The 288,358-nt window shown below is 44.7% G+C and overlaps 2 protein-coding genes and 1 pseudogene across 8 annotated transcripts; all 3 read right to left on the minus strand.

The window, feature by feature from the left end:
* Positions 1-2,012: 2,012 nt before the first annotated feature.
* On the minus strand, positions 2,013-27,369 carry LOC138382933 (zinc finger protein 682-like; annotated as a pseudogene).
* A 20,615-nt stretch (positions 27,370-47,984) lies between these two features.
* Positions 47,985-85,662, minus strand: LOC138382433 (zinc finger protein 678-like). Its single transcript, XM_069466935.1, is given in 10 exon segments — positions 47,985-48,544; positions 48,796-49,605; positions 50,275-50,496; positions 67,314-67,440; positions 76,141-76,333; positions 76,488-76,587; positions 83,816-83,994; positions 84,462-84,610; positions 84,705-84,925; positions 85,584-85,662. Coding segments are annotated over 10 exon segments (2,640 nt in total).
* On the minus strand, positions 82,330-231,567 carry ATP11A (ATPase phospholipid transporting 11A). 7 transcript variants are annotated; one of them, XR_011233480.1, is made up of 30 exons: positions 231,283-231,567; positions 152,313-152,435; positions 145,062-145,151; positions 144,107-144,187; positions 141,662-141,769; positions 140,085-140,213; positions 137,313-137,416; positions 136,764-136,814; positions 133,982-134,046; positions 132,938-133,019; positions 131,539-131,689; positions 130,487-130,684; positions 127,958-128,131; positions 126,574-126,737; positions 124,910-124,981; positions 123,440-123,513; positions 116,935-117,038; positions 110,138-110,319; positions 106,738-106,989; positions 105,463-105,637; positions 103,663-103,765; positions 103,337-103,482; positions 102,247-102,306; positions 101,269-101,396; positions 99,520-99,655; positions 93,558-93,623; positions 92,704-92,807; positions 90,220-90,385; positions 85,933-86,207; positions 82,330-84,925 (listed from the first exon to the last, which is right to left on the minus strand). XR_011233480.1 is itself a non-coding variant. In XM_069467559.1 (30 exons), the coding sequence occupies exons 1-29, from the start codon at positions 231,319-231,321 to the stop codon at positions 86,115-86,117; spliced, it is 3,420 nt and encodes a 1,139-aa protein (XP_069323660.1). In that variant the 5' UTR covers positions 231,322-231,567; the 3' UTR covers positions 82,330-84,925; positions 86,104-86,114. The 7 variants fall into 7 exon arrangements, 6 of the variants coding, with proteins under 6 accessions (XP_069323660.1, XP_069323662.1, XP_069323659.1 ...); XM_069467559.1 differs by having other exon boundaries at positions 86,104-86,207; XM_069467561.1 differs by lacking the exon at positions 85,933-86,207 and adding an exon at positions 88,503-88,589.
* Positions 231,568-288,358: the final 56,791 nt, after the last annotated feature.

Consider the following 288,358-nt stretch of genomic DNA (forward strand, 5'->3'; position numbering starts at 1 on the left):
TGCAGTAAATAAATAAAATATGAGGTAATATACTGTGGAACTGCTCACATCTCCAGATTATTTTATGATCATTATCAAATTGAAATCATTCTTATAAATCCTGAGCAGGTCATATAAAGAATACTTCATAAACTTTGAAATAACAAAATTATATATTAGGTCTAGCGTGAGTAGTGAGCAATTTAAAACAGATTATTTGCATGAGGAGATTCTGAACCAGAAGCCATAAGATGTTAGAGAAATCAATACAAACCAAAAAATTAGATTTGCTTTCAAAATCTTTGAGATATCTATTTGGCTAGTAAACTAACACTATTGAAGTTATATTTTTTCTTCAATATTTCTTCTTCTCAAAGTAAGTATAGATCTACATTCATAGAAACATAATTACTTGCCTAGTAATACTATTATACCCAAAGTTCATCTTTGGAAGGATACATTTGTAAATTTCATTCCCTGTAAATAAACAATGAGTCTGTATGGTTTTCACCAGTGAGAGAGGTCACATGTTCAAAGAAAGATGTAGGATAAAATGTTATACATAGTCATTCAGGGTTCAGAAATGTATGGCTTTTGATTATACTCTTGGACAATCTTCATTATGACATTATAGTAACAATGTAATTATAAAAATCAGAAAAAAAATATAACTGATGGGAACATTATTTGCCAAATTATTTAGAGTTTCAAGCCACTGGGATAATGAATAATAAAATACTTCAGTCTATTATGTAACTCAATATTATATCATTGACCTCCATTACCCACAACTTTAAGTAACATTAGATAGGTTAATATTGACGGCAAAAATAACACTTTATTCAATCCATGACACTCCTGACACATTAAAAACAATTTTTAATTTATTAAAACAAATTAAGTACATTTATAGCCTAAAAGAACAATTTTAAAATCCACTGTATTTTATTATCCTAGTGTATAATTATTAAAACAATATATTTCTAAATTTATAGTTGTTTCTTTCTTACCATAATGCAGAATATGGGTCTGTATACACAGCTCATGCGTCACTTAAACCCGGTTGTTAGTCAACCACAAAGCACCACTTGAGTTACATATTCTTCATATATCTGACTTTTCAGTGTTTTTGATTTTCCATGGATATGTACATGAATGATGCCAGCCTAACATATAAAGAACTCTAATAGCTCTGATGCAGCAAGAATTAACCATATGGCTTCAAATTAACTCTAGGAAAGAAAGAAAGCATAGCATCTAGTGCTGTGAGAGTTATATTCCATCAATATTTTCTTTTCAATAAATGCAAAATGTATACTTTAAATGTAATTATCACTCAGAAAATTGATCTGCTCCTTTTAAATCTATATATAAACAAATTATGTAACTCCTTGAACAGAATTACTCACTATAATCAACACCCTGATTTAGAGTAATGTGTGAAAGTGTTAGTGCCTTAGTACTTTCTACTGTGAATACTTTGATGTTTATTTAGACTTGATTTTTTATATTTTTTCAAATTTACTTAACATCTAAGGATCTTTAAGTATCAACACTTTGTTGTTTTCTAAGTTATATGCTTTGCACTAATATTTTTCCACATTCATTATATTTGTAGATTTCCTACCCAAAACAAATTCTCTCATGTTGAATAATACTGGAGCAAATGTTGCAAGGTTTTCTTTCAGTATAAATTATCCCATATACAATAAGATCTGTGTTGTAAGTAAAAGTATTTGTCTAGGTTACATTTTTACTGTTTTCCTTTAGTACAAATACACATTCATTCTAAGGCTTATATTTTCAGAAAGCTCTTTCCACAGTCATTACATTTATCCCACCTTTATCTAGTTTGATTTCTTTCATGTTGAGTAAGATGTGAGCACTTATTAAAGACTTTGTCACATTTATATTTTTAGACGATTTTTATCTGCAATGAATTCTCTTATTAAATTAAAGTATGAGCACAAGTTAAAAATTTTGCTACATTCTTCACATTTGTAGGGTTTCTCTCCAGTATTAATTCTCCTATTTCAAGTAAGGTGTGAGCACTGCTTAAATGTTTTTCCACAGTCTACACACTTGCAAGGTTTCTCTCCATTCTGAATTCTCTTATGTTAAGAGAGGATTGATTACTGCTTAAAAGCATTTTCTCATTCACCATCTTTGTATGTTTTCTCTCCAGTATGTATTCTCTTATGTTTAGTAAGGATTGTGCACCAGTTAAAGGCATTCCCATATCATTCGCATGGGTGGGGTTGCTCTCCTGCATAAATTCTCCTACTGTTAATAAGGAATGACTGATGGTTGAAAGTTTTGCTACATTCTTCACATTTTTAGGGTTTCTCTCCAGTATGAATTTTCTTATGTACAGTAAGGTTTGAGCACTGCTTAAATGTTTTGCCACATTCTTCACATTTGTAGTTTCCTTCCTATGTGAATTTTCTTCTGTACAGTAAGGTGTGAGCACTGCTTAAATGTTTTGCCACATTCTTCACATTTGTAAAGTTTCCCTCCTGTATGAATTCTCTTATGCTTAGAGAGGTTTGATTGGCAGTTAAAAGCTTTGTCGCATTGTTCACATTTGTAGGGTTTCTCTCCAGTATGAATTCTCTTGTGTACAAGAAGGTCTGAGTACCACTTAAATGGTTTGTCACATTCTTCACATTTGTAGGGTTTTTCTCCTGTATGAATTCTCTTATGTATAGAAAGGCTTGAGCTCTTGTTAAAACCTTTGCCACATTCTTTACATTTATGGGGTTTCTCTCCAGTATGGATTCTCTTATGTAGAGTAAGGTATGAACACTGCTTAAATGTTTTGCCACATTCTTCACATTTGTAGGGTTTCTCTCGTGTATGAGTTCCCTTATGGATAGAAAGTTTTGAATGGCGGTTAAAAGCTTTGCCGCATTCTTCACATTTGTAAGGTCTCTCTCCAGTATGAATTCTCTTGTGCACAAGAAGGTGTGAGCACTGCTTAAATGCTTTGCCACATTCTTCACATTTGTAGGGCTTCTCTCCTGTATGAATTCTCTTATGTTGAGTGAGCGTTGAGCACTGCTTAAATGCTTTGCCACATTCTTCACATTTGTAGGGCTTCTCTCCTGTATGAATTCTCTTATGTTCAGTAAGGTTTGAGCACTGCTTAAATGCTTTGCCACATTCTTCACATTTGTAGGGCTTCTCTCCAGTATGAATACTCTTATGGTTAATAAGGCTTGTCAGATGGTTGTAAGCTTTGCCACATTCTTCACATTTGTATGGTTTCACTCTTATATGAATTCTCTTATGTACAAGGTGTGAGCACTGCTTAAATGTTCTGCCACATTCTTCACATCTATAGGGCTTCTCTCCTGTACGAATTCTGTTATGAATAGAAAGACTTGAACAAGATTTAAAGACTTTCAAACATATTTTACATTTGTTAGGTTTTGTGCATGTATTCATTCTCTTACATTCAGTAGAGTGTGAGCACTGATTAAAGGCCTTGCTACATTCTTTATATTTGTAGGAATTCTCTCCTATATGGAATCTCTGAGACTGAGTTAGGGTTGATGACATGTAAAAGGATTTGCCACATTCTTTATATTTGAAAATTCTCTCTGCATTATGTCTTATTTTATGTCTACTGAGATCTGAAGATTTACTAAAGACTTTCACACATAGATTACATTGAAAAATTTTGCTGTCAGTAGTTGACAAACATTGTATGAGTCCATCATAACATACTTTTTGTCTCTTATCGTCACTCACATTTTCCCAGTCTCTCTTTAAGTGTAAATTTTCAAGGCCAGAGTTTCCATATCTTCTCATTATCAATTTTTGGAATGGATCATTTATGCCCCGCTCTGGCAAAAGTTCTTGGGTGTAATGGGAAGACAGAACTGAAAGATATTATAATAACAAATTATCTTACTTACTAGAGTCAAATGAATTTATCGTAAATAAAATATGTAAAATTATAACAAACAAATTAGCAAGAGAACACAGTATAATACCAGATATTTTAAATTTTCATAGGTATATAAACTTAAAAATATACTGGCCAACATGACTTTTAGAGAACTCTAATAACCAATTAAAAGATTATAGCACCCAAGATGTGCACAATACCAGCAGCCACATAGAAGGGGAAGAAAAGGTTGTTACATTTATTCACCAAAGGCTTCCCTCCTCCCTGATACAGCATGATGACTTTAGCAGTAAAATCCCAACTCCTAGATAGATTCTTCTCCAAAAGGAATAAAACTACTGGCATATGTGACCATACATCTGGCATTTTAGGGCCTTTCCAAAGACTGGTTTCTATCTCCCTTGACAAACACATAATTCTCTGGGAACAATATGCACACTCAAAAAACAAATTTCGGTACCAATAAATGGTACATAAAACATTTTTAATTATGCTATAAAATTTGAAAGTGAAAATCATAAAACTAGTTATGACTATCTGAAAATGGATATATGATATAAAAAGATATAATTACTGACATCAATAACATAAAGTTGATAGCAGATGTACAGAGGAAGAATTTTTATATGCAACTGAAGTTAAGTTGCTAGCAGTATAATATATGTTGTAACTTTAAAAGATTTCAGGGACTTCCCATGGTAAACACAAAGAAAATATTTATACAGATACACACAAAAAAACAAGAAAATAATCAAGCATATTCTTACAAAAGGCAATGAGGCACAAAGGAGGAAAAAAGAGAGAAAAAGAAATGCAAAATAGTGATAAGGATTAAATAAAATATAGGTGAACAGTAAGTCTTTCTCATTAAGAATATTCTAAAAATATTTATGCACTGGACTTTTCAGTCAAAAGACATACATTAAATAAAGGGATTAAAATGTAAATTCAACTACATTCTGTCTACAACAGACAACTTTAGATTTAATGAAAAAAATAGACTAAAACTGACAGGGTAGAAAAAGACATACTATGAAAATGTTAACCACCTGAGAGCAAGAGAGGCCACAATTATATTAGGCATGTTATAACTTAAGTAAAAAATGTTATATTTCATAAGATATACTTTGCGTCAAAAATGTCGTAAAAGATAAAGAAGGGCATTAAACAATAAAGAGGTTCATTTACTGGGAACATAAGACAATAATATATGTAATATGCATATATCTTTATCTCACATCAAAGTTTGCAAATATATAAAAGAAACATTGACAGAATTGAAGCAAGAAATAGATAGCAATATAATTAATAATAGAATACTTCAATATTCCATTGTCAGTAAAAAAGAATGAAATCAAACAGATTATTTTCTATTTTTTTTATTTCAGAATATTATGGGGTTAAAAATGTTTAGTTTACATATAGTGCCTTACCCTACTCAAGTCAGAGCTACAAATGTATCCTTTTCCCCAAACAGTGTGTACCACACCCATTAGGTGTGAATGTACCCATCCCCTTTTCCCCCTCCCATCATTAACTAAGGGAACAGAGAATATAAAAACACCATAAAGTAATTAGACCTAACAGATGTATACAGAACACGTCAAACAACAGCAGCAGAATATAAAATCTTCTCAACAGCACATAAAATATTCATCAGAGACCATATTTTAGGCCACAAAACAAGTGTTAACAAATTTTTTTAAATGAAAATTTTACAAATTTTCACTTCTGACAAAAACTGTAAAAAACTATAATGAATAACAGAATAAAAAACAAACAAAATCAGGAATATATGATAATAAAGAGCACACCTTTGAACATGCTCTGTTTAACTGTTGGAAGACAACATTGAGAAGATGTCCACACTGCCCAAAGTGATCTGCAGACTGTGCATCCATTTCATATTCCCAATTTCATTTCTGGCAAAAATAAAACAGCTACCTACAATATAATATGGGATCTCAATGGACAACAAGGAGCCCAATAATCATCAAAAAGAGAAACAAGGTTATAGGAACCACACTTCTTGATATCAAAACATTAAAAACCTACAGTAATCAAAGCAGTTTCACGTAAAAGTAGACAACCAGATTGAGGAATCATAATATAACACAGATATAACTCTTGCATATATAGGGAAATAAAGAGATATTTGCACACCCTTATCCATTATATTATTATTCACAAAAGCCAATAGATGAAAGCATCCCAAACTGCCCTTACCAAATGAATGGGTAAATATAATTTGGAATATAACAAGAACAGGAGAGAGAGGAGTGATGGCGGAGTGGTGGTGAACGTCTGGATTCGTGCTCCCAGAGAGGAGGGCATGGATCTCGACCTACCACAATGCTAGAGGACCGCTCCCCCACAAGAACAGCGGTGTGAATCCACGGAGAATCAACATGGGACACACACAGCAAGAAAAGTCTGAGGTGAATGGGAAATAGGATCATGAAATTCTGGAGAGTGCGGGACAGACAATAGACAGTGGAGTGCGGGATGGCTGCATCCGCCTCACCATCGAGTGGAGCGGGGACAGCCTCCTAGGAAAGCGGCTTGTTCTCCCCACTGACCTCCACAGCCACTTAATTAGAGACCTGCCTGAAGCCAGTGCAGAATCACCGCGGGAGACGTGGGGGCTCTGTGGACAGGAGACATTTTTGGGAAAACAGCTTAGACTCTGGGGGATCTCAGCCGAGACTGCACTGGGTGAGGAGGGATGGAGCTGCGCTAAGGCGTAAAGAAACAAAGGGTTGCCGAACCACAGATCTTTCTGTATTTCTTTGCTTTTTCTCGGCGATTCCCTAGCTGGAAAGCCCCGGTGGGCGTCCATGTTCGCCAGACCCCTGACTCTGGTGCTTGTCGGACTCAGAACATCAAACCCCCCCCAGTGCCGGCATTCTGCGGGTGCCCGGTCACCATCCTGAAGTCCATAGCGTAACCGCTGCGGAGCCATAAGGTGCCGAGTGGCTCCCTGGGTGGCTCGCTCCACTATTACATGAACCCAGCCAAGAGTGCGGGCTTTGCATAATGTCTGTAGACAGGAGACAATATTGGGAGACAGCTTGGACCCTGGGGGATCTCAGCCGTGACCGCTGGGCGAGGAGGGACGGAGGTGCCCTAAGGCGAAAAGCAGCAAAGGGTCGCTGAACCACAGATTTTTTTTTTATATTTCTTTGCTAGTTTTTCGGCAGTTCCCTAGCCAGAGAGCCCTGGTGGGCGTCTTTGCTCACCAGGCCCCCCAGCTCTGGTGCTTGCCGGACCCAGAATGTCAACCCCCACAGTGCCGGCGTTCCACAGGTGTGTGGGCGCCATCTTGAAGTCCACAGCATAGCCGCTGCGGAGCCATAAGGCACCGAGCGGCTCCCTGGGCAGCTCGCTCCACTAGTATGTGAACCCAGCCAAGAGCGCAGGCTTTGCATAATCTCTGTAGACAGGAGACAATATCGGGAGATAGCTTGGACCCTGGGGGATCTCAGCTGAGACTGTGCTGGGTGAGGAGAGATGGAGCTGTGCTAAAGCGAAAAGCAGAATAGGAGTGCCGAACCACAGATTTTATTGCTTTGTTTTTGTTTTGTTATTTTGTTTTTTCTTTGTTTTTTTTTCCCCCTTTGCTTTGCTTTGAATGTTTTGTTTTTTTGGGGGGTGTTGTATTGTTTGGTGTTTTTTTTGTGTGTATGGCCTTCTAGCTGGGGAGCCACAGTGAGCTTCAGAGCTCGCTAGGCCCCCGGCTCTGGTGCCTGCCGGACCCTGAGCAGTCACTCTCAGCATCGGTGATCTGCAGACGTGCGGTCGCCATCTTGGGGCCCACAGCCTAGCTGCTGCGGAGCCATAGAGTGCCGTACAGCTCCCTGGATGGCTCCCTCCCCTGGCCCGTGGACCCTCTCTAAGGGCCCCACCCTTGTGTAAACACTGAGTACTTCTCCAGACTCGAAAGTGTGGAGCCTGGTCCCTGGGGACATTGGACCAGGGCAGACTTTTGCCCTTGGGAACTGCAGCAGCTGGGGCACTGAGCGAGCAAGGACACCATCCACTCCCCGTAGCCAGTGTCTTTCCTGTGGAAAGAGACAGAAACCACCCCTATAGAGGAAGAACCAAAGGGGGGGAAAAAAAAAAGAAACAACAAACAAAAACAGAGAGAATTTCTGCCTGCAACTAGTGTGGATCCTGCCTGCTTACTGAAAGACCATAACACAGTGACTTAACTCACCAAAGTGGTTTTGGGTCACTCCAATCCTCTAGGGCTGGACCCACCAGAAGCAGCCCCCTAACGGAGGTAGAAAAAACTCTAAACAATAAACAACAGTCTCCCCCTCTTGACAAAGGAAACAACATACCTAGATTGCTTCACAGCCTAAGAACAGTATACAAAGTGTGCTGTTAATGAGACTAAAACTGTAAGAAAAGATCCAATGATAGATCTAGATGGGAAGGGCCCAGCAAAAAAACACGGGGAGCACAAAGAATCAAATGGAAATCTCACCCCCAAAGAGAAATACCAGCTCTCAACCAATCGACACAAACCAGACTCAAAATAGCAACATGTTACAGGAAAAATTTCAATTATGGATTATAAACAAGCTGAATAATATACAAGAAATAATGGATAACCAACACAAAGAAACCACACACACACACAAAAATAAAGGATTTGGAAGAAAAATTCACTAAAGAAATTGAAATATTGAAGAAAAACCAAACTGAACTTCTAGAAATGAAGAATTTATTCAGAGAGCTACAAACACTGTGGAAAGTCTCAAGAGTAGGGTAGATCAAACAGAGGAAAGAATCTCAGAGATTGAAGATAACTCTTTCCAATTAAATAAGTCAGTCACAGAGATAGAACAAAGAAATAAGAGAAATGATCAGAGTCTTCAAGAAATGTGGGATTATGTGAAGAAACCTAATGTGAGAGTTATTGGCATTCCTGAGGGGGAAGAAGATAATAAGAAAGGGCTGGATAAGCTATTTGAAGGCATAATTGAGGAAAATTTTCCAGGCCTTGCTAAAACTCTTGATATACAGGTTCAAAAAGCTCAAAGGACCCCCTGGGAGATTCATAGCAAATAGGAAAACACCACACCACGTAGTCATCAGACTGACCAAAATATCCACCAAAGAGTCCTTTCTTCACGCTGTAAGGAGAAAGAAACAAGTAACATACAAAGGAAATCCCATTAGAATTACGCCAGATTTCTCAACTGAAACCTTACAAGCAAGAAGAGGTTGGGGCCCCATTCTCACTCTTCTGAAACAGAATAATGCCCAGCGTAGAGTCTTGTACCCAGCTAAGCTAAGTTTTCTATATGAAGGAGAAATTAAGACATTCTCAGACAAACAAAGACTGAGGGAATTCACCAAGACAAGACCAGCCCTCCAAGAAGTACTAAAAAGAGAGTTGCACATGGACCAGCACAAGAAAGACCCATGAATGTAAAACTACTCAAGAGCTAAAGGTCACATTCCAGCTACCACAATGGCTCAAGAGAGAAAACATAGCAGTGAAGTTCTACCCAAAAAGCTGAACAGAAATCTGTCCCACTTATCAGTTCTCTCAATAAATGTGAATGGCTTGAATTCCCCACTCAAGTGACATACGCTGGCCCAATGGATAAAAAAAATACAAGCCAAGTATCTGCTGTCTTCAGGAAACTCACCTAACCTGCAAAGATGCATTTAGACTAAAAATAAAAGGATGGAAATCGATATTTCAAGCAAATGGTAGCCAAAAGAAAGCTGGTGTGGCAGTCTTAATTTCCAATAACTTAGTTTTTAAGCCAACAAAAGTAATAAAAGACAAAGATGGTTACTATATAATGGTGAAAGGCACAATTCAACAAGAAGACATGACTATACTTAATATATATGCACCCAACATAGGTGCACCCAGATTCATAAAGCAAACCCTACTTGATCTGAACCAAATGATAGGTAACAATACCGTAATAGCTGGAGACTTTAACACCCCACTGACAGTACAGGACAGATCCTCCAAACAGAAAATAAACAAAGAAATAATGGACTTAAATAGAATCCTAGAACAAATGGGCCTAACTGACATCTACAGGACATTCTACCCAAAGTCCACAGAATATACATTCTTCTCATCAGCTCACGGGACGTTCTGTAAGACTGACCATATCCTAGGCCATAAAGCATGTCTTAAAAAATTAAAAAATAGAAATTATACCATGCATCTTCTCAGATCACAGCGGAATAAAAGTAATAATGAACCCAAACAGACACCCTCATTCCTACTCAAAGTCATGGAAGCTAAACAACTTTCTCCTGAAGAATTATTCTATAAAGGAAGAAATCAAGATGGAAACCAAAAGCTTCTTTGAATTAAACGACAATGGAGACACAACTTATCAAAATCTATGGGACACAGCTAAAGCAGTCTTGAGAGGAAAATTCATGTCCATAAATGCCTATATCAAAAAGACAGAAAACTTGCAAATAGACAACCTAACGAATAGACTCAAAGAGCTGAAGAAAGAAGAACAGACTGACCCCAAACCCAGCAGAAGGCGAGCAATTACTAAGATCAAATCAGAATTAAATGAAAAGGACAACAAAGAAACCATAAGGGAGATTAATAAAACAAAAAGTTGGTTCTTTGAAAAGATAAACAAAATAGACACACCTCTGGCTAGACTAACCAAGAGCAGAAAAGAAAAATCTCTAATAACCTCCATTAGGAACATGAAAGGAGAAATCACAACCGATGCCACAGAGATACACGATATCATCTATGAATTCTACAAGAATCTTTATGTACACAAACTGGAGAATGTGGAGGAAATGGACAAATTTATAGAAACACGTAGCCTTCCCAGGATCAACCAGGAAGAAATAGAATTCCTGAATAAACCAATATCAAGAACTGAAATCGAAACAGCAATAGAAAACCTTCCCCAAAAGAAAAGCCCTGGTCCAGATGGGTTCACACCCGAATTTTACCACACCTACAAAGAAGAACTAGTGCCCATCCTACATAAACTATTCTCCAATATCGAGAAGGATGGAATTCTCCCCAACACGTTTTACCAAGCCAACATAACATTGATACCAAAACCAGGAAAGGATGCAACAAAAATAGAGAACTACGGACCAATTTCTCTTATGAATATAGATGCAAAAATTCTGAATAAAATCCTAGCAAATCGAATCCAAGTGCTAATCAAAAAAACAATCCATCACGACCAAGTGGGCTTGATCCCAGAGATGCAGGGATGGTTCAACATAAGTAAATCTATAAATGTAATTCACCACATAAATAGAAACAAAAATAAAAACCATATGGTCCTCTCAATAGATGCAGAAAAAGCATTTGACAAAATTCAATATCCTTTTATGATAAGAACGCTTAACAAAATAGGCATTGATGGAAGCTACCTAAAAATGATACAAGCCATATATGACAAACCCACAACCAACATCATACTGAATGGAGAAAAATTGAAAGCATTCCCACTTAGAACTGGAACCAGACAGGGCTTCCCACTGTCCCCATTACTCTTCAACATAGTATTGGAAGTCCTTGTGAGAGCTATCAGGCAAGAGAGCAGAATCAAAGGAGTCCAAATAGGGACAGAAGAGATCAAACTCTCACTCTTTGCTGATGATATGATGTTTTATCTAGAAAACCCTCAGGAATCAACAAAGAGACTCCTGGAATTGATTAACAAATACAGCAAAGTCTCAGTTTACAAAATCAATATACACAAATCAGAGGCATTCATATATGCCAATAACAGTCAATCGGAGAACCAAATTAAAGACTCAATACCCTTCAATATAGCAACAAAGAAAATAAAGTATCTAGGAATATATTTAACTAAAGAGGTAAAGGACCTCTATAGGGAAAACTATGAAACACTGAGGAAGGAAATAGCAGAACTTGTAAATAGGTGGAAAACCATACCATGCTCGTGGATTGGAAGAATCAACATTGTTAAAATGTCTATACTACCGAAAGTGATCTACAGATTCAATGCAATCCCTATTAAATTACCAACATCATTTTTCACAGATGTAGAGAAAACAATTATACACTTTGTATGGAATCAGAGAAGATACCGTATAGTAAAAGCAATTTTAAGCAATAAAAACAAAATGGGAGGTATCAATTTGCCAGACTTCAAACTATATTACAAGGCTGTGGTTCTTAAAACTGCCTGGTATTGACACAAGTGCAGGGACACAGACCAGTGGAACACAACAGAAAATCCAAATATAAAACCATCCTTATATAGACACCTAATCTTTGACAAAGCAGACAAAAACATACTCCGGGGACAAAAATCCCTATTCAGTAAATGGTGCTGGGAGAATTGGTTAGCCACTTGTAGAAGACTGAAACAGGACCCATAGCTTTCACCTCTCACAAAAATCAAATCACGGTGGATAACAGACTTAAACCTTAGGTGTGAAACGATTAGAATTCTAGAAGAAAATGTAGGAAAGACTCTTACAGACATTGTCCAAGGCAAAGAATTTATGAAGAAGACCCCTAAGGCAATCACAGCAACAACAAAAATAAATGAATGGGACCTGATTAAATTAAAAAGCTTCTGCACAGCTAAAGAAACAGTCACGAGAATAAACAGACCACCTACAGAATGGGAAAGATGTGCACTGTCTACGGAATGGACACAACTGAAGCTCAGACTCGGGGACATGGGGAGACATGGGTAATGTATATAGCCTGATCTTTTGTACCCCCTTAGTGAGCTGAAAAACAAATAAAAAATATAATAAAAAAAAAAAGAAAAAAAAAGATTTTTGCATACTACACATCAGATAAATGACTGATAACAAGAATCTATTTAGAACTTAGGAAAATCAGCAAAAAAAAATCAAACAACCCTATCAAAAAGTGGGCAAATGACATGAATAGAAATTTCTCAAAAGAAGATATAAGAATGGCTAACAAACATATGAAAAAATGTGCAACATCCCTAATCATCAAAGAAATGCAAATCAAAACCACAATGGGATATCACTTAACCCCAGTGAGAATGGCCTTTATCAAAAAATCCCAAAACAACACATGTTGGCATGAATGCAGAGAGACAGAAACACTCATACACTGTTGGTGGGACTGCAAACTAGTGCAACCCCTGTGGAAAGCATTATGGAGGTATCTTAAACAGATTCAAGTAGACCTGCCATTTGATCCAGCAATCCCATTATTGGGCATATACCCAAAGGAAAAAAGGTCATTCTGTAACAAAGACACATGTACCCTAATGTTTATAGCAGCACAATTCACAATAGCAAAGATGTGGAAACAACCCAAATGCCCATCAATACATGATTGGATTAGTAAGCTGTGGTATATGTATACCATGGAATATTACTCAGCTATAAGGAATGATGAAGATACAACATCTCTATGGTTCTCCTGGAGAGAGTTGGAGCCCATTATATTAAGTGAAGTATCCCAAGAATGGAAAAACAAGCATCACATGTACTCACCAGAAAATTGGTTTCCCTGAACATCACCTAAATACACATCTGGGAACGATACCAATCGGATATCAGACTGAGGTGGGGCGGGGAGGGGATGGGTGTATGCCTACATGAGTGCATTGCGCACTGTTTGGGGAATGGTAACGCTTGAAGGTGTTGAATCGGGAAGGGGGGTGGGGAAGGGAGGGATATATACCTACATGATGGGTGCAACGCGCACTACCTGGGGAACAGACACGCCTGGAGCTCTGACTTGGGGGGAAAGGCGGTACATGGGCAACGTATGTAACCTGCAATTCTGTATCCCCCATAACAATAAGATGAAATAAAAAAAAAAAAGAAAATTGGGAGTTCCAAGATCACCCTAATATTGCACCCTTTTTGTTGCTAAAATTAAATTTCTATGTAAAATGAACTCAGAAGTGGGGAAAATGTGAAGATCTTTCTTCTGTAGGTACTTCAGGGTGAGAAGGAATGAAGAGAAATTTTGTGGATCTCATTTATTAAAGTTCCATTTATAAAAATGTTCCAGACTTTGGGGTTGACTTCAGATTCAGAAAAACTATACAAGATGGAGGGGAGTTTGTGAGGAGAAGAAGGCTATGTCTGTGGCTCATGATCAACAGGTGGTAAATAGCATGTAATTTTGAGAGGATATCTCTTCCTAATAGTGGGGTTGGGAATCAAGGGAGAATTAAAAATGAATGAATGACGATATATTTGCCTAGCTGGAAGGTAAAAGAGAGGGTTATTATCGGGTGGGTAACAAGGCCATCAACTCCCACAATAGAGAATGAGGATGGTTGGATCGTTCCATGGAATCCTGGCAGGGCCGTGAATGTTGTCCCCCTGTTGATGAGGAAAGAAATTGATTTACCTGCCACCAACAGATTTACCTGGGGCTCTGATGTGGTGATTGGCTTGGGGGCTGTCAGTCACAGGCACTGTCAGTCTTTTGAGGCCAGGACTAAGGGGTTCACAAGTAGTACAAGATCAGGATTGTCCAGTTCATTGGGAGGAAGGGATGTGGCTTTGCATCCAAGGGCTAAGTTTCAGTCGACCATCCAGTGGGCCCTCGTTAGACAGAGGGGACAAAGTCCTAGGGGCAGTTGAGGATTAGGACATTGTCTTGCCCAGTGGCCTGTTTGTTTACATTTAAAACATGGGCCTGGTGGCATTGTTTTCCCCTTTTTCCAGTTTGACTGAGGACGTTCTGGGGGTCTGTTGATAGCGGGTATCAACATCTGATACTTAGTCTGGTCTCTATTTTGTTTTTGAAGTTGTTGCTCCTCATACCTTTTATGAAATACCTTAAAGGTGGTTTGTAACAGATCTCTTTGTGGGGTTTGAGGACCATCCTCTAACTTTTTAAGTCTATGTCTAATGTCAGATGTGGCTTGGGAGATAAAATGTGTATTGAGAAGTAAAATTTCGTCAGCAGTAGTAGGTTCTAGGGTTGTATACTTTTGTAAGGCCTCAGCGAGCTAGGACATAAAAAGAGTTGGATTTTTACCCTGTCCCTGTGTGATTTCTTTTAGTTATTAATAATTCACTGCCCTATGGGCAGACTTTTTCAGGCCAGTTAATAGGCATGTGATCATATGTTCTCTCTTAGCCCATTCTTCTGTCTCTCTTGGGTTTCTGTTTGATAATCCCATAATAGGTCTGTTCTGGGAATGGCAATCATCCCTACTGGTTGGGTGGGGGTGTGTCCATGAATTTCATTACCATGTGTCTGGGCATTGAGCCAGACCCTGTCCTTCTCCTCAGGACATAAAGCAGAGGAAAGAATTATATAGAGATCATAGGATTGAGATAGATATTAAAATTCTTTGATAAAAGAATGAAGATCGGTTGAGAAGGAACCTAGTCTTTCCTCTATCTTGGAGAGATCAGAAAGATAGAAGGGAACATGTACCCACACAATGCCTTCTTCCCCAACCACCTCCCTGAGTGGGTATAACGCTTGTGTGGTAGAATCTGTGGGTCCTGATTTTGGGCAGAGAAAGGGCAGGTATTGGATGGTAGGGAGTGGTTGTGGAGTGGGTCTAGGCAGCAGTGGAAGAATTTTAGATGGGGGAGGACTGAGATCTGAGGAACTACGATCTGGAGTTCCTGGTGGTTTAGGGTGAGGGGGGAAGTTGGGAAGGGGGTCTAGTGTGTAGTAGAAAGATGTGTGCCAGATTGTAATTTTGACAGAGAGAGGGTCATGAGTGGAGAGTAAAGAAGGGTTGGATAGAAGGGATGTTGGACCATTTGCTATTACAGTGACTATAATTATGCAGATCTTGTAGTATGTTCAAGTCAAAAGTTCCATTTTCAGGCCACTAAGAGTTATTATTTATCTTCTATTGTGGCCAAGCTGCATCACAGTGAAAGATAAGTCATTTTGGCCAAGTTTTATCAGTAAGACCTAGTGTTTTGAGGCTACAGAGAAGGCACTCCAAAGGAGTAGTTTTAGGAGGAATGGTCTGTGAGCTTCCCATGTTCTTGGAAAGAGTAGGGGTCACACGGGGCCAATTCTACTCAATTCTTGGTGTCCCTAGAATGAGGGAATGGCATGGGAGTGACAGGTGAGCAATGAGCATGAGCGAGGAGTTAGAACAAGCATCCCTGTGTCCAACGAAGGCCCCAGGGGCCAAGAGTCCTCCAGCTTACTGGTAGGAATTTTGAGTCAAGATGAGTAAACAAAAACAAGAGGGATAGGAAAACCAGAAAGAGTTTGTGAGCTCCCCACTCAACAGGAGCAGGATATCTCAGGGTGTAGATTTTAAAGGTCAGCAAAGAAGATCTGAATCCCAGTCTGGTGTCTGCCTCACAGCTTGGTTCAGGAGGGTCCAGGTGGACAATTACCTTACCTCAGCCAAGCTAGAATACCCTGCCTACACCCCAGGATCAGAGACAAGTTAGAGAGAGGCCCCTGCCTGGCTCAGGACTTCTCCCAGCCACCTCATCAAAGACAAGGGAGGTTACTGGCTCCAGGGGACTTTTGATCCACCAAGGAGACTGGCCTTTTTCAATTTAGTGAATGATCTATGGAAACCTTACCAGTGACCCAAGGACTCATAAGAAGGCAAGATTTTTGAGTTAGTCCAGGACAAGCTGCCACTGCCTACTGCTTCCTGAGTGGCAAGCCGTGCCTGCTAGAGTCCTGGAGGTAATGTCCACCCAGTGTGCCCTCCTGGTTTTTGGCAGCAATTGTTAGGTCTGGAGCAGAGAGGGAGATACATGAAGCCTGAAGTGTAGCAAAATGCTGTTTATTTTGAGCATCTGGGTGCAGATGGGTGGAGACCAAAAGAGCATTCACCCTGAGGGAGGGGGAAGGCTTGGGTTTGATAGAGGGTTTTTCAGGAAAAGTGAGCAACACATGCAGAGATATGGGAGGTGGTAGCTGCCTCCCTATCAGGGGATATGGGAATGATGGCATTGCTGTAGCTGTCTGTGGTCCTGTAGCTCTCTGTGGTCAAAGTTAGATTTACAACCTTGGATTCTCCAGACTCCTGAGGCTTTTGTTTCACAGGCTTTATGAACACTACCTAAGTATTACACGCTATACATTCTTTTCAGGTTTCAACCATAAGCCAACCTAACAAAAGGTATTCCACAACAGCAATCATCCAGAAAATTCAAAACAAAACCTGATAAAATATCACCTCACACGTATTAGGATGGCAAATATCAAAATGAAGAGAAATAACAAATGTTGGCAAGAGTGTGGGACAAAGGAAACACTATATTCAAAATATTGGTTATAATTGGGAATATAGTATATGGTCAGCAATTATATAGCCTTCCCAATGACATAGTATGTTGAAGAATAATACAAGGGAAGTAGATACTAAAATTGTATTACAGTTGTGGAATTTGGAAATGTAGAGTTTAAATTTCTAATCTTATTTCATACTAGAAAAAAATTAAGGTGTGTAATAATATTAGGTTTTCTTATGTTTAGGAAGATGCTGTATGTTCTTACAAATCTAAATCCTCCATAGAATTGGATATCAAAAAGCAGAAAAGATGAAACCTCTGTTCCCAGTCATTCTGGGATTTCTGAAACAAATCCCAATATCTTTACTCTTCCCCTCACTCATTTCAGACATGAAGCAAAAAGGGAACTTAAAAATGAAGCTGTGCTTGCTCACTCACAACTGTAATCCTAGCACTTTGAGAGGTCAAGGTGAGAGGATTATTTGGGGCCAAATTTTGAAGCCAGCCTCAAAAACATAATGACATGTCATCTCTACAAAAAAATTATCTGGTCATTGTTGTCCATGCCTGTAGTCTTTCCTACTTTAGAGGCTGAAGTGGGAGGATCACTTGAGCACAGAAGTTTGATGTTGCAGTCAAGTATTATCAGGCACTGCACTCCACTTGGGACAACAGAGCAAGACATTGTCTGAAAAAATGGTTTAACATAGAGCTCTTAAAAAACATACAGATATTCACATATCCCCCAAGTCACTAGTCCCTCATAAGCTATGCAAAGAACATTGGCTCTCACTGAACTGTAAGAAATATCACTACAGTAGAGTTCTTAGAGGATTTAAAAGCATGAGACAGAAGATGTCCCTGTATGAGAGGAAGAGAAACACACTTAGGCTTCTAAAAAAACACATCTAATGGAGCAGAGCTTCCCAAGCCACTTTTAGAACTTTGACTTCTTTCTTGACCTTCTGACTTCTCACCTGTGTTGTCTGCTTCACTCAATCTCACCTACCTGGGTGTTTGGCTGTTGTGTCCTCTCTCTTCACATTCCAGGGCTCTTTCCTTTGCTCCAGACATGTGATCAGGTCTGGTTTAGAGGCAGCAAGACCTGTTTTATTGGAAATAATTCATATTATCCTTGCTGGGAATTCTTTAATTACTAATCTAGTACTGCCGTTAGTAGAGAGAACATCATAGAAGAATCTACACAATTACTTTTCAAAATATTGTTTCCTGACAGTCCCTTTAGAATGAGAAGGAAATATTTCAAATTTATGTCTCCTGAGCACCACGTCCCACTACCAGCAAAGAAAAAGTATCTTGTAGAAATTGGATCCTAAGATGCAGGCAACAATTTTTGTAGTATGAATTTCTAGAGTTACTAATAATCTAAAATGAAGGATGCAGATCATCTCAAAAAAGGAGAAGGTTTAAATCAGGTTGAGACAGCCAGAGATTTTCTATACTACGCCAAAAATTCTCCAAATTTTCTTTGAAAGCAGGGCTCTAAAACTCATTCATCTGATGTAGAAAGTCCCACGAAACAGTCTACAAAGGAAGAAAATGGAGCCCTTAGTGTGGAATAGGAATTGAGTATTGAAGTTATCCTTACCCAGAGAGACCAGGTTTCTGTAGTTCTCTAACATCACATTCCTATACAATTTCCGCTGAGCATTGTCAAGGCATGCCCACTCTTCTGGAGAGAATTCTATAGCCACATCCCTGAATGTCAACTCTTCCTGACAAAAAAAATACATATTTACCAAGTGGCCAAGGGTGTTGTTTTAATTTGACTTCGGGAAAAATTAAAGTTACAAGAACTGTTTCCGACATATAAGTGACTATAATCATCCAATACAATTTTTTAAAAAACACAGTGATATTATTGAAAGTATATTTTAATTCAGAGGAGGGAGGATGCATACAATATATGAAACTATTATATATATGACACTTTTCTGGATGATAAAGTATAAAATTATGGGCATCAACACAGGTATATAAATTTGAGTGCAATATTTACATCATAGGATAAGTTGTCTATATTTCTCATTATAGAGAGAGATAGTGATTTAGAAGATACCTTCCAAATTTTAATGTGTACAACAATAAAGTGGAGATCTTGTTAAAATGCAGATTCTGACTCAGCAGAACTGGGGCGAGGTCTGAGTTTCTGCATTTCTAACAAGCTCACCAGCGAAGCCAATGCTTCTGACCCAGGGAGAATATTTTGTGAAATATCCACTAAGTGGTAGACTTTGGGCTTATCACAGTTCATCTGAACAGTAAACAAAGTTGAGAACCCTCATTTTTCAAAGCAATCTATAAGTAGAAAAAACTGATAAGAAATGGAAGCTTCCATAACATGATGGCTTGTGCACATCAGTCAGTAAATCTTCCCAATGCACTTATTAATGAAAATAATGTAGTTTTTAATAGAGGAATCTGTCAGAGAGCCCGTTATCCAAGTAAATGAAATTAACAACAACTTTAACGGGACGAGCTGGTATTAGGACTATTCCACAGAGGAGGATACAACACCAGTGCTGGCATATTAGTGGCCCCCCCCAAAAAGTAATCATGAAGAAACATCAGTTTTATACAAAGTTCAAACTACAGATATCTCCCATGTTCTGTAATATCTAAAAGTATATTTAAATAGTTTTTCTTTAGCATCCTAAAGAGAAAGTCTCTGTTAATTTTTATCTTTTTCAGAATTTTCTGAGTTATCCTGGGCAATTAATGCCATTCTCTTTGTGCTTTTTCTTAATCTTCCTCTGTCTAGAGCTGACGGAGAATCCAAATGGAACTTCAAGAGTACATGTGCCCCTTCTTCACTTATATCAAAAGCCCTGACCCCATCCCCAGTAGGAATCTTGGACATCCACACTATTCTATGTTGACCTGTCACAAAGGAAGATTTTCAATATTACAGGTTATAAATTTATTATGAAACTTGGCCATAGCATGGAAGAACCTTTGATGCAGAGTATGGAGAGATGGCTCTGGTATATAGGGGAAAGGATTTTAAAGAGCTCCTTGACTATCATAAGAAGAACAAGGAAAAGGTAGTTAAAACACACTCATTAGGCAGAAAGTTCAAAAGTAAAGAAGTTTGCAAGTTCTAACCTTGTAAGTTCTACATGTCTTTCCAGGGGGAATAGTGGGCACAGCCTTTAACCTGGTTCACACTTACCTGAGAACCATGCATTGCTTCTTGTCCTCCTTCTATGCTGGGATTTCTTTTCAGGCGAGATTGTCTTGACAGATTAGAATTGCATCTTGAAACCATACCCTGAAGGAAGTCTCCACTCATTTCCACAATATCCACAGGGAGGTAGACCTTGAAGTGCAGAAAAGGTGACACAGTCCCTTGTCTCTTGTCACAGGAAAGAATCACATATGATGAGATCCTTCATGGAGATAAAAATGTAAGTTTCTCCTTCCTGCCCTCAGATTACCTCCCCTTCACACGTGCCAGCAATTTCTGTTACAGCAATGGGAATATGGACCACACTGTACTGACCCCACTGAACTCAATCAGAACAAGCTCTGTGACCTTTTTGTAAAACAAACGCTGAACTCAGCTCTCATAAATGTATCTCAGAGCCCTTGTTGTTTGCCCTAGCCTCACCTTAGTATCACGTGTTTTACTAAATTAATACCACATGGATGCTCCAACCCAGACCAATAAACTGAGGCTGTGGGGAGGGCACAGGTGGTTGTAATTCTTCAAAATGACCAGGTCACCATAATCGGAAGACTGGGCTCTGAGGTACTTGGCTAAAAATTGCCTCTGAAGCTTCAATGTGCATATAAATCAGGTGGTACTCAGGGTCTCACTCTAAGAAATGTGAACTGCAGGTGTGGGAGGGGACTCAGGTGTGCATTGGCTTCTTTTTTTTTTGTTTTTTTTGTTTTTTTTTGTTTTTATTTCATCTTGTTATGGGGGATACAGAATTGCAGGTTACATACGTTGCTCCTGTACCGCCTTTCCCCCCAAGTCAGAGCTCCAGGCGTGTCTGTTCCCCAGGTAGTGCACGTTGCATCCATCCTGTAGGTATATATCCCTCCCTTCCCCACCCCCCCTTCCCAAGTCAGTACCTTCAAGTGTTACCATTCCCCAAACGGTGCGCAATGCACTCATTGTGTAGGCATACCCCCATCCCCTCCCCCACCCCCCACCTGAGTCTGATATCCAATTGGTGTCATTCCCAGATTTGTATTTAGGTGATGATCAGGGAAACCAATTTTCTGGTGAGTACATGTGATGCTTGTTTTTCCATTCTTGGGATACTTCACTTAATATAATGGGTTCCAACTCTCTCCAGGAGAACCATAGAGATGTCGTATCTTCATCATTCCTTATAGCTGAGTAATATTCCATGGTATACATATACCACAGCTTACTAATCCAATCATGTATTGATGGGCATTTGGGTTGTTTCCACATCTTTGCTATTGTGAATTGTGCTGCTATAAACATTCGGGTACATGTGTCTTTGTTAAAGAATGACCTTTTTTCCTTTGGGTATATGCCCAGTAATGGGATTGCTGGGTCAAATGGCAGGTCTACTTGAATCTGTTTAAGATACCTCCATAATGCTTTCCACAGGGGTTGCACTAGTTTGCAGTCCCACCAGCAGAGCATTAGTGTTCCTGTCTCTCCACACCCATGCCAACATGTATTGTTTTGGGTTTTTTTGATAAAGGCCATTCTCATTGGAGTTAAGTGATATCTCATTGTGGTTTTGATTTGCATTTCTCTGATGATTAGAGATATTGAGCATTTTTTCATATGTTTGTTAGCCATTCTTATATCTTCTTTCGAGAAGTATCTATTCATGTTATTTGCCCACTTTTTGATAGGGTTGTTTGATTTTTTCTTGCTGATTTTCCTGAGTTCTAAATAGATTCTTGTTATCAGTCCTTTATCTGATGTGTAGTATGCAAAAATTTTTTCCCATTCTGTAGGTGGTCTGTTTATTCTCTTGACTGTTTCTTTGGCTGTGCAGAAGTTTTTAATTTAATCATGTCCCATTCATTTATTTTTGTTGCTGCTGTGATTGCCTTGGGGATCTTCTTCATAAATTCTTTGCCTAGGACAATGTCTGTAAGAGTCTTTCCTACATTTTCTTCTAGAATTCTGATTGTATCACGCCTAAGGTTTAAGTCTGTTATCCACCGTGATTTGATTTTTGTGAGAGGTGAAAGCTGTGGGTCCTGTTTCAGTCTTCTACAAGTGGCTAACGAATTCTCCAGCACCATTTATTGAATAGGGATTCTTGTCCCCAGAGTATATTCTTTCCCGCTTTGTCAAAAATTAGGTGACTATATGAGGATGGTTCTATATTTGGATTTTGTGTTGTGTTCCACTGGTCTGTGTCCCTGCACTTGTGCCAATACCAGGCTGTTTTAAGAACCACAGCCTTGTAGTATAGTTTGAGGTATTGCAAATTAATACCTCCCATTTTGTTTTTGTTGCTTAAAATTGCTTTTGCTATACGGGGTCTTCTTTGATTCCATACAAAGTGTATAATTATTTTCTCTACGTCTGAAAAGAATGATGTTGGTAATTTAATAGGGATTGCATTGAATCTGTAGATCACTTTGGGTAGTATAGACATTTTAACAATGTTGATTCTTCCGATCCATGAGCATGGTATATTTTTCCATCTATTTGCAAGTTCTGCTATTTCTTTTCTCAGTGTTTCATAGTTTTCCTTATAGAGGTCCTTTACCTCTTTTTTTTTTTTTTTTTTTTTTTTTGAGACAGAGTCTCACTCTGTTGCCCAGGCTAGAGTGAGTGCCATGGCATCAGCCTAGCTCACAGCAACCTCAAACTCCTGAGCTCAAGGGATCCTCCTGTCTCAGCCTCCCGAGTAGCTGGGACTACAGGCATGCACCACCATGCCCGGCTAATTTTTTCTATATATATTTTTAGCTGTCCATATAATTTCTTTCTATTTTTAGTAGAGATGGGGTCTCGCTCTTGCTCAGGCTGGTCTCGAACTCCTGAGCTCAAACGATCCGCCCACCTCGGCCTCCCACCTTTACCTCTTTAGTTAGATATATACCTAGATATTTTATTTTCTTTGTTGGTATTTTGAAGGGTATTGAGTCTTTAATTTGGTTTTCTGATGGACTGTTATTGGCATATATAAATGCCTCTGATTTGTGTATATTAATTTTGTAGCCTGAGACTTTGCTATATTCGTTAATCAATTCCAGGAGTCTCATGGTTGAATCCTGGGGGTTTTCCAGATATAACATCATATCATCAGCAAAAAGTGAGAGTTTGATCTCTTCCTTCCCTATTTGGACTCCCTTGATTCTGCTCTCTTGCCTGATAGCTCTCGCAAGGACTTCCAATACTATGTTGAAAAGTAATGGAGACAGTGGGAAGCCCTGTCTGGTTCCAGTTCTAAGTGGGAGTGCTTTCAGTTTTTCCCCATTCAGTATGATGTTGGCTGTGGGTTTGTTATATATGGCTCGTATCATTTTTAGGTAGGTTCCATCAATGCCTATTTTGTTAAGCGTTTTTATCATAAAAGGGTGTTGAATTTTGTCAAATGCTTTTTCTGCATCTAATGAGAGTATCATATGGTTTTTGTTTTTGCTTCTATTTATGTGGTGAATTACATTTATAGATTTACGTATGTTGAACCACCTCTGCATCTCTGGGATGAAGCCCAAAAGGTAAACAAAATAGACATACCCCTGGCTAGACTAACCAAGAGCACAAAACTAAAATCTCTAATAACCTCCATTAGGAACATGAAAGGAGAAATCACAACCGACGCTACAGAGATACAAGATATCATCTATGAATTCTACAAAAATCTTTATGCACACAAACTGGAGAATGTGGAGGAAATGGACAAATTTTTAGAAACACATAGTCTTCCCAGGCTCAACCAGGAAGAAATAGAGTACCTAAACAGACCAATATCAAGAACTGAAATCGAAACAGCAATAAAAAACCTTCCCAAAAAGAAAAGCCCTGGTCCAGATGGGTTCACACCTGAATTTTACCATACATACAAAGAAGAACTGGTGCCCATCCTACATAAACTATTCTCCAATATTGAGAAGGATGGAATTCTCCCCAACACGTTCTACCAAGCCAATATAACATTGATACCAAAACCTGGAAAGGACGCAACAAATATAGAGAACTACAGACCAATTTCTCTCATGAATATAGATGCAAAAATTTTCAATAAAATGCTAGCAAATCGAATCCAAGGACTTATCAAAAAAGTAATCCACCACGACCAAGTTGGCTTCATCCCAGAGATGCAGGGGTTGTTCAACATAGGTATTGGCTTCTTTAATGAGTCCCCTGTTAGTGTTGATGTTCCTTCCTTTAGACCCATTATCAGTAGCACTCAGCTAGAGACAGCAGGCACAGCACACACAGTGCCTTACACACAATCCTCTTATCACAACACAAATACTTTTGGTCCAAAGTGAAGACCACAGATCCCCATTCTATAACATAACATTCTCTGTTAGCTCTGTAAGTTTTACTGAGGCTAGAGAAGACAGCAATATCTGAAAATATCTGCATTGGGAAAACAGCATGTGCACATGCATTAATGCAGTGCTTATGGAGCAAGTACTATATGCTCACAAATATGGTACAGTGCACTGTGCAGGGTCCCCCGCATTGTGTGAGTTAATCCTCATAGTACTCTAAAAGGTGGGCACTAAGTGTCCCATAATTTCCAGCAAAATTTAGATGTGTCCAGTTTTTCTATTTTTCTTCTTACACAGCTATAGTAGGTCACTTGACAAGGTCTAGAAAATTCTAAGCCCCCACCCCCAAAAGGTCCTTCAGGCTTACAAAGTCCATGTTGATCTTTTACAGAGCAGAAAATGTCTCTTCTGTGTTTTTGTTCATCTTCAGTCCAAAGTCTGGTCCTGTCTTGTGAATCCCAGATATAAGCCAGGTGATGTGTGAAGATTGCAGACATATTCAACGCACCCTATATTTGGGAGTGTTACAGTGAGGGAAGGAAACAGAAGGAGAGATTCCCCTATGGAGCCTGCTCTAATGCATCCTGAAGAACCTCAGGCCTTGGATTCAGAATTCAGAGCTGCAGACTTAGGTCTCTAGAGAGACATGGATTCAGTAGCACCCTCTGCCTATTTCCTGGATTTTGGGCAAGAAGAGGAGGCAGAAGTGGAGTTTATCAAACCAACTCCATGAACATTCACTCTTTCCAGTTTGTGTTGGGGCTCCATAGTCTCTGAATCAGCTTCAGGTCTGAGGATTTCAGGTGCATTGAGAGACAGGCTGGAACTGCTGATGGCCAACTTGTGAGAGTGCTTTCCTAGGAATCTGGTCTAACTATGCTGTAGATGGGACAGCAGACCCCAAATGGACTAGAGACCTTCCTGTGTTCAGGATTTGGGAGAGTCAGGCTCTGTGCTTCACCATTGTGGGTTGGGGGCTGGAAGCTGAAGAAGGAATCTGGTGGTAAAACCCTTCTAGTGTGAAGCCTGGTGGGGAACTTCTATTTTTATGTTGCATTTTTTAATTCTGGGAAGCATTGAGGAAATATTACTTAAAGTTAAAAGTCCCCATCCCAGAACATATGTCCACACTGTTCAATGACAAAAAATATTTTATTACTCAGTTAAACCAGAATGCGATGTGCATAACAGGCATATCCACTGATTCCAAAGAGACACAAAAAAATCACTTATTTATGTATCTAAGCAAATCTAAACTTTTACGTACATGTTCTTAAAATAGGTAATAGTTTTCATAAGAAGACTGGACAGCACTATTTATCATACAGAGTTTATACCCTGAATGCATTTGGTAATTAGGGAGGCCATCTGTGTTTGCTAATTGGTTTTATTCAACTAAAAATACACATGTCAAGTCTATATAACAGGAGGTAGTTTTGCAACATAAACCTAGGTGTTAACTGAAGTTAGGGTCCCACGTTCATGTGGAAACTCTGATATAGGGAACAATCAGCTTTGATATTTCATTTCAAAAGATGGCTCCCAGGTCTAGAAAAAAACATTGCTGATGACATAAGTCTTTATTAGCTTTTAGAAGTATTCACACACATTTCAAAGAGGCAAATATAACTTACAATTAAATATTTTCTAAATTAAATGTTCTACAAAAGTGGACAGGAGAAAAATATCTTTCCTTATTTTCAAGTTGGAAAATTCAGCCTCTTATTTCCACTTTGTATTTATACTTACAACAGGCAGGTCCAGGGATTTTGTCTTGACTACGTGGGTGCCCGATTCAAGCACCTGAGGGTGACCTTGTGTACACTGTGCCCATGAAGGAGGGTTCAGTTTGTGGTGGGAATGCAGAAAGGGGAAGGTGTTGTCAAGGACTCATCTGCATGGGTGAGCAACAGTGCAAGGTGGGTGGAAGGCCTGGTGTGTTCAATGGACACTGGCTGAGGCAGGGCTCCTTTCTGGCTTATTCCTGTGTGCATGCAGGCAGATGAAATCAGGATCAAGTGGTCCAGAATCTTAGGTTAGTGAAAGGACCAGGTTGCTGCTGCAGATTCAGGGTCTGGGTGGGTATATGGCAGAGTGGGGATATGGCAACAGTCCTCTAGGCACCTGTGGGAGTTACTGTTTTCAACAGTAACTCTAGGAGCAAAGATGTGGTAGTCTTCATTCCTGAAAGCAGAGCCTTGCCCTGGGTGTGGCATGACTCAACTAGTTCTCTAGTCACCCCTGTGGGTGTTTGATGGAAAATTTTTTAAACAAACATGCTGGAGATGGAATTCCTGAGGATGGTAACCTCTCTAGTAAGGTGACCCAGTCATTGTCTAGTGTGCCTGTGCACAAATGGGCAGGAATCGCATGGTGATAGCAGGGTTTTGCAGGAGACTTGACCTCATAACTCCTCCCCTCTGTGTCCTCAGTCCTCACTGACCCCAGGAGTGGATGTGGTATCATGGAACAATGTGTGATTTGATAGCTTGTGTGCAAGAGAACAGAAACTCCCTTTCCTGAGACACCTGGAGACTCCCTTCAGCTCAGGTCTTTCTGACCCACCCAGGGTGAGATTCACAAGTGAAATCCCAGTTGTCCTCAGCTCTGCCAGGTCACTCAGTGCAGACACTCGGCCTCAGTGTCAGAAATCCGAGCACAACAAACAATTCCCCTTTCTTATATAAACAGCTAGACATAACTCACAATTAAAGGACAAAACTGCTTATAGGAATGAAAACAATTACTTCTATAGAAAATATACAAACAAGCCATAAAAAGGCACTCTCCTTGTTTACCAAACCCATGTACAAGTGAGCAGAGATTTCCTAGGCTAAACAGATTTCACCCCAGGATGAGTGAGCCAAGTCCTCCTGCCTTTAGGCTTGGTGCCTACTCTCATGAAAGAACCGGAAAAAAAATGAACTCACTGCACTTCCTATTCTGCTGTTATAAAGGAGAAACTGACCCTTTCCTATCTAAAGTCATGCTCTCCACTTGATGTTCAGATGATATTCTTTACTTGTTTACTAGAGAACTTTTTAATCATATTTGTCTTCCTATGCATTCCATCAGTCTCTCTAAACAGCATTTAACCTCCAAATATGCTCATGTCTCCAATGTTATGACAAAAATGAAAGTCAAACTACACTTTCAAACAAAAGATTACAAGTTCTATTCAGAATCATCTCATTTCTCATTTTGCTTCATTGCCACACTTTTTGACAGTTGTCTAAAAGGTCTTTGTACATCTCTTTTTCTCCCAGGACACTCAGGCTTTCCTTCAGTAGCTCAAGTGTACCAAGCTTCCTCACACCACAGGACTTATTATTCTCACTAATTCTTTCCTCTGGAATACTTACAATTGCACATTTGCCATTGACACTTCACCTAGTTAAATTCTGTTCATCCTTTATTTTGATGTTTTTCTTAGAGGCTAGGTTGGCCAGGCTGGATTCAACCTCCTGTTCTCAAGCAATCCTCCTGCCTTGGCCTCCACCATAGATGGTACCACAGGGCATTCCTTTGTGTGTGGCTTGTTTATCCTTTGAATATGAGCTTATGCATCATTTCCTCAGAAACTTTTTATTTTTGATTTTATAATAGTATCTTATCAAATTGCATTGTTTTCTTAAATCATTATTTTCAGTCTGTAATTACTGACACATGAGTGTGCTATTTTGATTACTGCCTTCTTAGCTGCCCCATGTGAAGCTCACAGGTGTTCCTGGCTGTGATAAGACACTCATATCACTCCTGCAAGAGATATTTGATCTGATCTCAGTAATTAGTATCTTTCTTTCATTGACTAATTCTCCCCTTCTTCTGAAGTGGAATTAGAGAAGAAAATTGATGCATAAAAGGGCTAGGTTACAACAATTGTGTCTTTGCTACTATCTGATTTGAATGCTGTGTACATCACTATTTAGATGGTACAATTTCAAATATGTTTTTTTTTAAATTTATTTCAGCTTATTATGGGGTTACAAAAGTTCAGGTTATTTATATTGCCCATGTACCACCTATCCCCCCCGAGTCAGAACATTCAAGTGTGACCATTCCCCAGACGGTGCGCAATGCACTCATCATGTAGGTATACACCCATCCCCTCCCCACACCCCGCATCCCCCTGAGTCAGGACACCATTGTGTATTGTCTGGAGAATGGTCACGCTTGAATGTCAAATATGTTTTGAGCCCACAAAACTGAGGGAAAGGACCCTATAGTTCCATCAGTTCACCAAGCCAATTGGCACTTTTTAAAGCCTATTAGTTGCCAATTTCTCATAAATCCACGGATGTCTCTTCTTCAGAAATGCATTACCCAGGTACCTTTTCTTTGCTCCATGGTAACCATAATCCAAATGATCTACCACAAATTCATTGTAGATTTCTCAATTTGTAGTTTCAATTTGATATGTTTCTATTTCCACTGCCAGAAAAAGAAAATGAAAAAAATTAAAAAAAAACTCAGATATTTCTCATAAATGCTAAAATATATATTTATTTTTAAAATTTTTATGTTAGTTTTAAGTCAGCAAACTATGTGTTGTTATAACATTTATGGCTCATGTATAAAATTCCTGCAAATGTCTTAGGAAGATGTCTCTAAAGTAAGAAAATTGTAATCGTAACTAGGTAAATTGAATCAACACTCTCACTTTATCTGACTCTAGAAACATGGGTATTTTCCTTTGGTCAGTGTGCTAATTCAACTAGAAGAATTATAGAAAACATAGTTAGGATTTGTCCTTCCAGATTGATGTTATTCCCAAATGTGCACTTAGGTGATTATCAGGGAAACCAATTTGCTGGTCAGTACATGTGGTGCTTATTTTTCCATTCTTGGGATACTTCACTTTTGAATGGGTTCCAACTATCTCTAGGAGAACAAAAGAGATTCTATATCACTGTTATTTCTTATAGCTGAGTAATACTCCCTGGTATACATATACCACATTTTACTAATCCACTCATGTACTGATGGGCATTTGGGTTGTTAATTTTTAAAAAGGATAAAGATTTAGTGTAACACAGAGAAATGCAAATAAAGATAAGAAAGGGAAAGCATAAATGTATCTCCTTTACAGTCCATTGTGACAGTTAAGATATTTCAAGTTATTAAACACAGAGAAAGAGGTGGGGAAAAAAACAAATTTTGGGAAATGAGTTATAGATTTAGTATAATACCATAATCAAAATACAAGCAAGACTTAGTGACCAATGACAAGCCAATCCTAAACTTTGTATGAAAATTAAATGAAATTGAAAAATCCAAAAATCTTTGGAAAAAGAGAAAACACTTGGAGGAACTTATTCTACCATATTATCAAGACTGGGTAAAATAGTAATTAAGAGTGTGTTATCATGGCACAGGTAGGCAAATAGGCCAATGGAGAAAAAGAAGAGCCTAGAAACACAAATACACATCCATGATATATGAATCGGTTGTCATCGGTGAGGAAAAAAATAATCTTTTTAATAAATAGTTCTGGAAAATTTAGATAATCAAATAAAAATAAAATTGCTAGAGAATTTCTCTGTGAGGTAATGAAGAAGTCTGAAACCAGGCAGAAGTGATGGCTGCACAATCTTGTGATTGTACTTAATGCCACTGAATTGTACACCTAAAAAGTGATTAAAATGGTAAATTTTATATTTATGCATATTTTACCTTAATAGAAAAATAAGATTTCATGTCTCAAAGTTGAAAATTATGTGAACACAAATTACCTACATACAGATGCTTATAGCATGTTTTTCATAATTACTACAAAGTTGAAGAAATTCAGATGTCCTATAATAGGTAAATAGGTAAAACAGGCAAAGTGAGGTGCCCTGGAGATTGACTCCACCCTCTCCAGCCACTGCCTATTGGAGTCAGCCACAGTCGACCTCCTAGGGGTTTAGCTCCCCTGTGGCAGAGCAGTCTTCATTCTGCTCAGCACAGGGACTGGCCTTTTTGTTCCTGAAATTGTGCTGTTTCTCCACTCTTCTCCCTTTTCTCTGCACTCCCTTTTCATTTACCCTTATTTCTCTTGATACCCTCTCTCCTTTCTGTGAACTTCTGAGTGGCTTCAGGCAAAGTGGGGTGGGTGGTGCCCCTTGGCTTCTGGGGGAGACCGTCAGGGTCTTTGCCTCACTGAAGAGGCCAGGTTGACTCTTCCCTTTCCTCCTACTTACCAGCTCAGAGACTGGGCATGTCCTCATGAGCTTCCCTCACAAGGCCTCTGTCCTTGCCTCTGGCCATCAGCTGGCCTGGTCCTCCTCTATCCGGAGGAGGGAGAAACTGCCTGTGGGGCTGGGTGGGCACCAGTGGGAAGCTGTGGGCCACTGCCCTGTTGCAGATGTACTCCCAGTTTGATACCAACTTACCCCTTTGAGAAGTGTCATTTTCAAAAGTCCAAAAATAATAGGTGCTGGTACAGATGTGGTGAAAAGAGAATAATTATATGTTATTGTTGGGAATGTAAATTACTATAACCTGTATGCAAAATAGCCTCACAATCTTCCATCTGCAAGCTAGATGCAACCAGGAAAGCTGGTGGCGTAATTCAGTCTGAGTCTGAAGGCCTAAGAAACTGGAGTGCTGATGTCCGAGGGCAGCAGAAGATGGAAGTCTCAGCTCAAATAAAGCAAATTTTCCCTTCTTCTGCCTTTTGTTCTACCGGGGCTCTCAAGAGATTGGCTGATGGCTGCCTGTATTGGTGAGAGTGGAACTTTACTCAGTCTAACAATTTAAATGAGAGTCTCCTCCAGAAACACCCTCACAGACAAATCTAGAAAGAATGTCTTACCAGATATTAGCTCAATCCCATTGACACATAAAACCATCACATTTTCAGTTCATACTCTGTCTCTTCAGTGCTTTCTAATCTACCATGAATCCATTCTTAAAGTTTCTTACTTCAATGAATATTTCACTCGAAGAAGTTTTATTTGGACTTTTTGAAGAGTATCATGTATTTCCTCACATTACCAATTATTTCTTTATTTTTCTAACTGCTTTAAGCATAGTTTTTATAGTCTCTCTTAGCTCTATTATTTAAGGTTCCTGGGAGTCTAATTTAGTTATTTTTAATGTCTATGAAATCTTACTGGAAATAAATTGCTTTCCTCATTGATTTTTTAATTTTATAAAGTGAGCTGACATTATGTAGGACTTGATCTGTAGGAATTCCTTTTAAATCCAGCTGGAGGAATAGCTACACTAAGAGCATTACCACATAGGGACCATTTCCTGAGGTTTTGGAATACTTTAGATATGACAAAACGAAAGTCTTTAAAAACAAAAAATCACAGCCCACAGTTATAATCTTATAGTGAAAATTATATTTCTTTTCTCCTCCTTTGGAAGTCAGGATAAGATAAAAATGTAGAAACATGAGGAAAGCAGAGAAAAGCAAGAACCTGACTGCAGACATGAAACATTAATGCCATGGGCCTCCATAAGTTATCTGGGAGTAAACTTTTTGGTATGTCTGTAATTTTTGTCTGTGGATGGAAAACTTTTGATATCTATTGCATACCTTTATTAGGAAAAAGTCAAATCAGCACATATTAAACCAGGAAGAAACATTCAAAATCACAAAGAAATTCACCATACTTGGAAATGTGTGCTTGTCTACACACACAGTTTATACTATAAAATATTCTGAAAAACTTTTTCATTAACATTTCAGGCAGTGACCTTCTTGGGCAAGGCACTACCTGAACATACACAAATATAAGATGTATAAAATCAGGTCCTACTACTCAGAATGTTCTATTCAGTTTTTTTCCATTCAACAATATCCTGTGATTTTTTTTTTCCATTTCAGTGTGCTTATATGCATTATTAAAACTTGGATGGTATTGTCTAGTAAAATATGGTATATGGCATAATTTGTCAAATGAATGTCTTATTGTTGCCATTTTTAGAGATACATAAACCACTTCAGTGAACTCTTTCATAGAATTTTACAAAATTATTTTACAATTTTCCCAAATATTTCTATCTCCTCCAGAACTCTTCTACCTCCAAACAGCAAGAGCTGAAATTCCCACTTCATTGCCAAATCCAGGATTAACAATGTGATGTTTACCTACATGTCAGATAAAAATGACAATCAAGTATTGTTTTAGTTTATATATTTTATCACCTGTCAGTTTTAGTATGTTTTTCTATAGTTACTAGTCACTAGATCTTTTACCTGTTTTCTTGTCTTGACCCAAATCCATTTTCCTATTGAGGTATTCAACTTTTTTCTGAGGCTCACATGTTATCTTTCTGAATTGATGACATTAATACTTTCCATGTTATGTCTATTCAATATTTTTATTTCTTCACTTATTTTTAACCAGGAATGAAAAGGCACTAAATGTGCCTCCCTCTCCTGACTGTCTTCTATAACCCTAATCAATGATTCTACTTTTCACAAGTAATAAACAAATTCTCGTGTCAGAAATTGAACAAACTCTCTCAAAACTTCCAGCTTTGGTCATGCTTTACCTTCACCTAAAACTCTGCTACTCTCTACCAGATTAACCCTACTCTACTGTGGCTCATCCTGCTAGTTGCCCGCCCATTTGTTTGGAAAAGTAATGTCATTGTATTAAAAACTCAGGGTCTCGCCCTAAATTTAAGCTAGCAGTGGAACATTTTTGGCCAATAGAATGTAGACAGTCTCTGGGAGGGTGTAACTTCTCGGTGAAAAATAAAAATATTGAGAGCATATATCTTTTTATTCCTGTACTCAAATTCCTCTGCCTGTCTGGAACATGAACAGGAGGCATACAGGTGCAAATGTCTTTACCAATCATATGGCAAATCATTTCAGAATGATGATTTATGCTAATCATAGAACAGGTAGAGATAGAGAGACTCTGAGGACTCTTATTCCATTTGGTCTCAGAACCATGGACTGTTCTCTGTTCTGCTTTGTGTCAGGGGAAGTTGATTTCTGTGGACTCCATTTCCAATATGTGTTTTCTTGCTAAACTCCAGCTGGAGTTCCAAAAATCACAGTAACTCAAGTCTCCAGAAGGTAATCAGGAAACTTGGGGTGAAAAATCCTTCAGGATACTTTTGTTTTGCTTTCTTTTTGCTGGAGCCACATACTTGAGAGTAGCTGCATTTCTACAGCACATGAAAAGCAGTCCCACCTACATTTCCCTATCTCCTAAGTAACTGCATGACAATTTTTTTTCAAGTAAAAAGGGAAGACACTTCCCCTGGGCGCTAAATTCTGTGTGCTTCATATTACCTTCTTTATTCTCACACTGAAAAGTGTAGTTATACCTTCATTTAGAACCACTTCATCTAAACCATCATAATAATTCTCTTACCTTCCAAGACCTTACCATTTCCCTAAATGATTCCTAAATCTATCACTCAGCCACCAAACTGTAGGCTGTCTGAGAAATATACCCATATATGCTTCAATTGCCATTGTTCAGGTTTTCTTTCTTACATCAAATTTTATCCCACCATCCTTCATATTTTATATTAAATAGAATTTCCTCTGGAAATAAGTCAACACTCTCAATACAGCCAGTTTTCTACATGGCCTATAACTCCACCATTACAGTATCCATCCTTGTATTCTTTTATAATTGGTTTTTGAATTTCAGCAATAGATGATAATATTCTTCTTTAGTATTCTTCATTGATCATCGGGATTATCAGAAGAATTATGAGAACATATTATCATCAACTGGAAATCCACAAATGAAGTATTCATTAACTCTAAACATTTTAAACAACACGATCTAACAGAAATTATCACAGTTTTTCAAATGTGAGTCTTTAGTGTAAATAAAAGAATATAATTTCTCAGAATAATGGCATCAGAGAAAAACTTCACATCACTTTCAAAGTAAATAAAGTGTATTTGGCAGTGTTAAATAATTATTTGTATTAAGTTTTTAATCTCAGAGAACTAGAAATAAAAATAAAATTTTCTTTTCTATTGAGTTATACACCAAAGTCTACCTCTAAAAGCATATTTAGTTGAAAATTTTGAACATATTACTTTTTTAATACTTTATTTTAAAATTTTTATTTATATAAATTTAAGGGGTCTAGTGCAATTTTGTAACATGGTTATATTACATAATGGTGAAGTCTGGGGTTTTAGTGTATTCATAACCTGAATAAGGTACATTGTACCCATTAAGTACATGAATCAGTTTGATTATCTCAGGTTGCAAACAGTCTTTTTTATTTTTTATTTCAGCATAGTATGTGGGTACAAATGTTTAGGTTATGTATATTCCCTTTCCCCCCTCAACTCAGAGCTTCAAGCATGCTCGTCCTACAGATGGTGTGCATTGGCATCTGCTAGACGCCCAATGAATGTTATTCCTATATGTGCAATTAGGTGTTTATCAGTTAAAACCAATTTGATGGTGAGTACATGTGGTGCTTATTTTCCCATTCTTGGGATACTTCACTTAGTAGAATGGGCTCCAGTTCTATCCAGGATAATACAAGATGTTCAATATCACCATTGTTTCTTATAACTGAATAGTACTGCATCGTATACATATATCACATTTTATTAATCCACTCATGTATTCATAGGCACTTGGGTTGTTTCCACATCTTTACTATTGTGAATTATGCTGCTATAAACATTTGAGTGCAGATGTCTCTTTTATAGAATGTCTTTTATTTTTTTTGGTAGATGCCCAGTAATGGGATTGCTGGATCAAATGGTGGTTCTCCTTGTAACTCTTTGAGGTATCTCCATATTTCTTTCCACAGAGGTTGTACTAGTTTGCAGTCCCACCAGCAGTGTATGAGGGTTCCTATCTCCCCGCATCCATGCTGACATTTATTGTTTTGAGATTTTTGATAAAGGCCATTCTCCCTGGAGATAAATGATATATTATCGTGTTTTTCATTTGCATTTCCCTGATGATTAGAGATGTTGAGCATTTTTTCATATGTGCATTGGCCATTATTCTGTCATCTTTTGAAAAGTTTCTGTTGATGTCCTTTGCCCACTTTTTGATAGGGTTGTTTGATTTTTTCTTGCTGATTTTCCTGAGTTCTAAATAGATTCTAGTTATCAGCCCTTTGTTGGATGTGGATGTGAATATTTTCTCCCATTCTGTACGTTGTCTGTTTTTTCTTGTGATAGTTTCTTTTGCTGTGCAGAAGCTTTTTAATTTGATCAGGTCCCATTTATTGATTTTTGCTGTTGCTTTGATTGCCTTTGGGCTCTTCATCATAAATTCTTTTCTTAGGCCAATGTCTAGAAGAGTATTTCCAATGTTTTCTTCTAGAATTCTTATAGTGTCACAGCTTAGGTTTAAGTCTGTTACCCATCATGAGTTGATTTTTCTGAGAGGTGAAAGGTATGGATCCTGTTTCAGTCTTCTACATGTGGCTATCCAGTTTTCCCAGCATCATTTACTGAATAAGGATTCTTTTCCCCAGTGTATGTTTTTGCCTGCTTTGTCAAAGATTAGATGGCTAAATGAGGATAATTTTCTATCTGGGTTCTCAGTTCTGTTCCATTGGTCTATGTTCCTGTTCTTGTGCCAGTATCATGCAATTTTAGTTAATATACCCTTGTAGTATAGTTTGAATTCTGGTAAATTGATGACTCCCATTTAGTTCTTTTTGCCTTGGATTGCTTTTGCTATAGGGTGTCTTCTCTGGTTCCATAAAAAGTGTAAAATTATTTTTTCTATATCTGTGAAGAATGATGTTGGTATTTTAATAGGGATTGAATTCAATCTGAACATCACTTTGGGTAGTATAGACATTTTAACAATGTTGATTCTGCCAATCCATGAGCATGGTATGGTTTTCCACCTGTTTATGTCCTCTGCTGTTCCTTCCTCAGGGTTTCATAGTTCTCCCTGGAGAGGTCTTTTACCTCCTTAGTTAAATATATCCCTAGGTACTTTATTTTCTTTGTTGCTATTGTGAAGGGTACTGAGTCTTTGATTTGGTTCTCAGTTTGACTGTTATTAGCGTATATGAATCCCCTTGATTTTATATCCTGAGACTTTACTGAATTCATTTATCCATTCTAGGATTCTCTTGGCTTAATCCTTGGGGTTTTCTAGATATAATATCATACCATCAGCAAAGAGTGAGAGTTTGATCTCTTCTGCCCCCATTTGGATGCCCTTAATTCCCTCTCTTGTCTAATTGCTCTAGCAAGGACTTCCAGCACTATGTTGAATAGAAGTGGAGATAGTGGGCAACCTTGCCTGGTTGCATTTCTAAGTGTGAATGCATTCCACTTTTCCCCATTCAGTAGGATGTTGCCTGTGGGTTTGTCATATATGGCTTGTATCATTTTTAGGTAAGCTCCATCTATGCCTAATTTGTTAAGCGTTCTTATCATACAAGGATGTTGAATTTTGTCAAATGCTTTTTCTGTATCTATTGAGAGTATCATATGGTCTTTGTTTTGCATCTAAAACATATTAACTTTTAAGATTAAAAATAATAATGCTCTGTACCATCACTGCTACTACTAAAGGTACTTCCAATGGTCCAGGTCAATAAGATGAGGAAAATCAGAGTTTATGTACAATTTAAAATCATAAAATAATTGAACGAGGCCGGGCGCGGTGGCTCAAGCCTGTAATCCTAGCACTCTGGGAGGCCGAGGTGGGCGGATCGTTTGAGCTCAGGAGTTCGAGATCAGCCTGAGCAATGAGCGAGACCCCACCTCTACTAAAAATAGAAAGAAATTATATGGACAGCTAAAAATATATATAGAAAAAATTAGCCGGGCATGGTGGCGCATGCCTGTAGTCCCAGCTACTCGGGAGGCTGAGACAGGAGGATCGCTTGAGCTCAGGAGTTTGAGGTTGCTGTGAGCTAGGCTGACGCCACGGCACTCACTCTAGCCTGGGCAACAGAGTGAGACTCTGTCTCAAAAAAAAAAAAGAAAATAATTGAATGAGTTATACCTTAAACATCTATGCTGGTATATAAGGAGTCTGTTTTATATAGAATAACTATATAAATATTCATATATATTATATAAAGCATAATTCTCAGCCAAATTACTGAACACTGATGACTAAGTATAATTAATTTGATCCATTCAATAATTCAATTATACAGCCTATTACAAGAAAGTAACATTCTCTTTTAATTTAGAAGATAATGATGATAAAATAATTTGAGAGGTATTAGGAGGGAATGACCATGGGATGTAGTGACTGACTTTCTTCTGCCATTTGAGCAAGAAGAGGAGTCAAAGTGGTCTCATATATTTTTGGTTGAAACAACCAAGCAGAGGAAGAAAACAGCAGCATGTATAAATTTATTAATTTTCCTTGTTTTATTGTCAATTTTACATGGACATGATATAATAACTTTCACACTGAAGAAATAATACTGGGTGGACGGGATGAACATGCAATAAGTAGCATGGTTAGTCCAAGTTATGAATAGTCCTAAAGGCACTAATCCACTTTAGGGGAAATGTAATTCATAATGACCACTGCTTGATCACTAAGATGCACAACCCTATTGTCCATCAGTAAGAGACTATTTTCCTTTTTATTCAGTCAGAGAGGAAAGCCTGTAGGAATTAATGGGAAAGTCACCCCCAATATTAAAATCAGGTTGTCTTTTAGAAAGATAATTATGGAATTCAGAAGAAAAATCCATCCCACATTACTATATCAATCAATTCAATGAACAAAATTTATTTGTAGAAGCACATTTCAGGAATTTTTAAAATTAAATTCAGGAACAATACCAGGACTTTGTGAATAGTTTGTAGCATGTTACATTAAAAATAGTTTTAAAGTTATGCATTAATTCAGAGAAGTTGTTCATGGCCATCTATTTTATATGCTGAAAATATTTAGGCAAGTTAAATATTATTTTACAGACATTATTTTGTCTGGCATTTACACAATCTACATGGTTGAAATAATAGGCAAATTTCTAGCTTACTCTAAGGAAAAACACTATACTGAACATATCTATGCAAATGTGGAACATTCATCGTGGTAAAAACAGATTGCTTTGCCATGGAAATGTTCAAATCATTTGAATGACTATTTCAAAATGTTTTATTAGGACCCTTGAACTGGATCTGCTGGACCAGATGGCCTCTAAGATACCACAGGACTTGAGAAATCCACCGTCACTTCAAATTGTATGTAAAATTGCTTACATAGCATTTTACATTTAGAGACTACACACCATTATTTTACCTACGTCTATCTTCGCAATAACCACTCCACAATGTATGGTGGGTGTTCTCATTTCCACACTTGTTAATGAAATAACAATGAGAGAAATCAAAAGAGTTGGCCATTGACATGTAGCTAGCCATTGTCACAATAAAAATAGTTAACTGTTAGCTAATCTCAGTCATCTACATTGTGTAAATCATATGTAAAATTATATTAACATAAACATTTTCTCTCAAGTTAGGCTACTCTGACAGGAGACATTACCATTTTTTTTCAGAATTAAAAGCATTTCATAATGTGTTTCCATTAATCAATTCCAAAAAATGTGAATGATTTCTACATTTAGGCAATAAATTGAAGAATCCAAAATAAATGGAAAGATGTCCCTTATTCATGGACTGACATAATTAATATTTTAAAAATACCTATACTTCACAAAATGATCTACAGATTCAATGAAATTCCTATCAAAAATCAATGACATTCTTCACAGAAATTTTTAAAAAAATCTAAAATCCATTTCATTGCCACCAAAGACTCTGAAAAACCAAAGAAATTTAGCACATAAAAACAAAGCTGGAGGCATCACACCATCTGACTTTAAAATATATTATTAATACAAAGCTATAGAAACCAAAAAAATATAATACTGTCATAAAACTTGACACAGAAGCCAATGGAGAAAAATTGAGACCCTCACAATAAGTACATAATTTACAGCAAAGTGATTTTAGGCAAAAGAGAGAAGGACAAACAATGGAGAAAGGACAGTCTCTTCCATACATGATGTTGGAACAATTGAATATCCACATGTTGAACAATAAAATAAGACCATCTTCTCATACTGTATATAAAAAATCAGCTTAAAATGGGTTAAAGACCAAATGTAAGACCTGAAACTTTGCAACTACTATGAGAAAACCTAGGAAAGGCTGGTGACATTGGTCTGGACAAGAATTTTTAGACTTAATCTAAAAATCTCAAGCAACGCAAGAAAAATAGACATCTGTGATTACTTCAAATTTCAAGCTTCTGCGTATCACCAGATATAATCAATTAAATGACGAAATAACATGTGAATGGTGTTTCCCTTTGGAGGTGTGCTTTCTGTTTGATTCTTCATAATTCCAGAGTTCTTTAAATGATTTCTTCTCATCTGGATCAGCTGTTGCTTCTTACCTTTAGATTTTCATTTGGATAATGACATGCCCAGTTTAGTCTCTGAGCCAGTAGGCGCTCTTTGTGGGTAAGATTCGACCACACTCTGTATGATGAGTCAGTAGATGCAGTAAAAGTGTGTTCAAATTGACCTCCCTGTTAGTAGGTGGTGCTTGCTGAGAGAATGCGGAGGGATAGGAACCCTCATAAGCTGATGGTGGGACTGCAAATTAGTACAACCTCTTTGGAAAGTAATATGGAGATACCTCAAAGAACTACAAGTAGAACTACATTTGATCCAGGAATCCCATTACTGGGCATCTACCCAAAGGAACAAAAGACATTCTATAAAAAAAAAACCCACATCTATACTAGAACGTTTATAGCAGCCCAATTCACAATGGCAAACATATGGAATCAGCCCAAGTGCTCCCTGATACTTGAGTGGATTAATAAAATGTGGTATGTGTATACCATGGAGTTCTACTCAGCCACAAAAACAATGGAGAGCTAGCACGTCTTGTATTATCATGGAAAGAAGTGGAGACCATTGTACTAAGTGAAGTATCACAAGATTGGAAAAAGAAGCACCACATGTACTCACCATCAAATTGGTATTAACTGATCAACACTTAAGTGCACATAGAGTAATAACATTCACTGGGTGTCGGTCAAATGTGGGGGGGAAGGGATGGGTATATACACACCTAATGGATGCAATGCACACAATCTGTGGCATGTACCTACTTGAAGCTCTGACTTGGGTGGGGGTAAAGGCAATATATGCAAATATGCAACCTAAACATTTGTACCTCCATAATATGCTGAAAGAAAAAAATGAAAAAGAATAGATAAAAAATAGAAAAAAATAAACAAATATAAAAATTAAAAATAAATAAATGAACATGTGATTGGGAGAAAATATTTGCAAATTATACATCTGATGAGTTAATGGCCAAAATATAGTATATATAAGTAACTCAAAACCTATTACAAAAATAACTATTAGAATGGACAAAACTTTACAAAAACTATTAGAACTGATAAATTCAGTAAAGTTTCAGGATACAACATCAACTTAAAAAATCAGTAGCATTTCTATATGCCAACAGTAAACAATCTGAGCAACAAAACAAGTACAATAACTATTAATACTCATGTACAATAACTACTAATATGTAAAGTACCAATAATCTTAACCAAAAAAGGGAAGATCTCTATAATGAAAACTATAACAGATGAATGAAAATAATTAAGAAGCACATAAAAACATGGAAAGATATTCTATGGTCAAAGATTGAAATAATTGACATTCTTAAAATGTCCATAACCACCCAAATAAATCTACAGATTCAATGCAATTCCCATCAAAATACCATGACATTCATCTTAGAAATAGAAAAAATAGTCCTAAAATTAATACGGAACCACAAAAGACCAAGAATAGCCAAAGCCATCCTGAGAAAAAGAATAAAACTGAAGGAAACACATTGCCTGACTTCAAATTATACTACAGATCTGTAGTAAATAAAACAGGAGGGTACTGGTAGAAAAAATTCACTGGCCAATGGAACAGAATAGAGAGTCCAGAAATAAATCCACACATCTATAGTGAATTTATCTTCTACAAAGCAAGAACATACAGTGGGGAAAAAACTGTCTTTTCTATAAGTGTTGCTGGGAAATCAGGATGTCCATATGCAGAAGAATGAAAGTAGACCCTTATCTATCACCATATACAAAAATAAAATTAAAATGCTTTAAATCTAAGACCTGAAACTGTGAAACTGCTAAAAGAAAACATTGGGGAAATGCAATTGGTCTGGGAAAGAACTTCTTGGATAATACCCCAAAAGCACAGGCAACCAAGGCAAAATTGGTCAAAGAGAATCACATCAAGCTGAAAATCTTGTGCATAGCAAAGTAAACAACCAACAAAGTGAAGAGACAACCCACATAATGGCAGAAAATATTTCTGAACTACAACAACTAAAATATAAAAGAAGCTCCAACAACTCAAGAAGATAAAATAAAATAATCCCATTAAAAATGTACACAGGATCTCAATAGACACTTCTCAAAAGGATACACACAAATGGCCAACAGATATATGACAAAATGCTCAACATTATTCATCATCAGAGAAATGCAAATCAAAAGTATAAATGAGATGCCATTTCACTCCTTTTTAAATGTCTTTTATCAAAATGACAGGCAGTAACAAATGCTGACAAGTATCTAGAGAAAAGGGGACCCTCCTATATTGTAGGTGAGAATGTAAATTGTAGGAGAGAATGTAAACACTATGGAGAAAAATGTGGAGGTTCCTCAAAAAATTGAAAACAGAAATGCCCCTGCTGGGTATATGTCCAAAGGAAGGGAATTCAGTGCATCAGAAATATATCTGCACTCTCATGTTTACTGAAACACTGTTATTGTAAATAGTGCTATTGTAGCCAAATGCGGAATCAACCTAAGTGTCCATCAATCAGTTAATAGATTTTAAAAAATGTGATACTTATATACAATGTAATACTATATAGTCACAAAAGGAATGGAATCCTGCATTTGCAACAACATGGATGGAACTGGAGAACACTATGTTAAGCGAAATGAGCCATGCACAGAAAGACAAACCTCAGGTGTTCTCACTTATATGTGGGACCTAACTACTAAAAACAATTTATCTCTTAGAGACAGAGAGAATGATGGTCACCAGAGTCTTGGAAAGATAAAAGGGGGGAGGATAAAGTGTGGGTGGATAATGGGTGCAAAACTAAAATTAGATAGTTAATAGATAGAATGAGCAATATATGATAGCATAACAAAGTGACTATAACCAATAATAAGTTAGGGTATATGTCAAAATAACTAAAAGAGTGGAATTGGAATGCTCCTAACAAAAAGAAATGTTAAATGTCTGATTTTCTAGATACCACAATTACCCTGATTTGATTAATTCACACTATGTGCCTGTCTCCAAACATTGAATGTGCCCTATGAAAATAAACAACTCTTATTTATACATAATACTCAAAAAAAATTTTTTTAGAAAAATCGGTGAAGAGCTTAAATAGACATTTGTCATAAGAAGACCTAGAAATGCTCAACATACATGTGAAAAGATGTGCAAGGTCAATAACAACCAATAGAAGGCAAATCAAATACATGATGAAATCTCAACTCACTCCTGTTAAAATAACTACTATTAAAAAGATAGTATATAACAAGTAATGCCAAAGATATGGAAAAAAGGAAACTCTTGCATATTGATGGTGTGAATGCAAATCAGAACATTATGAAGAATAGCATAAAGATTTCTTTAAAAATTAAAAATGGTACATATGGTACAGCAAAGAAATCATTGTGTATATATCTCCAAAAATAATATCATTATATTCGAGAGACATCTTTACTTCCATGTTTATGGCAGCACTGTTCATAATAGCCAAGATATAGAATGAAATTATGCGTCCATCATTGAAAGAGGAATTTAAAAAATGAGATATGTATATACAATGAAATACTATTCATCCAAAAAAGGGGAAATGCTGGCATTTTTAATCAAATGAATAAACCTGGAGAACATGTTAAATGAAATAAGCCATTCACAGAAGGACAAATTCCTCATAATGTGACTCATATGTGGAATCCAAAGAATTTAACCTCATTGAAGTAGACCGTAGAATGGTGGCACTGGAGGCTAGAGTTTTTAGGAAAGAGTGGGCTTCAGGAGGGTGATTTTCCAAGCATATATAATTTCAATTAGATAAAAAGCATAAGCTCAAGAAATCTATTGGACAGCAGGCTGGCTATAGTTAATGATGATAAACTGTATTTTTAAAATATGAGAAAACAGTCAATGTTAAGTGTTCTTCACCACAAAAGTGATAATAACTATATGATGTAAAGCATTTGTTATTTAGTTAGAACTAAGCATTAGAAAAAGTATATATACTTGAAAACCTTATATTTTACATGATAAATACATATAATTTGTTGATTAAAAAATAAATCAATAAAAATCATGAAAATATAGCAATGTTCCATTACTGAGCCAGATTCTTTTTCATAAGCAGAGCTAAGTAGTATCAAAATACAAAGTTTCAGTGCTGTTTTTGTCATTGTGTTTGACAGTCGTAACCAAAGGAATTCTGATACTTACAAGCACATTCAGGATCCAATACAGTACATGGGAGTTGCCAATGCACTTTAAGGCTTTTATTTTAAGTTCAGGGCACCTGGAGTTCCTGGTGATGATTATGATGGTATTGAAGACACTAAAGAAGTGAGTGGTTCTAACAGTCCCACATCTGGCCACTCTGAACACAGAAAACAACTTTGCATCCAAAAGCACTGATAAAATGTTTCAATCCAAAAGTTGCCATGATCTTTGACATTACTTTAGATAGATGTTGACCAAAATGTTGACCACAGTTATGCCACTAAGAATGAAAAGTATGGACTTTGCACTGCACACACTGTAATGAAAGAAGATAAAATAATAGGAGATAAATCCTCTAAGATGGAAAAATCAATCAGGAAAAGAAAGATCCTTCCAAAATTTAAATCCATAGAGTTCATTCTATTATTCTCTAACACTAAACATATACACTTCTAAACAGATTCTACATGGAAGCTTATGTTGTTCTATATGTATTTCATAGAAAATTAAATTCAAAATTGTTCACTCATCATAATCTATTCTTTAGAATTTATTTCTAAGACATATTTTGATAAAGATAGTTCCAAATTTAATGTGTTTCTTTATGTAGTGCTTACAATATACAGCCCACTGTTATTAATTATTAACACATTACCCATTTTAACTATTTTCATATTGATGACAATATATGTTAGGATTTTATGGTATTTTCCTTTAACAAAGTTAAACAATGTTGTCTGCCTGATTAAATTCTCTGTCAGTCAGAATTGTTTGTCTTTTTTTTTTTTTTTTTTGAGACAGAGTGTCGCTTTGTCGCCCTGGCTAGAGTGAGTGCCGTGCCGTCAGCCTAGCTCACAGCAACCTCAAACTCCTGGGCTTAAGCGATCCTACTGCCTCAGCCTCCCGAGTAGCTGGGACTACAGGCATGCGCCACCATGCCCGGCTAATTTTTTCTATATATATTTTAGTTGGCCAGATAATTTCTTTCTATTTTTTAGTAGAAACGGGGTCTCGCTCTTGCTCAGGCTGGTCTCGAACTCCCGACCTCGAGCAATCCACCCGCCTCGGCCTCCCAGAGTGCTAGGATTACAGGCGTGAGCCACCGCGCCCGGCCTGGAATTGTTTGTCTTTGTTTGTACTCTTGGGCTTTTACTTGGAGCTCAGTGCACTGCATCTGTATAAGCTCCATTAAGTCATCACAATATAGCATGTATTACCTATAAATGACCTTAAACTCTCCAGTTAAAACAATTTTTCACAAAATTAATAAATTCTACACATCTCACTAGAACTGTCAAAGTATTATGTGAAGTGGCATGGGGTGGGGAGAACAGTGAGAAAGCTGTAGCCACAACACAGGCAAAAATGATGAGGAACTGTGATACATTTGTGGCTGGGAAACAAAATAAAGTGACAGCAAAAAAACCTGAGGATAATTAGGAAAGGAAACATTCTAAATTGCCATATAAATTTAGAGAGCTGGGTTTTGTGCAGATGTATTCTTTCTACATAGAGAATCAATGCCATTTCTTTACCCTAGATATTTTCAATCTCTTACCTGGAGCCACAAACTCAAACCAGCAGGAGTCATTACTTCTAATTATAAAGTATCTATTATATACCTAGCAGTATCCTTTACTTGCTCCCTCAGTAAAAAGTTCCAAACAACCTCATAAATTATGAAGACTACCCAATGTTTGACTGAAGAAATTGGCCCAATAAAGTCAATAAATTCAATTATACCAATTATAAAAGTGAAAGAAACAATAACTAAAAAAGAGGCTTAAATAGACTTCTCCAATTGAGGAGGAAAATATAGAATGAAGTAAATAAACCAAACGTAAGGTAATATACTGTGGAACTACTCACATCTCCAGATTCTTTTATAATCATTATCAAATTAAAATCATTCTTATAATTCCTTAGCAGGTCATATAATGAATACTTCATGAATTTTGGAATAATAAAATTATATATTAGGTCTAGCTTGAGTAGTGAGCAATTTAAAACAGATTATTTGCATGAGGAGATTCTCAACCAGAAGCCATAAGTTGTTATGGAAATTAATAAATTCAATATAAAGCAAAAAAAATAGATTTGCTTTCAGAATCTTTGAGATTTGTAGTTTGCTACTAAATTATCAACGCTTTTGAAATTAACTTTTTTTCTCAACATATTTTCTTCTCAAAATAATTATACACCCACATTCACGGAAACATAATTACCTGCCTAGTAATTTTATTATACCCGAAGTTCATCTTTAGAGGGATAGATTTTTAAATTTCATTCCCTGTTAATAAACAATGCATCTGTATGTTTTTCCCAGGCCAGAGAGGTCACATGTTCAAAGAAAGATGTAGGATAAAATGTTATACATAGTCATTCAGGGGTCAGAAAAGTATGGCTTTTCTTTACACTCTTGGGCAATCTTCATTGTGACATTATAGGAACAATGTAATTACAAAAATCAGAAAAAATATAACTGATGGGGACATTATTTGCCAAATCATTTAGGGTTTCAAGCCACTGGGAAAATGAATAACAAAATACTTCCGTCTATTATGTAACCCAATATTATATCCTTGCCTTCCATTACCCACAACTTTAACATTAGATAGGTTAATATTGATGGCAAAATATGACTTTATTCAATCCATGACAAAATTGACATTTTAAAAACAATTTTTAATTTACTAAAACAAGTTAAGTACATTTATAATCTAAAAGAACAATTTTAAAATCGACTGTATTTTAATATACTAGCATGTAATTATTAAAAGAATATATTTCTAAATTTATAGTTGTTTCTTTCTTACCATAATGCAGAATATGGGTCTGTATACACAGCTCATGTGTCACTTAAACCCGGTTGATAGTCAACCACAAAGCACCACTTGAGTTACATATTCTTCATATATCTGACTTTTCAGTGTTTTTGATTTTCCATGGATATGTACATGAATGATACCAACCTAACATATAAAGAACTCTAATAGCTCTGATGCAGCAAGAATTAACCATATGGCTTCAAATTAACTCTAGGAAAGAAAGCATAGCATCTACTGCTGTGAGACTTGTATTCCATCAATATTTTCTTTTCAGTAAATACAAAATATATACTTTAAATGTAATCTTAACTAAAAAAATTTATATGCTCCTTTTAAACCTATATACAAATAAATTCTGCAACTGCTTGAACAGAATTACTCACTATAATTAAAACCCTGATTTAGAGTAATGTATGAGAGTATCAGTGCCTTAGTGCTTTCCACTGTGAATACTCTGATGTTTACTTAGACTTGATTTTTTGTATTTTTTTTCAAATTTGCTATACATCTGAAGGACCTTTAAGTATCAACTCGTTGTTTTCTAAGTTATATGGTTTGCACTAATATTTTTCCATATTCATTATATATGCAGATTTCCTATCCAATACAAATTCTCTCATGTTGAATAATACTGGAGCAAATGTTGCAAGGTTTTCTTTCAGTAGAAATTACCCCATATACAATAAGATCTGTGATGTAAGTAAAAGTATTTGACTAGGTTACATTTTTACTGTTTCCTTTCAGGACAAATACACATTCATTCTAAGGCTTATATTTTTAGAATGCTCTTTCCACAGTCATTATATTTATCCCATTTTTATCTAGTATGATTTCTTTGATGTTGAGTAAGATGTGAGCGCCTATTAAAGACTTGTCACGTTTTTATTTTTAGAGGAATTTTATCGGGTATGAATTCTCTTATGTAAATTAAAGTTTGAGCATGACATAAAAACTTTGCTACATTCTTCACCTTTGTAGGGTTTCTCTCCAGTATGAATTCTCCTATGTCAAGTAAGGTGTGAGCACTGTTTAAATGTTTTTCTGCATGCTTCACACTTGTAAAGTTTCTCTCCACTCTGAGTTCTCTTATGCTCAGACAGGATTGATTACTGCTTAAAAGCATTTCCACATTCACCACATTTGTAATGTTTTCTCTCCAGTATGTATTCTCTTATGTGTAGGAAGGATTGTGCACCCATTAAAAGCTTTGCCATATCTTCATGTGTGTAGGGTTGCTCTCCTGCATAAATTCTCCTATTGTTAGTAAGGAATGATTGGTGGTGGAAAGTTTTGCCACATTCTTCACATTTGTAGGGTTTCTCTCCAGTATGAATTCTCTTATGTACAGCAAGGTTTGTGCAATGCTTAAATGGTTTGGCACATTCTTCACTTTTGTACGGTTTCTGTCCTGTATGAATTCTCTTATGTATAGAAAGGCTCCGACTCTGGTTAAACTCTTTGCCACATTCTTTACATTTATAAGGTTTCTCTCCAGTATGGATTCTCTTATGTACAGTAAGGTGTGAGCACTGCTTAAATGTTTTGCCACATTCTTCACATTTGTAGGGCTTCCATCCTGTATGAATTCTCTTATGCTTAGAAAGGTTTGAGTGACAGTTAAAAGCTTTGCCACATTCTTCACATTTGTACAGTTTCTCTCCAGTATGTATTCTCCTGTGTACTAGAAGGTCTGAGCAGTGCATAAATGGTTTGCCACATCATTACATTTGTAGGATTTCCCTCCTGTATGAATTCTCTTATGTTTAGAAAAGTTTGAGTGGCAGTTAAAACCTTTGTCACATTCTTCACATTTGTATGGTTTCTCTCCAGTATGGATTCTCTTGTGTACTAGAAGGTCTGAGCAGTACCTAAATAGTTTGCCACATTCTTCACATTTGTTCAATTTCCCTCCTGTATGAATTCTCTTATGTTTAGAAAAGTTTGATTGAGAGTTAAAAGCTTTGCCACATTCTTCACATTTGTAAGGTTTCTCTCCAGTATGAATTCTCTTGTGTACAAGAAGGTGTGAGCAGTGCATAAATGGTTTGCCACATTCTTCACATTTGTAGGGTTTCTCTCCTGTATGAATTCTCTTATGCATAGAAAGGCTTGAGCTCCAGCTAAAAGCTTTGCCACATTCTTCACATTTGTACGGTTTCTCTCCAGTATGGATTCTCTTATGTACAGTAAGGTATGAGCACTGCTTAAATGTTTTGCCACATTCTTCACATTTGTACGGTTTCCCTCCTGTATGAATTCTCTTATGCTTAGAAAGGTTTGAGTGGCAGTTAAAAGCTTTGTCGCATTGTTCACATTTGTAGGGTTTCTCTCCAGTATGAATTCTCTTATGTATGGTAAGGTTTGAGCACTGCTTAAATGTTTTGCCACATTCTCCACATTTGTAACGTTTCACACCTATATGAATTCTCTTATGCTGAGAAAGGCTTGAGTAACAGTTAAAAGCTTTGTCACATTGTTCACATTTGTAGGGTTTCTCTCCAGTATGAATTCTCATATGTATAGAAAGGCTTGAGCTCCAGTTAAAATCTTTGCCACATTCTTTACATTTGTGGGGTTTCTCTCCAGTATGGATTCTCTTATGTAGAGTAAGGTATGAGCACTGCTTAAATGTTTTGCCACATTCTTCACATTTGTAGGGTTTCCCTCCTATATGAATTCTCTTGTGCTTAGAAAAGTTTGAGTGGCAGTTAAAACTTTTGTCACATTCTTCACATTTGTATGGTTTCTCTCCAGTATGGATTCTCTTGTGTACTAGAAGGTCAGAGCAGTACATAAATAGTTTGCCACATTCTTCACATTTGTTCAATTTCCCTCTTGTATGAATTCTCTTATGTTTAGAAAAGTTTGAGTGAGGGTAAAAAGCTTTGCCACATTCTTCACATCTGTAGGGTTTCTCTCCTGTATGAATTCCCTTATGGTTAGAAAGTTTTAAATGGTGTTTAAAAGCTTTGCCACATTCTTCACATTTGTAGGGTTTCACTCCTGTATGAATTGTCTTATGTACAAGAAGGTGTGAGCACTGCTTAAATGTTTGGCCACATTCTTCACATCTGTTGGGCTTCTTTCCTGTATGAATTCTGTTATGATTACAAAGACTTGAACAAGATTTAAAGACTTTGTCACATATTTTACATTTGTTAGGTTTTGTGCATGTATTCATTCTCTTACATTTGGTAAACTGTGAGCACTGATTAAAGGCCTTGCCACATTCTTTACATTTGTAGGAATTCTCTCCTATATGGAATCTCTGAGACTGAGTTAGGGTTGATGATATGTAAAAGGATTTGCCACATTCTTTAAATTTGAAAGTTCTCTCTACATTATGTCTTATCTTATGTCTATTGAGATTTGAAGATTTACTAAAGACTTTTAAACATATATTACATTGAAGAATTTTGCTCTCAGTAGTTGAAAAACATTGTGTGAGTCCATCACAATATACTTTTTGCCTCTTATACTCACTCACACTTTTCCAGTCTCTCTTTAAGTGTAAATTTTCAAGGCCAGAGTTTCCATATCTTCCCATTATCAATTTTTGGAATGGATCATTTATGCCTCGCTCTGGCAAAAGTTCTTGGGTGTAAGAGGAAGACAGAGCTGAAAGAAATTATAATAACAAATTTTCTTACTTATCAGAGTTGAATCAATATATATTTATTGCAGATGAAATACACAAAATTATACCAAACACATTAGCAAGAGAGCACAAGAGAATACCATAGATCTTAAATTTTTATAGGTATATAAATGTAAAAATATACTGGCCGATCTGACTTTTAGAGAACTCTAATAACGAGTTAAAAGATTATAGCACCCCACCCCAGATGTGCACAATACCCTCAGCCAGATAGAAGGAGAATAAAAGGTTGTTACATTTATTCACTAATACCCTTCCTCCTCCCTGATACAGCATGGTGACTTTAGTAGTAAAATCCCCACTCCTGGATAGATTCTTCTCCAAAAGGAATCAAACTAGTGGCTTATATGACCATACATCTGTCATTTTAGGGCCTTTCCAAAGACTGGTTTCTATCTCCCATGAAAAACATATAATTCGTTGGGAACAATACGCACACTCAAAAAAACAAATTTCAGTAGCATTATAATAATGGTACATAAAACATTTTTAATTATGCTATAAAATTTGAAAGTGAAAATCATAAAACTAGTTATAACTATCTGCAAATGGATATATGATATAAAAAGTTATAATTACTGACATCAGTAACATACAGTTGAGAGCAGATGTGCAGAGGCAGAATTATTGCATGCAACTGAAGTTAAGTTCCTAGCAGTATAATATATGTTGTAACTTTAAAAGATTTCAGGGACTTCCCATGGTAAACACAAAGAAAATATTTATACAGATACACACAAAAGATAAGAAAATAATCAAGCATATCCTTACAAAAGGCAATGAGGCACAAAGGAGGAAAAAAGAGAAAAAAAGAAATGCAAAATAGTATTAAGAATTAAATAAACTGTAGGTGAATAGTAAGTCTTTCTCATTAAGAAAACTCTAAAAATATTTATACACTGGACTTTTCAGTCAAAAGACATACACTGAATAGAAGGATTAAAATGTAAATCCAACTACATTCTGTCTACAACAGACAACTTTAGATTTAATGAAAAAAATAGACTAAAACTGGCAGGGTAGAAAAAGACATACTATGAAAATGTTAACCACCTGAGAGCAAGAGAGGCCACAATTATATTAGGCATGTTATAACTTAAGTAAAAAATGTTATATTTCATAAGATATACTTTGTGTCAAAACTGTCACAAAAGATAAAGAATGGCATTAAACAATAAAGAGGCTCATTTTCTGGTTACGTATCACAATAACATATGTAATATATCTCTATCTCACATCAAAGTTTGAAAATATATAAAGGAAACACTGACAGAATTGAAGCAAGAAATAGATAGCAATATAATGGTAATAGAATATTTCAATATTCCATTGTCAGTAAGAAAGAATGAAATCAAAGAGATTTTTCTATTTTTTTATTTTAGAATATTATGGGGTTAAAAATGTTTAGTTTACATATAGTGCCTTACCCTACTCAAGTCAGAGCTACAAATGTGTCCATCCCCCAAACAGTGTGCACCACACCCGTTAGGTGTCAATGTACTCACACCCTCTTCTCCCTCCCACCATTAACTAAGGGAACAGAGGATATAAAAACACCATACAGTAATTAGACCTAACAGATGTATACAGAACACTCCAAACAACAGCAACAGAATATACAATCTTCTCAATAGCACATAAAACATTCATGGAGGAGGAGAGAAGATGGCGGAATCTAGGTGACCTCCTGGATTCATGCTCCTGGAAAGGAAGGCATGGATCTTGGTCTGCCACAATGCTAGAGGATCGCTCCCCAACAAGAACAGTGGTGTGAATCCACAGAGAATCATCATGGGACACAAAGCAAGAAAAGATTGAGGTGAACGGGAAATAAGATCGTGAATCTGGAGAGTGTGGGATGGACAATAGAGAGTGGAGCACACGACCGCTGTACCCGCCTCACCAGCGAGTGAGGTGGGTTCAGCCCCACAGGAAAGTGGCTTGTTTCCCCACTGACCTCCAAACCCACTCATTTAGGGATCTGCCTGAAGTTGGTGCAGAATCACCGTGGGAGACGTGGGGCTCTGTGGGGAGGAGACATTAGCATGAGGCATTTTGGGCCCCAGAGCTCTGTGCCCGGACTGCGCCTAGCGGGGGAGGGTTTGTTCTAGGCGGCATCAAAAGGCAGCTAAAAGACGCCGAACTGTCTTACATGGCGGGTTTCTAGCCTGGAGACTGTGGGTGGCTGGGCTCCCTCAATCTCCTGGTCCTCCAGCCCCTGAAAATTCACCCCCAGGGCCAGCGATCTGCAGACAGCAGCCACCACTGTCGGGGTCCACAGCCTAGCTGCTGCAGAGCATTTGGGTACTGGGCAGCTCCCTGGGCGGCTCCTTCCCCTAGTCCGTGGACCCCCACTAGGAGCTCCGCCTTTGTGTGACCACTGAGTGCTTCCCTGGTCGCAAGAGAGTGGAGCATGGACCTTGTGGACATTGGGGCGGAGCACACCATCGCCGGCGGGTGCTGCAGCAGCTGGGGCGCTGGGCGAACGGAGGGCACCGCCCCTGCCCCAGCCACTGTTTTTCACGTAGAGAGAGGCAGAAACCACATCTGGAGAGGAAGAGACAAGAAAAAGAAGCTTTCCGTCTGCAACCAGCACAGCCCAGTGACTTAACTCGTCAAACCGGTTTTAGGTCAAATTAATTCTCTGGGGCTGGACCCAACAGGAGCAGCCCTCCCAGCTGAGGTAGCAAAAGCCTAAAGAACACACAACGGGCTCCCCCTAGTGACAAAAGAAGCAACTCACCTAGGCTGCTACACAGCCTAAGAAGAGCGCGCACGGCGTGCCTCTGTCCAGACTAAACCTGAAAGAAGGGATCTAATGATTGATCCAGATGGGAAGGGCTCAGCAAAAGAACTCTGGGAGTATAAAGAATCAAACTGAAATCTTGCCCCCAAAGAGGAATACCAGCTCTCTACCAATTGACACAAACCAGATTCAAAATAGCAACATGTCACAGGAAGAATTTCAAACAAGGATCATAAATAAGCTGAATATTATACAAGAAAAAATGGATAACCAAGACACAGAAACCACAAAAAAAAAAAAAAAAAAAAATCCAGGACTTGGAAGAAAAATTCACCAAAGAAATCAAAATACTGAAGAAAAATCAAACTGAACTCCTGGAAATGAAGAATTTATTCAGGGAGCTACAAAACACAATGGAAAGTCTCAAGAGCAGGGTAGATCAAACAGAAGAAAGAATCTCAGAGATCGAAGATAACACTTTCCAATTAAATAAGTCAGTCACAGAGATAGAGCAAAGAAATAAGAGAAAAGACCAGAGTCTACAAGAAATGTGGGATTATGTGAAGAAGCCTAACGTGAGAGTTAGCAGCATTCCTGAAGGTGAAGAAGACAATAATCAAGGGTTGGATAAGCTATTTGAAGATATAATTGAGGAAAATTTCCCAGGTCTTGCCAAAACTCTAGATATACAGGTTCAAGAAGCTCAAAGAACCCCTGGGAGATTCATACCAAATAGGAAGACACCACATCATGCAATCATCAGACTGACCAAAATATCCACTAAAGAGACCCTTCCTCGAGCTGTAAGGAGAAAGAAACAAGTAACATACAAAGGAAAGCCTATCCAAATCACGCCAGATTTCTCAACTGAAACCTTACAAGCAAGAAGAGATTGGGGCCCCATTCTCACTCTTCTGAAACAGAACAATGCCCAGCCTAGAATCTTGTGCCCAGCTAAGCTAAGTTTTTTATACAAAGGAGAAATTAAGACATTCTCCGATAAACAAAAACTCAGAGAATTCACCAAGACAAGACCAGCTCTCCAGGAAGTACTCAAAACAGAGTTACCCATGGACCAGCACAAGAAAGACACACGAATGTAAAACTACTCAAAAGCTAAAGATCAAAACCCAGTTATCACTATGGCTCAAGAGAAAAAACATAACAATGAAGTTACACCCAACAAGATCATCAAAAATCTTTCTCACTTATCAATTCTCTCATTAAATGTGAATGGCTTGAATTTCCCACTCAAGAGACATAGACTGGCCCAATGGATAAAAAAATACAAGCCAAGTATCTGCTGTCTTCAGGAAACTCATCTAACCTGCAAGGATGCATTTAGACTGAAAATAAAAGGGTGGAAATCAATATTTAAAGCAAATGGAAGCCAAAAGAAAGCTGGTGTGGTGGTTTTAATCTCTGATAACTTAGTTTTTAAATCAACAAAAGTAATGAAAGACAAAGATGGTTACTATATATTGGTGAAGGGTACAATTCAACAAGAGGACGTAACTATACTTAATATATATGCACCCAACTTAGGTGTACCCACATTCATAAAGCAAACCCTACTTTATCTGAACCAAATGATAGATAACAATACTGTAATAACTGGACCTACATTATGACTGCAATGCGCACTATGTAAGGAATGGACACGCCTGGAGCTCTGACTTGGGGGGATAGGAGGCACATGGGCAACGTATGTAACCTGAACTTTTGTACCACCCATAATAAGCTGAAATAGATTTAAAAAAAAATCACTGGAGACTTTAACACGCCACTGACAGTATAGGACAGATCCTCCAAACAGAAAATAAACAAAGAAATAATGGACTTAAATAGAATGTTAGAACAAATGGGCCTGACTGACATTTAAAAGACATTCTACCCAAAATCCACTGAATATACTTTCTTCTCATCAGCTCATAGGACATTCTTTAAGATTGACCATATCCTAGGACATAAAGCATGTCTTAAAAAATTAAAAAAAAATAGAAATTATACCATGCATCATCTCAGATCACAGAGGAATAAAAGTAACAATGAACCCTAACAAAAATTCTCATTTCTACTCAAAGTCATGGAAGCTAAACAACCTCCTCCTGAATGATTACTTTATAAACGAATAAATCAAGATGGAAATCAAAACATTCTCTGAATTAAACGACAAAGAAAACAGAACTTAACAAAATCTGTGGGACACAGCTAAAGCAGTCCTGAGAGGAAAATTCATACCCATAAATGCCTATATCAAAAAGACAGAAAACTTACAAATAGACAAACTAATAAATAGACTCAAAGAGCTGGAGAAAGAAGAACAGACCAACCCCAAACCTAGCAGAAGGAGAGAATTTATTAAGATCAAATCAGAACTAAATGAAAAGAACAACAAAAAACCATAACGGAGATTAATAAAACAAAAAGTTGATTCTTTGGAAAGATAAACAAAATAGACATACCTCTGGCTAGACTAACCAAGAGCAGAAAAGAAAAATCTCTAATAACCTCCATTAGGAACATGAAAGGAGAAATCACAACCAATGCCACAGAGATACAAAATATCATCTATGAATTCTACAAAAATCTTTATGCACACAAACTGGAGAATGCAGAGGAAATGGACAAATTTTTAGAAACACACAGCCTTCCTAGGCTCAACCAGGAAGAAATAGAATTCCTGAATAGACCAATCTCTAGATCTGAAATCAAAACAGCAATAAAAAACCTACCCAAAAAGAAAAGCCCTGGACCAGATGGGTTCACAGCCAAATTTTACCATGCCTACAAAGAAGAACTGGTGCCCATCCTACATAAACTATTCTCCAATATCGAGAAGGATGGAATTCTCCCCAACACATTTTACCAAGCCAACACAATTTTGATACCAAAACCAGGAAAGGATGCAACAAAAAAAGAAAACTACAGACCAATATCCCTTATGAATATAGATGCAAAAATTCTCAAAAAAATCCTAGGAAATCAAATCCAAGTGCTTGTCAAAAAAATAATCCATCACGACCAAGTGGGCTTTATCCCAGAGATGCAGGGATGGTTTAACATACGCAAATCTATAAATGTAATTCACCACATAAATAGAAGCAAAAATAAAGACCATATGATCCTCTCAATAGATGCAGAAAAAGCATTTGACAAAATTCAACACCCTTTTATGATAAGAACGCTTAACAAAATAGGCATAGATGGGGCCTATCTAAAAATGATACAAGCCATATCTGACAAACCCACAGTCAACATTATACTGAATGAGGAAAAATTGAAAGCATTCCCACTTCGAACTGGAACCAGACAAGGCTGCCCACTGTCCCTATTATTTTTCAACATAGTATTGGAAGTCCTTGCGAGAGCTATCAGGCAAGAGAGCAGAATCAAGGGAGTCCAAATAGGGACAGAAGAGATCAAACTCTCACTCTTTGCTGATGATATGATGTTATTTCTAGAAAACCCCAAGGATTCAACCAAGAGACTCCTGGAATTGATCAATGAATTCAGTAAAGTCTCAGGATACAAAATCAATACACACAAATCAGAGGCATTCATATATGCCAATAAGAGTCAGACGGAGAACCAAATTAAGGACTCAATACCCTTCAAAACAGCAACAAAGAAAATAAAATACCTAGGAATATATTTAATTAAGTAGGTAAAGGACCTCTATAGGGAGAACTATGAAACAGTGAGGAAGGAAATTGCAGAACATGTAAATAGGTGAAAAACCATACCATGCTCATGGATCGAAAGAATCAACATTGTTAAAATGTCTATACTGCTCAAAGTGATCAACAGATTAAATTCAATCCCTATTAAATTACCAACATCATTTTTCACAGATATAGAAAAAATAATTTTACGCTTTGTATGGAAGCAGAGAAGACCCCGTTTAGCAAAAGCAATTTTAAACAATAAAAACAAAATGGGAGGTATTAATTTGCCAGACTTCAGACTATACTACAAGGCTGTGATTATTAAAACTGCTTGGTATTGGCACAAGTACAGGGACACAGACCAGTGAAACACAATAGAAAATCCAAATATAAAACCATCCTTATATACCCATCTAATCTCTGAAAAGCAGACAAAAACATACTCTGGGGAAAATATTCCTTATTCAATAAATGGTGCTGAGAAAACTGGATAGCCACATGTAGAAGACTGAAACAAGACCCACAGCTTTCACCTTTCACAAAAATCAAATCATGGTGGATAACAGACTTAAACCTTAGGTGTGAAACTACTAGAATTCTAGAAGAAAATGTTGGAAAGACTCTTACAGACATTGGCCTGGGCAAAGAATTTATGAAGAAGACCCCTAAGGCAATCACAGCAACAACAAAAATAAATGAATGGGACCTGATTAAATTAAAAAGCTTCTGCACAGCCAAAGAAACAGTCACGAGAGTAAACAGACCACCTACAGAATGGGAAAAAATTTTCGCATACTACACATCAGATAAAGGACTGATAACTAGAATCTATTTAGAACTCAGGAAAATCAGTAAGAAAAAAATCTAACAACCCTATCAAAAAGTGAGCAAAGGACATGAATAGAAATTTTTCAAGAGAAGATATAAGAATGGCTAACAAACATATGAAAAAATGTTCAACATATCTAATCATCAGGGAAATGCAAATCAAAACCACAATGAGATATCACTTAACTCCAGGGAGAATGGCCTTTATCAAAAAGTCCCAAAACAATACATGTTGGTGTGGATGCAGAGACATAGGAACACTCATACACTGCTGGTGGGACTGTAAACTAGTGCAACCCCTGTGGAAAGCAATATGGAGATATACCTTAAACAGATTCAAGTATACCTACCATTCAATCCAGCAATCCCATTATTGGGCATCTACCCAGAAGAACAAAAGTCATTTTATAAAAAAGACACCTGTACCCGAATGTTTATAGCAGCACAATTCAAATTGCAAAGATATGGAAACAACCCAAATGCCCATCAATTCAGAAATGGATTAGTAAACTGTGATATATGTATACCATGAAGTATTACTCAGATATAAGAAATAACGGTGATATGGCATCTCTTTTGTTCTCCTGGAGAGAGTTGGAACCCATTCTATTAAGTGAAGTATCCCAAGAATGTTAAAATAAGCACCACATGTACTCACCAGCAAATTGGTTTCCCTGATCATCACCTAAGTGCACATTTGAGAATAATATCAATTGGTTATCAGACTAAGGTAGGGGTAGGGGGAGGGGATGGGTGTATACCTACATCATGAGTGCAATGCACACTGTCTGGGGAATGGACATGCTTGAAGTTCTGACTCGGGGGGATGGGGGGGTATTGGCAATATATTTAACCTCAACTTTTGTACCCCTATAATAAGCTGAAATAAAAAAAAAATCATGAGAGACCATATTTTAGGCCACAAAACAAGTGTTAACAAATTTTTTTAAATGAAAATTTTACAAATTTTCACTTCTGACAAAAACTGTAAAAAACTATAATGAATAACAGAATAAAAAACAAACAAAATAAGGAATATATGATAATAAACAGCACATGCTTGGACATGCTCTGTTTCACTGTTGGAAGAGAACATTGTGAACAAGTCCACGCTACCGAAAGTGATCTGCAGACTCTGTTCATCCATTTCATATTCCCAATTTCATTTCTTCCAAAAATAAAAACAGCTACCTACAAGATAATGTGGGATCTCAATGGACAACAAAGAGCCCAACAATCATCAAAACAAGACACAAGGTTATAGGAACAATGAATCTTGATATCAAAACATTAAAAACCTACAGTAATCAAAGCAGTTTTATATAAAGGTAGACAACTAGATCGAGGAATCATAATATTAAACAGATATAACTCTTGCATATATAGGGAAATAAAGAGATATTTGCACACCCTTATCCATTAGATTATTATTCACAAAAGCCAATATATGAAAGCATCCTAACCTACCCTTACCAATGAATGGGTAAATATAATTTGGACTATAACAAGAACGGACTTTTTCTCAGCTTTTAAAAAGCAAGAAATCTTGCAACATCTATTACACACATAAATTTTGGTGATATTATGCTAAATGAAATGTGGGCCACAAAAAGGCAGATACTGTATCATTCTACTTATATGATATTTGTAAAGTAGTTACACTCTTAGAAACAGAAAACAGAATGCCTGAGCAAGAGCAAGACCCCATCTCTACTAAAAATAGAAAGAAATTCTATGGACAGCTAAAAATATATGTGGAAAAAAAAATTAGCCTGGCATGGTGGCACATGCCTGTAGTCCCAGCTAATCAGGAGGCTGAGGCAGGAGGATTGCTTGAGCCCAGGAGTTGGAGGTTTCTGTGAGCTAGGCTGATGCTATGGCACTCTAGCCCAGGCAACAGAGTGTGACTCTGACTCAAAAAAAAAAAAAAAAGAAAAGAAAACCAAATGGTATTTTTCATGGCTTACGCAAAGTGGAAAATGGGTAATTGTTTCATGGGTATGTAATTTTAGTTTTACAAAACACAAACATTCTAGACATATGTTGTATAACAAAGTTAATATAGGTAACAAGACTTATGTGAATAATTAAATGTATTTAAGATTGTAAATTTTATATCATTTTCACAAAAAATTCAAAGTAAAAAATAATCAGTATCTTAAATAGATACACAGTTATCAAGCTTTTCAAATATTATCTTCAAATTGCAAAAGCATTTCTCTCATAGAGAAGTCATACACGTTCACTACTAAATAGATGCAAACATTACATTAATTTCCATGACAACTCACCTGGACAAAAGAAAACAACTATTGACCATCATTCATGGAAAAAAACATATGTTAGAAACAAAATAGAAGTAACGTATACATACAGGCAAAAAAAAAAAAAAAAAAAAAAACCACATAGGGAATTATATTGGCAATAGATAAACAGCTAACTGATATTTAAATTTTGAACCTTAGTGTGATAAAGTGTGCAGAGTTGAATAGAGTTCCATAAAATTATAATGTATAGGTAAAATCCAAAAGACACAATGGAGTCAACTTATCACAAGATTGTAGGGCATGCAGAGAATAAAGGAAACATGCCTTGCTGGAAGGAACAAAATAAATCTCCAGGAATCAACCCTTCAGAAATGGAGATCTTTCCATGATGTGAAAAACAATGAAAATCAATCATCTTAAACATGCTCTACAAGCAAAAACATAACACAGGCACACAACAAAATCAGCACAAAAATGCCTAAAGAAACTGAGATATTAACAAAAAGATAAAAGCCATAAAAAGAACCTAACAGAAATTGTAAAGCTGAAAAATATAATAAATGATTAGATAAATTTACTAGAGAGGCCCAATAGGACATTTAATGAGGAGGGTGTGGGCTCTGGACAGCCCACTAGAATGTTTATAGCACCACAATTCACAATGGCAAAGATGTAGAAACAACCCAAGTGCCCATTCATACATGAGTGGATTAATAAAATGTGATATTTGTATACCATGGAGTTCTACTCAGCCACAAAAAAACAATGGTAGTATAGCACCTCTTATATTATCCTTGATAGAACTGGAACCCATTCTTCTAAGCGAAGTATCACAGCAATAGAAAAATAAGAACAACATGTACTCACCATCAAATTGGTATGAACTGACTTAACTGCCCAACAAATAAGTTCACATATAGTATTAGCATTCATCAGGTGTCAGGCAGATAGGAGAGGGGAGGATGGGACGGATATATACACACCTAATGGGTGCAGTGCATACCATCTGTGGGATGGGCACGCTTGAAGCTCTGACTCAGGTGGAGCAAAGGAGATATATGTAACCTAAACATTTGTACCCCCATAATATGCTGAAATTAAAAAAAAAAAGAATTCCAAAGAAATCATATAGAAAAACCTTATCTATAAATAGGGATCTTTTGATATAAGTCTTCCAACGATTTTTTTAACATGACACAATAAGCACTGGAACAAAAGCAAATATAAACAAGTTGTACTGCATCAAACTAAAAAGTGTCTACATAGCAAGAGAAACAAACAAAATAAGAAAACCTATAGCATGTGAGAAAATATTTGCAAATTATATATCTCATAAGAGGTTAATGTTCAATTATATAGGAACTGATACAATTTCAAGGCAAAAATAATCATCAGCAGCAGCAAATTCAAAAATAGGCAAAGACTGAGTAGATTTTTTTCAAAGAAAAAACACAGGTAAACAACAGGCATATAAAAAGTGTTAGATTCAGGGACTAGAGGGAGACACACAAAGCCTGAGGTGCAGCAAAATGCTGTTTGAGCACCTCGGTGCAGATGTGTGGAGGCCAAAGAATGTCCACCCTGAGGGATGGGAAAGCCTTGGGTTTTATACAGGAGATTTTCAGCAAAAGTGAGCAACACCTACAGAGATAGGGGAGAGTGGTAACTTCATCCTTATCAGGGGGGATAGGAATGCCAGCATTGCAGTAGCTGTCTGTGGTCCTGCAGCTCTCTGTGGTCAAAGTTAGATTTACAACCTTGGATTCTCCAGACTCCTGAGGCTTTTGTTTCACAGGCTTTAGGATCACTAAGTATTACATCCGATACATACTTTTCGGGTTCCCACCCTAAGCCAAACTGACATTCCACACTTTTTATTATATACATATAAGAAAAGGAAGTGTAAGTTATGGGAAAGGGAAAAAAAATTAGAAAGTTTGGGAAGTAGGTGCTGGTGTCTTTCTGACAGTTTTCTTGTTTCCTTTCTTCCTGGAGACTTGGTTATCCCTGGAATGTAGTCAGGCCTATCTCAGGAGATGTGAATTTTGCCCCTGAGATATGGTTTGAGGCAGGAAATAAAGGCTTGGAGTTTACTTCGCTGCTGTCTGTCTAGGAGTTTCTCAGTAATAACTTGAGGTTTTTCAAGCAAATTTTAAAAGCTGTGAGCTGGGGAAATGTAAAGATTTAGATTTGTTTCCTGGGCTCTTCTATGCATTTGTGAAAACCGAGTCTGAGCAATTTACCTGCTACTTTGGGAGAGAGATAGCAAAGAGTGGGGAGAGCTCAGAATTGATTTTTAGCTGTTATTAGAAAATTGGGAGTTTCAAGACCACCCTAATATTGCCCCATTTTTGTTGTTAAAATTAAATTTCTATGTAAAATTAACTCAGAAGTGGGGAAAATGTGGAGCCTTTCCTTCTGTAGCTACTTCAGGGTGAGAAGCAATGAGGAGAATTTTTATGGAGCTCATTTATTAAAAGTTCCATTTATAAAAATGTTCCAGACTTTGGGGTTGAGTTCAGATTCAGAAAAAGCTATCGGAGATGGAGGGGAGTTTGTGAGGAGAAGAAGAGTGTTGTTTGTCTGTGGCTCTTGATCGACAGGTGGTAAATAGCATGTAATTTTGAGAGGATATCTCTTCCTAATAGTGGGGTTGGGAATCGAGGAAGAATTAACAATGAAAGAGTGAAGATGATTTTGCCTAGCTGGCAGGTCAAAGGGAGTGTTATTAGGGGGTGGGTAATAAGAGATCAACTCCCACAATAGAGAGTGAGGAGGGTTGGGTAGTTCCTCCTACCCAACTGGTAGGGCCAAGAATGTTGTCCCCCTGTTCATGAGGAAAGAAATTGACTTATCTGCCACCAACAGAGTTACCTGGGGATCTGAAGTGGTGATTGGCTTGGGGGCTGTAAGTCACAGGCACTGTCAGTCTTTTGCCAGGCCTAAGAGGTTCAGCAGTACGAGATCAGGATTGTCCAGTTCATTGGGAGGAAGGGATGTGGGTTTGCCTCCAAGGGCTAAGTTGCAGTGGACCATCCAGTGGGCCCTTCTTCTACAGAGGAGAAAAGGCCTGGGGGAAAATGAGGATTAGAACATTGTCTTGCCCAGTGGCCTGTTTGTTTACATTTAAAATATGGGCCTGGGTTCATTGTTTTCCCCTTTTTCCAGTTGACATTCTGGGGGTCTGTTGAGAGCGGGTATCAACATCTGATATTTAGTCTGGTGTCTATTTTGTTTTTGAAGTTGTTGCTACTCATCAATTTTATGAAATACATTAAAGATGGTTTGTAAAAGATCTCTTTGTGGGGTTTGAGGACCATCCTCTAACTTTTTAAGTTTATGTCTAATGTCAGGTGTGGCTTGGGAAATAAAGTGTATACTGAGAAGTAAAATTTCCTCAGCAGTAGTAGGGTCTAGGGATGTATATTTTTTAAGGCCTCAGTGAGCTTGGACATGAAAGGAGTTGGATTTTTATCATGTCCCTGTGGGATTTCTTTTAGGTTTTTATAATTCACTGCCCTGTGGGCAGACTTTTTCAGGCCAGTTAATAGGCATGTGATCAAATGATCTCTCTTAGCCCATTCTTCTGTCTCCTCTTGGGTTTCTGTTTGACAATCCCATAATAGGTCTGTTCTGGAAATGGCAGTCATCCCTGATTGGGTGGGGGTGTGTCGATGAATTTCATCACCATGTGCCTGGGCATTGAGCCAGACCCTCTCCTTCTCCTCAGGACATAAAGCAGAGGAAAGAATTATATAGAGATCATAAGATTGAGATATATATAAACATTCTTTGATAAAAGCATGAAGATAAGTTGAGAAGGAATCTAGTCTTTTCTCTATCTGGGAGAGATCGGAAAGAGAGAAGGGGACATGTTCCCACACAATGCCTTCTTCCCCAACCACTTCCCTGAGTGGGTACAACCCTTGTGTGGTAGAACCTGTGGGTCCCGATTTTGGGCAGAGAAAGTGCAGGTATTGTGGGGTAGGGAGGGGTTGTGGAGTGGGTTTAGGTAGCAGTGGAGGAATTTTATATGGGGGAAGACTGAGATCTGAGGAACTACGATCTGGAGTTCCCTGTGATTTACGGTGAGGGGGGAAGTTGGGAAGGGGGTCTAGTGTGTAGTAGAAAGACTTGTGCCAGATTTCAGTTTTGACAGAGAGAGGGTCATGAGTGGAGAGTAAAGAAGGCTTGGATAGAAGGGATTTTGGACCACTTGCTATTACAGTGACTATAATTATACAGATCTTGAAGTATGTTAAAGTCAAAAGTTCCATTTTCAGGCCACTAAGAGTTATTATTTATCTTCTATTGTGGACAAGCTGCCTCACAGTGAAAGATAAGTCATTTTGGCCAAATTTTATCAGTGAGACCTAATGGTCTGAGGCTTCAGAGAAGGAACTCCTAAGGGGTAGTTTTAGGAGGAATGGTCTGTGAGCTTCCCATGTTCCTGGAAAGAGTAGGGGGTCACACGGGGCTGATTCTACTCAATTCTAGGTGTCCCAAGAATGAGGGAATGGAATGGGAGTCATGGGTGAACAATGACCATGAGCGAGGAGTCAGAACAAGAGTCCCTGTGTCCAACGAAGGCCCCAGGGGATGAGAGTCCTCCAGCTTACTGGTAGGAATTTTGAATCAAGACGAGTAAATAAGAACAAGAGGGATAGGAAAACAAGAAAGAGTTTGTGAGCTCCCTATTCACCAGGAGCAGGATATCTCAGGGTGTAGATTTTAAAGGTCAGCAAGGATGATCTGAATCCCAGTCTGGTGTCTGCCTCACAGCTTGGTTCAGGAGGATCCAGGTGGACAATTACCTTACCTCAGCCAAGCTAGAATACCCTGCCTACACTCCAGGATGACAGGCAATTTAGAGAGAAGCCCGTGCATGGCTCAGGACTTCTCCCAGCCACCTCATCAGAGACAAGGAGGGTTACTGGCTCCAGAGGACTTTTGATCCACGAAGGAGACTGGTCTCTTTCAATTTAGTGAAAGATCTATGGGAACCTCAACAGTGACCCAGGGACTCAGAGGAAGGCAGGATTTGTGAGTTAGCCCAGGACAATCTGCCACTGCCTACTGCTTCCCGAGTTGCAAGCCTTGCCTGCTAGAGTCCTGGAGGTAATGTCCACCCAGTGTGCCCTCCTGGTTTTTGGCACCAATTGTTAGGTCTGGAGCAGAGAGGGAGATATACAAACTCTGAAGTGTAGCAAAATGCTGTTTATTTTGAGCATCTGGGTGCAGATGGGTGGAGACCAAAAGAGCATTCACCCTGAGGGAGGGGGAAGGCTTGGGTTTGACAGAGGGTTTTTTCAGGGAAAGTGAGAAACATCTGCAGAGATATGGTAGGCGGTAGCTGCCTCCCTCTCAGGGGGTATGGGAATGCCAGTGTTGCTGCAGCTGTCTGTGGTCCTGTAGCTCTCTGTGGTCAAAGTTTGATTTACAACCTTGGATTCTCCAGACTCCTGAGGCTTTTGTTTCACAGGCTTTATGATCACTATCTAAGTATTACATGCTATACATACTTTTCAGGATTCAACCATAAGCCAACCTAACAAAAGGTATTCCACAACAGCAATCATCCAGAAAATTCAAAACAAAACCTGATAAAATATCACCTCACACGTATTAGGATGGCAAATATCAAAATGAAGAGAAATAACAAGTGTTGGCAAGAGAGTGGGATAAAAGAAACCCTATCTACAAAATATTGGTTATCAATTGGGAACGTAGTATATGCTCAGCAATTATAGGTTTCCCAATGACATAGTATGTTGAAGAATACTACAAGGGGAGTAGATAGTATAAATTATATTACAGTTGAGGAACTTGGGCAGGAAGAGTTTAAATTTCTAATCTTATTTCATACTTAAAAAACTAAGGTGTGTAATCATATTAGGTTTTCTTATGTTTAGGAAGATGCTATATGTTTTTACAAATCTGAAACCACCATAGAATTAGATATTAAAAAGGAGAAAAGATGAAATCTCTGTCCCCAGTCATTGTGGGATTTCTGAAACAAATCCCAATATCTTTACTCTTCCCCTCACTCATTTCAGACATGAAGCAAAAAGGGAACTTAAAAATGAAGCTGTGCATGGTCACTCACACCTGTAATCCCAGCCCTTTGAGAGGAGTTTTGGGGGCCAAATTTTGAAGCCAACCTCAAAAACATAATAACATGTCCTCTCTACAAAAAAATTATCTGGTCATGGTGGTGCATGCCTGTGGTCTTAGCTACTTTAGAGGCTGAAGTGGGAGGATCACTGGAGCACAGGAGTTTGATGTTGCAGGCAAGTATTATCAGGCACTGCACTCCAATTGGGACAACAGAGAAAGACATTGTCTGCAAAAATGGTTTAACATAGAGCTCTTAAAAAATATACAGATATTCACATATCCCCCAAGTCACTAGTCCCTCGTAAGCTATGCAAAGACCATTGGCTCTCACTGAACTCTAAGAAATATCACTAGAGGGGCAGTAGAGTTCTTAGAGGATAGAAGAGCATGGGACAGAAGATGTCTCTGTATGAGAGAAAGAGAAACACTCTCAGGCTTCTCAGAAAACAGGTCTAATGGAGCAGAGCTTCCCAAGCCACTTTTAAAACTTTGGTTTCTTTCTTTACCTTTGGACCTCACACCTGTGTTATCTGCTTCACTCAATCTCACCTACCTGGGTGTTTAGCTGTTGTGTCCTCTCTCTTCACATTCCAGGGCTCTTTCCTTTGCTCCAGACATGTGATCAGGTCTGGTTTAGAGGCAGCAAGACCTGTTTTATTGGAAATAATTCATATTATTCTTGCTGGGAATTCTTTAATTACTAATCTAGTACTGCCATTGTAGAGAGAACATCATAGAAGAATCTACACAATTACTTTTCAAAATATCGTTTCCTGACAGTCCCTTTAGAATGAGAAGAAAATATTACAAATTTATGGCTCCTGAGCACCACATCCCACTACCAGCAAAGAAAAATAAGTTGTAGAAATTGGATCCTAAGATGCAGGCAACAATCTCTGTAGACTGAATTTCTAGAGTTATCAGTAATATAAAATGAAGGGTACAGATCATCTAAGAATAGTAAAAGGTTTAAATCAAGATGAGACATCTAGAGATTTTCTATTCTACACCAAAAATTCTTCAAATTTTCTTTGAAAGCAGGGCTCTAAAACTCATTCATCTGATGTAGAAAGTCCCACGAAACAGTCTACAAAGGAAGAAAATGGAGCCCTTAGTGTGGAATAGGAATTGAGTATTGAAGTTATCCTTACCCAGAGAGACCAGGTTTCTGTAGTTCTCTAACATCACATTCCTATACAATTTCCGCTGAGCACTGTCAAGGCATGCCCACTCTTCTGGAGAGAATTCTATGGCCACATCCCTGAATGTCAACTCCTCCTGAAAAAGAAATATACATATTTACCAAGCGGCCAAGAGTGGTGTTCTAATTTGACTTTAGGAAAAATGAAAGTTACAAGAACTGTTTCTGACATATAAGTGACTATAATTATCCAATACAATTTTTTAAAATCACAGTGATATTACTGAAAGTATATTTTAATTCAGAGGAGGGAGGATGGATACAGTCTATGAAACTATTGTATATATGATACTTCTCTGGATGATAAAGTATAAAATTATGGGCATCAACACAGGTATGTAAATTTGAGTGCTATATTTACATCATAGGATAAGTTGTCTACATTTCTCATTATAGAAAGAGATGGTGATTTAGAAGATAACTTCCAAATTTTAATGTGTACAACAATAAAGTGGAGATCTTGTTAAAATGCAGATTCTGACTCAGGAGATCTGGGGCGAGTTCTGAGTTTCTGCATTTCTAACAAGCTCAACAGTGAAGCCAATGCTTCTGACCCAGGGAGAATATTTTGTGAAATATCCACTAAGCGGTAGACTTTGGGCTTATCACAGTTCATCTGAACAGTAAACAAAGTTGAGAACCTTCATTTTTCAAAGCAATCTATAAGTAAAAAAAACTGATAAGAAAGGGAAGCTTCCAGATTAAACATGATGGCTTGAGCACATCAGTCAGTAGATCTTCCCAATGCACTTATTAATGAAAATAATGTAGTTTTTAATAGAGGAATCTGTCAGAGAGCCCGTTATCCAAGTAAATGAAATTAACAACAACTTTAACGGGACGAGCTGGTATTAGGCCTATTCCACAGAGGAGGATACAACACCAGTGCTGTCAGATTAGTGCCCCCCCCAAAAAAAGTAATCATGAAGAAACATCAGTTTTATACAAGGTTCAAACTACAGATATCTCCCATGTTCTGTTAGCATCCTAAAGAGAAAATCTCTTCAAATTTTTATCTTTTTCAGAATTTTCTGAGTTATCCTGGGCAGTTAATGCCATTCTCTTTGTGCTTTTTCTTAATCTTGCTCTGGCTAGAGCTGACGGAGAATCCCAATGGAACTTCAAGAGTACATGTTCCCCTTCTTCTTTCGCATCCAAAGCCCTGACACCATCCCCAGTAGGAATATTGAACATCCACACTATTCTAAGTTGACCTGTCACAAAAGAGACATTTTCAATATTACAGGTTATAAATTTATTATGAAACGTGGCCATAGCATGTAGGAATCTTGGATGCAGAGAATGGGGAGATGGCTCTGATATATAGGGGAAAAGGATTTTAAAGAGCTCCTTGACTATCATCAGAACAAAGGGAAAATAGTAGTTAAAACACACTCATTAGGCAGAAAGTTCAAAAGTAAAGAAATTTTCAAGTTCTAACCATGTAACTTCTACAAGTCATTCCAGGAGGAATAGTGGGGACAGCCTTTAACCTGTGACAAACTTACCGGAGAAGCATCCATTTCTTCTTCTCCTCCTCCTAAGCTGGGATTTCTTTTCAGGTGAGATTGTTTTGACAAATTAGAATTGCATCTTGAAACCATGCCCTGCAAGAAGTCAGCACAATCTCTCCACTCGTTTCCACAATATCCACAGGCAGGAGGACTTTGAAGTGCAGAAAAAGTGACACTCTCTTGTCCCTTGTCACAGGATAGAATCACATATGATGAGCTCCTTCATGGAGATAAAAATCTAAGTTTCTGCCTTCCTGCCCCCAGATGCCCTCCCCTCCACACGTGCCAGCAACTTCTGTTACAGCAATGGGAATATGGGCCACACTCTCCTGCCCCCACTGAACTCAATCAGAACAAGCTCTGTGACCTCTCTGTAAAGCAAAGGCTGAACTCAGCTCTCATAAATGTATCTCAGAGCCCTTGTGGTTGGCCCAAGCCTCACCTTAGAATCACGTGTGTTACTTAATTAAAACCACATGGATGCTCCCACCCAGACCAATAGACAGAGGCTGTGGGGAAGGCACAGGTGGTGATAATTCTTCAAAGTGGCCATGTGAGCCTAATCAGGAGACTGGCCTCTGAGGTACTTGGCAAAAAATTCCCTCTGAAGCTTCACTGTACATATAAATCAGGTGGTACTCTGGGCCACACTCTAAGAAATGTGAACTGCAAGTGTGGGAGGGGTCTATGAATTGGCTTCTTTAAGATGTCCCCTGTCAGTGTTGATTTTCCTCGCTTTAGACCCATTATCAGTAGCACTCAGCTAGAGACAGCAGGCACAGCACACACAGTGCCTTACACACACTTCTCTTATCACAACACAAATACTTTTGGTCCAAAGTGAAGACCACAGATCACCATTCTATAACATAACATTCTCTGTTAGCTCTGTAAGTTTTACTGAGGCTAGAGAAGACAGCAATATCTGAAAACATCTGCATTGGGAAAACAGCATGTGCACATGCATTAATGCAGTGCTTATGGAGCAAGTACTATATGCTCACAAATATGGTACAGTGCACTGTGCAGGGTCCCCCGCATTGTGTGAGTTAATCCTCATAGTACTCTTAAAGGTGGGCACTAAGTGTCCCATAATTTCCAGCAAAATTTAGAAGTGTCCAGTCTTTCTATTTTTCTTCTTACACAGCTATAGTAGGTCACTTGACAAGGTCTAGAAAATTCTGAGCCCCCAACCCCAAAAGGTCCTTCAGGCTTACAAAGTCCATGTTGATCTTTTACAGAGCAGAAAATGTCTCTTCTGTGTTTTTGTTCATCTTCAGTCCAAAGTCTGGTCCTGTTTTGTGAGTCCCAGGTAGAAGCCAGGTGATGTGTGAAGATTCCAGACATATTCAATGCACCCTATATTTGGGAGTGTTACAGTGAGGGAAGGAAACAGAAGGAGAGATTCCCCTATGGAGCCTGCTCTAATGCATCCTGAAGAACCTCAGGCCTTGGATTCAGAATTCAGAGCTGCAGACTTAGGTCTCTAGAGAGACATGGATTCAGTAGCACCCTCTGCCTATTTCCTGGATTTTGGGCAAGAAGAGGAGGCAGAAGTGGAGTTTATCAAACCAACTCCATGAACATTCACTCTTTCCAGTTTGTGTTGGGGCTCCATAGTCTCTGAATCAGCTTCAGGTCTGAGGATTTCAGGTGCATTGAGAGACAGGCTGGAACTGCTGATGGCCACCTGTGAGAGTGCTTTCCTAGGAATCTGGTCTAACTATGCTGTAGATGGGACAGCAGACCCCAAATGGACTAGAGACCTTCCTGTGTTCAGGATTTGGTAGAATCAGCCTCTGTGCTTCACCATAGTGGGTTGGGGGCTGGAAGCTGAAGAAGGAATCTGGTGGTAAAACCCTTCTAGTGTGAAGCCTGGTGGGTACCTTTTATTTTGATGTTGCATTTTTTAATTCTGGAAAGTTATTGAGGAAATATTACTTAAAGTTAAAAGTCCCCATCCCAGAACATGTGTCCACACTGTTCAATGACAAAAAAATATTTTATTACTCAGTTAAACCAGAATGTTGTTTGCATAATAGGCAATCCACTGATTCCAAAGAGATACATAAAAGTCACTTCTTTATATATCTAAGCAAATCCAAACTTTTACGTACATGTTCTCAAAATAGATAATAGTTTTCATAAGAAGACTGGACAGCACTATTTATCATACAGAGTTTATACCCTGAATGCATTTGGTAATTAGGGAGGCCATCTGTGTTTGCTAATTGGTTTTATTCAATTAAAAATACACATGTCAAGTCTATATAAGAGGGGGTAGTTTTGCAACATAAACCTAGGTGTTAAATGAAGTTAGGATCCCACACTCATATGGAAACTGTGACATAGGGCACAATAAGCTTTGATATTTCATTTCAAAAGATGGCTCCCAGGCCTAGAAGAAAACATTGCTGATGGCATAAGTCTTTATTAGCTTTTAGAAGTATTTACATACATTTCAAAGAGGCTAAATAGAACTTATAATTAAATATTTTCTAAATTAAATGTTCTACAAAAGTGGACGGGAGAAAAATATCTTTCCTTATTTTCAAGTTGGAAAATTCAGCCTCTTATTTCCACTTTGTATTTATACTTACAACAGGCAGGTCCAGGGATTTTGTCTTGACTACGTGGGTGCCCGATTCAAGCACCTGAGGGTGACCTTGTGTACACTGTGCCCATGAAGGAGGGTTCGGTTTGTGGTGGGAATGCAGAAAGGGGAAGGCGCTGTCAAGGACTCATCTGCATGGGTGAGCAACAGTGCAGGGTGGGTGGAAGGCCTGGTGTGTTCAATGGACACTGGCTGAGGCAGGGCTCCTTTCTGGCTTATCCCTGTGTGCATGCAGGCAGATGAAATCAGGATCAAGTGGTCCAGAATCTTAGGTTAGTGAAAGGACTAGGTTGCTGCTACAGATTCAGGGTCTGGGTAGGGATATGGCAGAGTGGGGATATGGCAAGAGTCCTCTAGGCACCTGTGGGAGTTACTGTTTTCAACAGTAACTCTAGGAGCAAAGATGTGGTAGTCTTCATTCCGGAAAGTCGGGCCTTGCCCTGGGTGTGGCATGGCTGATCTAGTCCTCTAGACACCCGTGTGGGTGTTTGATGGAAAACTTTTGAAAGAAAGATGCTGGGGATGGAATTCCTGAGGGTGGCAACCTCTCTAGTAAGGTGACCCAGTCATTGTCTAGTGTGCCTGTGCACAAATGGGCAGGAATCGCATGGTGATAGCAGGGTTTTGCAGGAGACTTGACCTCATAACTCCTCCCCTCTGTGTCCTCAGTCCTCACTGACCCCAGGAGTAGATGTGGTATCATGGGACAATGTGTGATTTGATAGCTTGTGTGCAAGAGAACAGAAACTCCCTTTCCCGAGACACCTGGAGACTCCCTTCAGCTCAGGCCTTCCTGACCCACCCAGGGTGAGATTCACAAGTGAGATCCTAGTTGTCCTCAGCTCTGCCAGGTCAGTCACTGCAGACAGGTGGCCTCAGTGTCAGAAATCCGAGCACGACAAACAATTCCCCTTTCTTTTGATATATCTCAGGATGTTTCATCAGGGATTGTTACGTCGTGAGCATAAAGGTGTCTTTACCTGAGCTTTGTTTGAAAATCAGCAAATGAGCAAGTGGAGCATGGTCCATAATGTGTGGTGGGGCCTTTAACAATGATGCCTTGATGCATATGTGATGATACACAAAACAAATTATGATCCATGCAAAGTAATGAGGCAGATGATAACTGCACTGAGAGCAGATTCTCTTGTGGTTATTATGCTGTGTGCTTTGTATGCATTGAGAATCACATAGCCACCTCCCCTTGGAGTACTTATATTTCCCCCTCTATAAAGTGCATTGTTTAAAGTAAATGTTTTTAAAAATATTTTTCTCAAATATACTTTGAAAGCCTTGGATCTTTCAAAATATTATCTAAACTGTTTTACACTCAACCCACAACTGATTTTTAATATTTATGCTATAAACATTTTTTCTGGTTAGCTGTGTTCCAATATTTTATATGTAAAGGTTTTTTAGAAATGTTTAGCCCAAATGAGTTCCCACAATATAGCAACCATAAGGGAGATTTCCAATGGGAAAAATCATAGAATTTATACAGAGCAGAGCCTCCATCTGACACTGAAAAGCAAGCACTTCAAGACAGAGGAAAACGTACAGAAATTTATGTGGAACAGGGTGGCCAAATGTATTAACACATATTTAATAGACCATAGTGTTAGGTCTGGGGCCGAGAGAGAGAGACACACGATGCCTCATGTATAGCAAAATGCTGTTTATTTTGAGCATCTGGGTGCAGATGGTCGGAGGCGAAAAATCATCCATGAGAGAAAAGGGGAGATCCTTGGCTTTTCTAGAGGATGTTTCTGGGGCAGTACGTGGGCCAGAACAGCTGCTTGTAATTAATTCTTTTGAAAATAACCAACTCCCGAGGCCCCTGCCCCAGTCATATCCATTCTTCTGCTCGGGCATCGTCCTTATCAGGAGACCTAGGGAGGGACAGCCTTCCTCTCTTTCCGGGAGGGAGGGGGCAGGGATGCTGGCTGCAGCTGTCTGTTAGAACTACAAAGTCCAGGGACTCCCCAGACTCCTGTGGCTTTTGTTTTTACAAGCCTGAGTTTTGCAAGAACCCCATTCTGTCCTACACGTACTTTTCAGGTTCTCACCTGGAGCAAACCTAACATATGTTAGGAGAATGAATATTTATGAAAGGAGCAACATGAGCATGCACAATTAAGCTTTAGGTTACTTCATGGGTCCCATGCTCAGAAAGTGGCAGTTTTATCATGATTCAAGGGTGGAGTTTTCAGCCCTCTGATGTCAGAAGGTGAAGCAGAAGACACAAATCTCTCACTGTGCATTCTCTGTGGGCTGCTGAGAACCGCTTTACGATTGTTGGCCTCTTGTCAGCAAGAAATGCTGGCCTGTTGCTGTGCCAGAGTCACAAAAAAGGAGGAGCGGCATTAGGTGGTTGAGTGGAATCAGAAAGAGCTGCTTCTATTTTACCCTGAGGGAAAAAAAGATAATGGTGTTTAATAAGAGAGGGTATAATGAGGCATGTCTGAACTCCCATCCTCTCATGGCTGGTCTATCAGTTTTAAGGTTTCTCTGGAGGCTCTTTGGCCAAGAGGGTGTCCGTTCAGTTACTTGAGAGGCTTAGAATTTTATTTCCATTTATCAAAAGAAAGAGAGATTGGACACACTCCCTCATACACTCTTCCTTTTGGAGTTTAGACCAGCATTAATGTTAGACATTATAAAGCTGACAAAACAGGCTTTTTGCAACAATAAGACACTAAATTACAAAGCGTACCCAAGACCATGCAAGGCAAATGTTAAGTCATGACTGCAGGCCATCAACACTTAACAGATCATATCGAGTCTGTGTCTCGCTCTGTGATTAAGATAAAGCTTAATCTTAAAATATTCCTTTCTACTGATTGCAACATATGTAAAAAAAACCAAACTAACTCAACCCCCTTGGGTGTAGTTTTTCAAGAACTCTTCATATTGTGAAGTCTTGGGTAGTGATCACTCATATTTGCCTCAGAATAAAACTATCTCCATTATGTTGCAAAGATCGTTTTTTTTCCATTAACATCTCTCTCTCTCTCTCTCTCTCTATATATATATACATACATATCTATGACTTCTCCATTACTTATGTATCCATGCTAAGGTGATATGAAATATTAATAAATAGAAGTGAAAGGACAGTGGATATTTGAGCAAACTAAATCAGCTCTGCTCCCTCTCCACCTAGCTAACAGGAGCCCTGCATAGCTCTGAACATCTCAAAGGAGCCCAGCAGGCAAAAGGAAATGTAAAATTTTTTACAGTGCTAGACCTATGGACTAAACCTGATTTTTAGCATCTGTTTCTACGGCCTGGAGAAGTTCCTGGATGACAGCATGGGGGATAATCTCTAGACATATCTTGAGGGCAAGGTCACTTTATCCCCAAGGCAAAGGGAAGGGATGCAGCAATTTCACACAGCAGATTCCATTATCTGCTTGCAGTTAAGAAGAGAAGGAGTGGGATACAGCAATCCACAACAGTTAACTACTTATCTTTTCCTCCTCATAAAAGCAGTGAACCCCTTGGCCCAGCTGCTGGCATCTCTCTTCTTTTTCTTTGGGATGCCAGACAATCTCCCTGCTCTCTTTCCCGCTCGTCCTTTCTTTCTCTCTCTCTCTCATTCTCTATCTCATTTTCTCTGTCCTTCTAAAGGATGAAATAAAATTTTACTTTTACATATCTTAATCTCTCTGTGAGAAACCTTTCTCCACCTGTGCCATGAGCACCTACTAGCTTTTCCACCCTAACATTTGGTGGCCTGCCCAGGGACTTTTCTCTGCCTCCACACAGGGAGAAGCCATTTTTCTCCCGTGTGACACAACCGTCTCATCCTCTCATTTTTCTACCTCTGGACACAGAGATGCTTCAGTCTTGAAGCTGCTCCCTCATCTCCAATTCCCAGGACATCCCTGTTGGTGCCTTCAAATCATTAGGAATAGGGTGAGTCACTTGGTCTCTGGAAACTTTGGGAATGCTCATATACATGAGGTGGAGGGTGGTAGCTTTCTGGTCTGGTCAAGGAAAAACCTGGTGCTGGGTCTACTACTTGGGAGGGTGGCATGGAGAGACACTTCATAACCGCTCTTCCCTTATGGGGGGCAGTGCCCCCATTAAGTCTTCACCTAGTCCCAGCAAAGCCCGGCTATGGGGAAGACTTCAGGGTCACGATCTGAGTCGAGTCTGTGGAGGCCCATCTGCAGGCCAGATTGTGAGTTTTTTGCCCCAGGGTGGGTGGTGTCCAGCAAAACTTAGAAGCTGCACTTGCTCTGGAGACAGCCTCCTCCTGGCCCAGACTCCCGCAGGCTTCTACTTAAGCTCCCATGCTAAAGCCACAGCCCACAGCTGGCTCCAGGAAGCACCAAAGAGGCTGGACAGATCAAAGCTAACTGCTAGTAGGAGTCTACTCTTCAGTTGGAAAGCAAAGTAGGTACGACCCTGGGGACCTGGTAGCCAAGAGGACTCTGGCCCAAACAAACAAGGAAATTAAAGATTCAGGTGGGGACCCCACCCTGGGTTACCCTCCCCAGGCAGCCCTATTCCCAGGCACCTGTCCTGGACATCTGTCCCAGACACCCGTCTCAAGAGCCCTGGCAGGGATAGGGAGAGCTTAGGGTGTGGCTCTAGGAGGTACCCACAGGGACCCCAGGAGAAGCCCCTTCCCACAGTGTTACCTTGGTGGTATGAGGATCTCCAAAGTTGACAATGGGGCGGGGCCTCTGCAGGTGGACACTGCGGGAGGCTCCCCGACTCTGAGTCCTCCATGCTGGGATCCCGAGATCCCCAGAGGCCAGACTCTGGGCTGGGGCCAGGGAGACGAACCGTGACCTCCACACCCAGGCCAGGGCCCAGAGTCCATCAGTGCAGCTGGAAGGAGTAGGAGGAGAAGGAGCAACAGGGCCAGGCTCTATCCTCAGCGCCCGGGCCTCCTGCCTCATCCCCGTCCCCTCCACCCTGCCATCAGTGCCTCCAGACCCAGGCACCGCCCTCTCCTCCTGGCCACCCCCTCCCCCACGCACACCTGCCAGCTATAGGACCATCCTTGCCCAGTCGCCAAGCTCCATGCTCCGCAGGTGTCTGCCCTTCAGGATGCAGCCTCAGGGTCTGCCGGGAACACTTGGCTAGGAGGGGGAGGGGCAGGAGGAAGAAGGGGAGGGGCGAGATGGGGGGGAGGAGCGAACCTGAGCCCCCTAATGCGCTAGCCCAGGGCAAGGGTGGTGTCCTGCTGAGGGAGTGCCATCCCTGCTCCGGCCACCTGGGGTCACCCTCGCCTCTGAGCCTAGGGAACAGGGTGCGGCAAGGGAGTCTGTCCTGGGGTCCTCCTGAGCCCAGGCCCCACTTTCCTGGGCACACCTTTAAAACGGGGTCCCACCGGCACTCTCCAGGGGCCGCCGGATCAGACCTGGCCAGTACGGAAGTTGTGTCTGCTCCGAAGCCCCTGAAGCGACCTGCTAGAAACCCCTAACCTACCAGGACCCTTCCCTGCGACCCCAGGAGGACTCTGCAGCAGGTGGGACTGGGTTGGGGCCACCAGGTGACAAGAGACAAGTCACTAACACACACTCCTGGCCTTGTGCCCTCACAGGGCTGTTCCCGGGTTCGGTGGGATTTTACACAGAGAGGGTTGAAGGGTGCCGCAGAGCAGATCTCCAGCAAATGTGGGTGGAAAACGGGAAACCGCCCCCCCATCAGAAGGGCTAAGGCTTCCCGTTTTTAAGCCCCAGGGTAAGGAGGGAAAGAGCCCACGTCCCTCATAGTGTCACAAACAGGATGCTGAGCCACCGTGGGACAGGCTCACTTTGGTACCTAATCCTGCAACAGAAGTTGTTTGCAAGAAAACGATAAAAGACCCCAACATTTAATTCTTTTGTCTTCCAAGTTTCCAGGGAGATAGAAGTTCGTTGATTGAAAACTACAGAAAGTGAAGTGGAATAAAAAGACAAGAGCATGGAGAATGTGGGCCCAGACACAGACTTTTAATTTCTAGTTGGGGCTTTAAAATGTCTTCATTTTGGTGGGGAAAAGGGGGAACCCATTTGACTGAAGTGAAAACAGAGCCCTGGCAGGAGGGAAATAAACAGAAACCAGGGAGGTGCGGCCCTTCCGGGGCACCCACTTGCTGTGGCAGTGGGTGCAGATGTGAGGTGGGCAGAGGCAGACACGGGTCTGGAGGACAGTGACCCGCTGCAGAATTTCCTCCCAGGCGGAGTGCACGTGCCCGCAGGGAGAGCATCACTGGGAGAGCAGCCACAGCAGCCTGGATGTGTCAGAGATGCAGACTCTGGGCCCACCCAGACCTGCGAGCATCCAGCTACAGCCGCTGGGGACTCCTGCTCACCAGGGCTGCAGAACCGGGAGGCCCAGCCCCTCGCTGCTGCACAAGCCAGTTAGGTCCCCAGGAGGAGGGGCATTCAAGAATAGACCGAATCCAATGGGAGGAGCCACATGCAACACTCCCACCTAACGTCCTGAATAAGGCCTCTCAGCTATGCATGCCACAGACTGGCACAGACCACCACTGGGGACAAGCAGACACTCAGAACATCTTTTCTTCTCCATAAAAGTTTTCTGCTTGGGGATGTAGTAACCAAAGCAGTGAAAATACAGAAGACAAAACCCCAAGATTTCTGTGCTGTTCAGAAAAGTTTAGGAGTAGTTTTAAAGTTGAAGTAATTCAAGAGAAAATTAATTCAGCCAAGTACAAAGGTCCAAGGCAGCTTATCACACACACCCGGCATCCTACTGGGATCTGGCCTGTTATGGCCGGGCAAGCCCTTTGTGCCCCAATTGGCTTTCACAGCCCCAGAAGCCACAGGGAGGCACAAGGACGTTGCCCTCACAAATGGATTTCCAGAAAGTCCAGTGGGAGGAGCAGAAATCTCAATCTCAGGGATAACCACCACAGTACCATTTGCTACCAGTAGGTGGGTCGGGGTAAGTCTGTAGTAGGAAAGCAGAAAGCATGCCACATCTGGCCATCGCCCACATTCAAGCATGTGCTCAGTGACTTGGCACACGAGCGTCTGGGCCCTGTGTGGAGAGAACTGTGGTTTGTAGTTTACGTGCCGTGGGTTAACTCTTTCAAGTAAGAGAGACCTAAATAACATGCAAAATAGAAAAATGACCCCATTCCCTCTGCCCAAAGTGGGACAGCCCATCCTGTGCCCAGGTGCGGGTCCCCTGGGGTAGGTGTGGCTTTGATGCAAAGCACCTGCCCTTTGGGTCAGAGTCGGGGACTATCTTATACCATATTGTCCAATTAGTAGTCTTCCTCTCTTACAGTCTCACGGCAACTCTCAAATGCTCATACTAATATCAAGGTCTAGTGTTTTGATACATCCAATATCACTGATTGATATTTCAATCTTCATTTGCCCCTAATAACATATATATTTTTTGCTCAACTAGGTTTTAAAGATTCAGGGAACGGTAATCCTTTGTAAACAAAATGAAACCTTAGCTAACGTATGACATTAATCTTGATATCTGTTAACTACTATTCTGAGACTTTATACTAGGGCTTTTTTATAATTCTACTGTTATTGAAACTGTATCAGGTTCTCAAGAGGGCATGTGTATCCTGAGTGATCTTAAAACACTTTCACTGTCTTTGAATCTTGCAAAAAAACCCAAAGGAATAAGAGCATTGGTAAGTGAATATTTTCAAATTTTCGGTATATATAACAAATTTTACAGGATAATATGTATCCTTAATTACTGTTCTTTCCAGGAGCCCTTATTTCTCATTAGAGTTGTGACACCTGAATTGGAGCTGCTCGCAGATACACCTGTTCTTACCTGCAGACAGCTGAGCGGAGGCGGCACGTGGTGGCCACGGAGGCTCTGGGAAGTCCTAGCAACAGTGTACCGGACACAGCCTCACCACGGGAAGCCTCACACCTTTGTCATTCTTGGGACTGGTCCAGGGCTGAGCCTTGGCCACAGTGGATTTCCCATTCCTGTCTGTGTGGCTCGTGGTCTGCGTGACGGTCCTGGGTGCCCACATGGCGCCTCCTCTTCCAGGTCATGAGAGGTCCAGTCTCCACAGAGCCTGGTCCCCAGTGACTCAGCAGCTTGGGTCAGCAGAAGGTCCTTGACAAGGCAGGATTCGTCAGTGGCTGGAGGACACCTCTCCCGCCTTGCTCCTGGGGAGGTGCTGGCTGGGCCAGCAGGCCAGGCTTCCTGCCTCCCCGGGCGGCCCTCACCGTGGTCATGGCTGTGTGCGGTGGGCTAAGGCTGGGCCTCATCTAGCCCAAGTGCAGCCACTTCTGGGGACCAGCCCCTGGGCCAGACCCAGGCGCAGCAGTTGTTTTCCTGCTACACATGGAAAAGACGGCTGTGCTAGATGGACTCAGACTGTGGGCGGAAAGGTGAGGGCAAACCAACCTTGAGAGGGTGAGAAACAGAACTAGAAGAAAACAGTGGAGAGGAAAGCACCTAAGACTTGAAGATTTGTTCCCTGAGCACATTTCCAGAGCATCTCCGTGTGCTGTGAGCTGCCCAAAGGACCAAAAGGAGCCTTGGACTTTGTGTCGCTCCAGGACAAGGATAAGCCCCACATTCAGAATCCCAGCCATGGAGCCAGGGCCTGGCCACGTCCCTCCCTCCATACTCCCAGGTGGCACCTGAGCTAAGGGAAGTCAGGTTTGAGTGCACTGAGTGGGGTCCAAAGCCCTAGGCACGAGGAAGCTGCTGGTTCAAATGGGGTCTTCAGCCTGGCCCCCCAGGCACCAGACTCAGCCGGGACCCCAGGAATTGGACTGGCCGTGTTTTCCCACAGAACGTGAATCTGCAGAGTGTGGCCCTGGCCAGGCTGGGTAGGAAGCTAAGACAGGGGGACACAGCAAGGTCTTCAGGAGGCCTGGGGCAGACAGGGGGCTCCTGGGCTCAGGCAGCACCCAGAGCCCTCCCTGGGTGGGAGTGGTGGTGGTTCTCAGTGGGCAAGGTATGGCTTGGCCAACAGAGCCCAGAGGCTGCAGGGCCCCTAGGTGTCTGGACCAGAGGAAGGGAGAAGCGTGGCAGGAAGTGCACCCAGACCTGGGTCTTGGCAGGAGGGGCTCGTGGTGGGACCATCCGGTAGGTGGAGAAATCCCATCCGGGGCTTTCCGACCCCTGGCCTCTGAATATGGTGGTCCACACCTGGGCCGCACACCTGTCCCCAGCTCAGGGAAGCCGGGGAGGCCACCCCACCACACAGGACACCTCACGTTCACCCCAAAGAGTCACACTTGACCATGTTCTCACTCCATGGTGTGTATTAGTAGGAAATGCCGGTGCAACTTAGGTGATTTTATTGGTTTATAAAGAAGCTGGAGCAGGTTTGTTTCTTTACTGCAAGCAGACTCAGGCCAACTGCTTAAACAATCTACAGAAAAGTCCAATATAATTAATGTTACTAAGTCACAGTTTATCTACAGAAATAAAAGTTAAAAACAGGAGCATATGAAATAAACATTACAGAAATGTTAGGTTTGGTTGAATTCACAATTTAATTTTTCAAAGCAGGTTAATGAATTATCAGTTAAACATTGCTGTTTGGAGGCTGACTTATATTAAATGCACCTATTATGTTTAATAATTTAAAAATAAATTCCAGGATGTATGATAATGACAACTACAGATACCATTCACGTTAAATACATTTTTGAAGATTCTCTCCTATTACATTACATAATGAATAGACATCTTTAAATGGTAATGCAGACACATAATTTTAAGTCAGAGACAATATATGCATATTAAAATTCTGTATCCTTTGATAAGGTAAAAAATAAAGCTATATAAACTGATCTTTAGATATTTTTCTGCAAAAGTAGACACTTTCTTGACACTTCCAACACACCTCCATTAAAGCTGTTTATAGACACAATATCAGAAAGATTTTCATTCCTGTTCACCCACCTCTAGCTTAAAGAAAGATTGCATTTCCCAACAGATATTTTTCCTGTTTTGAAAATATTAAATGGGTAACTTCCAAAAGCAATGTAGGATGCAAGCTCCTGTACACCAGGCTGTTATACCCAGTCGAAAATAAATAATTAAATTTTAAGATGAAATGAAAGTGGTTGCAATAGTTCAATACTAGTCAGTGCAAAACACACGCACTTCGTGGTTCAAGGAACGCGGCTGGAACCCTCTCTCAGTCGCCCTGGACACCCGGCCGGTGCATGGCAGCTTGGCACAGCCAGTGCCTGTAGTCACAGCCACAGAGCCCCAGCAAGCCAAACCCCACAGGTCCTGTTCCTGGAGGTGCTGACACCACGCCCCAAGATGGCAGTGGTGCCAGGCCCTAGGTGTTGTGGCTGGCTTGCTCACTCCATCTGTTCAGACACGCAGGGAACAGGCTAACTGGGGTCCCAGAGACACCCTTCTCCAGGTGGCCAGACACTGCTGTGGCCACCTCACCTTGGGGCTGATCTCAGGGGAGCTGGACCTCCCTTGGGGGAAGGGACTCATCCAGGGTGCCAAGTCTCACCCCCAGAGCAGCCTCTGGCCTCCTCTGCACAGACCCGGGCGTCCTGCCAGGAGGGACCTCTTTATTCCACAGAGGCCCAGGGTGGGGATCTGGGGAGCCCGACCTCCCCCGCCCAGCCAGAGGCTCACAAGGCCCTCAGGAAGGAGGCAGGACGCCATGAAGGACATGGAGCACGCACATGTGTGTTTGTGGTTGTGTGGACATGGCATGTGCACGTGTGTGCATGTACGCATGTGCGAAGGGGCTTCATGAGTGTGTGTGGGTGTGTGCATGAGCGAATGTGGAGCCAACAGCCAGAGAACACGGATGCAGCAGGACCCTCATGCCTGTGTGGGGCGGTCTGTGTCAGGGACGGCATGTTCTGACAACGGGGCATCACAGCCGATGGTTTATTCACATGTGCAGCAGCGAGTAAGAGTCTCGAAACTAAGGAAAGTGCTTAACGTTGACACTACTTGCTTCAAAGTTAGTTTAAGGCAAGTCAATACTTACTACTGAGAGGTGGAAAATTGCATTCAATCATATCTGTAATGTCACTTCACTAATACTTTTATTTCTATCTTGTGCCACTTGTCCATTTCAAATTATCAGGCACATTCATTGAATAATTGCCCAAACTATTTTCTGAAAGACGTTTCAGAGCATGTAAAGTTTAGTGACTTTGACAATGAGACGTGAGTCATCAGAGGTAAATGGTACTATCTCGACACAGGCAGGGCTGGGGTGCAGCTCACTAAGCTGTCAAGCAAGAATCTTCTATTTTTAAGGCTGAAGGATGGACATTAAAAACAAAAACCAAAAACCAAAAAGCTAATCACATTGGGGATTAAGTTTAAAAACAAAAAAAAGCTGATGAAATTATAAGAAACACTGAGGAAACAGCATAGCAACTGCGTGTACTCCAAACATGCTGCTCAACTAATCGCTGCCCCAGAAACCACGAAACAAAGAGGTGTATGTGGAGAATAAAATCAGATCTGAAAATTCACATTCATGAGAATGAAACATTCAGCCAAAACTCACACCCAAATATAAATGTGAAGTGGCCAAAATTTCATAAACTTAAAAAATGAAAGCTTTAAAAACATACTTTAAAAATTAGACAATATTTTAACAAATAATGAATAAAAGAGATATAAACAGCTATGAAAATACTTCAGTGCAAAGGCAATTTTGAGATTTCTGAAAAAATACATTACAAATCATTTGTTAACTGAACATACAGAGAATCTGTCCCCCAACAGGTATTACATTTATACCCACATTGGGTGCTTAAAAAGGGCTGTAAAGACGCACACACCATTGTTGGTGGGGTCAGCGTGCGCCGGGGCGCCAAGCACAGCAACACACGCAGGTGGAGGCGTCGCCAAGAACCCTGGGGCAGGCGGGCGTGGACGGCCCCTTCTCTGTGCTAAGCCACACACTCACCATCCTCATCTTTGGTGTGGAGCTCGTACGCCACTTCGACATACCCCAACTGGAGTGTTCACCGTTCTTGCTGTCGATTTGTCCCCTCTTCAAATAAATATTTTCTCAGTGAAATATTAAACAATCAAATGGTGGAATCTGAACTCCCAAAAACACCACTGCCAAGTCCTTAGAAAGGAACCCAGCTCAGGCGCCAGGGCCCTGGCTTCACGGCAGCACGTCCGGCCGTGGGCCAGGCGCCGACCTTCTGTCAGTGTCTGCGTGATGCTCTTCCAGAAAGCATCAGTTTGAATGTCTGGAGTCTGAATCTCACACTGAAATGTCTTCTTTAGACCATTAAGGCTACGTCAAAGAGATCACTTCTAGAAACAGAGACACCGGCACCGAAAGGAACAGGAACTCCGTGACCCAGCAGCCTTCTGACTGCTGACTCGGCCCAAACTCACACGGGACACAGCCCCGAGACAAAGACAGCCCCGGGGGACACACAGACCCAGGCGTGGTGAAGCTGCAGGTCACAGTCTCCGGGTGATACTGCTTGTCAGAACCTCTCTGCCACCCTGGGTCCTCCCCGCCAGCCAGCAGCAGGTTCTTGGATGCGAACGCCACCCCTGTGGCCACCTCTCTGTGGAGACAGAGGCTGTCTGCTCATCACAGCCAAGCACCCCAAACCACCACCCTGCCCGACACCCCTGCAGGGAAAGGTCCCAGGGTGAGGTGACTGGTGACTCTGTGTGGCAGATGGTCTCGCCGCACTTCAGCTGCAAAGGCTGAGCTGGGCAGCCTCGCCACACCCTGCTGAGGTTTTTTCATGGCAGCAGTGGCTGACGGGGGAGCAAGACCCTCAGGCAGCCCCAGCACACGGGGTCAGGTGGCTCAGATGTGACCCACGGGAAAACCCGTGTCTCCCATGAGCAAGGAAGTCCAGTCCATGTGTCTGTGGGGATGGACATGACCACCTGGGGGTCTGCTCTGGCTGCCCCCACACCGCAGGCATTAGAGTGGCAGCTCCACCACGCTCTACGACACCCTAGGTGAGCCGTGCAAGCCAGACGCCACAGTGGGCAGTGATCCCATGTGGCAGCCACGGGCCTTGGCCGGCCCTTCTCTTCAGGTGGCAGCGACGCTGAGAAGGGTGCAGACACGCAGGCGGGGGGCAGCCTCCACAGATGCAGGAAGGATGGCCGGGCAGAGCCCCAGTCCCTTTGGAAGTTGAGCTGAAGGCCAGGAGGCTGCTGGGCCTGGGACGAGTGACAGCCAACACGCTACGCTCAAGGGCAAGGTCTGTGACCCCTCCCTCGCCTCCTGGGCACCAGCAGAAGCACACGCACACACGGACACTCGGGGCACAGCCCCTGAGGGCCGGGACTGAGAAGCATCCATCACACGGGCATTTCCAGACCGGACCGAGGGCAGCCGCGTCTCAGGCTGGAACCACAAGAGTCCTGGGCAGAGCCCCGGGTGGGAGGGAGCGTGGCATATTCCTCGCTCTTCCAGAACGTGATCGCCACCTCCTGAGGGTGGGGGCCCCGGCGGACAGGCGAGGGACAAGGGCTCTGTGGAGAGACAAGAGGGGTCAGTTCTGAAATGCAGTCCCAGCACTGTGCACAGCGTTCTATTGAGAGAACGAGACACAGTCAGTCCCAGGAGGCTCCGTGGGCAGCTACACTGACCCGAGCCATTTCCAGAGGCAACACCGGCCACGGCTCAGCAGGAGTGGCCGGACTTCGCTTTGAGGGCAGGACAGGTGGGGTTAGGGCTCGGCCACCCCACCACAGAGGCCACACAAGGCGCTGTGACTCTGCACACAGGTGTTAAGTGCCTGTCTTTCATGGTGCCCTCAAGTGACTGGTCACCGTCCCAGGGAAGAACAGAGCGGGACAGGGTGAAAGATGGACAGTGCACACGAGGCTTCTCCTCGTAACTGCTGTGATGTGCAGCGAAAGCTCACAGACCCCAGAGACCCTCAGACATGAAATGCTAACCCACGACCCAGGGGAGGAGGGACAGGGCTCCCGGGAGTGGTGAATGTCACACTGACCATGCCTGCTCATGTCCCTGCCTGTTACCTTTCATGTCACCACAGACGGGTGGGCTGCATGGCTTCTTATGAACAGCCTGTTGGTGTTGAGAGCTCTTGGGAGCACTGTCAGATTTAACTGGACAGGGACAGCAGGCCGAGTCCGTGTGGGGCACGAGAATGTCTGGCCAGACTGGGAGCCTGGGTCAGCAGCACCACACGGGTGCTGGAATCTCCAGGGACACGGCTGGCAGACAGGGAGCTCACACCCATGCCTGCTTCGGCCTGTGTTCAGTGCAAACCACGCCACAGTCCAGTTCAGATTCCAAAGCAGGATCTGTCCCCACAGCCTGCCAAGCGAAGCTGCAACCCCATCAAAGGACCAGGCATGAGCCTGTCTGGACACAGCCAGTCGGGCTGCATCGTGTGCATGCGTGTCCTGAGGGGCGCTGGCCATGTGAGCGTGTGGGTGTGCGTGCACATGTGTGTGTGCTTGAAGTGTGCTCCACAGGCGGGCAGGTCACCCTCAGGCCCATGACTTACCTGGGACAGCAAAGGTGCATGCGTGTAAAGAGAGTTTGTTCTTTTCTCATCATGAAACTTAGTTATCAAAAATGGCAGAACACAGCAAAACTTCGGAGGAAAAACAGACAGTCTGAAAGAGTCACAGCACAGCAGCCTGAGCACTCAGCGCAGCAGTGGCCATACTGTTACCTAGCGTCGAGCTAGTCGCGCCTCGGCCGCGGGAAAACGTCCTTCAGAAGTGGCCCGTCGCTGCTCGGTGTGGCACTAACCGGTGCCTTGTGTTGCAAGCTCTTCTGCAAGGGCGAGGAAAGACACTGAGACGACTGTGGCTCGATGCAGTGGGGCTGTCGGGCCAGTGCCCACGAGCACCAGAAGCACGTTCCTGGCCTCTGCCCCAGGCCTTGGTGGCACTGACCTGCACCGTCTGTGGCCCCACAGCCAGGACTCTGCACAGGGCTGTCATGGAACTGCCCGTCAGCAAGGGCAGACAGGGCCTATGCCAGGCAGTAGTCCGCTTTCTTAACAGGATTGTTCCCAAGAAGAACCGACACCCAAGGACCGAGAGGTGGCACAGGGTTCATGGAAGAGATCACAGCCCCCGTGGGAGAGGCAGGGCATTCGAGGTCCAACAGCTGGAAGGTCCAATGGGCACTTCCAGAATCCCAAAGCCACGCGTCCTGCCCCAGGTCCAAGCTTCCTCAGCAGTGGAGCCAGCGTGCCCAGGAGAGCCGCCGTCCCATCCTGCCAGGGGGAAGTGCCCCGCCAGCCCCGCATCCTAAGGCCAGTGCCCTCAACGGGCTCCAGGTGGGCGGGCCGGGCGTCTGAGCACTGAGATATTTTTAGTGGAGCCTTCCTAGTTTCTCAGTAGCGAGGAACGAGGGAATTTTAAGAGCTGAAGAACAAGGTTGAATCACAGAACTGCAGGTGTGAACTGGCCAATGTCCGGTGAGGCCAAGGCTAAACCAAACTCAGGGGAGCGCGATGTGGAATTAAATTGTGTATAAACAGAAGGGCAGACAGACGGAGATGCAAGTACACACATATATTACATATGTAATATATACATGTAATATATATGGCTGATGCATGTGACTTTTTTTTAAGAAACAGGAATAGGTTAAAAGAAAAAAACCATCCATGTGAAGTAAAATACGTTCAACATAAGGACTCATGAAATGTTTATTCCTCCAAAGTTTTGCAGAACTCCAAGTGGTTTTGCAGCTCCACAGCAAACTCCTGTGTGGGCCAGGAGCCTGCTGGCAGCAGGTGGCCTGTGGTAAGGTGTGGGTGCTGGCTGTGCCCGTGGTGTCACACCAGAGCCAGCGACCTGGAAACCTCAGAGACTTCTCCAAGCAGCTGGCGCCCAGCGTCTGTCTGCACATATTCAGAAGCAGATCAGCTCTTCACAAACTGCATCAATATTTAGAATATTTATTTTTAGCCTAGAGTTGGCATGATTTAATTATTTTCCTAAGGCCCTCTTGTGACATATTAAAGTATTCCTAATAATTTCATCCTAAACGTTTTCAAGTATGTAAGATGAAATTATATAATTTATTCTAACAAATTCTAATGACACTAAATTAGAAAAATTTTGATTGCCATTAGTTACTTGGACTTAAAAAATGTGCCATCTTGTTAGTTTAAAAATACTGTTTAAAATATATAGAAGATGAACTGTTCTTAAAAGAAAAAAAGGCTTTTTCTTGCTTTAGGCATTTTCCTGTGCTGCACTGGTAAAACAGTAACATCAAACCCACTAATCTTGAGGCACACATAAACGCGGTATTTAGGTGCAGCAACAAACACCCGGAAGGTGGGCAGAACACCACCTCTAGACAACACGCATCCTCTGAAATCTTGGCTCTGGGTGAGGCGGCTTCGATCGTGAGCAGCTGCCTCAGAAAAATGCTCTGTGCTCCACAGATGCTGCTACATCGCCAAGGAACGCTCTACAGCCATTTAAAGAAAATTAGAAGCTTTCTCTAAAAACAGTCAAGTCTTTCGTAAAAAACAGTGAAAGGGGAACTTGGTAAAACATTTGACAGGACAGTTTTGTGCCCTCTTTGTGCACAGTTGCGAGGCTCAGCCTGGCCGCCTTCCCTGCGGAGCTCTGAGGCCCCGAGCAATCTTCGTCCGCCGTCCTGTTTCCCCACCTGCAGGAGGGGTGCCCAGAGCGGAGCATGACGTGAGGGGTCTGGTGACTCGTCTTCGTGGGCTGTGGAGAACCGGGTGCGCTGTGGTAACTGTGCAGGGCTCGTGTGACTCACGAACCGCAAACATCCACACCTTCATGTACAGGACCAACCTGGCGATGTGAGAGCCCGTGAGACACGGCGCTGAGCCGCCACAGGTGGGACCTGATGCTTCTCAGGGGCACCGAGAGAGAAACGTTGCTGCAGGGAGAATACACAGCCCACGGCCGCTGTGTAGACCTCAAGAGACAAGTGGTCACAGCGTTTCTTAACGTGGCTGTTATAACCAATGACACGAGAGCGTGTTATTCGGCCGCTCTGGGTGATACATGTCGGCCTTCTATTGCCCTGTGACCATCGTCCCAAACATGCAAAAAGGCAGAGAAGCATCACCTGGTTCCGTTAGAAACTCAGACTGCTGGAAGTCTGAGAGAGCATAAAGATGGTTGACTGCTCCACAGAAAGGCACTGGTTCTTAGCCTGCCAGTCCCGGGTGTGGGAACAAGGCGGTTATTTAGGCAAAGCAGGTTGGAAGGCGAGGGGAAACGAGGAAGGAAAAGAGAAACAAAAGAGGTGGTGAGTTGGTTAGAGGCTCCCACACCCTGGTGCACATTGGCTCTTCCTCCCCCAGGAGGGCCCGGGTGTCCCTGGTTTACGCCTCCTGGGCTCCGGTTCTGGTTGGTTTCTAGCCAGGGCTGCTGGACTCTCATGGGACACAGAGATACAGGGACTCCTAAACGAAGGTGGGACGGGAGGGGTCCTCACTGGCACTTCCAAAGTGGCTTTGCAGGGGCACCGTCCCACACGCTGTCCTGGGACCAGAGATTCTGTGGTAGCCCCCGAGAGTCGCAGGGAGCCCTGAGTGAAATGTCCTCCTAACACCTGCAGAGTTTAACTGCACTCTGCTCAGGCGGGGACCCTTAGAAGGACGTTCTGGAGGCACTGAGACGCCGGTGTCCCTGCTCCTACCTGTGGGTGGAGGGGAGGCCTCCAACCCCAAAACATTTCTGTCCTACATCACTTGAATTAAGCAAGGAGCAGTGGGATGGTGTGTGCACGTTCTCACTGTCGCTGAGCAGCAGTCTTTCCGTCCCCAGGTTTTGTTGGCTGGAGGCGTGGGGGGTGCCGGGGCTGGGGCTGGGGCTTCCACAGTTTAAACTAGCCCCAAAGGCCCAGGAAGGGCTTCAGCCAGGGTCCCCTTCCAAGTGCTGGGGATGAGGTAGGCGGGGCAGTGCCAACCCCAAGGCACGGCTGCCTCTTTTCCACCCCAAACTCCAGCCGGGGCCCCATGGAGAATAAATGCCTGGTGCATCAAGCCACAGGGAGCGAGGCCCCATCTGGCAGAATGATTGGAGATCTCCGGGGATGGAACTTGAAAATCTGCATTTTTAATAAACTCCAGAGGGACTGTGACACAGGTGTGCCCTGGACCACCAGGTGAGAACTTTTCCATCGTGTCCTCAGTGCACAGTCAGCACAAAGGGCAGTGAATGGGTCCCAGCCACTGACTTTGGGGGTGGGTTCCCCTCCCGCCCACTCTCTGCCCCCACAGAGCTCGAGGCCAGAGCTGGGGCTGCTCCGCAGACAGGGAGGGACCACAAGGCTGAGTCGTTGCCTCCCCTGGGCCCTGCACTTGGGGCACTTTGCACGGGTCACTTCCTTCCTGTGCCACAATTAGTTTGTGGCCAAATTTGGGAGTGTGGAAACAAGCAGCCCCATCCACATGCAGTGCTTCCTAATACAGATGCTAACGTTTGCAGCCAAATTTACCATCCTTAAAAATTATATAATTTAACCTTTATAAAGTAATGATTAATTTAAAAAATTTAGATTTAGATTGTTTTCCATATTAATCTTTCTTCTCATTCTTTTTATCATTTCAGGTGACTGTTTAGGTCTAACTTAAAATTACACATTGGTCATCTTGAATTTTACCTAGTTTAATGTTTAAAATCATGTATCATTATGAAATTCATTAGTCATATTTGGACTGACCACATTTTTATGCAATCTAACCCTTTTCTACTATCTTTTATAATTATCATTTCCCAACCTTCAAACTGGGAAACTAGAGCACGCACGGCCCCAGCAGGGGGAAGCGCCTCCGTACCTGGACTCTCTCTGTCGCCGTTGGCCACAGCTGCCTGCACAGGACTTTCTTGAGGACGTCGGGGAGGAGGCTGACCGTGACCAGCAGCACGACGGCCAGCCAGGCGGGCCCGCTGGACAGCATCTGTATGAACACGTAGTACATCCTTTGGTAGTTGAGGAATGGCCTGTGCGGTGGAAGGAGACGGAACAGAGACGTCAGGTCAGCAGCAGAGACTCACCCCTGACACCTGTTCCCTGCTCGCTTGAGGCGGCCTTTTGTTCTGGGAGTCACTGAATTTGTCACTGACACTCACTGCGAAGCGGTTTAGCCACCTGCTCCAAATTGACCACAGGAGAAGTGGGATGTGGCCCCTCCCCTGTGAGGCTGGAGGACTACAGATGGAACGGGGGGAACAGAGCCTCCCAAGTTATGTCCAAGGCCAAAATAAGGTCCCGACGTTTGGTTTCTGAGCAGCAAAAGAAAAATGATTAAACAGTGGCATTCTTTTATCTCGGAGTCTCGATCTGATCGATGCTTATTAACACGGAAAAGACGTGCCGTGCCCTGACTCACAGAGCGGGTGACGACCTGGAGCTCCTGCCATCAAACACAGAGTTCAGAGCTCAGGACGATGTTCCCACCAGGAACACGGATGACTCCAAGAAACTCCCATGTGGGGCTCTGTGAAGGAGCCGGCAGGATGATGAACTGTGGGCTCAGTGCAGACCCGAGCCACACAGCCCCGTCCTTACATGTTGTCACCCGACACTTCTGCACAGCCCTCTACACGGCTCTGGAGGCGCAGAGACAAAGCCCCTCCCTCCAAGAACACATGGCTAGACTGGGGTGGACAAGGAAAGAGGACATTAGGGCACAGCACGGTGAGTGACGAGTAAGGCACAGGCACCCAGAGGATGGGCCGGCTGGCTGGGACCCACCTACACTGACTTTCTTGGTATGTTGGCTGGAGGAACCTGCCTGATGCGTCCCCTGGCCACTGGGGGTCACCAGCCGACCAGGGGAAGGGAGAGCCGCGCAGCCCCGGTCAGGGCCCTGTGGAATGGGGGCGTTTTCACGCCATGTCCAGAGGTGGCCCCCTCTCCCGGGTGCCATGCTCTTTGCTGCAGACACGGAGTGGAGGGGACACTGCACTGGCCCGTGGCCAGGCAGGACCAGGATGAGGCCAGCCTGCCCAGTGGGAGGGGACACCTGCCCGCGTTGAGGCCCCAGCTCCAGCCCTGCTCAGGGGATCCGGTTCGGAAAGCCTCCATGCACAGGGCGTCATGGGGACACAGACAGAGCTGCCACGGAAGTATGAGCCCCGGGGTCCCGCAGGAAGTGTAGGAGCTCACAGGCTGGGCAGAGGCAGCTGTGCTGGCACTGAGAGAGATGCTGGCTTTGTCCCAGACTGATTACACCAGCCTCACTTCCTGACCGGTTTAGCACGACCATCTCAGAACTGACCGCCCTGGCTGCGTGGCGATCGCCAGCTCATCTTCACGCGCAGCCACCCTGGTCTTCATAAAAGTGCGACCTGACGCTGCCGTGCCCATGGCATCCTCATGTGACTGGTCAGCTAACCGCCACATCAGAACAGAGCCAGGAGCCTCCTGCCGACTGTTGCTCTTCACTCCTGAGGCCCCCAGCCTCGCCCTGAACCTACTGCTGGGCCAGAGACCCCACCCCCAGAGCCAGAGACCCCACCCTGGAGCCAGAGATCCCACCCTGGAGCCAGAGACCCCACTCTGGAGCCAGAGACCCCACCCCCAGAGCCAGAGACCCCACCCTGGAGCCAGAGACCCCACCCCCAGAGCCAGAGACCCCACCCTGGAGCCAGAGATCCCACCCTGGAGCCAGAGACCCCACCTCCAGAGCCAGAGACCCCACCTCCAGAGCCAGAGACCCCACCTCCAGAGCCAGAGACCCTACCTCCAGAGCCAGAGACCCCACCCTGGAGCCAGAGACCCCACCTCCAGAGCCAGAGACCCCACCCTGGAGCCAGAGACCCCACCCCGGAGCCAGAGACCCCATCCTGGAGCCAGGCTGCAGTGGCCCTGTCCAGCCCACTGGCACCGAGGCTGGTCTCATGGAGATATGGCCCGGCAGGCACTCAGCACAGCACCTCATTCTGGGAGGCTTTTAGTAAGTGTCAGGTATTGTGATAACAGTGATTTTCTTCTGGTTTCAGTTTAAATGACACCTTTTCTGAGCCTGTCAATATGAAATAGGCCCCTTGGCACGGTGTGCCATCTGTCTCCAACTGCTCGCTCATATGTGGTGCCGTTAGTTACGTGTCTCACCCGAGCATGTCAGTTACAGGAGCAGCCTCGGGTCTGGCCCCCACGGCTCCCCAGGGACAGGCGCGATGCCCAGCACACTGGAGACCTTCACCAAATGTGGTCACAGCAATCGAGGTTGTACAGGACACATGCTTGATCCCCAGTGAAACGGCGCAGGACTGGGAAGGTACAAACAATCATGCAATGCTTAGCAAATTCTTACCAGATAATTCCTCCCCAGAGCAGGGAAAAGACGATGTAGAATAGCAGGGACCCCCAGATGACAAAGTGGTTTATCCAGGTCCAGTAGTGTGTGTCTAACGCAAGCTACGAGAGAAGAAGGAGGTGGTGAGCAGGGGAACTCCCTGAGCAGCCAGCGAGAGCCGGGACACAGGAAGAGCCAGAGGAACAAACAACAAAACAAACACAAACCCATGACCACGACTGAATGCCTATGGGAAACTGCTTAGGAAAACGAACAGAACCTTCTACTGTCAGCGAGGAGAGGAATGCTGAGACGCGGTGGCCTTGTAGTAACAGCTTTCCCAGAACCCTCACCTGGACCCTGGGGAGGCCGCAGGGCTGTAGATTAAGGCATGGGTCCACATTACTGCCCAAGAGGGTTCCTGTAGGAATTTTTCCGTATCACTTTTTAAGACTCAGTCTGATACATTTGGAGACTTTTGTAATGGTATTCTAAATAGAATATGACTCGACTTTAAAAAGAGCTCAATCTTCCAAAATACATTAATCTGTTTCAATGAAAATGCATTTTGATTATACTAGGGGTAGGACCAGTGGCCATTTAAGAGAATTCTAACCTGAATTCTTTTATAACGGGACCCATTCCTCAATCCAGCTTCAGTGTGATTCTCAAAGTTTGCATTTGGCTCCCCAGGTGAGCTGAGCCACCACTGGCTGTTTTAATACAGGAGGTGACACCGAGGACAGCCGGACAGCCAAGGCTGGCCTGGCAGAGGCAGAGAGTCTCTGGCATCAGTGTGGATTTCAGATTCAAGGGGTGCAGAGGGGTGGGACCCACATGTAGCAGAGAAATGTGTACTCAAAGTCATTTACCTTCAGCGTGACTGTGAACACCATCACTGTGAACACGAGCATCCCAAAGGTCCAGTTTCCAAATATCTGGGAAAAACAGTCCACGTAATCTCTTGTTATTATGTATTTTCCCTCTTTCACAGTCAAAACAAGTTTTAGAAAATGCACCTCATTATTCTTGCGGCCAACGCTTCACACCCCAAGATATAGGAACTGCGTTTCCTTCTTACTAAGCAGAATGTAACGCCGGGAGCACAGCAAGGCCCGGCTTCCTGGCAGCATCTCCCACCGCAAATTCTGAGCCTGGGTGACCGGCTCACAGGCCACCTGCTCTGAGCTCTCTGCCACCCTGCTCCCGGCCCTACTCAATTCTCTCAACCCCTACAAATGTCAGTCTCAAACTGAGAGCATGAAAAACACCCACCTTTAAATACGCTCGATGCAAACTCAGTACGTTCAAACCTCTTTCTTTTCTGTTTTTATGTGGAAGAGGCATTTATCTGATTACCTCACTATCCTACGTGTTTCAGCCTTAAACTCGGTAGAGTTTGTGTCAATTTCCCTTTGAACTCAACTCAAACACCTGCCTACTGTTGTTGAAGGGGAACAAGTGCTAGAACGTTCTGTGAGTAGACAGCTAGAGAAGACACCAGGGCACGGACAGGGGAAACACGGGGATGGGACTCTGCTTGGGAAACCTCGGGAAGGGAAGACGTACAGACGGACAGGACAGAGGCCGCCCTCCTGCAGCCAGCCCAGCCATAGCCACGGCTCGCCAGCCGCCTGCAGAGAGGCCGCGGGCAGAGGGAGGACACAGCCAGACGCCCGCGCCCGCCTGGCCAGACGCAGTGAGAACTGGCGGTTTGTGGGAACGGGAGTCAAACCCATGGAAACAACACACTTCTCAAGCACAGACAAAGACACAAGCAAAGTAAAGGGGCTGCTCCTTCACACTTCCTTCTCTTAGAGAAAAACCAGTCAATTAGAAATTTGATTCTACAACAATTGTTTTCTTTGAGGACATTTTTATACTACACAAGAATCGACCGGTTTCTAGTTTGTCAGATTCTGTGAACTGTGCCCCTCAGAGAATGTTCCTAGTATGTCTTTAAAATACAATGAGTTTTAGTTTATAAAGAACTAAAAAGCGAATACAAATGGCTTTTCTTTATTGCTAGCTTTCAACCAAAGAAGTATGGCCATAACTATACCCCACAATTCAACCCAGGTGAAGGTGGAGGTCTGAGTCCTCGGATGCACTTAGTGGGGTAAGATCTCATGTGCAGAATTCTACAGAGAAAGTGCAGGACGTTTTGCAGCGAACACTGACCCCGGTCCCCCATCAACACCTCCTTCCTACCTCATTCTTCATTTCCTTGTCAGCAGCAAAACTAGGCCCTTTCTTTTTGCTTGGAAACATCAGGCCGGCACAGCCACTCTGCCCCCAGGAGACACTCGCCATGTCTGGAGACATTTCTGCTGTCACAGCTGGGGGAGGTGCCACTGGCAGCCAGTGGAGAGGCACGGGTGCTGCTGAACACATGGGACAGTGGCCCATGGAAGAATCATCCGGCTCCAAACGTGAACAGAGCTGAGGGTGAGAAACCCTGTGGTGTGCTCACCGAAACGTGTCCATCATCAATGCTTAACTTTCGGGGCAGGAAAACTTATAACTCTAAGACTGGTGGTGGCTTGGCAGCCTCCTACAGAAATGTTCCGACAATAGGTGTCGGGAGCACGTGGCTGCCTTGTCTGATTGGAAGCTGATGTTTTTGCCAAAGGGAGAACCTATAGTCAGGTGAGGGTGGCTGTGTACCCAGATGGGTGGGTCGGGCCCCAGTCCAGCTCCCTGCTTCCTCCCCTCAGTCCCCTCACTGGCTATCCCAACACAGAACTCAAAAAATTTGAGATAATAGCAAAATGTGGACGTCGAGGTTGCATAACAAGGAACATGGTGCCACTGGCAGCATCCAAGTTCAGGGCAGCTGAGCCAGTCGACTGGCTTCGTCTCCCCCCCGCTCTGCCTGTGAGGTGCAGACCTGCCTCTGCAGCGCCCTGCACTGGGTGGACTTTAGCCAGCCTGGAAAGACCAGGGAGGCCTCCGGGTGCCCGGGCCAGCAGGACACCTGGGCCACAGTTGTGGCTTTTACAGGAAAATAACAACAAAGCGAAACTCTCTTGGGCCCAGAATCGGGGATTCTGTCAGAAGCCCTGGGAGATGTGGACCCATCTCCTCCACCATTGCCCTGTCCTCTGCAAGCTCACTCACTGGGGACAGTCACCCTGCAACTATCTCTGTAACGTCTTCTTAATTTCTTTATTTACTTCAAGTGGGAGCCCCCAGGTTAGTTGCCAATAGCCAATTGATCATGGCAATTGCTGGATGTTAGTTAGCAGGACCTGGGGAGGTGGGATGAGCCCCTGGACACCCATCCCCTTTCTCAAAGCGGGGTCCAGAGAGACAGTTTCTTTCCAAGTGACATCAGCCCCACTCCAGTGATGCTCCTGCTTCTGATTTCCTTGGGACCTGATCTCCTGCATGACAACACATCTCAGCTGAGGACGTGACTGACTTGACGGCCTTGTTCCCATCCTAATGAGAGTCCAGTAGAACCGTCCTCAGGCCAGAGTCACCCTCCACTGGTTGTGAGTCCAATCCCACCGGGAGAATGAGTATTCTTGTAGGAAGTGTCTGGCTCAAAAACGCCCTCAAACTCAAGCCAATTTTTATGTGTAAAAATATTCCACGACAAACACAATTCGAGTTTTGTCAAGGTCATGGTCAGGGCATGTCCTACAATCCCTTTCTGCTAGGATCCCAAATTCTCGTCGAGGCCGCTGGTTTGTTTGTTCTGCCCACGCTGTCGACAGCCCATGTTGCAGCTATTCTCTTGTCATTTCCTGACTTCTTTGATAGCATGTTCCAAACTCTTAAGTGCTCATCTAGGAATACTCTGATGTCCAACAATAATAAGATAACTATTGTGTTAAGATTCTCATTTGTGGCATGAAATTGAGAAATAATTATGGCTTATTACATCTGTGCAGAAAATGCTCTAGGAATGAATTTGTCTTTTAAAAAAGCTGTCAATAATTCTCTTATTCCTCCAGGAGTTCATAGGATCTATCAGATTCCTATAGAATGACTTAGACCCTAAAGAAAGGAGTCTTCGCCTACTGACAGTCAGTAGAAAGGAGCACCCAGACCCCAGCCGCAGGAGGTGTGTGCTGGTGCCAAGGGAGCTATTGGAAAGAGGTGGGCGCCACAACCACCCAACCGCTACCTGAGGACCAAGAGGGCCGTCAGCCGCCTACGGCCGCCCTCCTACAGAACCAGCCTCTGACACTGTTTCTGGGTTAGAGGTGGGAGCTGACACCCTCCCGAAACAGAAACCAAAACATCAGGAACCCAGGAAGACCCGCTGCCCCGGAGACACCGAGGCACAGTGGGAAACCGGCCGCCCCCTTGGCCTCGTGCTCACCATGGAGCACCTCAGTCATCCCGCCCTGTGAACTCCTTCCTCATGCGTGATGTGCACAAGTGTTGAGCCTGCGAGTTGTCACTATGATGAGGTGCCATGACTATGGTTCGTCCTGGGTGCACAGCTCTAAGTCTTGGGGTGGGAACCCGTCTGGGGCTTTGGTGCATCAGAACACGTGTGTCCTCTCAAGTGCGTAACCAGGGACCAACACTTCCCGCCAACTGGCACCTATGATCCTGCACACTGGCTCCTGTCACCACCAGGGGCCACAAAAGGTTGTGTGGCAGCTGTGTCAGGCCCCCTGGGGTTCGAGCTCTGAGTGACGGCTGTCTAGCTCCGCTGAGCTGGCTCTGAGGAGTCCCTGGCCACTGCATTTCCTGTCCTGGCCTCTCTGCCTCTCATTGCCTCAGATTCTAATGAGCAGTTCTGCCCCCTCGTGGCTGACCACAGGATTGCGAACAAGGGTGAGGACAGAGCACCACAGAAAAGCATCACCCTGGGCTTAAGGCAGGATTTATGGGGCCTCCAGGCACCTGCAGGGCAGTTGGGGAGGGAAGATCCAGGGCCTGGGAAACAGGAGTTGTTGGGAACCCTTGGGCCAACCACATGCCAGGGCTCCAGGGACCCAGGGACCCGGGACGGGGACGGCACTGTGGAGGCACCTGAGGGAAGGCCGGAGCATGCTCTCTAGAGCAGGGCTCGCCTGTGTTCCCCCCCTGAAATCGGTCCCCTTGAGGCATTCCTTGGAAGTCCCTGTCACTCTCACTCTGAGACGGAAAGGATTAAATGATCGAGAAGCAGCAGGGGAGGACCAAACCCTAACCCTACAGAATCCTGAACCAAACATCCCATGAAAGTTCGTTACCTGACCTTGTGTAAGTCACTTAATCTGTATGAACTTCAATTTCCCCAACCTTCATGTGGCATTAGGCCTGACAGCAAGAAAGGCCGATGTCCGTGCTGGACAAGCAGCGGGCACCAGGGCTATAGGCAGGCCACGGGGTCCTGGATCCCACCTCTCAGCACACAGCACCTTAGTTCTCCTTAGGACACAGGAAGACACTTACTTAGAGCCTGATCCATAGGGAAATCTTATAAAATATACATAAGAATTGGAAAATAGCCCTGTTTACATTTAGTGGCCTGGTGGAATTCAGGAGTTATTCAATTAAAATAAAGTAAGACAAAGAACAGATAGGAGAAGATGTAAAGATTTTAGAACAGTGAAATAAGATTTTAATAAATTCTCAAGGTTAATTTAGTAAAAATTGATTTAAGTTATAATGACATATGACAGCATCCTCTAGCAAGGAGGAAACGGAAAGAAGTGAATAAATGGGTAAACGAATCGCACAGGACGGGTGGCAGGACTATTGTGTTTCAACCCAACGGTATGAGGAATAAACAACAAGAGGAAAAGAGAGGCGTTAGGTTAAACAAAAAATGAAATACATTTCTGCTTGTAGGTTACACTACAGGGGTTGCTAAAGAGTAGTTTTCTCTGATGTCAGTGGGGTGTCTGTCTGAACAGCCAGTTAAACACTGTGACATGGAAGTAGGGCAGGACTCTGAAGTCTCCCCACCCCTCTCGCGGCTCTCTCAGGTAGCACAGGTGTGTGTGTTCAAATCCACATCTGCAACGGCCTCACATACCTGCATATGCTGCCATTTACTGAAAGTCGGGGGAAATTCAAACAGATCGAGTCAGTTCAAGAAACATCCCTGACTCAACTGGCAACCCTGACACAAAGAGCCAGAGAGAATACACCAAGTACAAGTGATCAAAATGTGCACACACCTCTCTGGTGCAACTTGAGCTCTAAGGTGAGTAGAGGGCATAGCAGCTAACAGTATTTCTACCGACAAAGCACACAGAAGAAGTCACATTTGAAAATATTTTCGAGAAATATTTCATTTGTAATGCACTCCAAAAACACAGAGAAAGGACAAACCCACAATCGTCTTACCATGTGTGTGCTGGTAGTCATTATCTGAGAGTGGGAAGGGAAGCAAGTAGCAAAAAGAAAAAAAGCAAGATACAAATAAAACAAACCCCCAGAAATTATGCAACAACCAGAGAGCTGAACGACCATTAGAAAACTATACATCTACTCATTGCAAAGGAAACAGATACTTAAGTACAGTGCTTGGGGAAAAACACTACAGCGTGCTAAATATGAAATTAATTCCCATATAATGCCTGCAGGATATAATTGACCCCCTAGATAGTTAGCTAATGGTGAACTGTAAGTTACACAAAGCCTAAAAAACCCCAGAAGAGTATTTCGTTACGGTTGGTGGAAGGCTCCGCAGAGCGCAGCATTTGCCAACACAGGGCACTAATACCACGTGTCCTTCAAAGCAGTTCGATAGACAGACACACAGATGCATTTATCTAACCCATCAGGCTGTACTGAATTCCTGCTCTAACACAAGGATGGTGGGTTTTGAAGGGCTAATTCCCAAGTAGCTAAGTCAACAAAATTGAGTCCCGTACTGACCTGTCCATTGTTGGTCACTGTTGTATTTTCAAACATGAAATAAGCACCAAAGAAGAATACCAGAGCATCAAACAGTCCTAAGAACGTCCAGTAGATGAACACTCGCCAGCGGAGTAGTGCGTTCTTGGCAATGTCTCTGTACAAGGAAGATTGGGGAAAAACTGTGCTCAGGTGATGTCAGCACATGGCCTCACTCCCTGCACGGCCGCCGTGTCTGCCATAGTTTGGAGTGGCTGTCCCTCTGTGTCTCCACATGGCAAACCATGCTTGACCAACAGACAGCACGCTTGTGTTCTGTGGCAGCAAATGCAAACTGTTCTTCGGATGTAGTTTCACTACATGCAATGTCTTTGGGCTGATGTTTATTTGAGTATTTCCTCTCTCATTCTTAACTGTAATATCCTTATAGACAGATGCAAACTTGTACTTCTGGAAGTAACTACCATAGAGTAAATGCACACATCCAGCATTCTCCAATTAATGTAGACTGAAGGCTTCCAGTTCGCTCCCCAATTCCTGGTGTGATGTCTTATGCCTGCTAGTTCAGTGAGAGAATTTGCAGAGTTCCCTCTGGAAGCATGTCTAAAACAGAGCACTTTCCTATCTTCTTAGATTTATTTTTGATTATCAAATATACACGAAAAATTCAGAAGTTGGCCTTTTTATTGTTATCCTTAGTCACCTGCAATGATTGTTTTGGGCTCCAAGACTTCAAGATCCCCTACAATGGCTAAATGTTCTGAAGAGGAGAGCAAAGCCCATGCTGTGGCTCCTGCAGACCCCGGCAGGTAAAGCAAACAGCCTGCGACTGCCGGTCTGGGTACAGGAAGACTGCACAGAACTAAACCTGCACAGCATGTGCGTGCACACATGTGCATATGAGCACACACATGAGCATACACGCACACACACACAAGAGCACCCACACACAGGCATACATGCATGCACACATCCACATTAGCACACAAGCACATGTACACTCATGCATGCAGAAGCACACACACAAGTACACACATGCACAAAGTCAAACAAATATATACATGTACATACAAGCACACACACGTGCAAGCACAAGCACACATGCACAGACATGAGCACGAGCAAGGCCAGGCAATCTGAACGAGACTGGTGAATGTGACACCAGATCACAGTTGCTGACTGGGGGACACTGGACCAATACAGGCACACAGAATCCAGCTGTATTGTTTCTTGCAACTACATGTGGATCTAAAATTATCTGAAAAATAAGTGTTTAATTACAAAGACCACAAAAACAGTAACACATCTAATCTGCTAGAGATCCCAGAGGGCAGTTCTCAAACAGCACAAAAACATCTTTACCTCAGTATAAAAAAAAAAAAAACTTCTCAGAAGAAAAGAGCACACTGAAATCAGACTGTTAACTTTTTTTTTTTCTTCAATGGATGGAACATAATAGTTTATAAAGGATGGTTTGCGCCATAAACTCACTGGGATCCCACTGGGATGGACACTTTTACCCCGGTTCCTTCACAACCACCACAAAGCACAGGCAAGTGCAAACCGGGTTCATGTTCATCTTGCGTGCAGCGTAAATCACCTATCGACACTTGGAGTGTATTCACTTAAATCACATTGCTTCCTGTTTAAAGAATCTCCTAGAAGCAAGTGTATCAGCTGATGCCTGTCGGGCGTTTATTTTAAGGAAACTCTACACTGCTCCCTGGTTGCTCTCCATGCTCTAGAGGACTGCTGTTCCGAGGACGGTACCTGTACAGGGACGGGTCTCTCTTGAGTGTGTCTATGCTAACGTGCTGCTCCATCAGGCTGTACAGGAGGATCGGGAGGGAGGTGAAGCTGATATTGTACAGCGTCAGGTACGCAGTGTCATACAAAGTCTGGAGAAAGGAAAAAATCAAACTGAAACAACACCCCACTGTAGTTTTATGAACTTTTTTGATGTTTTGATTAAATATATATATTTCAATAGGTAAAGAACCACAAACATGCACAAAGCACATCTAAAATGCATAAAGAGCCATCTTTCCAGATGTCGAAGGACCAGGACAACTTCCAAAGCTTGATGTTGTGAACTAGGATTAAACCCACAGTGGCAGAGGCCTCACCTTGGCCTGCCCCCTGTGCCACTGCAAACTTGCCAAACAAGGACAAAAGCTGCGTAACAAGTTTGCAGCTCTGCTCACCATCTTCAAACTTTGATTACTCCAGTCCTGGTCACTTCCGATGAAAAGAAGTGGCTGCCATCCGTCAGTGCATAGGAGTGACAGGAGGAGGTGCTGGGAGCCCCCGCCCCTCCCAAGGCAGAACTGCCTGCACCTCGCACGTGTGGCGTACCCCACCAGCCAGATGCCGGGATGGCCCAGACACCCTGGAGGACCCCAAGTTTAGGTTGGTCCTTGTAGTTAGGGTCAGAAAACCCAGCACAGCCTCGCCTGGGCCTGGAGCAACGCAGGTCTCGGCCACATGGCTCCCTGGCCTGCATATACGAGATGCATAAGCACCAGAGAACACGGAGCCTGCAGACCCGGGTGGCCCCTCAGCGCCTGCTCCACACCTGGCCCTCTGTCCCACCTGCTGATGCGACACCCCGGCTTCCTCAGCACCTCCCCATGGAGTCTTCACTGCAGATTCCCCAAGTCTCCTCTCCCTGCCATGGCCACCCACCTAGGAAGGGGGATGAGGCCCAGTGAGGTGAGACAGATTCTAACATGAGACATTAGGACTGACCTGTTGTGAAAACCCACAGAAGAACTGGTATAAAAACTGAGGGAAAATGAAGCAGACATTCTGAAAGAGAAGACACAGCCTGTCAGTTCAAGTGCAGCCACCGCTCACGTGGAAGACACAGCCAACCCACCCCCACGGGCCCTGTGTGCCTCGAAAGAGCACGAAATGGGCTTTGGACATTCCGCTCATTTCAGCATCAACGACAATGTGGAAGCCACTATGTTCTGGCCACTCTGAGGACACAATGCAAATGGGAAATTCATTAGCTTGAAGAGAACCTGGAAGGGCAGGAGGTGTCAGAATAAACAGGAAAGGGTTAAACTGCACAGTGAATAAGGAATCATTCAAAGGCATTATAAAAGAATGCCCGTCCTCAGATAGTTGACAACTGATTTGTTCTTATTGGTTCCACACTCCACTCTGTGACGGTGAGAAAGTTCCAGGGGCTCCTCTCAGGGCTCAGCAGCCCACCTCATCAGTGGGGGGCAAGTTCCAAGACCCTGGTGGATGCCTGACACTGCACATGGTACCAAACCCTACACATGCTGTCTGTTCCTATACATACATACCTGGGATAAAGTTTAATTTACAAATTAGGCCTAGTCAGAGATTAGCAACAACATAAAATAGAACCATTATGACAATGCTTTATAATTAAAGTTATGTGACTAGTATCTCTCTTGCTCTCAGAATGTCTTCACCCTTCTTCCCACAATCTGTTGACCGGACCACAAAGATGGCTCCTCGGTGGCTCACAGGCAGGGAGTGCAGACAGCGTGGAGACGCACGGCAAAAGGAGGAGTCATGTCCCGTTGGGACAGAGAGGGACGGATTTCATCACACTCTTCAGAACTGTGCACAATTTAAAACTTATAAATTGTTTATTTCTGGAATTTTCCATTTAGCATTTTTAGACCTTGGGTGACTAAGTCGGGACTACTGTAATCAGATTAACCCCAACCTCTCTGACAGTTACTTCTGTGTTTAGATGAATGACCCCTTGGAGCATGGGGTCATTGTGACACACGTCACGCCTTCATGCATGGGATATGCCACTGAGAGAGTGGGAGGGCAAGGAGACCATACCTACCTTATAAAAGAAGTATTGCACAAGCTCAGATATCCTGATGTAGTAAAAATGCCCGTGAACAAGCAGCATCTTCTTTAAGTGCTTAAACTTCGGTATTGCATAGTCACTGTTCCTGGCGGCCTGCCGGCCTTCCTTCCCAATGACACCTAGGAGGGGACAGCAAAACAGGAATGTTGAAGCCACTGTTGTGAGAGTCCCCAGGAGTGAACGACTGGCCCATGGAGGGTGTCCTACATGGGCCACCTGCATGCTCTGACATCGCCTGTGTCTAGCTGAGGGGGTGACTGGGTTGCCAGGTGTGCCCACCGTGACGAGTGGTAGCTTACCTATGCCCACGTGGGCCTCCAGGATCATGCTGACATCGTTCGCACCATCGCCGATCGCTAAAGTAATAGGATGCTCTTTTGAAAGTTTGATTAATTTCACAATCTGTGAAAGAAAGACATGCAAAATTTGTCTTCTCTGTTTCATTTCTGCTCAGGTTATTCATTAACTAGGTAGAAATAACAAAGATATAGTTAGTCTAGGGAATGAAAAACTTCACTTAGAGATAATTTACTCCATCCAAACTATTTTGTCTACACAGGGTAAAATCTTTTTCATATTTAAAGCAAAACAAAATAAAGCAAAAGTAACAAGTATGATTAAAATAACATGAGCTGAAAAAGCTTTGACAGTAGACACATGAAATACATGACGTAGCTTTTGGTTACTGCTCTGTTCCTATATTTACATATACTGGGGAGATATATTTAAATATATAGGGACAAGTGTGAACACTGAATTTGGTTAGAGATCACTCTTCCAAGGTAGTCCAAGCTATTTGGTATAAAGCATCTATTTTTTAAAATAAGATATTCCTAATGCTATTTTAATTTTCAAATTTGTCTTGTGTGCAAAATAAAATCTGACAATTTAATGCAATGAATTATTTCCAAGTTTTCTTTATACTTTTTTTTTCATTTCTATGTCTATGTGTAATAATGGTTCAAGATATAAGACTGAAAAGATACGGAAAATGTGTGCATTGCCTTCTTGTTTTAAATGAGAGACTGAAACACAAATTAATTAGTATAAAACTTTTCAAAAGTTAGTTAATTATTTTAAAAAAACTCATGGAATACATGGAAGGCAGACAGTAAATCCTTAGTGGCCTTTCCAGAATGTAGAGTCAAATGTGGTGGGACAATAGGAAATAAGAGCATTTTTATCCCAAATGGAAGGTTTGTGAATTCTCAGACATCAGCTTGTCAGTATTTGCTCCCAAATTAGCCGGGGGACAGCTGGTTCCATGTTGTTGGTGGCATTGGCAGATGGGTGCCACACACATGCACAAATGCTAACAGTAACTCCTTATACCTGGGGTTTGAAGTTTGTGCAAAATGTGTTTTACCTTAACCACTGGGTTAATCTGAGAAGTTAGGATTGCTCTCCTGAACAATTCAAGATAAACTGGCCTATTTTACCTGAAATGTTGCATACCAAATTTGGAACTATTCTAGGTTTACTGACATCAGAAAGATACCCATGTATATATACCACAATGCTTTTAAAAGTATTTTAAAAAATTCTTCAAGTGTGTGTTTCCCACAAGAACAGGGCAGACTGAGAAGTCTGGAGTCTGACAGACAAGCAGTCAAATTCTACTGCCATTTTCCAGCCACGCCCTGTTGGACAAGTCATTTCAGTTTGTAAAACTAGGATCCCTCATCCCTCTAACAGGTCATTCTGCAGGTGGTACACAGTAGGTGCTCCGTACATGTTGGTTCCCATCCCTTCCATCTCTAGAGTAGACTACAAATGATTGAGACACGGTTTTCTTTTGCAGACGTCAGCCAGGGCAGCTCTGCTGGCCTTGCGTCTGGAAGGCTCACACATCCGACTCAGGCAACACTCACTAGTCACTGAGGCTGATCTGACCAGAAAAATAAGATCCATGTTTCAAATCTCTATCGTTTTGGCCTCTATTTTTAAAAAGTGTTTTGGCCTCTATTTCGGTCATGTCTCTATTTTTAAAAGGTGGTACCCTGCTAGATTTTTAAGAAATCAGGGGTTGTGCGACCTAATGAAACATTCTCAGTATCTAATACGCCCGACCACCAGCTAAAGGACAGCAGGGACAGGACCTGGGCCTTCTGCAGGGGCGCCATGCGGCAGCACAGCACCGCGCTGCAGTTCCGGCAGATTTCGAGGAAGAGCTCTCGGTAGTTGCTGGAACTCCCGTCTTCTCGGGGCTTCATTATGAGAGACAGTGCAGCTCCATCAATAATTAAACCGTAGTCCTGCATGTCTGCTGAAAGTCTGTTAGAGTACACAAATCAGAAAGATTGCTCAATAACTGAATCTGTAGATTTGAGAAAGCTGTATATTTTGGATATCTACAGATAATACAAGTCTATGGGATTAAGAAACTAATATTCCTGCTTATTGATAAGATCTTTACATTATTGGGTGCGATACCTTTGACTACATTTTAACATGTGTCTTAATGAAATATGCTTATTTCACTCAGGTAAAGCAAATGCCCACTTCTCCTTGAGAGTTCATGTGTAATTTCCAGAATTTCTAGAACCACACAGGAGAGTATCTTGTGGTCTAGAGAGGTCTGTCATTATCCCAAACTTCCTGGGCTCCTTGGCTAACCTCAGTCTTATCTGCACAGCTATCATTTCATTGGTTTTCGCCCAGATGATCTCAGGAAGCACATGGTCATAATTTCCTCTTTGCTGGGTTTCAAAATTACAAGGAACATCTCTAATCCCTAAAAGGAATTCAGTAATCGGGTGAAGGGAAAAATATTTTTTTGAATACATTAAAATTTGCATATGATTAGAGAGATGCCTTTGCTTTGCTCACATTAGCGAAAATCTTAAATGATTCAAATGAAATCTAATCACAAATAATGAGTCTAATACCATCAAGGACAGCACGGATAAAACATATCTGAATAAATTGGTGAATATTCTCAGAAAACAGCAACTCTTAGGCAAACATCGTTCTGTCTTATATAAACCACTGTGCATCATCATTTCCTAACCTCCTCTGGCAGACACTCTGCAGCACTGACTACAAAGATCCTAAGTCTTAGAAACAGATGAGAATTATCCCATTCAATATATGTTATCAATCAATTGATCAATCATGTCTTTTTGCATCTCTTACCCAGTAGTTTGGGACTGAACGCACACACGCGTATGTATATGTGCAAAAAGACAAGTCACGATTGCTCAAAAGAAACAGCTCCTGTCTTGTTCTGGTGTTTACTTGACTCATCATGGTGCTGGTATTGATGCCCAAGGAGAGAAAAGAATTCCCACGAAGGACAATGGGGTTCTCTGATTTGCAATGAGGGTCCTTCTGTCTGAACCCCCTTCTGTGGTGGGCAGGGGGGCACCACCTACCCTGAGAAGTTGTCTCTGGTCAGGCTCCCGCTGCAGCGGAGGACGGTCTTGCTCAGCTCGAACAGCACGTCGTGCAAACTCTGCTCCTCGATCTTCTTGGTGGTCAGCTCGAGCAGCTGCGTGTTCCTCCGGAAGAGCTTGCAGGCGTAGCAGGTGGCCGCGGCCGTCTCCATTTTGTCTCCCGTGAGAACCCAAACCTTGATCCCGGCTTTCTGTAACGCTTCGATGGTGTCAGCGGCTTTCTCCTGGAGCCTGAGGAAGAAAGAACAAAACAAAACACAAATGAAAATCAATACCAACAAAGGCCAATGAAAATAAAGGATCGCAGAAACTTCTGAAGCTGTTAAAATATTTTAGCCCCTCAAAATTAAAAAACACAATGCTGCTTGTTCATGATCTTACCGTAAAGTACCTGAACCTGCTTTTAAAGTGATGAATTAACCTTTTTTAAGAAACATTTGCTAATATCCGATAGATAAGTATGGATAAAATATCTAAGAAGTAAAATGATTGTTCTGTATGATCTACATTTGACAAGCATGGCATTTTTCTGTCTAGCTGAGACCCGCTACTTAGAGAGGATTTTCAGAAATTTTAAGAAACATCATAACTGACAATAAAAAGGTGTCAACAATCCAAAAATTGGGTCTGGGACCTAGGTGGCCAGTAATATTCATTGTCTTTTGTTTTGGCATAAGCTGTTCTGAGTTGGCCACTGATCAAGCTGGAGTCCAGGTTCCTCTAAATAATATAAAATACTGATAATAATACTAGTGATTCTGTGACTAACTAATAGGTATCATGTGCTTACCACATGGCAGAGCCTACTCGAAGCATCCTACAGGCGATCTTTCCTGCTTACAACTGTGGGGTTAGGACTTTGTTATCATCCCTGTTGTATGTGTGGAAAACCCAAAGCTTGCAGAGGTTGCAAAACGTGTCTGAGGATAAAGGGCTGTCCTGACACTGGCCAGGTTGTGTCACTCTCCCTGGAAGGCCTTGTATCAAAACCATGTGTGCCTCATGTTGGGGGTCTGCCATTTTTTTCTTAGATTTTAGAGTCTTTACTTTCAATAGGCATGTGAAGCAAAGTGTCACGTTTCTATAAGGTACCAGATGAAAGGAATGGATTTAAATCTAACTGGAATGATCTGGCTAGATTCTGGGAAGACCATCCTAGCTGAAAGTATTCTAGAGATGAAAAAAAGCACTCTAATTTTATAATTTTCATTCAAAAGGAAACTGAGGCCCACAGAGGTTTGTAAATATGCTGGCTAGAGATTTTAAAGAAGTAAATTTGTTACCAAGTATGATCCCTTTGTAATGCCCCCCTCCAGGCACTAGGTCTCCAATTCACCAGGTCCCCAGTCCAGCCTAGTCCGTCAGCCCCACCACCCCAGGCATGTCTGCTCTGCAGAGAGCTTCCCCACCTGCGGCAGCCTCCACCCTCCCTGACCCCTGCCTTCAAGGACCAGCTGTCCCCTAGCAAAGACTGTCCCATGGGAGATCTCTCTTCTCCCTAAGAATGAGACAGAGAGCTGTCAGCAGTAGGACAATGCCTGGGCTCCCAGCACCCACCAACAACCATGCCCATGCTACATGAGTCTTCGCTTTTTGAAGACCACCCCTATGCACAAGGTGGCGTCTCACGCAGGTGCTTTATGTTCTTACTTGGAGGGAATGTAACTTAAAAACAGAACATTTTACTAATCCACTCATGAATTGATGGACATTTGGGTTGTTTCCACATCTTTGCAATTGTGAATTGTACTGCTATAAACATTGGAAACAATCCAAATACCCATCAATTCATGAGTGGATTAGTAAAATGTATATGTATACCATGGAGTATTACTCAGGTGTAAGAAATAATGGTGATATAGAATCCCTTTTGTTCTCCTGGAGAGAGGTGGAACCCATTCTATTAAGTGAAGTATCCCAAGAATGGAAAAATAAGCACCACATGTACTCACCAGCAAATTGGTTTCCCTGATCATCACCTAAGTGCACATTTGGGAATAACACCAATTGGGTATCGGACAGAGGTGGGGGGTGGTGGGAGGGGATAGGTGTATACCTACATGATGAGTGCATTGCGCACCATCTGGGTGATGGACACGCTTGAAGCTCTGACTCGGGGGGATGGGGGGGCATGGACAATATATATAACCTAAACTTTTGTACCCCAATAATAAGTTGAAATAAAACAAAACAAAACAAAACAACAAAACAGAACAAAGCACAAAACCACCAAACCACAACTTCCTGTATTGCCTAATACTCCATTCAGATTGGGAACTCAGGAAATATTTATTAAAGATATTGGGAAAATGGAGGGTTACAGATGAGAATTTAAGTTTGGGACCAAAATGGATCTTAAGGACATTCAAACTTTATGCTTTTAACCACTTCCAACAGATAAACTCTCAGTAAATTTCCTGAAGTTTCTGTTTATAAATTAGGGTATTTTTTCCTCTTCTCCATTCCTTTAAAACAAATTGTGATCCAAGCCTCTACTCTGCTCTTGGGACAACACAGCAGACCAGGGAACCATTTCTCAGTGGACTAAGCCTCAACTCTCAGTCCTCATTGTAGAACTGATTAGACGCTCTTTCTCTGGAGGTGTATGCAAAACTGAAATTGGTAATTTTACCAGTTATGATTATTAGTTTTTACAAAGTACTACTTTATTATTTTACATTTCTTCAGTAAGTGATGACAAATACATTGAGTATGTTAAGATCTACAAAGTAACACTTAGGAACAAATTGAGGAACAGAATCTGAGTTACTGATTCCATTGTAAAGAATAATTTTAAAAACCCCTATATCTTGACTATTTATAACGTAATATGAAAATGTTATTTCAGACATCTTATTCATGGATGGTGCCATGACATGACTCTACACATGCAGGGGACAGGCTAGCCTCTTCCTAAGGGACTAACATCCACATCAGATGTTCTATGGTTTGGAGATGGTTTGTTTGGCTTGGCCAGGTCTCATGTTGACATTGGATCCCCAGTGTTGGAGGTGGGCCTGGTGCCCTCCTCCCGGGAGTGATGAGTCCTCACTCTTAGCTCCCAAGATAGCTGGCTGTTGAAGAGCCTGGCACCTCGCTCCTCTCTTGCTTCCTGCCTCACCATGCGACCTCTACGTGCGGGTTCCCTCCACCTTCCGCCACGAGATTCTGGCACTGTGCTTCCTGTACAGCCTGCAGAACCGTGAGTCAAACAAACCTCCTTTCTTTATAACTTACCCAGCCTCAGGTATTCCTTTCTAGTAACACAGATGACTGAGGCAGAAGGGCTGACCACTTTTCCTCAGCCCCCTCCACAGTCCCCACTGGCACGTGGCACCATTATTCCTCTCTGAAGACAAGGTGTATGCGTTTACTTTACCTGTCCTCAACAGCCGTAGCACCGAGCAGAATGAGATCTTTCTCTATTTGCTCATAGGCTTCTGCTAATTTTTTTTCTCGATCTTGGAGAGCCACTTTGGTAGCCTGCAGCAGTTTGCAAATGCCTTCATATTCTTCTGGGAAGAGCCTTTTATAGGCAACACACAAAGTTCGGAGCCCCTCCTACGGAATACAATGTAGCATTTAATATGAATGCAAAGTGTCACTCAGACATTATTTTCAATAACTTTCTCCATATCCCCTTTTTCTAATTAGAATGACTAACCACAGAATTATAACCCAGGTGACCTGTATTATTCATGTGCACATTAAATATGGATAATCATTACGGATGGTAACATTGGCAGACTGGCAAGCCTGGAGATAAATAATACAAATCAGAGCCATGGCAACAAAAGGCAGACTTTGTTCCTTTATTTTGACCATGCAAAGTTACATTTAAACCTTTTTTAAGATACTAATTTGCAGTTTTATGGACAATGTCAAGTGATATTTCTAAAGTAAATATGTTTTGCGTGGGGAGTTTCTAAGGGAGTTTGATCTTACTCCATGAAGGAAGATGGGTAGGTTCTTTACCAAAATCACTGGGCGAACAGGAAAGTAAAATAACAATTTAAGAATCACAAATTCTTTACTGCAATCATAATTCTGATGTTGCCACCAGAGCAGATGCAGGTGAGTCTCTCCCAGAGACTGTAGGGTCGATATGAGGAGCACTTTGCGGACACAGACCTCTTCTCTCCGTCACGAAATGTCATTCTTACCCGGATGAACCAGAGCATCACAGGGTTCAGCTGTGACCTTGGGTGTCCCCTTCTGCTTTCCCTGTTCCCTCAGCCCCAGCTCCAATGATAATAGTAAAAAAACCACAATTCTCCTAAATAACTGTCTCAAAACCTGGGAGAATACTGGTTTTTAATATTTTAAAAAAGATTTTCCATTATATGCATTGCAACTCCCCGTAACTCTCAGGAACACTTCACACTTCTCAGACCTCCAGGTTTGTCTGAAGGACGCCATTGCTGCTGAGTTCAAAGCTCCACGGCCTCTGGGGCTCCCGAAAGCCAGAGTGAGAACAGGGAGTTGATGATGGAGTAGGGCCACAAGAGACGCTCTGCATGTCTCAAATGCTACTCTCCAGGAATGTTCTGGAAATCCTGGCTCCCCACCCCCCAGACATTGTCTCCTGATCAGATGGACCTGCCTCAGAGAAAACACTGTTCTCCCCAAGACTGAGCCCCTGCAGCTGGAGCAGATGCAGCTCTACCCACCTCCCCTGCTCCTGTCTGACTCAGTGTACCTGGGGCTTGCAGGGGCTGCTGGTCTCCTCCTGGCTGTGGGTTTCTGGCTGCCAGCCCTGCCTTACTTCATTACCGAATCCCTAGCACATGGCAAAACCCAACAACTTTTGCTGAATATCTAACATGGTTGAAATGAGATCCCTTGTGTACCCGTTGATCAAGCAGAGATATGAATGTGAACCGCAGAATTAATTCTCCGACGTTCTCTAAGAGGTAATAACACAGAGAAGATACATGGCTTCAATGTCAAGCCACAAAAACTGCATGACAAAAAAACGATTTTATGAGAATAACCCCGAGCTGTCCTGGAACTTTGGGTTGGTGTGAAGCAGAAGCAGAAGTTTCAGGAATAAATGTGTTGTAGTTTGAGGAGGAGTAGACAGAGGACTCCCTCTTGTGGAAACACGGAGTAGAAGTACTTTCCCTATTCCTCCTGCCGACTCCCACTAAAACCTAGGGCACTGCATATCAAATAGGATTGACACATATACAACAAACCCAGACAAATGCAGCTCAAGAAAACTATAGAACAATATGCCTTATGAATATAATGCAAAAACTCTCAACTTCTAAAATACTAGCAAAATAACTCCAATAGCAGATTGGAAGGATAATATACCATGGCCAAGTAGCATCTGCCCCAGAAATGCAAGGCTGAGCCCACATATGAAAAGCAATGTAATATTAATATATAATGTTAATTGAATGAAGGGAAAAACCCATATGATCATCTCAACTGGGGTAGAAAAAGCATCTGACAAAAATCCAACACCTTTTTATAATAAAACCACTTAATAAACTAGGAGGAGAAGGAACCTCCTCAACATGATAAAAACCACATATGAAAAGCCCACAGCTAACACCACACACAATGGCAAAAGACTGCAAGCTTTTCCCCCAGGGTCCGGAGCAAGACCAGGATGCCTGCCTTTGCCGCTCTCATTCAACATAGTATAAGAAGTTCAAGCCAGAGCAATAAGGCAATAAAAAGAGGGGGAAAAAAAAAAGACCCAAATTAGAAAGGAGGGCTTTCTGAGGCCTCTCTATTTGCAGATGACACGATCCTGTATCTGGAAAGCCTTGAAGAGTGCGTAACTTCCCCCACAAACCATTAGAGCTAATGGAATTCAGCTAAGATGCAGCGTATGAAATCAACACACGGAAATCAGTGGCACTTCTGTATATCACCACTGAACAACCTGCAAAGAAATTTTTTAAAAAAAATCCATTTACAATAGCATCAAAAAGAGTAAAATACTTAGGAATAAGTTTAATCAAGGAGGTGAAAGATTTACAGATTGAAAACTACAAAATCTTGCTGTAACCAATTATAGAAGACCTAAATAATGGAAAGACATCCTATGTTCATGCATTGGAAGACTTAATATTGCCAAGATAAGAACACTTCCCAAAGAGATCTATCTACAGAGTCAAATGCAATCCCCATCTAAAAATCCCAACGGCACTTTTTGCAGGAATGGAAAAACTCATCCTAAAATTCATATGGAATCTCCAAACAGCCAAACAATCTTGCGAAAAAAGAGCAAAGTTGGAGGACTCACACTTCCTGGTCTCAAAACTTACAGTGACAGTAATCAAAACAGTGTGGAACTGGCGTTAAGGACAGACATAGAGAAGAATGGTATAGAACTGAAAGCTCTAAAATAAATTCTTGCACACAAGGCCAACTGATTACCAACAAGAGTGCCAAGAACACTCACTGGGAAAGAACAGTCTCTCCAAGAAATGGTGCCGGGGAAACTGGACATTCATAGGAAAAACATTAAAGTTGGGCCCTTACATTATAAAACATACAAAAATTAGCTCAAAATGGACCAAAATCCTAAATTTAAGAGATAAAACTATAAAACTCTTAGGGAAAAACATAGGGGCACATCTTTATAATCTCGGATTTGATAATGGTTTCTCAGATATGACACCAAAAGCATAGACAACAAAAAGAAAAGTAAATAGACTTGAGGGATAAAAAGAACCCCTCTGTGCTTTTTTTTTTCCTTTAGAGACAGGGTCTCACTCTATCGCCCAGGCTGTAATGCGATGGTATGATCACAGCTCACTGTAGCCTCAAACTCCCAGGCTCAAGTGATCCTCCTGCCTTAGCCTCCTGAGTAGCTGGGACTATAGGCAGGTGCCACTATACCTGGCTAATTTTTAGTTTATTTTTTGTATAGATGGGGTCTGGCTATATTGCTCAGGTTGGTCTTGAATTCCTGGCCTCAAATGATCCTCTCACCTCAGCCTCCTGAAGTGCTGGGATTACAGGTGTGAGCCACTGTGCCCAGCTTTCTCTGTACTCTCTTTACAACTGTTTTGACTTCCTGTAAATCTGCAATTATTTCAAAATAAAAATGCTAAGGGGGCCCTGCAAGCACCTCACTCACTACCTGGAGAGCTTCCAGGCTGAGGCACAGGAAGGAGAACTTAGGTGGAGCTGAGAGTTGGAAGAATAAGTACCAGAACTCCCAGGACAGGCTGCTGGACAGCAAGAGGAGCCAGAGGCAGCAGATGGCCCCTCGAGTGACCAGCAGAGGACAGAGGAGCATGCATGTGTGAGGAAATGGCCAGAGGCCAGAACAAGCTGTTAGGGGGACGGGGGGCAGCTCACTACCAGGAGTTCACAGAGCACTCAGCAGACAGAGTGCTGGGGCCAGCTCTGCTCTGGACCCACTGGACACACCATAAAGGCACTGCCCGGAAGGAACTAACTGTTTCTGAGGAACTCAGCTGCATCTCGGAACAAAATCTGAGATTGCAGGAACAGACGAGTTCCCAGGCAGGCATTCCGCCAGAGGACACCGCACGCAGAGGCCAAGTCCATGCCCCAAATGAGATCAATCCCTCAGCTGCGGCAGACCCAGAGCCGACGCCAACAGCGGAGTCGGCAGGGAAAGAATAAAAGTCACCACAACCGCACACGCACGTCCAAACTTAAGTGGGGCGCGAGAGTATGAGACGACCCTGTGGAATTTCCAGACACAGAAGCTCCCCAGTCTGGGGAAGAACACCTGGATGGACCCTCGACAGATTCAACACCACCTGGGAAAGATGAAACTGTCTAAAATGAAACACATGGAAACGTTTTTTACAAAGAAAAAGCTTCAGTAAACTGTGGAATAATATCTGCAATCGAGTACACAGGTCATCACAACTGCTAAAAGGAGAGGTGACAGAAAAAGTATCTGTAGAACAATCACTGACAATTTTCCAGACTTGGAAAAAACCCACAGATCCAACGCACTCAAGTTCCCTGAGCAGAAGAAAATTAGAATCACTTCACCGGGGCAGATCATAACCAAAATTCCAAAAGGCAGCCAGGAACAGGGAGACTGTTGCACACAGAGGCTCCAAGACAACCATGATGTCAAGTTTCTCAGGAGAAAGGAAACACTTGTTCATCCCAGACATGCCCATCAGAAAGCTCACATCAGCTTTTTTCCGCAACAGCCCAAACTGGAAACAACCCAACGTCCATCAGTGGGTGACTGTGTGAACAAACAGTGGTCCGTCCACACAACAGACTATTACTTGGCACTAAAAAGAAGTGAGCTGTTTGCACATGCGCCAACATGGATGAATCTCAACATAGTTATGCACGGTGAAAGAAGCCAGATAAAGTGGCACATACTTTGTGATTCCATTGGTATGAACATCTACAAGGTGTGCACTCATCTGCAGTCATGCCAGCAGGGCAGTGGTTTGCGGTGGTTGGGGGTTGGCAGGGAGGGTACTGAGGCAGGAGGACAATTTTGGGGTTGTGGGTGCATTCCCTAACCTGACCATGTGTGTACATATGCCAAAACTTACCTATGTTCACATGTATAGATTAGTGTATGTACATTATATCTCAATAAAGCTTTTTAAAACAAGAATCGGATAGACTTTAAAAGCACCACAGACAACACAGTGCTTGCTCCACTCTCTCCGCAACAGCAGCAGTGAGGATCTGGCAGGTGAGGAAGCATTTGGGGCTCAGGTCATGCATGAAGACCCTCCATTGAGACCCATGACATTGGACACGGGGCTATCGGTGTACCCAGCGTCACACCTTGACCTGGTCATGATGGAACACGACCTCCCCGCAGCCTTGAAAGTGAAGGGCAGATGGAGCCACTTCCTCACCACCATTGCACTAAATTCCGCTGTGTGTCGCTGGGCTCTCCGTGTGTGCACGAGTGCCCTTGTGGTGCCTGTGAGCACTCACGCATCATCCACACACAGAGCTGCCGCACCTCTGCAGCTGGGGGAACCTAGGGATGCTGTCATTTAAGGATCCTGCAGAAAAGGTCGACAATCCCAGACCTGCAGCAGGTTTATGGATTCCTGTTCGTTCAATGGCAGCTACTTTGTGTGATCAGTAGGTGCTACGAGTGGTTTTAATAGGGACTTAAAGCCAACAGCAGCATTTAACAGAGGTTCAACCTGCACTGGCTGCTGTAGGCACGGTCTCAGGGCTAACAGGGTTCCTGTCCACCCAAGAAATTCTTAATGCTACATCTACAGTAAAGGAATTAAATACTGAGGCTGACAGTGAGGACAGAATTGATGATAAATGGAAATTCTGCAAGCAAAAGCAACGTTGAATATTCATGGCCTCTGTTCCAAGATTATCTTGGCTAACCCTCCTCGGTCCTGAGCAACTCTTTGAACTCAAATTGTGTGGTTTGCAGGCACGTTGGTGCACATCCTCTGGGACCTCTGGGAGGAGCCTGTCATTACCTGCACAGAGAGCGAAGGCAGGTGTAAGAGGACCTGGCCAGAGTTGGAGAGAAGACCCCCAGAGGACATACTCAGTGACCACCATTGGGGGACAGCAGAAAGAAGGGCGTAGATGCCGCAGGACAAGGTAGCCATGAGAGCAGGAGAGGGAGGCCTCCGAGAACCAAGGATCACCTGGCTTTAGGGCTCTGCTGGGGATGGGGCGGCCCCCAGGTGAGAGACCCAGGCCAGCCCTACACCCACAGCAATCCCCAGAGAGAGAAAGCCGGAATGATGGTAGGAAGCTCAGCGCTGACAACCAGCTGAACAGTGGTATTCACGTTATGAAACTGACCAAGCCACAGGCTTAAGAACCTGATGCAGAAAGAAAACCAAGTAGGTGAAGAAAGTGCTCATTCATGTCTGAGGCGAATCACTAGAAATCCTTCAGGACACAGATGTACCTGCACCAATACAATAGCCACAAATGTGCTTATTGATCTGACCCCCCCCCCAAAACACCAACCCACTCAGCCCCCACCTCAAAGTGAAGACACGCACGGGGTCCACAGAGGAGGTGGCCTGTGTGCCCCGGAGCAGAGGTCAGCAGGGGCTTCCTGTCTTGTTCACATGTGGCCCATTCTGCCTTCGAAATGTTCTCTTAGGGGACACGATACGATCTTCTCAGCCAGGAGCTTTCGTGCATGGAAATCCCTCCCTGACGCAGGAGAACAAGGCGGCCGCCCCAGTCCCAGCTTACCACTGCGTTTCGCTCCACCCTGGATCGGATCTGATCGACTTTGCCTTCGATCACCCTGGGGAATATTGACGAGTCTGCTCCTTTGCAAAACAGATAAATTTCTCCTACAAAATGAGGGGGAAAAAAGATGTTTAATCACAATATGGAGAAGACTAAATTATTTTTCAAGGTATGCCATTATTAAAAACAAAAACCAGAGATACCAGTGCTGAGACCATTGGAAAGAAGATGTTCATGGACCAGTTAACATGCTACAGTCAGGGAAAAAATTAAACCTACAGATTATCCCAAAGGCTCATTTTATTCCTACAACCCTAGAAATTGCACGGGAAAGTTAGGAACAAGGAAGAGAAACTGGCTCCCAGACGTTTGGCCTCCTAACCCTTCTGTCTTCTCTCTGGTGCCAATGCAAAGGAGCAATGAGACGCCCTGAGACGGGGCCCGGTGTGGCTGACTCAGAAGGGGGCCGTGGTTTGCCGAAATACTAGAAGGTGAACACCAAATCCCCTCAGAAAGCCATCATACTGACACAGAATGACACGTCCAGGTCACCCTTGGCTTTAAAAGGGTCACAGGACACATCCTTTGTATTATTTTTCCTCACACTCCCAGTAGTGTCGGGACTACTTTGACCACGTTTGTGCTCCAAATGCTTCTCACTCCTCAAGACAGGGAGTTTCTCCTCCAGCTGAGTCGAGGACAACACTCTGGCATGTGGTAGAGACGCAGTCGCCAGCTCTGATGTAACAGCCAGAGGGACCCGGTCCTCAAATAAAGACTCTGCCAGCCTGGGAACGATGCAGTGCTCTGCCAGGTGGCCTGTTTGTGCCGTGGCTCATGGAAACTCCATTATATTCCATCACAGCACCCACAGCGCTGTTTGGGGGCCCAGCTGTAGCCTGAGCTATGTTCTCAGGAAGCTCGAATGCCCGGCTCTCTGACCAGGACAGAGCCCTAAGCCTTGCTGGACACTGATGGCCCACAGGAAGTATCTCAGGGACCAAATCCAGAGAGCACCAGAAGCTGGCAGGTGGGTTGACAGGGACGCGGGGAAGGGGCACATCGGCTGATGATCGGAGCTGGGACCAGGCCCATGGGTGCAGGCGTAGTGTCAGGGCTCCACCTTTCCTTCTTCCTAGATCCAGGAAGCACTCAATTCTGGGATCCACAAATGGGGAGGACAGATGGGACGTGGACGTGACTCATGCTCACAGAAGTCCACAACCAGGGTCACTGCCAACCTGGGGCAAGAAAGGACGGCGCCAGGAATGCTGCGCTGCGAGTACACGGGGCTGCAAGAACAGGCTGAGCAGGAACCTGCTGGCACAGGGAGTCCCTCGTAGACGCGCCCACGAGGCCCTGCGGGTTTATGGCTGAGATTCCTGGTCGCTCGCCTTGGGAAAGCAGGTGCTGGGACTGGTCATACCACCACCCTGATTGCAGAACCATCCCCGACCGCCACACACAATTCCACCAACGCTCGTGCGTCATCAGATATGTTTTAGAACAAGAATTATAGTCTAGATAACGCACCGATGCATTCTTGAACAATGACATTTTTCCCCAGAAAAATCATATGTCATGTCGCAGGGTGCATGCGAGTGGGTCGTGAATGGTTTAACTTCCCCACCATCTCGACTTGTCAGATCCTTTATACCCACTGAGGACACAGGACACCTTCGGCCCGAAGACTTGTTCAGGTGGAGCCTTTGAATGAGCTGGTCCCTGATCCATGGCAGCTCACACTCGTGTGACAAGACCAGCACACAGGGATCAGGTCCGTTGTGTGGCCATGCGTGCCTGGTGGGTGACTGTGGACCGTCCACTCCAGCATCGAGGGGGCTCTTTGGAGCCATCTGGAGAAGGGTCAGTGATGCAAAACCACAGTCCAAGCTCCCTGAGGGCTTGGCTCTTGCTGAGTCCCACACACAGCAGCTCAAGAACATGGAAAACCACACATGACAGCAAAGGTCTCAGAAATGGCTGCCTTGTGGAAACAGGATGCCCAGCAAGCAACTCCAAGACAGTGCAAAGTTAGTGCTTTTCATTTTTTTCTTCCCAAGTTAGGTGCTACACGGATTGCTTAACATTTCACCTCAGGTGGAGAGAGTACCGGCAGAGAACGTCCCCAGAAAGCCAGGTTTCATGTCTCTCTGCAAGCAGGAGCAGCCCAGCAGCTTGGACTTCCCAAGTCCTTCCTCAAAATCAGCTGCAGTAAATCACGTGAAAGCACGTACCATGGGACACAGACTTCGGAAGTGGGTCTCCCTGAAGGTGTGGCGGCTGCCGGGGCTGCACCACCCCCACCCGCCCATCAGGAGGTGGAACCCGTGCAATTAGTGCACATCTCTGGGGAGAACTTCTTTAATTAAATATTCAAAACTTCCTTAAAATTAATTGAGACAATGGCTGGTTTCAGAGGGCAGGGCATGCAGTTCCTCAGAGATGCCCTGGGAAATTTACAGATGTCTCCTGGTGGAAGAGAACATTCTAATGGTGAGACTACCTCAGACCCAAATTTTTAACGTGATCGAACTCCTCTTCAAAGCTTTTTGATGGAAATGGAAGTTATTTATGAAGATTCCATGGTGTAGGCCATGATATCAACACCGAAGTCTTGGTAGTTCAGACGTCTGTTCTGGAGACCGTCTGTGAGTGTGACGGGAGGCAGCTCTGAGGGTGGCAGGTGTGTCCCTTCCTGAGCACCATGGCCCTCATCATGGCCTTTAGCAACATCTCCTGCACAGCTCAACAACTCGGCTCCACATGTTTATAGGGAAAGCCATGTGGCAAGAAGATTGATAAGGTAATCTCACCATTCGATGCCTTTATCCTGGCAATTCCGAATGGCTCAAACTCTCACTGCAGGATGGAGTGGCCTCCTGCACCTCAGCACACTTGGAATTGTCCCCAGACACCGTACTGCAGGACCCTTTGTCTGGCTGGCAAGACATCTCTCTCCAGGAGTTATGGGCACCACTGGTACACAGATTTTCACGTACTGCAGGAGTTATGGGCACCATGGTACACAGACTGTTGTATGTCCTGTGACTGTCAGCAGAAGTCTCTTTGGCACCTGCTCTTGTCCATATCATTTACTGACTCGGCGGTGATGCTGGGGATGCCACGGGGGCTGCATGCACAACCGTGCAGTGTGACATAGTGGCGAGCTCTGGGAAAAGCCACTTGCATGATGCTGTGAAGAACTGTGCTGCGGCGCCCTGCACCACCCTCGCCGGCCTCAGAAGAGAAACAAAGGTCCTGGTTGGAAGAAGGTCGGGGTGGCTGTTGAAGAGGCTCCACGTTGTGTCCTTCACGCTGCAATGGGATCCTCTCAGTGCGAGTGTCAGGAAACCGCTGACACGAGGCTCTCGACTCAAGTCTGCTTAGCTCCAGGGTGGCGGCTGCACTCGGTTGCTTACCAGGCAGCTTTCCAGAGAGATAAATACAGCCTGGCATCGTCTCGTTTTGGGAAACAGTGAAGAGCAAGATCCTGCATCTCTTGGTGAAATGCCATTTTTAAGTTGCCCTGAGCAAACTGAATTTACCGGCATTTACTGCATACTCAGTGGCGGGTAGTGCTGCGGGGAGAGTACCGTGTAGCCAAGTGTGGGTTCTGCACTGGGATGCTCAGGGCTGGCCTTGCAAAGGCCTTCCACGTGGACAGTCCACGCCAGGCAGGAGGAAAGCCTGGACTGCCTTGGGCAATAGACAGTCACCTCTGCAGATGCTGGTAGCGTCCTGGGGAGGAAAGCAAGTGGGGACTCTGGGAGGATGCTGGGGGAGTGGTGCCTACTGCCATGACCACAAGCCTGACACAGTGAGAACAGCAGGGTCCTGAGAAGCCCACGAAGAGCCACGGGGGAGCCCCCAGGAAGCTGGGGCTGTGCATCCAGCCAAGGACCAAGAGCCAGGGTGGCTGAGCCTTGAGTGCTAGAGAACAGAGGTGCGGGGCTGCAGTACTATGGGGCCTGTGGCCCATCGTGTGGTAGGCGTGACAGGGTGAGGACGGGGAAGAGGCTGGCTGTCTGCCTGAGCACATGGGACATCACGGTAGGTGGGAACTCCTGGGAGGGCCTCGGTGGAGACAGCCTGGCCAGAAGAGGCGGCCACAGGCAAGAGGGAGCCACAAGGACCCTGAGGAGCTGGCTGTGTGGCTTCAGGGACAGCCCAGAGCCCAGTGGACTTAAGACCACCCGCCTGAGAGGGCTCACGCACAGAGGCTGCTGAAAAGTCCCTGCAGGGGGTGTGGGGGTTGACTGCACGGCCCACACTGTTTACCATTCCCGCCTCCAAGGCACAGACAAAGTCTGTTCTCCTCGAATAAAGACGCATTGTTACGGCAACCGGACAACCAACAGAGCTCACTTCATGTAGTACTTTGAACACTATTACAGATATATTTACAGGCCTATATTACTTTTTTGTAAAAAATGATTTAAAAACATGTTATTATTTAGATATGTGTGAAAGAAAGCTACGGTGCTCGTAAATGGGGTCAAACCTCCAATTTTCAGTAGTGAAATGATGCCAACTCAATACTAAAGAAGACGCACAAAGCAAGGCTGTGGGTGCTTAGCACAGCACTCGTTCCTAAACATTTAAAACAGTTTTACTTTATTATTTTTTTTCCCATTAAAGTTTGTTTTAATGAGTCTCAAAATTCTGTGTCACAGTTTTGGTCAAGTTGTTTCCATTAAAAAATACTGATTTTAAAAACTAAGAACTTAAAACTGCCACACAAAAAGAAATAAAAATAGTCCACAAAGCATTCTCCTTTCCCTCTGCAGGTTTTACAATGCGTCATTATAATTAACTAATCCATTAAAGTTAAATGGCTGATTGAGACACAGGGTACTGGGACATCTTGTACCACTGATTGAGATGGGGGTGGCAGGGTTTGGGATCATCATGCAGCCTCCTGACATTCCTGGGCAGCCGTGGTGGCCCTATCAGCACCACAGGCTTCTTGTCCCCTGCTTTGACAACACCCACAGCAACCGTCTGTCTCATGTCATGAACAGCAGAGGACAGTCTAGAAGCTCTCGACACACAAGGGCTTGCCAGGAACCATATCGACGATGGCAGTGTCACCAGATTTCAAGAATTTCGGGCCACCCTCCAGCTTCTTCCCAGAGAGGCGATCAACCTTTTCCTTCAGCGCAGCAGACCTGCAGGCACCACGAGCTGTGTGACAGTCCAGTCCAGGGCTGAGTTGGCCTGGGTGGTTCCGGACAATCACCTGAGCAGTGAACCAGGTGCTTCCTCAAGGTGGCGGTCATTTTTGCTGTCTCCAGCAATGTTGCCACGATGAACACCTTTGACAGACACATTCTTTATGTTGAAGCCCACATTTTCCCCTAGAAGAGCTTTGCTCAAAGCTTCCTGGTGCATTTCCACAGACTCTACATCAGTAGTAACGTGACAGGAGCAAAGGCGACCACTGAGCCAGGAGTGAGAACCCCAGTCTCCACTCAGCCCACGGGCCAGCACCAATGCCACCAATGCTGTGGACGTCCTGAGTGGCAGGGACAAGGGCTTGTCAGTTGGACGAGCTGGTGGCAGGACGTGATGCAGAGCTCCAAGCAGCTCCAGGGGCAGTGCCGTCTTTACAGGGGACTTTCCAGCCCTTGAATCAGCATGTTAGCACTAGGCTCCAGCGTGTTCTCACCATTTTAACCAGAAATTGGCACAAATGCTACTATGTTGGGGTTGTGGCTGATTTTCTTCATGTGAGTCTGATGTCTTTAACAATTTCCTCAAACCTCCTCTGGCTGTGGGGCGGCTCCATGGTATCCATTTTGCTAACACCAACAGTTAGTTGTTTCACACCCAGCGTGGGGGCCAGAAGAGGGTGCTCACGGTCTGCCAGTTCCTGGAGATTCCAGCTTCACATTTGCCAACACCAGCAGCAACACCACCCAGGACAGCACGCCCAGCCCGAGATGTGTCTCTAACCAAGTTCTTCAGAAAGTCCCTGTGTCCTGGGGCATCAAGGACAGTCATGTAGTATTTGCTGGTCTCACATTTCCATGGGAGAGATCAGTGGTGACATTACGTCACACTCAGCTTTCAGCTCATCCAAGACCTGGGCACCCTGGAAGGAGCACTTCCCATCGCCGCAGCCTCTTCCTCCGATTTCTCGATGGTTCTGTCGACTCCACTTCTGTAGCTCAGACGGCCAGAGGTGGTGGACGTGCCCAAGTCTGCATGTCCAACCAATGACGATGTTCACGTGAGTCTTTTCCTTTCCCATATTGGCTTTTAGGGGTGCTTTTCACGACACCTGTGTTCTGGCAGTAAACTCATTGCAAAAAAAAAACAACTTTATTTTTTTAAATAAAAAAATCAGTATTATGAAACGGTTTATCTATATTAGAAAAAAAAAAAAACAAGAATGGTTCTTAAACCCTAAATCTTTAAAGTTCCTATAGAATTCAGCCATCAGAATAAAAAACAATCACCATGTATAATGTAAGAAATCAAGAGAAAAAGAAATTTCTACCTGTAGCAGACTTTACAATTACACTCATTCTTCTTCTTACTGAATCAAAGCTCAAAATTTCCAGCAATTCAAACCTGCAAAAGAAATGTGGACAGTTGCGGAATCCACCTTGGTCTGCACGGTATTGAATCCGTGTAACCGCCAACGCCCTGAAGGACGGCTAGCAGCCCACCGTGCCCGGGTTCCTCCGAGAGGCCTCTGTGCCCAGAGGAGCCTGAAGGGAGGCCCTGACCTCACCATGCCCCAGGACACGCCAGTAACAGCCCTGAGTTTATCGAGCAGCTGCCTTTCTCACGCACTGACACACTTCGCTAAAGCTCTGGGACACAGACTATAAAGCAGTATCGAGTTTTGGGATCCCCAATAACAAAAAGTTGACAAAAACCATAAAAAAAGCTAAGAACACTGATATTCTAGTGAGCCTGTGCAGTATTACTACCAGAAAACTTGTAATATCTGTGTATCATCTGGAACATCAAAAACAGCTCAGCAACCCCTACGGCTACCTCGGAAAACTCCTTGGGGCTGAAGACCCCGGCAGGAAGCTGAGCAGGGTCTTCCGGCGTTGGTGCCAGCCTGGAGCTGGGCGTCCCTCCATGGGGCCCAGACGTGCGCTCTAGTCCCAGCAGCGACCTCACCGCCTTCTCCGTTAGAAACAAGAATTCCCAACCAGAGGTCACTGCCTGGGGTGCCCCTGTGGCAAGGTGCCCAGCTGGGGTCTGGGGGCCCAGGAGCCACTCGGTCAACGGGTTTCCACTCTTTGACCTGGCAGTTTGTTTTCCTTAACAATGAAACTCGTAAAATCCAGTTCTTTTGAGGACAGCACCACCAAATCCTATGTCCTTGGCCACCTGTCTCTGCTCGTCTCATCACCGCAGGTTCCTGCTGTGACAAAGGAGACATGACATGTGCCACCCAACCTCCTGCCTCAGAACAAGGTGGGTCATGTGTCTCAGGGACAGGCAAATGGAGACCAACACAGTCCCCAAGAATCAAAAGATCTTTAAAGACAGGAAAAGTAAAACAATCAGCTGTGAAACTGGCCACTCAAGGCATCGGTGCTCCAACTGTCCTCAGTGGCACGCCGTGCTCCCAGACACGCGGGCTGTGCTCCGCCTCAGGGCAGCTGCTCCACTGCTCCCTCGTGGAGTCAGAACTTGACAGACACCCTGGGGAGCTGCGGTAAAACCTGACTTAGGTGGCTTAACCCCACACGTATTTGATAGCAAAACGCTTTTTCACTGAACACCAATTTACATCTCCAAGGAGAACCGTCCACACCAGGCGGCCCTCGGTACCATCGATCCTCTCCTCTGACTGCCAGGCAGGTCTCCAGAAAGTTCCCACATCATTCCTGGGGACGTTACAGGAAGAGGAGGGAGCGAGTTGTGCCAGGAACACAGAGACCGTGGAAAACCTTGTAAAGACCACTCTTCATCGTGAGCGTATTTTAACGTGTGGGGTACATACCTCTCGATGTCACTGTCCCTGTTGAGTATCTCCATGTAACTGTCTTTGAGCCTCAGGTATGTAAAGCCCAGTCTGCAATGAGAAGGCAAATCCAGGGTTAACTCAAAATTCTGGTATCTCTTTCATAGAATATTTGTTTTACATTTTGGAAAAGCTTTCTTTTGGAAAAACAAACACTTTCCATAAAATGGAAGTTCTAAACTGCATTATAAAGTCAGGAAATTATAATACTGAATGTATTCACCAAGTCAAAACATTCTCCAAGAGCAATAGAATTTCCACCTCACCCGACCCCTGTAGCAGCACAGCGAGGTGAGTTCTCGTTTCACCCACCCTTTCCAGAAAGGCAGCAGCAGCTCTGTGGCTCCCGAGCCCTGTTTCTATCCACCTTTTTACTTTCTGACCAGCGGGCTTTTTACCTTGTTTAGCAGAGAATTCAAGTTCAGAATGAAGGACCCTCGGAGACTGTCCTGTCACTGATGGGGCACCAGGCCCAGCAGGCAGTCCACCTGCACGTTCGGAGCCCCCGTCCGTGCAGCACCCCGTCCCGCACACCTGAGCCCAGTGCCCCTCAGGGCTGTGGGCACCTGGCCACCGGGCAAAGAGACAAAGGTGCAGCTTCGGGCAGGAGAGGCTGGCAGAGGACGGGGATGGACGTGCTTCCCAACACTATGCACAGCCGTGAGGCGGTAGCTCTGTGCGAATGTGGGGAGGCCCAAAGGAAGCTCGGCACTGGTGCATCTAAAGGCCAGGCTGGGACAGCCTGCCCCGACCTCGGACACCTGTGACTGCGTGCAGCTCAATTCCTGGGCACTGGCTTTCCAGGAAGGGACACGTCTAGTTCTGGGAAGCCTCGCCCAGACACGTGTGGGTTTATACAATAAAGGTCCCTGGTGATATCATTTGCATATCTGGGCCACTAATCCAATTGCGTGAGGAAAACCCAACAAAACACTGCTCTGATTAGGTAAGAGGCACTAACATGCTATTCCTCCCAATCATTCAGTCCTTAAAGGTGACACCCATATATTACTGGTAGGCGGAGGCGAGATTTAGCGCCTTTACTAGTACATAAGAATCGTGAGCCCTGAGAATTTGAAAAAGATTTCCCTGACTTGAAATTATGCCACACATCTGGAATGTTTAACGTACCTTCCCAAGCGTTTGCTTAAAATGCCGTATCTCACGAGAAAGCAAGAACTCCCAGTAAAAGGATCTTCAAGGAGGGTGCACAATGCTAATGCTAATGTGATGTGACCCAAGGAAAATGCAGCGAACAGTAGGAGACCCACACCCTGGCCCTGCCCTCTCTCCAAGCCGTGACCCTGGGAGCACTGCTTTACTTGTGGGCTTCAGTTTTCTAAGATGTAGGAAGGAGATTCGTGTTAAAGGAAGTGTAAGGTTTTTTCCCCCCTTTAAAAGCCTGTGGTTGTTGCAGACTCATTGGGGATGTCAGGAGGGAAAGACACCGTACAAAACAGTGGTAGAGGCTCGTGTGCCAGGGCACAGGCCGCGCTCACCACAAGGGGGCGGACACCCCGAGCACAAAGGCTTGGGAGACATGCGGCATCGGGGTGGCATCGAGGCCATCCCCAAGATGAGGCCATGACTGGGGTTGGAAATAGGTGCAGCCTGACCACAGACACGTGCTCACTCTGACCCACCTCTGCACGCCCTCGACCAGCGCCACCTCATCCGGCGAGGACGAGATGTACACGCAGGACTTCCCAGAGTCGGGTGACATCCTGGGGCCATCCACGTTATCGTCGTCTTTCACCTGGACGGTGTGGCAGAGGCAGAGAGCCCGGAAAAACAGCTCCTCACGTTCCTATGGAAATTAAAGTGCAAAAATACATCTCTGCTTAAGACAGACGGGAAGTACAAAAGACAGCGGGCGAGGGGTTGAGGGAGCAGTGGCAGGCGTGGGGCTGCCAGCGGAGGGCTTATCGGCTCTGCCTTCGCTGTTATGAAGTGGAGTCTGACTGGGGCTCTTCCTCACTCTGGGATACTTCCACGGGGATTAGCATCAACGCAGACAAGTGGGAGGTGCTGTACCCGGCAGTGACACTGTCAGACAGTGTACAGGCTTCAACATGCTCAGAAAGGACAACATTCGTGAAGTATCCACGCAAGCAGCAGCAAAGGGCACCTTCGTGTCACAGGAGGGCGGCCAACACAGGTGTCCACCAACACCCTGTGCCCTGACACCCGCGTGACAGCAACACTCTCCTGACAGCTATGCGCTTGATACCAGACGTGACTCACGGAGCACTGTGTGCACTTGCACAGTAAACTTCAACCTAAAATAACGTAGGAAGAGGAAGCTATTCTCCTGATTTTGTAGCTGCAGAAATTAAAGTTTAGGAAGGTGAAGTGATACATTTGAGGTCACAGCAGGCTGAGGCCCCCTCTGCCCCGGCTGCATGCTGCATTCCCGGGAGCTTGAAGTTTCCTGGGACTTTCGTGTGTGGTCAAGGTCAGGAGGGCTGTGCTGACACCGCACGTGTGTGGTGGGGAGGGCCAGGAGGACGGGCTCCACCCTGACACATCCCTACAGCCACGAGCCTCTGTGGTAAGATGGTGGTTGCCGTACCACAATCCACCTGGGCACATGAGAGGGGGACATGGTGCCCTCACAGCAAGAGGGTACCACTGCACACCCCTGACACGAGCCCACTCGCTCCTCAGCACACCCCATGGGGCTCTGCAGTCGCCACCCATCTGGGAACCATCTCCAGGCCAACAATGAGGACCCCAGCCCTGCCCAGGGTGCTGGGATCTGGAGCCACAGTGCTTGGGTGTGTGTGTGTGTGTGTGTGCACATGTGTGTTTGCGCGCACAAGTGCTGTGTGTGCTCACGTTACTTTCAGCATGCCATCTGCCCTGCTTGTCCAGGTTCTAACAGGTGATTCTAGCAGGGGCATGGCTGACCAGGTGTACCCTACGGGCAGCCGGCACACACTGTGACAGGTGACTGTCCTTCTCACAGGAGCCCACAGAGGAGTCGGGCTTTCTGGACGCCAGAAGAAAGGGGAGCACGGCACCTACCCTGCTGCTGACACCAGGGGAGGAATCGATCATGTCGATGCCCGAGGAGTCCGGGAGGACCTGCCCGTTGCAGACGACGTGAGGCACGTAGACATGGCCTTCAATGCAGCACTCCTTGAACTCCATGTTGTTCTCCGTGAGGGTGCCCGTCTTGTCTGTGAAGACGTACTCCACCTGTGGGCACCGCGCGAGTTAGGACACAGGGGAGAGGCGCTGGGCTCTCCAGCTCACACACGCGGCAGCCAGGTTTCTTCCCCAGCACTAGTCACGGTTTCAGCAGGAGTGGACTTCTGGGGATTCACTGCCCACAGACTGTGGGAAACTGTTTCTTTGTTACAGTAAACAAGTTTGCAAAAGTCTTTGATTTCTTTTTCAGGTAGTTTGTTGTTGGTGTATAGAAACGCTACGGTTTTTGTATGTTGACTTTGTATCCCAAAAATTTACTGAATTTATTTATTAGTTCTAACAACTTTTTGGTGGAATCTTTAGGCTTTTCAAGATACACGATCATGTCATCAGCAAACAATTTAACTTTTTCCTTTCCTGTATGGATGACTTTTACTCCTTTTTCTTGCCTATCTGCTTTGGCTAGGGCTTTGAGTACTATGTTGATTAAGTGGTGAGAGGGGCATCCTTGTCTTGTTCTTGATTTTAAAGAAAATCAGAACAAAGGCGGCTCTCACTGCAACACGGTCGGTTTGCTTAACCTGATCTCACGAGAGACACTTTCCAAGGGACTTACGCTCACGGATGGAGCAGGCCCGACCCCGAGTCACTGAGGCTGTTGGGATAATCACTCAGCCTCCGTGTCTCATCTGAGAAACGTGATGCCACTGACCACACAAGACATAGACAGGATCACACAAGAAGGTGTGCAGAGCACGTAGCACAGTGTCTTGACGGGAGACAGTGCTTTAGTTGTGGGCACAGACACTGGAGTGGCGGGTGAGTTTCCCCTTCACACACAAGAGCAGTCGTCTTATTCTACTATATAAATGACAGTGGGTGTGCGAATTTCACCCACATTGACCTGGTAGTCAGCTGAAACCTTTATTTTCTGGGCTGGCCCGTTAGTCCTAACCTCAGTTTATGTCCAGAGGCCAGGTCAGCCTCCTGGCTGGAGCCAGGCTTCGAAGACAGACATCAAATGCTGCTTTGATGGACTCCAGGGAGATGGACCAGGTCAGGGAGAGAAGGAATTTGCCCTACTGAATACTGCTGGATATTTCTGTTACTGAAAAAATTCTTTCCCGATGAAGTTCTCAGGAATACACAAAATATACCATCCATTGTTGCAAAGGATAAGAAATACTCTAACATAAAAATATCCTACTACTGAGCAACTAAATTATGATTTGTGCACTGCTGACTGGAACAATAAGCTGTCATATGGGTATAGAATGTCCTAGACGAACACACTGAAAAAGGCTATCTATCAGCAAGGAATGCTCCTCACAGGAGGCGGATAAAGGCAGTTTGTATCTAGAGTTTGATTCTGTTGACAGACTGTTGTATGGGGGCGATGATGGAGATTTTGGCTACTAGTCTGAAACAGCCCTATTTGCAAAAATGCTCCTCAAAAGCTTTTCCTTTTTTTTTTTTTTTTTGGAAAAAAGAAAAGACGAGACGAGACAAGACAAGACCAAAGAATAACCATTTCCCAAACTGCCTTTCCTACCACATTCAGGCTGGGAAAGGTGAGGAGGCCACTCCTTTGGGGTGGGGAAAACTGAGACCATCTCTCCTGGGCCCAGGCCCAGGGCAGCAGACCTGCCCCTGCAAATCCAGACCCGTGCAGGGCCCTGGTGCAGCAGGGGGCGCTGCAGGGCCACAGCCACATACACCTGGGTAGTCACACCAGATGCTGCCCTGGGCGCTCTGTGTCTCTGGCCACAGTGGTCTGGCCAGGCAGGTATCTGTCATCACCCTCCTCTTACTGACTGAGGAACTCACGGTGTGGAGCACGGAAGCCGCCTGCCCGAACCCACACAGCTGTCACTCAGGGCAGGATTTGAATGTTGCCTGGGAATTCTGCAAGACCCCAAGCACCGGAAGTGATCCAGGTCTGGCTGGCTCATCTTTAGAGCAGAGATGACAGCTGCCCTGAGAACTCACCCATAAGACAGGCGCCTGGGAGGGCGCTCAGCCACCTGGCGCTCACCTTTCGCCCATCAGCCCCAGTTCACGCCATCAAGGCAGAGGAGTGCCGGGTGCTGCCCACAGGCGAGTGTGTCAATCAGTTAATGTAATTAATTTTGCATAAGTTACACATATAAAAACACTGTCAATTGTTATGCAAATAAAGTCCAAACAACAACTTTGCTATCATCTTTCACCGCTTATCAGTCACATATCTGTGCGTGGATTAAAATGGAGAAGTGTCCCTCGACCATGCAGAGGATGGCCCAGTGACATGCTCAATCATTACTGGCCGTTCAGAACCTGCAGACGGGGGGGCGGGGGTTGGGGAGGGGGATGGGACGGGGGCTCGGGCCAGCACATCACAGGAGACAACCCGCAGACACTGACCTGCCCCAGCTCCTCGTTCAGGTCGGACGTGTTCACCAGCGGTCCCTCGCCGGTGTCCTCGTCAAACATGTCCTCATCCCAGGTGATGAAGTAGGAGCCCAGGAACTTCTGCATCTCGACGGTGACGTACATGGACACGGGGATGATGTAGTTGAACAGGACCATGAAGGCCAGGAAGTCGGTGAACGCCCTGAGGAACTGAGAAAGCACCGTGGCTGTCAGTCCTCCACCAGGGAGCAGCCAGGTCACAGCGGCTCATCTAAGACCTAAGCACAGGCAGGTGCTGCACGAGGGCTGCTATCAAACACAAGATTTCAGAGTCCACAGACGAGCATTACTCGGGGGTGGCGTGGCTGTTGCTCATTCGCTGCCAACCAATTTCTGGGCTGGGAACAGCCGGTGCCATCCCTGCCCGTGCCGCCCCACCAGGGGACGAGATTAAACCATGTGTTAAGACAGTCGTGTGCCAGTGACGGGAGACCACGCTGACCGAGAGCCAACAGGGAAGTTTACTTTTGAGCTTTCATGTGATTCCTTTCCAACCCTAACATAACCAAATGTACTAGGTAATAGCCTAGAAATGTCAATAAAATAAGCCTGGTAAGAATGACTTTTGTGCATACGTTTATTCTGATCTTTGAAGCCATGATGGTTTTGTGGGAGGGACGGGATGGGCTGACACACAGATGGCCCTGCTTTGGGGGCGCAGTGTACACGGGCCTGGGTTGGCACACGGCCCTGCCCCAGACTCAGTGCACATGGGCCTGCTCAGAGCTCCGTGGAGACAGTCCTGGGTTTGCACACGGCTCTGCTGAGAGCACAGTGCACAGGGGCCTGGGTTTGCACATGGCCCTGCCCCAGACTCAGTGGACACAGGTCTGGGTTTGCACACACCCCTGCTCTGGACTCAGTGCCTTTCTTCCATGTACTCACCACAAACATGTACCAGGTAACCAGGTAACTCATAATTATTATTAAGTATTTACCAGGCACCCCCTAAACAAAGAACACGGGGACATCCTTAGTCACACAAAGGAAGTCGTTTTCCATACCAGATTCCTCTGTCTTTCTGACTCGGTTTTCTGGTTATACCACGGCTCATCTCGAAATGGTTCACTCTGCCACACGTACTTCAGCACAGTGTTGATCAGAGCTTTACTGATGAGGATGCAGAGATACACGATGAGGAACACATTCATGGATCTGGAACAAAAGGACACAGCGGTTGCTGAGGTATCGTCCTCTGAAGGAACAAGCTCTGCGCCTCCTTTCCCACAAACGCGGAGACAACGCCGAGAGAAACAGCGGGGAAAGCACGACCGCGTGCGCTGCAGCAAGTGCCCTCGGCCGACGCTCGGTCACGCCTGTCTGCGTTCACTCCAGGGTCGCTGGCAGGTAACGCCAGAGGCCTCCAGGCAAACAACCAAGAAAAGGGACAGTTTGTAAACACGAGGAAAACTGCACAGGCCATATTGCTCACAAGGATTTCTGTGCAGTCTAGAGTTCAATAATTTAAAAGAACACCCAAAATCAATTTTTCCTACCATTAAGCATCAAAAAAGGAGTTCAGAATTTACTGATTACCACTGTGAAGGAAGGAGGGAGGGAAAGTGACTGCTCTGAAAGGAAACGTCCTCAGTAGAGGAAAATGGCAGCTCCTTAACCAAGGTCTCAGCACATCTTGTGAAGGTTTTATTTGCCAGTCTCTATTTCTGAAACCTATTTTTCACGTGTGGACGTCTGGAACAAATCTCCCTTTTTCCAACGGGCACAGCCACAGGCGCCCAGAGACCCTGACCCCGTTTCCAGGTCGACTTGCACAGAGCAGGCAGGATGCACCCCCAGTCTCCTAGAAAGTCAATAAACAGCACACGGCTCTTTACTAAATGGTTTGGTGACCCCTCAGTTCTCCACACCAAGCAAGAAAATGCTTTAACCAGGGGCAAGGAAGACAAAATTCCAGAACCCATTTTCTTACAAATTCAACCATTGTCTTGATATATATCATCATAAGGACTTGACTGTCTAATGAAGACTCAGTTCTCTCTGTGAATGCTTTTCTTAGTAAAACCATATCAGAAAATATGTGGTTTCCAGCAAACCCCAGAGTAGAAAGGGAGCCCATGACTTCTTGACTTTCTCATGAAATGCAGGAGGAGCTGTTGGGCATCCGACAGACTGCGGCACCTGCCAGATGGAGCGCCCTCAAGAGGCAGCGCTGCTGGCCCAGCACTGAGCATGGGAAGCTCAGGCAGGAAGGTGTGTGGCCGTCACCTCACCAGGAAACGAGACAGTCAGCCTGACAACCAGCTCTGCAGCGGCCAATACATGGTGTAGCCAGACACAGGGACCGCTAAGGAGACCACGAAGAACATGCTTTCATGCCTACAGTGGTTGATGACCGCTTTAAACCACAGATGTCACCCACATGAAACGAGAGTAGAGCCTTACTTTTCTACAGCAGATCGCTTCTGGGATTTCGACTGATAATTTAATGCCATTTTGGTTTCCATGCCCGTGTAGATAGCAACACCTGCAGAGAGGAAGAGTGTGATGACAACGATGCAAGTGCCTTCACGGTACGTTACGCGCAGCTACGGTGAAAGTGGGTTCTCTGGTAAAACGGATCATATTTTTAATTTCACTAGGCAAGCCAGCTATTCCTAGTCAAACAATGGCATTCTTTAGAACAAAGACTTTTCATGTACACACAGCAATCTGTACTTTATTTTTTCTAAAGTTCATATTTTAATATACCGTGGGCCCTCCACAACCGGGGGTTCTACCAACTAGGGATGGAAAATATTTCATTAAACAAAGTAACAATCCACTAAAATAACAACAATAAAAACATACAAATTAAAACAACACAGCATAACAATTATTTCCATAGCATTCACACTGCACTGGGATTGTAAGTAACAGAGATGATTTAAAGTACACGGGAGGATGCAGGAAGGTTATGTGCAAACACTACACCATTTCATACAAGGGGCTTGAACATTCCTGGATTTTGGTGTCGGCGAGGAGGCCTGGAACCAACACTGTCCTCCCCCCTGGATACCGAGGGACACGTGTAGTGGGTTTTCTGTAAGGGGGGCACACTTGTGTATTTTGAAAAGTTTTCTCATTTAATTCAAACATAGGAAATAACCCACCACAGTGAGAGACACTAGCACAGAAAGGCACAGGTTAACAGAAATTTCCTACAGAACTATGTTTTGTGAATTCTTCTTGGATACAACTGTACGTTTTTGAATCAAAAACTAAAGGCGCCTAATACGAGAGCTGTGTTATCTGAGGCCACTGCTTTGTGGCTTTCGGTTATCCCTCAACACTGACCTAAGTCTTAGTGAGGCCGAATTATCGCTGCCACAAGTCTGCAGCACCTCCGGGCAGGGAAACGCCATCAGGCACCACTGCGGATTTTAGCTTTCCGTAAAGTATACTTAATTTTAGAAGCCATTATTAATAATTTACTAATTAAATATTTACCAAAGATTTTCTCGGTGTTCTTGAGTGTGGCTCCTCTAAGAAGCAAGTTCTCTGATCCCAGTGGCCTGTAAAGAGAAGGACGATCACACAGGACCAGAGCAGACAGAGGACAGTGAGACAGAGATGGCAAAGCCATACGTCCGCTTCCCCGATCCCATCTCCAGAGGGAATGGTTTGCACGTGGATATGCTCCTAGCAGGGTGCCGCGGTGGCCCAGGCCCTGTGCAAATGCAGTCTCCGTCTGTGGGGCAGCAAGCTGCTCATTGGGACCCTTCCCCGCTCACCTTGTGGGCTGTGGGATGCGGGGTCTCAGGGTCCTAGGCCCTCCACTGCTGGGCCGGAGCCCAGGTGCCCAGCAACGCCCCAGCACTCCCACGGGAGCCCATGAGGACCAGAGTCAGAAACCCTGGGCTGGGGCCCAGCAGCACATGCCCAACATGCGTCAAGTCTGAGGACACCTAAACTGGAGGGTCTCAGAAGGTTCTGGAAGAGCTGCAGACCAGGGCCATGTGATTCACGCAAATTTCATGTGCTTTTGTCACGTTCCCCCTGAGACTCAGGGGTCTCCTCTCACATAGTCACATTCTAAATACGAAGCTAAGGATACTAGTAGGGCCCTAAGAACAGGGCAGCCCAGCCACAGAGATTCACTCACGCAGGGACCGCAAGCCGACAGTTGTGCCTGGCTGCTGTGGGCAGCGAGCGACACCAAGGAGCTCAAAATCATGCGCTGAAGAGCAGGCGGCACTCTCAGCAGTGAACACGCAGAGACTCGAGTCTCTGCCACGAGGGGCATCATACCCAGCGGTTCCCTGGTTGATGGAAAAAGAATCTCTTCTCATTTCTGAAGCAGTAAAGGAGAAATGAGCAGCAAAATTCAAATGTGCAAATCTTGCTATTGACAACATCCTCAGGATCTCTTATGGTGGAGGGAAAGGTTGAAAGCATTTATTGAAGTTTGCTTTTAATTTGAGTACTTAATACTCTGCATAATGAATCCTTTTGCCGTGAAGCATTGAGAACCTACTGAGTATTATGAACTTAAAATGCTTTCAGTGTATTTGGTTGACACAGCTCAGAACTGCATCTGCTGACGGCAGGGAGGGAGGACAGAGCAGCCCTGGATGGGCCACGTCGGGGCTCAGCGTTGCTTCCACCTGACGGTCACCGAAGTCGGAGTCACTGGGCTGCAGACCGGCCGTCCGGTTGTCACAAGACTGTCGGCTTCTGTTAGCAAAGCCCTTACAGTAATTCATGTCACAAGTGTTTATGAAAACAAACAGCCCTTTTAAAAAGAGACTCTGGAAGTCTAAAAACAATTTACTTGAAAAAGTACTTTGCTTCTAGTTTGGACAGGAGGAAGAAGAAATATATCACTCTGAATAAGATGAGAATTTGAATGTATAATTCATAACCGTCACACCACAAATTCATAAACATCTTTAAAAACACAAATAAAAGTCTACTGACGAGTATAAATACTAAAAAGTACAACTAGACTTAGCATCAAAATACAAAATACATTAGTAATTATCTTCCCAAGCTTCTCAGTAATAAAGTTTGCCCGAATAAAAAGCAGAAAAACCCGAGATGTTTACAATTTTGGATGTATCCCATGGGCATCATGAATAAGCCTAATTCTATTCACCCAAACACAAAGTAATTCTTACAATACACAGAAATACAGCTTATTTCTCCAAAGTAACCAGGAATTTACCTTTAGAATAAGATATATTTAGGAAAAACAAGGCAATGCCTCCATCAACTCTGAAAAGCCCATACTAACCAGTGGACGGATAATGACGATAAAAACATGCTAAGAAGTGCACAAATTATTTCCTTAAAAAAAATAACATTAGGAACCTTACTAGGAGATGAGCCCCTGGGACTTACATTTCAGAACTATTTATTTTGCACTAATTTCCCATTGAGTTTATTTCTACTACCGGGAAAATGTTTTCTTTAATACACAATGGCATACCAGTGTATCCACAACTTGGAGATTGCTTACATTGGAAGAAAGATTTCTCTAACAAGTGGAGTTTATGGAAAAGGAACAACTTCAAAAACTACTGAAAGCCAATTTTCTAAACTGTAACATTCAAATACCTCATTAGCAACTACTGGTGGACCCTGAAACATTGTCAGATAAAATATGCCAGGCCCATGAGGCAGGCACCGCCCTCTGTGCAAAGGCTGGCTCTCAGGTGTGGCCGTCTCAGGCCTCCGGGCCAGGCGTCTAAGGGCCACTCTCTTCTGTGAACGGGCACTGCCCGGCCACCCCCGAGTCGTAGGGATGCAGTCGGTGAGCTCACCCAATTGCGAGCTGCCTCATCACAGACCTGACCCTGGAGACAGGATCCCCTCCTCCCAGGTGGACGTGAGCCTGAGATAGGCCTTGAGCCAAACATGCATCACAGTGGTGATTTTGAGCAGATTAACACATTCCAAGAAAGTGGAATGAGATGTCTTTCAACTGCCTATCTGAAGACATAAATCCTGAGAATGTGGGATCCTGATGTTTCCCGAGCAAGAGACGGCCACACGCAGGGGTCTTGCAGGAGGACATTTTTCACAAGTATCATTTATTTAACATGCACATATGTGTGTTCAAGGGAATGGATGAGACAAGTCAGTGGAACCTGCTCCTTTTGTAAAGCAGAGTTATACTTTCAAGATCTAACAGAGCAGTGAGCATGAAAAACTCCTGTCAATAAAAGAATGAATTTCTAACCTAACGACAAAGATGAAAATGGCTGAAGGGTTTGCAAGAAGCACTCACCTCACCACAGGGTCATTCAGATCACTGTAAACATTTATGCGACCAACAAACCTGGCAACAGAAAAGCCAAGTTACTGACAGCGGTGCCCATGGTCCTGTCCCCAAAGCACACAGCTCCACCCACCCTTGGCCACCTGCCTGTCCCGGTGAGGAAGCCATGAGGTGAGCTGTGGTCCTTGCTGAGAAGCCACTGCTTGCGGCTGTACCACCGGCTCCATTCCCACCTTTCCTGGTGAACTTTCTGTCCCGATTAGCTGTGGCTTAAATGATTTTCCTCAACCCACAAATGACTTCCCCCAAATTAAGAAAACTTAATTTTTCTTCGATAAATTTTGTTCCATGAAGCCACTTCAAATGTTTGCATAAAAAGCTATAGATTTGAATGGTGCTAGTCTGTGAAAAGTAAATTATTTTTGACTCAGTCTTACTTTTTAAGCAGTGACTTACATTCTCTTTCCAAACAAGCATATTGCTGCACTACTGCAGGTGAAAGCAACAACACTTCAGGGAATGAAAGTGGCACGTGGGGGTCCCGGGGACCCCGCTTACTTGTACAGGTCGGGCTGGGGCTGCTCGCATTCGACGGTGGCATGCAGCCCGTCGATCTCCTCCTCGGTGTGGAACCCTTTGGTGTCCTGGACTGCGTAGTGCGTCTGCAAATTGACAAGACTTGTGACTCACAACCAAAATGACCAACACAAGCCTCACAGCTGGCGGCTCCAACTCAGGGGCAGCATGGGGTTCAACTTGCTGTGCACCTAAATAACCCCAGTTACAAAGCCTGGCTTACTGCCTGAGAGAAGATGCGCTTTAAAGAGTTTGTACCTGTGAAAACAGTTACAGAAAGATACAGTACCACTGAGACTCCCATATCTATTAGGTGCTAGAAACTTCTAATTCTTCCATTCTTACCCAGTGTCCTCGCCTTGAAATTATTAATAATAGAACAAATAGCAGTGCTGCTGGTCATTCTTCAAAATTGGAGACTTAGATTTACCTGCCGTAGTAGCTATCGAACAGGAAACATACTCAGAAGCTACAGTATCCCTTTTCTCTTACATAATTGCCTACTGCACACAGGGAGCAGCCAGAGCATCGCCCCACTGTGCTCCCACTGCCCTGCAGGAAGCTGCCTCGCCCATCACTGCTGGGCGGCACATGCCTTCTGCCTAACTGCTCACACGGCCTCGGTGGGGGCTCCCCACACCCGAGTATGCAGCAGAGTCACCCTCAGGGCTTGCTCTGCCCCTGTTCCTGAGCCCCAGCCCAGAGATTCTGTGCAGCAGATCTGCAGAGGGGCCTGAGAATTACATTTCCAGAATGACCACAGGTGCTGTGGTCCTGCTGGTCTAGGAGCACATTCTGACACCCACTGGCCTAGACAGCACCTGTGAGCACCAACAGGTGGGTGAGGGGGCTGCACCTGCCCCACCCCAGGTGGGAGAGAAAAGAGACCACTTGCAAGGGCCGGGGAGGAGGCAACGGCATCTCTGAATCCCCTCTGTTTCTTTCTAATAACCAAGTGCTGGACAAATAAAATCAGCAGTGAGTCAGAATAGACAGGAGTGTGGTGAGTGTATCATCATCACAAAGGGCACCCATTCAGGGGTACTTGTTGTATATCCAACACTTTAGGGAATGTTCTAATTACATCCTTACAAGATAGCTTTGTCCCGATTTTCAGATGTGAAAAGTCCAGAGAGGCTAACAAGCCTGCCCAGGCCACGTGAGCCCTGCAGGATCCAACAGAGGTTGGTGGACCGTTCCCATGCCCCCATTCTGCTTTTAGGAAAGGGTTCATATTCCAGTTCCCCAAGCCAAACAAAATATACAAAAAGGACGTTAAAGAACACAAAATTAAAATGCAAAGTGCAAAAGTCCAGAAGGCCAACGTGCAACAGCTATTCCAATATTTTCCACAACTGTTGCAACATTTCATCTCAAAAACATGTCACACGGGAGACCCATAGACTCTGGTCACTGGTGATTCTCGGACTCATCTGGGCCTGACTGGACAGATTCTTCTGCAGGGCAGGGTCCAGATGGCCAGTGCTGCCAGCAGAGGTGTGACTGGCACATGATGTCCACCCTGCCTGTGGAGGGACCAGCAGCCCTTACAGCAGACGCCTGACTGGTGCAGGGATTCCCATGCCCAGGAGCACTGTGCTTATAGTCTATTATGGTGCGTGTTAACTCTCCTGGGATGTGCTACATAGAAAATGTGAAAATAAACATAGCTGAAGAAAACTCCACAGGGCCTTATACAATATCATGAGTTATCCATGAAAGATTGCCACATCCTTTGGTGATTTTGTAAAGAAAATCCCAATCTCATAGTGGATATTGCCTATATCTATAGGTATTATTTAAATATTAATACTATTTTGGAATTGCAATTTTATGAGCTAATGACCTAGAAATGGTTGAATCCACTAAGCTACGCTCACTTTCATAATTCCTTGCAAACTTCCAGATTTTTAAATTAATAAAAGCCTTAAAATTGATAGTGCTATATATTTTTTAGGATTATAATTAACATTTTTGTAGCATCAACTGCCCATACAGAATTCTATACTAAGCGCAAGAAAATAACTATGCAGCAATTCCCGAAAATCCTTATTAAAACATTTTCACAAAACCACAGTCATTGAAGTAACAGGAAAAAAAAAATCTACAATTATGTGTAAGTTCACGTAATTCTAGGCTAGTAAAGATACTAATTTTGACTCTTAAAACAAAAACCTTTAAAATTCCAACAAGCTATTTATTAAATCCTTAATTTGGAACATGAGCTAAATGACACAGGCTAACACTGAAGTTCTTTCTGTGAACCTGAGATGGTTGTTTGTTACAAACATTGAGAGGAAAGAAAAAAGTGGGGAGGAAAAGGGGAGAGGTCGGTCAAAGGATACAAAGAAGCAAATACGTGGAATGAGCAGGAAGACTCCAATCCACAATGAGGACATAGTTAATAACAGTGCATCACATTCAAGAATTTTGCTAAATGAGTAGGTTACAGCTGTTCTTGCCTTGGCCCGAGGGAGATAGGTAACTGTGGGATAATGGATATGTTAATTTGTTCCACTATAATAACCATTTCACTATATATATGTATCTTATAACATGTCATAGATCTTAAATATACACAATGAAATTCATTTTCAAAAGGAAAAAGAAAAATGTGGGCAGCACAACAACTCCCTGAATCTTCACTGTGGCGCCGAAACATGCACATTCAGACAGGATGCTTGTTTCTGTGGCCACACAGGAACCTTCTGAGGATGAATCCCTGCCCTGGAATCTCACGTAACAGGTGCGTACTTTGTGACTCGATTCTCCATCTAAGCTGGCGGTCGTGACGTGGCACGTCCCGTCTCCCCGGCTGCTGGAAAGGAAGATCAGATCGCAGGGAAAGGTCTCATTCTCCTTGACCATGACGATGTCCCCAACCTGCACGACAGACAGAAAGAGGATGCACTGAAAGTCTCACCTTGGTGAGACGGTGCACCTGTTGTGTCTGGGTGTTTCTTCCTAAAGCGTTCAGTCTGTACCCAGGTATCATCACGGTGTTTATGTACAGCAAGACATGCAGGTAACAATGCAATTCTAGAAGGTCCTTTCCAGACATTCTGCTGGAACCAAGGGGAGACCAGGCTAGGTTTCAATGCAGCAGTGGCAGGGCAGAGGAGTCCCCAGGTATGCTGCGACTGGATATTGTGCAATGAAAACACAAATATCCGTAACAAGATTTTGTTTGATTCAGAGCAAGCAGGGGGAGTGAGTTCAAGTGTTCTGTTAGAGTGGCTGAGTGGGAAGCATTCCTGCAGGAAGGCTTTGATCTAAATCTAGGTGTTTTATAACCCAGACACTAGAGTTCCAAGAGCTTCCTGATCAACAGAACCAAGACACTGCCCAGGTTACCAGAGCAGGACTAGAAATAAAGCAAAGGGGACACTAAAATAAAGTAAAAAAATGAATCACAGAATGTCATATGGGTTTTTTATTTCTTTTAAAGACTAGTCAAGTGCAGTAGTGAGGCGGGCGGGGGGGAAATAGTAGAACAAGGAGTTCAATCTGCAACTGACTGTTAACAATCGAGTGAGATAATTCACTATCTTCAGACCAGCCTGTCATATAGGTTTTTTTCTTTTTTTTATTCTTATTTCAGCATATTGTGGGGGTACAAGAGTTTAGGTTATGTATATTTCCCTTGCGCCCCCCCCCCGCCGAGTCAGAGCTTCAAACGTGTCCATCCCCTAGACAGTGCGCATCACACTCATTATGTATGTATATACCCATCCCCTCCCCCACCCATAGGTTTTTGAATAAAATGTAAACATTTAGTTTTATATCTGCATCTTTTTTATTTCATCACCAAGGAAGGTGTCTCAATGACTGAGACTGTGTGTCTGGAAGGTGCACAACCTCCCAACCCCACAAGTGTTAGTGCCTTTGGCTGCGTGGACAGTCTTGCTGCCTTTGGCAGGGACTCCTGGGATAAGGGCATCACTGTGCTCTGTCTACACTGCACAGGGGATTCTCTGTCACACTAGGGAAGTATTTGAGGAGGAGGTATATACTCACTAAAATAATTTTCAGACAGTTTGTTTTGCCATAGAAAATGAAATACATCATTACTTTTTAAATTTATTTTTTTTTAATTAAAAAAATTTTTTTCCAGAGCCAAGATCTCTCTATATTGCCCAGGCTGGAGTGCAATGGTTATTCACAGGTGCAATCAGTTCACTGCAGCCTCCAACTCCTGGGCTCAAGCAATCCTCCTGCCTCAGCCTCCTGAGCACCTGGGCTACAGGCACATGCACCACATCTAGCTAAAACTGATTTTTTAAAATTGTTAATTGGTTTTAAACCAGGTGAATGTGTCAGTTATTACTTACTCTTAGCTTTCGACTTTGTTTCCGAACAAGCTTGCCGTGCTGAATGAAATGGACAGGACACTGGTTCATGGCATTGTCTGCTTTATGGCGAAGCCAGTCTTCATAACCCTAAAAAGGAAAGGGTGGGAGGCAGGGAAGGAGGAAGAGAGAAAAATAAATCTCATGTTTAAATGTATAAGCATAATTCAAGTCTGTAGGAAGTGTATTTTTTTCAAAATTAGGATCACACTACACATGCTAGTCTACTTTGTACCCTTGATATAGCATGGGAATTTTTCCATGGCAATTTAGATTACTTTAAATTTTTGCAGTTTTATAACTGCAAAGTTCTTTAATAAAGATATTTATCTAAGTACATCTAAATACTATACAACTATATTTTTCTGCATGTTAAAGCCTTAGGATAACTTCCTAAAAAGGAAACGTCTGAGTCAAAAGATAAGCAAGACTTTTAGGCTTTTAATATAAAATGCCAAAAAGTCTTCAAGAAACTTAGCACCAATTATATTTCTACCAGCTGAACATAAACATCCTACTTGGAAAAGCACAAGCTGGCCATACTTCTGTTCCATTAAAAAACTAAGTCTTTTATTAGGTCTGGTGGCCCAGACTCATAGTGAGCCACCGCCCCACTCTGTGACACCCACAGAAGCCATGTGGTTCTCCCTGCACGTGAGCGTTGCATTAAGTAGCAAGCGTTGGCGCTGCTCTGGCGTAAGCTCAGGCATCGGGGAAAGCGCTGGAGAGGCAGCCTGACTAGGTTCTCAAAGCCAAAAGCCCTGCTGGACCCTTTTGCCTCAAATATGCACAGACGCATCCATTCAAATTCTTCCTCAGAGACAAAAACACACACTCTGGTCAAAAAGTTTGGGGTAGTGTACCGAAAGAAGAGAACAGAAGATAGAGCATGCAGAATTTTTCTTGACTGACTAAGGTGCCTTTGCATTTGGGTTTTGTCAGATGTGAAGGTCCCTTTAACTTAAGGGTGGTGGATCACCTGCTGTCTGCAACACCTCTCTCGTGAAAGAATGAAAACACAGCATCTAAGAGTGTCTACCGCAATGAAATGCAAATATCATTGGTTCAAACTTTGTGGCAGATAAAGGGCTTGTCTCTAGAACATATGAAGAACTCTTAAAGCTCATCTATAAAAAGACAACTAGCCCAAATTAAAAATGGGCACATGATTTTCAGACATTCCTCTAAGGAAGACGTACAAATGGCCAATAAGCACAAGAAAGGATGCTCAGCATCCTTGGGAACCAGGGAGATGCAAACCGCCATACTAGTTCACACACACGGGATGGCTGTAATAAAAAGAAGGGCAATAAGAAGCATTCGCAAGGAAGTAGAGAACCTGGAACCTTAAATACCACTTGTGGGAATGTAAAGTGGTGCAGTCACTTTAGAAAACACTTCGCCAGTTCCTCAAAACATTAGAGCAGTTCTACTCCTAGGTATGTGCCCACAAGAACTGAAAACCTATGTCCACCCATAAATACAGATTATTTATTATTTTTCAATTACAAATAAATAAATGGGGGGTAAAAAGAAAACCTATGTCCACACAAAACTTTAACACAAATGTTCACAGCAGCATTATTCATAATAGCCAAAAAGTAGAAGCACCCCAAATGGCCATCAACAGAGGAATTGATAACCAAAATGCAGTATACCCACACAATAGAATATTACTCATTAATGAGACGGAATGAGATACTGGCACATGCTAACACGTGGACAATCCTTGAAAACATTCTGCTAAGTGAAAGAAGCCAGCCACAAAAGACCACAAAAGAAATATGAGTATGAAATGTCTAGAATAGGCAAATCCACAGGCACAGAAAGTGGACCTGTCCTTGCCAGGGGCTGTGGGAGGAGGGGTGGGGAGTGCTGCTCAAAGGCATGGAACTTCTTGGAGTGACAAAAATTTTCTGGAACTAGACAGTGAGGTTGAGCCACTAAACCGGATAAACGGATAGTGGGAAAAACTGAGACGGGCTCTTCTCCATGTCAGGCGCTGGCTTCATCTATGCGGACTAGAGAGAAGCAGAACGGCACTTGAGTGAGTCTGACGGGCTGGCAGGTGGCACCGTGAATCCAGATCGGAGGGCTGTGAGGGGCACATTCCGTGGTCAAGACCACTAGGATACAGAGAGGCCGTGCAACTCATCAAAACCAGGAATCGTCTCTGGTGGATTCAGGATGTGAAAACCAGAGTTTTCTTCTCAAATTCAAAGGGCACCAAACCAGCAACTAGATTCTAAGACCTCTCTTATTTCAACTCAAGTATCAATCTAAAACGGCCACAAAACGGAATCTCTAGAACTTAACTAAATTTTACATGAACTAGCTAAAATGAGCCAGATTCCCTTGCTTCGAATGAAAGGCGATTCACATAGCAAAGATGGTGACTTTCTCCTTTTTTGTCTGTAAAATGCTTACCTGTTTGATAGCCGTGACGGTAATGACGAAGAACAGTGGAAGTCCACTCGTGACAGGACTCGTGGGTGTGTCAATGATCAACTGTGGCGAAAAGAGAATTGCAGAATTGTTTCACGAGCACAAACCAGTGGCTGCTGACAGGTGGGTTTGCCCCAGCCTCCATTTAGCCTTTGCTTTCACTTATTTAAAACACTTTGCAGGCACCCCACTTTATCCACCGCTACAGACAAATTAGATAGGAAGTAAATCATCCCATTTTAGTGACTTTAAAACTGAAGGCTGCTTTCTTTAATTTAAGATGGGTACTTAGGAAACCACATTTAGCAAGCGGCAGACAGGGTCTGGTGCTGCACACAATTGTGTTCATTCACTCCTCTGCCCCGATGTCTTACTTTAATTACATCATTTGGATAATTTAATGTTGGGGAAATTTTGAAAGTCCTTCAACTGTAGTTTGTATGATTTAGAAAAATAAGATTGCTGTTCTTAAAATGCACCTGACATATCACTCCCTAATTCATGCCCTTGCTGGTTTTTTTTTTACTCTTCCTTCCTTCCCTTCTTTCTTTCTTCTTTTAACTGTCTTATAACGTGTAACTTCTTTGGATTTTCTCTAGCACATCCACGTGCACTTAGGAAGAGTACAAATCAGTGTAATAATGCATAGCTTGGCTTTGAACTTCTAGATTACAAAGCTCCCATTTCCCCTGCAGTACTGGAAGGAGAGTGGAGAAATGTTGGCCTTCACCAACATAAATGCAAAGTGACCACCTGTATCTTTTAGCTTGTCTGGGTCTCATAGAACAGACATCTGTTGTCCTTAAGAAAATAAATGAATGAATTGTATTAATAGATGAGGGGCGGCAAAATCCTTGCTCTTTTATTAGCAAACTGAGCGCAACTACCTGAGAATAAAATGTCACTTACTAGATTTGAATTTGATGAGATGCCTTACCTGTACCAGAAATATGATAAGGAAATAAAAGTTGGCTATTCTCCTGAATTGTTCAAACAAATTCTTGGGTATGAAGTTCCAAAATGTGTACTGCATAAAAGAAAAACAAAAATGTGTCATTTAGATCAGATTCTAGTTTATGTGGTGTTACTCCACCCCATAATAAGGAGCACTAGAGTTCAAAGTTCAAATGTTTAGTTTTACATCCAAACTCATAATGCATAATTTAGGGTGTTTGTTGACATTTTATCAATTAGTTGACCACAAACACAAACTGCTAAAACAAAGTGTTTATTCCAAAACTAGCATATGTACCTTACCCAATTCTGGAGAATTCAAAATAAAATGCAAAGTAATTCAACAATAGTTTTATTATTAAGATGTCTTTCATAAAATATAAACCTATAAACATTAACTCAAAAAATTAGCATGTGTACATCATTGATTTCTTCATAATCTCTTTTTGAGACAGTATGACCAGGTGACAACAACACGCTGACATGGAAGCCTCCACCCAGGGTGGAGGTAGCTTCTCTGCAGCCATGTCCTGTGTCCTGTGTCCCTGGCCACGCCTGCCAGTCCGAGCCCTCTGAGGGAATGGAGGGGAAGGAGAGAGGCGTGTCCCGCCACCACACATTCTCCAAAGTTTTTATTTTGCTTTGGGAGGAAAGTTTTCACTTAACTCTATGTTGAAAACAATGTGACAGATATCATGAACCTGCAATGAACACTGAGTTTGAAAGGGTTTTTAAAATTCCATTTGACAAGCTTTTGCCTTTTAATGAAGATCATCTACTAAAAACTGAAGGAGCGCCCTGCATGGCCTGTGCTGTGGGCCTCCACCATGGGTCTGCATTTTCAACAGTGCGTATTTCAAATTCCCAGGGGGAGGAGGGTGTGGGCATTGGCAGAATCCAGATGTGAGTTGTCAAACTCTCATCCCAAGAACTCCTTTAAGGCCAGGATCATAAACATAAGTTCTTTACAACTTAACATAAGAACCAAAGCCTGGTATGGCCCTACACTATCCAACATACCCTGAATTTGGTTATTAGCTATTGATTCAATTTCTTTAATTGATGTAGGCCTACGCAGATTATCTTTCTCCTTTTTTGAGTTTTGGTAGATGGTGTCTTTCAAGGAATTGGTCAATTTCATCTAAGTTATCAATTTTATGGACATAGAGATGTTCATAGTATTCCTTCATAAACTTTTTGTTATTCATGTTGTCAGTAGTAATATCCCTCTTTCTTTTCCGGTATTAGGAATTTGTATCACTTCTCTTTTTCCCTTGTTTAGCCTGGCTAGAGGTTTATCAACTTGCTTGATCTTTTCAAAGAACTAGCTTTTGATTTCATTCGTTTTCTCTACTCATCAGTTTCCAGTTTCATTGATTTCTGCTATAATTTTTTAAATATTTCTTTCCTTCTGCTTACTTTGGATTTAATTGCTTCCCCTGCCCCAGTTTCCTAAAGTGTAAGTTTAGCTTGTTGATTTTGTATCTTTCGTCTTTTATAACTGATGCATCTAATACTATGAATTTCCCTCTAAGCACTACTTTCCCTGCATCCCACAAGAATTGGTGAGTTGTATTTTCATTTTTTGTTTAGCTTGAAATATTTTTATACCTCTTGAGACTTTTTCTTTGATCTATGTATTAATTACGAGTATACTATTTAATCTCCAAATATTTGGGTATTTTCCAGTTACCTTTCTATTACTGATTTATTTCTAATTTAATTCAATTGTAGACTGAGAGAATACTTTGTATGATTTCTATTCTTTGAAGTGTTAAGATATTTTATAACCCAGAATGTTGTCTCTTATAGTAAATGTCCCCTGTGAGCTTGGAAAGAGTATGTAATCTGCTGTTGTTGGATGGGATATTCTATAAATGTCAATTAGATCCAACAAACTGATGGTGCAATTCAGTTCAACTTAAGTCCTTACTGATTTTCTGTCTGATGGATAGGGGTGATGAGGTCTCCAGTGGTAACAGTGGATTTTTCTAGCTCTCTTTCTAGTTCTGTCAGTTTTTGCCCCACGTGTTTTGATTCTCTGCTGTACATACATATTAAGGACTGCCAAGTTGCCCTGGAGAACTGACCCCTTTATTGTTGTGCAATGACCCTCTTCATCTCTGATAACTTTTCTTATTGTTAAGTCTACTTTGACCTAAATTAATATAGCTAATCCTGTGGTCTTTTGAGTAGAATTAGCATGGTATACTATGCTGTCTTTTGCTATCCTTTATTTTTAATCTGTGTTTTTACATTTAAAATGGCTTTCTTATAGACAACATATGGTTAGGTGGTCTTGTTTGTTTATTCTGACAGTTACTATCTTTTAATTGACACATTTAGACAATTCACATTTAGTGATTATTGAGGCTGGGCATGGTGGCTCACACCTATAATCCCAGAACTTTGGGAGGCTGAGGCAGGAGGATCGCTTGAGGCCAGGAGTTTGAGACCAGCCTGGGCAACACAGCGAGATCCCGTGTCTACAAAAAAGAATAATAAAGTGATTATTGATATAATTGGAAAAACATTTACTGTATATAACTGTTTTCTATTCCTTTCTTCCTATTCTTCCTTTTGTTTCTTCTACTCTTTTCCTGCCTTCCCTGGTTTTAGTTGAGCATTTTATACGACTATTTTCTCTTCTCTCTCAGAATATCAATTATGCTTCTTTTTAAAACAGTTACTTAGTGGTTGCCCTAGAGGTTGTGATATACATTTACAACTAATCTAAGTCACCTTTCAAAAGACACTCCACTTCACGGGCAGTATAGACGCCTGTGACAGGGGACCCCCAATTCCTCCCTGTGCTGGGACACTGCTGTCACTCCTCTCACTTTTCCCTAAGCAATCAATTTTTTTTTTTTATTTTTAAGACAGATATATTTTCTCTTAAATGGGACATAACGAAAAGGTTTCTTTCCATTAACTTTTAAAAGGAAATATAAAAGGAATATAAAAGTTGCCATGTAATCACATCATTTATGTCTACTTTTCATGTTTCTGGGACTAACATGGAATGATATTCTCCGTATTTTCACATAATTCCTTTCTAAGAGATACCATTCCCAAAATGGAATTGTCTTTAAGGCCCCACCCCATGAAACCAACCTTACTTTCCAGCACCCAGGCCAACATATTTATTATCCACTAATTAATCAAATTATTTCCCCAAATTTCTATAATACATCACTCAGTAACAAAGTCAAATTAATGAAAAAAGTTTCTACTCAACATGCCATCTTTCATTTCCTGAAATATTTATAGGTAAAAATTATATGCTGCCTAGCATTTCCTTCAAAGTAATCCTTGAATGAAAATGGGGTGCATGGGAGGCAGGCTGGCCACAGGTTGGGGTGATAAGCAGCAGAGATTTACGATACACTCTCTTTACTTTAATGCAGTTTTGACAAGTTTCTGTATTAGGAAGTTTTGATAATATACGTGAGATAAAATAGAATAAAACAAATTATCATCTTCTATGATCCTTCTAAACAATGCAAATCAAGTTTTATTAACCCTAGAAGGCTATGCGAGTATCTGGTCTTGCTCTACTTGAATGTTACTGTGCAGCTTTGGAATTTAAAACCACTAAGTGGTTACTTTATTTAATCAGGCACCACCGGCCCTGCTACAGCTAAGATGTAATTAATGTTGTCAATATTACGCTCTGTACTCACCATGTTCTACAAAGTAAGTTACCAGTGCTGATCATTAGTATCCTCAAAAATAAGGTTACTAATTCCTGATGATATACAATAAGAAAAGTGAAACCCAATGAAATAATTTAAACTTTCATGACGACACTGATATGTCAGTAATACGTGGACAAAAGAAACAAAACCAGCATTTCATTGCACATGTAAGAGCTGGCAAGCCCACAGTGGTGGACTCCTTGTACATTGTTCATCTTTGTTAAACTGAAACAATCTAAATATCTGCCTGGATACATGACCACAATTGAGGTAGTATCAAGTACTATTAATATTAATACCGCCCACTGTCATACAATCAGTAGAAGTACTTAATCCTGGAAATTCCCGGTATCACAGCCACAGCACAGAGCCAAGTGGCTTTTCCTTCTACCGGGAAACTGGTAAAACTGCGTGGACCCCAGCTGCTCCCTGCACTCAAGAGACACTGCGAGGTTTGTTGAATGGTATGAGACAATTAATCACTACTTGCATTTCTCTCACTTGCAAAGGTCTTCATGCCTAGTCTACACAGGCTTTCTGTGGTTTTACTCCTGAGCTGAGAACACCTCATCAGTATTTGGGCATCATGTTTCTGTGCCTCCCGTTCTTCTGTGTAAGCCAATCGCTGGTTTGGTGTCACCTGCCTGGAGTTAGAAGAGCGCAGCTTCGCCTGGTACCTTCAGTCACGTGGCAGTGAGACACCCCGTGAGAGAAACACCCTGGGCACGAGCTGCCTCGCCAGCAGCCAGGACATACGATGAAGCAGCTGGATACCACCCTGAAGCCTCAGCTATTATTTACCTGAAAATGGATCCAGCACAACATGTGCATGTGACTGTCCTAAAAACGACCTGGAGGCAGGACTCTGGCCTACTTGGATTACAATCAACTTGCACAGAGTTGAGGTTTCTCTTCCATTTATAATTACAAAATGGGAATGTAAAATATAGAAAATTATGCCAAAATTCTGGGTTACTGACGTTAGAAAATGAATGAGTATCAGGAGGGGCGAGGCTGCGTCTCTGGCAGGCACCCCGGTGGCAGAGTCAGACGGTGGCTGAGGACCAGCTCACCCGCTTCCTATGGCCTTGGGCACATTACTGTGCCCCAAGCCTCAGTTTCCTCCTGAGTAAGTTGGGAATAGCAACTGATAGTGGCCTCACAGGGTTGTTTCGGAGCTTAAAAGATGTGATGAACATGGAAGTCACTTATACAAATGAGTCATTAAGACACGGTTTCTATCTACTACTTGGTAGAGGGAATATTCCCCCCACAATAATCAGAAGTAATTCAACTTTCTTGAAGGCACAGAGTGACGGTATAGATTATGCCAATATTTCCTTTTTCAGGCTCCTGAGGGCAAAGCTGGAAACCATGTGGATTTTGTGCCCTAAAGTACAATTCTGTAAGGCAGCCAGCAGCTACGTTTTCATGGCTTCAGGATCATTTCCTTGGGTCCCACACGGGAAGCCAAGCTGGCCTAGGGGGTCTGTATGTGGACAGGATGCAGGAAGGGAGCTGTACTGGGCAGTAATTTCTGGTTTTTCCTTCTTCTACCAGACACTGCCCAACGTCTCTCCCTCAAAAAGGAAATGGAGCTCTAATCGATCACTGATCACCAATAACTGCACTTCTATCAAACAGATTGGAAATTTAAAGTAATTAGATCGGCATTTTCATACAACTTTTCACGTAACAAGTGCTTTCACATTCTTTCATTTAATAAAAGTAAACTTGCTGAGGATAGGCTTCTGTGATACTTAAAAAGGCTTAACTGCCAGGTTTTTTTTTTTTAAGTAAAAATAAAAATTTTCTTATGAAAACACAGATATACTACCAGCGTGGAGTCTAAACCCCCACCTCTCTGAGGCCTTTCCCTCCTGGGCTTCCTTAGCAAAGAGGTTACATCATAGGTAATTTTTGCTTGAAATTACACGTTATCATCCACTTGAAACTGAGATCAAGCCACAGATCCTGGCTCTTTGAAGAATGAAGAGCATTCCACGCACGTGTCTAAGAGCACAGTCCCTGCGGAAGCTGCAATGAAAGCTGTTCAAGGGCTTTAGCCCTGAGCCGTCCTCCACGCGGCCGGGAGCCAGCGAGCCCAGCCGCTCTCCTAGACGCTGTCTAGCTAACTGTTAGCTCCTGGTCTGAAGGAGCCTTCCCAGAGGAAACCACTTCTAGAAGCCCACAATAAATTAACAAAACTCACCCCAGTGGTGCAAGGATTCCTTAGTTTGAGACCCAGGGCTGTCTAGGGGCTGGGACTGCAGGGGCTGTGGAGAGGAAGGGGCCATGGCAGACGGGGAGGGGGCAGAGTGCAGGCAGGCAGCTCAGAATCACCCTGGACACTATCCGCAGGGATATCTGGGGACAAAACTGTGGAAATGCTTAACAGACCCTGAAATGTGAATCAGACAGCAAAGGGCCAGAGTAGATAGAGAAATAGCTGCTCTCCATTGCTGCCTCCAACACCGTGAGGAAGGCTTTTATGGGAAGCAACAGCATCTCTCAGAATCCTGCCATATCCCACGGGCAAGATCGTCCTCTGACTCCTCTCATCCACAGGCACGCGTACGAAACTTTCCATGCAGACAGGAAGGTCCCAAGTGCCTGGACCGTCAGAATTGAGCTCCGTGCCTGGAAGGGAGAAGCCACTTGCCTGGAGTTTGTGCTGAGGACGAGGTGCCTTCACACATGCCCTGAGTGGACCAGATGCTGCATCGCACAGCGCAAGTTTCCTGCCTGCCCACCTGTGTCCCTGAATCCTGCCCCTACAAGTTCACGTGTGACACACACAAGTGTCAATTAAGGAGGCCTACCTCGGGGGGCTACAACATCAGCACCCCTGTGTGTGTGTGTGTGTGTGTGTGTTCTCAGGCTCATCTGTTTATGCATCTGAAGGAGAAAGTTCTCCGTTATCTGGAAGCCGTCACTTACCCTGAGTTCAATGCTAGCAACTAAATTTTCCACCCTATTCTTAAGACCCATTTTTCAGGTCTCTCTAAGTGTAACACACATCTTTGCATTTCCTTTTCCAGTCGAAGAAAAGAAATACACCTCATTTAAATCATGGCACTCAATTCATATTTCTTCCTATTTGCATTGCTTGCACCTAATGGATAATCTTAGATACTTAGATTCTTCCATGTTTTACTTTTCACGGTGGTTTTTGCTGGGGGCAATGAGTATTGTTTCTATTTCACAGCCAAGGAAGCTCCGGCCCGGGGTGGTGAATGTCAAGCACACGGCAGAGAGCAAAGAAGTTAAGTGCAGTGGTAGGACTGAATGTCCTGGATCTCAGCCTGCATGCTACATTTGTGATTCGATTAAAAGAGAATACAGACAATGTGTTGAGACATCTCCACAGTCTGAAAGTGTCTGGGGAGAATCAGAGGGATAAACCCGCCAGAGCTCTGGACACAGCCCGTCCCATGCCCTTGGGTGGGAGCAGCGTTGCTCGGGGCTGTGGGGAGACCCAGTGCCCTCCTGAGCAGTCTCTTTAGGTGTGGAGTAAATGCTCGGATCACAATTACCTTGGAGGAGACTATCCTGTTGTCCGGGTATCTCTGCGGGATGTAGGCCTCTGTGCCAGGAGGGGGCTCCCTGTGTCCCACGTAGATGGTCCGGCTGTCCACCCAGTTCTCTTCCCCCGCACACTGCGGAGAGGAGGACGATGTTAGCAGTTGCCTCAGAATCTGCACATAACACTCCTACCCCCAAGGTGTTGCTTTAAATGCTCGCTCCTCTGAACAGAAATCTGCATCTGCTGACTGAGGCCCTCGTTCTGGGCTGCAGGGAGCCCTGGGACCCAGCTCCCTGCCCGGCCACCTGCTCTCCTCAGCCCTGGGGGGCCAGACCTGCAGGTGAGTGGCAGGAGCAGGCTGTCTGTGCCCCCATGAGAGACACAGGGTGGCTTTGTGTAAGAACAGATGGCACGGCAAAATCTCAAGGCTTCTTCCCAGACAGAAAGGCAGTGATGCTGCGGAAGGTCGTTAATGAAAGAAGAAAGTTACGTTATGGTTCAATATGTAAGAATTATCCAACTGATTCAGGTATCTAAACTCAGTAAGGCTTTCTCAGGGGGAGAGAGGACCTGAGTCTGACTCATCTTTGTGTTAAAGTGCTGCACTCAGAGGCATCAGGTAAACAACTGCTGGCTAGAGTTCTTACAAACACACTCATCTGTGCTGTATGGGGTCAGCACTAAAGTGACAAAGATACTTTGGTTAGTGGAGCAAAATACAACCTCAGAAGACACAGCCCTGGCACACGATCCAGGTACCATCTCAGAACACACAGCCCTGGCACGTGGACCTGGGTCCTACACCTCAATTCTCCAAAGCTGCAGTCCCCAACCCCAGGAGGCCACTGACCAGTAGCAACAAGGCCATACAGCAGGGGGCAAGCAACGGAAGCTTCACTTCTACTTACAGCTGCTCCCCACCACTGGCATCATGGCCTGAGCTCCACCTCCTGTCACATCAGCGGCGGCATAAGATTCTCATAGGAGCTCAAACCCTACTGTAAACTGCACGTGCAAAGGATCTAGGTTGCACACTCCTCATGAGAATCTAATGCCTGATGATCTGAGGTGGAGCTGGGGCGATGATGCTAGCGCTGGGGAGTAGCTGCAAATACAGATTATCGTTAGTAGAGATGTTTGACTATACAGTAAGTGTAATACGCTGAAATCATCCCGAAATCATCCCCCCGCTCCCTGGTCCATGGAAAAATTGTCTTCCATGAAACCTGTCCCTGGTGCCAAAAAGGCTGGGGACTGCTGCTCCAAAGGAAGCGTAGATTCTCTGCTGGACAAAAGCCAGAGGGTCTAACAGGAAGATAGCGCACGGGGTGGAGTCGGAAGCACTGGCCCAGGCTCTAAGCCACTCGCTAGCCTCAGGCACACCAGCATCTTGGAAGGTCGTCCTCCCTGGGAGCGGGCAGCACCTCATCCAGCATTGCCAGGAGAAGGGAACAAGGCAATGGGAAGGGTGCACAAAGCAGGGGCCCAGCCCCACTCCTCCTGCCACCACAGCCCCTGCCGCTTCAAGTTCTGTCACTTTTCAAAGCCAGATAACACAGTGACCCAAGCAATCCAGCATTTCCGTGTCTGACACTCTTATTTGCAAGTCTTATGCTGATTCTTTCTACAGTGTTGTTCATACCATCCTCTCCTTTGCTCATCTATGATGTCAACCTCATAGGGACAGCAAGTCAGTTCATGCTGTGCCCCAGCACGTCATACATTAGCTGCAGGGCGTTTGCACATTTCCCTTACAGATTCCAACAGTGAGCATACATTCCCCTGTAATTTCTTCCATTAGGACCTAGCTTTGAAAAACAGCCTAAGTAAGCTAAAGGGAAAAGACGGAATCGGTCCCATAAACTCCACCTGTGTTGTCAGAGGAATTCCTACAGGGAGCCAGGGCCCCCGAGGTCCTGCAGACAGGTGTAGACATGGCTGGGCTGCATCTACAGTTAGGGGCTCGGCATGGCAGGTGAGCCACGGGCACTTTCCTTGGCAGGAACTCGGAGTGTGGCTCCTCGAAGCCACCGCCAGCTCTATGATAACTGCTGCACCAGACTCAAAGCAGGTGGCAGCTTGGCCCTGCTGCTCGCCCGGGCCACGGCCCAGTGTTCCCAGCCCAGCAAGGCCGGGCCTTCCTCCCCTCTCTGCCGCCTTCCTATTTTGTGGTGAGTCTTGCAGATATAAGGGATAGTGACTTACAGACCTTCTTAAGAGCTTCATAACTAAAGTATGACATATAAAAGCTAAGAAAAGCCCCTGATTTTCCTTTCTTTTCTTGGAACATAGCCAAACTGATGCTTCTCATTCCTATGTCATCCTTGCAGCTCTAAGATTCTGGTTCTTTGAACAGTTGCAATGAAAACAAACCTATGAGCCCTGATTATGTAACTTCTTATCCAATTAACTTAGCCAGTCTTAAACCCAAGGTCGCCAGACTGTTCACAAACCAGAGCACAGACAAGGTGAGAGTTAGTTATACCGCAGGGAGCTGCTACCGAGACAGAATGACGTGGGCAGTCACGACTCTGCAAGGCAGGGCGGTGGGACACCAACCTCAGTTCTCAGTGTCCTTCTAGGCACTGCTCAGGGAGCCCTGTGGACTTACCCACAGAGCCCGAGAGATGGCCAGAGATTCTCGTCTGCTACGCAAACCCGAAACCAGGCACTAAACTGTCTATTCACCCAGCTTGCCTGATGAACAATCCAGCAGTCCAACCACATCAAGAAAGCCACCTGGCGTGTCCTCTGGACGGCTGGTGTAAGCTGCAAACCAAGGCAAAAATCTGTACTGCAGTGAATGAGGCTGAGCACAAGACAAAGTTACCAACCAGAACATCCTGAGCTGTTCCCAGAGGGGACACACAAAACTATGCACAAATGTTCACAGTTGCATTACTCAGGGCAGCCAAAGTGCAAGCCTTTCAAATGGCCATCAGTTGATGACTGGATGAACGAATCGAGGTATTTCCACACAGTGGAGCATTCATAAAAACTAATGAAGTACCGATACATGCTACAACATGGATGCACCTGAAAACATTCTGTAAGTGAAAGAACAATATACTATGCGGTTCCACTTACACGAAATGTTCAGAATAGGCAAATTCACAAAGACAGTGGTCTCAGAGGGCTGGACAGTAACCGATAATGGTTCCTTCAGGGGGTGAGAATGTTATGGGTTGGAGGGTGGTGATGCTTGCACAACTCTGAATATATTCCAACTTGAACCAATGATTGTACACTTCAAAACGGTGAATTTTATGGTATGTGAATTATACTTTAATAAAAATATCATAAACATTTTTTCTAAAACGAAAGGCATATGCAGTTTGCACACACATAAGATAATTATTTCTATAATTTCTCATTCTAGGAATGGAAGACGTAATGTTTACATCAACAGATTACATAACTCATCTGTACGACTACCACATCATTTGCTCCCTTTCAGCTTGCCTTTGGCTCAATTACTCAGTAACTTTGCAGCTGCAATTCCACAAACGGGAGTCACAGGGGACATGTCGCTGTGAATCACTGTCACGCAGCTACCTGAACATCATCGCGGCTCCTTCTCTTAATTTTGTCTCTAAAGATACTTTTGACATTTGGGATTGATCAAGTGGTACCTGAAAAATGCAAAATCTTTGTCCACACATATAGGGGTGTGGGTTTCTGACAGGCACCAAGAGCTTGTGTTTGGTGGTTGACGAAAAATCCCTCAAGGAGCTGAAACTCCTGGGGCCAGCGCAGCGGCTGACTGCAGGGCAGTGCTCTCGACAAGGCACCGGCCCCGCTGCTCAAGGGGCGAGACACTCAACTGCACAAGGGCTATGGCGTGATGCAGCCGCTGTGTGCTAACGCATGCAGTGAGACACGAGTTCCTGCTCTTCCTGCTCCGGGGCCAGGAGCTGGACTGCTCACCTGTAGGTCATTTGACTGACCTGCTCCCTCTAAATGCATTTTGGCATCACTTCCCACTTGACAGTTATACCAAACCGAGGAATAGCACCAAGGGGCCCTGGATTAGAGCATGAAAACGTCACAAGCCACCGACTAGCAAAGTGGTTTAACAGAGTTCAGTGTCAACCAGCACAAAGATGCTTTTTTTAACCAGTGACAATACTTGTCCAGGTTGACCAGGTGACCCTGTCCACAATTAGTAATGAAACTGCTAAAAGGAGCAAACGATCGTTCTAAGGGGATCACAAGGCAGACGGCACTAAGGATGTTGCTTACTGCGCTCGATCCTTGTGGACATGTTGAGGGATCAAGCATCTGTCCCGTACTTTGACTAAGCAGCAGAGGGGACATGGGGAATTGTCAAAGAGGGTGTTGATGGAACTGCCAGCGAGGCATCTGGGGACACAGGCTCATGGCTGCAGGCCCCTGCGAGGAAGAGCATCACTGGGGACTGGCCGGGGGAGCACATTTGGTTTTCTCTGGCTGGTCCCAAGTTGGAAGTGAGGGCAAAAAACAGGGAGTCATTAGCTAAGCCCTGTGGGTCCTGGACGAGTGCGGAGCTGTAAGTCAGGGCCCCATGGCCACAAGGTGGCTGGCCATCGTCCCTCTTTACTAAGGATACTTTCATTCATATTTAGGGGGGCATTATGAAATAATTTCAACATACAGAACACTGGAGTATAGAAATAAACCACCCAGATTTAACAAATGTTAACATTTTTTCACATTTGTACCAGATCAATTGTTTTAAAAAACAGAAATAGCCTTAAAATTCAGATTTTTAAAATAAGTCATTTGAAAGTATTTGCCTCTTCCAACTTTTTAAAAATGTGGGCAGCGGGTGAGTAGGAGAGGAAAAAGACACAGTTACCTAACACTCCTTAGGGGTTGGGGTATCCCTGGATGCGTTTTACACCTGGGCAAATACAAGTCCTAAACTACTAGGCTAAATGCAACTTTGCACAGTCAGGAGTGGAGTCCCATTGCCCCCAAAACCCAAGAATGCATCAACCAGTAAAAACCATCCCATTTGCACCCCACACCTTACACACTGGTAGGTGACGCCGAGGTGGTCAGAAACCTGCCCTTGGGGGAGGGCTCAGCCCCTGTGCACATGGTGTCCAACCATGCGTCCTCTTCCCACTACTGACAACTGTGGGGCAGGTCAGTGTCCTGCAGACATGGGGGCCGTGCTGCCCGGGGGAAGCCCCTCTGACTTCTCTCCCACAGAGGAAACCCCAGGTCTCCACCAATCTGCATGTTCATGTCAACATGTCTTTACACCATATAAATTTGTGCTCTTTTTCACTTTTCCTTTGAATCAGTTATAACGCCTCGTTCCCTCATAAGTAAAATAAAATCTTAAACAGATGTTCATTTTTATATCTGCATGAGGGTCCCGGTTTTACCATTATGAACATTATCTTTTAATGGGGGGGAATATCCCACAGTTTGTACCCCTGACCTTAAACAAAGGTCGTGCACAGTCCTGGGATTTGAATGATCATATTTGTGCTTTGCCTGAGGCAGCCTCAGACTCCCAGGGCAGCCCAAATAGACAGGGCTGGGAATGTTCCAGAATACCGCAACTATAACCCATTCCAACAGCTCATTTATCTTGCCATATCAAAGAAACTGTAGGAAAAAAAAAAAAGAGAATTCCACTCATCTTTCCGCAAACCTCGATCACTTCCCTCCGTCACTTTGCTAGGTTTGCCATCCTCAAGGACTGCTCGGCCCGGGTTCCCCAGATGCTGCTCTCCTCACAGCTGCTGGTACCCACGTGAGCTCGGGTATCTCAATGCCGGGGCAAACCTGTAACAGAGTAGTTGCCTCTCCTCCCACAGATACGGAAGCATAGAGCTGAGAGTGGGGAATATGTAACAGAAAGAATGGCCTGAAAAAAACCAGCAAATATATTTTCTGTCTCTTTAAAACTTCCCCCACTCTTTTAGGCAACTGCGCCTAGCCTGCAGCCTAGCCTGCATCCTTGCCTCGAGCAGGGAAAATGTCTTTTGTTCTTTGTATTACAGGAGACAGCTTTGCCATCCAGATAGGCCCAGGTGGGAGGAGGTTACAGGCTTTGTCTTTGGCAGAGATGGGATGATTGGAACCATTAACACAGTAGCCCAGAACTGAGGGCCCTCCCTTTAAAACCTCTGTATTTCTGCTTATGTTCGGGGAAATTCGGATTTTGAGACCACAGAGTCTGCCATTTTTCCTCCTTTGCCAGCAAAGTAATAAACTTCTCTTTCCTTCTCCTCAAACCCCTTGTTCTTGCTCTTCTGATGCGGCCTCGGGGAAGGAGCTGAGCTTTTAGTAACACTTCCCCAGCAATGCACGACTTGGCTCCTCTTCTGGCTACGCACAACACTAAGGGATGATGAAGCTGCTCTGCCCCTGAGGAAGCGAGTTCCTCTGTCCTGCAGATGCTGCAAATCGGGCGTCCACACTATGCTGCCGGTGTCAGCACCTTCATCATCCCTCCACCGCCGCTCGTGTGCGGTGCGTTTCAGCCCTCACGGGTTCCGGACAGTTCCGGTGACAGCCTGGTCAGCGTTTGAGAAGGTAGATTTCATCAGACTGAATGAGGGCACGCCAGGCCCCTCAGATGAAAGATGTGAGCAAAGCTCTGAAATGCAAACTGGAATCAGCACCGTCCCAGTGCTAGACCAGGGACGGCAGTGTCTACAACAGGACATGTGCCGGGCTCTGTTTAGTCAGACTGGGCAACAGAAACAGATAACTTCTCACAGGCTCTTTCCTGCTGTGGAAGAATACAGCGATTACCGTCCGCTTTCCTCTGGCAGCCCCAAACTTCAAGTCCACACAAAACCCAAGTATTCACAACACCTCTAAGCAGCTAAGAATCGCCCCAGCGGGATGCACAGGAGCCCGTGCAATCTCTTTGGCCCCAGGGACAGCTAATAAACGTGACCCCCTCCAATGCACACCTCTTATTCTGGAAAACAATCATGAACAGCAAATAATTCCAATAGAATAAATGCAGACTCTAATTCATCGCGTCAGACTTGCTTCTCCTGTGAATGAAATTACAGGGCTGGAAGGGGCCTTTTTGGAATGAATCAAGCCATGAATTAGCATGAATAATACACTAATAACATTAAATAACAACATACCCACTAATAATGAGCTTTTCTGTAAACATCGCTGTCTTTGTATTAAATAACAACCCTTTGGGGTACGTTCTGTTAAGCCCACTGAAAGAACAAAACCTCAAAGCTATGGGACTAGCCCAGGAGTATGTAACACATGAGTCAAGAACCTGCCTTGAAGTTAGTAGGTGGATAAACTGATCACACATGTTGTAACATCCCTAAATTCACAGTAAGCAGAGTCCTCCGGACAGTTCACTTGAGTCGCCTCGGATTTCTGATTTCCAAGCACATGCTACAATCTTCTTGCTCAGTGACTCTGCACCCCAGTCAAGAACAGGACCCACCAATGGTAAAGTCACCAGTGCCCCTGTGGTTCTAGCTACTCTGCAACTCACGTAACGGAAGAAGAGAGAAACGGGTGCTCACAACCCACGGCCTCGCACCAAGCCAGCCTCTCCACGGATTCCAACGGCCTTGCATGGTGTTTGGCCAGTCTGCCGAGAACAGGGTAGTGATGAGAAAAAGTTTAAACAGAAAACAACCTCATTTAGACCTTACCCAGAAACCCAGGGGTTTCCAAACTCTGATTGTGACCTGCGGAACAAGGTACGACAGTGTCTGTGCTCCCAGTTCCTGCCCTGTTATGTGTTTCTTTTCATGTGGTTCCCACGGAATAAGCTGCAGCCTGGGATCTGAAGACGCTCACTGGCCCACAGCGTCCTCTGCAGGCCCAAGTGTCTCTGTGTGTGGGACGCAGCATGTGCTCGTGTCTGAGAGGCGTAAATCAGAACCCAGCCTCCCCTGAGAGAACCCGATTAAAACCGTTCCTGGAATGGGATCCCCTTTCTGCCAAAGTGTCATCACCCCAATTCTCCACATGTGACAAGCAGGGAGCCAGGTCTCCACAGGTCGTCCCTCAGGAAGACGGTCCCCAGCTGTGTTCTCATTTCTGCGCCTGGACATACCAGCAGCTCTGAGCTTAAGATATCTGGCATCCCCCCACATGGGACCCGGGAGGTGTCAGCAGTTTTTAAAAATAAAGGAAAATCCTAGAATCAGACCCAAGACAAAATTTGCTTTCATAAAAGTTCTGTTTAAAAAAATGAATAAAATCAAAATTGTGTGAGGCCTGTTTTTTGCACTGGGCATTTCCTGGCAGCTGCTAGGGCAGGCTCTGTCCTCTTCAGAGATCAACGGGAAGAATGAACCACGGGCACCACCGGTGAGAACCTGATTTTCCTAGCGCACCGTCCATCTGGCCTGCAATGAGGAAAATTAGTTATGTCTTCCCAAGATACTTTATTAACGCTTTTTATAAATTTCAATATTTCCAGGGTATTTATAATATATCCTGACGATGAGTCCAAATAGCAGATAATGTGTTCAAATTACTAATGGGGAGCTATTTCAGCTAATTTTAAATCCACAAACTATCAAAAATAAATAAACCTACCTATTTGTTCCTCCCAAACAAGAGTTTGGAGAGTTTAGTGTCCTAGACCAGGCGGAAACCTTAACAGACGAGGTGTGAAGACCATCCAGGCTTTAGGGGAAGTCCAGGGCTGCGCTGAGCCCCCTTCACCTTATGGGAGGTGGGTGCACAAGACCCCCGAGACGGGGAAATTTTTCACAGCCACAGGTGGGGGAGGGGACGCAGCTTCTGCTTTTCTTCTTCAGGGGTAGGGGAGGGGTGGGGACGGAATCAGGAAAGAAGTGGGGTTCACCTGGGGAGGCCAGGCTGGTCAAGCGCAGAATGCAGAACAGGGGCTGATCTGGGGAACCCCGGTCCCCAGCTGCTGATGACCCCTAGCATTCCTTTCCACCCCTGTGCTCCTGCAGGACCCCTTCTCTTCCCAAGGCAGCGAGGGAGCTCACTAACCCACAGCAGGGGCCCGGGTGGGCGTGTGTCTACACAGAAGCATCAGCACTGCCACACAGAGGGCTCAGCCACGTGAAAAGTACACTCATTCCCACCCGGGCTGAGCAGGACGAACACCACAGATTACAGCTGCAGAAGGCACAGGGAAGCCCAAATGGCGTCGTCTGTCTCCCACAAGGCACCAGGGACCATTGCTGCAGACAAATCCTGGCCCTTCCCAGGGCCCCAAGTCAGCCTCAGGCAGCAAATACACACACGTGCCCCAGTTTGCCAGGAGCGAACGATGCCCTTTGCTGCTTTTTTCAGAGGGGAGAGTGACCGGAAACTTCCTGTCACCTGCTAAGTGCCAGGTATGGTGTCAGGGGCTCCGGGCCCCTTTGGGTTCAGGAAGACAAGACTATCCACCAGCCAGGCGAGAAAGGCATGCCACACAAGTGGTTCAGTCCTAAGTACAGAAGGTGGTGATGCTTCCTTTGCTCAGGTTAATCAGCAATAACCTAAGCATAATAATGAGTAAATAAAATACACTGAAATAAAAGCACAGGCGACACCAGGCAGACTGTCAGAAGCCAGTCCACATGGAGCAGTTTACAACCTGCAGCTTCATTCTGGGGGACGGGGGTGGGGGCTGGAAGCCCCTGCTCGTCAGAACCCTGTGGCGAGGAGCTTTCACGGTGCCCTCAGGGATGGGTCCGGTGGGGGTGGCCCCAGGCAGCACCTCACACACTGCCACCCCCAGGGCTTCTGGGTAAGAGCTGTCCTGCCCACACTCGGTCCCACCATGGGTCAAGCCTTTGCCTGCACGGCCACATGGACACAGGCGAGTTCCCTGGGGTTTGACGGTGGAGCCGTCCTCTACAAAAATACTGGCTACTCACATCCCTGATAAGAGGCTGGTGCCTGGAATGTATGAAGAATGATGACAACTCAAAAATAAAAAGACAAATAACGAGGATTTGAAGAGCCAATCCTCTGAAGATCTACAAATGGTCCATAGGAACATGAAAAAATGTGCCACTCCTTAATCATCGGGAAATGCAGATCGAACTCGGCCAGGTGGGAGAGGCCAGTCACACAGGGCCACACACTCTCTCAGAGACAGACTGTCATTAGAGGTTGCCCAGGGGTTGGGGCAGGGGCCAGACCAGAAGGGCACAGGGAGTGACTGTCCTGGAGTGACAAAAACGTTTTAAAATTACATCATGGTATCCGTTGCATGACTTGGTCAATGCACTACAAATCCACTCTTTAAACAGGTGGGCTTTATCATGAGTAAGTTATATATCCATAAAGCTCCTTCCACTCAAATCCATGAGAGTTTAAACATTGCTCACTGTTCTGCTTCTAAATCAAGGCAGCCCCCACCTAGGCCTGCTTCACTTCAGCCCCTCACTCTGCTAAAACTACCTTATACCTCCCCCTGGCTTTCACCAAAATGTAGGACTCTGCCAAAATGTAGAATTCTCTCAATTTTGTAAAAAATGTAAACATTTTTAAAGTTTAGGTTTTAATACATAACATTTCATAGTGGGTAAAATCAAGTCCAGTGAGTTTCCAAAGGAGCATGCCAAACAGGAGAAGCCAAAAAAAAAAAAAAGAGATTGTACCCAAAGTAAGACAGGACAAACAGCAGAGGGTAAGCACCGTGCAGCAGCACGTCCTGGATGTAGCCAAGGAAATGAACTCACTCCAGAAGGGCTGTGTGTGGCTGCACAGTTGTCTCAGGTGTCTATGTCCCTCCTAGGACTGTGAGGACAAACCCAGGCAAGGCAGGGGGACTTGGCAGGTGTCTCTGTCCTGCCCACACAATTCCTTCCCTGCTATACCAGGAAGGGCAAGATGTTTCTGAATTCAAAGTTCAATCAGAAAATGGCTCAATTACGAGAAATAACTGGGTCTCCACGGTGGGTCATGCCTTCACCACCTTCATCATCCTTATCCGGATTTGGGTTACGACTGCCAGAGTCAGTTAGCATAAGGTCAGAAAACACAAGGACAAGGAGACGTTCTTCAATGCTCTGAAAATCAGCTTTAGCCAGTGTTAGTCGCCTAATGGAAGTTTCAGATTTCAGCTGACACGAACAAAGCCTATTAACCAAATTACACGATGGGGACAGACAGGAGCATGTCACCAGCCTTGAAACACCAGATCGATTTCCACAGCAGTGGTTATCCCTAATGGCCGTTTTCAAGTTTACAGGTATCCAGTGACACAGTGATTTCTTGTTCTGTGTCTGTTTATAGCTTTAAACAGCAAAATGTCTTGTTCGATGCATCAGGAGATAGTGTGCACTTAGTGTTTCTAAAATTAGGCTTCCTCCTGGACCTTATTCCCCCGAGCAGCTCCGCATTCCAGTGGCAGGAGCGCCATGCCCGCGTGTGCACCTCTGGCCCCCCGAAAGCACCTTCTCTCCGTCCGCCGGCATAAGGTGGTCTCCATTCTTGTACTGTCAGCCTTGCTCAGGTATAATAAATAAAGACAGATCCTCCGTAAGTGACTGTAAGTGTTAAACTGTTCTGATGAGATGGGAATTCCTCTCCCGTGAATCGTACCCGCTTTTCCAGGGCCCAGTGGGCAGGGTCTGGACAAGGCCCCAGAGCCTCGTGTGGGACATGGGGACCCCCCTGGGTCTGGGCCTTCTATGTCTGCGGGAGCACAGGCTGGAACCCTCACTGCCATCTCACGGCGCTACTCTGGCCACAGTCACCGTCATGACTAGGGTTTTTCCTTCCCAAACAAATCCTGGGCATTTTGGGGGCTCCTGTTATCTGTCATGGACATATTTTTAAACACAAAGTCACCTGGATCACAAGGATCCACAAAAGCACAGTGATAGTCCGCTCGATTTGGGAACTGTCAATCTGGGTAATGCTAAATGCCAGCTGACCCGAACCAAACTATAAATACAAATTCTAACCCCAAATGACTTTTGGTTTACTCTGGACTTGACTAATCCTGGGAGTTCACAGCAGCAAAAAAGAAACACAGCTTCATGGAAAAGTCAAGACTCGGGGTGAGTCCTTAGGGAGAAGCCATGGCCAGAGCCCCACAGAGCTGAGAGTCGGTCTTGGATGGGGAAGACACATTTAAAACGGACTCCCAGTTCTCGTGAAAGGCAGCAGGAGCAGAAGTAAGCACTGATTTCGTCCAATCCACCGCACATTTTTGACAGAAAGTTGTTCCTGACCAGGCTACCCGTGAAGAAGCAGCTGTCTTTGATGCGCTTCCGTTTCACTTCATGTGGGAAAAGGTGTGACGATGTAGGAAGTGACCAAACGGCCTGGCTGTCCGTAGTGGCTGCCAGTGGCTCATCGCCACTATGGGATGGAGAAGTGGCACCTCTACCACGGGTGCTGGGAGCTTGCACCGCAAGCTGCGGACACGGGTGCTGGAAACCGGCCACTTCCCCTCAAACGGTACAGATAAACTTTTGGCCACGTGTTTCTGTGCATAACACAGAGGCTCGACACACCTGGAAAGCCAGGACAACAACATCTGACATTCACGTTATGAGCCTCATGCTGGCTCTGGGGTGGGAGAACTGCAAACTCAGGTACTAGCATGTGAAGATAAGGTCCCCCTCCAGCATTCAGAAGAGAACCTGGTTCTGGCCGTGCCAAAGAGGAAAGCACGGCATGGAGGCCATGGTGCCAGGCCTCTGGCCACAGTGGCCCAGGATGGGGGTCATAGTTGCTGTGCTCCTTAGTTCACACTCAAACACAGAAAGGCAGAGGATTGCGAGCCATTAACACCCGGTGCCTATCCTGTGAGCACTGTGGCTGAGGCCATACATGCCACAACCGACAGCTATGCTGCCGAGGCTCAGAATGGAGTCTGGAGTCCAGTAGGTGGGCGCTGGGGGTGGGGGGGCATGTCGGGGTGGGCACTGCAGCTGCAGTGCACCCCCCAGCCAGTGTGGATGGTAGTGCCACCTCCAGAAGATGACAGAGGCATGAGGGGAGGGAACTGGGGAGGAGGGAGCTGGGAAGGAGAGAGCAGGGGAGGAGGGAGTTGGGGAGGAAGGCTGGGGAGCAGGGCTGGGGAAGAGGGCCAGGGAGGAAGAAGAGGGAAAAGAGGGAGCTGGGGAGGTGGGAGGTGGAGAGTAGGGAGCTGGGGAGGAGGGCTGGGGAGGAGGGAGCAGGAGAGGAAGGAGCAGGGGAGGAGGGTTGGGGAGGAGGGCTAGGGAGGATGGAGCAGAGGAGGCGGGCTGGGGTGACAGCCTGTGGGCCCTGCCACTAGCCTGACTGGCGAACATGCACCCAAAGCTATCCTGCTCCTAACCACAGACACCTCCCATTAATGCCCGCTTACTATGACAGAGTGAATCTGAGTATGTCCCCAGTTATTAAAATAACAATGCAACCTCAATGGCTTCTCCATAGCAAAACGTGGATAAAGGCAGCCGAATACCCACAGTCAAAGAAAATGAGCCCCAGAGCACGGATCAGCAGAAAATGCTGGCAGAAGACGGTCATTAAGAAACCAGAGATGCTCAGATGATCAAACATCTACCCTCCAAATTCTTCCTAAGTCACCCAGGAGCCCAGCATGAAAACCAAGTGATTGCTACATTTATTTCCCACCACCGAGTCCCTTTTTCTAAAGATGAATTAGCCAGAAAACTAAGCAAACTTATCCCAATTCACAGACAAAAAATGCTAGTATATATGTAGGCTTCTAAAAAGCTGAAATTATATACCTCCCAACTGCTTTGGAGACATATTTTCAAAATATTGACTATATATCTAATGAAGACAACTGCAGGACTGAGTCAGTAATTACGGCGCACTGTTTAGTGAAAATACTGGCAAATTGGGTAACAACATACACAGAACAACGTCAGAAATCACAGTTCAGCTGGCTGCAGTCAGAACAGAAGCTGCTGCAATCCCGCATAGATCCCCAACCTCAGCACTGTGACTCCCTCTTGGGGACACGACCATATTGGGCGACAGGCTGAGGCTGGCCCCGAGGTTTGTGCACCTGGTCCATGCATCTGGCCCGTGAGAGTCAGCCAAGCCCATGTCCATGCAGCTCAGACCCGTGGCCACCACAGCCTGCAGAGACCAAAGGTGAGAAGGGAAGATGCCGCCTGTCACAGGCGGGTCAATGAAGCTCTTTAACACAGGTGGTGTGGACAGTGGCTGGGACACTCGCCTTCTTGGTGACCAGAATTGAAGAACAAGCAACGGGGACGCAGAATGAAGGTGGAGAGGGATGTTCCCAAAAGCAAACATGTGCTTAGAAAACCCTCCAGAAGAAAGGAAAGAAATTGCAGAGCACAGACCCGGAGGTGGAGGGGCTGCCCCTGAAGTCAGCACGGAGCCAGACCACAGAGTGTGACCAATGTGGTCGGCAAGGGACAGCCACACAATGCCCAAGCTCACGCTCACCCCGCTCATGACATGTGAGGCCTGCTCAGACCGGTGTTCCATGGACCTCTGAGGGCCGTCAACCAGACAGCCTGTGGCTGCTGCTATGGCAGAAACGGCACCAGCACGTTCGATCCTGTTTCTCCATTGTTCTCGGCGCCGGGTTCCTGTGTGTACACATTGAGTTCGCTCTGCAGTTTGCATTTTATGACCCACAGCTGTCCTTCCAGCTTCACCGACCTTCCCCTGCCTTAAAAACACAACCACATCTTCCGCAACCTTTTGTCCCAGGACAGGGCCGGTGCTTGCTCTGCGGGACGCATGGCCGTTTTCCCCTCTCTTGTCCCCTTCGCTGCCATTCCTGAAGATGAGGAGTCTGCTTTGAAATCTGGTCTCCACCCTGCACTCAGCAAACCTTTCAGTCCAGCCAGAGACACAGACTGGGCGGGACGCCCATGTGGGTGCACCAGAGGCACAGACAGCCAGACCCCAGCCCTCACCAAGGTCCTGCCCCACAGTGACCCAGCTCTGTGCCCCCACACCCCAGGAGGGAACACTCTCATCCTCAGGATGACCAAAGAACCAACACTTCCTGGGAGGGAGGAGCGGGAAGCCACAACCCCTAGAGACCACACCTCAGCGCCGGAAGTGGGCTCCAAACACGAGTGCCCCCCCCCCCCACACACAGCTGACAGACAGAAGCATGACGTCCAGCCCTCTTGCTGCAGGTTCACCTGTGCTCTTGAAGGATTTCTGACTCTGCAGTGTCACTGTGGATGTCATGGGCCGTGCAGGGGAGGAAAGGCGACCACTTTCCATGACGAGACTGGACACAGGGCAGACCCCTCTTCAGAGCAAGAGAAGACAGCCGCTCTCGTGCACATCTTGGGAAGGCTGGTTCCAAAGAGGTGGTCGGAACGGGAATGTGGGAATTCCATGGGGAGGCAGAGGGCTGTGACGAGCACTGGAGAGATGTCTCGCAGACTGGCCAAGACTGCAGAGACAGGCGGTGCTTCGGGGACCACTGGCTGAGCCCCAAGCCCCACAGCCAAGCAGCCTCCCTGCCACCCACGTCTCTCACGGCACTACGTCCCCTTTGCAGAGTTCTCAGCACCATCTCTGCTCACTCATTCATCCATCTGTCCTCTGTGTCCATGAAGAGGCCACAGGAGATGCCCACCGCAAGGAGCCCAGCTGAGATGCACCAGAGTGTGAAATACACACTGGGTTTTGAAGACTCAGATGAAAATAAGAACGTAATTATCCCATTAAGTTTTATGCTGATAACATGCTAAAATAATATTTTGGATATATTGTGTTAAAGTATAATATTGAAACTAATTTTGCATGTGTCTTTTTGCTTCTTACTGTAGCTCTGGTAAGCAGAGACATGGCCCTGGCTCCCAGGACACCCTGCAGTGGACAGTGTGGGTGCCACCAGGTCCCCCTCAGTGGGGGCAGGGGTGGCTCTCTGTTCACTCTCTCCTTCTGGGACTGTGGACCTGCCTCCCTTGAGGGGACCAGCCCACCTTGGCTATACATTTCCCACCTGGGCATCCAGCCACTGATGCTCCTCTGTGCTGAGGGCGAGTCTGAAGGCTGGGCCCTGCCTCCATTTGAGGGGGCTTCCATGGTGACTGCAGGAGCATCCCGACATCCTCCCTCAACCCCACGGGGGCTCCCACAGCGTCTGTCCACAGAACTGTCACCCGCTCTCAGCACTGGGCTCCTTCAAGCCTGCACCCCCCTTCCGTGGCAGGGAGCTGACACAAACCTGGTGGCATCCCCACCTGCATCCTGGCCTCTGGATGCCACGCCGGGCAGTTTGTGACCCCACACACAAGGATATTCTGCCAGGACATGCTTTGCTCTGCAGGAAGGAGCGTCTGCAGGAAGAGGGTCCCAAGATGCCTCAGGGACAGCCTCCCTGTAAGGATCACAGAGCAAGCCCACTCGCGCACCTGCCCCACCTGCCCTACCGTCCCACCACCCCTCCCCAGACACTGGGCTCGGACCACATCGCTAAAATCCACATTCATGAACCAAAACCACCGTCAGCTCAGGGCTCAACACAAAAACCATCACTCCAGGATGGTAAAGACCCTTGTGGTCACACCCCCTCGATCCTGTGAACTACGCAGGTGGCAGTACGTTGGTCTGTTAAATGAAATAATTTGTGTTGTTGGTTAATGAAACTCAGCACCAGGAAACATGAATGAGAAATCCATCAGCTCTACTGCTACCAGCTACCACGGGCTCCTCCTCCCTGGTTGGTTTCCGTTATCAAAGGCATTTCTCAACACCCAACTCGAGTGTTTTGCACCCAAGATTTTTCAAAGTGAATCTACTCTTCAAAGGAATGGTTCTCAGCTCTCTCTCAAAGCCCATGACTCATTCAAAAGATCAACCCTGTTCTCACCTTAAAAATATAATCAATGTTTTTTCCTGTGTTTGAAGTTCACTTTAGAACTTTCAGTGTTTTCTTCCTTGTTCTTCAGGCCATTTCTTAATCTTAACTGTTGCAAGTATGCTCAGAGCACCCAGTAAACAAGGAAGGGGCCAAAGTGGGGGGAAGGAAAGGCCCAGGAGCCCCCATGGCAGCGCCTGGCCTGCAACAAGGGAGCAGATGTCCCCAGACAGCATCCTGCGGTGGCCTGGCTGTTAGGCAGAGCCCAGGGTTCCGGCCACACAACGGCCCAGGCCCTGGCGGCTCCCTGTCCCTGGGGCAGCGGCAGGCTCTCTGTCAGGTCTGCATCCAGGCAGAGACCTTCGAGAGCCAGGAGGGGGCCGGCCACTGTCACCGATGCCACTTGCAGGCATTCAGTTCGAGTTGGAGGAGAATGTCACAGGCCTCCTGACAAGGCTGGAGGGAGGCACTTCCCACACAGCCCTGGACACCTAACCAGCCTTCTGAACCACAAAAGCCACAACTTCACACCCAGCTTCGGGGCTTCCTCTCTGGGCCCCAAAGAAGAGTCTTATGTTCACGTTAAAAGAGATCCCAGGAGTGTTTCTTTCACGTGGTAGCTTCACAACCTGGTTACTCATCCCGGAAGATCAGCAGTGGTTACCAGGCCCCCACCATGCCCACCGCTGTCCTCAGGTCGGGGGACACTGTCCAGACTGTCTGTGGCTCGGCCCCCAGAGACCCTGCTCACGGGGACAGTGTGAAGCTGGTCACAGGGCGGCAGGGCCCGTGACAGCCAGCAGCTGCAGGAGCCCCAGCTGGGGCCTGTATGGGTGGGAAGCAGGTGGGAGCCCCAGCTCGGCCAGGCTCCCCAGGAATACTTCCCTGCGCCCCACTCTGGGAGGGCTTCCTGACCCCACCAGACCCAGCGCCCCCTTATCAGGAAGCAACTGTTTCCTAACTATTTCCCCCCTCCATGCACTGTGTGTGAAATAGGCATAAGGAAACTACGACGCGATCAACACGCCCGCATTTTGCCCTGCAAGGGGCACGCAGCTCCCCCGAAGATGGCAGGAGGCAAAGCATCCCAGGAGCAGAGTTGTGTGAGCACAGGGGCACCCAGGTCTGGGCTGCCGCGCCCCACACAGACGCTCCTGCTCTCACTGGGCGGAGGCCACACAGTGCTGTGCAGGCTGTGACCTCCCGAGACAGCAGGTAGCACCAGCAAAACGTGTGCCATCTCTCCACGATCCATTTAACAGCTGTTGTTTAAAATGTATCTGGATTTGTCATATCAGGTAGGTAAGACACACAGACACAGAAATTACCACAAAGGAAGATTCATACTCACAGCTCCCTAGAAGCAGAGGCACAGGGGCCACTCAGGCCACCAGGGGAGCAGCAGGGGGCCAGGAGTCAGTGGGTGCAAGGGAAAGTGCAGGCAGAGCCTTCAGGGGGCTCGGGGGCACTGGGCTGTCACTGGCTGTCCCTGGCTGTCGGGGACCTGGCCCTGGGGTGATCAGGCCAGGAGACAGTGGCCTGAGTGTGAGAGCCCCGTGGAGGAGGAGGGTGTGGGCTCTGGACGGCAGGAGCACAGGAAAGGCCGTCCTCCGGGCTCAGCGGGGCCCCGATGTCAAAGCATCAGAACCCAGAACATCAAAAGTGTGATCTGTACAGCTGCGTTCCTGCATGTACTAAAACCAGTTGTATTAAAACGAGTTGGATACAACTTTGCATCTGTATGTGGAAAGGCTCAGCCAGCCACAACTCAGGATGACCGGCTCCTGAGCCTGCCCCCCACACTGCAGGACGCCACACCTCTCTGCTCTGCCACCAAACGCCGGCAGCGCCCCAACCACTGCACAACCCAAACACCCCAAATCCCCAAGCCTCCCTGGGCAGGTGCCCAACCCAAAGGCATTTATGTTCCTGCTCTCTCCTCCCCGGACTCTATAGCGAATGTGGGGCCCGCAGCCTGCCCGGGCCCCTTCCATGCTTCCCAGTGGGGATGAGAGTGGGCCTGACCCAGGAACCCCATGAAGGCCACACAGGATGCATCCAGTGGCCTCCCGTTGTGACTGGCCTCTTGGCACAAGGAGCTGCTCCCTCTAGAAAGGGTCACATCCGCAAAGCTTTCTTCTAGAGGAAGCCGTGGGAGAGGGGGTACGGTGGAACGCTGCACTTAGTGCAAATGGCCTGCGCATGTGTGTGGACGCACATTTGTTTACGCCACTGAAACACAGTTACTAGAAATTGTTATTAGAAAATGTTTTAACTAAAACAGCAAATATAGACTCAAGATTAGAATCATTCCCAAGGCCAAGAGTTTTTTGCCGTTTTTTCTGATAAACACTAGAATGTTTTACAATCTGGATAGACTGCCACCCTGGGAGCCCAGAATAGGTGCAGCGTTCTTGGCAAAGGAGACGCTGGACCCGGCAGCTCCCACTCACCTTGCGGCGTCCAGGACCCCAGCGTCCGGCCTTGTTCGACCTGAACCTGTTGGTCCAGAGCTGTGGCACCTCCGAACCCTTTCTTTTATAGTGGAAGACACAGGAACCCAGAGACTTACAGATGTCACAGGACTGGCTGGCACAGACAGGTGAGCACCCAGATTTTAGACATGGCTCCTGTCCCAAAGTGATGCTCATGACAGGGTCTCTGCATTTCATTTATGACTCCCTCAAGGGGAGCGGTTGGCTGTAGCTCCTACTTTTCAGCATCTCCCCTATAAAAGTATCATGGTTTCTGCACACAGAACACATCTTAGGTTAAAAGTATGCACAGCTTTTTTCTGCTATGTGTCAAATACTTTTAAATTATAGGTATAAAATGGGGCAAAGTGAAGCATGTTTTTGTTCTCCTGTAAGAAGCTATCAGGAAGGGATGGGTCACCATCCCCTCCTGCCTAACTTCTGGCTCACAAGCAACACCCTGGTGAGGACGGGGATTGTGCAACACGCCACGCCACGCACACCGAGAGCCCAGCCTTCCGCTCCCCCCCCCCCCCCGCCTCTGCCCAGTGGGAGCTGGGCTTGGAACTCGGAAGGCAGGAGGAAAAACACAAGCAGGAAATGAGCAAGAGCTCGGGAAATGGGCAAACAACAGCTCTCCCCTCAAGACAAAGCCACTTGCAGCCAAGTGGGCAGGGAGGAGGCTGGGAGGGCCAAGCCTGGTTTCTGGGGGCAGCTCTGCCCCAGCCTGGGCGGCTCCTGACCCAACACCCATCAGCTTCCTTCAGCCTGCAGATCCGATCACACGTGAGCATTTCTAAACAGATATTTTTTGCTTCTGATGTTTTAAATTTTATGATCTTGAATCAGATTATTTCCTGAATTTTATCATTGGGGCATAATAGGGTTTGGAGGTCACTACTTTACCACGATGGAATTATACTGCAAGGATGCAGGAGTTAAGTAAGACTAACCACTCATGGCCATTTCTGGCCTGTGTCACACCCAAAAGGCCTGTCTGTAGCTTTCTCTTATCTCCAGGTGAGGAAAACCACTGAGGGACATTCTGAAAGAGCTTATCATGATCTACACTGAACTAAGCTACAGGGTGAAGAAATATCCTCCCAATGAGTGTCTACAAGTCAAGTGCAGAGCAGTTTCTTGGCTCTGTTATGTAGTTCCTTCTCATGAAGATCTAGCAGTTTGTTGCATTCTTTCTAACAGTGGCCTTTTAAAGCACACTCACCACCTCCCCAGGGTCCCCACCTGGCCCTGAAGGTGTTTGACCTTGTAACTGACAGAAGACACACAGCAGCAGTAAACAGCATCACTGTTACCAGCGAGTGTTAGTCTAGGGTCATGAAAACTCACACCTATGAAAGTATATGGGTTTTTTAAAAAGTAAGAGTTGTGTGGGAAGCTTTCCCAGGGCAGTGAAGGGCAGACCTCTTACCCGGCTGTAGGTCCACAGGGCAGCCTAGCCTAGCAGGTGAGTTTCAAGGCTTTCTTCTGAAAACAGAACTAGAATAAGCCATGGCATCTGGCCTGTGGGCCAGGTCTGGCTGAGACGCCAACAGGTGGTCTAAGGTGTGTGCTGGCGTGGGCACAGCAGTCACCACCTACCCACAGGGAATTCGTCCCAAGACCCCCAGCGGATGCCCGAACCCACAGACAGTACTGAATCCTCTGCACACTGTGTTTTTCCCTATGCAAACATACCTTTGATAAAGTTTACTTTATCAGGTTCAGTAAGAGATTAACAATAATTAATAGTAAAATTGAACAGTATAACAATATACTGTTCACAATTTCATGAAAAAATATTTTTCTTACCCTAGATCATAGCAAACTCAGCATGTGATTTTTTTCCTTTCCTTATTAAGTTGAGAACTTTCACTGTTTCATTTAACAGGAACACTTTACAGCTTCTCTCTGGGGTATCCAAATTGCCAGCATCACTGCTCTTGTGCTTTGGGGCCATTATGAAGTCAACCAAGGTTTCTTTGAGCACAAGCACAGGACCCCGAGACAGTGGATCTGATAACCCAGAGAGCTCCTGAGTGATTCTCGGGTGGGAGCCCTGGACAGTGGGATGGAGTGGGAGGCACAAGATCTCATCAGGCTCCTCAGAAAGGCATGCCATTGAACTTATGAATGGTTTATTTCTGGAACTTTCTTTTTAATATTTTCAGACCGAGGTTGACCATAGCTAACTGAAACTGTGGAAAGCAAAACCACGGATGAGGGGACCACTGTGTCACCCCAACACCAGCGCCCAGTGACCACAGAAGACCTGCAGATGAACACGTACAAAATGTACTGCTAAAGGACACCTCTCATCCTTCCGGACTGCTGCATTTTAAACCTCAGTTTGATTATCAAACTCAGACCAAAGCAATAAATACTCCCTGGCTACTGTCACGACCACACTCGTAACCATGTTTACACAAAAAGAAAAAAATGCAGTTTAGTGCACTGGAAGTTCTCCAGTCTCTGGGCAAGGAGAGTGAACAGTTCCAGTTTGAAATGTGGATTTAATGTCTGTGTGAACTAGCTGAAAAAAAATTAGGCCAATATGTTTATATTGAGATATAATCTTTTTTTAAAAGGAATGTTTAAAAAAATCAAAAGTTTACAAAACAATCACTGAAAACCTTCCAGATAATCTTGGTAAACATCTTTAACACAGCAAACAAAAGATAAAGAGTGCCCATCTCCAATTTCTGCGTCAGTAAGGGAAAGTGAATTTGCTGAGCCGTCGTGATGACAGAGAAGGCTTATGGGTGTGTAAGTTCAAGGACCTGTTAACACAGATGGAAGAGCAGCGTCCGAGCCTGTGTTACATGCATCAGGTTAAAATGTGTCCGCAAGCTTCGGTGAGAGAGCACACAGGCTGAAAACAGTCTTCAGGGAGGGTCTTGGCCTCGGTGCCCTCGACACTTGGGGGGCCATCCTCCGAGGTGGAGGCATCCTGAGCCCTCGTGGTGACAAGTGTCCTAGGGAGATGGGAGGGGACAAAACTGCACCAGGAGAACCTCTGACTCAGACCCAAGCTTAAGTCTCAGCACCCAGCCAAGAAGAACCCCAGGGTGGACTATGGGGTGGACTGTAGGGTGGGCTCTGTCCAGCAGGAATCGTGCTGCTTGCCCTCCCCTCCACCCCAGCCATCCTCCCTGCAGGCAAGACTGGGATGAGTCCGGCCCCCAAAGCTCAGGTGTCCTGCACAGTTCTAGTTCACCTCTAGTGAGTCACCCTTGTCCTCTTTTGCAAACCCCTATACCAGACATGCTCATAGCCCGGCTGGGTTGAAAGTCCTTCCTCCAGAAAGCTGGGGATTCAGGGCAGCGGCTCCACAGGCCACTCAGGAACTTTACGGCTTTACTTATCGCGATGGCCTTCCAGCTTTAGGCTGAAGAAGAACTAGGGTTCCATGGCACAATACCCGGCACTCACACAGCCTTACTCAACGCTCCATGGCAGGTCTGGGTCCCCTGCCAGAACCGTCCAGTTTCAAAGTGAATAGGAACTGGAGTTTCACACAACACCTGGCACTCACACAGCGACTACTGCAAGCACTGCATCTATGCTAACATATATAGTTCTCACAGCAGCCCTGTGAGGCGGCGCTCTATCCCGTTACCAGTGAGGAAACTGAGGCACTGAAAGGAGACCCGGTCAAGGTGCTGCAGATGCCCATCTCTGCTCCCGACTCCAGGCTCTACGGAATCAGCTAAAGCCATGGTCACCAGAGAGAAGACGCCTGGACAGCCAGGTATGTGCAATCTGTGTACGGACATGTCTACACCCCTGAAAGAGCCTTCAGGATGACCAACACACCCCATGCACTTTCATTCTTACGAATTCTTACAAAGTTACCATTACCCTGAAGGCTGTACGGTGAAGATTCCCGTGTGTGTGACTGGTCACATGGTGCAAGCCGCGCTATTAACGAAACCAGTTAATTGTGGTGGTGGACAAACTATTTGCTCCCCATGTTGATTCCCCAAGGACTGACAGGGAGAGAAGTAGGAGATGACAAGAGACTGAGAGCCTTGCTCTGTGGCAGGAACAGAACTGGTCCCCCAGCTGGGGGAAGGTATCGTCAGAGCCGCTGGGTGAGCGCAGAGCCTATGAGGACGGGCTTAGAGTGAGAGAGAAAGAGAGGCGGACCCCACAGGAGCATCGCCCCCCAAGGCCCTGGACGAGCCGAGCGCCACACCATTCCATGGGATTCTCTCAGAGAACAGGGAGAGCCTGTCCACCGGGACAAGCCCCGCCTCACCCTGTCTGCTCGTCAGCATCGCAGCACGCACCTGGTCTCGACATCACCCCTGTTCACTCGTCGTGTTCATTCTAGAGAAACCTCTTCACCCTAGTTTCAGTAAGCAATGTTTTCCCAAGATGTGTTCCAGGGGTCCAAGTGCAATCCCACTTCTTATATAAAACTCTGTTCTTTCCATACACCTATTCACCTCTTGATTAAAAAGCTTTTTAAAATAGGTATCATGTACACGTTTAGGTTGAGTGGTCCTTATTTGACGTGTTTTGGACCAGAAGTGTTCTGGACTTCCGATTTTTTCAGATTTTGGAATATTGACATTATATACATACCAGTTGAGCATCCCTAATCCGAAAATCTGAAATCCAAAATGCTCCAAAGAGCCTTTCCTTTTAGTGTCAAGTCAGTGCTCAAAAAGCTTTAGATTCTGGAGCATTTGGGATTTTGGATTTTCAGATTAGGGATACTTAACCTATTAATATATTAAAATTAGAACTTCAACAATTTTAATAAATTTTTATCAGCTGAGTCATATCACTGTAGGTCTCCTGAGTACATCGCCAGAGGGATGCACAGCATGCCACTCACATGGCTACAAAAAACAAGATAGTAAGTGGTGGGCGCTGTGGAGACACCGGGACCCTCGCTCTTTGTTAGGGGGAATGTAAAATGGTGGAGTCAATTTGGGAAACAGTTAGTGGTTCCTTAAAAACTTAAACATAAAACGTAAGAGTTACTGTATGAGCCAGCATTTACGCTCCTGGGGACTCAGCCTAAAGAACTGAAACAGGTCCACAAAAAACCCTACACACAAATGCTCATAGCTGCACTATTCATAGTGGCCAAAAAGTATGAGTCTTTCAAATATTCACCAACTGACAAATGGACAAACAAAATGTGGCACTGTCCACACAGTGGAGTGCTAGTAGCCGTGAGAAGGAACGCAGCGCTGACTTCCACAGCATCCAAGCTACGTGGACAGACCGCGAGGACATCACGCTAGACCCAGGAGGCCACACAGTGAGTGTATGAAACATCAGAACAGACGTCAGAACAGGCCAAGTCCACAGAGATAGCACGTCCGAGGCCACCGGGGCTGCTGTGGGGAGAGGACAGGGGAGTGACTGCTCACCAAAGGGCTTCTCTTTGGGGTGACGAAAATGTTCCAAAATTAGGAAGTTGTGACCTTTGCATGTCTCTGTGAATATCCTAAAAAACACCAACCTGTATACTTTAAAAGGATGACTTTTATAGCATGTGAATTGAAAAAATCCATTCTTGTCCTTTGCAGTCTATCCAAACTTAACATTATATGTAAATTTCTCACCATATCCTTTTAAATTGTACAGAATCAGTGAACATTCTGGCAGAGAGGAGGGTGGTCATTGCCACTCAAATGAAAGAGAAGTCTTTCCTCCTCACCTGCAAGGCCCAGCCCAGGGCACCTGCTCCCAAAGCTGCCGGCATCTCAGTCTCAAATTCGTCTCTCCAGGGGCAGCTCTCGCCTCCTCTTTGTAACACGCATCACCTCTCCAGCCCCATCACGGAGCCCCCCTGTCAGCGTTGCCACTAGAACTGTGCAGGACACCTGAGCTTTGGGGGCTGGACCCATCCCAGTCCAGCTCCTTGAGGCAGGACCTAGCTCTGACTCCTTCTGCACTAGTCTTCAGCTCCGTCTCAGGCCTCCCACGGGGCAAGGAGGAAACAAAGCAGTGAAAGGATGAAATCCCATACCCGGCTAATGTTGGTTGTCATTTTTACAAGAAAAAGAAGCTTTTGGTATTATGCGCACTCATGGAAGTGATAAAGCATAAATGTTGCTCAATTTTTTTATTAAATGAATTTGTTCAATGATTGGTTTACATTTTAGCTGAAAATGTAAACTATGAAATGAAAACTACAAAACTGAACATTTTTGTTTTTATTTTTTCTTTTATTTACTCTCCCCCTCCTGCAAAACTGAAAATTCTAATGCCAGTTTCTTCACCGATTGCTGCATCTGAGTCGGTGTGCGTTTATGAAGAGCAGGCACCCTACAGCAAGGAATCAACAGAGCTGACATACTGTATGCGAAGACTGAAACCGCGCCACGAGTGTTAGTTATTAGTGTTTGATTTCACGTGAGAGGAGCTAGCACGACAGATTTAAGAAATGTGAACTGTGTATCGAGCAACTCTTTTTGTTAAAATATCTTTAGTATAAAAAGCAAATACCTTTAGTGAGATTTGAACAAAGTCTACTGTGCGCGCTGCCTCTGACCAGCGCTAACCCAGACACAGGCTCATGATGTGGGCTTTCTGCTGGACACTCTCACGCAGGGCTACGTGGGAAGGCTCAGAACCGTTCCCTGGAAAACCCTCCGTGCTGGCTTCCAGCTGCCCAGACACGAGCTATGCGGGACAGCCGCATGCGGCAGCCGCACCCCCTTGTATCATTTCTGCCGTGCGGCTCTGACGGACATCTGCAGAAGCACGGATTATGGTGAGAGGTAGTAAAACATTCAGGAAGTAGTAAGTTTTGAGTATTCATTACCTTTGTTTGTAACATAACTTATTTAATTATTCATTTATATAATTTAATTTTTAAAATGGCTTGCAAGGTTCCTGAACAGCTACCAACTGGTTGCTGGTCAGCACTGCCGGTTCTTCCCAGAGGGGTCTTGGGCTACAGAATGGGTGGGGGGGAGGAGTCCAAGGAATAATCCAGGAAATGGGGCAGTGTCTCATCTAGCTCTGTAGCTTTCCTGATGCAAATCAGTTCCCTCCAGGGGTCTAAGAAACATCAGCTGGTTTTTGTAAACACCAAATCAAAATGTGAAAGAATCAAGAAAGTAGTCTTGTTTTGAATGAACCTTCTCATTTTCACAAATACCTGAGAAGGTAATTGAAGTAGACATAAGAGGGAGTTAATAAGATAGTAATAGGCTCAGAAAACAAGGAGGAGTGAACACATCCCCATCTAGAAAAAGCTGCATGGGAGGAGTTAGGAATATTTTTACCTTGTTTATTCTCTGAAAATGAAAGCTTGCTATGTTTGCTCCCCACTGCAGAGGACACAAAGACCAGAACAACACAACTTCTTTGTTCTGTAAGGAGAACAGCTCTACTGCCAGACTCCCCGCCCCTGCTCTCTGTAAGGGGCACAGCTCCCAGAGGCCAGACGCGAATGAGCGCGCACAGCTCCACTGGCACTCTCAAATACGGTCAGCAATAAATAACTTTTTACCTTTTGTTTAACTAAACAATAGGTATTTAATATACTATCTCATATATAGCAGGTGCTTGCGTGGTTGTGGAATAAATCCACATATAGCTACTTTTTGCAATATGATCATTTTATGAACAATGTAACTAGTATGTAATAATTTAAGCCAGTAAATCGCTAAATGTCAAAGCTACTAAAATAAGAAATTAATATATTTTAATTTCCATTTTTCCCTAAAAGATACTTGGTCCCTGTCCTCAAAATGTTTGAAAATTTTCTGCCTTGGGACGACCAGAGCTGAGGAATGGGCCACCGTCAGCCTTACGTCCTTAGACCATCGCCGGTGCCAGACAGAAGTCTGGACTGCACCTCGGGAAGAACCTGGTGCTCAGACCAGATATGTTGACTTTGGGGGTGTCCTTCCACCCCCAGAAGACCTCACCTCTTCTCCACCTTGCCATCCTATCGTCAGACTGGGCAAAACCCAAATGCCATCCCCCCGTTATTCTAGAGACTTTCATGGAACACTGTACTTGTGCTGTCGTTGCCGGCCACTAAGCAAGGCCAGGCGTGAGCCAATAAGTGAACAATGAGTTGTTCCAAATTCCCCCTCATGAAGCAGACGTGGCCTAGGACACCCAGGGAGTGGCAACAAGAAACACTCAGCAACATGCGGAATAGCGGCAGGCTGTTTACACGTCACCTTCCACAGCTGGGCGTACAACTGATAAGTCACGTGTTTTTACTCGAAAAGAAATGTTTGCAGATCTTCACCAAAAGTAGTCTTAATTTTAATCCATTTTCATTATTAATACTTAACAAACTCCAAAATACATGGAATCTATTCAGAAATTTCTTTCTAATAGAAACACACATAATACATTTAGCTATTCACAAAGTCTTAACAGAAAACGTTCTGCGTAACTGAAAATGTATGAAGCTTGTCCAAGAGCGGTCACTGTGTGCCCACCCCACAGCCAGGAGGGGAGGCTGGGAGGCAGCCCCTGTGGGGACTCTGGTGTCTGGGGGTGGGTCACACGACTGTCTTCCACTTTAGTGGAAGTGGCCATGGTGGATGTGTCAGGGAGCTGCCACATGCTGAGCCGGGCCTGTAACCGGCCTTTGTCACAATGGGCAGACACCCCACAGTCCGCCACTGGGACTCAGAGGGCTGTGTCCCACAAGAAACTTATAAAGGTGTCCAGTGAATCTCAGGCGCCAACTGAGAAGAGAAACGCCTCTGGCACCCATACCGGGATGTCCAGGGGAGGCCTGAGCCCGGCTGTCTCCAGCTGCTTTGCAGCCACGTCTGGTCCAGAGACAGAGACTCTGCCGTCGAGAGAGCACCCTGGTGAGCTGCTGCCAAACTCGATGGGAAACTTCTGAGACCATGCACACCTGGGGCAAGCGTGTAGATGCAGGTGCCAACCTGGGCCGGTCCCAGCCACCAGCTTGGAGAGGACTCCATTCTTAAAGCCCCTCACGGCTGCAGGGTCCAAAGATAAAGATTTGTCCCAGAACGACATTTTCCCCTTTTCCAGAAGGCACCACATCGAGGGCCCAGCACTGGAGCCCAGTGTCTGTCCCCTGTTGGGGACAACTATGCTGCACTGGCACACGTGACCCCCTACCGGCCTCCAAATAGTGGGCACACTGGCCGGGCCATCAGAGGAATCACAGTCTGTGTCACAGCCCCTTGGGACGCCCCAACAACCCCACCTCCAGCCATTCACACGTGTGTGGTCTCCTCCCTGCCAGGTGGGCTAGACCTAGTGAACAGAGTATTACAAAAATGATGTCAATCGCAAGTGAAGCGCACACAGACTGTGGTCCCCATGGCGGGAGCCTCCCCCACCCTCTCGCTCGGAGGGAAGCGGAAAGCCAGCTGCTGTGCCGCGAGCTGCCTTGAGGAGCCACATGGCAAAGGACAGTGGCCAGGCCCGAGGTGGGTCTTCCCATTCAACTGGGGGAGCAACCCTGAACAGAGGCCCCCATTAACCTGGCTGGGACTACTGGCCCATGGGAACTGAGATGACAGACACAGTGGCTTTACGTGGGGGGCAAGCTGTTACTCTGAAATAGATAACAGATGACGGACACACACGCCCGCCATGGCACAAATCTGCAGGTCCTCTGGGAACAGAGTCCATGCCCCAAGCGCGACCCAGGCACAATCTCCTTTGAGGAAATGTCTGCAGATCTGTCACATGACATCATGTGCAGGAATCTCTCCCGAGTCCTCAGAAACAGAATGTGGGCCTCCCCACTGGGCCTCCGCGGGCCCATTTGCAAAAATGAGGAATTCCATTGAAGAACAGCAGGAGGTAGCAGGAGCCTGGCCAGGAAATGCCTCTCTGACCTAAACACAAAGGGCACTGGCCTGGCATGGGCAGTGCCTCCAGGACCCCTGCCTAAGGCACAACCACACCAGAGTGATCGGTCCCAGCTCCCGTTCTAAGAATGTCCTTCAAAGTCCTCACTCTGTCTTTCAGTCAGGTGTCCATTTGTACAGACAGCCAAAATCCTAGGCCTCATCTACAATTTAACTGTCTTAAAGGTTAAATTTTATTTAATTTGTATTTGTTTTTGGTTTTATGGCATAGGGACAGCTTAATGTTATAAAGATACCAGTGTCATGACAATAAACAAGTTGACACTGGGGGTGTCTGAGAAGTACGAGCTACTCTAGACATTGCTTTCCTGATTGGAAGTAACTCTGGGAGTGTTGTTATTGATGACTGCCAAATTCTGTGACAATACATACGCTTGGTTGCCTTGAGGGTCGATCTGTAGCTTGTACATTTTTTAATCCCTTGCACTTAGAAAGAAAGGAGCCCTGAGGTGCAAAACAGCTGAGGTGTCTGGCATGATGCTTGGCACGTGTAAGTGCACAATTGTTATTTTCTGAATACACGTATGCCACCTCTATATAGGTAAATTAATGCCTTAACTATACTGCACAATTATCCCAGGGTGGAAATGGAGTATTTGAGAGAGTTCTGGAGTCTTAAGGGAGGTACTAGCACCAGGTTTACACGAGGGGTGTTCAAGAGCAATACTGACGATAACTACTATACACGCTGACAAAGGCCTCGGTGTGGCTCCTTCACGCCCATTGCCACATCTGCACCTGTGACAGCCCTGACGGATGTCACCTTGCTTCACTGAGAGGAAACTGATAAACAGTCCAGGAAGGGTAGCCAATGGCCTTTATTATCATAAATTAACCATGCAAGTTCCACAGCCCTGCACACCAAGGAGTGTTCTGCTCACCTTGCCACACATGTGTCCAGCTGGGTGTCCGGAGTGGACGACACAGCAGCTGCACGTATGGACAACGCATCCGTTTTTAACCCAGCTTTAAAAATCCAGAACAAAATCTAAGACAATAACAACCTAGCTGCCGTGTTTGAATGCCTCGTAGGTAGCCTGAAACCTCACATTCTGACCTTTGCAACAACCGTGATGGGCAGCTGCTTCTTGTTCAGATTTTTGCAACAAGAAACCAAAGCTCAGAGCACACGTGGAACCTTTCCACAGGCGATCCTGGGAGCTGCCTGTCTGGGAGCGCCAACAGTGGAAAACCAGTCATTTGCTGGTAAAAAAGATGAGACTATGCAACACCGGGCAGAGTTCCTAAGGATCTGAGTACAGGAAGTCTGTGCGATGGAGAGTGAGGAAGCCGAAATCCCACAACCTTTGCCCCATGCAGCAGCGGCTGGCACACTGGCCACAGCTCACGGCCGGCCACAGCCAGTTTCTGTGGCCCACGATAAAAAATGCTTTTACACTTCTTTTAATTTATATTTTTATTTCAGAGTATTATGGGGGTACAAACGTTTTGGTTACATGGATTGCTTTTGTACTGTTTGAGTCAAAGTTGTAAGCGTGCCTATCACCCAGATAGTGTGCACTGTACCCATTAGGTGTGGATTAACCCATCCCCTCCTGCCTCCTCCCACCTGCTTGGTTTGCGTTGAGTTTTACTCCCATATGTGCACATCAGTGTTGATCGATTAGTTCCAATTTACACTTTTAAATTGTTGGAAAAAATCAAAAGAAAAGTACTTACTTTGTGACATGAAAATTACAGGAAGGAAAATATCACTGTCCCTAAGTGAATTATACTGGTCCAAAGTGGCCCTCCTTGGCTGTGGACCATCCACACTGCTCTCACCACCAGGGCACAGTCAGTGGCCGTGGCCAAGGCCTCATGGGCTGTGACACACGGACCTCAACGCCCAGCCCTCGGCAGCAGCCGTGCTGACCTGTGTGAAGCGGTCAGCAGCACATGCTCCAGCCCTGGTGAACACAGAGCAGTCAAGGAAGCTCGAGGAAACCTGAGGGACTGATTGGTGTCCTCAAAGCTGAAACAATTGCAAGCAGCCAAGCCTGGGTCCCTCCTAGACCTACTGAACCAGGCTCTCAGGTGCCACACCTGCATTGTTGGCACCCGGGTGATCCTGGTGCCCCCCGACCCACAGGCTGCAGAAGACACGGATCCACCCTGCAGGACAGAGCAAGGACAAATAGACCGCCCCAGGACTTGAGGGTTTTTAACAAGCTCCGGGGTGCTCTGAGGAAGGTGGCTTCTGAGCCACACTTGGAAATTCTGCCCCAGGTGACACTGGCTGTGCATACAGGCTTCAGAGTATGTTGCCTGCGCTGGTCCTAGGTGCCATTTCTTACATTCATGGCTTTTTGGCAGGTTAACCTCTCTGGTTCCTTGGTTTCCACAACTGGAAGAGGGGGATAACACCCACCTCAGAGGGGTACTGGGAGGAGGAACTCAAACTGCCAAGGGTTGATGCGCGGAAAGTGCTCGACGCAGCACACTCAATGGAAGCTTTTTGAAGGGGGCAAACAGGAGGTGGGGACGGGGCACCAAGTTCCCCAACGATCAAGAGCCAGCCGAGGGTCTAAACAATCAGGGCACAAAGGCAACAGTCTGGGGATGAGAACAAAATAAAGTCCCCACCACGTAAAACCTTCGTCTTCATTCTGTGACACAAATACCTGTCCCAGAGCCCAGGGCACGTCTTTCTTCACATTCCGGCACACGGAAGACGGTTCCACGTGCAGCTCAGGACAAATGTTCCAAACACCAAAGCAAGTAGAGATGGAACCTTCACAGGAAAAGTCACCTGCCTCACGAGACACTTGAAGCCCTGACTCGACAATGTGCAGCTGCTGGGCAACACCCCCAGCCAGGGTCACTCTGGGACCAGTGACCACAAAGAGAGGACAAAAACCACCTTCACGTGCAATTAGATCCACATAACCCACTTGTAACAATGCAGACCTGGCAGGTCCAGGTCATTTCACAAGCAGAATATACTTTACTTCTTTAATTTTTAGCACATTTTAAAATTTAAATAATTCTACATTGGATGTTGAAAAAAATATTTATAACATAAGCTTGATTGCAGTTAAATAATTTATATGTCTCTTAGCTTGAGAATCACTGTCTCTGTTATTAATAATAAATGTGTCAGGCATGCAAAAATATTGAAAATAAAGAGATATAAAAAGAGTTTCTAATATCGAGGAGAAAAAACAACAAACAAAAAGTGGGCAAAAGATATAAACAAGCTGTTGTTTGGGGAAAAAAAGGCAAATGGACTTAAACACATAAAAAGAGTCTCAACCTCTCCATTGACAAGACAAACACAAAATGAAACTGCAATGGGACAGAATTTCTCTTCCAGGGAATGAGGCCAAGTCCAGAGGGCTGACAGCACACAGCATCCTCTCAATCTGCTGGCTGGGGTGCAAAAGAGTAAAAATACAAATGTTTCCCCTGTTCCGAGAAAGTGAGTCTATCCCAAAGTTATCCTTGCACAGATACGACTGATGCATTCACAAGGCTCATACTGCAGCATGATTTGTAACAGCAGGAGCTGGGAGCCCAAAAGCCCACAACACAGGGGGCTTGTTGAGCCCACAACGGAGGATTATGCAGCTATGAAAAGAGATGTGGACGCCTCCCCTATAACACACTGTTACGCAGTGCTGGCCGGGGTTATATTCAGAGGAAAGCACACAGCAGGCCTACAGAGAGCTGTACATGTGTGAACGAGGAATGCACGCCCACTTGCCGGGGCCTGACTTCATCATCCCCTCTCTCTCATAAGACTTAGACTGAAAATGAAGAGACAACATCTTAACTTTTAACTTGCCCGCGGGCAGGACGGATGGATACTCTCACATAGGCAAGCAGATACCCACGTCTCTCAGTCCTGACGTCTCTCAGTCCTGACAAACGCCCAGAAAGCCCAGAAAGCCCCGCACAGGCAGCTGCGAGGAGCCAGGTGGGAGCCACCCCAGGAGGAGGATTCTGTCCGACTTTCCTGGAAATTCTTGACATTACACTGATGGCAACTGCATTTTCCTTTCAGCAACCTTAGCAGGCCAAGCTCACACTGCAGTTAGCAGTGATGGAAAGTAAATTGTTTGCATTCCACTGTTATTCTGGGCTTTAAACTACATTACGGTATTTTGTTTTGTAGCAATGTGTGTTTTATTCCATTTAGAGGGCAATTAAGTTGGCATGGTCAGAACATCTGAGTAAAATCCCTCTTTCATTTTCTCAGACAGAAACACACAGCCAGATGGAGGCGTATCTGATGCTGTGTGCGTCCCACTCTTCCTGAACAAGCGATACAGGACGTGGGGAGAGTGAGCTATCACGGCAACAGCAGGTGCTTGTTGTGACACAGGCGCTCCAACCCCCACTTCGCATATCCAGGACCTCTGAGAAGCTTCAGCAATGGCGGGTGTGTTGCCCAGCCAGAGGCGTTGTCCGCGGGCCTAAGACTGCTGACTCCAGCCCGGAATGCTCTTCCCAGAGCCTGCTGGGGGCTTCCTGTTGTCACTCAGGCCTGTGCTAAAACACGTCCTCTGGAGACTTCTAAGCCCGTCTCTCCGCTTCTCCCAGGGCAGAGAGGGAGCCCACCCAGCCTAAGATGGGAGCTGGCCGGGGGCACCCAACTTGCAGCTGGGGAATGACTGAAACCAACAAAAAAACAGGGACCTGCAGCTGGTCCGATCAGCCCCAGAAACAGCCATCACTGATGGCAAATTCTCTCCACATTCTGATATGAGATTTCCACATGGCACCTCCTCAGTTTTTTCCCTCTCACACGTGTTCAGTGTAGAAACCAGCGCAAGGGCACAGCTTCTCCACAGCATCACAGACGGGCGACAGAGGCCACAGAGCCCAGTGACACCCAAGGACGCTGCCCCAGCACAGCAGACACTGACCACGCAGGCTGGGAATGGCGCACATGGCAAGGAAGCCGCTCCTGGCCTCTCCCTTCACCACCTGCTGCACACTGTCACGGAGGGAGGGCCGCCAGAGCGCAGGAGAGGGTGCTCCGCTCAGCTGGCCGTCCACACCACAAACATAAAACCCCTGGGATGAGCCAGACCGTCGTGTGACAATCAGATGCGAGGTTCACAGCAAAATGCCCTGGGAGAGGTAATACTTAAATTTCCTAAGAAATGGAGGACCAAAAACAGATGAGAGGAAAGGTTTATAACTACGGGATGGGGTATGGTCCCTTAGAGGCAAGAGCACCCCAGAGGTCATAAAAAGATAAATGATTTGGCCATATAATTATTTTTAAAACACTGCATGGCATATATACATACACATGTATGCATACACACATATGTGTGTTAGTGTGTGTGTACCATAACGTCAAAAGATAAATTAAAAATTGGAGAAATATTTGCAGCAGGCGTATCAGTCAAAGGCCTAATTTATTTAATATAAAAAGAGCTCTCAGAAATCAAGAGAAAAATGAACAGCCCAATAGACAAATGACAAGGCACATTCACAGGCTACTCACAGAAAAAGAAATACTATGATTCAACGTTAAAAAAAAAAATATTCCACATGCCTCATTATTGAAGAAATGCTGAATCCTAGCAGAGTGATACCACATTTCACCTAAGGGGTTGAGAAAATAAAATTTAAAGTTTGACAAACTCAGCGCTGTCTCGGAGGAAGAGGCGTCCTCGCCTTGTCGTTGGTGGACGTATAAACTGACACAGTCCTCTTGGTTGGCAGCTTAGCGGTAAACAAACAACAAAACACCTGCCTTTTGACACACAGATCCACCTCTCCAAACGTCCTGCACAGAGCTGTCCGTGGCAGGACGCAACGGCACGCACACACAGGTGCTGCTTGGCCATTCAGAGAGGAGAACAAACGGCCCACGGCAGTGACCAAGGTCCATACCTCTGCAGTGGGCACCTTTCTGCCTGTCACCCTCAACGCCCATCTGCAAAACGGGAATGACAGTGTTACTCTACCTCGCAGCGATGTCGTGAAGACTAAGTTAGATCGTGGCACAGAGTCAATGGCTCTATAAATGTCAGTTGGATATGATGGTAAATAATAATAATCCTGTGTGTCAGAAAAAAGGGGAAAGCTGCACAAACGTAACCTAGAAGAGGTCTGAAGTTGGCTCTCCCAAGCAGGCGGCCTCCATTTCTACTTTTCCCAAATTCACAGTGGCCTCGAGTTCTCCCAAAACGCTCGTCGGCAGAGCACTGGCGAGCGGGAAGCCCCGGGACTGGAGGGGAATCAGACCCGCCCCGGCAGCACACTCACTCCCGCCAAGGTGGGAGGAGAAACATGCTCCTCCTCCTCCTGACGCAGTATCCGTTCCTAGGAAGGATTTTCCCAGCTTTCTCTGATGGATATCTAGGTTCGATATTGTCCCAAAAATGTGTGTGTTATCTCCTTTACTCTTTTTTGACTTCTACATATCTCCTCTGCTTATTTTTATCTCCCTAGGGCTTTAATACTCAACAAGTCACAACTCTTTTCACGAAACATTTCTTAAGCCTTTGACCAATCCTGGGTATATTTTATGAGAACATTGTTAATTCAAGAAACAGTTATTCAATAGGAAAAGACTTTTAAAATAAAGTTTAAAATGCTACAAAACTTCCCTTTTTTTTAAAGTGTGGGGTCAGAAATGGAAGGCTGGGACCAAGGATGACAAACTCCAGCTCTGTCTCTACTTCATCGCTAGCTGATTTATGTGGGAACCAGGAGGCTGAGGCGGGAGGGCCTCCCCCGCAAGCAGAGGACCCCCCTGCAGCTGCCGTCAGCCCCCAGGGGGCCAGCAGGGCGGGCAGCCTGGGCTCTGCACGGTCACCCCAGCCCGAGCATCTCACGCCCTGCCCATCCATCTGCTCGTCCATCTGCCGGGGGCATGGTTCAAACGTCATCCTCCTCTGCAGATTCTGAGACATGGGAAAGGCGGAAAGTGCCGCAGCAGAGGCCGGTAGCAGTCATCTTTAACAAACCTAAGGCACCACAGACACCAGCGTGATCCCGAAGCTCTTCTACTAGTCAGAGCCAACCACTTACTGAAATTTTAATGGTGCAAATACTGAAGATACTGATCTATAAGCAGCATTTTCTGCCTGATAATATACTTTTAAAACATATTTTATATTATCTCTGTAGTTGGCTAGCAGACAAGTTATTTGGATTAAGCAGCAGCAGCATAAATTACCACAATTGTAAAATCGCATTCACATTCATGATCACTTTTCAGAATAAATGTCTACCACATATTATCAAAATTAAAAGGCAATAAAGAACTGCATTGGTTTGGGAGCCCTGTAAGTGCCTTCCAGCCTCTGTCTATAAATACGGGTTGAATATCCCATATCCAAAATGCTTGTGACCACATGTCTTGGATTTTGGATTTTTCTGGGGGAGGGTTGGAATATTTGCATATACATAATGAAATATTAATATTTTGGGGAAGAGACCCAAGTCTAAACACAAAATTCATTTATGTTTCTCATACATATAGCCTGAAGGTAATTTTATACAATATTTTAAATAATTTTGTACATGAAACAAAGTTTGTGTTAAGTGGGGAATTTTCCACCAGTGGCATCATGTTGGTGCATTTCTGATTTCACATTTATGGATTAGGGATGGTCAACCTGTATTTTATAAATCCATCCCACTCCTCTGATTTTGTCTTACCTTTTTGCACATAGTCCCATGTTACATTTTTATTTGCAAAAAGCTACCACAAACACTATCAAATGTGCACACAATGCACTCTCCAAGAAAAGCACTGTTTCTTTGAAACACTGCCAAAAAACCTATTTTGCCTTTGTAGTTTTTTGGCAGGACTGGCCAGAAACTAGTCGCCCATGTGCTGGGTGGAAGGGGCCCCTCACCAACCGATGGAGCTGTGCGCTAGGAGGCCACAGCAGCGCCTGCCAGGTCTGCAAGCCCAGAGCCCTGAATGCTGTCCTGCCACCATCTCCCTCGATGCCTGCTCATCTCCGGTCCCTGATAGGGACTGGGGACATTGGAGAGGCCCCGCCCTTGCTCCCCAAATAGACTCCCTCAAGGATGCACCTGCCCTGCACCTGTCAGTGGATCGCTCCCAAATCCACCCGCCCTGGCCCTAAGCACCACCTGCTGACTCCCGCCTCCTCAGCAGCACGGGCAGCATTGACTCCACTTCCTTCTCCAATAATCTGTCCAGAAGATGTTCCTCCCACAAGCTGCTGAACATTCACCTATCTTATGACACCTAACCGTCACCTGAGGCCAGACCTGTTCTTCATGTACTTGTTCTTCATCTAGGTCAGTGGTTTTTCAACCCTGGCTACACATCAGTACCACTTAGGACTCTTTAAAAAACAATGCCGGCTCACGTCAACAACAGAAAAAATTAACTATCTGATTAAAAAATGGGCCAAGGACTTGACTAAACACTGGCACAAAGAAGATGCACAAATGGCCAATAAGCACGTGAAGAGATGCTCCGCATCACTGGTCATTAGAGACATGTGAAGCAAAACCACAACGAGATACTAGCTCACGCGCGGCAGGATAGCTGCTAACACCAGAAAACAAGATGCTGGCAAAGATGTGGAGAAACTGGAGCCCTGTGCACTGTGGGTGGGGATGGAAAATGGTGCAGCCACTGTGGAAACAGTGTGGAGGTGACTCAAAACATTAAAAACAGAGCTCCCATGTGATCCAGCAGTCTGCCTCTGGGTCCACGTCCAAAAGAATGGAAAGCAGTGTGTTGAGGAGACACCTGCACACTCATGGTCACTGCCTTATCCACAGTGGCCAGCGGAGGAAGCAGCCCAAACATCCGTCGACAGGAGTAAAGAAAATGTTAAACATACACATAACAGAATACCGTTCAGCCACAAAAGTCAAATACTGTTTGATTCCACTTATACAAGGTATCTAAAATTGTCAAAATCATAGAAACAGAGAGTGGAATGGTGGTTGGCAGAGGGGCAGGTAGGAGAATGGGGAGTTCCTGTTTCACAGCTTCAGAGTTTCAGTTTTGCAAGACGGAAAAGTTGTGGAGCTCTGTTGCACAAAAATGGGGACATACTTAACACTTAAAAGTGGTTAAGATGGTAAATTTTATGTTATGTGTTTTTTTACCACAATTCAAAATAAAAAAAAAAATATTAAAAGAAAAACAATCCCAGAACACGGGCACCCCCATCCCCAGAGCTTCTAATTGAATTGGGGTGGGGCCTGCACCTTTTTTATTTTAAAGGTTCTCATATGATTCTAATATATAGCCATGAGTAGAAAGATCTAGAAATTATAAACTAAAATTAATAATTGTCTCTTTAAATAGGGGATATATATTTATTGTGTACCTTGTTATGCTCTGCATACCAGGGTATACAGTAAGTACTCAGTACTTATTAAACATTCACATTACCACCGACTGAATAAAAGAATGAATATTTCAGCAATAATGATACTAAATATATTTTAAAACACTAAGCTAAAATTATAAAGAGCTAAATTCTATTTTTAATTCTGCTGCTAATCTATCTCAAATCTAGAAAGTCTTTCAGCTATCTACGGCCAATTTCTAATAAAATAATTAAAAATAACAGTTAACTTTCACTGGTTACTACGTGCCAGGCACTATTTACAGACTCCCAGATGTATTGCCACATTTAAACCTTACTATCTTATGAAATAGATATTCTTGTTATTTTCCCTTCATAGTTGAAGACACTAAGGCCTGGAGAGCTTAATTATCTTCTTAAATGTGGTTCAGCAGGAATTTGAACTGCAGTCTGCCAACCACGGTGCTTTAACTTATGGTCACAGAACTGCCTCAAGAAAAGGACAATGGAATTTATCAAAGCCAGTGCTACACAAAAGCTCATTTTTGTTTTATTTCCTTTTCTTTTTGGCTGTGAACTTATGGAGCACAGTAAAGTTGTTCTGTAACACGTATGGTCCAGTCCCAGGAAGGCCACACTCCTACAGACACAGCTGACATGATCACAGCCACGTGGTGTGTGGTTTGGAGGACAACTGGGGTCACAGGATCACAGACGTGGGAGTGGTGAGCTCCCAACATCAGTAAAGGCCAGGGACAGAGAATTCCACAGCCCCGAGCTCATGCGTGGGAACATGGCCCGGAACACATCACTCTAAAAAACAATTTGCTGGGTATCATATATAAAATCTACCTGCAAATTCATGGCACAAACCTTCTATGAGCTTCTGGTTACATAATCATATTTCCCAACCTTTGGTTAGATTGTTAACTTCATACCTAAGAAAAATTTCACAAATGAGATTTATATCCTCAAAGCTTTTTCAAATACTTAACCCAATGAGCATTGTGCACACAGATAGAAGACAGAACTGGGGGTTCAGGGACAGTGTGTCAGGAATGGCACGGCTATTACCCTTCCTTCTAACCACAGGATATCTCCTCTTTACTACTCGATGAATTACCAAAGGTAAAGTTTTAAATCATGCCTTTTCACTTGGTTTGAAATACTGCAATTTAGGAGGGCTCTTTCATACATTTATTTCCCTTATTTTACAGAATTTTAACTTAGACTCTACCTTAGGCTGCAGCTGATTCTATACCCTGAAATTCATCTTTAAGCAACGTAGCAACACCACAAACTTCCCTTAAAGATGCACTCATAGCTATAAGCTGTCACGATTTGGAGGATTTAAATTGAAAATAGTTCCTGATACTTTTCTTTCATTACATATATTCATGTCTCTAACGAGAACTGGGGATACAGCACACTGCACAGACACCAGGAGCATGATGAAGAGTTGGCCAGGTGGAAAAAGGGTGGAGAAAGGCACCTCCGTGGCAAAAGCTGAATAGCTTAGAGGCACTGAGCTGAGAAGACCGCAGGTCAGTGAACTTGAGAAGTGCAGCAGGTCACTCCATGGGGCAGGACTCACCTGCAAGGCACGTGAACCACTGACTTTGTGTGAGAAACACGCCTGCTGAGCCACCAGGCGGGGAGAGCAGGGTCCTTCGTGCCTAAGACGGACTCGACAAAAGTACCCCTGAAATCACTATGCAGAGAAAACCACAGCAAATCAACACACAGAAAATAACACTCCCATCACACCATTCTAGATCGCCTGAAACCAGGCTAGTGGTGATGTTCTCTTAGCTTCTCACTGATTGTCTTGCCATCTGACAAGGTGTGCCAGAGAGGAGCCATCTTCCGTGAGAGGCAGCGGCAATGTCCACCCCACTGGAAGCTCAGTTATCATTCTATTGTGTCTAAAATAACCACTTGCCACTCCAGCAAAAAGTATTTTAATTTGAAAATTGCTTAGGCCATAACTTGTATGTTGATACAATAACCAAATAACTATACCAATACATGACTCCCCTTTCTCTTTCAGACCCAGAGTCCTTGGCAAAGTCCCCAAAATCAAAAGAAACCTTCTGGATGACTGATGGGAGGGACATGCTGTGACCACCGTAACTAACAGTTGGTCATTTTTTCCCTTAAGCAATAGGGGTTAGCTTAAACTTATTGTCAGAGAATCCTAAACTAGAAGGAATCTACAATATATGCCTAAGCCAGCCATCAACTCTAGAAGGAAACCGCAACATCTGCATAAGCCATCAACTCTAGAAAGAACCCACATCTGCATAAATCTTCAAGTCTAGAAGGAACCTACATCTGCATAAGCCATCAACTCTAGAAAGAACCCACATCTGCATAAATCTTCAAGTCTAGAAGGAACCTACATCTGCATAAGCCATCAATTCTAGAAGGGACCTACAACATCTGCATAGTAGTCACTCTTGAAAACCTCCCTCAGCCCATTCCATTTTCTGACAATGCCAATTAATAGAAGCGTATTCCTTTCACAATGATGAAAACACACGGTTCACTTGGTGATGCAGACATCTCACAAAACCCACACACTCATCACGAGTAGACAGACAGAAGGATGGGAGCACTGAAGCCACTGTTTGTCAGTTTGGATGTTCTCCATGAAAGCCACAGCAGGTGGATGACTTTGCTTCGACATAAAACCTTCGCATGGGTGAAGTCTGCCAGCAATCTCCCCATCATATACATGCTGCTGATGCTTAAAAATGGAATGCGATTAACCGTAGTGAGTTATATTTATCAGACCTTCAGTCAATTCTTGAGTGAGGTTCTTTCCTCTCTTCCCATATACTCAATAAGGACTTGAAAAATGTATGTTTGTAAATAGAAAGTCACGACATTCTCAAGGGTCAGAACCCCAAAATGTTCTCTCTGACTTTTAGGGAACACGCGTTCAAGCCTCCGAGATACAGCTGTACTGCAGGGGAGGCACCGACTGCAGGCTGGTCGTCACACGTAGGGTACACTGTCCAAATAAAATAAAACAAAGCTAGTCTGACAGTTTGTGAGGAAGAAAGCTGGTATCATGCTCTGTGGGTAATTGGCATAAATAATAGGCTTCATAAAAACATTGGAGTTGGTATCATTTTTACACAGTCAAGCAAATTTTTAATTTTTTCCTTTTCTCACTTTTGGTTCTCTAATATCTAAAATTAGTGCTAATGTCAAGCTTCCCCTAATGCCCACAAATGACTAAATCAGATGCCACCTGCTACAGGCCTCCATGGCATGTGGCCTTACACCTCAGTGCCAACACTTCCAAACTGGGACCTCCTCTGCTCCCACCTCTGTGGAGGACAGACCCCCATTCTGAGCAGCGCAGGAGCTGGTGTTTCAAACACAACCTGGCGTGGGTGGGGACAGTAGTGCCATCTCTCACATAACATGCCCGTCCCAGCGATTCCAATGTCCATGTACTCAATGCAACATTGCACCTGTTTTTCCACACCATAAATCTTGTTGTCGTTTGTCTTTATGTTCTTTACATTCAGTGTTTTTAAGACATTGACCTAAACAAAAAGACAAAATCCTATGTAAAAATAATTCAATCCAGGGCCATCCTTTCCTTGTTCATCTCTCCAACAACCACAAAAATCCAAAAAACACAATATTTAAGAATGCATCAAAATCCAGGTTTGATACATTAAATTTTATCCTGAATAATGTTTAGTGCAACATGATGTAAGTGGCTAAAAAATGAGGATTAGTCAATAATACATCAGGTGATTCCTGCAGTTTCACGCCTTCATTAATAAAACAGGCCCATCTTTCCTAAACAACCAGAGATCTGGGGGCTTTGGAACAGTCTTTCTGGAAGTTACACAACAACAGGAAGTCACACTGTGCATAAACGGGGGGAGGAGACAGGTGGTGACAACATAACCCAGTTACGCTGAAAAATGAGTTCCCAGGAAGCATGCCTTGTCTGCTGAGATACACAAAACCACTTCTTCCCATGGAAGCCTTCTTCTGGAGCCCTGGGCTATGTTTCACTTTAAAAGCTCCTTCTAAAAGGTTATTGAATGCCACAGCCATGTGAAGAATAAAATGTTTTTACCTTGGCTTTATAGCCTATTTCTGCCAAAGGCCAAAAACAACCCAAGAAAGATTCATATTAAAGGTAGTTTTTTTTGATGTTGCTCAAGCTGAAAATCTATTTTAGTGTACTTACCCACAACTTGCATTTCCATGAGAAAAAATAAAATTTACTCATAAAATCCCAACCTTGCCTTGCAGGTAACTGAAACTTAGGGTGATGCCATCAACACAGCTGAATGCTTACTAAGTGTAAGCCCCTGTCCCGAATGCTTTACAGGGGCAATTCATCTAATTCTCATCATCATCATTTCCATTCTGCAGATCAGAAAGCTGAGGCACAAAGAGGCGAAATGAACTTGCCTGAGGCCACACTGTTAGCAAATAGCAGAAGGTGCCTCGGACTCTGGAACCTGTGCTCTTGACCGCGACTGTGTTGGGACTGGCTCACCAAGGAGGGAGACAAGACGCCACTTCAGTGCTCAGTCACTGATGTGGCAGCGTCATCAAGCTCAGGGTTCATTTCAAGCCTCTATCTCTATCGTCACAGCTGCCACCTTAATAGATTCTTAGGCTAGTCTGGCTTGTTGAAATATTTATCACAAGCTCTCGTCTCGACTCTTACCACCACACTGACACAGGGTGACTTAGGACTTGGTGAATCAGCATAGGAGTCTTTTAATACCCTACATCATTTGTTATTATAATAATTATGAGGTACGATTTTAAAAATTGTGTCAATATAACTTAATGGCTGCAAAAGAGTCCACTGGCTAAATTAAAGCTACATGGAGTAGATGATGTTTCCTGTGAGGCACAACGGCGAGATGCGGCATTCTGAATTCCCGGATGTGGATCCGGGGTCGGGCTGTCTTGGATGACTGGGCATTGCTGATGTCAAAAATTCTGCAGAACTCACAAGGTAGTTATACCTTTCTTTCCACTGCCCAAAAAAGTTACTATGAATTCAGTAATATAATAAAATTAACTCTTGTAGATTATTTATTCCAAAAGCATCCACATGTTTCAGAAAAATGGTAAAAGGTGTGTGAAATATCTATTGTCATCGATAGGTCCACTTGGGCCACATCAACAATTGCACATTCACGCTGTCCCCAGCACGGGAGTTGGAAACCAACGACGTCCAAGAGCATGGCTCCATCAGCCTAGAATAGAACTTTTCATATGGTTTATAGCTCCCAGTGATTTAAAAAAAAAAAAAAAAATTCTGGTGAGTACTCCACTACTTCCTGGAAGAGGACGAGAACCCTAATGAGAAGTGCCGGGCTGGGCCTCCCTATAATGGCATCACTGATATTCTGGAAACTGAAGCATATTTAAAACAATGCTCAACTGCTGAGGATGCCACCTCAAGAGGAAGCTGCACACTATCCCATAAAACACCTTGATAACATTTTTCCTACAAAACTAGCTAATATTTTTTGTGTTCTTAGTATATGTCAGATGTTATTTAACTGCTTTAAATGTATTTCTCATTTAATCATCTTAAGATTCCCATGAAGAAGGCACTGTTATCCCCATTTTACAGACAAGAAAACTGAGGCTAAGAAAAGTTACATAACTTGCCAAAGGTCAAACATGTGCTAAATGATAAGGTCAAAGTTGAACCCAGAGCAGTGGGGTTGGGGCCCCAGGTCTTACCATCTGTCTACACTGCTCTCATGACCAGTGTCCTGGCACTGCAGTCTATACCCATGGTGCTCCTTAACGAAAGGTCGCAAGGTGCAGGGCACCTGCTCTGAGCACACACACACGAAGGCACAAGGGGCAAACATGGGAGGACACACGAATGGATGTGTGTTGGCAAAGTAACAATGTCCAATTTAGCAACTACTGTGAGATCCGGGTGTACCTGCTGACCTCTATGCTCTACAGAAATGCAGATGACCGTTAAGTGAATCACACAGCTGCTGCTGGATTTGCCTTGGTAATGCCTGTCGGTCCTGGACTGAGACTGCAGACCCTGCACAACCCACCTGTGTTAGTGAAGATTTCCTCCCCACACTGCAACCAAAACAAAGCCTGGCAATGAGCAGATCAACCCCAACGGGCATCATAACCTCCAATTTCAGATTTTGTGTCCATTTACTTTTCCAGTGAATTTATAGTAAATTTATAGTAAAACTTGGAACTTATAAATGTATACGTATAAAATACTTTTTTGAGAAGAGGTTCTGTTGCCAAAAACCTGTAGAAACCATTGCTGTGGGCTCTCTGGTTCCTTCTGTGCATGAACCCAGACAATCGGGCGGCAGCATCCACCGACCTCACAGGACGTCGCTGCAGGGAATTCAAGCAGGACCAGGCTGCCGGGGTACTCGGAGAAACCAACATTTTATTTAAATGAAAAGAATTTCAATCTGAACATTTTTGAAACATTAGCAAAACCACTGTTTGGGGTATTTAGATTTCCCAGTGTCGTTTTATAATTAATTCTCCCTCAAATGAGAAATTTGTTTTCCCAAATGAGTGCCTTTTACTAGATCCAGATGGATGTTTCCTCTTTCTACCTTGACCATCAGAAATGAAGAGCTAAATTCATCCCAGATGTCTGCTAACATTCTGCTCTCGCTTTTTTCTTTTAATAAAAAAAGTCCTCTTTTATGCTGCATTTAATCATGTAAGATATTCATCTTCAAGTCCTTCCTGGAAGGAAGAGTGGAAATCCTAACTAGCATCGCTCTTCCTGTGTCAACCTGGCCCTGCTCACCAACCAGCAGCAATGGCTCCTACCACAGGCATCTCATTCTGGAAATCGGGTGTGTTTACGTAACGTTGACCTGCAGGGGTTCTGCCTCAGGAGGAAGCACCCGCTGCCCCCAAGGCACTTTGGTGACGTTCCCCACAAGCATGTGGGCAGGTTGGGCACGTGCAGGACACAGGGTGGCTTTTGTCATGTCAAGAAAAACAAAGTATCACTGAAAAAGAGACAAATTCACATTATTATCTACTATAAAAACTACAGCTTATGAAAAGGAAATTACAGAGGAGAAGTATTATTAACTTACTTTTTTCGTTTATAAATTAGAATCAAAGAGGTTTTACTAGTGTTTTAAACTTTGAGTTACTAAAACTCCTCCAAGACAAACCTCTTTTGGTCCAAAGTTATTGTCATTGTGACAGTTCGTGTAAAAACCTTTTTCTCCAGTATTGTGAGGATCTTGCCCTGTCCTTCCTGGCACACTCCACCCTGCCTGGTCCCAGCACCAACTAAAAGTCCAGCGATGGGAAAGACCGAGCCAGCGACCCCATTCCACCAGGGCCCACATCGCAGCGCTGAGCTTCGCAAGCAAAATCCCCGTTATCAGTGTGAAGCTGTAAAGTTCTCAGCTGAACTCAGGAACACCCACTTTCCAGTGGTTCAGTTTCTTAAGTGCCACTTTAACTCCTTAATCTGTATGAAATAATGTTCTGGATCACAAAATGACACAAAAGCCTGGCTTAGTGATAGAAACTCAATGGGTATTTGTTCAACAAATGACCCACCTGTGAAACACAGGGGGTTGGCTAATTTGGGATTGGAGAGAAAATGAAGGAGAGAACCTCTGCTAAATAATCCGGAAAGCTCTGAAGGTCAGGATCACAGAAGCGATTCTCATAGACTCGATCGGCTGTCTATGATCTTGGACAACGTCAGCAAGGAACATCTGGAACTCTTGCACAAAAGAGAAGTTGAAAAGATGTAAATACAATTTATGTGGATATATTTAATATATGGATATAGTAAATGTATGAATACATCCTTTTCCTAAAGTAGGCTCCATTTATACAGACTAAAGCATCTCAGAAAGAAAGAAAAAATTTGTGTGAGAAATAAAAATAAAATTCTAAGCCCCCCAACCAATTGAATGGACCCCCTCTTGGCCAAGGGGACTCCAGAGAAACCTTAAAACTGACATGGTGAGATGGGATTCAGACACCCTTATCGTATTCCTGCCCTCAGCCTTCTTCCCAGAACCAGCTTCCAGAAAGACCTCCCCCAGCTCTGACTTCAACCAACCGCCTGATGCTGCTGCTCCCTTGTGGTCTGGGCAAAGCTGACCAGCAGTCCCTCCTGGTGAGAGGCCACCAGCCACGGAGCGGATCTGGCCGTCTGCGGAGGATGCGGTGAGGTCTTGTGTCCTCTGCTTCACCTTTGGAAGTAAGAGGGCTGGAAACTCTACCCTCAGGTTATGCTAACACTGCCACTTTTGAACATGCGATCCATGAAGGGGCATGAAGTTCAACTGCACATATGCATGTCTCTCCTCTCACAAACATTCCTGACTCCTGCAGCTTGTTAAATATGTATATTGGGCCGCCCTGCTCAGCATAAATTCCTGTTCCCTGTGCCCCTCCCTTGAAGCACCTGTTTCCAGCTTCTACCCGAGGCTGCGCTCCCAGCCTGTGAGAAAGGCCACCTGCAGGCTGCACCCCTTCCTGAGAAACAAAGCTCTCCTTTCCAGAGTTCTGAGCCTCGTCATTCCTCGGCTGACACGTGCAATACTCTTCCCGTGTGATCCACACTCAGGAGTCTAATGTGATAATGTGGGACTAGCTGAAGGGTCCAGATTTCTTTAATAAACCATTCAGCCCGTTAGCTTACCAGCAAAAAGCCACGTCAACAATAGACTAGGCTCAGCAGCTCAACCCTTAACTATCAATAAATGAAATAAATGCAAATTAAAACAATAGGTTAAAGGTATTTTTAAAAGTTAATATTCAATGTTAGCAATAGAACAGTAAAACTTAGCACCTTCCTGATCACTGGTATAAGGGAGAACAACTTTCTGTAAGCAGCTCGGGAGTCAGGAGTCTTCAAACTGTTCTCTCTCAGAAATTTGTTCTCATTTTGAGACTCTAACTTAAAGGACAAAAATACCAGAAGTTCAGACAAAGATCTATGGACAGACATGTTTGCTGCAGCATAATTTATTATAATAAAAATATGGAAACACACTTAATGTCCAGCTGAATCATTAAATCAATCCCAGCATTCCATTCTGAGATTTAAAACATCTTGCCAAAAACACGGATAGTCACAAGACACAACTGCTAAACAGAGTTACAGAGCCACTGTGTGAACCAAGCTGCCACCAGGACCCACCGACCAGACCAAACCAAGGGGAGGCACTTGTGCCAAGTGCCGCAATTGAGCAGGACTATGGGGGACCCCAGCCAGCCTGAGTCAGCATAATAGGGAAGCCCCCTCTGTTTAACGCTATAAGAAAAGAAACTTTGAAACACCCCATCTGTGCTGCGTTCTGTTCTGCTTCCTGCAGGCCTTTCTGCCTACAAAGCCCACCTCCTGCCCTGATCGTGGGAGCACCGTGCTAGTTTATAGGGTAGGTGTTGCCCAATTCTAGAATTGCAAATATTAATAAAAGCCAGTTAGATCTTTAAGCCATATTTGCTATAATTTTGTCTTTTGATGCCACCAAGTACCAAGCACACAGCTCAAGAACGCTGGCATAGGAGCTACCTGAGTAGTTAAAACCAGCAGATGTGTGATTTTTGCATTCCTGCCTAGAATCTCTGTATCAAAATAAGCTCTGTGCTCATGCTACACCCAGGCGGAATCCTGCCTGGAAGGTGTGGTGCACCTGCACAGACTGCACCTACACCCTCCACCAGCACCAGCCCCGGGCCGTGTCCCCAAGGCGCACTCAGCATCCCCCTCTCCCCAGCTTTCATGAGTGGGGCAATGAGAACTATAAACAGACACCTTTTTAAATAGTGTTTGTCTGCACAGCTAATTCTTTAAGGAACACATCACCTGCTTCTAATGCCCAGTTTAACAATGAAATATATTTTAGAAGGAAAACATGTATAGAAATATCTATATAAATAACTCATAAACACGTATGTCTACTGCTCCAACTCTAAAATAGAAGGGTTTTAATCGAACCTGTAATTCAACATCTGCCACCTAAATAAAACATAAAAACTAATTAAACAGGCCGGGCGCAGTGGCTCACGCCTGTAATCCTAGCACTCTGGGAGGCCGAGGCAGGTGGATCGCTCAAGGTCAGGAGTTTGAGACCAGCCTGAGCAAGAGCGAGACCCCATCTCTACTAAAAAAATATAGAAAGAAATTATCTGGCCAACTAAAAATATATATAGAAAAAATTAGCCGGGCATGGTGGCACATGCCTATAGTCCCAGCTACTCGGGAGGCTGAGGCAGGAGGATCGCTTAAGGCCAGGAGTTTGAGGTTGCTGTGAGCTAGGCTGACGCCACGGCACTCAGTCTAGCCCAGGCAACAGAGCGAGACTCTGTCTCAAAAAAAAAAAAAAAACTAATTAAACTTAGGGCAGATATGCTTATAAAACAAACCCTCAAGTATTTTTATTTCACAGGTGCGTCTCTAAGGACAGAAGACAGAACGAGGAAAGGGAGAAGGAGAGCGAGAGGGAGGGAGGCAGGGTGAAGGAGGAGAGAAAGCAAGACCATGGCCAGGACCTGTGGATGGGGGCAACACATTTCTTTTTAATTTTGTGTTGACTCTGACATTTCTATGTAAAGATTTCATTCTATTCTACAATAAATCAGAATTTGTTTTAATTTTAAAATGTTTTAAACTGCAGTGACCCAGTTCTGTCCAATTTTCTGGGAAATGGCTGTGTGCTCTGTCCCAACTACTGTTTTACTAGAGAACAGTGATGTGTCTGGAGTTATTCGGGCATCTCCTGAGGAGGAGAAAGCACATCACACGCAGCAGCAGCAGTGAGAAACAACCACTAGATTGCAGTCTGATCTCTTGGAGAACAAATCTGGCATTAGGAATTTGCCGTCTTCATCTCCCCTCATCAGTGCTTCAGTGAGAATCACAGATCTGTGCAAATGAAGACAATGCAGTTGCCCCAGGAAGAAAACTGAGGCTGTCCAGGCTGCGCCATGCAGAGATGCTCCAGCCTCCCCAGGGCCACAACTGCTGTTCTCCTGGCCTCCCAGGTACCACCCAAGGACTCCTGCACAGTCCCGAGACTATGTGGGCTGCTACTGAGGTTTCCAGGGGTTACTTCCCACAAAAAAACACACCCCTCCACAACCATCAGGAACACACAGCATGGACACAGAAGATGACAAATGTGGAGACTTCTGCACCCCTCCAAACTCCCAAACTGATAACTAAGAATTAGTTGTTCAATTTTCTTAAGTTTAAACTTTGGCTAATACAGAAGTGGGTATTACTGTTTTAGCATGGTATTTGCCAAATCATTATTATGAGCCATTTAAAAGCAATCATTCCCCCCAATTTGCTTGTAATTGTATTCTTCACTGACCACAATAGCAGTGTGGAAGTGCTCCCAAAATATCGGCTCCCAGGTTTGCTCTACTCGCATCTACAAGGCAGGGGGCCAGTGTCACCAGCCTCCTGTGAGATATGGCAGCCTGCTGGCTTCGGCGTGGCCAGACTTCATCAGCTACAGCTAGCAGGATAGCTAAAAATAGCAGAGCGCTGGGGCAGCGCCTCCTGACATCATTCACACGCAGACACTACTCCAGGGCCCAAGACGCAGGGGGGACCGTCTGGGCTACTCCAGTGGTCAGAGTCAGATAAACCCATGGAAATAACAGGGATGACATGCAAACTTAGTACAGACTCGTAAAAAGTGGTGTCCACTCACTGACGGAGTGGCGTGTCACATAACGCCAGGCCGAGGCTGGAGGATTACCTGCCAGACATGCCAGGGAGTCCCACATCCACGGGCACCTTGGACGGCACAATAACAAAGACGGCTTCCAGTTCTTAACTTTCACCCAGATTCACTGACTTTGTCACTCAGACTCTTAAGATGAATCTGGACTCTAACCTGAACTCTAACCAGGGAACAAGGCTTGTGCTTTAACTTTATTAAAAAAATTAAGCACCCAAAATGCTGCCAATGTGAAAACCTTGTTAGCCAAATCTTCCAGTCACTCTAAATCGCGTGTGCACCTGCTCACATACACGCATGGTGGCTTCAGGACACAGGTCACGCATATTCTTTTATCTTTGAATTCTGAACCCATTTGATAAATCTAATCAATTAATAACTATGTTGAGATGGAGAAAAATGGAGAAAACAAACAGCAGGTAAAAGCAGTGATGGAATTTTTAGTTAAAGCCCGAGGGACATAGATAACATGATGCGGGTGCCACCGCCCTGGACCTGGGCCCAGCGCTCACACCCGCAGTCTGAGCAAAGGTCCGTGAAGTCTGCTGGCACTCGAGACACTCACTCTTGCACCTTGTCTGTGGCCATTTTCCTGCTCCAGTGTCAGCGGTGAGTACCTGTGCAGACCATGTGGCCCGCAAGCCTAAAATATTTACGCTGTGGCCCTTTTCAGAAAAAGTTTGCCAACCCCTGGTCTAGGACAAAAGGGATATTTTCCTTTGCCCACCAAACAACGGCCCTTGCTAGAGCCCTGGGTACAACTATCACTCGTTTGCTCTGAGGTATGAGTTAACAGGAGAAATGGCCTCCCCCAAAGAACAGGAGGAACATGGACATAGCCCTTAACAAGATGCGCCTGTAGCCCTTGTTACTCCCCTACCCTATACGGAGCTGAGCTGAATGGTGTGACGGGCTGCCTGCAGTCACACTCCAGTTGCAGAGACTGATCAAAGCCAACCTGCGTTTCGATCTGGTCCCTGGGGACGTCCCACAGCCAGCGGCCCTCCAGGGAAGGTGACTGCAGGATCTGCACCTGATGTGAAGCCACTTCCGATCAGGCGGCCGATTCTTTCATGCTCAAAGAACAAAAGCAATGTTCTCTGCAGTGACTTGTATCACTTATTATATTTTTTTCAAAGTGCCTGTTTGATTCTCCCACTAGATTCTAAATTCCTAGCAGGAAGAGACCAATTCTTATTTTTGTTGTTTTGTTTTCTGTATTCCCAGCACTTAGCCTAGAGTGGATGCTCAGTGACTACTGGCTGAATAAAGTGAATAAATATAGTAGTTGTCCTGCTAAAAATAGAGCAGAGAGTGATCACCAGACACAATTCAGACTTTACCGATAGCTGTAACCATCAAGTTATTTTAAGGAATTCACAGAAGATGTACAAGTTCTGAAGCTGTGTATTGCAACATCTCAAAAGTCTTCTGCGAGATATTTCCCACTAGCCATGTCCCAAGACAGACACTTGCAGGGCTGCACATTCTGGGGTGTGCAGCAGCGCTGGGGCTGTGTTCTTACTCTCAGTGCTCCTCTTGGGGCGTGAACACTTTAAGGTCCAAGCTTACACTTTAAGATACCATATGCAGTAATTTATAACACTTCAACACCAATTTTCTGCTCCCATAGCTCTTCAAACAGCCAAAGTAAATGGACTCTTCTTCCAGTTTGCAAAGGCAGGGCGGTTGATTTTCTCTGTTTCCCAACATCCCAGCAGGCCGGTAAGGACAAGTGTGCAACACAGCTGGGGCCAAGAGTTGCCACCAGGGTGGGAAATGGCCCCTTTGGGCCCATTCACTGGGTGGATCTGGCAATTTGCTGGGAAAACCTCTTGGAAGTACAATTACCTTTAGGCTTGTCCCACATAGCACCTCCGGTCTGCCCGCAGGCTCTCTCCCTGCACAGTGACAGCCCCAGATCCCTGCCCCTCTCCCTGAACATGAAAGGCCCTCCCAGCCTCTCTCCCTACACATAGAAGGTGCCCCCGGCCCCCCTCCCTGCAAACAGAAGGCCCCCTGGCCCCTCTCCCTGCACGCAGAAAGCCCTCCCAGCACCCTCCTGCACACAGATGGCACTCTGCCCCCTGCCCTCACCTCCTGGTGACAGACCCTGTTCCCTCCAGAGGAGCTTTTTCTCCTTTTAGGGACCTACTCTGACTCCTCGGACACCAGCTGCATTCCCAGCAGTGGAACTGGTGAAAACCACAAGCCCGGAGCTTGCCTGGCACAATGGCGGCTGTGGAGCCCTGGGGTGTGGCTTCTACCCTTCCCAGCCATAGCACCGAGGAGGCTGCCTTCGTCTCTCCTCCTCCTCACCCACACAGTATGATTCTGACAACGGCCCCCCCCCACACACACCTGAGACTCCTGTAACCAACACCCTCCCATCCCTGGTTTCCTCCACAAAGGGAGGCTCCTTGTGCCCGGGACGCACGTCACACCACAGGCTCTACCTACACACTTACTGGCCGGGTGTGGAGGGCTGGTGTGTGGCTCTGCCTCATGCCTAAGCTACCACATCAGCACATTCTGACACCACACGGAGGGACAAGCCACCTGTACTCTGTCCTCAGAGTCACTAAGCACACTGACTGAACACACACTTGAGCAAACTCTGCTCTGAGGCATCCGGGCCAACCTGGTGCCTTCAGACTGTCTGCCAGGCAGGCTGGTGCTGGGAGGGGTGTGTGCAGGGCAGCAGGTGGGAAACAAAGCTGGGAAAGCAGGCAGGAGCTGGTGACAGCAGCACTGCACCTCCCCCAGGCTGCAGAGGCTGGTCTACACTTGGGCGGTGGGGCCAAGGAGGGCTTGCAAAGACAGAGAAGGAACAGAATGACACCTTTCCACATCACTTCATCTTGTCCCCGTGTTCTCAAAGCATTGGGACTCACCTTGCCCAAGAAAGGACCACATGGTGTTGTGATCATGGGTTCACCTGTCTGCCCCAGCAGTTCGCCCCGCTGACCCTGGCCTGAGCCAGCTCCCTGTGAGAGGGTGTGCGGACTCTTCCTAACAGGGAACTGGCAGAAGGCAGGGGTGGAGTTGGATCTTCCAGCAGGCACGGCACGGCCACACCCCACAGGAAGGGACCTTGGCCAACAACGTTGGGTCCAATACTGGGGTCCACTGACTATCCATCCCAGAGACAGACAAGAGAAAAGGCCACAGGGGTGGGTCTAGAGGCTACAGTCCGACCCAAAGCAGAAGGAACAGGTGCTAATCCACAGAAGAGAAGACAGAAAACCAAGGACTACATGGCAGCAAGGTGCTGTGAAACAAAGCAAAGCAAAGCATCTTTGGGAACAGAAACACTGCATTGGGATTCTGGCTCTGTGGCAGAGTAAAGCCTGCATCTGGTCCCTGTCCCCGTGCCTAGCACAGCAGTTCCAAACACCATGAAATCTCCAGAGTGGCAGAAGTATCTTTGTCATTCACCAAGAGCTCCCTTCAACCACAACTGAGCTTGTGCCAATGAAGTGACTCACACTGGGCCCCTAGGTATCCTCGAGGGAGGGGCCGGCCACACACTGATCAGAAGGTTGGACCTCCCCCCTGCCCCCGACCCCCTGACCTTTGACTCTGGGGATGAGACCCGAGTAAAACTTGGAGTACACAACACTCTCGGCTGGCGCAGGTAAACGTGTAGAGGTTGACGCACCCACTCCCTGGGACAGGCACCCTCTCCCAGCCCTCCCCACACATGGCCATGGCGATAAAACACGTCGTAAGCATAGCACTGTCTTGAGTTCTATGCATCCTTCCATACATGACTGAACCCGAGCTGTGGGAACCCCTAAAGTTTACAGCTGGGGGTGAGAAGCATGCGGAGCCCTAAGACCTGTGGCTGCATCTGGAGCAAGGGCCATCTTGTGGCACTGAGCCCACAGGGTCTGCACAGACTCAGGGTGGAAGGTGTCAGAGCAGGGCACCCCACGGGGTCAGGACAGTCTCTGCCCGTGACTGCACTGACGGTGTCTCTGGGCCTCGTGTTCCCTAGTTGAAATGGAGCCCTAACCACGTAGGCGATGTGACCTTTCATGTACATTAAGGGGCATGTCCCCACAAACTGCTACCACAGCACACATACACGATTGACCCTCAGATCAACAGGACCCAGAGGCCTCTGGGTTTTGGGTCACCCAGGGCACCAGAGGCTGCACAAACCTGGGTCTGTGGCCATCTGGGAGAGGCACTCAGGAGGGCGGCTCTACCAGATAGGCCAGCTGCCAGTCGCCTCGACAGTCAACTCCTCCAGACTTTAGGGTCAACTTGACCCAGAATATTTAAGTTAAAATGACTCAAACGCCTACCTGCAGTAGGCAACACCCCTGATCCCTCACCACCTGTCAGAGTCTGGGCAGGGCAGGCCACTGCGCCTCTTAGAGGCTGCAACTGCCTGGTCCACGTTCCTGTCCGCCCACCTCACATCTTGCCTCCTACTATGGCCTCCTTCATGCAGTTATATGTAACAAAACCTGGGCAGTGGGGCACAGGGGAGGAGGTAGGAGGAGAGAGGCTCACATCCCTGCAAAGCCCCTCGGGGGCCAGAGAGCATTGGCCAATGTCCCATGACTGTCCTTGGGACCCACCCAGGCCACCTCTGCCCCCTCATGAGACCCTCCCCCGCCCTGGGCCCCAAGTCACTCATTCCCAAGCCACACCCCCACTCCTCTGTCTTTGTACTCAGTGGGCAAAGGAATGTTATCTCTATTCGAACTTTCTTTCTGCTTGTTTTCCATAAAAGTGATTTCAAATGTATTTTTAGGTTGTCCTGGGACAAGCACCCTTAGCAGACAGATTCAACTATGATCAGTGACAGCAGCAACAGAGTAAAATGCCTGAAAGACCAGAGTGTGAGCCGAGCGCGAGCCGTGCAGGTGGGAGTTTAAAAGGTGATCTGTCATCACAGCTGGGAGAGCTGCCACCTTCCACTAAGTGTTTCCTTCTTAGCAACAATCATTCCTGAGCTGCGCAACTAGCTTTTATTTTTATTTTTTTTTAGTGGTAAAAGCTTTATTCTCTGATTACAAAAGCAATACCTCATCAACATAAAACTTTTAATAGCAGGCAGAAAAACAAAGGAGAAAATCACAATAACCTATAATCTTGACGTCTAGCCTCTGGTTAACATTTCTGCATATGTTATTACAAACTTTTTTCCACGCATGTATTCATAAGAACCCATAAAATGATATATATTCTAAAAATGTGATCATGATACATGTACTGTTTGCAATGTGCTTTTTCACCTAACAAGTAAAAACTTCTCTCCCCATCAACAAATCTACATCTACACCATCTTTTTAAAAGACTGCATGGCAACGTTCAATAACATTGAACGTATTTAATCAACCCCTTGTGGAAATTTTGAGTTGCTTTCATTGCTACAACAAACAATGCTGCAAGGAACATTTTAATATGATCACCTATGTGCACCTGAGCCACAGCTTTCTTAGGATTAATTCCTAGAAATGAAATGGAAATACTTACTTTTGTTAAATGAAATTATGGGAGGCCACTGTTGGGGACTGAGCACCTGCCCAAGGCCCCAACAGACCAGCCCAAACCAGGCTGGGGCCACTCGTGCTAAATGCTACATCTACACACTGAAACTTTCAAGAAGCGACATATCCCCAAACAGACCAGTTTTTCCTAAAAACATGACATGCCAGTTTACCAGAGCCAGCGAAACGAATCCCCTCTGCTTTAACCCTTACAAAAAAGTCACCTGATGTTAACCCTCAGCGTTTTTCTCGTTTCCTTGTTTACAACTTACAAAATTCACCACCGCCCAGTAGGGGCTCGCTGTGTAGAACAGGCTGCCCCATTAATGAACTGTAAATAAAGGCCGATTATATCTGTAACTAAACTTGTAATTTTGTTTTTGACGGTCTGCATCAAGGATACATTCCTTTGATTAAGCAAATGGAATCATTCTAATTAATCTTACACTTAAACAGTGTTTCACAACAAAGTATTAACCAAGAACATAGCATAAGAACACCATAAAAGGCAGTCTTTTATATTTACTTGCTTTTTTATTGCCTCTCTAAAGCAGTTTACATACCTCAAACATGTGACTGTAAATTTCAGGCTGTGTGTCATGGTACAATCTGCCACAAGGCCCCTCCAATCAGTTGCAGGGACGGGTCCAAGTCACACACAGACAGTTCAGTTAAGCTGAGCTGTCAATACTGTGTCTTCTCTTTTTCTGTTAAAGCCAGAGTTGGAAGTTTAAGCCTCCCTCATCTCATAATATTCTATTTTAAAAGATACCCCTGAGAGCCTACACAGCTGAGTGCTAAGTGTTAACTCCAAACCCAGGAACAGGGACCCCCTGATAATCTGTCAGAGGGTTATAAGAATCCAAACAAAAGCCAACTGAGTCACAATCCAAAGGTGCTTACCTCCTCCAGCCACCCCCAAACCCCACCAGACACAACTGTGAAGGAGGACTCCCGGCTAAAAGCAACCCCTGTTCTGGTGGGATTTTAAGTGAAGCTTGGGACACTCAGCACCATTGTCTTTGTGCTTAGGCCACATGCAGAACATGCAAAAAAGTCCCTCATATAAAGTTGCTAACTGGAAACACTCGCTTTTGGCTGGCTAACAAAACTTCATGAACACAAACAAAAAGCAGAAATGAACATTGTTAGCTGAAAATAAATTTAAAATTGTCAAAGCTTCAAAAATACCTTTTTACAGATTTTTCTGAAGATGCTTTTAAGTTGCTTTTATAATTTTGTCCAATGGCAAAAGCAATTACTGCTCACTACAGAAATGGCAAAAATAAATCTGAGCAAAAAGAAGCTCATGGAGCAACCAAGGCAGAGACAGCTGCCCCCACCTCAAGGGAAGTTGAGGCGATCGTTTCTAACGCACATACCTTTAAAAGACTTATAACAACGGCATCACACAATACATACTGTTTTGTCACCTACCACAATTATTTAATCAGTTCAGTATCATCAGACATTTAGGGAATTAATCAGGTTTGCCTGAATACAAGCAGTGCAGAGAAGCCAAGAATGAACCAACAACTAAACCCTAAAATACGTGGACTAGACAGCGCTGTCTGGAATGTGCAATGTGGAGGCTGCACACTCAGAAGCACCAAAATCATATCCGTGTACACCCGAGTACCTGGAATATTTAACAACCACCCAACTGTGCTTGGTTGTTAAAATGATGCTTTCCAAAAACGTGTTTTCAAAGGAATCTAGTCCCTTCTGACCACGATCTCCGGCATCTAGTGCGGTGCCTGAGGCAGGGGGCCCACGCCTCCCCCGGGTAGGACACACTCTGAAACCAAAGTAGCTGAACATGCTGAACAAGATTCAGGAGAAAAGGTATTGCCCTAGCTTTGACCTGTGCAGGCACCTACTTTACCAGCCTTTTATTACAAATAAATGAGACTGTATTTTGCATTTTAAATTTTGTCCTGATCATTCAGTTCTTTATAGTTAAAAAAAAAATGTCTTCCCCAGAGCAGAAGCATGTCTGTTCCATCCTCCTCATGGTCAAAGCCTCCACCCCTGTGTTCCAGAACATGCCTGCGTTCCCCACACGTCCCAAAGCAGACAGCCTCTGTGGGACTTTGCAGCCAGCAGGTCTGGTCTACGGTGGACACACAAGCCTCATTCTGGGCGAATCTCCCTGTCTCTTCCTCCCCAGAGAAGGCGTAGGTTCATGTGGTCTCCAGTTCCCAGGTGCCCCTGAACTGGTACTATTTCCATTTCTTACCTTTATTTTGTGTATAGCCTTTTTCAGGATGCAGAGACAGGTGCTGAAATCCTGGTCCCAGTGCCTGCCTTCAAAGCCTCTGCCAGCCGTCTGGGACAGCTCCACAGATGCTCCAACTGCGTGAGCAGAAGTTGGAGGCCACAGGCGAGCACAGGAGGGAGCCTGGAAGGAGGCCTTGCCGCCCCTGCCCAGCTCCTCTCCCTCCAGAAGGCAGAGGTGGGGCCTGCCGGGTGACTGGAGGAGGAGGTGGCAGCCCCTGAACACCCAAGGCAGGGACCTCAGTTTGGGTGGTTCCCCCTGAGTCTCAGTCGTGTGAGGTGGAAGCTAGCAGGTGAATCAGAGAACCATCAGGTCATGGGCACCTACTTAGCAGCTGTGTGGGCTCACATACGCATCCCAGAGTCCAGCATTCACCAGGAGGGGCAGAGACAAGATGCCACGTTCTAAAATTCCCTTCCCATGATCCGGAAGTAGCTAGGGTCGAGGGACCCCTCAGGCCATGCCACATGTGATGATTTTGCACCTGCTGCCCAGCACAGAAAGTAGTGCTTGTTGCCTCTGGCAAATAATTTATTGGAGGGGTGTTGGGTGGCTCACAGCATCTACAGGAGGCTGGAGAACCAGGCTCAGAAAACAGCATCTGGGAATTCTGGGGAGAACGGGTTCCCAGCCTCGGGCCTTCAATACTGGAAGTCCAGACAGGAGCTGCCCCCAGCCTCCCACAGACTTGTTCTGGCCCAGGGCTCTTGGGGAGAAAACAGCAAAGCGAAAACACTATTCCACACCCAGCACTGTCCTCCCACAGAGTTCATTTGAGAAAAAAGGGAAATGAACAGTATTTCTAAGGGGAAAATGCTTTCAACGTCACACATTCCATCTCCCGCAGGCAGACACCTTCGCTTCCACCCTCCGAGGTACAGGCAACACCCACTGAGACCTCTGAGTTTCCAACCTGAAGCGACTAGTTACATGCACAGAGCAGCACAGAAACAGGTACATTATAATCCCACACAAAGCAGCCACACACGTGCTGAAAAGACATAGATTAAAGCTGCCTTTGGAGGAAGATTAATCTGTGAAGAATTCTGAGAGAAAGGGAGATTATCATCACATGTGAGAATAGACGGAGCAACTCTGTGGGGAAAAGGAGTCATGTCACCAGGTGGGGGAATCAGCCAGGTGTGGGGGTTGGGGGGGGATTGGCCAGGTGGGCCACTCAGCCAGGTGGGGCAGAATTGGCGAGGTGAGGGAATTGGTCAGGTGGGGGGTAATTGGCCAGGTGGGGGGAATCACCTAGGTAGGGGGGACTTGGCCAGGTAGAGGAATGGGACAAGGAGGGGACTCAGCCAGGTGGGGGGGAATCGGCCAGGTGAGGGGGAATCGGCCAGGTGGGGGATGTGGTCAGGTTTCCCCAGGCTGGTGCCTCTCCATGATGCAGAAAGTGAAAACACATTCTTTTGAGAGCAAGTTTGGGACACTGGTCCTTTCAGGAGATTTCACATCAGTAAAAACTGCTGCAGGAAGCAACCCAGTGCCCATGGATAGATGAACAGATAAGCAAAACGTGGTCCATCCACACAATGGAATACTGTTCAGTCTTAAAAAGGAAGCTCTGGCCAGCCTACAACATGGATGAGCCTTGGAGACACTGTGCTGCGTGAAATACGCCCGACACTAAAGGTCCAATACTGTGTGACGCGCCGCCCCCCCCCCCCCCCCCCGCCATGTGAGGCCCCCGGACCAGTCAAGTCCGCAGAGAACTTGGAAAGGGGAACAGTGGGTGCCAGGGGCTAGGGAGGCGGAGAGGAAACTCAGTGTTCAGTGGGGACAGAGTTTCCGTTTCACAAGATGAAAATTCTGGAGACGGAGGGTGGTGATGGTCGCACAACAACGTGAATGGACTTAATGCCACTAAACCATGCAAACAGAAGTGGTTAAGACGGGAAATTTCTGTTATGTGTGTTTACCCACAATTTTAAAAGCTTGCTGCATAATTATCTCATCAACTTGTCAGAACCTGAGGTGACAAGTGGCTTTGGGTATTCTCCACCATCCTGCAGTCCGGAGTATTTTACCTTCATGCTCTGTCAGGTCTCTTCAAAGTCTCGCCACACAGAACTCACTATGTTTCGGAAGCACAAGACGCTGGAGGGAGCTCGGAGGCCAAGCAAGCGACCAGGTCAGGGGCCAGCCCGGCACCTCCCTCTGCCTTGGGGTGGGCCAGAGCCGGGCAGGGCTCTGGGAGTGGGTGGGAGGGGACAGGCTCCACCCCTCTCAGAGGAAGCTCCCCCTAGACTTTCCCCTGGAAAGACTGGAGGCCTCACGGGGGGTCCTGTGGCTGCTGCTGACTCCTCAAACCAAGAGGCGAGCTCTGAGTCGGAGTGAGGGCTGGTGAGCGGGAGGTCGGCCAATCATGGAGGAAAGAGAGAAGATGACGCAGACCTACCTCGCCACGCTCCTGCTCGGTCTGCACGGGCTGCTGCAGCTCTTCATCCCCATTCCTGGCTTTTCCCCTCAACTGGATGCACACAAACTGATTCCGGGCTTCATTCTGTCCTTATCACCAGTTAGTTGTGTCATCAGAAGATTAAATGACCAGAATGTGATCTTCCCTCAAACTAAATGGGAATGAAATTTCCATTTTGCCTGAAGGAAACACTGAGCAAGAACTAAAACCTACTGAAATCTTTTCACAGTCAGATATGATGGCACTTAAAAAAATATTACAAAATTATCAGCCAACTGTACAGTATACAATCTTTTTTATTTAGACATGTTTGGGAACATGAATTCTTACATCCATGAGAACCATAAAACTTTGAAAAATCACTTCATTTAATAGTTATTAATACTGCTTTGTGAACTCCATGTTTTATAATAATATGAAAATAGATGGACTTATAACTATTAAGACCACTGAGACACAACTGAACTTGTTCTAAATTTCCAAGCCTCTGCTCATATTAACCAAACATGTCTCTTTCAGATGTTCAGACACACACTAACTCAGGTCTATTCAGGTTCTGAGTTCCAGGGTGGCTGCTAATGAGAAGAAAACCCCACCTCTCAAGTTACACACCTGTTTATACACCTGTTTACACACCTGTTTATACACATTGTGGTCAGTAAACACCAAGGGTGTAACCTCCCTGGTTCTACACTGAACACCAAGCCCCCACGCAAGATAATAAATGCCTCTTGTTAATGTTTTCCAGTGGACATAAGAAAAGGCAGAGGTGACACCCTGACCAGAACCGACTCTCAGACTGACTGATGTGGGTCCAGACATAGAACCCTACCTTAGAAACAGGTTTCTAGCCAGGTTTCTAACTGGGCGCTGACGCTGATCCAGCGACGGGAGAAGAGCTGAGATGCTTGGACATGAGGCGACCAGCCAGCTACATCTCCCGTGGTAAGGGAAGGAGTTGTCTGCCAGGCCTGCCCCAGCAATCTGTAGAAGGTAGAGGGCATGGCTCTCTCCCCACCTCAGCATCCCTCACCCCATCCTGTCCCCACTGGTCAAACTGTGGGGCCAGATGGGCTCTATGTGGTGGAGTATAATGGAGACTGCAAAGTAGGGCTTTCATGGCCACTTAAATGACACCACCTAGATCCAAGAGGGCAGCAGGAAACCAGCCCTCACTCCCTTATCCACAGAAAATCCTCATCATGAGCAGGGCATTTTACATTCGGGGGGTGGGATGCTTAATGATGTTGTTCTTTGCCTGTGGCACCACCACACTGTTTACTCCCCGGGGGCTGCTGGCCAAATCCCACGGGAGCAGGGCACCTGCAGTGTGTTCAGGTAGGGTGCAACATGGCGGGGGAGTCGATAAAGCATCTGGAAGCAAATGTGTGAGGGAGGCGCATGGCAGCTTTGTTTTTATTTTTTAAAACTAATCAGCCAAAGGTCTTGAACACCTCCAGCCAGTGTTACCAGGCACCTGAAGTCCTCAGAGTTCAGCCCTCTGTTTCACAGACAGCAGGCCTGGGAGAAGGAGCCTCCGACTCTGTGGAATGTTAATTAAGGCTTCTCCCTCCCCTTCTCTTTATGCTCCAGGTGAGTCATGAGGAGGCTTCTCCGGTTATATTTAGAGGGTAGAGAAGGAGGGAGTGGGGCTCCCTCCCATCAACCCAGAAGTTCATCCTACTTCCCGTGTCTGGGCCATCTCCAGCTCCTGGAGCCCTACTCTCTAGCAAACTTCCAGCTGCTTCAAAAATGAAATCAAAACAAACAGCCACTGCTGACTTCAAACCCTGACCCAGGAACACAGCACGGCCTCGTCCGTGAGTGGCACTGGTGGGTTTTCCTTCTTCCTTCCTTCTGTTCTTCTCATCAGGTGGATATAAAGTTCAACCTAACTTGGGTTCTTCTCCTCTGAGTTTATGTTTTTATTTTACTTGTTTATTTACTTATTTTAGAGACGGGGTCTTGCTCTATTGCCCAGGCTGGAGTGCAGTGGAGCGGTCACAGCTCACTGCAGCCTCAAACGCCTGGGCTTGAGCAACCCTCTCGCCCCGGCCTCCTGAGTAGCTGGGACCACATGCCTGAGCCTCCGTGCCAGGCTGAGTTTCTATTTTTAGCAAATAAGCAATTTGGGACAATTTTCCTCCTGACTACTTCAAATCACTTTTTTAAGCCACAGAATTTTACAGTGAATTCTAAATTTTAAATTTCAACAGAATTTTTTTAAGTGGCTCTGGCTCAGGAAGAATGATGAGAAGTCAGAACCTACCATTCTGCTGTCTACCAGCTTCAGATGCCCCATTGGTCGCCTCCTCCTTCCTGCCCCACCCACTGATGACCCCTAACCCCAGCACTGTGAGAACCAAGTCTTAACCCATGTGCCTCTAGGTGCACCTGGGCAGTAGGGCAGGCTCCACTTCTATGGTTCCAGGTGCCTGTGTCCCCTAAGGGCCAGGCCCCTCCTGGCTGAAGTCTCCCGCTAGCCTGAAGGGGCTGGGAGAGTGCCAGGGAACCCCTTCTTCCCCTGCAAGGAACGACACAGTGACAGGTGAAACACAGCAGACCTGTGACTTGTCCTAGTATGTTTTTTAAAATCATTCTCATTGTTTTCAGTATTTGCCAAATAATGGAACTGACCCTCTTCCCCTAAAATCCATGCTGGCCACCTGTGAACAACCCTCATCACTCCTCGTATTAAACATTTAACTTCTGGCTGCCCAAGCACTGCAGGGAGAACACCGCATGCAAATCTCAGGTGTTGGAACCATTCACAGCTCCCTAGACCACAGGGCTGCTCAGCTGTAGGTGGGAACCCCACTCACCTGGCGGAGCCCTATACCTGGGGACCCCACACACCTGGGGGGAGTCACACACCTGGGGGACAAAACACCTGAGGAACCCACATACCTGGGGAGGCCACCTACCTGGGGGAGCCCCACACCTGGGGAGCCCACACCCTGGGAGACCCACACACCAGGGGGAACCCACAAACCACCTGGATGTCAGGGCCAGGCCAGGCACTCCTGCTGGACCTGCTCCTGCTAGGCTTGTGGGGCCTTGGCCTCCCTCCTAAAGCCCTGCCTCCATCCTGATTGCTAAGAGAAGGGACAAGCCAGGGGTGCATGTTTTCTGGGGAGCAGCAGTGCCCTGCCTGATCCTCGTTTATCACATCCTGATGGAAAAGCTGGTTTGCTCGTGAAATGACTTGACTCCAGAGTTGTGCACAAATGGTGACACTTGCTCATGGTGCTAATTTACTTTAGAGTTTGTGGAGGGGGGACATGCTGGCCTTAGAAGGTGTCTTTCCAAAAGAGCCCATAGGTGTAACTTTAGAGTCATGGTCCCCCATACATCTGCAAAGAATAAGCACGACCACACCTGTAGGACTAAATCATGACCACAGATCACAGCTGATTGTCCCCGTTACATGGAGGGACATGGTGATGCTAAGTGAGCTGGCCGTCTGACACCCAGCACCAAGAACTTCCAGGTCTTCCCCACAGCCCTGGTCCCAGCTCCAGGAAACAGCAAGGTGGGCACTAACCACGGGCCGGAGGCATGTGCACTCCTGGGCCCTCTGCTGCCCAGCTTCAGGGACGTGGGCAGCAGCAGCCTCAGCAGTCAGCTCTTGCAGGGCTGGTCAGTGGCAGAAAGGCACACAGCCCATCTGCAGGCATGCCATGGTGGGCTGCCCCGTCTGCAGATAGAGCCTGGCTGTGAGTGCACTTGGGCCCCATGACAGGCTGCACCCCTCACGGCTGGCTGGTGACATCCGATTCCCCCAGCCTGGCTGCTTCCTGTTGCTTCCCTTCATGCCTGGGTCCCTGATAAATACTTTGCACCTGTCCCTCGGGGTCTGCTCTGCACAGCCCAGCCGCCCAGCCGTGTTTTAAGTCAACACACGAACCAAACTGCTCTCTCTTCCCCGACCAGGCCCATTAAAATAGTAAAATAAATATTTCTGATCTACACAGAACCCACCCTAGATGAGTTCTGGGCATAGGTCAAGAGCCCTTAGGGAAGACAACCCAAGTTGTAGGCTCGTCTGGGCAGGGCTGGGACAAGTTCTCAGAGCAGCGTGCAGACTCCCAGAGAAAAAGCCACGTCCACGTGGCAAACAGAGGCCTCTGCACATAGAAGAAACTGCCCATCAGACCCAAAGTCACCTCTGAAACTTGCAAGGGTGATAAATTGATAGAAACCAACGTCAACCCATTTTTTAATGAACTAAAATTGTCAGGGTGCTAAGGAAAAGTCATTATACTCCCTTTATTTGAAGTTTTACTTTTCTGTCACCTTCAAAGATTGCCTGCCAAATAGGGCCTCTTGCCAACTTAATGTTACAGTTGTGGTTTCTTAATGAGCCCAACTATTTAAGAGATATAATTATTCAATTTTATAATTAAGTTTCCTATTAATAATAAGGGAATTTACAGCTTTTAAAACCATGCTGTCCTTTTAAAAAGCAACAGAGCAATTTATGAAATCACAGTATTATTTCAACATAAAAACAAAAGAATCTCACATCTGTAGGGAAGAAACAACAGAGATTTTTCTCACCAAACCAACAATTTCATTGGAAAATACTCATGTGATTTTAAATTTAATCAATCTATTTAATAATTTTTTAGATAGTAAAAAATAGATGTTTTAGACTAACTGAAAGAGAATTCATATTCACACTAAGCAATTGGCAGAACAGAGCTGCAGGAAGAAAACTTTCACATAAAATGCCTTTATTATAATTTCTTATAAATGCACTTTGCAAAAAGCCATGTAACTGTATAACATCATTAAGCAAACATTATTATGAGCTGTATTATTTAAATGTACTGTCAACTAAACATAACTTTCAGGATATTTTGTCTCTTTTTACTAAAGTATTATTTACTCTAAGACAAAATGCCAGATTTTCTTCTCTGGAACAGGAATCACAATTCTTGTGGCTCTCAGTGCACATCAAACAAAACATAAATCACAAATGAATCCTCACATTCAAGAAGCTTACCATTGCCAATTATTTAAAAGAAAAAAAATCATCCTACCTTAGTCTACGATCCATTAAAATTTAATTGGTGCTTAGGTTTCAATAAGTCTTCTCATTACTCTGTTAAGATCTTTTTCATTGATTAAAAAAAAAAAAGTGTTCCCAAAAAAGCAAGATACACAATATCAAATTTAGAACAAACTACTTAAAACTGCCTGTAAGTCAGTTTCAGTCTGTAACGATAAAAAAGTTCTGGAAGTGATGGTGGTGATGGTTGCACAACAGTGCTTGATGCCACAGAACTGTACCCTTAACAATGGGTAAAACGGTAAATTTTACGTTACATATGTTTTGCCACAAAAAAAAAATTGCCAATAAATCTACTGTGGTGCCACATAGCCACACCAAACGTGGGCTCTGGGACAGCGGTAGGTCTGTGTGTTTTGCTCCCCACTGGATCCTCAGTGCATACAGCAGGTACTTAAGGAATGTTTCATGAATACCAATTGCTGAGCACCTCGTGTGTGCCAAGTACACCACTTGCCTTTCTTTCTAAGATTCTCGATGGGTTTACCTCTGCAGGATGCCAAGAGCATGCACATTTTATTCCCACTTCGTATCACAGAAATGGTGAAATGAATTTATATCAGAAATGAGGACTAAGAGGGACTCCAACAACCATGACAATTACCCCAGCTTACTTCGGTGATTAATGAAAAAAATGCATGTCCAGACTTTTATGGTTTCCGAATATTTTAATGGTTTATCAACATTTATCTGAATTAAAACAACTACTTCAACAGATTTTCTAGAGAGAAACGACAATTTAGGTCACCCCACAGGTGCATGAGGCATTTCATCTGGAAGTGGCTGATGACCCCAGGTCTGGTCACTCTCAAATCTCACGTCCCCCACATGGGCGGTCACCCTGAGATTCCATCACATTTCCACAGCCAACAGGCAGTCCCTGAGCCCCGGAGCCACCTCACAGGAGCCTAGATGGCAGTCCTGGGCAGAACTGCACTGTCCCTAATCCTCTGCTGAAAATAGGCTGGAGGAAATCCTCTTTTCTCTGAAGCAGGAGATGAATTAATTATTTAAGCAGCCGCCTCCTTCCCAAGCAGTCGTGGCCCACGCACATCCAAGAGGACTGAAGGAAACGGTTGGCTGCTCCCGAGTCTGGGCAGGTACAGAGGCAGGAAGGACACCCCACCCACCTCCCAGACCCTCAAGGGCCCCTAAATACAAACTCGAGACCTGCAGCATCAGGGGCTCATGTCCCGAGGACATCTGCAGACAAAACAATGCTGTGGGTGGAAGGAGTCTCCTGGGCTCCGGCTTTAACTCAGCATCACTCATGGTTTCTGTTTAGTGCTAGAACCACCTGGCCTTGTGCTTTTAGTGGGAGTGAAAAGTATCTAGAATTCTTCCAACAATCGCCAGAGACCATACTGACTCCTGATCAAAAGATGAACACCGTCTTATCATTTCTGATATGTGCTTATAATCACCTAAGCAAAAAACAAAACAAACAAAAAAACCTAACACAGAAAATTAGACAATAGCTGGTGCAGAAACTCACACAAGGCGGCTGATGTGTGGGTGACATGGCACTGACCTGCCAGGTTGTGACTCTACTGCTACGGGTCACTGCAGAGATAACAGGTCCCCATTACGCTAACTCATATTTCCAGTTCAACTTCCAACTATCACATTCCAGTTTTGCCAAAGGTAAAAAGTCACCCTGCATGGAGGTGTGCCACCAGGGTAAGAAGTCCCTAAGAACAACTGCACTTACTGAGAATTGGATCATTACCCGGCAGCCTCCTAGTTCACAGAGAGACATGCCCAAGCCAGTTTGGTGATGTGAACCCTAACATCTGTCTTGTCAACAGGCCAGATGCTGTGTATTTGGATTATAATGCAAAAACCAAAACAATACATTATAACATTGTTTTAATACCAACCTCCACTCCCCTTCCAGCCCTTCCAGGAAAAAAGGAAAGAAGGAAAGAGAAGAAGATATAAACAGACACGACCTTAAACCTGATCAAATCATGGAAACCGGTCTACTACGCCTGATAATGGCCAATTGCTTAACTCTGTTTTACAATTAAAAAAAATAATCTATTCATTCCCACTAAATATTTACTTTATGTTGTGTCTTTCCAGATTTTGTGGAATAATGCTTTTGTAATTATTTGATAAAGCAGTAAGCAAACAATGTGCTTTTTCAAACTGCCCTCTTTGGCATTTCCCATCTGTCTGAATATTCGGGACCCAGGGTACCTACATTTACTGGATGGGCTGAACAAGTCCCAAAGTCACATGCTTACCCCTGACCCCTGCATGCCTGCATCTGAAGACCTGGCTTTTAGGGGGTAATTAAGATTCGATGAGGTCATAAGGGTGGGGTCCTAATCAGGTAGAATTGGTGTCCTTGTAGGAAAAGGAGGAGGAGCAGATCTCTCAGTGAAGACACAGTGGAAGGCGGAGTCTTACCAGAACCAGCACCAACAGTGCCGATCTCAGACTTGCAGCCTCCAGAACTGAGAGAAGTGAGCTTCTGCTATTTAAGCTGCATAGTCTCTGGTACCTCATAAGAGCAGCCCAAGCTCTGGAGATTACACAGTACACACCATAGCTTTAAGTTTAAGATGCTAGTGCTTAAACGACAACAACAGAACCACACAAGTTTACAGACTCAGCAACAAGCATCTCAGAGAACCATGTCACAAACAATATGTCAATTTTTCATAAAAATTATCTTTCCTTAGTCACATTCTTAGCACCTACTTTCTGAATAATCAAGCCTGTGTGCTGACACGATCTCCAATCCACACGTTCACTGGCTGGTGACCTCACCTCACGCAATCTGTCGAGGCGCCGGGCACAGGGACCATGCACACAGTCCCATCCTTGGGGCAAGGCCTCAGACCACATGGTCTCCACGAGGCTGGTTTCTTTTTCTGAACCGTGCTGATGTGAGGGGACAGACACAGGCAGGGTGAAGACAGCCCTGAGAAATGGGAGTCTATCACAAAGAAAGAGGAGGCAGCCAGTGACATGCAGGTAAACGTCCACACCTTACGGGAAGTGGGGAGGAGGGAGGTGAAGCCCGACCACGAGGACCCTTCCTGAGTAAGTCAGGAGGCCCAGGCTCCTTGGGGCATCTGCAGGCCTATGGAATCTCTGCCCCCAAAGTGAGCACGCCCCAGCAATAGCCTCCCACAAAGACGCGGCTCTCTCTGCTAGGTGCTCACATAGTTCGTACATGGGGCGTTTTTAAGCACTCAGGGAAGAGGAGGGATCGCTACCAGCGAGCCTGCATCTGTCTTCTCAGGCACAAGTGCACTTACTTATAATCAGCTTGGTAACCCAGGCCCTGTCAACAGCGCTATCCAACACTGTCCGCCAGACGATGAGACACAAACATGGCTCCCGTGAGGGGAACACTCAGAGGAAAAGGGTAATGTTGAACCTGCCTACAACTGTGTCTACGTCTGGGATTATAAATGTGTTACAACTGATTTTTTTATAGGAAAAAAATCAATTTGCTGAACATCTGCTATGTACCAGATCCTACTCTGGGCACTTTCTTCAACATCTCTGTAATTCTCAGCATTTCAGAGTCAGGCAAACTTGGTAAGTTTTTTCTCAAAGGGTAGAAGATTGTTTTTCCCCTGCATTCTACGACCTTTTTATCTTTAACTGAAAATAAACATAGCTTACCACCAAATACCAAACACTACCAAAATGCCTTTAAGATACTAATTGTGCCTAATACTGAATGATGAGCACAGATACATGTTTATACGTATGCATCAACAATATTAATATGCTGCGATTTCTGAACAGCACCCTAGAGTTCTCTCCTGGGTGGGACGGGTCCCCCAGGGAGGGAGAGGGCGCGTGGCTGTAATCGGAGAAAGGGCGGAGGAGATGACCGCAGGTGGACTCTAACTTCTCTGCAAGGAACTGCTTAAGGCGCCAGAGAACACCCACCCTCAAGTTCACGGGCCCACTGCTGCCTCCCAGGTGCTCCTGAAAAGGGTCTAGCCACCTACAGATGGGCCAGTCTCCTCAATGGCTCAGCTAAATCTCATCTCTTTTCCCAACTGCTGACCTTGAAGGGTCTTGTTGATTACACAAGGATGAGGGGAAAGCTGATCTCTGAAGGCATGCGTAGAGATAAACTCGCCAAGGTAGGGGAGAGGAAGGTGTTTCTGAAGCATCGCCCGAGACACCTGGCACAGCTGACCAGTCCCTAAGTCGCTGTGGCCCCTCATGGCAAGGCAGGAGAGTCACAGGCCCTGGGGTCACACCACGTAGGTAGAGTGGCCATGTAATGGGCATAAAAATTCTTATCCCAATTGGGGCACTTCTGTGGGTGAAAGGGGACACTGACGATCGTTATTAATTATGCTGGGGCCCTGGGCTGAGCTGGGCAGCGTGGGCATCAGGTCACCCTCGGCATGGACGAGCCCTGCAGGACACACACAGGTGGGATCAGGGCAGAGCAGACGGAAAGGCCACTCCACATCCACCCAGCCCAGGGAAGCGGGAGCAGGGCCCAGCTGTCTCCCGATGGATTGGACCCAGCGCTTCTCCAGGGTCGCTGTGAAGACCGAGTGAGACTGTGGGAAAGGGCCGGCCTGTCTGACTTGTGGAGGGCGGCTCTGTCCTCCCCCATGTGGCACGTCGGTGTCTGCACCACCTCAGCCTCTCCTTTGCTCCCTTCCTTTTGGGTGGGGCCGGAGCAGCAGACCCAGGCTAGAGATGCCCCCCAGCAAGGCTGCACATTCGTCCCATCAGTTACTGGTCTTCGATCAAATAGTCTTTTTCACAACTAACGAAACTTCTCTTCAAAATCTTTTATCTTTCAACCAGGAAAAATGATCTCATTTTCATTCGCTTCCTGAGCCCGCCCCCCCAAAAAATTACCTTTGTCACATGAGATATGCACAAAAAAATGACAGCCCTTTCCTGAGATGTTTTTACAGCACTTTACAACACACAGATTATTCTCATGCACAGAGATGAGGGTTCATCTGATCCTAACCACCAGGGAAGCAGAGACAACAAGTGTCATCAGTCTCATCTTACAGCTGCCTCTGGAGGGTAAGTGACTCGCCCAGAGCAGACTTGCCAAGGGGCTGCTGTCCAGGAACCGTGCAGGGACCCAGTCTAGAAGACCGTCGTGGCCAAGGTCCTGGTTAGCTCAGGCCTCCACCAATCACACAGCCTGTGCAATGCATGTTGGTCACAGCTCAGCCAAAGTAAAACGAACGGAAGTTAAAACATTTCTCACCAGTGGCAGCCTATCTTTGTTACAATTTTTTTACCCATAAAATACACAAACTGTACTGTGCAAATTTTACAATGGCCCACCAACCCAAAGTGCAGCCAACAGATGCTCCTTCAACACCACAGTGACAGCCGGTGGAAATCCTGACACCAAGTAATGTGTGGCATGAGGCTGTCTCCCAGGAAAAAGCGACTTATTCTCTGGTCCAAATTGTAAGTCTTTTAACATGCCTTCCAAGAAGTGATCTGGTTCTGAAACCCATAAAAAATAAAATAAAATCATAGGAAAATGGGAAACACTTTGCCAATAGAAAGAGAATAAAAATTTGAAAATATATTCGTCTAAGTTTTCTTCATCCTCAAGAAGGACTGAGTTGCAAGTGATGGAAAAACCATACGGAAAGGCAATTGCAGATAAGTAAAAATACATTATTGACAAATGCCTCAATGTGAATGCAAAGGGAGAAGTATATAATTTTTATCCATAGAAAATCAGTTCCTCCTCACATCACTTAAAACAATGTTGAGAAAATATCTAAAGGGCTGGGTTAAAAAGGCAACCAGTAATTAACGGGCACATGGGGCTGGCAAACTTCGCCCAGTGTGGGCCCAGGTGACAAAGGCAAAAGGTGGCAGAGAAAGCCCAAGATGCTGCTAAGGACCCTGCACCCCAGCCTGAGGGAGCCCCACACCCTCCTGCAGCTACAGCTGAAAGGGCTTTCTTCTCAGGACGTGTAGTGAGTAGAAGTTGCTCCTACAGTCATGGTAAACAGAAAACACACCAAGGGACAAGAGTTTGGAGCAAGCAAGGCATGATTAGGGAACCTGAAACACAACATGCGTGTGCACAGTATGCTTGGTATTCAAGTGTCAAGCAAAACCAGAAAAACCTGTGTCCTCCTTGGGCGGGCGGGAGGGGGTCACAAGGAGCCAGGAGCTCAGGTCTGTCCGGAGGGCAGCCCAGATCTCCCCAAGTGGCTGCTGCCCCGCGGAAGGGTCATCGGGGAAATGGCCCGGCCAGTCCTGCCAGATCGTATGACTTTTAAAAATGTGGGGAAGTGAGGATATTTATGTGCAGTCACCTGTATTTAAATGTTGGCAAGAATTCAAATAGTTTTAAGGCCCTTGAGGGGGTCAGTGCAGCCACTTCAGGGGCCAGTTCTAACACTCAAGGGCTCCAGGGCACAGGCCAGCCTTACCTGGGGCAGGAACGTCCCACTTTCGAATGTCTAACAAAAATTGAGAAACTCTTGCTCAGAAAGTAAAGTGCATGTATGCAAAAAGTCTGCGTAGTACTTCAAGGGATTATGCAGTTTAGTTCTCAAGAACTAATCGTTTTAAAATAATAATAGTTTTAAACTATCAAGAGGCCTTGAGAACTCTGCAGTTCTCGCCTTTCCAGGCCACGTGGTAGAAGGAACAGATGCAAGAAAAAAGGAACAAATCCGGCAAGCCCCGTTATTGCAGTATTAGCCCATGACACACAGGAAGGGCCCCGTGTCATAATACAGAGAAATGCTCCACACGGAGGCTTCCACCGAGTCAAGACACCCCATCAGAGGTGTGGATCCCAGAAGGCGATGGTCTCGCGACCTAACTTGAAGGACCAGATGCCCCCAGTGCTCTGTCCATTTCCACATTTTTATGACTTTATGAAATGAACCAAAGAAAGAGAGTTCAAAAATTTGAAGTAACATTAAATGTGATTTTAAAAGACCGCCGTTAATCACTCAAGTCCTCGGAAGTACTGTGAAGCTCCCTTCAGAATCACCCAAGGGCAACTTCTTCATGTTACTAATATTGTTAACAATAGTGGTAAGAGCTGTAATCACTCATTCAGCAGCTGTTTTCTGAGTTCCAATTCGGTGCCAGGAACTGTTCCAGGCACACAGGGAGAAGCTGGAATACAGACACACACGTGGGACGCATGGCGTGTAGAAGTGGTCAAGGTCTCCTCCCGGGAAGAAGGTACGGAAAAGAACGGAGAGAGGCATAGGCATAGGGCTGAGGCAGGGTGACCTGGGAGGGTGGAGCCCATGGCGGGTGGCCCCCAGGCAGGAGAGGCCTTAGGGCTACCAAAGGTGACTGCCTGGCCTGCCTCTCTGCTGGACACACTGCCAGACCCCTGCCAGGCCAATCCTTCCCCTCACGTCCTTGCCCTGCCAGGCCTGCTAACCTGACCAGGTCCAAACTCACAGCGGGTTCCACTCTCTTTCTCAACACTGTCACCTTCTAGCACAGCCAGCACAGCTCACCACGATCCTTCACCACCTGCCTCCACCACCCCCATGCATGGTCCGCGAGACAGGGACTCAGTCTCTCTGTCCTGTCTGGCACATGGACATGTCCACCAGTGTGTCACTGAGTGCTCGGGGTGGAGCACAAGGCCAGAGGGGGGACTCCTTGGGACACCAGAGGTGACAGAGCCCTTGGTTAGTGACAAGTCTTACCTTCCCAAGTGGGAAAAGACAAGATAGGAGAAGGAAAGATGGGCGGGCTACATCAGACAAGCCGTTAAAAAAATTAGCTGGAAGGAAAAAAATAAGTGGAGTGACCAGAAGGGAATGCATTTTGTCCCCTGGAAAAGGGAGCTGTCAGCAGGTACACACGCAGGTGATGATGTCACCTGGGGAGGAGACATGCTACCGCGGCCTCTGTCAGGACAGGGTCACCAGCCCCACACCAAGAGGAAGGCAAGAGCAGGAAGGCACACAGAAGGGCGCGAACTGCCAGTGCCCACTGTTTCCACGAGGGGTAGGCAAGGTCTCCTCTCCGATCTCCTATGAAGAGGAAGCGGGTGTGGGACATTTGAAAAAGGCCAAGGGGAGGAGCAGCCTCCCCGAGAAGCCCAGGAACACAGCCTCGCAGAGGCAGATATCCACGTGCAACAAAGACACCCCTCACATGGGGCACCCACTGAGCACCAGCCCGCGTCCCCTTTGGACAGGACAGGACCCACTGGGTGGGCACTGTTAACAATCTCCACTCACAGTCCGAGATCGTGGTGGGGCGGGGGAGCCAGCTGGCTGGCCCAGGGCTGCGAGGCCAGGGGCAGGTCTGCTAGACTCTGTGCCTCACCCCTGACCCTCCGGGATCTACTATTTTGTTTTTCTCAGATAACAACATCCAAGTGAAAGAAAAATAATCCCTTACTCAATCTTGTTGAATTTCTAGTGCTGTAAAAATTGCTGGATATTCATTTTCATTGCAAATATATAGCATTTTTACCTGCGTTTAATATGGTTTACAAAACATTTATAAGTCAGAGACTTGTGAATCATTTATTAACCCTGTTTCTATTGAATATATGGTCCAGGCACCAAAGAACAATTTGTATTTTAGGTCTCAGAACCCAACACATCTGTCAATAGAGGATTTCCTGTGTAGTGAAGCAAGTACGTATGTTTGTTGGTGGATTCAGTGCAATTTTAACTAATTTAAAAGAAAGACAGTGTTCTCTTCCCCAGAAATTTAGGTGACTACGTAGCAAGACCCAAGAATATGAACTTCTTTCTCCTGGGTTATCACTAAACTTACTGTCTGGCCAGAATAGAAGCATCTCAGATCATTTGTTCCTGGTAAGCAGGCATTCAGTAAGGTTCCACACAACAACGAAAAAGAATTTAACATAATAGCTGGAACATAAAGGTTAAATTATGCATGGGGCAGATTGCTTTAAAGTGTCCAGTGGAGCACGGGAGCCCCTGAAGACAGGAAAGAAGCTTGGTCAAGGACCTGATGTGCTGCCTGGTTAAGTATCTGTTAATTACAAAAGCTTTCTGCGTCCGTGCTGTGGACTTGCCACCACACTGCTGGAGACGGACCATGCAGCAGTCTTCGATTATACTCCTAAGGATAGGCTTATTCCAAACACCTGAAACCCTGGTGGTTAAAGTGGCTTAACTTAGTGGTCCTGGGGTATAGACTCCAGAGCTGAACAACAAAGGAGGCCCCCTCTGTATCGTCCAATGCTGTATTCAGGAAAGCAACTCCAAAATTAGCATTTTTATGTTTCTGAAACAAGAGCTGGTATGACCAAGTCAAAAGAATAAGGCTGTCTTTCAAAACAAGCAAGCTCATAGGTAAACACTGACGGTCACATTGCAAACCATTTGGTAATAAAATAAAGAAAAGTAGACACATATGTGTGCATTATAAATGGCTGAACTTTTTAGAAGACTTAAAGCATTCTAACATAGCAATGCTTGAAGTTCTCAGGGACCAAAAATGTTTATGTTTCACTTATAAAGAAAATTCTAACGTAACAAACAGCTTGTCTTACAAATAAATATCTGCTGTCAGCAAGGAAAGCCTTCAGATTTTTCAAAGTTTGCTACTTTAGGTGTTAGAAATATGCTGGAAGCAAACTTGTGAGAGAGACCAAAGAAGAAATTTTGAAGGCAGCAGAACAAAACCAACAAACAATATCCAGGCTGAATCATCAGAAACAGATCACACAGCCACAACAAAATTAAGCTCTCTTGACCCACAGAACTTTGAAGAAAAACCAAATCCCCTAAATATGACTCGTGGAAGGGGAGAGGGGCGGGAAGTGCTGGCCAGCGAGGCTACCCAGCCTGGGATGCTCACCCTTACAGAGATCGTATGGCCAAGTGTGGCCCACACCCTTCCTGCCTGGACTGCAGAATTTGACCACATCTTGGTTTTTTAGTTTTTGGGTTTTTTTTTTTAATTTAGAGAGGTTTATTCTAAGCCATATTTGAGGACCATGACCTGGAGCCACGTCCAAGAAGCCTTGAGCAAATGGACTGGCTGCGGTTGGGTTACAGTTTGGTTTTATACATTTCAGGGAGACAGGGATTACAGGTAAAGTCATAAATCAATACGTGGAAGGCATACATTGGTTTGGCCAAAAAGGTGGGCCATCTCGAAGGGGCGGGGAGGGCTTACAAGTTATAGATGGGTTTAAAGACTCTTTGACTTGTAACTGGATAAAGACATGAAGCTCTGTCTAAAGGCTTGGAATGTTTTAAGATAAGGAGGTCCAGTTAATCAGAGACAAACCACAGACAATTATTTGTTGTGTAAATTGGGGACCTGTAGGTTTGTCTTGCACATACTTAGGACTGTCAATGTGTTACAAAGGATATTTGGATATTTGTAAGACGGGAGGGGGCATGATGAGGCATGTCTGACCTCCCTCCTCATGGCTTCTGGCTCCTGGCAGGCAATTCAGTTTTAGGGTATCCCCTTGGCCAGGAGGGGGTCCATTCAGTCAGCCGGTAGGAGAATGCCTTAAGATTTTATTTTAGCTCACAATTCCCCCCTTTTGTCCACATCTTATTTTAAAGTTTTTTGAACCTGGCCTGGGCCCTACGCTGCTTAATATCAGGGCCTTGGTTACCTCTCAACGCAACCCAAGGTCCCCTGCTGGCTGTTGGCCAACCAACCAACAGAAACAGCAGACGCGTGTGGGCTCTGTCCCCAGGCAACCCACCCATGGTGCCAGTACCCAGGAATGAACTTCTGAGCACCTCCTCGGAGCCAGGTGCCATTCTCAGCTCTTTACCTGTCTTAGCTCATTCAATCCTCCCCACGACTCTATGAAATGAGGACTAATGTTATCCTCAGATGAGAAAACTGAGGCAGAATAAAAGCTAAGCCACTGTCCAAGGCTGCATAGCTAAAAAGCGTGCAGGCGGGTGGTTCACTCAGGCAGCCTGTGGAACCTGCAGGCTACTCCATAAGGCTGTGCTGGTCTCTCTCAGATTTTAAACTGCCTAAACCTATGTTTTCTACCTCACACCTCTAAAAAGAAGATAACAGTGACAACGTATAGGTCAAACAAACTATCTCCTGATACATAAACTACATCATGGTACATATACCACCTGATGGTCCGTGAGCACCTGCCATTTATAAATACAAAGTATCTCTACACAGCCTGAGTCCATTAAACAACCAAACAACCAGTATCACACAGTTTGGAGCATAATGTCCTAACCTGCAACAGAATCTCTCATTTACTTGCCTATTTTGTCTCTCTGGAGTTAACCTAGAATAAAGCATCTATAGCAGTATTTTCCAAGGACTGGACTTCCTTCTCTTTGGGCAGCCCTCATGCATCAGAAGCTGGAAGTTTTCTTTGTCCCAGGAATTCTTACTCTGTGAACACTAGAAGGGAACAGAGTATATTTATTCATGTTTATAAAATAAGTCATATAAGGAAACAAAGAAATATGAATATTCAATCCCCGACTCTTTTTTCTCTAGCAAAAGGAAATATAATTTAGTCCTACATATTGGAAGATAACCAAATTACAGGAAAACAGATCATGACTGTTTCTGGAAATAGACATGAGTTTAAAATCATAGAAATGAATGGTTTTGTGTGTGACTCTGGTGAAACAGCCAGATGAGTACACTGCAAAAACAAAGCAAACAAAAAAGAATGTGGAATGAGAAAATAGAAAAAACAATATCTCATAACTTGCCTTCCAGGGACATTATCAAATAACGTATGTGCTGGAAAAGTTCATTAATGAATATTTATCTCTTAGTTTTGAGAAAAAAATGTGATGTCGGTAGTATAATAATATAGCAAAGGGCAATACAAAATGTAAACTACACAAAAATTTATATAGATCTATGTAACATGAAACAGCAAGGCCTGGAGGAAGTGTGTTAGTAAAAGCACCAAAATGAGACATATGTTTGCCCCATGGGATGGATGCAGGTCAGGAGCTGGGTGGGAAGGTAAGGCCACCAGGGAAAGTCTCCACAGGGGCAGAGGACAGACAACCTGCCCACCTCTCATTTCTGCACGTTATTCCCTTCAGTTTGACCCTCCCTTTTATCACAGAGTGTTAGAGTTAGAAGAGAACTGAATTAATTAGAAAAACAGTGAGTGCATTTAAAAAAACTGCTAGTTCCATCCTTCCTTTTCCCATTTCCCTTTGAAAAAACCGAGGCATGAAAATAACTTGCCTAGGGACCCACATTTACTGCATCACACAGCTGAGAACAGAAAGCTCCTACCAACAAAGCACTTCTCTTACCAATCTGGTTACCTGCAGTAACTGCTACTGGATTTTCTATGGGATTACTGTAGAGGAACAAAAGTGTCACCTGATGTTTAGCACTCAGGTTATAACGTGGACTTTAGGGGCTCAAGTGTCAGTGAGGGAATAACACAAGACTCTTGCAGGCTAAGCCCTTCCCTATCCAGAATCACCAAGGCCAAGTTCGCTCCACTTTAATGAAAGCAGGCTGACCTGCCTAAGGCTTCCTCACTGTCAGGAAATTACCCCTAATGTGCACACAAATTCCCTGGACTCTCTGAGTCTTTTGGTTAGTGAATAAATTCAGGGCAAAGCATTGATTCTGGCATTCCCCCTGGATAAAAAGAAACATATCTCTGGCCAAAGTCTCCTATTTAGAAAACGCTCATGAATATTAAGTCTGCCTAAGGTAATTCCTATACCAGGAAAAAACAAAGTTCCCATAATGATGCCCTCTTCCAGTACCAAGCCCTGGTGCGTGAACTTCTCAGACCTGTGACTGACCACGGACAGTCAGCCAAAAGGGAACAATGATGCCTTTTGTTAAAGACAGTGGCAAGGAAACACTATCCTCAGGGACAGTTTTCTTTCTCTTGTGCATACACACACACCCCTTTTTATACCTAAGGCCAGCGACTGCTGCCACACACTGAGTTCCAGTTTTGCCTCCTCTGCTGTGAAACAAAACCAACTTCCCCTCCAAGTCTTCCCTCCTGATCTCTCCACTCGGTCACCACTGAAGCAGTGGAGTCCAGAGGAACCCAAAACCACCACAGACTTGTGATCTGATTGGTTATTTTCAGGCAAAAAAAAAAAAAAAAGAAAAATTCCAAACTTAACTTCTGAATCCTCCAGTGGTATTTAAAAAACAAACAAAATCACTGGCATTTTCTGTAGAAGTATAACACTTCCTCCCAATCCCTAGATCCTCATGTAGACATGACAGCGGGGAAGTTGCAACTGAACGTACGTCCCCTGACCTGGGCCCTGCGCGGAGTCCCAGAGCTCTCTGGGGACGGCTAGTCTACCGGGACAGCTCCAATCCCAGCCCCGGCTCTCAGGAGGGACGGTCAGAGAACGGGAGGTGGAGGGGGGACGTGGGATGGTTGTGAACGGAGACCAAGTGGGGCCCGGGGAAGGGGCTGAAAGTGTGCAGTCAAGACCCCGTCCGAAGCCCGAGGGGACAAACTCTGAGTGGCCCCGCCCCAGCATCGTGCTCGTCCCCGGGAGGCGGTCAGTGTCACGAGGCCGCCAGAGCCCTCAGGGGACCCTGGGGCTCGGCTGGGAACAGGGTCGGGGGCCGCGTCTGGTCTCCAGGGCCCCGAGGACGCCCGCCCCGGGTCCCCGCCGCACTCACGTATCTGTGCACGAGCGTCCGCACGAGGCTGCAGTCCATGGCTCCCCCGGCCGCGCCCGCTCCGCCGTTCAGCGCCCCCGCGCTCGGCTCGGTGCGCCCATGGGCTCGCCGGCCCGAGTTCGGCCGCGACCCCCGCTCAGGTCAGGGCCGGGGCGCGCCGTGAGGTGCGGGGGGCGGCTGGGGCCCCTCCGCGCTCATGCCCACCCGGCCCGGCGGCCGCTGGGTCCGGCCCGCACGCTGCTGGCCGCTCGGCGGCTGCGAGGTTGCCGGTCGGCGGCCGCGCCCGCGCTCGGCGCCCGCTCCCCCGTCGGGCTGCCCTGTCGGCGGCCGCTGGAGCGCACCAGCCCGCGGCAGAGCCTGCGCGCTCTCCCCGCGTGTCTCCGCCTCCTCGGCCCGCCGCCCCTCTGGAGCCGGCCTCTGGGCCCCGCCGCGGCTCTGGGCGCGCACGTCACCAGCGCTGTGAGCATGCGCCCCGCGGCCCGCAGCCCCCGCCCCGGGCGCCGCGGCTCAGCTCTCAGGCGCGCGCCACGGCCCTGCCCCCTCGCGCCGCCGGCGCCGCCGCCCCCGCCGGGGCCCGGACCCTCGCGGCGGGGGCTGAGGCCGCGGGGTAGGGACTCCCTGTTGCTTCCGCCTCCCAAGGCGAAGGCGCAGGGCGTGGCAGGGACTGTGCGCTGTGCACTGGGGGGACCCGGGCCGGCAATCGCCTCGCCGAAGCCTCCGCCGGGTCCCGGCACCTCTCTCCGGCTCTGGCCCGAAAACTTTTATTCTGCACCTGGAAGGCCCGGCGGCGGTGGGAGTGCGGTGGGGGTGGGGAGGTGGCCGCAGGGACTTGTGGCGGGTAGCCAGGGTCCGGATGAGGGATACCCGCTAAGCAGTGACTGGGTCACGTCCCAATGCGTGGCACTCGCCCGCCACGCGCCGTGGCTCCTGCTCTGCGGGTGGAGGGACGGCAGGGACATTCCTCAGGTGGCTGCCCAGGGTCGCAGCCCCTCAGGGGTGGAGGGAAGGTACGGACAGGGTCTCCCCACTTGGGATCTTTGCTCCGCTTTGAAACCCAGCGGACCCCTAGGCCCAAGCCCCTGGCCCTTTGTCCTATGAGCTGCCACAGTGGAAGATACTTTTAACTAGGCGGGCGGCGTGGGGGTGGTGAACCTGTTATCCTAGACCCGGCGCCCCCAGGCTCCGCCCCGCCGGCTGCCAGGAGGCCCAGCCCACCCCGCAGGTGCGCAGTTGGGGCCCCAGGGAGAGGCGCAGGCTTTGCTGCTGGCTTTGAACCACTGGAGGGACCGCTCTCAATCCCGGGAATGTTTGTTGTCCCTGAGTGACACGCTTGGTGTAACAAACTCTCTCTGCTCTGCTCCTCAGTCAGCCTTGAGTTAGTGGATGTACTTTGTCTCCAACTCCCTTATTGCTGCCACAGATAATCCCTGGTGAAGCCAGAGAGGCATAACAATACCTCGGTGGCCTGTCAGGAACACGTTTCTGTCTGGGCGTTAGGAAGCAATTGAGCAAGACTGTTCTCGGTGGTTGTGGGCACTTTAGATGACTGGAAATGAACACTAGTGAACAGTAATAGTGAGTAAACAGTAAAACGCTCCTGGTTTAGCTCAGCTAACTCATTGATTTTCCATCCCAATCTACTCTCTGCCCTCCTCTCCAAGGCTGAGAGTCCGCAGTATTCTCACCAGCAGAGGCACCAGCTGCGGATCCGAGGCGTGGAGACTGGGGCACTTCTCCCCCTTTCATTCCTGGCCTCACCATGGGTCTGGCGGTGTCGGTGTGCCTCTCTGACAGTTCTCAGTGGGCACCTTCCCATTGCATTGACCAATGCCAAGCTCTGGGAACAGTATTTCTCTGCCCCACAGCTCATAAGGGCTGGCAGTGATGTCAGCCTCCACTTTTGCTGGTCCCTAGGTGACAGCAACCTTTGATGGTTCCTTGAACCATGGCCACACTACAGCAAACAGTCCCTTCGTCAAACTTTCTCCCACATCCCCTCCCAAGAGTGCCTTCTACCTGGACTGCTAGAGCCGGATTTTGACTAAGCTTCTACCTTGCAAACTGAGACACTGGGGGTAGGGGCACCCAGGCAGAAGTTACATAAGGTGGCTGAACAAAGGCTGCGTGTCTGTCAGGAGCATTGTTTCATACAGCTGTAAGTGTTCATTGCTTTTCGTGCTGTGATAGACACTGGGGTTTGTCCATGCTGCAGCCTTGCCGTGTGTGTGCTTGGGGGCAGAAAGCTGTCTTGGTGGAGGTGTGCACACTCTACATGGCCAGGGCTAAATGCTGATTCTGGTTAGCAAATCTTAGTAGCTCTTTTCTGTTTCCAGTGATTGGCTTCAAACAAGCTCAAGTCAGTGAACCCCGAGAAGAAGCCTGCTGGGGGCTGTTTGGGAAAGATTTTCTCGCTCTTAAGGAGGAACGTAAGGAGGAAATGCTACTTTTTTCCTGCTGGATGTTGTTGTTCCAGTGCTACACCTGTGCTTGGCAGCCACCTTGCAGCCCTGAGAGGACGTGGCCTAAGGAGCATCTTCCCACTGGGGTGGTCTCACAAGAGACAGGAAGAGCATGGATCCCCAGTGACACCACTGGGCCATTAACCAGTCCTGTTGCTGCCCTGCCTGGGAGTTTCTTGTTATGAGAGATAATAAATATCTTTATTTAAGCCAGATGTGTTGGATTTCCTATTTCTAACATAGGTCAGCATCTTAACTCTAAACCTACAAAAACAAATCAGTTAGGACTTTATTAAAATAACAGAAAATCCAACTCACCCTGTGCTGTGGTCTGAATGTTTTTTGTCCCTCCCTGCCCCCAAAATACTATGCTGAAACTTACTCCCCAATACAATAATACTGAGGGGGGGTGCCTACTGGAGGTGACTAGGAGTGGGATCAGTGCCCTTTTACAAGAGGTTGCAGGGAGCCTGCCTGCCCCTTCTGCCATGCGAGGACACATAGTAGGTGCCATCTGTAAAGCAGAGAGCCCTTGTCAGACACCAAATCTGGTGGCACCTTGATCTTGGATTTCCTAGCCTTCAGAACTGGGAGAAATAAATTTCTGTTATTTATAAATTACCATCTAAGATATTTTGTTATCACAGCCTAAGACACCCTGTAAATCAGTTATTCTTTGCTGTGTAACAAACCACCACAATGAGTTGTTATTTCTCAGGATGCTGTGGAACTGGTGAGATGGTTGTGTCCCACCTGGAGTTAGCTGGGATTGGTCACACGGCTGCGTTCTTCTGGGGCCTGGACTGGGACTAGGCACTAGTCCCGTGTCCAGTGTCTCAGCCGAGTGGATGAAGACCTGGGGCAGCCTGGTCTCTCTGTCTCTCTCCCTGTGGATGGTCATCATCCTGTGGTCCGGCATAAGCTTTCACGTGGCAGCTGGACTCCAAGGGGGTCAAAGTGGACACGATGCAGCCCCCAAGGCCCAGATTTGGAAGCCTCAGAACCTTACTTGTGCCACATTCTGTTGGTGAGAATAAGTTCTAAGGCCAGCCCAGATTCAAGGGGCCAGGAGATAGACCCCACTTCTTGATGGAAGGAAGGCCCTGTACAGAGGGGATGGGAGGATTTAGGAGAGGTTGTCTTTGGAAATGATCTACTGTAGACTGACGTAAACAGTAATGGAATATGTTGGCACCTATCGCCGTAAGTCCAAGAGTGAAATGACTGCCAGAAACTCCAGGGCCTACACATTTCTTCACTCACGTCCATATGGAAAGAGAAACTTCTCTCTAGTTGGACAGTTAAACTGTGTACCCTTTCCTGGCCAGTCAGCCACGAGGGTGGCAGAACAGCTGAGATGACTGGCTTAGGCCAGGGCTAAGCAAACCCCTGAGCTAGTAAGCGTCTTGGGGTGAAATTACCTTAATTGGTGTCAGGTGATCAGGACCTACCCCTGACCGCTAGCAATGTGGCTGCTTGACAACGTTGGAGCGGTGGCATCAGGCAGGGTGCAGACCCCAAAACTTAAATAAGATGGTGGTTTGTAGGTAGGTGCTTCAGAGCACACCTCCCACACACAGAGTAGTACCTGTCCTGCCTCCTGCCCTCTACCTTCCAGGCAATGTAGGTGGAGACAAGGAATCTTGGATTCCTTGAGAATCCAAGATTCCTAAGAGAAAAAGACTTGTGAGAAATAAGGCAGGCGGAATGGGGCCTTCCTGCAAAGACAGTTTAAAACAGTCATTGTCACTAGGACCGCACATGACAAACTGACTACCGAAAGCAGAGCAGGAAGTGTGAATTATTAGCAGGTGTCATCTTCTGGTGATAGAGCAATCACCTGATGGCAGGGGAGCTTGGCCACCTCAGGCGAGCACTGTTGCTCCTCCACGCTCCTGGAACATTCTGCACACACCTCTCTTGGGTCACTGTTCCCACAGGTCCATTTAGGCGGCTATCTCCCCATGGATTGGCCCCAGATTCTTCAGTGGCAGAAACTATTCCCTGCACCTGCCACAGGCCATTCTCCAGCCTCCCTGACCCCTTTGTCTGGAATTCTCTTCTCCATCCCTTATTTGTTTCACAAGATCCTCTCTTCCTGTTTAGTCACACTTAAATGCAATCTCTCCTTACTTCGTCCTGGGCTCCTGCTCAGCTATGATTAATTAGTCCCTCCCTGAGCACTCTTAATGGCCCCACTTGGTTATTTTTCCGAAACAGTATTTCTAAAACCTGGTTATAGATTAAACCCATCTACGATTTTTTTTTTAATAGCACTTTCCAAAGACACCTCCCTCCCAGACATTTTGATTCAATTGGCTTGGGGTGAGATGCAAGCGTCAGTATTTTGTAAAAGCTGCCAGACACAGCAAGCTTAGATGCACTGGTCCAAATGCCAGTCTCCCCTGAGTGTGAACTTAGGCTGACTAGGAGGACCACGGTCAGTGATCCTTTTCCTCCTCAGGCTTAGCGTGGCGCCTGGTACACGCAGCTGCTCGACAGATGGTGAAAGAATTAAACTATACTCAATTGCTGTTTTAGCCACTGAGTAGTAATATAACGAAATAAAGGGAGGGTGTGAAAGTTGAGCACCTGCAGAGTGGAAAAGTGGGTAGCCCAGGGCAGTCAGCATGAAGCCCGCAGCCGCGCAGGAATGCTATGTACAGTGAGTCCCTTGGTTCAAAGTGTCCCTGAGGTTATCCGCCATCTCTGCTAGACCATTTCTCCTGGAATGTGATGATAAAACATCATCTCCCTACGCCTGGGAGCAGTGTGTGGGTCAGTGTTGCTGAATTACTTTTAAAAATTGTGTTTAATTTGGTCAGTATACACATACAAAAAAATGGAATAAGTTATATTTCATTGTAATTCTTAATCCAAAATATGAGACTAGTATGAGTGCCAGTCTCAAAGAATTATCAAGACCTAATCCTCCAGGCAGCGCTGGTGCGAGTTCTACCATGAAAACCCCCACTGCATCCTGGGGGGCCTGGTCATGCACAGGTTTGATGGGCAGGGGCTTCACATTTGCTGCTTCAGCACCTGTCCGGGGAGCCTGTGAGCTCTTGGATTCTGCATCTTTGAGGTTCCTGTCTCCTCTGTCACTCCGACACTCCGAGCCTTTTTCCTCTTATCAACTCTTCCTCTAGGTGTTCCCACGCAGGAGCAGCTCGCAGGGGCACGTCACATTCTCAGGTCTTCCCTGGACAATGAGGTCTTCCTCCAGATCACACAGAGATACTCCTTTTCCTGCTTAACTGTGGACAATCATGAAAGTGGTTGCTTGTCCCAAAATGAGCCTAATCAGGATGAATTTTGCCTCTCAGTGTCCCATTTTCTCTTAGCTATTTTTTAGTGAGAATACAGAAAGGGAAAATATGTTTAAGAATTCTTTTCTCTTTTCTTAGTTATTTTTTATACTCCCTTCTTGTTTTATTTTTCTAAAGGATCAATGATTTTAATTCCAGTTTTCTTTCAGGAAAAAAAACCAACTAAGTTCTGTGGTGCTTAAAATTACTGATAAAGTAAGGAGAGAAATGTGTTGTACTCATTTATTTGAACAGAACTTCAATGGACTATTGCTATTCCTCTCTAACAAGGCAAACAAGACGAAAATATGAGTTGGAAAGTAATTAGAAATTTAACATTATTAAAGGTAATTTGCACGTTTGCTCAGGCAAGTCATGTGGATATTCCATAATATCATTTTAATAAATGTTCCACTTACAGACACTTTTTGGAAAACTAAAAACTCTTATCCCTTCCCTTTTGTAAACAGAAAGATAAAATGGTTTCCCTTAAAATATCTTTTTTCTATTGTAAATTGTAAGAATATTTAAATATTCTTAGATAACTGGGAATTATCCAAGTCCAATCAAAAAGCCAAAAGAGTATGTAAAAAATGTGAAGACATTACGCTAAGTGAAATAAGGTAGACTCAAAAGGATAAACATTGTATGATTTCCACATATCCTAGGTAGGCACCTGGTACAAAAGTGAGTGCTGGGGCTGGGGAGGGGTGATGAGGAGGTGTTGGCTGAGGACGGAGCTTCAGTTTGAGACGATGAGAAAGTCCTAGAGATTGGTGGTGGTGATGGTTATGTAACAATGTGTTTGTGCTTAATGGCACTGAATTTAAAAATGGTTAAAATAGTCAATTTTATGTTATGTATGTTTTACCAGATTAAAAAGAAAACATAAAAAATTTAGTGGTTCCAGAACCAAAAATCATTTTATATGTTAATATTCAGTTATCCGGACTTCAATTTCAGAAGACATAGCTCATTAAGAAGAAAAACTCTTAAAAACAAACCAATTTCTGCCCCACTAATACATGTGAATACAAACTCTGACCCTACAGATAGTTGTGTTAGCAACCCACAATTTCACCACAGTTAACATCACAATATGGTACACACTCCTACGTAGAATTCAGCTCAAGTAACTTTAAGGAGGAAGGAGGAACTGGTGCTGGCGGTGTGCCGGGCGCCACACACATCCTTCCTCCAAACTGCCGGGACACCTGGAGGAAACACCAGTCTAGGGCTCCACTGCTCCTGTTTCCTGACCTAAGGACAGCCAACAGGTGGGTTCCTGAGGCGGCCAGCTTTCGGATGCATCACCAGTCTCCTGACTAAGGTCATTCCAGCTCCCATTCTCACTATGCCCTAACTCACCCATTGTTTGGTCCGCAGGGCTAAGCCTCACCTCAGGGCAGGGGGAGGGAGACCTGAGGGAGGTGGGATGCTGGTCCCTGCGCACCCACCCACTTCCTGGCCAGGACTCCACCTCCCCTCACACCCCTGCACACTCGGGTGGAGTGGAAGGGGAAGAGGGATGGCTGCAGTCAGGCAGAGGCCCTGTGTCCTCCAGCAGGGCCCCATTTCCCAGAGTGCTGAGAACTGAGTGAGCTGGGCCACAGGACAGGGATGCAGCCTGAGGAGGGCGAGAGTTGATGCCCCACTGTGCCCGTGCTCCACTCGCTGAGTGTTCCTGGCTTTCCTGGCTTCCTTTCCCCAGGAAAAAACTCCCTCCTGTCCAGGGAAGGCCCTGCCCTGGGTCTGCCTTGCCCTCCAGGACCAGGGCGGGACAGTCCCCTGTCCACACATGGAACGTGAGGTAGGCCTCAGCCTCCGGGAAGCAAGATGGCAGTCCTCCAGCCCGGCTGGACACTCCCACCGCCCCCTCTGTCCCCAGACACCCAGTGACCCTTGGTGTCCACTGAGCCGGCGTGGCCTCCAGTCACATCCCTGACACCACCCATCAGCTATGCTTGCCCTGCAATGACCAGGGCACGCGGCTGGGGGAGGAGGAGGCACCTCCCACGCCCACGGCTGGTTACTTCTGTGTGTCCTCCCACGCCTGGGTGTGTGGCTGCACCACTCCAAGAGAACCAGAGCCAAGGCAGAGACCAGGGGGTGAACTCGGAGAATTGTCTTAGCAGGTCAGAGAGAGAGAGAGACGCAGTCTTGTTTTTTGCAACAACCACAGACATGGCCCCCATCAAGGGGAAGGCCCGGGAGGTAGCGCTGAACTGGGAAGCACGTGGGACCAAGGAGCCAAAGGGCTTGGGTTCCAGTCCTGCCTGAGACGTTTGCCCACCACTGGAAGGCTCCACCCAGCACCACCTCCCTGGACTTAGCTTCTTCAAACATCACACAGGAAGGTGGGGCTAGGTTGGGTTATCTTGAGGGACTTGTAGATGGGCCAAGCCTCTGAGGTACAGACTGTGAAAGTGTGACGTGTTTCCCTAGCTTGGGGGAGATGACCCAGTGGGTGTTGTCAGCACTGAGGAGCAGAGAGACCACCGCTAAGTGATGTGGCTTGTAGAAAGTGCCCACCAGGTGCCTGACACAGCGGATGCTCAGGAAGTGTTTTCTCTCACTTCCTCTTGGTCCCCTCCATTGGATGTATGGAAACCTTGTCCCCTGGTGGCTGCATTCCCGTGGCAGTGTCCAGCAGAGCTCACCCTCCCCCTGGAGAGTCTGTGGTGTTTTCGCATTGCCAAGACATGCTCAGCCCTCCCAGCTCTATGGCATAGCTGTAACTGCTGCTGCCGTGGCCACCACTCCTCCTATGGCCTCTACACAGCACCCTGAGTGATGACACAGCCACCCTGGGCATGAGCTCTGAGCTCATTGCAGTGTCTGTCACAAGGGACCTCCCTTCAGACCAACTAGGCCACACTCCACGGAAGAAGCCCTGGAAGGTGTGTCTTTTGGAGACTGACACCTGGACAGGAGCCTCTGCACGGAACACACCCAGGGCACCCCAGTGAGAACACCCCACAAGGTCCCTGAAGGCACCCTGAGAGTCAGGACCACTCAGAGATGGGTTCTCAGGCCTTGGTTCAGTTCTCAGGCAGACCAAGTCTCCCACATTAGTTACCGTATGATTTGATGATAGTATTTGGATGGATCAGAAGCGCATTCCAATCAGGAATAGAAGAAAAAAGGCAGAGAATGGTTGATTTTCTTCTATATGATCTGGGGGGGGGGGAGCGCCTAGAGTTTATTTTCTATATCACAATAACATTACATTTATACAAAAAATTTTATTTTAATTTTAGCCTAAGAAATGCATAGCTTTAAAAGAGGATAAAACTCCCTGGCTTATGCTAATAGCCAGATGTCTTCAACCTCCCGCACTCCAAACCCTCCTCTGCAGAGGCATTCACTTGAACTCTTCGCTTCTCCTTCTGCATTTATAAATCATGTGCTCATAGTGTGATTTTTAAGGACTTGGGCAGCATGATTGAGAGGGAAGGTGAAGCACACAGCTTGTTTACCGCAGGTCTTGTCTGCATGATACTCCCTGATAGTAACATCATGTTATTGTAATACTGAATTCTGTCACATATTTTGACAGCACTTCCTTTCTCATGCAACTTTTTTCCTTGAAGATAATCATTGCCTCCCTTCTCATTTTCTTAGTTTTCTTTCTTTCTGTTTTTTTGTTTCTTTGTTTGTTTGTTTGCTTATTTGTTTGTCTTTTGAGACAGGGTCTCCTTCTATTGCCCAGGCTAGAGAGTGCCCCGGCGTCATCCTAGGTCACTGCAACCTCAGACTGCTGCATGTGGGAAGGGTGGGAAGGGCCACACGGTGGGAGCAGCTGGTGCCTCCAATAGCTGAGAACAGTTCCCAGTGGGCAGGCAGCAAGAAGCAGGGACCTCAGTCCTGCAGCTGCAGGGAACTGAATTCCGCCAACAACCAGTGAGCTTGGAAGGCGACCCTGACCCTCGGAGGAGGCCATGGCCCCAGCCAAAACTCCGATTTCAGCCTCCTGAGACCCTGATCAGAGGACCCCACTAACCATTCTCAGACTCTTGACCCATGGAAACTGTGAATAATAAATACATGTTGTTTTAAGCATCCAGGTGTCTGATCATTTGTTACGTGGCAACAAAAAACTAATACAGGTATCCCATGGCACTCAGTATGTCTTCTCATAGCACTTTTTCTGCTAAATTATAATTACTTGATTATCTGTCTCTTGCACTGCTTTTGTGAATTCCTTCAGTGAAGGGACATCACCACTGTTTTTGCAAAGTAACACCTTGAAGTGACCACCAGTGCCTGTGCAAACCACCACCTGTCTGGACAGGTGTCTTGGTGGCCTCCACACCCACCCTGCTCGCTCCAACTCTGCTTCCCTCATCCCAGCCAACTGTCTGTCATGCTTTCCCCTCTGCCTGCCAAGGCCCAGCTCAGATCCCTGCTTCGCAGTGGGGCCTGCTGTAGGGCATGTGACTCACAGCTTTCCTTCCGGAATGAGTGACCCAAAGGCAAAGGGAGTGTTTGCAGCACAGACTCAGTTCAGACCTGCCTGCAGTGTGACCACACCATGACTTCCGCTCCCCACCCTCTCCTGGTAATATTCTGAGCCCACTTTCTAATCCTGGCCTTCTAGCCTCCCCCACCTCTGTGAGCCCCACATCCGCCAGTTAGTTAATTCTCCTTGTCTCTTCAGACAGCATGATTCATTGCAGTCGGTCGCTTGTAACGGAGAGCCCTGATGGATTCACCTTCCCCATTCTATGGCCAGCACTGAGTGTTTCTCCACAAAGCATCTACAGCACTCACAGTGCGTACTGTAATTAGGAGATGGGTCACTGTGGTCGTTACAACTGCAGACTCTGGAGCCACACTGTTCCAGCCACACTCACTAGCTGTGAGACATTGGATAAGTTTTATGTACTCTCTGCTGCGTATCTACAAATTAGGGGAATGATGGTCCTTGCTTCACTGGATTATTGTGAGATTACAGGAGTTTATATATGTCAAGCTCTTGAAACTGTGCCATTACATACATGTTTGCTATCATTTCATTCTATTCTGCTTGACTATGGACAATGTTATTTGATGTTTTAATCTTATTTCACCAACTAAATTGTAAGGTGCTCCAGGTCATTCTTTATTTTCATTCCCTGCAGCATAACAAGCATGGGGTGAGTGCATGGCATGGCACAGGTGTCCTGGGACCCATGACCACGGAGCTTCCCCAGCCAGATCCCACTTGCCCCTGGGTCTCAAAGCCGCCTCAGGAGCGATGCCTTGGCAATGCTGCCAACAAGACAGGTGCACTGTGCATTCCATATTGTCTTTCAGAGAAGGCTCTGGTTTCTGATTATTCTGACCTGTATGTTTGTTGCATCCCAGCAGGGGGTTGGTTGAAGCTGGAATAGTGTCTGCTTCACTTCCAACTCTGACCCCGAGACACTTGCCTGACCCTCAAACCCCCTCCACCCTGAGGTCATCTCCCAAAGCCTCCATGAAGTGATTACTGCTCCTCCCACAACACAAGGTAACGTGGCCCAGTCTTCCAGCTCTCCATTTTGATCTGGAAAAAGCCGGACTATTAATCTATTAAGACTACATTAGGGGCAACATTTGCCAGTTAATATAGCTGGAGAGAGACTCCAAATATTTAACAACCAGAATAGCATATGAACAGGCACCAGCTGTAATCACCCCATCAGATGAACCAGGGTTACTGACTGAATACCAGCTCTGAATATAGCACTTGCAGCCAGAACAAAACAAGGAAATTAAAGGATTTCAAATGATTAGATCTGATCTGAATATAATAAATGAATAAAATGGTGAACTAGGTATTTTGAAAAACAGAAGGTTGGCTGACATTGGCAACAAATAAAATGGAACAGGACAGAACAGAACACAATAATGGAGCTTGACGGGGAAACAAAAGTGACCAAAGTCAGGGACATGTCACAGCTGTGGTAAACTGGGAGTAGGTCTTTCTACAAGGGGCTTGAGAGGATTTCTTAAATTCAAACCAATTTAATAAATTAAATACCATGAATGAGGATGCTTTTAAGTTCCTATTAAGTGTCTCAACAAACTTCCTTTTGTAAGGGACCAGTTTAATTAATTTATTAAATGATATAGAAAATGAAACCAATTTCTGGTTAAATGGGATTCTACTTTGATAAAGGTAAGAAAAGGATGAATTCTAGAATATACTGAAATAAAGATTATAAGCAGATTGGCCATATACCAAAGAAATATTTAAATAGCTAAATTTGATGTACTTTATAAAGATACTAAGAAGCTCCTGACAGCATGGTAAGTTTTAATTTTTTCATATTGTGAATTCTAAAACAATGACTGACAAGGCACTGGTGAATAACAACATCAGTGAATTAATCTCTCCGTTTTTTCATTCCTGCCATCCCGTGCTTAGCCCTGCCCTGTGTGCGCGGGACTGGGGTGGGGTTAGTTGGACAGACAGACTATGCCATCGGCTTTGTGCTCCAGTCTGGGAGACAAATAGTAATCACCTGATCTTAAAAATGAATATATGATAAATGCTCAAGCCAAACACTCTGAAGTAAAGTGACAGTCTCCCATGTCTCACAGAGGGATGCCTCTTGGCCTGGAAGGGCCAGGAAGACAACCCTGAAGACAGTGACATTTGAACTGAGCTCCTAAAGCACTAAGTAGGTTAGTTACGGTGAAGTAGGTAAACAAGAGCGGGAATCAATTTGTGAATTATTTATATTTCATAGGGTAGAATGACTTGGAAAACAGTGGAAACAACCTAGATCTTTAAAAATACATTTATTGTGAATGTGGACTGTTGAGTTTTTCCCTTATTAATAAAACAAAATCAGTAAATATTGCACTAGATATCTTGTGATAGACTTGGATTAAGTGAAAAATGAGTGAATTCTGATTCGTGTAAAATTAACCAATAGCTTTAGACCCTAATAATGAAACTGTTACTTGAGAGAACAAGGAAAAAGTGACATATTGAATATCTTTTCCCCCCTTTTGAATTATATATATCTGAAATTCCTGAGAATGTTTACTATTCCTTTAAATATATATTGTACCATAAAGTTTTTTTTTCACTTCAATAGTCATTTATTTTTTCAAAGCAAATCACTTAATCTGATCCATGTTCAAGATGAGAGAAACTAGATTTCTCTAATTAATGGGAAGAGAATTTGCAGAAGTATTTTAAAACAACCATATAACCCAAATCATAATTTATAATTGTGTATTGATTTTTTGTGTTAACTTTCCTTTTTTTAAATTTTATTTCAGCTTATTATGGGGGTACAAAAGTTCAGGTTATATATATAGTGTCCATGTCCCGCCCATCCGCCCGAGTCAGAACTTCAAGCATGTCCATTCCCCAGAAAAATTAGAGGAAATACGTATTCATCAGCCAACTTCAACAATTATCATCTCATGGCCACTCTTGTTTCATCTATGTCTGCACAACTCCTGCCACATGGTGGATTATTCCTCGGAAATTTCAAACATAGACATAATTTTACTTCTTCATTTCTAATATGGAGACCTTTTCTTTCTTTCTTTTCTCCCTCTCTGCCTCCCTCCCTTCCTTTTTTTGCTGTTTTAGCTGGAACCTCCATTACAATGTTAAACGGAAGTGGCAACAACAGATACCCTTGTCCCGTTTCTGACCTTAGAGGAAAAACATTCAGACTTTTATAGGTAAGGATGATGTTAACTGAGGTTTTTTGTAGATGGTCTCTACCAGGCTGGGGAAGTTCCCTTCTATTCCTAGTTTGTTAAGTGTTTTTATTATGAAAGAGTGTTGGGTTTTGTCAAATGCTTTTTCTGTGCCTATTGAAATGACCATGTGGTTTTTGTCTTTATTAAAGTGTTGTATTGCACTGATTTTGTATATTAAACCACCCTTGCATTCTGGAGATAAACCCCACTCGGTCATGTTGTAAAATCCTTTTTATATGTTGCTGGATTTTGTTTGCTAGTGTTTTGTTGAGCATGTTGCATTTATATTCATTAAGGATGCTGTTTTGTCATTTTCTTTTCTTGTGATCACAAGTCTTAGCCTGGTTTTGGTATCAGGGTAATTAATACTGGCCTCATAGGATGTGTTGCTTCCTATTCCTCTTCTGTTTTATTTATTTATTTTTTTTAAAGAATTTGTGAACTTTCAGTATTAATTCTTCTTTAAATGTTTGGTAGAATTTACCAGTGAAGCCATTTAGGCCTGGGTTTTTCTTTGTAGAAAAGTTTTAATTGCTAAATTAAAAAAAAATTTTTAAGAGACAAGGTCTTGCTATATTGCCCAGGCTGGACTTGAACTCCTGGACTCAAGGGCTCTCCCACCTCAGCCTTCTGAGTGGCTGGGACTACAGTGTGTGCCACTGCACCCGGCTATTAATTATTAATTAAATATGCTTACTTGTTATAAGTCTACTTAGATTTTCTATTTCATCCTGAATCTCTTTTAGCAGTTTCTGTTTTTCTAGGAATTGTCTCATTTTACTTAAGTTATCTGACGTTGCAGAGAGGTCCCTCTGTGTCACTGTTTCCTGACCTCAGGCCTCTCTGTTCTCCCTCACTTCTATCTGGACCTTTTCTGTCCTATGCCCTAGTGTCTCTGTCCTGCTCCATCGGATTCTACTCTCAGGGCTTTTCCCCCGGGCCAACCTCTGATCAGGAAAGGCACTTCCGAGTGTTTGTAGGGCCCCACCCTGCTCCTCCGGGCTTCACTGTGGGGCCACTACAGCCCCCAGGGCGCTGATGTCTATAGCACCCATCCTGATGCGGCTTCTGTTCTGTCCATCCCACTGTGCCTTTTGGCGATTGCCACCGGCCACTTGAGGCTCCCTCTGTCCTCAAAGCCATGAGGTGCTCCTCATCTTCCCGGGATTGTCTCAGACACGGCTGCTGATACCATATGGGTTTTCTGGTTGTTTGGGGGCATGTGGAAGTACCTTGTCACTTGGTTTTCTTGTAGATGTTGTCTGTGTTAAGGGCAAATTACTTAACTTTTTGAGCCTCAGCTTCTTTCTGGTAAAATGGGATAATACGTGAAAATCAGGTGACTGTAAGAAATGCCTACTACATGGAATAGACTTTGTAAATATTATTTCACTCACTTCTCTTTTATTATGGAAATGCCACTGCTTCAAGATTGAATAATTAAACTCTTTACTTAATGTATAAGTTAAATTTGCAGTAAGGTATCTTTTAACAAACTGAAAAGAAAATATGTATAAGTACAAATTAAGTTCAAAATTTTAGAACAGCAATAAAATTAGGAAAATGAAAAACATTAAACACCACATATTGTACTAGCTACCATGCAGCTCTTTTTTTGGTATAATTTGAAACAACATTAAGTATACGTATTTGTTCAGTTTAAGAGTACAAAAAGTAGAAATCAAGTTTTTAAATTGAACTATAAATATTTAACTCTGAAAAATTATCCATTTATTTTTAAATAATATATGTAAATCAATTAAAATTGTATTACATAGGCTAGTGATTATTTTTGTCCAGTAAGTTTTGTTTATATTGACTACCTGACTGCCTATGATAAATTTTTCTAGTAGTTTCTTAAGGAACCAGAAATCACATTTTAATATTTACTGTAATGGTATCAATCAAACCTGATTTTGAGTGTCTTTTAACCTTAAGCTTCAAGTGGAACATATGACGTTATTACTGTTTCAAAGGTGTCCTCTTGTAGGTTGAGAAAATTATAAAAAATAGCTAAAATGGTACAGTAATAACTAAACCAATATTAGCTAAATTCACACATAACACATTGGGCAATCTTAATTGGAATAAGGAAAAAAAATAAGCATTTTTCCTTGGTCAATTTCCTTGAAGCAATGAGAAAACCTTCATGGTCTCAATATAAAAATATCTGGTTTTCCCCTAAGATGCTAAGCTAAGATCCCATGTGGCACATTCTCTCTAAAAAGAGTCACTGACTGCAATTAACAGAGACCAAAGGAGGACAGTATATAGCTCACACCAGTGGCTCTCAACTGGGGCTGGTTTTGCCCCCCAGGGAACATTTGGGATCACCCGGAGACAGTTTCAATTGTCATGACCTGGAAAAGGGAGTGGTTTGCAGCTGGCAGCCAGCAGGTGGAGGCCAGAAATGCTGCCTGACACCCTGAGTGCACAGGACGGCCCCACAGCCAAAGGACACCTGGCCTGGCATGTCGTAGCCTTGAGGTCGAGGAAGTTTGGCTTTCAGTGATCTCCTAGGCATGAGTGGACTCACAGATCTGGGTCAGACGTTGGAATGACTTCCACCCCCACAGCATGCCCATGGTCAAGGCCAAACTCAGCCTCAATCCAAAGTGTGATCAGGTGTCGTATGTGACGCCACCAAGGTTCAGGGAAACTGATGACCCTTCTCACGGGAATTCTGTCACGTTCAAGTCTAGAATAACGCTGAACCAATTTTAAGGCAACCAACAGGGGTTACATTTCTTTTTAAAGGTGGTTAATATTAGTTCATCTCACTGTTGCCATCTCACTGGGCAAAAAAGAAATGAAATAAGTTTTGCTGGAAGGTCACTAGCAAAACTCTATTCAGAGCACATTTCAACTCATTATAAGAGTGTTTTCAGAGCAAATCAGATGGAATAGGCTGCCTGTCAGGGCTTGAGCTCCTTTCCACCAGAAGTGTTCGTGCACCAGGCAGACGTCCGTGCAGGGAGGGTGTAGAAGGCATCCCAACCTGGAAGGAGAATGGGATAATAGGATACCTACAGCTTCTTCTACTCTCTGTATTCTGGATTTTAAAGTTGGATCAGGATGGCAGGCAAGGCCCCTTGGGGAAATGCACTTCCGTGGGGCCCCTGGAAGTAACAGTGAAGGTCTGCAGAGATTGTCACAGTTCCCCAAGCACCGCCCCATCCTCACTTTATCCCATGGTCTCAGCTATGGCCATTCCGGTTGTGTCCTGGCAGGTGGGAGCCGTGAAGGAGGAAACCTGGAGACAGCAGCCCAGGGCACAGGCACGTGCATGGGCTTCTACCTTTCCTATAAACTTGCTTACCTGGAGATACACACTTAAAAAGTTTGAGTCATGCATGAACTGATCAAAGTGCATTAATAACCATTTCACAGGAAAATATTCTGAACAAAATATAATGAAATAGAGAAAATTTTATTTACTAAATTTCTTCTAGGGAAGAATATTTTTTCAGAAGAAAAACTTTGATATGCTTCTTGAGGTGGGGTAAGACCCCCAAAATATACCAAGCAACCAAGATGATCATTAGCCTGCCCCGTGCGTGGGAAGACAGTGGCGCAGGGAAGGTGCTTTGCGCGTGTGAACTGCGGCTTCCAGGCTGACGGGGCGGAGCGGGTGGCACATCCAGGGCGCAGAGGCACAGGCGGAGGAGACCAGGAGAGCACGCCCTCGTAGTGGTGGGAACGGCATGAATGCCTGACCACTGCGAGTCCGGGGCACACCCAGATAAACCGGGTTGGGAAGGCGCTGTTGGCTGCAGCCAGTGTAAATGCCGACTGTGCCGCTCACTGACCCGGGGAAGCCCCTCTTTCAAGGCTTTGCTGGACACTGACACTGGGAATACCAGCCCCTCCAACTTGGGGCCTCAGCCATGTGTCCTTCAGGACACATTCAGCTGGTCCCCACCCCCTTACCTCAGATGGACAGAAACTGGCCGTGGGCAGTCCCAGCTCTGGCGCAGTGGGTCATATCCCCAGGGACTATGCATCTGCCCTCCAGCTCTGCCACCCTCCAGCGCCGGCAGGATGGCTGCCCAAGTCCTCAGCGCCGTGTCCCAAGTGGCCTCCTTCCAGGTAGGAGGACGGTGGGTGGAGGGGCTTCTCCTCACAGCACTCCGGGGGGCACATTCTCAGTGTCCCACAGAACCCCCTTCCCGTTGGTTAGAGCTGGGCCCAGGCGGGACCCAACAAACCTGGGTGATTTGAAGAGAGTGAAAGGAAGGCCCGGAGAAGGCGGGGTTGGTTTTAGGGAAACGGAGCAATGAAGCGTCACCAGGGCTAGCAGGAAACTTAGGACCCCGGTCTGGAGGGCTGAGAGGAGGGGAAGGTCCCTGGAGGTCGGAGGAGTGGACAGGTCCCCAGCCGGAGCCGGCATTGAGGTGCAGGAGGGCGGGGGCAGGCACCCAAGCCCCAGGTGTGTCTCCACCAGCCAGAAATGGAGTTTTGTTGGTAGTACCAGATCCCAGGCTGTGAGGTACCATCCAGCCAACCCACCACCCCACGCTGTAGTGAAAGGTGTATGCATATGCACACTCACACACACATGCAAACTAACACACATGTACATTCATACACATATGCACACACACATGTGCACTCACACACATGTGCACTCACACACATGTGCACTCACACTCATACACACATGCATACTCGCATGCACATTCACACACATGCACACTCACACACATGCCCATTCATACACACATGCATACTCACACTCTCACACATGCACACTCACACACATTCAAACACATGTACATTCCCCCACACAGTCACATGAACACACATGGACACTCACATCCTTGCACACTCATACAAACATTCATGGGCACACACACACTCACACTTCCTCTCACACACACATACACAATCACCTTGCTTTATTTGCTCAGATGTCAAAGGGAGCTTTACTGAACCTGGAGAAAGACACATGGTAGAAGTGGGGTCTGGGCCAGGTGTTCTCAGCAATTTCACAGGACAGGGAGACCGCAGATGATACCTGAGTTACATGTGAAACTAAGGAGGCATTGGAACATTGAATGATGGACATAGAGAAAAATTTATTTTCTAAAGATTGAAGAATAAAATATGTAAGATTTGTAATTATAATTTTAAGGACAAAATATAACCTTGTTATTACTGCTGGGATACTTGCTTCATCTGAACCAAGACAGCTGGTAAATTGCAAACATCAGGAAGAAATGTTAAACTGGGAAGAAAGTGTTGGGTTTCCATCTGAAATGTTGGTTATTGGTGTGCTCATGGCCAAAGAATGACCAGACGCACCAAAGTAAGGCAAGCACGAAAATGAGGTTTATTGAGGAGAGAAAGATAGGATCATAGAGCAAGAGCAAGATATAAGTTTACAGAACGAGATATATATGCCACAGATGATGACTGGACCCATTGTCGCAGCAAAGGGAGAGCAAAAAGAACGGCCAAGTTATGGTCTACATCTTATTTTATAGTGCCCAGATTGGGACCTCCCTGTGGCTCAGATGTCACCATGGAACCACGTTGATTGGACAGTTGGGAGTTGCATGACCTGAGTCTTACTACGAATTCGGGTTGTTCTAGGACACTTTCCAGACTGTATGAAACCTGTGCTGCTTGGCTCTTGGGTTAGAGTCTTGTGCTGTTTTTTCACAGTTGGCCCTAAGTTCTGGTTGGCAGATTTGTAGGGTATTCCTTCCTCCCCTAGGTATGGCAGTCACTCAGGACAGGATTAGATGGGGCCCACCCTTGTCTTCTTCCCAGGTGGGGCAATTGCACCAAGGCAAAGCACCCACTTTCGTCCTGAGGAGACCTAGAATCCCTCGCTATCTACCTAACAAAAGGATGAGAAATATTTCTTCTGTTAAGCCAGCAGGACCACAGGGGAAGCAGAGGCAGCCCGGCAGTGCCTGCTGGAGCAGATCCAGTCTTGGTGAGGCTTCCAGAGAAAGTCTGGACCCTGCCCTACAGAGAGGCAGCCTGCAGCAAGGTCCCCCCCAGAGGAACAGGGCACATGAGCAACTCAAGCCAGAATTCTCGCCTCTTTCAGTAATCGCACCTTATCGAGTTCCTCTAGTCCTTGATACATGGGGTGAAGAATGTGTCTGAGTTCATGCTGTGCATCAAGTGGCTGACAACGTCACGGCTGTGAGTGGCCAGCCTGTGTGCAGAACTGCACACTGACCATTCCATGCAGGGTGGAGCACTGTGTACCCTTACTACCAGGGAGAATTTGGGGCAGGTTAAACTGTGGGGCAAAGCAGGATGCCCTGTTTATTAATAGTGACTACGAAGGTTTATTCCATCAACTGCAGGAGGCAAGGAACTGTTTACTGAACTGCCGGGCAAGCACATAGTGCAAGTGGGATCTTCTGAGTCAGTGCTTCTCACCCATCCATGTGCACAACTCACCAGGGGATCTTGTTAACATGCAGATTCTGATTCAGTGAGTCTGGGGCAGGACCTGAGATTCTGCAGTTCTAAAAATTCCCCAGGTAGTGAAGATACTGCTGGAGTGGATGGTGCTTTGAGTAGTGAAGTCTACGCGGTCTTGGGGCATGAGATGGAGAGCTTGTTGTCAACCTTTCCTAACTGATATGTCCCACAGTCTTTTTCAGCTGAGGAGGAAAAAGTGAAGGGTGTATGGAAAGTGCCTCCAAAGCTGGCCCTTACTTTTAAAGGTGGTGACATGGAAGAGAACAACTCCGATACATGTTCCATTGTTGCCCTTTGGTGGTCACATTTGCCTGTGGGGTCCCAGGTCAGACTGTGCAGAGTCACATTCAAGGAAACATCCTGTTTTTCCTTCTATCAATAGTAATTCTTCACGCTCATGTATATCTTCTCAACAGAGATGCTGGCACCTCCGACAGTGCATTGTGGAAATACATGGGTGCACTTTGCTGTCACAGCAATTGAGGGGAACTTACTGAGTGGCACTGGGGATGCTGAGTGTCACATAGACATCTTCAGTGTCACCCAGGACTTCTGTGCAGGAGCATAGCCTCTTTATAATTATCTGAGTCTAGAAGGTAATTCACTTTATGTATATATGCAAAGTATTTTTGTGTGGTTTTAACATAGAAATTATAAACTGGTTTTTAAAACTCTAGTGCTCACTGGTACCATTTTTATCTACTTCTTGCATAGTATTGCTTCTGAACTTACTCAAATCATCCCTACTTGCAGATGATTTAATCACATACATAGAAGACCCTAAAGACTCCACCAAAAAACTGTTAGAAGCAACAAAAAAATCAGTACAGTTGCAGGATATAAAATCAACATACAAAAATCAGTAGCATTTCTATACACTAACAGCAAACTATCTGGAAAAGAAATCGAGAAAACAATCCTATTTACAATAACTACAAAAAAAAAAAAAAAAAAAAAAAAAAGGCCCAGCAATAAATTTAGCCAAAGAGGTGAAAGATTTCTACAATGGAAACTGTAAAATGTTGATGGAAAAAATGGAAGAGGACGCAAATAAATGTAAAGATATCTCATGTTCATGGATTAAAATAATTTATATTGTTAAAATGTCCATACTGTCCAAAGCAATATACAATCCTTATCAAAATATCAATAATATGCTTCACAGAAATAGAAAAAAGAATCCTAAAATTCACACGGAACTACAGAATACCCAAAATAACCCCCAAGCAATCTTGAGCAAAATAAAAACAATGCTGGAGGCATCAAACTTCCTGACTTCAAAATATACTACAAAAAACCAGCTTGGTATTGGCATGAAAACAGACACAGACCAATGGAACAGAATAGAAAGTCCAGAAATAAATCCACACATCTACAGCCAACTGATTTTTGACAAAGGTGCCGAGAACACACATTAGGGAAATGACAATTTCTTTAATAAATGGTGCTTAGGAAAATTGGATGTCCATATGCAGAAGAATGAAACTGGACACGTGTCTTTCACCATACACAAAAATCCACTCAAAATGGATTAAAAACTTAAAAAGTAAGGAAAACTATGAAACTACTAAAAGAAAACATAGGAGAAATGCTTAATTGGACTGGACAAGGATTTTTGGATAAGACTTGAAAGCACAGGCAACAATAGCAAAAATAGACAAATGGGACATCATCAAACTAAAAAGTTTTCTGTACAAGAAAGTAATCAATCAACAGAGTGCAGAGACAACCTGCAGAATGGGAGAAAATGTTTGCAAACCATATATTTATACGGCTGACAAGGGATTAATATCTCCAATATATAAGGAACTCAAACAATTCAATAACAAAAACACAAATAATCTGATTTTTAAAAATGGACAAAAGACCTTAATAGACATTTCTCAGAAGAAGACATACAAATGACCTACAAGTATATGAAAAAATATTCAACATCATTAATCATCAGGGAAATTCAAATTAAAACACCACGATGAGATAACACCTCACTCCTGCTAGAATAGCTATTTATCAAAAAGACAAAAGAAGGCACCACGCCTGACATTATCCTGGATGACCTGTTGGAGACAGACCGAGTCACCGCCCACTTTTAGCTCTGGATGCTGCTGCTGCTCCTGCACTACCTCCCCCCCACTTTTTGTACAAAACACAAGGAGAAAGATTTGTTTAAAAAAAAAAAAAGACAAAAAACAACAAGTGCTGCCAAGGACACGGAGAAAAGGGAATGCTTACACACTGTTGGTGGGAATGTGAGTTAGTACAACCACTATGGAAAGCAGTTTGGAGGTTCCTCAAAAAATTAAAAATAGAACTACCATATGAGACAGCAATCTTATTCCCAGGGATATGCCCAAAGGAAATGAAATCAGTATGTTAAAGAAATATCTGCACCCTCATGTTTCTTGCAGCACTATTCACAACAGCCAAGATATGGAATCAACCTAAGTGCCCATGGGTGAATGGATAAAGAAAATGTGATACATATACACAATGGAATACTATTCAGCCATAAAAAACATGAAATCCTGTCATTTGTGGCAACATGGACAAACATGGAGGACATTACGTTAAGTGAAATAAACCAAATGCAGAAAGACAAACACCTCATGTTCTCACTAATATGCAGAATCTTATGAAGTTAATCTCATATAAGTAGAGAGCAGAACAGTGGCCACCAGAGGCTGTGGTGGTTGGAAGGCAGGGGGCATAGGGAGAGACTGGTCAATGGGCACGAAGTTACAAATAGGAAGAATAAGTTCTGGTGTCTTGTTGAACAGCAGGATGACTATAGTCAGCAGTAAGGTATTGTATATCTCAAAATAGCTGGAAGAGAGGATTTGCATGCTCCTGTCACAAAGAAATAATGAATGCTTAGGGTGATAGATATGCTAATTACCCTGATTTGATCATTACACAATCAATACATGTATCAAAGCATGACATTGTACCCCATAAGTATGTACAATTACTACGTGTCAATTAAAAATAAAAATAACTATTATAAATCTAAAATAAATAAATAAAATAAAAACCTAAACTAATACAGTTGACCCTTGAACAACACTGGTTTGAACAATGAGGATCCACATGTATGCAGATTTTTTTCAATGAATGTACTGGAAATTTTTGGGAGATTTTTGATAATGTGGAAAAACTCAGATGAACCAGGTAGCCTAGAAATATTGAAAAAATTGCAAAAAAGGTATGTCATGAATGCATAAATACATGTAGATATTAGTCTATTTTATAATTTATCACCATAAAATATACACAAATATATTATAAAAAGTTAAAATTTATCAAAACTTACACACAGACCATACACAGTGCCATTCATAGCTGAGAGAAAGGTAAACAAATGTAAAGATGCAGTATTAAATCATACCTGCAGAAAATTCACTGTAGTTCATACTGTACTATGGTAATAATTTTGCAGCCACCTCCTGTTGCTATCGCAGTGAGCTCAAGTGTCCTGAGTATCCACTTTCAATGCCACATGACGCTAATCATCTCTCGTGTGAGCAGTTCCTGTCTACGGTGGATTGCGTAGCACAGTAAAAAGCGATCTCTCATGGTTCTTGCCTAGTTTTCACCATGTTTAGTGCAAAATCATAAACTTTAGAGAATACCATGTAACCCATTTGAAGTGCCACTGGTGATGTTGGAAGTGCTCCTAAGACTCAGAGAACGGTCGTGACATTACAAGACAAAGCCGAACTGCTCGATACATACCATAGATTGAGGTCTGCACCTGCGGTTGCCACGGTTTCAGACAGATGATCCACCCTGTAAACAGACAAATAAACTTATGGTATCAATAAATATAGGACACTACTGTAAACATATTTTCTTTTTCTTATGATTTTCTTAATAACATTTTCTTTTCTCTAGCTTACTTTAAGAATACAGTATATAATACATATAACATATAAAATATGTGTCTATCAACTATTTATGGTACTGGTAAGGCTCTGGTCAACAGCAGGCCATAGTTAAGTTTTTGGAGAATCAAAAGCTATACATGAATTTTTGGCTGTGCTGGGGGTGGTGCCCCTGACCCCAGAGTTGTTCCAGGGTCACCCATACTTTACTTTGGTTTCTCCTTCATATTTCAGTTTGGGCACTATGCAGATTTTTTTAAATTGTGTGTGAGAGTGGGTAATATGTGTGAATTCCATCTCAGGACAGTAAAGCTGGTGCTGAAAACACGTGTTGGTCCCAGGAGTTAGTAGTGACTGTTCTGGAGTCCTCAGTGTCCTGCTGTCCTCGCACCACGTTCTGCCTAAGAAAGTCCAAGAAGGAGCAGGGGGTGAGGGGTGGAGGGCAGGGAATAGAAAGGGAGAAAGTCAGGTTATAAACACAGCTCAACAGTTTTTTTATTCCTGCCACATATGTATGTAGTCACTTTTAGACAAAATACCACGCAAATGCAGCTCACATAATGCTCTCTTATTTCTGGGCATAAAATGTGTTGTCGTAAACCAGTAAATCTTGTCTCACACAGGCTCCCAGTATCTCCTCCATATTTCTGTCATATATTAGGGGATTATAAATCTATATATTCATAATATGAGTCTATGTATCTACGTTTTCCTTCCTACTTCTATTTCTCTCTCTCTCTCACCAAATATGGCTACAAGTGTCAAATTTCCACTCTATTTCCTCCAACAGACTCCAAGCAACTCCTCAAGCTACCTAAAGAAAACCATTAATTGAGGGATGAAGCCTAAAAGCTTATCCTTTTTAACTTTATCCTTTGCAACCAAAGTTTGAAGAAAAAAACCTAAACTAAAAACACACTGGCATCTGCAAATGTAACTACTTAAGTTGCTCACTGGTGCTATAAATTATTTAACATGTGAAATTAAGCCTTCACACACAGGCCCGGGAGCTCTAATCACACAAGCTCCAATAAGTCAATAGTGAAGCTTCCTCAGTGTTTGAGCCCTGTTAATGCACTTTCCAAGAAGCACTTACTGCTATAAATACCCCCAAATGACAGCGGGATTTGAGGCCTAACCCTTTTAGGCGAATGGTATGAATCTTGGTGGGCAAGTGGCTACTGAAATTTACCAGTCCCCCGCCCTGGCAGGAGGGTCTGACACAGGTAGGGGAGGAGACCGCACTTGGAGACGCCCTTAAGCTGGCACGAGTTGGTCCAGTGGTGCTGCAGTGCAACTCGAGGGACACTCAGGGAAGCCTGGGCCCTGGGGGCAACTCAGCCCCTTCCCAGGGGCATGCCTGGTTTTAGCCCATCAAGTCCCACTCCCTGGGAACTCCTCGGTTTGGGGCAAATGGGAAAGGCTGGTCTTCTGTGACCCCAATATGCAGGTACCCGTCTGTCTAGTAGACAGACTGCCTTAGGAAGGAAAGGCCTCCTGGCCATCCCATGTCCCATCACATGGAAGAGTCTCCATCCGGCCCTGGGTCTTTACAGCTTGCTGCCTGGGTAGGACGCTTGGGTGGTGGTGGGGGCCTGGGGTCTCAGCCCCCAATAGAATCAGGGGGGCAGGAGAAGGGGGTGCCAACCATGTCGGTGTGGATGTGAAAATTGTGGGGGGGGGTGTCACAGGGGATACTCCGCATGCCACTCCTTCCTGTGAGACACCCGTGAGGGCAACACACACGCTGCATCCGTGTGACCAGCAGAACCCCAGCGAGGCCCACGTGGCTCTGCAGTGAGAGATGAAATTGTGCTTGGAAAGCACCTACCACCATGCCTGGCACAGTAGGCACTTGGTAGATGTCATCTGCAATCTATCACAGCCCCAAGAAGGCCGCAATCCCACGCATCAGCCCTGCACGCACTCATATTTGGCCTTTGAGTAGACATGCATTTGCTATTTCTGATCTTGACATAAAATGTTTGCATTTGGAGAGAATTGGGAGAGATTTCTTACACTCTCTTATCTGTGAGGACCAACATTTTTCAGATTTGTAATTAAGCCCCACTTTTATCAAGCATGAGAGAGAACTTCATACGCCCCCACTGAAACCTCTCCTGTCTTGCGCTAGACAGGCGTGAGGGTGCCAGAGAGGGGCCTGGCAGTGACATGGCAGACTCTCTTGGAGAACGTTTTTCCTTGGGGGATTTCACAGCAATGGAATGAAGTTCTTCAAGGAAGAACCTCAGAGACAGATGCCTCCTGGTCCAGTGGCCTGTGTCAGTCCCTTGTTTAATGAACATTTATTTATCACTACTGAACAATAGACCCCCCACTGGTTGTTCTTATCTGAAGAGCCAAGAAACAGCCAGTGTTGGTAGAAGCAGAAAGTATAACTGCATAATTTCAGCATCAACAAATAAACGAATACCACTGTTCTCTAACTGAATGAACACACACATGCCCATCCTCAAATACAGCACTTTGTAGGCAAACAAGTAAGTTATAACCTCACACTTGAGAGTCTTGAGTCTTTTTGAGAATAATTGACTATAACTGGTGTAGGAAATCTTTGTTTGATTTTAGGAAAATATTTTAAATAAATCTATCTTTTTCCTGGAGTTGGCGCAGGATAGGAATACTATCCCATATATTCAAGATTAAACCTTTAAAGCAATGTAAGAAGCATGGCTTACATTTATTTACACAATGCTTATTACGTGCTTTCATGTGAACTTTTTATTATGAAGTTCTTTCATATGCCTAATTTCAAAACAGTTCTGCAAGATAAGATTGAGTAGGTTCTCTCTATTTTTTATTTGAGAGAAGAGAGGCCCAGAGAAGTTTATTTATGACAAGGGTCACACAGCCAGCGAATGAATCTAGCAGGTCTGATTTTTCTCTACTCCCTACTCTGTCTCCGTGGTGACGGTACCCGAGGGTACAACCACACAGCAGAAACTGCATCTCTCAGGGTATGGAGAGGCAGGTCCAACAGTTGCATTTGCTTAAGGGGCGAGGGCTGAGAGTCAGAAATTTAACTCTTTGCATGCTCTCTTGCTTGCTTATTGGGTTGACTTTGGCAAGATCATGCTAAATCTTGAGTTTTCCCATATCAATATGAGAATATTGAAATAATTCATAGGATTTATTGCAAGGAATATCCAAAGAAATAGATTAGAAAATATTTATCTAGGGCTGGCATGGTGGCTCACACCTGTAATCCTAGCACTCTGGGAGGCTAAGGTGGGAGGATTGCTTGGGGCCAGGAGTTTGAGACCAGCTTTAGCAAGAGTGAGACTCCGTCTCTACAAAAAATAGAAAAATTAGCCAGGTGTGGTGGTGTTCGCCTGTCGTCCCAGCTGCCCCGGAGGCTGAGGCAGGAGGATCCCTTGAGCCTAGGAGTCTGAAGCTACAGTGAGCTATGATGACGCCACTGCACTCTCTAGCCTGGGCGACAGAGGGAGACCCTGTCTCAAAAAAAAAGAAAGGAAGAAAGAAAGAAAATAAAAATTATCTGACACATGTAAAGGTCTTAATAACGGTATCTGAGAATATAATTTTGTTTTATGCACAAAGAAAGGTCATAAATTTCTGTAAACTAGTCTATTCAATAATATTGCGATCAGCTTCAATTCTAAGTTGCTAGAGATCCACAAATCATGCTGCTTTGAAAATTACAAAGGGATAAATATGGAGTCAGACATTTCCCAGTCTGCTATCAGCATCTTCCATTTTCACAAGTTGACTAAAATTCAAAACTTCAACGAAGAAAACTGTTCCATTTGATCACTACTTACAAAAGCCTGATTCAGTTTGGCTATGTTCTTCTTCATATTAATTTTAAAATTCCTTTTTGTTCCCCTGGAAAGCTGGAAAGTAAGACTCTTACATGGCGTAAGAGTCTTGAACTAACTTGTTCAATCCACAGCCTGGACGCTCTCCCCCACGGCTGGGACACCACCAGAGTCTCCTGGAGGGAACTGGGTTCGTCCTTCTACTTTCGCAGAGCTAGTTTATTTTTAGGGCATTGGGGGCTTTTTCTTTTTCCTTTCTCATAGTAAAAATAGTGTCCATTTCCCTGAGATTATGAAAAATCATTAAAGAGCAGGAAGATAGGAAACAACAAAAGCAATTTATTGCGTTAGATAAAAGGCATGGTGGCACCAGAAAAGAATGGGTTGCTATTTTCAGTGTGGGCAAATGCACAGACCTGAGTTAAGTCTCATATCCTAAACCCAAAGTGAAACTGAAGACCAGGGGTGAGCGCGGCGTTCCTGGGGCAGTGCCTTGCGGTTGGGCCGCAGGTCCAACGGTGACGTCAGCCGGCCAGCTGAGGGTTGTCCAGGCCCTAATTCGCTGTGCAGCCTGGGACGCACGTGGCTGGGCCAGGGGCCTGGGTTGTCCGCTCCCTCCCAGCGACTCTACTGCCGAGTGACCTTCAAATCCACCCTCAGAGCTTGGGGAAGGCCATGTGGGGCCGTGGCCACCGTCCCCAACTGCGGCAAGAAGCGGGCGAGTGGGAGCTGCCCTCGCCCACTCCCCGCGTCGTTGGAGCTGCTCTGTGCCCAACACAGTCCTCTAGGGACGCGGGTGCCTGCCAGGCAGAGCTAGCAGGGATGCCAGGACGCCAAAAGACCTCCACGCCCGGTCCACGCCCACCAGGCTGGGGTGGCCAGGCCCCCGCTGCCCCAGGGGATACCCCACCAGTCCCCTCCCCGCCTTGCAGAGAAGCTGGTGTCCAGGAGAGAGCGGGTTCGTTTGTCACTGATTTCGAGGAGCCCAGCGATCATGTGCAGGACTGACTGTCAAAAGGTAGGGTTCCCCAAACAGGAGCGTCTCAGTCTCACGACCTTCGTTTGGAAATGCAGGGATTCGGTGTCCTCCAGCCAGGGAGAGGGGCTGTGGCCCTCCCCTCCCCGCGCAGAGAAGGAACGAGAAAGATCTGGAAGGATGCATGCCTCAGACACCCCCGCGAAACGACGCTCTGCAGATCCACGCTGGAGAACCGAACTGACGCATGCGCCTCCCCCACGTTCTCAATTTGTGGAGGCGGCTGCGAAGCCGGGAATTTCGCTAAGGTGGTCTTAGTGGCAGCGATTTTGAAACATTTATTAACTAGTTTTTGCAAAACATAGATTCATATTTTTAACAATGGAAAGAATATAGACGGCTGTAGGGAAAGTTGACAGTTCCTCCCTCCATCGCTTGCTCCCCCAAACCCCCGACCTTCCTCCGCAGGAGCGCACACCCTCGGGGGTACCCTTTGTGTGCCTAATAATCTGAAACTGGCTTTTTCGTTGAATTAAACATCTTGGACAACTTTCTATGTCAATACTTGTAAATTCACATCATTCTTTTTAAAATTGTATTGAATTCTATAGCTGTGTTATAGATGTGTAGATATATTGTCATTAAATATGACATGTCCAATTTTGAATCAAAACTTAAGTTTATTTTATCTCAAACAAAAAGCAGTGCAATTAATCAAAGTACGTGCCTAAACTATGAACGCAGTTTTGCCATCTTAAGGGTAGCTTGTTTATGCCAGCAGCGAAGAAGCTTGGAGAGTGAGCGGTGATGAAAGCGCAAAAGGCATTTTCCACAGCTTGTCTTTTCCTTGGTAATTTTTGGGTTTTCTGTCACCCTTGAAAATGTCTTCTCCAGTTCAAAATGATGTACTTCTTCTAACACTTTCACTGTTTTGTTTGAAAACTTTGCTTCATCTTTTATTCATTTGCATACATGGGGTGAGCTGACTGTCCCAAGACCATTTATTCAGCAATCCAAATCATTCTTCGTTGGTTTGGAATGACACTTCTATCACACGCTAAGTGAACATATACATTTGGGGGTTACTTTTGGACTCTATTTCAATGATCCGTCTGCCAGTTGCTACACCTTTATTAGATCATTTTGATTACTATGACTTTATTCTGTGTTTTAATACCTTGAGTTTGCTGAGCTCTCTCTTCCTGACAAACTACTAGATAGTAGCAACACACTCACTGACTCCTGTGTTGCCGTAGAGGGATTTGTATCTCTGGGTAGGTTTTATATTGCAGTTACACTGGCAGTTGCTTTGGTAGCTAGCTCTGTTGCCTGACTTGCTAAGGGCATTCCTGAGGGGATAAACCAGAGAAGGCACTGGATGTAAAACCTGTCCAGAATGACAGGATGAGTACATCCAGATCCTTGGCCCTGCAGCCCCTAATAACCCTAGAGGATGACACCTTCCAGGGGTGCGTGGCCAACGGGAAAGCAAACCAGGGAAGGAGCCCACTGCATGGGTGCTCGGAGTGCTGTCTCTGCTTTCTCCTGGTGCACAGCCTGGCTGCTCCAGACCATGTGGCTCAAGCCACAGGATTGTCACTAGAACTCTGTTAACTGGCTGTGTGGGGCCTTTCATCTCCCTCATTCCCAAGTAAATTGTGCTCAAGTGCTTGCTTATTATGTCTTGTAATTAGCCAGTGTAAAAGAAAAAACAAATCAAATTGCATTTTTTTCCCGTGACCTACATCTTTTGGACAAAAGAATTCTGGCGCTGGGATGGAAACATGTGATATTTCCCACAAACGAGATTACTCTTGCACTGTACCCCAAAGTAGAGAGCCCAAGGGGGACATTTTGATTCAGCATTTTGACCACACAGCTCTGGTCAACAACTATTATAATATGTGTAACTGAAAGAATAATATCAACTCCAACCCTTAAAATATGTTTTAAGTTATAACAAATGTTTAATAAAGCAATGTATAGTCAAAGATAAAAATCATATTGTGGCACTTACATTATCCCTTCTGACTAGTGTGGTCCTTGTCTTGCAGGTTGTGTGTGATCAGGGAGCCTGTCTAACCATGTTTCTAAGCAGCGATAAGATACCATTTTGATGAACAACTCAGGGTTGCTTTCCCAGTGATCTGTCAAAAACTACCGGCAAGATGATTTTGTTAAGCTTCATTTTCTGTATTTTACATTACACACTGGGTGAGTTTTTTCCCTTCCCGAAATATAGATTTTATATTGTGTATCTTTTATAAAAAATGCTTTTATTAAAACATAATTCATATACCATGAAATATTATCTGAATAGAATCATGGTATGTTGTCTTTTGTGACTGGTTTCTTTTGTGTAGCATAATGTCTTCAAGGGTTACTCATGGTGTGGTATGTGTCAGTGCTTTATTCCATATTAAGGCAGAATAATATCCCATGGAATGAATGTGCCACATTTATTTATTCATTTATCAGTTGATGGGCATTTGGGTGGTTTCCACTTTTTGGCCATTATGGATAATGCCATTATAAATATTCCTGTACAAGTTTTGAATGAACATATGTATTAATTTGTCTTGGGTATGTGCCTAGAAGTGGAAATGCTGGATCATATGGTAATTGTACTTTAATCTTTGAGGACCTGTAAAACTGTTTTCCAAAGAGCCTGCACCACTTTACATTCCCATCAGTAATGCATAAGAGTTTTAATTTCTCAACATCCTTGCCAACACTTGTTATTATCTATCTTTTTTATTATTAATATATCCATTCTAGTGGGTGTGAAGTGGTATTTCATTGTGGTTTTGATTTGAATTTCTCTAATGACTATTTAGGCTAAGCATTTTTCTCATGTGCTTATGGGCCAATTATATATTTCCTTTGGAGAAATGTCTGTTCAAACCATTGCCTTCTTAAAAATTGGATAATTTGTCTTTTTATTTTTGAGTTGTAAGGGCTCTTTATATATTATGAATGCAATTCTCTTATTGGATATATGATTTCCATTCTCTGGGCTTTCTAATTTCTTAATGATTTTATCTGGAACACAAAATTTTTAGTGTTGATTAAGTTAAAATTTTTTTTAATTTATAAAGAAGAGAAACTTATTTCTCACTGTTCTGGAGACTGGGAAGTTCAAGATCAAGGCTCCAGCAGGTTTGGTGTCTGGTGAGAGCTGCTCTCTGTTTCCAAGATGGTGTCTTGTTGCTGCATTCTCTAGAGGGAAGGAATGCCATGTCCTCCCATGGCAGAGGCTCTTCTTGTGCTAGTTCTCCTGCTAGATGGAGATGGAGAAGAGATAAAGGGAAAGGCAGCCTCACACTGATCTGCTCTCCATGAATGGTACAGTTTTGGAGGTGAGAAGTATGAGATCAAGGTGTCAGCAGATTTGGCCTCTCTTCGTGGCTTACAGATGGCTGCCATCTCTCTGTGTCTTCACATAATCTTCCCTCCTTGCATGATACATACCCTGGTGTCTAAATTTATTTTTTGTTTGGTTGCCTAAGCTTTTGTTATCATTTCTAAGACATCATTATCTAATCTTATATTTTAGGTCATGAAAGGTCATGAAAATTTATGCTTATGTTTTTTTCTTAAACTTTTATAGTTTAGTTCTTAAATTTACCTCTTTGATCCATTTTGAGTTAATTTTGTATATTGTATAAAATAGGAGGTACACCTTCATTCTTTTGCATGTAAATATCTAATTATCTCAGCACCATTTTTTGAAAAAGACTATTATTCACACATTGGATGGGCTTGGCAACTTTGTTGAAAATCAATGGATTGTAAATGTGAGGATTTATTTGTGGACTCTCAACTCTACTCCATTGATCTATATCTATCTTTATGTCAGTTACCACACATCCCTGACTACTGTATCTTTGTAGTAAGTTTAGAAATCGTGAAGTGTGAGCCCTCCAATTTTGTTCTTCTTTTTTTCAAGATTGTTTTGGCTATTCTCAATATTCCATATGAATTTTAGGATCAGCTTTTCAGTTTCTACGAAGAAGCCAGCTGGGACTTTTGATTGGAATTGTGTTGGATCTGTACATCAAACTGGGAATTTTTGCTATCTTAACAATGTGGTTTCCAATCCATGAACCTGGGATGCTATCTCATTACTTAGGTGTCCTTTAATTTTTTCAACAATGTTTTTTAGTTTTCAGAGAATACATTTTGCATTTCTTTTGTTAAATTTATACTCTTTTTCATACTATTCTAAATGTAGTTTTAACTTCATTTTTTGATTTGTCTAAAATACAATTGTATAGAAAGACAATTCATTTTTATATATTTTTCTTATATCTAGCCACTTTGCTGAACTTATTTATGTGTTCTAGTAGTTTATTGGTAAATTATTTAGGATTTTATATATATAATATTATATCATCTGCAAATAGGAATACTTTTACTTCTTCCCTTCTGATACGGATACCTTTCACTTCTTTTTCTTGGCTAATTGCCCTAGTTAGTACCTCTAGTACAAAGTTGAATAGAAATTGCAAGAGTGAACATCATTGTCTTATTCCTGATTTTGGGTCTGTATGATTTTGGATAAGTATAATGTTAGTTGTATTTTTTTCATAGATGCCCTTTTGCAGGTTGAGGAAGTTCCCTTCTGTTCCTAGGCTGTTAACTGTTTTTATCATGTATGGGTATTGGACTGTGTCAAATGCTTTTTCTGTGTCTATTAAAATGGTGATCTGGTTTGTGTTCTTTATTCTACTGATATGGTATATTAGATTTATTTGATTTTTGAATGTTAGACCAACCTTACATTCCTAGGGCAAATCCCACTTCATCATGGTATATCTTTTTTATATCATACTGGATTTGGCTTGCTAGTATTTTGTTGAGAATTTTTGCATTTATATTTATTAAGGATATTGGCCTATAGTTTTCTTGTGATCATAGTCTGTCTTAGTCTGATTGTGCTGCTGTAAAAGAATAGTTGAGGTTGGATAATTTATAAAGAAGAGAGGTTTATTTGGCTCATGGTTCTGCAGACTGTACAAGAAACAGTACCAGCATCTGCTTCTGGTGAAGGCCTCAGGCTGCTTCCACTCATGGCAGAAGGTGAACAGGAGTTTCATGTACAAAAATCACATGGCAAGAAAGGAGCCAAGAGAGAGGGAGCAGAGGAGGTGGGTGCCAGGCTCTTTTCCGTAACTAGTTCTCGTGGGAGCTAAGTGAGAACTCATTTCTGCAAGAATGGCACCAATCCATTCATGAGGGTTTTACCCCCACAACCAAAACATCTCCCACCAGGCCCCACCTCCAATATTGGGGGTCAAATTTTGACATGAGACCTGGCAGGGCCAAACAACCATATCCAAACCACAGCACAGTCTTAACCTGGTTTGGGTATGCGGGTAATATTGGCCTCACAAACTAAGTTAGGGAAGTGCTCCATAAAAGTATTCCTCTTCTATTTTTTGGAAGAGTTTGTGAAGTTTTGGTATTATTCTTCTTTAAATGTTCAGTAGAATTCACTAGTGAAACCATCTGGGCCTGGGCTCTTCTTTGTAGGAAATTTTTAAACTACTAGTTAAAATTTTCTTAATTAAAAATTGCTCTATTTGAAACCTATAAAACTCCCTTTCCTATTCCTCCTTTTCCTCTCACCTTGCTTTTCACTTTTTCTTTCTCTTCTACTCCAGGATCACGTCTCAGACACCAGTTCTCTGCATCTGTTATAAAAAGATGCTGGGTCTGAGCTTTGGTGCAGCTCTTGTGTGTCTCCCCATGTAGAGCAAGATTGCCTCCAAAGGATGCACGATGTGTTGGTGTTGGCAGGTCACCCTCCTTTCTCTCACTCTGTCACTGGATCTTTCTCTCTTATTTTTACCAGTACCTCTATCCTCCCCTTTGCATCCCCCATCCTGTTTTCCACTCCCAGTTGACCAGGGGACCGAGGGACCCATGAGAGTTGCTTAGCCCTGCCTGTGGCCGTGACAGCTGCAGAAGCAGTGGCCTCCATCCTGTGCCTGACTCGTGGCAGGTAAGATGGAACTGGGTGTTCTAGTTTTCCCATCTCAGGGCCTGAGGCCTTGCAGATCTGGACATGCAGTATTTGCATGGGCTCTGAAATTCCCTTTTGTCCTAATAGAATTGCAATTCTTTAATTTTTGAAGCAGAACTTCTTTGGTATGTCAAACTCTTAAAAGTTCTCTTTTTCTTAAAGGAGAATTTTATCTGTGCAGTGTTAGCAGAGAGCTGAAAGAGAAACTATAGGCCACCCAATCATCTGCTGTCAGGCAGGAATTGTATTTTTGTTTTGTTGACTGGGACCAGAGACAAGGGGATATTTTCTACACAGCACAGCAATTTTATTGAGTAAAATTCTGCACAAATGACGATGCTTTTTTCCACCTATACTAAATGACTAGGGAGAGGAATTTCCCTTGGTCAGTTTTTTCTTAAGTGCTTGTAATATTTTGATGTTATCACAGATAATTGAGTGCTTGAGTAATTTGGAGTTTTTCCTTTCGTTCTTATTTCACTAAATTTACTTTCTCATTTTCTAAGTCAAACTTGATAAGCATCTTGGGTAGTATATTATGCATTATTCATAAAGAAGAGTTGGTTGAAGTAAGAAAATTTAAGTTAGCCACTTTCTCTAGAATTTCTACTTATAGTACAAATTTCTTTGCAGTCTAAACGTTGATGAGGCACATTCATGAATAAGACATGCATATCAGGGAGGGTATTTTGCAGCAGATTTCGTATTCATTTTGCTCTCCTCATTCTCCTTTCGTAATAGCTGTGCTTTTCTTATACACTGTGTGAAGTCCAAGATTTCAGAATGACAGTAAAGATTTACAATTGAAGAATCTGCATGATAATGAACTTCAAAGGCTGACAGCTTAAAATTGGAGTTCACTTAAGGTTTCGAATGGCAAAATGCCAATCATTATTTTTTCTAAATTTTCTCAAGCCCTTATTTGCTTGACAAGTGTTAAGATCAGGATTGCCAAAGTGCAGTGTGGCAGTTTACACTGAGTTCCTGGTAAGTTTGTGAGTGTTTGATGACATCGGAGTCTCAGAGCCTCACAGAGGATGGAGCACAGGGTTAACAATAAGCCTGTGCTTGTCATCTCTACCCCCCCCCCCCACCTCTGAGTCACACTACCTTCCTTCCTGGGTTTCTAGCTGCTATGTGATGGGAATTAGCACAGGCCAGTGTATTCCTTCCTCGTGCTCATGTGACCCCTGGGTCACTCGAGTGCTTCACCACAGGGACTTCGGGGAGTTATAGTTCTTGTTACTTTTCAGTTCTACCTTGAATTGGCCTTTTTGAACTTCAAAGCTTTTAGAGAAACACCTTTTGATTTGTTTGATAAGAGTACGATTCTGGCTTTGCTCAGAGAAGATCTGTGTAGAAGCATTGGCACAGCAGAACAGCATTCACGTGCTTGCTCTTGTCCACTGTGAAGCTCTCAATCAGCCATCTCTTGCAACCTCCACCTTAAAGCAAACAAACAAACCCCCAAACAAATGTAGGAACCTCAACTGGCCAGCATGTGACTTAGGTAGGAATGATGGCAGAGTCAGAGGAAAAGAGAAAAGGCATTGGTTCCATGTAGAGAAAATAGGCAGCTAGCTGGTCACGAACTTTCAGAGGATCGACTAGGGTTAGCTAGCAAAGAGTTAACATCCTTAGTTTGCAAACCAAGGCTCTGCATGGAAACTACATGGGGACAATGCTCTGCCACCTACTCAACGGTCTCTCTACCATACCTGGCACATAATTGGAGCTCAGTCCCTTTCTAGACATCTTCAACCAGATGGCATAGAGAATGAGGGACTTACTCTGCCAACACCAGTCCTCGGATGGTTCCATGACTCTGTTTGGGAAGAGGTGGCCTTTGTGTGTCTCTGTGTTAGTAATGTTTCCCCTGTGTCCAGATCTCGTCGGAAGTAGAGATTACCAGCCTGACCCCTTCCTCTTACGGATCGGGAAACTGAGGCCCAGTGAGAGTGAGTGACTCAGGGTGCAAGGCAAGACCGTGGGGCAAGGCTCAGCAGTCTGGAAATCTTCACCTGGCTGTATTATGGAGAAAATCTTCCCTTAACAACAGTATTACACCCTGCACGTTTTCATTGGCTCATTTTTTTTAGTAGGAAAAATGTCTCCATCATCTTGCGGTCAGACGGGGTGTGGAGGCTGAGGCCCGCTGGGGCCCCCAAAGCACCACGGAGGGTCACAGAGAGTCAGTGGGATCTTTGGCTAAGCATAGCATGGAAGATGAGCACAGAGGCACGTTATTCTCAGCAGTGGGAGAGGAAGGGGCTTAGCTAAAGACAGAGGGGGCCTTAGGAGGGGAACACCCTGCCCCAGAGAAGTTATGCTAACTTTCTGCCATGTGAGGAGAATGTGAATTCCTTCCTCACTGGATCTTCTGTAAGAATGTCTCTCATTAGCCATTGCGATGTCAGATCCTCTTACAGGGGACAGCACGGGGCAAAGGGCTGGGCATGACCTCCAGGTGGGGGCAGGGTGGGAGGGAGGCCAGGCTCTATCCAAGTGCCTGGGGTGCCCTACCAACATGCCTTGTTTCATAGACGAGGCGCCTGCGGGCCACAGCCTTCCAGAGAGCCATGAACAGTTCCAGACTGTGTAGACATCACTGGAGTGGAGGCTGGCTACTCAGAGGGGCCGCCTTGCCCAGTCTGTATGGACCTCTCGCTGAATTGGAGGAAAGTGTAGGAACTGGGTGGTCTCGTGGTTGAATGGACACTTCTTTAGTTGTAGATCAGGTAGTGTCCCGAGCAAGGAAGTGAAGTCTAGTGTCCTACACATCCTGTGTCAGTGTTCGATTACCAAGTGATGACACTCCCACCACAAAGCTAAAAGAACCTGGTGTGTTCTCAGAGGTGCATCTACTGATAAAGCAGCAGGCCCAAATTTTTGGCACCAGGGACTAGTTTCATGGAAGACAATTCTTCCGTGGACTGGGGGTAGGGAGGATGGTTTTTGGATGATTCCAGGGCATTACATTTATTGTGCAGTCAAACCATTCTGCTAATGATAATCTGTATTTGCAGCCACTCCCCAGTGCTAGCGTCACCACCTCAGCTCCACCTCAGATCAGCGGGCATTAGATTCTCATAAGGAGCCGCAATCTAGACGCCTGGCATGTGCAGTTTACAGTAGGGTCAGCGCTCCTATGAGAATCTAATGCTGCTGCTGATCTGGCAGGAGGCGGAGCTTATGCAGCCATGCGAGTGATAGGGAACACCTGTAAATACAGATGAAGCTTTACTCAGTCACCTGCTGCTCACCTCCTGCTGTGTGGCCTAGTTGCTTACAGTCCATGGACCGGTACTGGTCCCTGGCCCAGGGGTTGGGGACCACAGTGATACAGCGTTAGAACGGGAGGCAGCACTGACCCATCCCAAAGGCATAACAATGAGGGACCAGACCCTGAGTCCCTGGCCAGTGTGTCCACCCCCAGGACTTCATATGGTGCTTGGCTCTTGTTTGGTGCTTGAGAAGTATGCATTGGGTGGATGAGTGTACAAAACGTTGCTTTTGTGAGTCATCTGGCCTAATGGATATGGTATTCTATATTGTAGTTACATAAACCCGCAAATCCCAGGTAATGCCAGGAACCCAAATTTGAATATTTACAATACTTAAAGTCTGAAACAAAGGTCAGAGAAACAGGTCGAGACCCTCTTTATGCTGGCCTGACCGGCCCAGGTGGACCCCTGCCTGCCCGGCCCCTGTTTCTTGGCTGGTCCTGGTGGTCGTCTCCACTAGCCATCGCCCCGCTGTGTAAGCCACACCAGGCACCTTTCCCACTGCTGGGTTAATCTCAGTCACCTGAGCATGACTCAGCTGTACTCAGGCCCCAGAACCTTTGTGGAGTGTGTTGTGATCCTCGTGAGTCTGTGGAATCCGAAACTGGGTGCTCAGCTCCCACTCGGTGTTGGTAGGAGCTGCCCTGAAGGCGGGTGCGTGTACCCTGGGAACTGACCGGGAAAAGACCAATCCTTCTCCCACCCAAGTGACGGAATGAGGAAGTCCACAGGGCTTTGTATGTGCTGAGAAAAACACAAACCAAAACAAAAAACACCGAATGACTAATCCAGAGCTCTGCTTGGTGGCAAAATTCTTTAAGTAAGATTACTTTCACTAATTAAGCTATTTAATTTGTAACTTGATTAGGCCATTTAAGAATTAGGACCAGGAGAAACAGAGCCGACCTCTTCAGAAGGTCCTTTTTCAGGCTTGGTGTTGATGACAAATCAGTGTTTCCCTTTTGCTGGTGATCTCAAGTTCCCACTGCTCTGGCTGGGCCTGTGACACAGGTCAGTTCTCTGAAGAGGCAGAAACATGAAAGTGACACCAGTATTTCTGGTTTGGGGCCCTTGTGGGGCCCTGCGAGTGGGCCGTGTGCATTCGGTTCCCTCCTGGGACCGGCTCGGAGCCGCGCTCCTCCTGGGGTGCTCACAACACTAGCGGCGTTGAAGCCAGGCCACAAAACACCAGCCATGACCAAAAGTCACTGCTGTCATATGAGGGACTCATTTAGCACTCTTGTTATGTTTGAAAGGGCTGTGTATCAGTCCCCCTCTAGATTAACCCTGGGGATGTTTATCCCATTGAGGGGGAAAACAACTTTGTCCCATCTTTGCTGTGAGTAGAGGTCTGCTTAGGTGCTCTTGCCTTAGTCAGTAAGGAGTGGAGACAAAAAAAGGCCAGTTCTAAATGTCGAATACTCACGCGATGGCCCCCGCATACCCTGCCTCGATCATTACACAGTCTATGCATGCAACAAAACACCAAGTGCCCCCATAAATATGTAAAACATTGTGTATCAATTAAGAAATGAAAAAAAAATATCTGTACTTCTGGGGAGAATTGGATAAATTTGACTGTGGACTGGCTATGAAATGATCTTAGGGAATTACTGTTAACTTAGGTGGGAAATGGTATTGTGGTTATGTACAAAAATATTCTTGCTTTTAAAAATGTATATTGAAGTGAACCATACCTGTAATTCATGTTTAAATACTTGAGCAAAATAAATAGAAAATATGGCAAATACTAACAACTGTTAAATCTAAGTGATCATTGTATAGATACTCATTCTATTAATCCTTTTCTGGGGGAAATGTTTCAAAAATCTTATTATAAAATGCTTTTTTAAAGTTTAAAAAAAAGGCCTATTCTCTTTATTTTTCCCCTGAACTAGCACATGTGTAGAACTTGAAACAGCAGATGAAGACAGGCGGCCCCTTTCTCAATTGTTTTTGGTGCTGAGGATTAAACAGAACGACATTCAAAAACCGAGGTGAGCAAATTAATTATTAAACAGTCTAGCACAATCAATACAATATTGCTGGTGTGTTTCCTTTTAGATATTTCTGGAGTTTGCTTTCAATATTTAATTCAACTCAAACTGGTAGGTCATTAGAAAATGTGTATTCCAGGTTACCACAAGATAGAACTTGCATTATATGGTCACACCACAGAAAGACTGAATTCTTGATGCAGAACCGGGGCTTGGGAGGCCATAATTTTAAAAGGCCTACCCTTACAGGAAAGGTTAAAATAAGAAATGTTTTCACACGCTCCTTTATTTTCTGCCTTTTTTTAAAAAAAAGTGGGTAGGGTTACTTCATTTGCAAATTCTTCTTTAATTAATAATTTGCCAGAGCGTAGTGTTAATAGGGTCTTTGTTAAACATTGTAAGAAGTGGAGAAATTAGTATCAAAGTGCCATGCCTGTGTTTCTCAGAATTATCATGTAAACAACAAGACCAAAGTGGGGGGGAAGTATTTCCTTTTTAAAGTTATCCAGTTGTTTTGTTGAATTATTGGATGAATTTGCCCCCTCCACGGCTGAGCCTCTCCTCCACGGGAACAGTCAGGGATGCGGAAAGATCGGTGTCTGTTGTGAGCAGTACCTGGAATGAAAAAGTCAGGATTTCACATTTCTACACCATCACTTTGACACCTGCTCAGAAAAGTGACGTCAAATGCCTGTGTTTCCTTCAACAGGTACACATCAAAGCAGCTTCCTCAGTTCCTTCCTCTGTTCTGAGGGTGATTTCCTCCTCCCTGCTGCGGCACTGTCACCTTCACCATCTCAGACTTTTCCTCTGGGCTGAGCTGTCAAACTGCCTTAAAACCTTCTAGAAAGGGCAGCCTGCCAGTCACTGATACCCCTGTGTCAATTTCCCAGGGCTGCCATAACAAAGTCCCACACACTGGGTGGCTGAAACAACAGACATTTGTTCTCTCGCAGTTCTGGAGGCAGAAGCCCAAGCTCACGGTGTCAGCAAGTCCTAGCTTCCACGAAGCGGAACCTTCCTGGCACCTTCCGGCTTCTGGTGGCTGTGGGTGACCCTTGGTGTTCTCCAGCCTCTGCCTCGAGCGACGCAGGGAGTATGATTACGTTTTACTAATTTTAAATAGGATTACTTGTTTTTAAATGAAGACCGTGTTTGTATTTTAGTCTTGTGCAAGACCTGACTGTGTTAATGAAAGGCAAATTCCAAATTTCAATAACATGCACGGTAACATTTAAATAATTTATGAAATTTCCTTGTGAACAGCTGAATTTCTGTGTCTAGATCTTAAACAGATGCATTCAGGAGGCATTAAGGTACTTTTGCTAAAACCCAAACAGGTTTCGAGAGTGAATTACTGTTTTCAGCGTGCACAGCCGTGGACAAGGTTTGGAAGAGACGGAGCTGCCATTGGCAGAGCCCGAGCCTCGGTGCCTGTGAACTGTTGTTTCTCCTCTAGTCATTTGAAGACTCTAAAGGTCAAAAATAATGAGGAAGAATTATTATTCTGAAAGAACTACTACAGAAGGGAAGAGTGTGGCTCTCTTGTATGACAGGTAGAGATGTTAGGGACCGTTCTCTTCTGCCTGTGAGTACGATCGGCACTGCGTTCGCCCAGGCTCTGGCCGCTCCTCCAGCTGGGTCACCAGTCAGCTCACATCACAGTGCAGGGCTGTCCCGCTGCTCCGAGTGACGCTGACATCATTTTTAGTGGGATAATCGAGATCACGTTTGTTTCAACAGGGGAAACCGTACCCCAAAGAAAATTGATAGAATAATTTGAGTTAGGACTTCCGTAAACAGGTAAATTAATCATAAACCATGTTTTATTTACCTGCTATTGCCGTTTTAAGCTTAGTTGAATTTCCTCATGAAGAAGAAAGAAAAAAAATTCTTTAAATATTAAAAAATAAAAATAAAAACATGCTCTTATATCCGATCCTAGAAATTAAAAGCAACAGATTATTCCTAGTTTGCAGGAAATACAGGGTATGAGGTAAAGAATAACAGAAGGAAACAGTTGTATAAATCCAGAGTGTTGGACATTCTGTAAGAAAACTATCCTGGTCTCTCCAAGAAGCCAATATTATGAAAGCAAGGGAGGGAGAGAGACTTGGGAGAATGTTCTAGATTGCAAGAGACAGAAGATACATGAAAAGAAAATATATTGCCTGAACCTTGGCTGGATTCTGTAATAAAAGGCAGAGGTGGCAATCTGAATTTAATTGCATAAGAGATGATATTAAGGAATTGTTACCAATTTCCTAGGTGTGACATTAGCATTTCGATTGTGTGGGAGATCATCCTTGTTCTTCAGAGCCACCCTGAGCAGCTAGAGGTGAATTGCATGGTGTCTATATGAAGTGGATCAGCAAAAAAAAAAAAAAGCAAATAGTTAAGTTTAGACATCAGGCTATTTTTTCCCCAATTTTCCTCTCTAAACATGAGCTCAAGACTGTTCATGATGAACCACTGAAAAAAAGTGTCGCAAAGAAACTATTAGCAGACGGCTAGATAATAAAGCTAAGCCCTAAGTTTTCTTGCTACAGATGTTTCAGTAAATGCCATGTCTTTAGGAGTGTACGGACACGTAGCCTGCCTGGTGCTCAGAGAGCCCTGACCCAGGACGGGCCCAGGTGTGACTACCAGAATCACTATTCAGTGACAGCCTTGGGCACATGGGGACAACCCCCCACTTCCCCATCCTTTAGTGGGTTTTCTCCTTAGTCTGGCATCCTGTTGTGAAATGAAATCCACACAGCTCTGGTCCTTTGTGAGAAGAGTTGGTTTGGAGAGAGGTGCTTTGCAACAGCACTTTGAGTCCTACGACCTCTCAACTTCCCATCACGACAGCTGACACTTGGTGCTTTCTCTGCCCCAGACCCTAAGTGCTTTCTGTGTACTAACCTGTGTACTAACCTGTGTACTAACCTTCCGTAGTGCTGGTGGAAGGTTCACCTACCAGCCACATTCTATGTATGAGGAACAGACAAAGAGATGAACTTGCCCAAGATCACACAACTGAAACATGGCAGAACTAAGCTGAGGACAGAGTGCACCGATGTCTGAACTTTACTCTGAAACACAGACGGCAAGATGGATTGATGAGCAGAGGGTTGGACAGATGGATGGACCTGTATAAAATGTCGATGGCGTAGAATATAGGTGCAGGTGATATGTGGGTGTTCACTGAGCAATCTTTTCAGCTTTTCTGTGTTTAAAATTTTTCATAACAGGCCAGGTGCGGTGGCTCATGCCTGTAATCCCAGCACTCTGGGAGGACAAGGTGAGAGGATCACTTGAGGCCAGCAGTTTGAGACCAGCCTGGGCAACATCGTGAGACCCCATCTCCCCAAAAAAATAAAATAAAATAATTGAATGGTGTGCACCTGTAGTCCCAGCTTCTTGGGAGGCTGAGGCGGGAGGATCACTTGAGCCCAGGAGTTCAAGTTTGCAGTGAGCTGTGATCGCACCACTGCACTCCAGCCTGGGTGACAGAGTGAGACCCTGTTTCTAAACAACAAAGAGAAGAAAAGAAAATTCTCATAATAAAATGTTGGGGGGAGGGCTGTTTAACATTAACAAGTGACAGAACTGAGATACAAACCAAGGTGCCTTGCTCCAGGATCTAGGTGCTTGGCTGTCACACACCCCTGCCCCTCGAGCAGGGAGGGCTTTGACTGAATTCATGCTGCAAAAGCATCATAGGCCACAGTGGAAACTAAGAAGTTATGTGGACAGCCCTCCCCTCTGAAATGGGACTCGGAGAGAGAAAGGTCCAGGAAGCTTTAGGGCTGGGTCCCGACTTCCCATTGCAGGGATGTCCACCACTCAGGGGTTGTCTACCACTCAGGGGTGCCTACTGCTTAGGGGTGCTGTGTTTTTTCATAAAGCACCAAGCAACGAGCCATGTGGTCCTGTTGATCTCTGAGGTGTGAGGGCAACAAAGCGGCCTTCCTAGCGACAGCTGTGGTCTGACCACCCAAGGGCACTGCCTTTCTTTGGGGCCCTGTAGGCCGCCTGCTTTCCAGCGCCCCATATAGAACGCTGCCCTTCCCCTGCAGTCACGCCGTGTGTGCCTCTTTGAGTACACAGTTTATTGAGCTACACAGGAGATTTTTACCCTTGAGTTTAAACATCTTCTGGTTTCACTTCTATTTTTAATACCTTGGATCCGTGTAGCACTTTCTTTGATGAGGTCAGGTGCTGCACAGACATCATCTGACGCATCCTCCCAGACCGGTGGGTGATGGATGGGCAGGTGAAAAACCCACTGGAGGGGCTGAGATGACCTGGATAGGGGAGGGGGTCAGGGAGTGCTTCACACCCAGAATAGAATCTTTACCTCTGATTCCTTTCTCAGGGCCTTGGAAACAGATGTATGCATGTGGTACCAGGACAGTGCTGTCGAAGCACAGTATTCTAGCATTTCGATGGCAAAAGGAACCACCTTCTCCTCATTGACACATGGGTAAGACAAGCAGGGAACCCAAGGTCATGAAGCTCATTATTAGCAAATCCTCCAGCAATGTCCTGGGTTGCACGGGTCTTAAAATTCCACTTTTCAAGGATTAATATGTTAATTCATAATGAACTGATTTTAAACCACACACCCAATTCCTTGCTCAGGGCCATGGAAGCCTTTCTCATCCCAGGGCAATTCTGCCTTTCAAGGAAATTAACTTGGAAGATTTACCTCAAGCCCAGAGGCTCAGAGAAATCTGTAAATTGGCATCGCTTTTCCAGAGACATTGGCACGGACAAGGCATGCCCTGGGGGCATGGAACAAGCTGAGCTGAAGGATCTCGCGCAGCTGGCCAGATCCCAGGAATGTTATCCAGATGCGGATGCACGACTGTGCAGGCTCAGAGCCACTGCCAGGGCACAGGGCTCTGTGTTCCCCATAGATTGCACCCAGGCCTTAGTGAACACTCCAAAGGAATGAAGACCCACAATTCCAGGTTGTTTCTAGGACTTAAGGGAGCACCCAGAGCGGCCAGCAGGTGTGCTTTTCTGGAAATCATTAATGCTGCGTTTGGGTCTCCCTGAACCTCCAGCAAAGTTCTTGATGCCCGAAATGGGGGACTTGAAGGGTGTCTTGGGCTCTGCGGTGTGAGAGATGCCACCATAGGTGTTCATGTAAAAGGAATTCTGCTACTTTTAGACCAATGTTTCCCTGTAATATTTTCTCATTTCATCTTCCAGAGTAGGGGAGAATAAGAAAGGGTAAGTAAGAGTTCCTGGGTAAGAAACTTGCTCAGGAAGGAATATTTTGGTCAAGCTTTCTCCCCATTATTTATCCATCCATTTATCTACTCAGTCATGCATTGATTTATTTAATTCATTTATCTGTCTATCCTCAGCTAACCATCTATGTTCAGGTGTACAAACTGAATTAATCAGAATCCTTGGTTCATAGCACACTTTCATCATTGGCCAGTGGACAGTGAGTTACTAGTTAGTAGTTTTTGATAATATACTGGACATCTCTAAACCCCGCACCCCAAACAAGAGCTAGGACCCTAACAATGACCTACCCTGATCTGTCTGGCTCCACCTTGCCCCAGGCTCCCGTGCAATCCCACTGCCTCTTCCTGCCCAGGTAACCACCACCCTAAATCCCACGTTCATTGCTCCCTTGCTTTCGTTTTTCTATAGTTTTACATCCATATCCATTCCTAAAAGGTGTTGAGTATAGTTGTGTTTAACCTTATTAAAATGGTGTTGCACTTTCTGTAGTTGTTTTAGATTTGCTTTTTCACTCATTATTAAATTGCTAAGTTTCACTGTGTGGTTATGTCTCACAGCAGGGCCTTCTTTGTGACGGCTCCATAATAGCCCACTGTATGAAGTGTAGCGTCAGGAACTGGGAAATGACTGAGAGTTCACCTGCGTATGAGCTAACACACCAGCCGCTGGTTTCCCAGGTGCTGGTAGGAGGCAGAAAACTCTGGGGTCAGAGACAAAGGGCTTCTTCATCACTCAAGGCACAGCAGGTGGCACCGGCATCAGCATCTTTGTGTTGGTTCCCCTTGTCCTCCAGCCCCATGGGAGATGTGGGTGGGCCCAGATGGGGGCCCGCGCACACAGTGGGTGCATTACAAACAGGAACTCTGAGCTTCGGGTATTTGAATCTTTTACAGCAGGCAGCAAGCGTGCCTGCCTTTCGCTCTGGAGGGATGCATCATCTCTGTCTTCCAAGTCTGTTTGCTGCACCTTCTAATAGAAAAGAGAGCCTCAGACAAGGCAGCTAGTGCCTTGCTTGCAAGATGTGCAGAAACGTGAGAGACCTGTGGGGAATGATGTCCCGATGTACACCACAGACTGTTCATGCTTTCAAACCGTGAAGTACTATTGCTAGTGGAATAGGAATATCTCTAAAAAAGCAAACATACTAAGCTTTATCAATACATTTATATCTTAAAGAAAATTTATCTGATTTTTACCAGCTTGAGGTAGATGAGTTAAGCTTTGAAACAAGGAATGGGGAGAGGGAGGACCCCAGGTTCCCAAGTCACAGGACACAGAGTGAGAGGTTGCTGAAGGTGGTGGTGGGCCATACTGCACTTCACTGTTGCCTGTTGGGCGATTTTATCCAGGAGTGACTGTGGCCATGTATATGATGGGATGGAAGCCACTGCCTACCTACATGGCCTTAGCATCGAGAAACAATTAATTGATCTGACAGCATTTTTAGGCTGTGCTGACTCAGCAACAAAGCAAGGACAGACCAAAGGGAGCACTGGAACCGCCAGAGTGCAGCAGGGTCTTGACTGACACAGAGCTAAGAGACTTGGCATCTTCAGGACTCCCCCTTCCTTCATAAAAATTCTCCCTCCTCTTAACAGCATACTTAAGTTCTGGGCTGGCAGAAGAGGTACCTACACCAGGAGCACCTTTAAGAAGAGACTGAATGTTTGTATGTCCAGGTGCAGTGGCTCTTAACCGTGGCTCTACCCTGGAATTTTCCTAGGAGTGTCAGCAAACCCGCGTGCCCAGTAAAAGAATGCTGGGTGCAAAACAGGGGCTCTTGGAATCAGTGTTTAATTGAACAGATGCTTCTGCCCCAAACTGCAGAGCAGAGATCTAGAGCAGAGCTTTTCAACCTGGCTTCATGGCAGTGTCACCTGGGGGCTGGTCAGAAACACCTGTCAGGGCCACCCCCAAGCAGTGGAATCAGAAGACCAGGGGTAGGGTCCTGGCCAGGCTCACTTGAAAGCTCCCCAGGTGTGAAAGGTGTGAACCACAGCTCCTGGGGAAAGAAATGAAGACTCCGAGTCTCATCTGACACCTGCTCAGAATATGAGCCTGGCCAGGGCAGGGCAGGGCAGGGATGCGGTGACCCCAGGTGCTACCATCTGGTCTACCACGTCTTCAGCGCCTCCTCTGAGACTTTTCTGGAGCTCGCTGCTCCTTTCTGCTCCTCACTACTGCAGTCAAGTGAAAAGTCATGAGCTCCTACAGAACTCTTCCCATGACGAGGTGTCCTCTGCTGTGTAAGTGGTGGCGGAAGCTTCACACACAGGTGGCTGGTGGATTAGGCAGCGTGCATGGATTTAGGCAAATCCCCAAAGAATTGTTCTCAGGGGCTGCGGGGCTGCTCTGCTGCAGTTCCTCAAATCTCTCTTCTGATTAAGGTGGGAAGGAGAGTCTGGTCTTTGTCCCTTCCCCTCCCCGGTGGTCATAGATGCCTCAGCTGCTGGGTGCTTGAGCACCACACACAGGACATAGCAGATATTTAATCCTCTTGGTTATTCTCCTTCCAGCCAGTTCCATATTTCTACCATCTTCTTGAAAGGTGCTGCTACTCACTGTGATAAAGACCGTCGGCAGGAGAGCGACTTCAGGCCAAGTGCAGGGAGATAATCACGGCGCAGCCGTGCTGGCTGCGGGCCTCATGCTGCAAGGACAGCAGTAGCCCTGGGCTCCTGAGATGTGGGTCTCAAGGAAAGGGGTGCATTTGGGGCCCCATCTGGGCTCTTGCCATCCACAGCCCCAAGCAATCTGCCTTTGGCCGCCAGGTGCCTTGTGGAAGAAGCCCTGGAACCGGGCAGATGGCTGTGGATACATTTACTGTGTGCTTACCCTGTGCCCACACGGTCCTAAGTGCATTCCTCATACGACCCCCTTGCAAGGCACAGACTACACGGATTGTTGGTGGCAGAGCAGGTGGCTCCAGGCTTGTGGAACAGTCCCACCCCGGCTCTGCCCTCCGCTGTGTGCCCTTCCGGTTTTCTCCTCTGAAACATAAGAATCAGCGGCTGCGCCCATGTTGCAGGGGCACTGTAATAGCTGCTCATATTGGAGCAGAGCCTTGGCCGTGGTGAGCACCTGAGGGCATTGGCTGTCATCTTTCAACTCTCCAGAGGAGGAGACAGGAACTGCCCATGAAGCACATGCCCGGTGCCACAGCCTGGCGCAGCAGAGCCAACCCTCTCTCTGAATTCCTCAGCTTCACCTCCTTGGGGAGAGAGCCGGATTCTAGAGAAGAGAGAGGGAAGAATTGTGGTTGTCCGTGGTCACTGAATTCCAGACCTTGGACCTGCCCTCCCCCTGGACTTGTTACGTGAGGTGACCTGTCCTCCTGACAAGCCGGGCACCTTAGGGGGTTTGCTGTCCCCTGCAGCTGGAAGCATTCTAACTGACACAGTGGGCTCTCTGTGCTCCACCACAATCTTAAAAAGGGAAACCCAGTTCTTCTAATTCTGGACTGGCAACTTAGTTAATTTGCATAAGTAATTGACAGACTTTGAGCACTGGCCCGACAGAAACAGCTAGCAGAGTGCTACAGAATAGAAATGAAAGCCCGCTGGTGAATGAAGACAGAAAAAGAACCAGTTAAAAAGGACAGCAATTTAAATGCTAAATGAAGGAAAACACAAGATCTGATCTTTGGAAGAGATGTTGCTTTTTCATCAGAAAAACGTAAGAGCAGAATATAATTTGGAATCCACCGTAAGTGAATAATCAGTATCAGCTAGATCAGTTCTCATTTTAAAGATGTTGTTTCTTGAACATTTTTGCAGCTAAAAAAAAGTCACTCTTGTTCTATTATAATCCAGAATACTTCCAGGGCTTTCAATTTTTCCTTTGAAGATTTTCAAATTCTGAAATAACTGGGTTTAGCCCAGAGTTCAGATAGCCTGAAATAACTGAAATAACACCTAAAAACTGTTTCTGGAAGTTTTTACCCAGCGACCACCTACAGTTCTCTCTGGCTGTTTAGATAAGCCCAGGAGTGGGTCTGAACTCCAGGAATCTTTGCCAGTGGCAGGAGCACAAGTGGCGGTAGGATGTGGGGACACAGAGGACAGCAGCATGGCGCAGTTCAGCCCCTGGTCCTTCTCTGTGTTTTCTCTGACACCAGGACATCTTGGGCGTAAGGAACCGCATTGCTGAGCCTTGACCTGCAAAGCCTGTGGTGGAGGTCTCGGGGTCCCTGATCCTTTCTCTTCTCCCTGGTGCTGTCTGTCTGTCCATGAAGGCAGGGAAGGGAGGCAAGGCGGAGGCTCTCTGGGCCCTGAGGTGGCCCCTTTGCACAGCAGGCCATTTGCCCCGCTGGTCCTGTGACAGGAACCAGCTCTAGAAACTCTGGGAAGAGTTGAGGGAGACACAGGCAGCTGGTGCTCACGGGCTCTGCCTATTGGCGAGTGCGGCCGGCCCTCTGCTGGCGTGTCCCTCCCCACAGCCCCTGACTGTTGCCCTCTTCTTCTCACCAGATAACAGCTCCAACACCACAAACACAGGCTCTCTTGTCGTCAGAGCAGGCACACTGTGCCAATGTCATCAAAGACAGAGAGTCTGAGGGTTAAAAAACAAGCAAATTAAAAGCAATATATGATCCTAGAATAGATCCTGTACTGGGAGAAAGAATTCGGTAAAGGACATTATGGGGTCAGTGATAAAATTGGAACACAGGCAGTAGGTTAGGTAAAAATATTTTATCAATGTTAAATTTGCTGAAATTGATAGCTGTGCTGTGGTTATGTTAGAGAATACCCTTGGTCTCAAGAAGTACACCCTGAAACGTTGGGAAAGTAAATGTTTGGAGGGTGAATGACCCATTCGGAGGCCATTATGTAAGCAGTTTACTCTCCAATACTAAGTTTAGGGGGAAATATATATATTATGATATATATGGTATTTATAAGATTTATAAGTTAGAGAGCACAAGAACACAAATGCTAAAGTAAATAGGGCCACATGTTAACAGGAGGTAAGTTTGGGCAAAGGGTATATGGATGTTCTTTATATTCTTCTTGCAAATCTTCTGTAAGGTCGAAAGTTTTCCAAATAAAAAGTTTAAAATCTCTGGGTTGAACTGTAACATGTTGGTAGAGCAAGCCTCTCTGAGACCCACCCACACATGACATTTTCTCTCATTTCTCCCCAGGTTCCATTGCTGGCATGTGACAGAGACAAGGATTTTCACGAGTGTGTTTCATTCTCAAAGTTAGTTTGAGATGTGATACTGTGAAATAACAAGAAATAGATATTTGGTCTTTGTCCCCAGGTCCTGGCCCAGAGCTCCCAGAACCTTTGTAATTTCCTAAGTGACAGGGGCGCCAGGAGCATCTTCTGTTGTCACGAGGCTACTCTTGGTGGCTCCTGGGTGGGACTGGTTGTCCAAGAGCCCCGGCCAGCATGGAAGCTCGGGACCTTCAGCTGCACCCCATGCTCTGGGGCGGGGGGACGAGAGAGGCTGGAGATTGGGATCATAACTGGTTTTGCCTACATGATGAAGCCTCCGTCTCATCCCTAGACGGCCAGGTTTGAGAGCCCTGGGTTGGTGAACACATCCACATGCACTCACCTCCCGTGCTTGCGACCTCCTGGGCCTTGCCCTGTGTTTGCCCTCCTCTGCCTGATAGTCGGTATCCTTCATGGTAAACCAGCACACGTAAGTAAGTGTTTCTCTGGGTTCTGAGAGCTGTCAGAGCAAATTATGAAACCTTCGGAGGAGGTTGTAGGAACCCTCAGTTGTAGCCAAGTTGGACAGAAGTTGAGGAAACCCAGGGACCTGCTCCTGGAACTGGCGTGTGGAGGCAGTCTCGTGGGTCTGAGCCCTTAACCCTCGAGGCCTGCATGAACTCCAGGCAGCCAGTGCTATGACTGAATTTGGGACACCCAGTGTGGTGTCCAGAGCACCGGAATTGGTTGGTGTGGGGAAAAACTCCACGTTTGGTGTCAGAAGGATCCTGTAAGTTTAGAGGAAAAGAGGGGTTTTTGTCAGACGTAAAGTAGGCAGTTACGTGGATGAATCAAGAATGTGGCCTAACTGGATGTAAGAAGAAGAGTAAAACATAGTCCATGCCCAAAAATCCTTATGGTTAGTGTAAGTTCTCACAAGATTTACTTCATCTGAACAACACTGGGATTCAGGGAACAACTGAAAGCTATAGTCTTGAAAATTTTTGAGGTAATGTTTCTAAAATATTTAAAAATACCTTAGTCACTTTAATCTGTTTGAACAGAAGAAATTGTTTTTTGTTTTTTGTTTTTTTTTTTGAGACAGAGTCTCACTCTGTTGCCCAGGCTAGAGTGAGTGCCGTGGCGTCAGCCTAGCTCACAGCAACCTCAAACTCCTGAGCTCAAGGGATCCTCCTGTCTCAGCCTCCCGAGTAGCTGGGACTACAGGCATGCACCACCATGCCTGGCTAATTTTTTCTATATATATTTTTAGCTGTCCATATAATTTCTATCTATTTTTAGTAGAGATGGGGTCTCGCTCTTGCTCAGGCTGGTCTCGAACTCCTGAGCTCAAACGATCCGCCCACCTTGGCCTCCCAGAGTGCTCGGATTACAGGCGTGAGCCACCGCGCCCGGCCTGAACAGAAGATATTGATGTGAAAAGTTTTTTTAAAGAATGATTGTCTGATTTTATATGTTCTTTTTAAAAGCCTTTCTGATGGTGTTTTATACATTTCTAACTTTTTATCTGAAGCATCTCTTTAGTCTTTTGGAAAATATTCTACATAGTATTAGCCTTCAGAACTATCAAAGTAAATTTTTATTTTAAGATAAACATTATCTTTGTGCTATCTAGCAACTCTTTATAAGGCTGTAAGGTGTGATAAACTACTTTATTTTTTTACATACTTCAAGCGTTTTGCAATTCAGTTATATAGTTGAGGATGCTATATTTTGATATGTATAAAGTTGCTATTTTCAAGCAAGTAATCATTCTAACCACCAGATTATAATAGTTTTTAGTAATATTTTAATATGTATGTATTATGTATGAAAAACCTCAAATGATAAATGTTTATCTAATAGCATTTGTCTTTTTAAATGACATGTATGTGAAGATATAATAAATACATGAAGATAAACACAGTTAAAAAAAAGAATGTGGCCTATTTCCCTCAATTGTGTGATATTTTGGTCTTTTTTGAGGGGTCTTTCATAACTTTATAAGTGACTTGACTGAGGGAATTAGATAAGGACTTTTTGGAACAAACACCTAATACTTTTCAAAATAGTTCATGACCAGTCAGAACGTGAGGCTGGCAACAGAACTTTAGCAGAAACCTGCTCCTGGTGCTCTTGAGGGGGTTCTTTGTGGCTTGTGCCTTTTCCAGAACATCATACAGTTAGTTGGAGTCACACTTTGTGGCCTTTCAGACTTGCCTCTTTCACTCAGCAGTATGCATTTAAGATTCCTCCATCTTCTTTTTGCAGCTTGATAACTCATTTCTTTTTATCACTGAATAATATTCCATCATCTGGATGTGCTGCAGTTTATCCATTTGCCTGCTTGTTAGGGTGGAAACTTGCTAGGTGTTCCTGGCAGGGTGGAGAAAGAATTCTCACACAGAGTTTAGGATAGAAGGACTAAGTTTCTTTTCCTGAGAGAGAAAGAGAGAGAGAGAGAGAGAGAGAGAGAGGAGGGAGTGGCCATGGCACACAGAGAAAGGAGTGAAAATGCCAGGCAGCTGAGGAAAAGTGGCTGGTATTTTAAAGGGTAAAGATGGCTTTTTTTCCTCTCTGCTTTAGCAGACTGATAACCGGAGCAGCTGCAGAGTGGCAGTGTTTGCTTTTTCTATTTTTTTTCCTTTTCTCTATGAAACCACCTTATCTGAGTCCTTGCAATGTGTTTCTTGCAGGAACTGAGGCAGAGAGTTGACGCGAGGAGTCTGTACCCCTACTTTCTGCTTAAGGCTCTTCAAGGCTGAGAAAATGAAGTCTTAGAGATAAGAAGTTAGACCAGGGGTATTTTAATTAAACAAAACAAACATGGTTGTTGTGAGGTTTTGTTTTTTTTTCCCCCAAAGGGACAATTATGTACTGTGAGTTTATTTCTCTTACTTCCTATTTGATAGTTTATTTTCCTCTGTTAGATAGGTTATTAGTAAGACCACCTTTCATTACTGAAGAACATCTTGATTGCTTCCAGTTTTGGGTGATTATAATAAAGCTGTTCTAAATATATGCTGTAGACATGTGTGGACATAAGTTTTCAGCTCAGTTGGTTAAATACCTAGAGTGTAATTGCAAGATCATATGGTAAGACTACGTTCAGCTTTGTAAGAAACTGCCAAACTGTCATTCAAAGTAACTGTACCATTTTGTATTCCCACCAGCAGTGAATGAGAGATCCTGTTGCTCCACATCCTCCCCAATATTTGGTGTTGTCAGTGTTTTAGATTTTTTTGCTATTAGAATAGGTATATAGTGGTATCATTGTTGTTTTAATTTGCAATTCCCTAATAACATGTGATATTGAGTGACTTTTCATTTCTTATTTGTAAATCTTCTTTGTGAGATATATTTTACGATCCTTTGCCCATTTTTAATTGAGTTTTTTATTTTCTTACTGTCAAATTTTAAGAGTTCTTTGTATATTTTGAATAACAGTCCTTTATCAGATATGTCTTTAGTAGATATTTTCTTCCGGTTTATGGCTTGTTTTCCCATTCTTTGGGTTACTATTAATTTTTATGCCTAGTTGTCCAATCAAATACTGATATTAGGTGTTAAAATCTCCAACAATAATTTTGAAATTGTCTATCCCTTTAATTCTGTCAAAATTTGCTTCATCTATTTTGGAACTCTGTCCCTAGGTATACACATTTATGATTGCTATATCTTTCTCAATATTTAACTGTTTTATCATTATGAAATGTCTGTCTTTGGTTCTCTTAATTCTCTGCCTTGAAGTCTACTGAAATTAAGATAGCCTGATATTATCATAGACATTTCAGCTTTCTCATCCTAACTAGTTGTATGGTATATTTTTTGTTATCATTGATTTTCATCCCACTTATGTCTATATTTAAAGCATAGCTCTTGAAGACAGCATACAGTTGGGCTTTGCTTTTGAAAATCCATTCTGGTAATCTTTGCCCTTTAATTAAAGTGTTTAATACATTAACATTTAATATTATGATGATGATGATGATGGAGTTAGGATTCACTATTTGGTTTTTGTTTGCATTTTCTTTCTCTGTTCCTCCTTTTCTGCTTTCTTTTGGATTATTTGCATATATTAGAGAATTCCATTTTTAATCACTTATTAGCTTTATATCTACATCTGAATCTTAATTTTTTTAGTAGTTGCTTTGAGGATTAAAGTACACTAAATTTTCATGGTCTCTACTTGGAGTTAATATTGTACCACAACTTGTAAAATGTAGAAGCCTTGCAACTGTGCATAACCATTAACCACCCCCACTCAGTCTCTTTTGCCTTGATTGTCATAGTTATTGCATCTATATATAATATAAACCACATCATACAATGTGATCACATGTGTTTTAAAGAGATTAGGGGAAATAATACCATATTTCACTGGATATTTATTATTTTAAGTGATTTTTACTATTTCTTGAAGGTTTTAATTTCTAATTGATATAATTTCCTTTCAATTTTAAAAAAACTTCATTTAAATTTTCTTAAAATTTTTCTTTAGTAAAAAAATTCAGGGAAAAGTTTTATTTTATTGAAAATATGTATATTTTTTCTTTATTCTTGAAGGATATTTTCACTATAAACATAGATATTTTTACTAGACATAAAATTCTGCATTTACTTTCTTCCAGCATTTCAAAGATGGTGTTCCACTGTCCTCTGGCCTCCATTGTTTCTTATGATAAGTTAGCAGTCCTTTGAATCATTGTTCCTCACTACATAAAATACACAGGGAACACAATTTGAAGACACAGGAAGAAGACAGCCATCTACAAGCCAAATAGGAGCCTCAGAAAAAAATCAATCCTGCCCAGACCTTGGTCTTGGACTTCTAGCCTCTGGAACTATAAAAAAGTAAATTTCTGTTCTTTAAGCTACACAGCCTGTGGTACTTTGTTATGGAAGCCCTAGCAGGTGGATACACTGGGAAACTGTTCCCTTCTCTCAAGCATCAGTTTCCCTCTTCAGGCTCTTCAGATAGTTGGCTTAAAAAAATTGTCTCAAGTTTATAGTTATTTTCTGCAAGAGGATTGGTTTGATAGGAGCTAACTTGGTCATCACTGGAGATAGATCTTCACAGTTTATTTTTTAATATTGACCTGTAGTCACCTTCATCTATAGATATTTGGTTTTTTAAATGTGAAAACTCAATATGTCTATGAATATTGACAGTTTTATTTTTTGTTTCCAATCTTTGATTTATTATTATTATTTGCCTTATTTGTCAGTCTAGAACTTTTAACCGAAAGTCAAGTGTAAATGGCAATAGTGGGCATCTTTTTTGTTCCTGATGTCAGGGTAAAGTCTTTTACTATTTTATGATTAAGTAGATTTTTCAGATTAAAAATGTTTCCATTTTTAATTACTGAGAATTTTTAACATGAATGGATATTGAATTTTGTCAAAAGTTTTATAATCTGCATCTTTTTAGATGGTCATAAATTTTACTCCTTTATCATATTACTGTTAAGAATTATATTGATTGATTTTCTAATGTTGGACCAACTTTGCATTCCTGGAATTAATCTCTTTTGATCACAATATCATCGTTTTTGTAGAAAGTGTTACACATGATTTTCTATTTTTAAAAGGATTTTTGCATCTATGTTTATAAGAGAGATTGACCTGTGATTTTTATTTCTGGCAATGTTCTTAAGAGATTTGGTACAAAAATTATTCTGGTTTCAAAAATGAATTGGTGCATGTTCCCTCTTTTTCTTCTCTGTCAATAAGAACATGTAAGACTTGTGATTCCTTAAAGTTTTAGAAGAATTCACTAGAGAAGCCATATGGATTTGGATTTTGTATTTTGAGAGGTTTTTAAATTATATATGTCAATGTATTTAATAGAAAAAGGGATTATTCAGATTTTCTCTATCTTCTTGTCTCAGTTTTGGTAAACTATGTTTTTTAAGGAATTTTTCCATTTCAATTAAGTTGTCAAAATACTTACATAAAATTGTCAAAATATTCTTTATTATTGGTGTATGTTTAGGAGCTATAGGCATGTTTCATTTTGCATTTCTGATATTGGTAATTTGTGCTTTCTTTTTTATTTAATTTATTTTTATCAATTTTGCCAATTGGGTTTTTTTTAATCTCTTCAAACAAATGTGTTTTCATTTGGTTGGTCCTCTTTATTTTTTTCCCCACATCATTAGTTTCTGCTAATGAATGTTAGCAGAATGAATGTTCTTCTTTTTAATTTTCTTATTATTATATCCTTTTTTACATCCTCCTAACTTCTTGATACTTCTTAGGCTTTCTACTTTCTTTAAAGTACAGTATGCATCTAAGTCTATATATTTTTCTCAAAGTCTGGCCTTAACTCCATGTCACATTTTGATATGCCATTATTTTAATTTTCATTTAGTTGAAATATTTTAAATTTCCGATGTATTTTTTTTCTATAAGCCATGGGTAATTTAGAATATTACTTAATTTCAACATATTTTGGAATATTTTCTAGTTAACTTTTCATTTTTATTTTACTTAAACCATGCATTCTTAGTGGGGGATGGGGTGATATCATCTCCAAAGTGGTAAAAATTGGTTCTTAAGGGGCCCCAAAAGCCCTTAGTATTATAACATCTTGTGACCTTCCAAAGCTCAACACTAACTGACAGAATCTTACTCGTTAGTGTTTAATTTCTGTCATTAGAAACTTAATTTAGATTAATTAAATTAAATACAATTTTTCTCGTTAGGGGGAATAACAGTGAAAAGAAGGTTGAGAAACGCTGGCTTAAGCCTACTGAGGGCAGAGAAGATGCTTTGAAATGTGCAGACTT

This window comes from Eulemur rufifrons, chromosome 4 (genome assembly GCF_041146395.1).
Source record: "Eulemur rufifrons isolate Redbay chromosome 4, OSU_ERuf_1, whole genome shotgun sequence".
NCBI classification, from domain to species: Eukaryota; Metazoa; Chordata; class Mammalia; order Primates; family Lemuridae; genus Eulemur; species Eulemur rufifrons.

Excerpts from the sequence above, each read along its gene's own strand:
- ATP11A (XM_069467559.1), bottom strand. The coding sequence starts at position 231,321 with ATGGACTGCAGCCTCGTGCGGACGCTCGTGCACAGATAC. Across the intron at positions 137,417-140,084 it reads ATGGAGAATCGAGTCACAAA|ACGCACTACGCAGTCCAGGA; the intron begins GTACGCACCTGT and ends GTCAATTTGCAG. Across the intron at positions 123,514-124,909 it reads AGGGACAGTGACATCGAGAG|GTTTGAATTGCTGGAAATTT; the intron begins GTATGTACCCCA and ends TTTCTTTTGCAG.